The 245,966-nt window shown below is 43.1% G+C and overlaps 2 protein-coding genes, 1 long non-coding RNA gene and 1 pseudogene across 3 annotated transcripts; 2 read left to right on the top strand and 2 right to left on the bottom strand.

Moving 5' to 3' along the window:
• Positions 1-35,114: 35,114 nt before the first annotated feature.
• TAF11 (TATA-box binding protein associated factor 11) lies at positions 35,115-53,741 on the top strand. The gene is made up of 5 exons (XM_073616012.1): positions 35,115-35,270; positions 43,152-43,294; positions 43,379-43,466; positions 50,967-51,063; positions 53,256-53,741. Exons 1-5 carry the CDS (start codon positions 35,178-35,180, stop codon positions 53,384-53,386), a joined length of 552 nt encoding a protein of 183 aa, XP_073472113.1. The 5' UTR covers positions 35,115-35,177; the 3' UTR covers positions 53,387-53,741.
• A 17,002-nt stretch (positions 53,742-70,743) lies between these two features.
• Positions 70,744-222,577, bottom strand: BLTP3A (bridge-like lipid transfer protein family member 3A). Its single transcript, XM_073616011.1, has 21 exons — positions 222,448-222,577; positions 175,331-175,493; positions 174,003-174,041; positions 171,381-171,472; positions 171,064-171,253; positions 170,836-170,973; positions 168,039-168,203; positions 162,643-162,811; positions 160,214-160,282; positions 125,346-125,486; positions 123,951-124,024; positions 123,742-123,868; positions 123,451-123,641; positions 122,361-123,370; positions 121,846-121,985; positions 120,311-120,390; positions 120,061-120,178; positions 99,228-99,490; positions 89,569-89,677; positions 75,179-75,267; positions 70,744-71,059 (listed from the first exon to the last, which is right to left on the bottom strand). The coding sequence occupies exons 1-21, from the start codon at positions 222,489-222,491 to the stop codon at positions 70,949-70,951; spliced, it is 3,522 nt and encodes a 1,173-aa protein (XP_073472112.1). The 5' UTR covers positions 222,492-222,577; the 3' UTR covers positions 70,744-70,948.
• LOC141128620 (uncharacterized) lies at positions 146,541-152,424 on the top strand. Its single transcript, XR_012241718.1, has 2 exons — positions 146,541-147,358; positions 150,640-152,424. It is a non-coding gene; the product is annotated as an uncharacterized lncRNA (long non-coding RNA).
• A 4,630-nt stretch (positions 222,578-227,207) lies between the features above and the next one.
• Positions 227,208-227,337, bottom strand: LOC141130350 (5S ribosomal RNA; annotated as a pseudogene).
• Between the last annotated feature and the right edge of the window lie 18,629 nt (positions 227,338-245,966).

Raw genomic sequence — 245,966 nt, 5'->3', positions numbered from 1 at the left:
CTGGTTCCTCTGCTGTCTTAGCCTTCTCTGTCATCTGCTCCAACATAAAGAGCCATGCTGAAAAACGGAAAATTGTATCATACTTACCGTAATTTTCCTTTCCTGGTGCCTATCCATGGCAGAATACTGGTGATAGAGCTCCGCCTCGACTCCTCCCTCAGGACTAGTGAATAGCATAAATTAAAAGCATAGTCCCTCCCCCAACATTCTCCGTGAAGTAGAATACCGAGGGTGGGAGCGTATGCTGCCATGGATAGGCACCAGGAAAGGAAAATTACGGTAAGTACAGTGGCTTGCGAAAGTATTCGGCCCCCTTGAACTTTTCAACCTTTTGCCACATTTCAGGCTTCAAACATAAAGATATAAAATTTTAATTTTTTGTGAAGAATCACCAACAAGTGGGACACAATTGTGAAGTGGAACGAAATCTATTGGATATTTTAAACTTTTTTAGCAATTAAAAAACTGAAAAGTGGTGCGTGCAAAATTATTCGGCCCCTTTACTTTCAGTGCAGCAAACTCACTCCAGAAGTTCAGCGAGGATCTCTGAATGATCCAATGTTGTCCTAAATGACTGATGGTGATAAATAGAATCCACCTGTGTGTAATCAAGTCTCTGTATAAATGCACCTGCTCTGTGATAGTCTCAGGGTTCTGTTGAAAGCGCAGAGAGCATCATGAAGACCAAGGAACACACCAGGCAGGTCCGTAATACTGTTGTGGAGAAGTTTAAAGCCGGATTTGGATACAAAAAGATTTCCCAAGCTTTAAACATCCCAAGGAGCACCGTTCAAGCGATCATTTTGAAATGGAAGGAGTATCACACCACTGCAAATCTACCAAGACCTGGCTGTCCCTCTAAACTTTCAGCTCAGACAAGGAGAAGACTGATCAGAGATGCAGCCAAGAGGCCCATGATCACTCTGGATGAACTGCAGAGAACTACAGCTGAGGTGGGAGAGTCTGTCCATAGGACAACAATCAGTCGTACACTGCACAAATCTGGCCTTTATGGAAGAGTGGCAAGAGGAAAGCCATTTCTCAAAGATATCCATAAAAAGTCTCGTCTAAAGTTTGCCACAAGCCACCTGGAGACACACCAAACATGTGGAAGAAGGTGCTCTGGTCTGATGAAACCAAAATCGAACTTTTTGGCCACAATGCAAAACGATATGTTTGGCGTAAAAGCAACACAGCTCATCACACTCAACACACCATCCCCACTGTCAAACATGGTGGTGGCAGCATCATGGTTTGGGCCTGCTTTTCTTCAGCAGGGACAGGGAAGATGGTTAAAATTGAGGGGAAGATGGATGCAGCCAAATACAGGACCATTCTGGATGAAAACCTGTTGGAGTCTGCAAAAGACCTGAAACTGGGACGGAGATTTATCTTCCAACAAGACAATGATCCCAAACATACAGCAAAATCTACAAAGGAATGGTTCACAAATAAACGTATCCAGGTGATAGAATGGCCAAGTCAAAGTCCAGACCTGAATCCAATCGAGAATCTGTGGAAAGAGCTGAAAACTGCTGTTCACAAACGCTCTCCATCCAACCTCACTGAGCTCGAGCTGTTTTGCAAGGAAGAATGGGCAAGAATTTCAGTCTCTCGATGTGCAAAACTGATAGAGACATACCCCAAGCGACTTGCAGCTGTAATCGCAGCAAAAGGTGGCTCTACAAAGTATTAACGCAAGGGGGCCGAATAATTTTGCACGCCCCACTTTTCATTTTTTTATTAGTTAAAAAAGTGTCAAAAATCCAAAAGATTTCGTTCCACTTCACAATTGTGTCCCACTTGTTGGTGATTCTTCACAAAAAATAAAAATTTTATATCTTTATGTTTGAAGCCTGAAATGTGGCAAAAGGTTGAAAAGTTCAAGGGGGCCGAATACTTTCGCAAGCCACTGTATGATACAATTTTCCGTTTTCCTGGTGCCTCCATGGCAGCATACTGGTGATAAATAACTAGCTGACACGGGTGGGATAATGCTTAACAATAAATGTTTAATTAGAATGGGACATTGCAGCCTGAACTGCCCTCCTCCCGAACTCAACCGTTGTGAGAGCTCCTGGATCAATATGGTAGTGTCTGAGGAAAGTATTGTGAGAAGACCAGGTGGCGGCCCTGCACACCATCTCTAATGAAACGTTAGCCCTTGCTGCCCAGGAGGTTGAGACTGCCCTTGTAGAATGAGCATTCACTCAGGATGGAGGTTCCATATTCTTCATCCTGTAAGCCTTCTGGATTAACTTTACCACCCAAGATGCCAGAGTTCTGATGGAAGCTTCTTTGCCCCTGTATTTACCGAATGGAACAATAAAAAAAGTCTTTCCGAGTTCCTGAAGGATCTGGTGGCCTCTAGGTAGGCTCTGAGCAATCTGGATATGTCCAGCTCGTGACATGATTCCGAATCCGCTTCAGCAAATACTGGTAGTGCCCAAGGCTCCAAAAGGTGGCTTGGAGTAGCGACCTTAGGAGTGAACCCCCGAAGGGGACAAAGCTCCACTCTATCATGGAAGAAAGAGATGTGGTCATCACCTATCCCTAAAAAGTGGAGTTCTGAGATCCTTCTGCCAGATGTAATGGCTAGCAGGAAAACCGTCTTTAGTGTTGGGTTCCATATTGCCACTTGTTCCACTGGAGCAAAGGGATGGTCAGAGAGGACTTCAAGGACCAGGGATAAATCCCATTTGGGAAAAGACCGTCTGACAGGTGGGCGAATCTTTAACACTCCTCTGAGGAAAGTGACTACTAAAGGCTCTTCTGCCCATCTTTTATTTGTTGTGGCAGAAATTGCTGCTACTTGCACTTTGAGGGAACTTGGCCAAGACCTAGATCAAGTCCTGTCTGGAGGAAACCTAGAACATCTGATGTAGAAGGAAGGATTGGATCAAACTCATTTGAGGTAGCAAATGACAAGAACTTGTCCCATATTTTTGAATATATAGCATTGGTTGCTGGCTTCCTGGCTCCTAGGAGGGTTGATATGACCCCTGGGGAACATCCTAGGGACTCGAACCTTCGCCTCTCAACCTCCAGATTCGAAGATTCAGCTTCTGAGGGTTTGGATGAACTAAACTGCCCTGCGTCAGAAGTTGAGGGAAAGGAGGGATCCTGATTGGAGAGCTCACACTGAGGCGCATAGCTAGAGGAAACCGGGGTCTCTTCGGCCAATATGGAAGTACTGCCAGTACCTGGACTGTCTCTCTGAGAAGCCTCAGGAGGAACTTGAATATTAATGGCCGGGGGGGAAGGCATATGCGGTGGTGAACCTCCAGGGGCATGACAGGGCATCTACTTCCTCGGCTTGCGTATACGGCAGGCGAGAGAAGAATCTGGTCAGTTTGGCATTCTCCGGAGTGGCAAATAGGTCTACCTGAGGAAGATCCCAGAGGTTGGCAATCTGACGGAAGACCTGGGGATGAAGAGCCCACTCGTTGTTGTCCAAGAAGTTCCTCGACAGCGTGTCTGCTTCCGTATTCAACCTTCCCAGGAGATACATCGCCCTAAGGTCTAAGATGTTCTTCTCTGCCCAGAGCATAATCGGCTCTACTTCCCTGAGGAGTGATGTGCTGCGAGTGCCCCCCTGCCTTTGCAGATACACAACAGCTGCCCTGTTGTCCAGGCGTATAAGTACTCTCTGGCCTCTGATCTGAGATGCCAATAAAGTCAGTGCGAAGAACGCTGCTCTCATCTCCAGGATGTTGGATACTACTCCCTGGGTGGAACAGGACCATCTTCCCTGTATCCTGGTTTCCCCGCAATGGGCTCCCCAGCCTTGTCCACTTGCGTTGGACGTAACTGTGATCCAGGAGAGGGAACCCAGGTGACGAGGTTTGGAGAGGTTTTCCGGAAGGGTCCACCAATGAAGACTCCTGCGCATTGCTCCCGTCAGCAGAATTGAGAGAGTTGCTGTTTCTTCCACTGCACCAAGAAACTCATCTGGAAATACCTCAAGTGCCAATGGGCCCAAGGAATCATTGGTATACAGGCAGACATCGTGCCAATGAGGCTCAGGCATTGTGACGCCGTTAGGTACAGGCTCGCGATGGTTTTGACCATCTTCTGGATGATAATCCTCATCTTCGGAGATGGTAATGATACTGTCCCCTCCTGGGTGTTGAACATTGCACCTAGATAGATCATCCGCTGTGTAGGTGCAAGCTGACTCTTTTCTGAGTTTATCAACCATCCTAGTTCTCTCAGGGACTGGAGAAGAATGTCTCTGTGATATACCAACTGATCCGGACTGCTTGCTAGGAGGAGGATGTTGTCTAAATAGTGGTATATCCTCAAACCCCTCTCCCGCAGGGGAACCAGGGCGGATATTAGAATCTTGGTGAATACCCTGGGGGAGGTGCACAGACCGAAGGGCAGGGCTTGAAACTGCAGGTGGGTCTGTCCTACTGCAAATCTGAGATACTTCTGAAAGGCAGGTAGGATTGGCATGTGTAGGTACGCATCCTGCAGGTCGACTGAAATCATCCAATCTGTTGGCTGCACTGCCTGAATAATTGTTTGTAGAGACTCCATCTTGAAGCTTTTGGGGTGTATGTGCCTGTTGAGCCTTTTTAGATCTATCACAGGCCTCCATCCACCTGTTCTCTTTGGGACCAGAAACAGAGTGGAATAGAAGCCTGCGAAGCGCTCTGCCAAGGGAACCGGCACAGCTGCTCCCTGAAGCTGGAGTGACGATACGAAGTGTCTTAAGGCTTGAGCCTTCAGCGGAGAGGATGGAATTTCTGTTCTCTTGAAAGAATTTTGAGGTGGAGGATGAGAGAAACTCCAAAAGTGCCCCCATTGGATTGTTGACAGGACCCAGGGATCCTGGCATTTGTTGACCCAGACTGGAAAAAAGAACTTTAGCCTGGCTCCCACCGGGAGTGTCTGGGCTAATCTGGCGTCAAAAGGACTGCTTCTGCTCATGTGGAGTCGAAGAGGCCTTCAACTTTCTGCCCAAAAAGGATGCCTGAGTGCCCCTCCAAGGTCTTCTGCTGTCTCTGGATTGCCTTGATTGTCTAAAATCTCTAGGATTTGACTGGTGGAACCTAGAAGAACCCCCTCTGGATCTCCGCATCCTTCTGTCTTGGGGAAGCATACCTGACTTTCCTCCTGACAACCTGGAGATAACTTTATCCATCTTGTCTCCAAATAATGCCTATCCGTCGAATGGGATTTTGCACCAATTTTGCTTGGAAGCTAAATCCGCCGTCCAGGGTTTCAACCACGAGGCCCTTTTCGCCATTACTGAGTGCAGCATAGATCTTGCTGAACACCTAATCGTGTCTATAGCTGCTGCTCCGACGAAGTCTGCTGACAACCTAATTTCCTCCAAGGCTTTAATTATGTCCTCCTTGGGGACGTCCTGGCGCAGAGCCATTTTAATGTTATCCGTCCAAGCTCTAATGGCATTAGACACGGAGGTGAGGGCGATCGCTGGCTTACATGCTGCTCCTGCAGCTAAATAACTCCTCTTGAGGTCCAGGTCGATTCGTCTGTCAAGAGGGTCCTTGAAAGAAGCGGAATCTTCCACAGGCAGGGTGATATTTTTTGCCAGTCGCACCACTGATGCGTCTACCACAGGCATGGAGTTTAATGACTGCGTTCCTGACTCCGGTAAGGGATACAGTTTTTTTAAACGGCCCAATGAAAGTTTTTTATCAGTCTTTGACCACTCATCTTGAATGATTTGACTAATTTCGCCCATCAAAGGGAAGAAAGCCTGTTTCCTTTTAAGGAATAGGAAGTAGCTTTTTGCTTCCTGGGGAGGTTCTTCAGCATCCTCCCAGGCTATTGCAGCTCTGACTGCCTGGATGAATGGTTTTACCAATGAATGGCTGAAGCCAGAAGGATCTGACGAATCCCCCGAGAGGTCTTCAGGTGGGGAATCTCTGGGCGGTCGGCCTGATGGAGGTAGAGGAGTACTGGCTGCAGAAGGACCGGGAAGATTAAGTTCAACATCCTGAGTCTGGGACATCTGCGGGACTGGCTGAGCGGGAACCAAAGCCGCAAGCTCAGAGAAGGAGTCCTTCATAGTTCTTTTGAGCAGGTCCACAACCTGTTGATTTTCTAACTCGCGGCTGGACGCATAGTCCGCAAAACAGTCCTTGCAAACTACTTTGTTCGGCAGCGGACTAGCCCCACAGGTCCAGCACTTCTTCTTATAGGATCTAGGAGAGGGGGACCGATCCCGTCTTCTGGATCTTGATCTATGTCGAGAAGAATGGGACTCACGTCTTGACGAGCGGGACTGGTGGTGTGAAGAACGAGATCTGCGACTTGGGCTGTCGTCATCGCGGTGCCTTGAGGATTTTTCGATCCTCTTGGAGTGGGCAGGGCTATGATTTTTAAGAAAGAACCATGTCAGGCCAGCAAGCGCACTTTTTTTTTTTTATACTCACGTATAGGTGGTCCCATACCTAACGGAAGTGTGAGGATCTTTGTTGCGAGATGAATGGCTCATTGCGGAGTTGGGCACAAGGATCAGCTGCGGAAATATAGCAAGAAAGAAAAGGAAAAAAGAAAAGGTTTTTTTTTTTTTTTTTTAAGACACATTACCCGTTTTTTTTTTTTTTTTTTTAAATACTTACCACAGAGCAGCTTTAGAGAAACCTAACAGGGCACAGCCGAGGAGACTCTGACTGCTAGCCCTTAAAGCTGACCTTAAATACCCTAAGGGTGAGTGGAGTCTCTCTCTTCTTCTTTTTTTTTCAAACTCTAGAAGAGAAAAGGGCAAAAACTGGCCCTTTTTCCAGAACTAAAAATGGCCGCCGGGGCGCCGAGAGACCGCGCATGCGCAGTAGAGCCGATGCCGAGAAAACTCCGCTAAACGACGGCTGCCTTCTAGCTGCCCGGATCGCGCATGCGCAGTACGGCGGTGGGGACGCCGGGCCGCGCTGTCTCTACCTGCAGGGAGGGTAAACAGAGAAAAAACAAGGCACCCGCAGCAATAGGACGAAGGGTGCCGATCTTAAGGGCAGCAGCATGGAAATATGACAGGTAATAAACAAAAGAACATTTTACTCCCTCTTATTAGTTATATATATATTCTTTCAAAGGGAAGAAAGGGAAGGAAAACAGAAAGGGAAGAGGGGAGGGGAAAGACATATGCTTCCTTCTTTCTTTTTATTTATTTTTTTTTAAAATGAGAAATGGAATAAAATGAAAAATCACAAGCCTGGAAGAAAGGGAGTTGATCCTTTTGTGAATCCTTTGCCTTCATCATAGGATATGCTGGCAGACTGCGTTCCTGTGAGGAAACTCTGCAAGAAGACCCTAACAGATCCACAGAGGGATTCCCAGTCTTATCAGCGCTGTGAACGGCCCAAGAACAGGGACTGCGCACGGGAAAGGCTAAACCCAGCGGACGCTGCCAAAGGCAGAGGTATGGACATACTGCTACTCTTCACCAGCACAAGAGGTATGAGGGAAAAAAGGAGAATGTTGGAGGAGGGACTATGCTTTTAATTTATGCTATTCACTCGTCCTGAGGGAGGAGTCGAGGCGGAGCTCTATCACCAGTATGCTGCCATGGAGGCACCAGGAAACATGTGTATTGTGTGTGAGTGGGGGGGGGGCACAGCTTTCATAGATAACAGAACACAATGGCCAGCACAGCACAGCTCTGCACCCCAACTTATAGGAAACATTGCACTTTTGTCCCTACATGAGGGAATTGTGAATGGCTAGAAAGCAGCAGGACAATGTGTGTCTATGATCATAACGGATTGATCATAGCAATTACTTGCCTGGACTAATAGAAGTGTTTCACATACAATTAACCTCATATTAAACATAAAAGCAAAAACAAACCACTACTGAGAGATAGCACAGTGGCTAGAGCAGCAGATTTACATTGGTGAAGTTGTGGGTTATAATCCATGTGAGGGAATTTTTTATATATATATATTTTTTTTTTTTTAAATATGAGATAGTGAGGGCTTAAATTGTATTTTATCAATATATCCAACATTGATTTCAAAGTATATTAACAAAGACACACTGATATATTGAGCACACAAATTTGTAGTATATGCTGGCTACTATAAATTAGAAAGTAGAGATTTCAAAATAAAAACTGTGTATATATTATTAGGGTGATCAGATGGGATCATTAGGGTGTCATCGTCAGTTTCCCTGGGGCAGTTCACAATTTCAGGAGACTGGTCATAACGAATTGATCATAAATCACTTGTCTGGATTAATACAGTTGTTTCACAGAGAATTCACCTCTTATTAAACATAGAAAGCAATTAAAACCCCTTAAGTGATAGTATAGTGGTTAGAGTAACAGGCTTATAGTGTTGAAAGTTCTGGTTCTTATCCAGTTCAGAGCATGTTTTTTAATTATATATATTTTCAATATATTGATTTTATATTAAACATATTTTAAACTATAAGTTAGTGAGGACTTAAATTGTATTTTATTGATATATCCAAATTGATTTCAAGGCATATTAACAAAGACACGTTGATAAAATTGTTGTATAAGCTGACTACTATAAATGAGAGTAGGGATTTTTTTACAAATCTGTGTATATATTGGGATGATTTTGGTGACATGGGGCCAGTTCTCAATTTCAGGAGATTATCCCTGGAAGCTGCATGATAACCATCATGTCTCACAACTCAGCCCTGAGCTCTGCACTATAATCTGTGTGTACTACAATGTACATGCCCATATCTCCCCTTCACTGATTGGCTGCACTTTATCCCCCCTGACACCGATGCAGCGCCATTTTCCTCTTAGCTACACCGTTGACACAGAAATTTTTCCCATCCAATGACACCACCGATGCAGGGTCATATTTTCCATCCAATGACACCACCAATGCAGGGTCATTTTTTCCATCAAATGACACCACCGATGCAGGGTCATTTTGTTTCCATCCAGTGACACCACCCATGCAGGGTCATTTTTTCCATCCAGTGACACCACCGATGCAGGGTCATTTTTTCCATCCAGTGACACCACCGATACAGGGTATTTTTTTCCATCCAGTGACACCACCGATGCAGGGTCACGTGACGTGACGATATGCATTAGGATTGGAGCACGGGACGCTGCCACAGACAAACAACAGGAGACGAGCTCGGCGCTCGTAGTTACTACACACTGCAGCATTGTTTTAAATGTAAGTTGATTGGACTTGTTTTATTAAATAAATATACCTTTTATATGGGATCACGCTATGTGCGTCTCTTTCCCCCTCACACTGTACATCACTACTCTACCTGACGAACACTGAGGAGAGAGGCACGGGGACATATTCCAGTTTCCAGGCACGGGGACAGATTCCAGATTGGTGATACCCCTGGAGGCATACGAGCTCGGCGCTCGTGGATTGATGCCCACACTCACTTCATGAAAGTGAGTGCAACCTCCCCCCGTGTGTGTCTTGCCCCCCCTCCACTGTGGTCATCGCAGAGTTATTTTGCATGCTGTATACTTTTTATTTTTTATATTTGCATCATTGTCACTACCTTATACACGGAACGTCTACACCTGCGGGTCATTTGCAACACAGGCTGTACACCTTACAGCTGTAAGGTAAGCGGCTTGCAAACACGGAGGTGTCCTCACTGAAGATCCCCCCTCCCTTCACGATTGGAATTGTTTTGTGTCTCTCATTACGAGTTTTTGTTTTTTGGACTGGATGATAGAACTAATATTCATGTTTGTCCTAGGGATTTGTCACTTGTAGTTCACCAGGATTTGGCACGTTTTTGCTAATGGGGCACTAGCCCACATATATTTTTTTTTTTTTTTTGCATTGTGTCATTATTCATCCTATTTGTGTTAGTATATGCATTTTTGCTTTGCTATATTCAAGCAGTCACTGTTTCACAATTACCTTTATATATTAGGCTTTGTCTGCCTGCAACATTATAGTCATGTTGATCAGCTACGTTGCACTGCACTGCATCCCCACCATGTTCTTTTAGCATGTAGGATCCATTCATGCATTGGCCCGTTTCTGCTTTTTTAGTTCACTTTGCCACTGTAGTCATCGTTGTAGCTCCCCCCCCCCCCCCTTCATTACAGCGCAACTACCATCTTCCCCCACTTTTAACCTGACAGATAGGAACCAATGTTTACATGCCTCGTTTGCATTTAGAGGCTTTTTTTTTTAAATAGTTAAAAATGTATCTCCATTAAAAACACCTGCAAACGAAAAGAGACTAAACACGAGCTACCATGTTTACACGCATTTACCAGCTGTTACAGGTGTTTGGTGTTTCAAATGCCTCTGAACATCCGTCCTGAACGCATTTTTTTGGGTTAAACGCAACTGCCTAGAAAGGACTATAAACGACCCCGATAACATAGAGGAGAGTTCAGGGGTAGCTGAAAAAAATGCCCAACTGCTCCTAAACGTCTGTTTACCAGCAGCAGTGTACATGAAGCTTAACAGTTGCTCTTCTGTGCCTCCCCACACCAAAATCAAATTGTCTATATATCTGCCATACCAAATGACATCTCTCCTATTGCTATTTCAGTAGCTTAGTAGGTGCCCCTTGCTTATTCTTTTGTGGTAGTACAACAGTGCAATGCATGTTTAAAGGAGAAGTACAGCCAAAGTTTGTTTGGCTGTACTTCTCCTATGGATCACCAGAGTCCAGTTTGTTCTGCACTCCTATGACCCATTTTCAGCAGACAGCGGGCTGAAGTCCACTGTCTACTGACATCACAGAGCCAGTCCAGGCTTGGGCAAGATCGCGACAATGGAGTTGGGATCTGCCCACATGCCTGGACCAACACCTGGCTCAGATTTATGTTTTATGAATTAAGCACTGCATTTTTCTTGTTTTATTGTACATATATATGTATGATATCAAGGAATGTTCGAGCTAGCTGCTTTGTTAGCTTTGAGGGTTGGTAACCCAAGTGTGGAATTTTGGTTCATATAATGAAGGGCACTGCCTTTGCAATTTGCATTTGAGGTGTTGTTAGGAATACATTGACACCCGCAGCAGATCGCACACCCAGCGTATTTTGAATGCAGTGTGGGAAGCACGCATGGAACACTAGTTTTCGGCATTGCATTCTGCTGTGACCTAATACTTACATAATCACAAAAGATATTTTCTGTGCAGTCTGTGTAATATAACAAGGACATGATTGAAACTAGTCTTATACGAGGAAGAATTTGGAAATAGCTCCTTGACACATAAAGACCCATCCCTCAGCACTCAGGAAAGGAAAACCTCCAGGAAACCTTGGTGTGAAGGACTGTCCCTAACCCTAACCATTAAAGCTGAGCACTCTAGCTTCTCAAAGTGTGCATTGGTGTGCATTGGAGGTTGCAGCAAGTCACCGCTGAGGCTCTGACGAAGAGGGTACTCCCTCATAACGCGTAAGCCGTTCGTGATACCATCTGGTTCCTCTCAACACCGGGTCCAGGTTGCAGATGATACAGTTCCAAATTTTTGGAGCAATGTTAAGCCTTTTTAAACATTCGTTTTTGAGTATGACTCTTGCTTTTATTATTTAAATAAATTTTATCTTTGGTAATGCACAAGGTCGGTGCGCCCTCCCGTTTTTTTTGTTTTTTTTATATGTTTCAGCTCTAAGGACACCCATTGTTCTTAGGAGGGCAGCAAGACCTATGACTTTTCTCTTGCTATCCTAAGGGTTGACTACACCACTCACATATGGACTAAGCACCTGAGCGCAGGAGATTGCTTTGTGTTGCAAGTCAGACAGAGCCTGTTTTATTTCTTAAATGGAGGGCATCCACCAACATCTAGCTCTGGTCTTACTGTCCCTGGCCAGGGCCTTTTCTTTGTTGGATTTAGGTTTTTTCAGCATCAAATGTTGGTGTTACATAGGGCAGTCTGCATGCAAATGTAGAATTTCTAGAAACCCCTTCTCCTCTAGGCATTCATCCATTATATTTGTATGAATCCCCCAAGAACAAGCCCACTGAGGATTGTTGAGAAGAATACTGAATAAGGGACTGTGCTATTTTCAGGAAGCTATGTACAGCACCCTGCCAGCGCTTCCTACCACAATGATCTGCCTGCTGCATTGCATAGAGAAGCACAGAGACCCTGTGATGACATCACAGGTCTGCAATAAGGTATGTAATGAAAACAGAAAGGTTTTAGTAAAAAATGTCACTAGCATATTGATAAGAAGGGAACAGAGGAGCCAGCCAAAGTAAAAAAATAACTGTATACTCAAAAAAGAATATTGCACTATTACAAAAAAAATTAGGAAAAATGAAATAGTAAAAATAATGATGAAGCAGCTACATACGAATGTGACTAAAATTCATGAAAAAGATGTGGGTGAAAATGTAGCGCTAATGAAATCTGTGTAAACCAAGATGTAATAAAATATGGAAAAACATGTAAATACACATATACAAATGTGATCATTAAACAAACAAGTCCCAATGAGTGATGAATCTCAAATGAGTCAATAAAGGAGTCAATAGAAAGAAGGGTGGTGTGTACACCACAAATAATGGAAGGTGTGCTTCAAGTTGAAGGCATCTTCGTGTGAGCAATCAGGAACACCAGGTATGATAACAGCAGGTATCGCAGAAGAAAAATAATGAATGGGTACTCTTACCAGAACCAATGGATCTGGATGTCAGCGACACCAGATCAAACAGGCATGGACAGGAACGGCTTGTAGTATCCTGGGATGGTCAGCAAGGAGGCTGGAGCAGGCACGGATATCATCGAGAGTCAGCTCTTCTCAAATGGAATCACCACAGGGGAATCAGCCCTGGCTACTCTTCAGCAGCACTGCTGCTATAGATACTGGTCCCTTGGAAGCTGTGTGCGGCCAAGGAGTCCAAGACTGTGCATCCAAACTGTAGGCCTAGAAGAGCTGGTGGTCTGAGGGACCAGTATCTATAGCAGCAGTGCTGCTGAAGAGTAGCCAGGGCTGATTCCCCTGTGGTGATTCCATTTGAGAAGAGCTGACTCTCGATGATATCCGTGTGATACCTGTGATACCTGCTGTTAACATCATACCTGGTGTTCCTGATTGCTCACACGAAGATGCCTTCAACTTGATGCACACCTTCCATTATTTGTGGTGTACACACCACCCTTCTTTCTATTGACTCCTTTATTGTCTCATTTGAGATTCATCACTCATTGGGACTTGTTTGTTTATTGATCACATTTTGTATATGTGTATTTACATGTTTTTCCATATTTTATTACATCTTGGTTTACTTAGATGCTTTACACAGTTTTCATTAGCGCTACATTTTCACCCACAAAGTTAAAAATAAGTAGATTAAATTTTAGCTTCAATGCTGAACTCCAAGCACAACAAATGCCCATTTAAATATATTCTCCAATAACTAAAAAGGATGTAAATCCACTTTGTGTGCACCAAATTCATTTATAAACCAAGATCTTACACGCTGCTTAAATTAATGATGCTATATAAATACCTGAAATAAATAAATATTACCATTTAAAAGTAGCAGTGACTTCATCACTGAGGTGCACCTAGCCTGTGCATACAGCAGAACTGTGGGAGGGACCAAGCAGCCCCACACTCTACAGGCTGCCTGCAGGAAAACTACAGGAGGGGGCAGATAAAAGACCAGTCACTATGCACAAGTAGATAGAGCAACAGTGACTAGTCTTTAGTACAGGAAGCATAGAGGCAAAGTTTCACACAAAAATACTGCACAGGTCTGGAAGATATACACAAATTACACCAAGGTTCAAGGAAGAATACACACAATGAATGTATTTAGACAATATTTGGTTATTCCAGAATTCATTAGCTGTTCTCAACTGTGATACCTCTTTTGAAATGAGATCCCTTGAAAATCTGTTATTTTGGCTGAGGCCAGAAGATTGAGGCTAGAAGCCTCAATCTTCTAGAACCCAAAAATATTAAGATTAAGGTGACATTTTTTAGAGCAGCCATGCTCCAAATTTTCAGGCACATCCAAATGCATCCTCCAAGTTTTAAAGCCTAACTCCAACTTCACTATCACTTTAAATGTTTGTTTGGGTTAAGCTGGCCCAAACAAACATTCCTTTACTAATAGATGCACCCGCTGCATCAACTACAGACAGTATACAGGGCTGTGTTCTGTCAGCTGTACAGGGGCTTCCCATCCAATTCCTGGAATAGCACTGCTCATCCATTCACAGGAAGCCTTTATTGTTAAAGATTAACATAAGGCTTCCTCTGATTGACTGAGCTACAGATAGTGCAGTCATCCACCCACCTCTCTACCTCAGCCAAAGGAAGCCATGTTTTCACTTATAAAAATACAAGGCTTCCTGTGAATGGCTGAACAGTGTTCCGACATTCCAACTTGATTTTGTTGTGGAAAGAAAGTCTCCTTACTGCTGCTGTAACACAGCACTGTATAGTGTATATAACCGATGCTTCATACAGTTTATACAAAGCTGATAGCTCCCACATGTATTAGTAAAGGAAAAAGCTTGTTTGAGCCAGCTACGGGCACTGCCTCACTCCCCTTCTGAGATCAGTGGATTGTAGGGGTGCTGAAATTAATAGTTGCATTGATGCATCGCGATTCGGGTGTCCCCGATGCGGCATCGATGCATAAGGACCGGAAAATCGATGTCGGGTGACGTCATTACTACTAGCCCCGCCCCTCCCGGGAAAACGCTCCGAGCGTATTTTTAAAATGACTTTATTTTAATAAATGTTGTGTTACTATGGATGCTGTGCCCCCGCTGTATGTGCTTTTTAAAAAAACTATGTCACTTCATACAGAATTTCGCCGTCGTACGATACGATTCATGTGACTCCCGGCCCGTCCCGCCCCTCTCCGCTCTCCTCTTCCGTCTCCTGAGTCCTGACGTCAGCGGGGAATTCTCAGTCCCGCCTGCCTCTCTTCTGATACGATAACTATAGTCAGCGGGCGGGACTGAGAATTCCCTGCTGACGTCAGGACTCAGGAGACACGTGAGAGGAGAGGAGAGCGGAGAGGGGCGGGATGAGCCGGGAGTCACATGAGCGGGATCGTACTACGGCGAAATTCGGTATGAAGTGACAAAGTTTTTTAAAAAGCACATACAGCGGGGCACAGCATCCATTGTAATACAACATTTATTAAAAGAAATTAATTGTGGGGGGGGTTAGTGATAGCTGCGTTTGACGGGCACAAGTGGCTGCGTTTGATGGGCACAAGTGGCTGCGTTTGACGGGCACAAGTGGCTGCGTTTGATGGGCACAAGTGGCTGCGTTTGAACGGCACAGATGGCTGCGTTTGAATGGCACAGATGGCTGCGTTTGACGGGCACAAGTGGCTGCGTTTGATGGGCACAAGTGGCTGCGTTTGATGGGCACAAGTGGCTGCGTTTGATGGGCACAGTGGCTGCGTTTGATGGGCACAGTGGCTGCGTTTGACGGGCACAAGTGGCTGCATTTGACGGGCACAAGTGGCTGCATTTGACGGGCACAGGTAGCTGCGTTTGACGGGCACAGTGGCTGCGTTTGATGGGCACAGTGAGGCTGCATTTGATGAGGGAGGTTCAGTATTTTTCAGTTTGTTTGCGCCCCCCCAAAAAATTTTGGAGCACCAGCTGCCACTGGTCAGCACAGAGACAGTACAGGGAACTTCACAGGGCTGTTTGTCATCTGTGGATTGTATTCCCTCCTGACCTCCCAGCAGCCGTGTGTGTGTGAATCTCTCTACCTTGTAGTGCACCGGATTAGTGCACTTTTTAAGGGAGTGAGGTTATTTTTAATTCAAAGCGGAGTTCCAGTCAATTTTTTGTTTATTAGAAGTCAGCAGCTACAAAAAAAGTGCATCTTCTGACTTTTAATAAATAGACACTCACCTGTCCCACAATCCAGCGACGTGGCCACCCAAACCCTCCCTTCTCTCCCCTGCCTGTCCACAGCGCTGGCAATACTACTGTGGGCATCCGGCTGTGACAGCTTGCAGCTTCACAGCCGGGTGCGCATGTCTCACTGCCCTGTCCTGCATAGCCGGGCAATCTTTTGGGAACTGTGATGTCTCCCAGAAGATTGTAGGGTGGAAGGGCCGCCTAGGCGGCCCAAGTGGAAGTGGGAGCTCGTCGGTAATCATGATGCATCGTGATGCATCGCGGAATCGAATCAAATCGTGAGACCAGTGAAGATGCGCACCCCTAGTGGATTGATGGACTAATTACAAACGCGATCCTATTAAGGTGGATATGTACTGCTGCTCAGAAGAATTCACATATATCCAGATACAGTATATATGATTAATAGATACTTTCAGATGAATGTTGCAGCAAAGTCCAGTTGCAGGGGCCCCTGATAATGATTACGATCTAGCATTCATCTTGGTGTTGGAGACCTGAAGACAAGATCTGTGGCAATGAGGAGACCCTTCAGCCATTGTCTAACCAGCCTGAATTGCAGCTTTTCACAAACAGAAACCATGATGTGACAGTGGAACTACTCTGTGCTTTGTCCCTAGTAGCGTCTAATCTGTCATGCAACCAGACCTCTAACTACCAGAAGTGGCCATCAGATGCCTAACCTGGCTTTAACTGATGCTGGTTATTGAGCCCTAATCTAAAACTAGCTATAGAATCCACACCAGAAGGCTCTAACTAAAATTACAGGAGCTGCAAATATCCTCTATATCGCAATAAACAGGTTCACCTACTAATATGCTGGAAGGTGACCACTATTTTCATAGAGTAGCACAGATTTAGCTATCTGGCGCTGTGCATGTGAGATAAAACAGAGATACTCTGTCACAAGGATTCAGAAAGACACTAAAGAAGCTATGGGCAGCTGCAGTTAAACTATTGGAACATAGGAATACTTGCATAATGGTACGATTTGTTAGTGTCAGGAATATCCTGCCAGTAATCGGCGTCCCAGGCTCATTGGTGTGCATCTGCAGGCGCCATTGCGCGCACGGGCGCGCGCACGCGCATCCCTGTTGTCGCCAGGTGGGCTATTTAAACCTGCCTGTCACACTCAGTCCCCGCTGTCTGCTCTACAGCGTTCTGTGTGTTAAAACCTGATCTGATCTAAAACTACCTGTTATTTGACCCAGCTATCTGTTTGTGACCATCCCAGCTATCTGCCTGCAGTTTGATCCCTGGTACCTTTGCTGTCCATATGATAGCGATCACTGGCCCGTCTGACGATCCTTCTGCCTGATCCCTGATATCTGCCTACTTGCCTGCTGTGTTCCTGGTTCCAGTTAAGCATTCCAGTCCCCAGCCTGCTACCTGCTGTTGTTCCTGGTTCCAGTCCAGCATTCCAGTCTCCAGCCTGCTACCTGCTGTTGTTCTTGGTTCCAGTCCAGCATTCCAGTCTCCAGCCTGCTACCTGCTGTTGTTCCTGGATCCAGTCCAGCATCCCTAGCTCCAGCCTGCTTACCAGCTGTTGTTCCTGGTTCCAGTCAGCGTTCCAGTCTCCAGCCTACTTGCCTGCTGTATTCCTGGTTCCAGTCCAGCACTTCAGTCTTCTGCCTGCTTACTTGCTGTTGTTGCTGGCTCCAGTCAGCGTTCCAGTCCCCAGCCTTCTCTCCAGTTCCAGTTTCCTGGTTCCTAACTATTCCTGGACTTGTGGACGGACTGTTGAGTGTGCCAGGCACTCATACCGCTCCTCACTCCTGTGCCTTCTGTCCCCATTCCAGAGGGCCGTGAGTGGGAGCCGTAGGGGAGGCCTCTCTCTGCATCTCGGGCTCAAAACCTACCAGGTACGTGACAGTTAGCCTGCCCTGTTTGCTCACTTTCCTGTGGAGACGTTGCTTTTTTGGCTTAATTGGATCTGAGGCTTGTTGGAGATCGATAGACGCAATATTGGCGTTCCCTATAACAGGTGGAAAAGCTGAGCTTGATATAAATAAAAATAAAGATAGTAATGTGGAGCTTACTCAAAATGGCAAAACAACCATACTAAAAAAATGATTAAATCCTTGGAAGTTCCAAAGGGATAAATTTGGAGATTTATCCCTTTGGAACTTCCAAGGATTTAATAATTTTCTTAGTATGGTTGTTTTGCCATTTTGAGTAAGCGCCACATTACTATCTTTATTTTTATTTCTATCCAGTGTGAGAACACCTTTATGTTGGCAGCTACTTTGTTAGGTTTTAGATTATTCATTTTCCCCTATGGTTTGCGCATTAGTCCCCCCCCCCCCTTCTCATATTCTGAGCTGGATATACCTGTAGTGAGGGGTAACAACTCAATGATGCACATATCGGCCTTGAAAGGTCATGATATCTGGTAAGAGGATATATTTACTTTAATTACCTCCTGGGGAGCACAAGGTTTAACACCACACCTACAGTTGATTTGAAAGGACATCACTATTTTTATTTCACAACAAGGACTTTTTGGTGTTTTGGATCTCCTTTTTCACTTTAATTATCACCAAGATTTGTTGATCATATGAATAGACTTTTATTGTTTATAAATATCAGGTTTTTTTGTATACTGATTTTCATTATCACAATAATGACAGCGCAACATTTTGCTTATTTTACTTGCATAATAGTCTCTGCTTCTGGTCTGGGTGAATTACAACAGCAACAGCAGTTCCTGTGTGTATAAAGTCATGAGGCTCAGTTCTCTGTGTCTATTTCCTGGAAACGAGCCTTTATCCAACATTACAATCCTCAATGGGCATTTCTGACCCAACTAGCAAAGACAGGAAGTACCTGTCTATACCAATTAACTATGTGGTAAGGAGCTCCAGTCTTCTGTGTAAAAATTAAAAGTCAGTAGCTACAAAAACTGTAGCTGCTGACTTTTATTAAACAGCCTTTCACCTGTCCCACGATCTAGCGCTGTGCTCAGCCCAGCCGTTTTCACTTTGTGTTCTCTCTTCCTGGTGTCAGCATCTTTACCATGGGCACCTGGCTGTGACAGCTTGTGGCTTCACAGCCGGGTGCACACTGCGCGTGCGCGAGCGACACTGCGCATAGTTGCCAACATTGCAAAAAAAAAATGTGGGACACTTTTTTGGCTGTGGGCGGAGCGAATAATAATTAGGGGGCGGGACATGCGTTTGTGGGCGTGGCTTGGCAATAAAAACTGCAGCGCTGCGGCGAAAATGGGCGTGGTTTACTTGAAATAGTGGGCGTGGCTTAAATGGGCGTGCCTCGAATGGGTGTGGTTAGAGTCTGAGATGAATAAGGGATGGAGAGGGAAAGGGGGAGAGAGGAATGAAGGGACAGCAGCCCCAGATCCTACACAACAATAGAAATATGTGTATTCTAGAAAGTTTAACAATCAGCAGATAAAGATACTCCAAACACCTGGTGTTAGCGCTTCAATCATCCCGGCACCATGATTGTTATGGTGTCCGGATGATTGAAGCGCATTATTTCTATTATTACATTGTAATATAAAAATAAATCATTCAACTCGCCATAATGCAGAATCAGTGGGATCCCTGTGCGTGTCACCTGCCATGTCGCCTGCCACCAGCAGAGTCCATCCTTGCAACAGGTGTCCCCAGCAGAGTCTGTCCACATATCAGGTGCCCCCGGCAGAGTCCTTCCTTGCATCAGGTGCCCCCAGCAGAGTCAGTATAGACCCCCTCAGTGCAGACCCCCCCTCAGTGCAGACCCCCCTCCATCAGTGCAGACCCCCCTCATCAGTTCAGACCCCCCTCCATCAGTGCAAACCCCCTCAGAGCAGACCCCTCTCCATAAGTGCAAACCCCCTCAGAGCAGACCCCCCTCCATCAGTGCAGACCCCCTCAGAGCAGACCCTTCTCCATCAGTGCAGACCCCCTCAGAGCAGACCCCCCTCCATCAGTGCAGACCCCCTCAGAGCAGACCCCCCTCCATCAGTGCAGACCCCCCTCCATCAGTGCAGACCCCCTTCAGAGCAGACCCCCCTCCATCATGCAGACCCCCTCAGAGCAGACCCCCCTCCATCAGTGCAGACCCCCTCAGAGCAGACCCCCCTCCATCAGAGCAGACCCCCCCCATCAGTGCAGACCCCCTCAGAGCAGACCCCCTCCATCAGTGCAGACCCCCTCAGAGCAGACCCCCCTCCTTCAGTGCAGACGCCCTCAGCAGACCCCCCTCCATCAGTGCAGACCCCCTCAGAAGACCCCCTCCATCAGTGCAGACCCCCTCAGAGCAGAACCCCCTCAGTGCAGACCCCCCCTCCATCAGTGCAGACCCCCTCAGAGCAGAACCTCCTCAGTGCAGACCCCCTCAGCAGACCCCCCTCCATCAGTGCAGACCCCCTCAGTGCAGACGCCCTCAGCAGACCCCCCTCCATCAGTGCAGACGCCCTCAGCAGACCCCCCTCCATCAGTGCAGACGCCCTCAGAGCAGAACCCCATCAGTGCAGACCCCCTCAGCAGAACCCCCTCCATCAGTGCAGATGCCCTCAGCAGACCCTCCCCTCCCATAACGCCCCCCAGGCCCCAGCAGTGAGGACATAGAGCAGTCGCCGGTGTAGCGTCCGGCGCCGTGTGTTCAGTGGAGAGGGGCCGATCCGTGCGAGAGGAGAAGCCGATTCATTGGCTGCACGGATCAAGCCCCCTTCCCCTCTCTACTGAACACAAGGGGGAGCGGCAGGACCGGCCGCCATTTTACTGAAGCCAGCTTCCCAAAAATGCAAATTGCAAACATTCCCGATTTTCCCTGGGCAAATCCCGATTCGGGACAGCCTCCGATCGGGACGAGGGTCCCAAAATCGAGATTGTCCCGGGAAAATCGGAACTGTTGGCAACTATGCACTGCGCACTGTGGATTGTCTTGCAGTCTTCTCGGACCTGTCACATGTCCCAGAAGACTGCTGGAGGGAGGAGAACTTTTGCTTCCGATCGCCTAGGCCAGTGATGGAAAACCTTGGCACCCAAGATGTTTTGGAACTACGTTTCCCATGATACTCAACTAATGTCATGGATCTTCCACCCAGCGTAGGGGGTCACCTAAGGGTTAACAATGTTGCAGATTGATTTCAGCGATTGGCTCCAAGCTGCCTTATTTAAACACCTCGGCTGCACAGAGACCTTGCTGTCTGATCTGCAGCTTGTACCTGTGACTGAGATCCTGATCTGTTTCCTCTGTTTGACCCAGCTCGTTTTTGTCTACGATTACTCTCTGTTAACCTGACCCCGGCTTGAATTGTGACTACACTTACCTCTCTACTGCTTGATATTCTGTTGTTGAACCTTGCCTGCATCCTGACTATTCTCTGCCTGTCGTTACATCTGCTTGATCGTCTGTTACCGAACCCGGCTTGTCTGACCACGCATCAGTGTCTCCACGACTCTGCACATACCTGCTTCCTGTCTGCATCAGCTGAGCTGTCTGCACCTGCTGCTAACCTGCTGGTCTACTCTGGGTACGCATCTGCTGCACAGAAGACGACCCATGCACTCACAGACCACTCGGCTCTTGTGGCCACTGTTCTCAACTTTGGTGGCCCTTGAACCAGGGTTGTACATGAGGCCTTCCCATCGCACGTCAGGTTCATCCGTCAGGTACGTGACAACTACACTGCAGAGTGCATGAGCATCATGGGAAATGTAGTTCCATAATATATGGTGTGCCAAGGTTCGCCATCACGGGCCATCAAAAAGTGCCTATCAGGCAAGCAGCATCTTTGGAGCGGTGTATACACTGCACCTAAACCATTCCTGCCCATTGAAATGAATGGGCACCGCTGCCGAACCACCGGCAAAGCGCCGCTTTGCGGGTCGTTGTAACCCTTTTTCGGCCGCTAGTGGGGGTTAAAAGCGCCCCGCTAGCGGCAGAAAACCCCAAAAGCCCCCGCAAGAATGACGGTAAAGCGACGTTAAAAATAACGGCGCTTTACCACCGATGGTGCCGATGCCCCAGTGTGAGAGGGGCCTTAGAGCTGTGAAAATGTTGAATAGACCCCCTCAAGAAATAGTTCTGGACAGCTCAGTAGATTGTTTTATAAAAGAGCTGGATGCATTCCTAAATGCTCACGTTATAACTGGATATTAATATTTATAGGTAATAACACCAGGGGTAGTGGATCCAGGGAATATCTGATTGCCTCTTGGGGGATCGGGAAGGAATCCCCCCCCCACCCACCCCGAGCAAATTGGGTCATGCTTTGCTGGGTCTTTTTTTTTGCCTTCCTCTGGATCAACTGTGGATATAGGATTGTGTATATGGGGGGTTTCTATTTATTTTTTCTATTGATTAAACTAGATGGACTGTAGTATCTTGTTTCAACCTGACTGGTGTAATGTCCATACAATAAATTGTGTAAATATTGACTTCAGTTACCTAATCACGTGCAGATGAAATAAGTAAACAGGAATTCGCCTTTCACGTGATTGCATTCATGTTGCCAACAACACATCATTATGATTTGTCCGGATTGATAAGACTTTTACATCTTACAATTCCAGAGAAACCATTTTACACACAAGTGGCGCCGCCCCCCTAATCCATGCGTCCAGCCCCTAATCCTAATGCAGAAAGCCAGACGCATGGATTTCAATGGGTTTTTTTTTTTTTTTTAGCACATGATTAGAACCAGAGGCACTAATTGGCTTCAAAAAAGGTTGTGCTTGGGACGCAGAGCACTGCGCCCTGGGCCCACCCAGTTGTATGACATTAGCAAATTAATATTCACTAATATCTTCCTGCTTCTCCTCCTGGCCAATCAGGAAGCAGATCCTGAGACCAGATTGGCCGAAAGTCCTAAGACTTCTGGTTGGCCAGGAGGCCAGGAGGAGAAGCAGGAAGACATTAGCGAATATTAATTTGCTAATGTCACACAACTGGCATTAGCAAATTGGCCGGAAGTCTTAGGACTCCCGGCCAATCGGGTCTCGGGACCCACTTCCTGTTCGGCTGGGAGAAGAAGCAACGCCCCCCGTCAGCAAAAGCCTCTTCCTGGAGCCCTACCCCGGATTCAGCTCGCCATGGGGGGGTGTGTGTGTGTGTGAGTGGGTCGCTGCATTCCCGGTCGATCGTGCGCCGGGGGGGTGCGAGTGGATCGCCAATCGAGTGGGGGGTGCGCCCCCCACAATATTGAGCACCAGCCATCACTGATACACACGTTCACACCAGACTTGTTTGGATGTGTTTGTAAATGTTTTGTATTGAGTGTACTTCATACCATTGCGTTGCAGTCATGTGTGCTTAAAAAAAGCGGAGCTGGATTTTTTTAAAAAGCAGCATGTGCTAACGCATGTAAACACTATGCAGTGTAACTCATTAAAGCCTCATTTAGATGCGCAAAGAAATGTGTTAATGGTGCATTTTTTATGCATCCGTCACATTAAAAAAACACGTGCCAGATTCCTCCTCTGTGTTGTTTTTTTATTGTATGGAGCTTTGTATTATCTCAGCTAGTACTGCTTTCTAAACACATTTGAAACACGTTATCAATGCCATAGGAGGGTTTGTGATTCGTTTGCAGCGTAATTAAATCGACATCAATAGAGGCTTTTGAGAAGTGGCAAGCAACTTGTGCTGGGTCAATTTTGAAGCAACGCATCGCGATGATAATGCAACCCCGTGAACATTGGGCAATGCAATGCATGCAATTTTGACAGATGTTCATGAAACGCATGCTTTTGAAGCTAGTGTAAACTTAGCCTTAAAGATAAAAAAAAAACAAAAAAAACGTTCTGACGTTTGACTGCAGCCGGGACCTGTAGTCTGTACTTCCTGTATCTTATGAGGTGTGTAGAGGAGCACTAAGAGGCATACAAAATCGCAATGCATCGTACAATACACGGAAATGTGCATGCGTTTATTTTTTACGCGTTTATTAAACGCATTTCATTTTAGATAGTATGAACAAGGTATCCTAGGCAATGAGAAAAGGAAATATAGAACATATAAATTCCCTTTATTTTTACTGATCTGCCTGTGCATAGAAAATGTCTTCCCTTCCGATACCTATAAAAACAAACCTCTCTAGTCTCTTCACCTAACACAGCAGCCACTGAGGGGAGGAGTCTAACGTCCCCACCCCTTCCTCGAAAACGTCATCACGTACCTCCTTCTATTCCCCTCGAGAACGTCATCATGTATCTCCTTCTATTCCCCTCGAGAACATCATCACGTACCTCCTATACCCCTCAGGAACGCCATCACGTACTCTTTTAATGCATTCTTCCAGTGTTCTGCATGTGCAGTTCCACCCGGGCACTATTCGATAGCCAGGCACTTCGTCAGAACACCGGCCAGGGCTTACCCCATCTAGGCGGGTAGCGGGCAGCGTGCCCTCTCCTCTATGGCAGCTTCCAGCATACAGCTCCTCCCCTCTTCCTTGGCGTCCAATAGGATCGCCTGTCCTTTCAGCCAATCGGGTGACAGGTGTCAAAAAACAGATCCTGATTGGCCGGGAGGAGAATCGGTGTTTCAATAGCGAATTTTCATTCGCTGTTGTAACACACGTGGGTGGGCTCGTAGCGCAATGCTTTGCATCCCGAGCCCACCCTATTTTGAAGCCTATTACAGCCTCTGGCTCTAATCAGTGCTTCAAAAAAACAGCCTCACTGCATCGGACGCATGGATAGGGGAGACGGCGATGGACAGGGGATGCGGGGCGGTGATGTTATGTTCTCCACCACATCCATTTTCTGAATGCAGCTCATTCCCATTGGATGACCTCTTATGTATACAATGCAGTACCCAAATGACATTTTTATTATTTTTTTTCTAGAAAAATACAGCTTTGTTTTGGTAATATTTAATCACAACTGTTTTTTTTTTTTTTTTTGCTATATAAACAAAACAAAGAATAATGAAAATTTTGAAGAACATTTTTTTTTCTAGTTTCAGTTAGGAAATTTTCTGTTTTATTTGTAAAATGCTATATCAAATACTTACCGTTATTTTTCTTTTCCGTATAGGCTCCATGGCAGCATACATGTGGGGTTAGCCCCGCCTCCATAACTACCCTATAGGACACCTCTACCATAAATCTTTGCTCTGGACTACCAGCCATGTGCCGTAACTAGCCTACTCCAAGCATTGGGAGGGACTCCTGCTGCCATGCAGCCTAATGCCCCGTACACACGGTCGGATTTTCCGATGGAAAATGTCCGATCGGAGCGTGTTGTCGGAAATTCCGACCGTGTGTGGGCTCCATCGGACATTTTCCATCGGATTTTCCGACACACAAAGTTGGAGAGCAGGCTATAAAATTTTCCGACAACAAAATCCGTTGTCGGAAATTCTGATCGTGTGTACACAAATCCGACGGACAAAGTGCCACGCATGCTCAGAATAAATAAAGAGATGAAAGCTATTGGCCACTGCCCCGTTTATAGTCCTGACGTTCGTGTTTTACGTCACCGCGTTTAGAACGATCGGATTTTCCGACAACTTTGTGTGGCCGTGTGTATGCAAGACAAGTTTGAGCCAACATCCGTCAGAAAAAATCCTAGGATTTTGTTGTCGGAATGTCCGAACAAAGTCCGACCGTGTGTACGCCCTATTACAGGAAAAGAAAATTATGGTAAGTATTCAAAAGGAATTTTCCATTTCTTGACAGGCTCCATGGCAGCATATATGTGGGAAATACCTCGCCAAACAACCTGGGTGGGCAAATGCTGAGCAAAGAAAAAACATGTATTTAACACCGTCAACCGACAATACTTGCAAACCAAAATTAACGGATGACAAGGTAGCTGGTTCAACACAGTAATGAGACACAAATGGGTTGATAGATGACCAGGAAGCCGCTCTACAGATTACTTCAGGAGCGACATGTCGAGAAGCCGCCCAAGAAGTCGAGATACTCCGAGTTGAGTGTGCAGTCACTGCCTCTGCAGGAGCCAAGCCCTTCGCTTTATAAGCTCTTTGAATGGTCTGTACGATCCAAGCAGCAGTAGATCTAACCGAAGCCCGCATTCCTTTGTTTTTTTCCCCATGCAGAAGGATGAAAAGAAAATCCGTTTTTCAAAAGGGTGCTGTGACTTCCAGGTATTGTCTCAGAGTGTGCCCCACATCAAGGGGATGGACATCTTAACTTTCTGTTGACCTAAAAGGTGGGAAGCACAATTTCTTGATTTTCATGAAAAACTGAATTTACTTTAGGGTTTGACCACAGCATGGGGATTAATACTGCTCTGTCAGGAAAAAAGTTAGAAAAGGCTCCTTTGAATCTAGGTTTCTGATTTTAGACACTCTTTTAGCTGAAGTAACCGCCACCAGGAAGGCGGTTTTAAATGTAAGATCCTTCACTAATAAAGGCTTGTCAGGATCTGATCCGAGCGTAGAAAGGAAATCCAGAACAAAAAGGAAGATCGCACTTGGGAAACCTCGGCTTCCTTTGAGATCTAAGCCTGATAGCACCTTTGAAGAACTGGCAAACAAGGGAGTGACAAGTATGACAAGTGTCAAGCCACCGCGGTGGGCAGGCAGTGCGTACAACCCCAGTACTCCTTTCCAGACTTAAGGTATGTAGCACACTCAATCCTGGAGTAAAAAAAAAAAAAGAAAAAGAAAAAAGAATGACAAGTGTCAAGCCGCTGCGGTGGCCAGGCTGTGCGCACAACCCCAGTACTCCTTTCCAGACTTGGGGTATTGTAGCACACTCAATCCTAAACCAAAAAACAAAAAGTATGAAAAGTGTCAAGCCACTGTGCTGGCGAGGCTGTGCGTACAACCCCAGTACTCCTTTCCAGACTTAGGGTATGTAGCCCACTCAATCCTAGACCAAAAAAAATGCCGCGTACACACGAGCGGACTTCTCGTCCGCCAGAACCCCCAAGGACTTTTTGACGGAGTTCCAACAGAATTCAAACGAAATGGACTTGCCTACACACGATCACACCAAAGTCCGATCGTTTTGAATGTGATGACGTATGACTGGACTATAATAAGGAAGTTCATAGCCAGTAGCCAATAGCTGCCCTTGCGTCCTTTTTTGTCCATTGGCCTAGCATACAGACGAACGGATTTTTCGATTTACTCGAGTCCGTTGGAAAGACAGTCTGCTCGTGTGTACGCGGCATTAGGGTATGTAGCCCACTCAATCCTAGACCAAATAAAGAGGATGACAAGTGTCAAGCCGATGCGGTGGCCAGGCTGTGTGCACAACCCCAGTACTCCTTTCTAGACTTAGGGTATGTAGCCCATTCAATCCTAGACCAAAAAAAAAGGCTGACAAGTGTCAAGCCGCTGCGGTGGCCAGGCTGTGTGTACAACCCCAGTGCTCCTCTCCAGACTTGGGTATGTAGCCCACTCAATCCTAGACCAAAAAAAAAGGACGACAAGTGTCAAGCTACTGCAGTGGCCAGGTCGTGTGTACAACCCCAGTACTCCTTTCCAGACTTAGGGTATGTAGCACACTCAATCCTGGAGTAGGAACAATGATGTCTCCTCCCCCAGTCAGTGCTATCCCCATACAGTTAGAACACACTGAGGGAACACACATTTAACCCCTTGATCGCCCCCTAGTGTTAACCCCTTACCTGCCAGTGGCATTTACACAGTAATTAGAGCATACCGGTAATTGTAGCATTGATCGCAATGTCACTGGTCCCAAAAATGTGTCAAAAGTGGCCGATCTGTCCGTCGCAACACCGCTTAAAAAAAAAAAAAAAAAAAAAAAAAAATCGCAGATCACCACCATTACTAGTAAAAAAAAAAAAATGAATAAATAATAAAAATGCCATAAATCTTTCCCATAGTTTGTAGGCGCTATAACTTTTGCTCAAACCAATCAATATACACTTATTGCGTTTTTGTTTACCAAAAATATATTGAATATATATTGGCCTAAACTGATGAAGAAATTTGTTTTTTTAAAAACATTTTTGGGGATATTTATTATAGCAAAAAGTAAAAAATATTGTTTTGTTTTTTTTTAAAATTGTCGCTTTTTTTGTTTATAGCTCAAAAAATAAAAACCGCAGAGGTGATCAAATAGCACCAAAAGAAATCTCTATTTGTGGGAAAAAAATAGAAGTTACGTACCAGTAACCTTTTTTCCAAGAGTCTTTCAGGACACTTGAGAAACCTTTGGCTCCTCCCTTCTCAGGAAACACGCCTCCACCAGAGTTTTAAGCCACGCCATCCCTCCAGCCCGTCAGTTTTTCCACGAGAACCTCTGGCCAGTCTAGGGAGACACAAGAACACATTATACCAACCTTCATACTCCTGATGCAAAAAATTATTTGGGTGGGTATCGGTGTTGTCCTGAAAGACTCTTGGAAAAATCATTACCGGTACGTAACTTCTATTTACCCTCTTTCGTCTTTCAGGACAGCAGACTTGAGAGGATAAGCGAGCACTTACCCTAGGGTGGGACTACTGCTTGCAGGACTTTAAGCCCAAAGGCCTGATCCCGGGCAGACAACAAGTTCAGTCTGTAATGCTTAACAAAAGTCTTAAAACTTGACCACGTTGCTGCTTTGCAGATCTGTTCGGGTGTAGCACCAGCCCACTCTGCCTGTAATGTTGCTATGGCCCTAGTGGAATGAGCCCTAATACCTATCGGACCTCCACCTCTTTTGCTATGTAGGCTTGACTGATAGCTAACCTCAACCACCTGGCTATAGTATGTCTGGAAGCTTTGGACTCCTTCCTAGCCCCAGAAAAAGAAACAAAAAAGGAATTGGATCTCTTAAACTGATCCGTAACCACCAAGTATTTTAATACACATCTCCTGACATCTAACCTGTGGAAGATGTGCTCCTGTTCCCTCACAGGATTTGAACAAAAAGTAGGGAGACAGATTTCTTGGCTCCTATGAAATTTTGAAGCCACCTTTGGCAAAAATGCCAGATCGGTTTTAAAAATAATCCGATCCGGAAAAACTTGAAGAAAAGGTGCCCTCCTTGAGAGGGCTTCTAGCTCACTAACCCTCCTTGCGGTAGTAATTGCCACCAAAAAAAGTCTTGAGGGTTAAAAATTTTACCGTACAAGACTCAGTAGGCTCAAAGGGATCCCCTGTAAGAGCCTGCAATACTAGAGAGAGATCCCATACCAGAAAAGGATGGGAGCTGACTGCCTACCTAAGGCTTTAAAAAACCTGGATATCCAAGGATTCACTGCGAGTTGTTGTTCAAGGAACACACTTAAAGCGGAAACTTGACCTTTAAGAGTACTAAGGGCCAGTCCCTTATCTGCCCCACTGTCAGTAACTTGGTAGGAGGCCGAGATGCTGGGTCCTAAAGTCCTTCTCCTGCCATAAGTGCTGGTAGAGTTGCTGGGTCCTAGAGCCCTTCTCCTGCTGTTGATTCCCTGACACCCACTCTGTAGGAACTCCAGCACTGCCACTGGGTGTGAACGCTAAAGGAGCTCTCTGCGCACCAAGAATTGAACTTCTTCCAGACTTTCAAACAGATCTTGCGTGTCTCTTCTTTTCTACAATTCAGAAGAGTCGCTACCAGCCTTTCAGAGAACCCCTTACTTCTCAGCATTTCCTCCTCAGTAGCCAGGCTGCCAGATTCCACCTCTCCACCTGAAGGCAGCAGATTGGGCCTTGATAGATGAGGTCTTCCCTGACCAGCAATATCCAAGGCGGTTCCACCGCCAGCTTTTTCAGGACAGAGAACCACGGCCTCCTGGGCCAGTGTGGCGCTATCAAGATCAGGGTCGTATCCTCTGACTGGAATTTCCTCAAGAGTGTGGGCAACAGAACCGGAGGGGGAAAGGCATAGCACTTGGGAAAATGCCAGCTCTGAGACAGAGCGTCTACCCCTATTGCCCCGTCCCAGCGGTTCAGAGAGAAGAAGGGGGGAGTTTTTGCGTTCTCCCTCAAAGCGAAAACGTCCACACATGGGACCCCCCACTTCTGGACAATCATCCTGTAGATGACCTGACTCAGGACCCAGTCACTCTCCCTCAGCTTCCTCCTGCTGAGGAAGTCTGCCATCTGATTTAACTCCCCCTTCAGGTGTACTGCAGATAGTGAGAGTACCGTGACCTCTGCCCAGTTGAATATTGTTTCTGTCAGAGCCCAAAGGGAGCTGCTTCTGGTGCCTCCTTGTCGGTTGATGTAAGCAACTGCTGAGGAATTGTCTGAGCGGACCTGGACATGATGTCCCTGGAGCTCCTGTTGGAAAGATCTGAGAGCCAGGAAGATAGCCTTCAGCTCTCTCCAGTTCGAGGACTTCCCCGTGTCCTCGACTCTCCAAGATCCCTGCGCCAGACTCATCCCTAGATGTGCTCCCCAACCCATGCCGCTTGTGTCTGTTGTGACGACCTTGGATACTGGCAGTACCCATTCCAGACCCTGTGATAGATTTGCTGCCTTCCTCTACCACCACACGAACCTCTTTACCCGTATTGGAATGAGAACCGTTGAGTCCAAGGACCTCTGAGTGTGGTCCCAAACTTCCAGAATGAACAACTGTAAAGGACGGAAGTGCAATCCTGCCCACCTTACAGCTGGGAGGGCAGACGTCAGTAGTCCCAAAGCTGACATAGCCTTTCTTATGGAGATTTGTTGATTGCTTTGTAGAACTTCCAAGACTTTGTCTACTTTGCAAATTTTCTCTTCTGGAAGGAACACACTCTGCTGTCCAGAATGTAACCTAGGAACATAATCCTCTGGGATGGAACCAGGTTGGATTTCTCCAAATTTAAGAGCCATCCCAGATGCTCCAACAGACTACTTGCTACCTGCAAATCCTGGACCAGCTGCTCCGGCAAAGGAGCAAAGAGGAGCAGGTCATCCAGGTATGTGACCACTGCGATTCCCTGAAGTCGCAGAAAAGCCGGAGCCTCCACCATCACTTTGGTGAATATCCAGGGAGAAGAGGATAGCCCAAAGGGGAGGGCCTGAAACTGAAGATGTACTATTTCCTCCCCGGACCTTACTGCCAGTCTGAGGAACCTTTGACTGTCCTTTGCAGTCAGAATGTGCAGATGGGCGTCCCGTAGATCTATGGATGCCATGTAACAATTCGGAGGAAGCAGCGTTTTTACGGAAAAGATGGAATCCATCCAGAATCTTTTGTAAGAGATTGATTGATTCAGAGGTTTCAGGTTCAGAATGAGCCTGAATTTTCCTGAGGGCTTCCGAACCACAAAGATATGGGAATAGAATCCTCTGCCTATCTCCCCAGGTGGAACCCGTGATACAACATCCTGCTGTTCCAGTTCCTCCAATGAGGCCCCCAATGCTGACACTTTTTCTGCACACTTTGGCATGTCCATAACTAGCAGCCTGTGTGTGTGTGTGGGGGTGTGTGTGTGTGTGTGTGTGTGTGTGTGTGTGTGTGTGTGTGTGTGTGTGTGTGTGTGTGTGTGTGTGTGTGTGGGGCTTGAGAATTCTAGTCTGTACCCCCTCCTTACAATCCCTAGTATAAATGGATTGGAGGTAACTGACTCCCATTGTGGGAGGAAGGCCCCCAGTCTTCTTCCCACCGGGCTTAACTTGTCATTGGGACTTCCGGGGCTGTTCAGGAGGGTGAAAAATCGCTCCCCCGTGCCCTCTGCCCTTGTTGGTCCAAACTTTCTTCTGAGACTCGGCCCTCGGAAAATTAAACTTCTTTTGTGGGATGAGTTTTCTTTTTAGACTGCTTCCCCAACTTTTTCTTTAAGGGGAAGGCCTTCTTTTTATAGGCTGTTCGATCTAGCACAGCCTCCAAGTCCGGACCGAACAGTAAGTCCCCCGTAAAAGGGACTCCGCAAAGCTTTGTCTTAGAAGCATTGTCCCCTTGCCAGGTTTTAGCCAGAGAACTCTCCTGGCTGAATTGGCCAAGGCAGAGGATCTAGCAGACAGATTCTGCTGAGGAATCCGCAATGTATGCGACCCCTTTTAAAAGCATTGAAAAGAGGAGAGAATCGTCTCTTTTGCGGTCCCAGCCTCAATATGTGCTTTTATATGTGTTAGCCAGTGCTCCATGGTACGCGCCACCACTGTGACAGCCATGGCAGGCTTAAGATTCCCTAGGGTGGAGTCCCAAGTCTTTTTTAGTAGAGAATCCATCCTCTTATTAATGGGGTCAGAAAATACCCCCATATCTTCAAAAGCCAAGTCTGTTTTTCTGGATACCTGAGAAATGGCTACATCCAGTCTAGGAGATTAGTTCCATATAGCCACTTCATCCTCTGCAAAAGGGAATCTGCGTTTTAATGCTCTGGAAAAGAAACGCTTCCTTTCTGGGTCTCGCCATTCCTTTTTGATAGCGTCAACCAGAACCTCATGGACTGGAAAGACCTTCCTCTTCTGTTCTCCAAGACCCTCGTACATCTGATAATGGAAAGACAGCTATTTTTTCTCTTCCTGGATACCTAAGGTGGTGTGGATGGCTTCCAAGAGCTCTTCCAACTCTTCCAGTGAGAGTTTGTAATGAGAGGATCGAATGGACTCACTACCCACATTCTCACCGTCTGACTCCCTTGAGGAGTCTGAGGCTGCGCTTTCCGGTTCATCCTCAAAAGCCTGTCTGGTGCCCCCAGGTAACCCTTCACTGATAGAGGGACCTGCTGAAGGACCAGGTGCGGTATCTTGCTGTGCTGGCAGAGGATTGGCTGGGGGTTGCGGGGGCTGAAAACTCGCAAACAGTGTTTTAAAAGATTGGAAAGTGCTGGAAAGCTCATTAACGGACGCTGCCAGGTGGCAAATGTGCAGCAGACAGAGACATTCCCAAATGTGCAGCAGACAGAGACATTCCCAAATGTGCAGCAGACAGACATTCCCAAATGTGCAGCAGACAGACATTCCCAAATGTGCAGCACAGAGACATTCCCAAATGTGCAGCACAAAGACAGCCACAGTCCAGCAAAGAGACCGCCCATCCAAGAAACCACCCAGCTTAGCCCAGCAAAGAGTCCGCCCAGCTTAGTCCAGCAAAGAGACTGCCCAGCCCAGCAAAGGGACTACCGAGCAAAGAGACCAGTCCAGCAAAGAGACTACCCATTAAATAGACCCTCCAGCCCAGCAAAGAGACCGCCCAGTCCAGCAAAGAGACTACCCAGCAAAGAGACTGTCCAGCAAAGAGCCTGCCCAGCTTAGGCCTGCGACTCACATGGACCAAAGCATGCATCCCCATATATTGAGCAAAGAGACATTCCCAAATGTGCAGCAGAGAGACATTCCTAGCAAAGAGACCGCCCAGTCCAGCAAAGAGACTACCCAGCAAAGAGACCGTCCAGCAAAGAGCCTACCCAGCTTAGGCCTGCAACTCACATGGACCAAAGCATGCATCCCCATATATGCAGCAGAGAGACATTCCCAGCAAAGAGACCACCCAGCTTAGTCCAGCAAAGAGACCACCCAGCTTAGTCCAGCAAAAAGGCCACCCAGCATAGTCCAGCAAAGAGACCGTCCAGCCCAGCAAAGAGACTGTCAGCAAAAAGACCGCCCAACTTAGTCCACAAAGAGACCGCCCAGATTAGTCCAGCAAAGAGACTGCCCAGATTAATCCGGTAAAGAGACCGCCCAACTTAGTCCAGCAAAAAGACTGCCCAGTAAAGAGACTGCCCAGCTTAGGCCTGCGGCTCACATGAACCAAAGCATGCACCCCCATATATTGAGCAAAGAGACATTCCCAAATGTGCAGCAGAGAAACATTCCCAGCAAAGAGACCACCCAGCTTAGTCCAGCAAAGAGACCACCAGCAAAAAGGCCACCCAGCATAGTCCAGCAAAGAGACTGTCAGCAAAAAGACCGCCCAACTTAGTCCAGCAAAGAGACCGCCCAGATTAGTCCAGCAAAAGGACTGCCCAGCAAAGAGACCGCCCAGCTTAGAAAAGAGACCGCCCAGGTTAGTCCAGCAAAGAGACTGCCAAACTTAGTCCAGCAAAAAGACTGCCCAGCAAAGAGACTGCCCAGATTAGTCCAGCAAAATGACTGCCCAGCAAAGAGACCGCCCCACTTTGTCCAGCAAAAAAGACTGCCCGGCAAAGAGACCGCCCAGATTAGTCCAGTAAAAAGACTGCCCAGGAAAGAGACTGCCCAGTAAAGAGTGCCCAGCAAAGACTGCCCAGGGAAAGAGACTGCCCAGCAAACAGTGCCCAGGGACAGAGACTGCCCAGCAAACAGTGCCCAGGGACAGAGACTGCCCAGCAAACAGTGCCCAGGGAAAGAGACTGCCCAGCAAACAGTGCCCAGAGAAAGAGACTACCAAGCAAACAGTGCCCAGGGAAAGAGATTGCCCAGCAAACAATGCCCAGGGAAAGAGAGTGACCAACCCAGTCAGGAGACCACACAGCACAACCCCATTGAGCATGCTTTTTTTACAACACACCTGGGGCTAGTGAGGAGGTGAAGGAAGACCGCCTGACAGGCTACTTACCGCCACTATCCACATCCAACACATGGCGCCAAACCGATCTCCCGCACAGCACTGAGGGGCGGGGCAGAGCCGCGGAGTACAGATCACTCGGCTCTCACAAGCTCCGTTCCATCCCTCGTGGCAGTGCGCAGCAGGAGGAGCAGCCGGCACAAGACTGTACAGAGGTTTATCTGTGTTCCCTCCGTGGGAGGCAGGGCGCAGGCTATACAGATTAGAATTTTACAGACAGAATGCCTGAAATAGGTGGCAGAATGCAGTTTCGGTGTGTTCCGCCAGAAAAAAAGCCCTGGCAATATAAAATTAAAAGTCCATAGTGAGTGTCATTCCGTATACATCCGTAGAACTAAACCCTTCAAAGGAAAGCGATTGCTCCGATCACCATATATTTCCACAGAAACATCCAGGAAATGAAAAAGGAAAGCCAGAGGGCCCCTTACCAGATCTGTTGGATCTCTAATTATGGAGATCGTATAGGCACACACAGGAGGGTTCGCTCCAGTCGGGACAGCATGTTCACACACACATCCAATCTCAAGATTGGCATCTTTTTTGTGCATGCTCTCACATATATGGTTGTGTTTATATAGTTTTGGTTGCGCATCTTATTTATACACGGATATTTACATGAAGGGGGCGGATATTTCAATGATGGGCAGTGCTGGGGGTGGAATTTTTATCGATGGCCAGACAAATCTGCTAAATAAATCTTTATGTAATATAGAAAAAGCCGCCCTTCCATTGACTAAACACGCGTTCAAAGTGAATAGCAGATAAAGGTTTATTTTACAGATTTCTTTGCCCATGGATACAAATGCCGCCCCCAGCTCTGCCCATCATTGAAATATCCTTCCCTCGCCTACATGAACGTGCTTTAGCCATGAGAGACAACAGCTGATCGTAAACGCGGCTGTGTGCGGCGCATGCGCAGTTATACCCAGGACATCCGGGCATTTCTCGACAGAACACCGGGTCGCATGCAGATGATGTCACGTGAGTAATAAGAATTCCTTCCGGAAGGAAAACATGGAGGACTCAGAACCAGCAGCTCCGAGCGAAGAGAAAATGAGCACTGAAGCCGCAGAACCGCGGGAGAAGGTGGATGAGGCGGAGAATGTGGTGAGGGGCATAGAAAAGAATGTGTACTTTAATGTGATCGATATAAAGAAACAAGTAACGCCTGTGTGTTTCCTTAGGTGAATGGACTGCACAGCAATACGTTACATAGTTCTGGTGATACATTGAAAGTCTCAGTGAACACAAGTACATTTCAGTGGCATTGTAGTTTTGGAAACGTTCGCACAGAACGTGTGTTTATCTTTTCTAGTTGTTTAGACTGACTTCAAGTAGAAGTCCACCCTATCACTGAAACCCCTGCTTCTCTACAGAGACCCACGATCTAACACTAGCCTATCTAACCCTGTAAAGAAGAAACCAGTATACATAACTGTTTTGAAGCCGATCCGACCCGATCCCACACTGAGGTGTCGGCTTCGCTGTGTAGGCGGGTGCAGAGGACACAGCCGACAACGGAAGCCCCATAGTAAGTCTATGGGTGACCTCATTCCCCACTCATTTCCCAGCTGTTGTCGGCTGTGTCCTTTACAGAGCTTCCGCCACTGGAAATCAGATCTGCTTCAAAAAAGGTATGTATACTGATTTCTTCTTTACAGGGCGAGATAGATTAGTGTTAGACTGTGGATGTCTATAGATGTAGAGATTTTTAGCGTTAGGGTGGACTTGCACTGTAACCAAGTCAATACTGGGCACTTTTACCTCCTTCCTTCCCAGGCCAATTTTCAGCTTTCAGAGCCGTTGCATTTTGAATGACAATTGGGCAGTCGTGCAACGCTATACCCAAACAACATTTTTGTTTTTTTTAAACAGAGCTTTTTTTTTTGGTGGTATTTAATCACCGCTGAGTAGTTTTTTTTTTTTTTGCTAAACAAATGAAAAGAGTCCAAGAATTGTGAAGGAAAAAAGTTTTTTTGTTTGTTATAAAATGTTATTTATTTATTTTAGGTACTTCTATAGCGCCGTCAATTTACGCAGCGCTTTACATATACATTGTACATTCACATCAGTCCCTACCCTCAAGGAGCTTACAATCTAAGGTCCCTAACTCACATTCATACATACTAGGGCCAATTTAGACAGGATCCAATTAGCCTACCAGCATGTCTTTGGAGTGTGGGAGGAAACCGGAGTACCCGGAGGAAACCCACGCAGGCACAGGGAGAACATGCAAACTCCAGGCAGGTAGTGGAAAATGTTGTAACTAAGTAATTTTTCTCCTTCACTGATGTGCACCGAGGAGGCACTAGTATGCGGCAATGATAGGCAGCCTTTATGGGCACTGATGGGGCTGCACTGATACTAATTGCACTGATTATGAGTAAGGATGAGCTCCGGCGTGTTCGCACAGCCCACGTGCAGAGCCCGCCAGGAAGTCGGCCCTGCGATGCTCTAATCACAGGCAGTGAGACATTGTTCCGATGCGTGGCTGCAGAGATCAGGAAATGTCTCACTGCCTGTGATTAGCGCAGAGCAGGGCCGACTTCCTGGCGGGCTGTGCGAACACGCCGGAGCTCATACTTAACTAGAAAATTAATTTCCTGGAGAAAACGAGTGGGAATGCTGAATTGCTAAAGCTAACTGGATGAATAGCTTAAATCCGTAAGAAGAAGTGAGAATAGTTGGAAAAGTAGTCAATGGTTTTAAAATAAACATGAATTTCATTAAAAAAAGTTTAACACCACCACTAATTTATGAAAGATGTGGAATATTTAAAGGTTTTTTGAAAAGCTTTTTGATCATTAATCCCCACACCTAATGAGTGAGAGACAGTGTGAGAGAACCCTTCAAACAAGCCTTAATAAATCCACAACAGTACATGCTATGGAAACAGCGACTTCACCGTTGGAGACACATGGCCTTTGTGAACGTATCGGTATAAAATTTATGTTGATAAAGTTAAAAATGTGGGCATGTCAGTGATTTAAAAAAGAAGTTGGCTGTGCTTTTCGCTGGGAAATGTGAAGAATTTTATACAGGACAGTCAATGGAAGAAAGTGTAGAACTCTTGTCATTTGGAAGCTCAACCGGCCAATAGTAAAAGGCGTATCACAAAACTTGCACGTTGCCTGAAACTAGACAAAACTACCTACATTGATGTATAAATTGTGTATGACAAGTAGATCTTGTGGGCGGTAGAGAGCAATTTATAGAGAAGGAACTAATGCCTTGTTTCCACCGAGCGGATCGGTTTGTAAGGCCTAGAATGGTCCGGCCTATTCAGGTGAACGTTTCCACTGCAAGTCAAACCGACAGGGGCCATACGTGGGTTTAGAAAAAATGCCTAGCATGACGTCACAGGTCCACCAATCAGTGGAATGTATCGTAGCTCCGCCCTTACCGAACTGTTCCATTTTCTATGGCCCCACATCTGAAGCAGGACCCTGAATGGAGCGGTTCGGCTTGGTTTTATGGGCTGCTTTCATAATGGAAACACCCAAAATAGCGTACCGAACCGATCCGCCTGGTAGAAACGAGGCATAAGATATTTTTTGTAAGGCTCTGTGCTCTAGCTATGACATCATCCACTCTAAGCAGCCCAATACACACTGTTTAATCGATAAAATTTCCTGAAATGATCACTAAACTTAAACAGCTTTTTCACAAACACTGTAAAAGATATCAAACTGAAAAGATATAGCCAGATAGCTGAATATTTTGTGAACATTTTAAAGTTTGCTTGGCATCTGTAGGTGAAAGTATGAAGGAGCTAAAACTTTTGGGAGTGGAAGAAGATTTTAAGGATCTGAAGCATGCTCCCATTCACTTCAATGTTAAAAAAAGTGTTAAAAAGCTTATTATTTTAAAAAGTATAAATAGTAGAAAAAAAAGTTGAAGTTCCATCATTAGCTGAAAGAGCTGAACATTTTAAAAGTCGAATGGTTTTAATAGCTGAAAGTATGCAGAAGTTACGCAGAGCCATAAAAACGTACGGAATAATAAAAATGGATAAAAAAACAAATTAACAATAGTGGGACTGCTGAAGCATTCCCACTAATTATGAGCACAGACCCCCACCCTGTCAGGAAAGCTGCTTAGAGGCATTCCTCTACTTGCGCTGTCAGGATGAATGGCGATAACCAGCACTTCATATTTACACACTGATCAGCTGTGATTGGACACAGCTGATCACAGGGTAAGGAGCCTACGTCATAGGCTCTTTTCAGTGATCAGAGATGCGGTGTGTCCAAGTGACCGCACCACTGATCTAAGCGCCCCCAGGGGCGTGCATGAGTGGCATGTTGTGAATGATATCATAGATAGGACAGTTCAATTCTAGTGGGGTATAGGAAAAATTACCCACATCCCTAATATCAACCACAAAACAAAAATAGACCCTCTGGTGGGACTTTATAGGGCAATGAATCCAAATGGACGTAAACCAATTGAATATTTAAAATTATATAATTTTAATATTAAAAAATGGGACACAATTAACTATGTCAAGCAAAATGCAGATAGACAAAATACATGAAAGATGTGTAGCATAATACTCATAAAATCACAACCACTATTTAGAATCACTCTTGTACTAATGAACAGAGTAATACCGAACGTCTTTCAAGGTCATGCGTTATTCCTCTTCATCAGGGTAAAGTGGTAGAGGTATCTATGATATCGTGTAAGAGCAGGTATCTTGCTGTGTCCCTTCAAGAGTTTAAAAGCAAGGAGGCATTGCTCTGCTAGCCCTGAACCTTCCAGGAAGACTGACAGCAAAGGCAGCCACCCCACTGACGACCAAAAGGGGGGGGCAGGAAGACCAGACACACAAGGGAACCCACCAAAGGGTCAAGCTAATGAGGATCTCGATAAATAGGCACACAGAGATGGATATAATTTCCGAAATATGGGATCCAAAGGACAAAATGGAAATCTGTGTGTTGGTATGACTTATTTAACCACTTCAGCCCCGGAAGATTTGGCTGCTCAATGACCAAGCCATTTTTTTGGGATATAGCACTGCATCGCTTTAACTGGCAATTGTGCGGTCGTGTGACGCTGTACCCAAACAAAATTGATGTCCTTTTTTTCCCCACAAATAGAGCTTTCTTTTGGTGGTATTTGATCATCTCTGCGTTTTTTTTTATTTTTTGCGCTATAAACAAAAAAAGTGACCATTTTGAAAAAAACACTATTTTGTAATTTTTGCTATAATATCCCCAATTTTTAATTTTTTTGAAAATGCTAATTTTTTCCTCAGTTTAGGCCGATTATGTATTCTTCTACATAATTTTTGGTAATAAAAATCTCAAGCGTATATTGGTTTGCACAAAAGCTATAGCATCTACACAATAGGGGATAGATTTATGGCATTTTTATTTATTTTTTACTAGTAATGGTGGTGATCTACGATTTTTATCTGGACTGCGACATTATGGCAAACATATCGGACACTTTTGACACATTTTTGGAACCATTGACAATTATACAGTGATCCATGCTATAAAAATGCACTGATTACTTTGGCAGGGAAGGGGTTAACACTAGGGGGCGATCAAGGGGTTAACTGTGTTCCCTAGTGTGTGTTCTAACTGGGGGGGAGGGCACCGACTATAGGAATGACAGATCGTGGTTCCTAGCTATTAGGAACTCATGATCTGCCTCTCCTCACAGAACAGGGATTTGTGTGTTTACACACATACGTCCCTCTTCTGCCTTTTGTGGCCAGCGGTCATCGCTTAAAGGAGCCAATGTACAGCTACGGCGGCTCGCGGGATTGTGCCAACCTGCCGCAGTATAACGGCGGCTGGTTGGCAAGTGGTTAAAAGGAGTATGTATAGTTACACTCGAGCCGGTGTCCAATTGGGTGGAAAATGGATGATCGCATTTGTATTCACTGGTATACTGGTGTACCTTCAGTAAAGATGTTCACAAGTCTGGGGAGGCTTGCTCCAAACCCTGCTGGCTGTTTGGAGCAAGCCTCCAAACAGCCAGCAAATTTGTAACTATACATACTCCTTTTAAATAAGTCGTACCAACACACAGATTTCCGTTTTGGAAATTACTATATCCATCTCTGTGTGCCTTTTTATCGAGATCCTCATTCTCTTGACCCTTTGGTGTGGGTTCCCTTGTGGGTCGGGTCTTTCTGTCCTGCCCCCCCTTTTGGTCATCAATGGGGTGGCCGCCTTTGTTTCCATCTTCCTGGACGGTTCAGGGCTAGCGGAGCAATGCCTCCTTGCTTTTAAACTCTTGATGTGACATGGCAAGATACCTGCTCTTACACAATATCATAGATGCTTCTACCACTTGCCTCTGATTAGAGCTGCACGATTCTGGCTAAAATGAGAATCACAATTTTTTTGCTTAGAAGATGGATCACGATTCTCACGGCGTAACATCATCTTTGACATTAAAACAAAAAAAAAAAAAAATTGGACTAACTTTACTGTGTTTTTATATATTCATTGAAGTATTTTTTTCCCCAAAAAAATCGCATTTGAAAGACTGCTTGCAGCAATTGTCATTTTATTCCCTAGGGTGTGTGTGTGTATATGTATGTATGTATATGTGTGTGTGTGTGTGTATATATATATATATATATATATATATATATATATATATATATATATATATTTATAATGTGTGTGTGTTCTAGCAAAAAATATTGATTTTAACTTGAAGTGTCAGAAAAAGATTTAGACTTTAAATGGTTAAACTTCCTGCATTTACACTTTGTCGAAAACTTGGCAGACTGCCCACAGAAGTTCTATCCCTTTGATTTAAGAAAGAAGCTTAGTTACAACATTTCAAGTTAAAGACTTGGCAGACTGCCAGGATGCTTTCTTTTGACAGCTGAGTGAGCAGATAAAGTCTCTCCACTTGTTTATATGAAAGAATCGGCAAAATCTGCAGGAGAGATCGTGGGGGGGGGGGGAGTGAATCGAGATCATGATTTTTTTAACGATTAATTGTGCAGCTCTATCTCTGATAAAAAGGAATAACGCATGACTTTGAAATGCGTTGGGTATCACTTTGTTCATGAGTACAAGAGTGATTCTACATAGTGGTTGATTTCTTGATGCTACACATCTTTCATGTATTTTGTCTATCTGTATTTTGCTTTACATAGTTAATTCTGTGTCCCATTTTATATTTTGTAATAGTAAAATTATATTTTTTACATATTCAATTGGTTTATGTCTATTTGGAGTCATTGCCCTATAAAGTCCCACCAGAGGGTCTCGTTTTGTGAAGAACATCATTTGACATCCAGTCAACACAATGAAACCACTGCCCGGCCGTCATTTTGCTATAGGCCGGGCAGGATGTGGTTAAAATATGGGGTCCCCCCCCCTCTCAAAAATCATACTCGCCTAGGTGGATGCAGCATCTGTCTGCTGCTTCTGTCCCCCACCAGCTCTAAGACTGAAAACTGAGCGATCAAACATAGCTGATCGCTTTGTTCCCATTGCTCTGTGAACAGAGAGCTGGTGACTGTCAGTCACCACTCTGCTCTGTTTCGCCCCCCCTCCACGCACACTGGAGTGCTGGGCTGTGGAGGGGGCGGGAGTGGTTGTCTCAGGCAGTTAGCGGCTCGCTGAGAGGCTGAGATGGGTGCCAGTCAAGGCATGTGGGCAGATCCTGACTTTATTGTGGCAAACTTGCCTGAGCCTGGACCGGCTCTGTGACGCCAACTGACAGCGGGCTTCAGCTCGTTGTCTACTGAAAATGGGTCACAAGAGTTCAGAACGATCTGCACTCCTGTGATCCACAGGAGAAGTACAGCCAAACAAGCTTTGGCTGTACTTCTCCTTTAACGCACTGGACTTACTTTAGGCTTACTTTATTCTTACTGAGTTGAAGAGGAACTAAACCCTCCAAGGTTTATTTTGCTTTTAGCCCCCTTATACCTTGTCTGCTGGGTTGTGCTCAAATACCTTACACATAAAGGGAATTCAGTGTTGTCTTGCTGTGTTCTGTCAATCCACCACCATATGACGTTATCAGGAGCAGGTTGTCTCTACCAAAATCTAACAGCCAGCCCCAATGTTGCACTGTCGGGTCCATCCTCCATCCATTGTATGCTTAAGCCTCCTGGGATATCTGATGTAAATATCCCAGGAGGCTGCTGGAGTCAAGTAAATGTCATTCTCACCTAGGCAAGTAAATCCCATCCCAAATAATCCATTCATATCCCCATTTTAGAGCCTAATGCTAGCCTTACCCAACTAGATTTCTCTTTGTTCACCCCACAGATTAAATAAGAGAAAAATCACTTGAGCCCCCCATCCACAATCAAAACTATGGATGGAGGAATCTCCACTGCTAGCTAATGTATACAGCATCAGCTGTCTGGACACCCGAACAGTGAGTTTAGCTGATGGTATGCTGTCACTGTTCCGCCAATCATTTTCCATTCTACTTTAAATTGACTTTTGTCAAACCAAGTGGTGCTTGCAGGGCCAAGCATCACTTGAATTTTAGCCAGTTCTACAGGAATCTGCCAAAGCTTAGGCCAACTTTAGCCATTCAAACCTGGTTACCATTTATGAACCCCGAGATGTACTGGTTTACATCTATTTGGAGTCATTGCCCTATAAAGGGCACATCACACACATAAGTTGGACTTGTGTCTTTTTTCAACCTCACCTACTATGTAACTATGTCCCACCAGAGGGTCTTTTTTTTTTTTTTTTTTTTTTTTTTTTTTTTTTTTTTGTGAAGGACATCATATGACATCCAGTCGACACAATTTAACCACCGCCTGGCCGTCATTTTGCTGTAGGCTGGACGGGATGTGGTTAAACGAGAAGTATGACTTATAAAGTCTTTGTGTGCTTATAACAGAAATTCTGAACAGTTCAGGGGTGAAAGAAATCCTTCAATTTGTGATTTACTCATCTTTTTATAAGTTTGTGTGTAGTAAACCTCTACAATATTATTACTATCATCATTATTATTGTTCAAAACTGTATTTTCAAGGTGAAAGCAGAGGAAAGTCCTGTGACCACAACAGCTGGAGAGACACCAGATGCGTTACTCAACGCTAAGAAAATGAAAATTGAAGTAAAGGAGAAAAAAGAAAAGAAGCAGAAGGTGGATGAAGATGAGATACAGAAGATGCAGTAAGTAACTGATTACACTGGAACTGACTCTCTGAAACTTCCTACAGTAATACCTAAATATGTCACACATTGTTTTCTATGTAGAATTCTGGTGTCATCCTTTTCAGAAGAACAGCTAAATCGCTATGAGATGTATAGACGCTCTGCATTCCCTAAAGCTGCTATTAAACGGGTATGATGTTGGAATCAAATTGTTTTTGCATGAACCCTTTTTTAAAGTTGTACCACCTTTGTAAACATTCAGTAATAATTGTTACCCTGTCACCATGTCACTTTAAGCTACCGTATGAGGTCAGCTGTACAAAAAAAGGCATTTGCAGTGGCAAGAAAATGTATGTGAACCCCTTAGAATTATTATATTTTCTCCCTTCGCCTTTCAGGACAGCACCTTGGAGAGAGCGTAGCTCCACCTCTTAGACAGGAAACACTGCGTGACAACGCCCCTTTAAAAAGCAGCTGCTTCCACCATGCCATCAGTTTTAGTGTTTCCTCCGCCATGGTGGAAGCACTGCTTGGGGAACCAGAGGGGCTGCGCTCTCTCCAAGGAGAAGGTTTTGGCAGGACCTCCACGTTTGGGTACTCAGACCAACCCAGCTCCTTCCCTTACGTGAGGAGGGTGCTCCGGTGTCCTTTCCTTCTCCGGCTCACAGGAGTAATGGTCTGCCGGAAGTTTTCCACCCGGGGTGTTCGGGGGGCCGCGGTTGTGCTCAGTAAGAGCGTCCATGCCAGGCCTCTGCATGGCGGCGCCGAATCCCGGACAGCAGGTGATGTCAGTTCCGGTGGGCGGATACTTCCGGCGGGGCGTAGCAGCGATTGGTTCCTGCTGCTGGAACGCAGGAGGAAGGGGCGGGTCCTCTGGCCGGGACTTCCTTTTGTTTGGCACATGGAGCCTAGTACACAGTGCAGCAGCTGCGGATTGCACTATGGAGACAGCGGAATCGTCAGCAGCAATGGCGGATGCAGGCGCCCAGGTTCCCGGCCAGGCCCAGGTAGGAGAGGTGCGGTGGCACCTCTTTCCTTTTATATCACTGGGTGTTTTATCTTTGATGTGGTTATTCAAAACCTGCTGCTGTCTGCTATGGGGTAACAGTTTCCATTAGCAGTTCAGCAAAGGAGTGAGACTCTGGGCACTTAGGGTGTTGGCTGGAGGTACTACTTTTCTCTGAAGCCTTAGTTCTAAAGGACCTGGGTTTTTTCTTGTTTCTCTGTTTCAGAAAGCTACTGCCAAATCAGAGAGAACAGGGAGAAAGTGCCCCTCATGCAAAAATCCTTTAAGGGACTCTTGGCCCAAACCACTGTGCAAATCCTGCATTGTGGATTTAGTAAAAGAAGAATCCTCACAAGAGTGCAAAGAGCTCTTATCTTCTGTGAGGAAGGAGTTAGCAGAGGCCCTAGGGACAGTGCGTTCCCTTGTAAAGCACGGCCAGAGTTCCAGCCAAGAGCAGAGTTCTCACTCCAGTTTCCCTCAGTCCACTTCCAGACAGGTGGAAAGTGAGTCGGAGGAGGAAAGGGAAAGCATTCCACCCTCAACCATTGATTCTGAGGAGGAGGAGGTGGAAGAAGAGTCAAGATCATCTAGATATAAGCTGTCACTTGAGGAGGTGGATGAATTACTCAAGGCAATTTATACTACCCTGGAGATCCAGGAAGAAAAGGCTCAGCTGTCTGTGCATGATAAGATGTACCTGGGGCTGGAGGAAATTAAACACAGGGTGTTCCCTGTGCATAAAGTGTTAACAGACACTATTAAAAAGGAATGGAAGAACCCAGAGAGAGGACAGTTTTTTTCTAAAACCCTCAAAAGGAGGTTTCCTTTTGAGGAGAATGAGGAACTATTGTGGAATAAAAAACCAAAAATAGACGCTGCCTTTTCTCAAGTATCTAGGAAGACTGATTTAGCTTTTGAGGACATGGGTATTCTCAAAGATGCTATGGATAAGAGGGCAGATGGGCTACTGAAGAAAGCCTGGGACTCATCTCTAGCTAATCTTAAGCCAGCAATGGCGGCTACGGTTGTGGCTAGGAATCTGGAGTGCTGGTTAGAGCAACTTAAAAATCATGTTGTGGCAGGTACCTCCAGAAAGGACTTATTGGAGTCCTTCCCTACCCTGCTTAAGGCAGTAAAATATATGGCAGATGCCTCTGCAGAATCTATCAGGATGTCAGCCAGGTCCTCTGCGCTTGTTAACTCAGCAAGAAGAGCACTCTGGCTAAAGACCTGGTCAGGGGATTCAGCTTCTAAAGTAAAACTGTGCGGAATTCCCTTTTCAGGAGACCTGATGTTTGGGCCAGAACTAGAGACTGTCCTTGACAGGACAGCAGACAAGAAGAAAGCTTTCCCACAGAAGAAGAAAACGGTACAGCAGAGGAAAAATTTTCATCCTTTTCGACAAACCGATAAGGAAAAGGACCACACACAGAAGAGACCCTGGTCTTCTCAGAGAGGAAGAGGTAGAGGTGGGGTACTCTTTAGAACCCCAGAACAAACCCCTAAAAAACAATGACCATCTAGTAGGGGGGAGACTACAGGACTTCTTACCAATCTGGGAAAAAACAACAAAGAGTCCTTTTGTTCTGGGGTTAATCAAAAAGGGTTATCAATTGGAATTCTCACAAAGCCCCCCAAGTCGGTTTTACATCACAAACCTGCCAAAGGATCGGGAAAAGGCTCTGGCCATGAAGTCTCTGTTACAGGAACTGATGCAACAGAAGGTCATTTCCCAGGTTCCGAAAGATCAAGAGGGGAAGGGGTTTTACTCCCACATTTTTATGGTCAAAAAGCCATCAGGAAAGTTCCGCCTGATTCTCAATTTAAAGGTTCTAAATCGATCCATAAAATACAAAAAATTCAGGATGGATACGATTTTCTCAGTAAGGAATTTGCTAACCCCCAAATGTCATATGGCTTCCATCGATTTGAGAGATGCCTATCTCCATATACCAATAGCGCCCCCATCACAAAGGTTCCTGCGTCTTGCAGTCAATCTGGGGGGAGGGGAGATTTGGCACCTGCAGTTTCGGGCTCTGCCTTTCGGTCTTTCCTCTTCTCCCAGGGTATTCACAAAAGTGATGGCGGAATCTTTGGAGCCCCTGAGACTGAAGGGGATTTCAATAGTACCCTATTTGGACGATCTGCTACTGTTTGCAGACTCAAGGGGTCAAGTAGAGGTCAACCTACAGACAGTTCAAACACATTTAAGAGGTTTGGGATGGCTTCTCAATCTTCAGAAGTCAAACTTAATTCCATCTCAAAGGGTAAGGTTTCTGGGGTACGAAATAGACTCGATAGAACAGAAAATTTTTCTACCCCAGGAGAAAATAGAGAAGATGCAGTTGACCCTGATAACACTTCAATCCAACGCAGAGATCTCTGTAAGACAAGCCATGTCTGCTCTGGGTCTGTTGACAGCAGCAATTCCTTCGGTACAGTGGGCCAGATTGCATTCCCGTCCTCTGCAATCGGATATCCTGATGAATTGGTCATACCAGGAACCTCTGGAGAAGAAATTCAACTTGGGGGCAAGAGCAAAAAGGTCTCTCTGGTGGTGGAGGAACCTAGGAAACGTTTCAAAAGGGCTTCCTTGGGTCTTTCCGGTAACCAGAAGGCTGACTACAGATGCCAGCGCCTGGGGATGGGGAGCTCACCTGGAAGAAAAAACGGTTCAGGGAGTTTGGACCAAACCAGAAGCAAGAAGATCTTCAAATTGGAGAGAGTTAAAGGCTGTTCACTTAAGCCTCCTCTCCCTCCAGGAATTTCTAGTGAATCAACATGTCCAAATATTGTCAGACAATATGACGACAGTATTATATTTAACAAAGCAAGGGGGCACAAAAAGCAAAACCCTAATGGGTCTAGCGCATCAGATCCTAAGATGGGCAGAGAACAATGTGGCCTCTCTATCAGCAGTCCATCTAAAGGGGACGGAAAACACCTTAGCAGATCTCCTCAGCAGGAAAGAAATAAGGGAAGCAGAGTGGTCTCTCAATCAGGAATTATTCGAAAAGATTTCCAAGAGTTGGGGTCATCCCCAAGTGGACCTCTTTGCAAAAGAGGAAAATGCAAAAATACCAGTCTTCTTCTCTCTTCAGAGACAGGATCAAGCTCTCGGAGTAGATGCGTTAGCTCACAAATGGGACTTCCATCTGTCCTACGCTTTTCCCCCGTTCCAGCTGATACCAAAGGTGTTAGCCAAATTCAGATTGGAGTCCACGGAGCTAATATTAATAGCTCCTTATTGGCCAAAAAGACCCTGGTTTTCAACCTTGATGAACCTCTCAGTGAAACCTGCTTGGAGATTACCAATCAGGACAGACCTGTTGAGTCAGGGCCGAATTCTCCATCCAGATCCAGCTTACCTCAAACTAACAGCTTGGTTTCTGAAGAACAAATCTTAAGACGAAAGGGTTTATCAGAGAGGCTTATTTCTACCCTTCTTGCAAGTAGAAAAAAAGTGACGAGAGACATTTACTTTAAAGTCTGGAAGATCTATAATTCTTGGTGTTCCAGTAAAAACTTTGATTTTCGTACCACATTTTCAGTTTTGGAATTTCTTCAAGAGGGATTGGAGAAGGGGTTAGCAGCAAGTACGCTCAAGACGCAGGTAGCTGCTTTATCAGTTTTTTTGGAAAGAACCCTGTCAGGGGAACCTTTTAATAATCAGATTTTTTAGGGCAATGGCAAAAGTAAAGCCTAGACCTGTTGTTAGTTTTCCCAAATGGGATTTATCTTTAGTTCTTCAGGGTCTAACTATGGCACCGTTTGAACCCATAGAAGAAGCATCATTACGTTTCTTGACGTTAAAGACTATTTTATTGGTAGCAGTAACTTCCGCACGTAGAATTAGTGAGTTACAAGCCCTTTCAATTAAAGAGCCCTTCATGAGATGTCTACAGGATAGGGTAGTCTTAAGGACGGATCCAGCATTTCTACCAAAGGTGGCTTCAGTTTTTCACCGTACACAGGAAATCATTCTCCCTACTTTTTGTCCTTTACCTTCGGGAGCAGGAGAAGAAGCTTTCCATACCCTTGATGTCAGGAGGTGCCTGCTTAAATATCTGGAAAGAACAAAGGAAATCAGAAAGTCATCCTCACTCTTTGTTTTAATGGAAGGTACTCACAAAGGAGGTAAAGCTTCCAAAAGCACCCTTGGAAGATGGTTAAAGCAGGCCATCAAAGAGGCATACATATCTTTGGGTCTGGAACCTCCGGAAGGGGTATTACCTCATTCTACTCGAGCAGTGGCGGCATCATGGGCAGAAAGGGCTGGGGCATCTCCTGAGCAAATCTGCAAGGCTGCCACATGGTCCAGTTTTTCGACCTTCATAAGGCACTACCGCTTGGATCTACTATCAGCCTCGGACCAATCATTTGGTAGGAAGGTTTTGCAGGCAGTAGTCCCACCCTGAAGTAAGTTTCTCGGTTATCCTCTCCAAGGTGCTGTCCTGAAAGGCGAAGGGAGAAAACCTTAGTTAGACTTACCGGTGACGGTATTTCTACGAGCCTTTCAGGACAGCAGCCTACTTCCCTCCCTTGGTTATCATATGTAAAGTATAATTATAGGACCTGGTAATTGTCTGATTATATTTTCCAGCATGTCGGAGGATTTCTCGGTAACAACTGATGGCATGGTGGAAGCAGCTGCTTTTTAAAGGGGCGTTGTCACGCAGTGTTTCCTGTCTAAGAGGTGGAGCTACGCTCTCTCCAAGGTGCTGTCCTGAAAGGCTCGTAGAAATACCGTCACCGGTAAGTCTAACTAAGGTTTTTTTTTTTTTTTTTTTTTTGCCATAAAACGTGATCTGATTCTCATCTGAATAAAAATAGACACACATCATCTGCCTAAAGTGTGTCTAAATCTGGGACATTTAATACATCCCCAATGTTTATCATTCCCTCACCCCCTATTATACTTACCTGAGTTCTAACTTGATCCAGCACTGTGTCTGTCTGCAGCAGCTCTCTCTTCGCTCTCTCTGGAGCTATTGGCTGATGACATCACAATCTGACTCAGCCAGAAGAATCTTTTTGTATTCATTCATTGAATACAGCGTTGTCTCTGAATGGCTGAGCACCCCTCAGACCGACTCTGGTTTGTTCTGGTGTCAGACAGGAAGTGTCTCGCAGTCATGACCCAGCACTGTGTACTGTTCGTAGCTGAAGTTGCATACAGTTCATACAGCGCTTGGAGCCAATGCAGCACTTAGTAAAGGAAATAGTTTGTTAGGACCAGCTTGGTTGAAACAAACTACTTAACGTGACAGGAAATCTGGGTATTTGTTTAAGACTAAACCTCTTTATTAACGACTTGCCGACCATGCTATAGCTGAATGACGGCTACAGCGCGGTTGTTCAGATCTGGAAGGGCATCTATTGATGTCGTTCCCCCAAATCCAGATCCTACACCTTTTAATTAGCTTCATCTGCACATTGGTTCCCTAAGCCCCAGGCTATTCACACACACACCAAGTAATTCAATTCATGCATTTTCTTTTTCGGGTCAGTATTGTAGTATTTTCCAATAATTTTTATGGAAAAAAAATATCAAGCAACCATGTTTCATTGAGAAGTAACGGAACCATCGTATTCTGATCACGCCATCATTAAGCAATGTTAAAGTGGCAATCCACAACTAACTCTGCCCGGAGAGGTAAGATGAAGAAGTGCAGTGTCCATTCACTATAGATATTGTAAACATTATATGTAACCGAAACAAACAGCGCTCCTACATCTTCCCTTAACAGATGTTACTTGCAAATGAATGCCGTGCTGGTGATAAAACAAAATAAACAAACAGTTCCACAAGGGGGATTCCAAGAAAGGTACTCTGCTGTGCAGTGAACTCTCTGGCACTTGTTCTCACTTTGTTAGCGAATCCCTCTCCCTTTGAAGTGTACACTTACCAGAACTCGGCAAGTGAAAAGCCTGGATGGATGGTCTCATCCATCATCCTGGTGGGCTGTTGGTAATGCTGCTGGATGATTATGGGATAGGTGTGTCCGGACATCAAGGAATGGATGGCTCGTCCTGCTGATCGTTCCGTCTGTATCATCCACTGCCCGATCGTCCTCACCCAGAGGTCCCAAAGATGTTACTGTGATCTCATGAAACAGATGGCAGCACCATAGCTTAATTCCGAAAAGTGGTTTAACATTTATAAATAGAAACAAGATATAACTGTGCTCATATCACTAGCTTGTACGTGCATTTATAAATAGACCCCCCCCCCCCCCCCCCAAAACCCCATACACGCAATCCAAAAATCAGACAACAGATCCTCCCCTTTTTTTTTTTTTTTTCATGCTATTCGCATGTCGAACATGAAGAGTTTACTAAAGGTACGCAAATTCTCGTACGACAGAATAAAACAGAAGTGTGTCGTGTATCTTCAGACGACAACTGTACTGATTAAACGAAACTCGTACAATCTGGTATCGTACGAGAATAATTTTCCTGCTTGTCCGATTGGATAATATTGGATGAACTGCTGTGATCGGCTCTCAAACGCTGTGCACTAACGATCCAGTTATCGTACGATCGCTTCGAAATCAGTATTTTTTACAACACGCTTTTAGTGTTGTGGTGGTCTGTAATTCATTTTCTTCTTCTATTGATTACTTTAATTCTGGAAGAATCTTAAATCATTTCATATATAATGTCCTTTGTTCTCATTTTCAGCTGATTCAGTCCATTACAGGCTGCTCTGTGTCACAGAATGTAGTGATTGCCATGTCTGGTATTGCGAAGGTCTTTGTTGGAGAGGTTGTAGAAGAAGGTAATTTTTATAGTGTACTTTTTAAAAACTTGAATATCGCTGCTGTGTCAATATATCAAATTTTGAGGACATCCAAAAGAACTAGACTTTCTCTGATTGGTAGCCAGTTCAGCTCATAGAGGTTCCTGTACATCCCTGCAGCAGCCTCCAAAACCTTGTATCTTTACATTATGTGTCTCATACTTCACTTTGCATTAAATCCAGAAATGTGATTCACAGAATTTTACTCTAAGGTATTTTCCTTACATTTATGTGGGATGTATGACATGTTCACTCTCAATTGGCAGTTGTTACCTATTTTTTACTACTCATAAGGGACAGGTGTTGGGTTATTTCATGGTGTTGACACAGTCCATTGTAAACTCTTTTTGAAAACTAGAATTCCTAAAGCCGAAGAGTAGCCAAGATCACAAACAGAATAATTAGCACAAGGGACATAACTTAGTCAGTAGGATGTGTTCCTTGTGCTAAATGCTCTTCTGCATGGGTTAATAGCATGAATGGGTAGTCACAGGCTCTAATCAAGAAGATCCGCCATTCATGATTCATAGAAGCTATCCTAGAGCTTTTGTGAATGAAACACAATCTGATTGAAGGGGGGAAAAGCTATCAATCATCCACCTGTCCTACATTTGTAGATCACTTTCTTGATGAGAGCCCATGACAGCCCCTTAGTTGTATTAACCCTGGAAGATTATGGCGGGGGAGATGGGCAGGACAGAAGATGATTTTCACTTACTTAGAGGAATCCATACAAGAGATACATTCTACTGGCTGTAAGTTATGTCTCTTGTGCTGATTTTTATGTTTGGCCTGCACTCTACACCTGGTTCAGTGCTCCTGCTACCTGCGGTCAGGAAGCACACAAGAAAAAAAACTCAAGGAAGCCCTGCCAGTGTGAGTACATGTCCATGAGTACTTGTGCTCATTTTAAAATGCGCATGCGCAGAAGTTTCATTCAATGCTAAGATTTAATGAAGTGCTAGGATGTCAGTTAATAGGAGGTGGGTAGATCACATGGCCTCTTCATCTCCAGCCACGGTATGCTGCCTGTGTGTTGGCACACATAGCAGCTGTGCATGTAGCTGTGTAGCCCTTAGAAGGGGAGTGTGCATGATGCAGTGGCTCCATAAATGCTTCGCCAGTGATGGGAGCCACCACCGCAAAGAAAATGAAGTTGGTTTAAAAAAAAAAATGCGGTATTGAATAGAAGGGGCTGGAAACAACAAACATTCATGTAATTGTGCCTATATCATGTTATTTTTTTTTTTATCAACTGAGCCTAATAACTCTTTAAGGTTTCCATTAACATAACAAGTTTTTAGTTTAAGGCCTGATATACCTGCAAAAATTAACTTGACCTATGGTTATGACTGCATGTCTGGCTTACCATAAAGTCATCTCAGTGGCCATCCAACTAAGGGTCCTTTTCACACGGGCAGTCAGTTCAGGTCCACCTGTCCGTTTTCCAGGTGGGGCTGACCTGTCCGCCAAATCCAGATATATGGTGACCCTATCTTCCATCCGTATGGAGGATGGGATCGTATGAAAACTGACAGGTAGTCCGTTTTCACCCAGTATCCCCCGTGAGGAGAGTAGGACTGTCTCCGCAGTGGGTGGAGACGGACCTGTCATCCGCCTGCTCAGCAGGGATCATCGGAGCTATCCTCCACTGAGCAAAGCAGAGTCTGCCGAGCGGACCACCTGCGTGAAAGGGACCCTAAGACAAAGCCAATTCTTAGGCCAGTTTCACACTGCTGCACTGCGGTTTAGCCACAGCACAGGTGGACCCGCTGTTTACAATGGACTTTCTATTATGCTGCACGTTTTTGGTGTATTTTCTGAAAGCACACCAAATGTCCTGCATGCTGCATCTTCGGTGTGCTTTCAGAAAACACACAAAACCTTAAAGTCTATGGGACTGTGACCAAACCGCAGCACACGAGTGTGAAATGGCCCTTATGGAATTGTTTTCAGATTTAAAATGATTCATTGACCAGTTGGTTGAATAGGCATTTTACCATTAAGTGTAGAGTAAAACTGACATTATACTATATACTTTATTAGCACGTTATCTCAATGAGTGTGCAGAATATTTTCTTTCTATTTCGGTCTGTTCAGCTATATTAATAAGTGACATGTTCTAGTTCATAGATTTAATCGTTTTGGTTTTATTTTTTTTTTTTCCCCAGCTCTGGATGTTTGTGAAAAGTGGGGAGAAAACCCCCCACTACAGCCTCGTCACATGAGAGAAGCACTCAGAAGATTAAAGTCCAGGGGGCAAATTCCAGATTCCAAGTATAAAAAAATTGTGTTCAGCTGATGTTCTTGGACTTGATTTTGACTTATCACATCTTCTAAGAAGAGAGATTGCTTTGAGGATTTGTAGCAAACCTGTTCCTTTGCTCATGCAGGGTCAAACAGACATTCTTGATTGGAAGACTCACCAACAGTACATACTGATTTTTAATTTGCTATCTTGTTACTCTGACTGCCAAGAAGGTTAATTTGCAACTAAACGGACCAGATGAGCTGTCATGTAGTCCCTATTTAATGACTATCTTATGTAGTGCAGCTCAACACAAAATCTAAAAAATCTATTGCATAAAGTCCATTCAAACAAATATAAACGTGTTAAACAGTCCAGCACCTCTTGTGTAAATAAATGATCAAACATCTTTGCATAATGATTTAAAATTCTTTTGATAATTGAGCCACGACCAGCTAAAAATCCTGCTCACCTCCAACAGAATAATAAAATGCCCATCAATATCATCCGACTGATGCTGTATAATCCAAACACTTCCTCGCTCCACTTCCTAAATCTGGAATTCGACCCTTCCTCCTCTCACATGTTCCACCATATGTAATATGGAATAAAAAGGCAACACCATGGTGCTCTTCATAAAAAAAAAAAAATGATTTATTGTCCCCCACAATTAAAAACACTTAGAGGAAATAAAACAACATGTGCTGGTATATACAGTTTTCAGCCAGCACACCACTACGAACCCAGCGGTGGCGTGATGTCACAGTCAAGTCCCAAAACCAGAGTATATGAAGCAAAATGGGGCTCAATGATGAAGAGGAAAGTCAAGGCAATGAGGAATGGGGTGCAAGTCGACCAGGTCAATAGTTGCCCAGAGTGGCAGGTGAAGGTGACAAATAGGTGCAATATTAGCCGCCAAATAGTAGGCATGAAGGTTGGGAACTGAAAGACCACCATTAACCTTCTGGGCAAACTATTTGTTTGGTGATTCTGGAAGATCCCAAGATGAACTGCAAAACTTTACGTTGGTGGATCCGAAGTATATAAGGGCACAGGTATAGCAGGTACCTTCAAAGTATACAGAAGCTTAGGAAGGTAACTCATCTAGACTGCATTAATCCTACCAAAACAATGGGAAGGGAATCTAGGAGGACAGGTAACTTCTGAAACAAAGGGAAGTTTGCTTGATATAATTCTTTATAAGTAGGAGATAAATTGAATCCCCAGGTATGGTAGGGGTGCAAGCCACTGAAATGGAAAGGTTTGATTCAAGGCCCCGCTTGTCTGGGTAGTAAGAGACACCATCACACTGCACTTGGCTGGTCTAATGTATAGATCAGAGAATGAAGCAAAAATATCTAGAAGGACCATCAAATGTGGTAAAGCATGTCTAGTGGATGTTCGAGTCAATAAAATGTCATCCGTGAATAAAGACATTTTATGGGAAGAATCTGCAACATATAAGCTGTTAACATCTGCCTGACTGCGAACCACCTCTGCAAAAGGTTCCATGGCCAAAATTAACAAAAGTGGGAAAAAGGGACGGCCCTGCCTAGTCCTCCTGCGTATTGGAAAAATAGAGGACTCAAAGCTATAATATTTAAGTTTGGTAATGTCAAGAGACAGGGGCATAATTAAAAATTGGAGAATATTTAGAAGCAAAGATTCACAGTCTATTATCCAACATCGTACCAGGCTTATTGGCCTTAGCACACCACTTTTAGCGAGTCCACCAAAGAGACTTATCTGCTGAGTCTGTGAGGCAGAGGTCCAGCTCCGTATGGATCCATTCACATTTGTGCGACTTGTCATGCAACTTTGATGTCCCCATGTTTTCCAATGATAACCATTCATATAGTTAGGTCCATATATATTTGGACACTGGCACAATTTTAGTTTTTTTCAGGTATTTACCAATACACATTCAAGCTATAATTATATAATGGATATGGTCAGAAAGTGCATACTCTCAGGTTTAATTTGAGGGTATGTACATACAAATCAGAGGAAGGATTTAGGAATTGCAGCTCTTAAGAAAAGCCACCCCCCCCTTTTTTTTTCAAGGGGCCAAAAGTAATTGGACAACTGAATCAAAAGCTGTTTCATGGCCAAGTGTGGGCTACTCCTTTGTTATTTCTTCATCAAAATTAGCAGGTAAAAGGTTGATTCTATGTGTGGTATTTGCATTTGGAATATATTGCTGTGAACCTACATCATGCGTTCAAAGGAGCTGTCCATGCAAGTGAAACAGGCCATTGTAAGGCACCCCAGGCCGGAGCAGGTAAGATCATAAGCAAAAATATCCACTAACAGCAGAAGGGCGGCCACATTAAAGACTAGAAAGCAGTTTAAGGAAGTAGGCTATAACTCAGCTGTTAGAGAGGACCTTTGACAGTTTTATCGCTATGCGTGGGATCAAGTAGCTAAACCTAGCAGAAGGCTATCAACAGATAAGAAGAAAAGGCTGTATCAACTGGATATAACCTTCAAATCTTGAGTCAAGCAAAACCAAAAGGTCAACATCGTCCTACAGAGATGAATAAGACAAAAGGTGCAATAACAAATATGGAGTCCCAGGAACCTCAGTCAGGGGTAACTTCCTGAAAATGCTAGGCTTTAAGTGACGAGAGCTTGAGAGCTTTGGAGAGAATGCTGCAACTGCCTGGAAGCAGGGTGAGCCTGGGACAGGCTGGATGGGAATGGTGTTGCTGAAGAGGTGGAGGCCACTTCAGATGGTGAAAGTTCAACTCTTGAAAATGATGTCATAATTCTCTAATGGAGGCAGCCTAAAACTGATGGCTCTGGTAGCAAAAAAAAAGTTTATAGGGGAACCCCCCACTTATATCTGATGCCATGAGACTGGAGGATTTGTAGGAAAGGTTTAAGGTTCCTCCACTTGGCAACAGTGACTGGGGACAAAACAGCAAATAGCTGAAGTGAGTTGCCTTGTCTTGACAATCCTGGAAAGGCTTGCAGGAGTCTCTCCTTGGTACAGTAGAAATGAAATTTTATAATGACATCTCTGCGTGGACCGTCAGGTTGTCTAGCAGTTAGGGCACAGTGGATCCTGTGAAATTCCAGGCGTCCTAACGGAATCTCTGGGACCAACTCCTGAAAAAAAAGGCAGACAGTGCCTTGTAGGCCTGCATTAGGTTTCAGAAGACCTCTCGCCCTCAGATTATTTGAGCCCAATTTTTCCACATCCTCCAGTTTATCACAGAGCAAATTAAGTTCTGCATGCAGGCTGGGTTTCCCCCCAGGCTGATCGGATATTAGCGCTGTTCTGCCACAGGATGGCTTGTAAATATCTAGACTAGAGTGCCTGATCTGCCGTGAAGAATGCTCAGGCGGCACAAGGTGGGGGGATTTAGGCAGCCATCTTCCTCAGCTGTGAGCATGTGCCCATTCATTTAACATTATTTCAATATGCTCAACAAAGATCAAAAAAGGTTGTTGAACTTTAGGCTGCCTCATGTCTAAAGCGATCGGATTTTCGTCCAGGAATTGTGTGATGACAGACTGCCTAAAATCCGACTGTTATTATGCTCTATCAGACAATTGTTGTCCAACTTTCGGCCAACAAATGTTGGATGGCAAGCTAGTAAATTTTCGGCGGACAACGGTCTGTTGTCAGATTTTTGTATCGCGTGGACACAAGTCCGTCACACAAAAGTCCAAAGTACAAACACGCATGCTCAGAATCAGTGCTCACCAAACACGACATTAGCAGAAGGTGCCCAAAGGGTGGCGCTCAAAAACTGAAATTCCACGTAGTATATCACTACATTCGTGCTTGTTGGCCGACAATTGTGTACCGTTTGTATGCAAGACAAGTTCATGGCACACGCCCTTCGGACAAATGTCTGACGCTCTGTTGGCCAACAATCAGATCGTGTGTACGAGGCGTTAGGCTGCCCAAACAATTTTCCTTCAGATTTACCAAAACCATATAATATGTTAAGCACTGCGCAAACTGTTGGCCCTGTATAATAATGATGATAATAATAATATGAGGTCAAACCTAAACACTTTTAATTTATATGCAATCAGGCAGACCCTTGCACTACATAGTTGAAGGTGAATCTAAAAGGAAATTGAATAAGAACATTGTATGGCCAGCTTTAGTTCTTAGCTGTGGTGATGGCATTCTGTTCTTCTGCTTAAAGCGGAAGTAAACCCATCCATAAAACATGCCGGAAATGTAACACTCCCATTGGTTGTGCTCTTGAACAAACTGTCAAACCATCCAATGGCTAGTGTCATAACTGACCACATGTGCAGCATCATGGCAGTTTTAGATTAAACATAGTCAAAGATGGCAGCTTCCTTGGCTGAAAATGATAGGAGGGTTTACTTACACTTTAACTACAAGTCATATCCTGAGAAAAGACCATACTTTAGGGCTGTTCTGCTAAAGCAGTAATTTTTACAATTCCTCTGAGCCTGTGTAACTGAGAAGAGTATACATTTATTAAGTATTAGGAAGAAACACAATATTGGTATAATGTTCAGTGCTAAACCATCTGATGAAAAAGATTAAAGTTCAAAATTTTTATGAAAAGGCATGTATCTATCTGCATGCTGATACATGAAGGTGCAACCATGTGAATGGTGAGTGGATTTAAAGTTCTGTGGGACGAGCCCCTAAAAATTAGTCTCTAAAAAAGTCTCTAAATGGAGGCTGTAAAGGGAGCGAGGCTGCTTCAGGCATGGGCTGGGCAACCCGATCACTGTGAACAAAAGGAAAGCAAAAGGAGGAGGGAGAAGAGCCTAGCCAATCCTTTAAACAGCTTAGTTACTGAATTTATTCAGTATATAAGTATAAAACAACACTAAACACTTGCATGAAAAATGTTGGAGCACTTGCAAAGTGCTAGAGCAGGTGGGAGCTTCCACGTGCAATGTCACAGGAACGCAGGAGGACTGCTGGGAAGTCTCAGCTGATGAAGAAGGCGAGGCCGTGCCTTCGAAACGTGTTCTGATTGGCCAGACAGTGTGTGGGCGGCTCCCCAGTTTGACAGCCCTGGACCACTCACACACAGGCAACGTCTCCATGAGGCTTACTGAGGCTCCAGCTATGGCTAACACACAGCGCTCGTGGATCCCTCAATAGAGACTTCCCGGCGGTCCTCCTGTGACACTGCACGTGGAAGCTCCTACCCACTCTAACACTCTGCAAATGCTCCAACATTTTCCACGCAAGTTTTTAGTGTTGTTTTATACTTATATACTGAATAAATGCCTAAGCTGTTTAAAGGATTGGCTTGGTGCTTCTCTCTCCTAATTTTACATTTATTAAAGTAGGCCTCTATGCCTAATGTTTGGTCCTGATCAGAGCTTCAAGACTCTAGTTCTGAAAAGAAACCACAGAAGGCTTGTATTTTCACAAGCTTAGTTTAGCACTGGCAGAATACAAGTTGCCTGGTTGTTACGCTGATATAAACATTTCCAGGAGGTTAAGAATGTTGGCCTCCATTGGCCAATATAGGTTTCCTGATGAAACCCCTCCAGCGCGCGCACACACACACTATCCTAGTTCTTGGATGGACATACATGGAGATTCTTTCAGCAAGGAGAACTATCATGATCCAGATTTTTTGGGGATACAAACTATTTGGTGCAGGAACTTCTCAACCTTTTTGCCCCAGAGGAACCCTAATAACAATTTTCAGGTCATGGGGAACCCCTCCTAAAACCAATTCATGGGAGGGAGTCAGTAGAAAAAAATGCCTCTCACTTTTATGGTCAGTGGGATGAATGTTCCTCATTACATTTGTGGTCAGAAGGCCACCCTTTTAGATCATTGGTGTCATGCTGATGGCCCTGCCAAGTGGTGTTGGGTCCTAAACTATGCATCACCATCAGATGGGAGGTCAGTCACAGGTCAAGGAACACCTGGTAAACTCTGGAGGAACCATAGGATCTATGGAACCCTGATTAAGAATGGCTGGTCAAGAGATAAGACCATATCACCAAAAGAGAGGGGGAGGAGGAATTGGACCCCTTTGCAGGCACTACAGCGCTAAAAATAGCACCTGCAAAGCACCCTGGAAGCCGCTCCTCACACTCCAGTGTGAAAGCCCGAGGGCTTTCACACTGGAGTGGTGCGCTGGCAGGACGCTAAAAAAAAGTTCTGCTAGCAGCATCTTTGGAGCGGTGAAGGAGCGGTGTGTATACCGCTCCTTCACCGCTTCTGCCCATTGAAATGAATGGGGCAGCGTGGCTATACCGGCGGTAAACAGCAATTGCACCATGCATGTGAGGTATCACTGCGAAGGTCAGATTGAGGGCAGTAATTTTAGCAGTAGACCTCCTCTGTAAATCTAAAGTAGTAACCTGTAAAGGCTTTTAAAAATGTATTAATTTTGTTGCCACTGCACATTTGTGCGCAATTTTAAAGCATGTCATGTTTGGTATCCATGTACTTGGCCTAAGATCATCTTTTTTATTTCATCAAACATTTGGGCAATATAGTGTGTTTTAGTGCATTAAAATTTTAAAAAGTGTGTTTTTTCCCCAAAAAATGCATTTGAAAAATCGCTGCGCAAATACTGTGTGAAAAAAAAATGAAACACCCACCGTTGTAATCTGTAGGGAATTTGCTAAAAAAAAATATATAATGTTTGGGGGTTCAAAGTAATTTTCTTGAAAAAAAAAAAATTTTTTTCATGTAATCAAAAAGTGTCAGAAAGGGCTTTGTCTTGGTTAGTGGTTAGAAGAGTGGGTGATGTGTGACATAAGCTTCTAAATGTTGTGCATAAAATGCCAGGACAGTTCAAAACCCCCCCAAATGACCCCATTTTGGAAAGTAGACACCCCAAGCTATTTGCTGAGAGGCATGTCGAGTCCATGGAATATTTTATATTGTGACACAAGTTGCGGGAAAGAGACAAATTTTTTTTTTTTTGCACAAAGTTGTCACTAAATGATATATTGCTCAAACATGCCATGGAAATATGTGAAATTACACCCCAAAATACATTCTGTTGCTTCTACTGAGTATGGGGATACCACATGTGTGGGACTTTTTGGGAGCCTAGCCGCGCACGGGACCCCGAAAACCAAGCACCGCCTTCAGGCTTTCTAAGGGCGTAAATTTTTGATTTCACTCTTCACTGCCTATCACAGTTTCGGAGGCCATGGAATGCCCAGGTGGCAAACCCCCCCCCCCAAATGACCCCATTTTGGAAAGTAGACACCCCAAGCTATTTGCTGAGCGGTATAGTGAGTATTTTGCAGACCTCACTTTTTGTCACAAAGTTTTGAAAATTGAAAAAAGAAAAAAAAAATGTTTTTCTTGTCTTTCTTCATTTTTAAAAACAAATGAGAGCTGCAAAATACTCACCATGCCTCTCAGCAAATAGCTTGGGGTGTCTACTTTCCAAAATGGGGTCATTTGGGGGGGGGGGGGGTTGTGCCACCTGGGCATCCCATGGCCTCTGAAACTGTGATAGGCAGTGAAGAGTGAAATCAAAAATGTACACCCTTAGAAATCCTGAAGGCGGCGATTGGTTTTCGGGGTCCCGTACGCGGCTAGGCTCCTAAAAAGTCCCACACATGTGGTATCCCCAAACTCAGGAGAAGCAGCTAAATGTATTTTGGGGTGCAATTCCACATATGCCCATGGCCTGTGTGAGCAATGTATCATTTAGTGACAACTTTGTGCAAAAAAAAAAAATGTGTCACTTTCCCGCAACTTGTGTCAAAATATAAAATATTCCATGGACTCAGCATGCCTCAAAGCAAATAGCTTGGGGTGTCTATTTTCAAAAATGGGGTCGTTTGGGGGGGGGGGGGGGTTATGCCATCTGGGCATTTTATGGCCTTCAAAACTGATAGGTAGTGAAGAGTAAAATCAAAAATTTACGCCCTTAGAAATCCTGAAGGCAGTGATTGGTTTTCAGGGCCCCGTACGCGGCTAGGCTCCCAAAAAGTCCCACACATGTGGTATCCCCATACTCAGGAGAAGCAGCTAAATGTATTTTGGGGTGCAATTCCACATATGCCCATGGCCTGTGTGAGCAATATATCATTTAGTGACAACTTTTTGTAATTTTTTGTTGTTGTCATTATTCAATCACTTGGGACAAAAAAAAATGAATATTCAATGGGCTCAACATGCCTCTCAGCAATTTCCTTGGGGTGTCTACTTTCCAAAATGGGGTCATTTGTGGGGGTTTTGTACTGCCCTGCCATTTTAGCACCTCAAGAAACGACATAGGCAGTCATAAATTAAAGGCTGTGTAAATTCCAGAAAATGTACCCTAGTTTGTAGGCGCTATAACTTTTGCGCAAACCAATAAAGATACACTTATTGACTTTTTTTTACCAAAGACATGTGGCCGAATACATTTTGACCTAAATGTATGACTAAAATTGAGTTTATTGGATTTTTTTTTAGAACAAAAAGTGGAAAATATCATTTTTTTTCAAAATTTTCGGTCTTTTTCCGTGTATAGCGCAAAAAATAAAAACAGCAGAGGTGATCAAATACCATCAAAAGAAAGCTCTGTTTGTGGGAAGAAAAGGACGCAAATTTCGTTTTGGGTACAGCATTGCATGACCGCGCAATTAGCAGTTAAAGCGACGCAGTGCCAAATTGTAAAAAGTGCTCTGGTCAGGAAGGGGGTAAATCCTTCCGGGGCTGAAGTGGTTAAATTTAGATATTCAGGGGGTGAATAGCTGTTAGGGATGTCAGACACTTTAAGGTATACTTGTTTTAGCACAGAAAGCAATGTGCTGAGAATGGACTCCCAGGATGACAATGGCAATATTGTCCATGTGTATATAGGACCTATGAACACGCCACAAGAAAATACATTTAAATGTCCACAAATTTGTGTAAATAAACAGAGGGAATTACATTTTTTTCTCTCTGCAGGAGAAAATGATCCACTAATCGCCCAGTGTCACCACTTCCACCCTGGAGGGCTAGTATGCTGCATCGCATACTAGCACATTATGTTAAATTTACCTGCAAACGAAGCCCTCGGTGTCCCCGCTGGAGGCCACATCCATCTTTGCCCCTCTCCCTTTCGGGTCTGCAGAATCCGGCTGTTTGACTGGCTGGAGTCACGGGACATTACTCCCACGGATGCGTGGGGGCGCTTCTAAAGAAATGGCACGGGTGGCCATTCCTTCAGAGCGCATGCGCCGATGATGTAATCGGCTGCATATACAGTAAATATCTCCTAAACTACGCACTTTTTGGATACATTTATAGTACCTATAGGTACAATATATGCATGGGACTTTACTTCCTCTTTAAGGCACTGCTGGAGCGATACAGTATCTCACAAAAGTGAGTACACCCCTCCCATTTTTGTACACATTTTATGTGACAACACTGAAGAAATGACACTTTGCTACAATGTAATGTAGTGAGTGTACAGCTTGTATAACAGTGTGAATTTGCTGTCCACTCAAAATAACTCAACACACAGCCATTAATGTCTAAACCGCTGGCAATAAAAGTAAGTATACCCCTAAGTGAAAAATTGGGCCAAAAATGGCCCAATTAGCCATTTTCCCTCCCCGGTGTCATGTGACTTGTTAGTGTTACAAGGTCTCAGGTGAGAATGGGGAGCAGGTGTGTTAAATTTGGTGTTATCACTCTCACTCTCTCATACTGGTCACTGGAAATTCAACATGGCACCTCATGGCAAAGAACTCTCTGAGGATCTGAAAAAAAGAATTGTTGCTCTACATAATGATGGCCTAGGCTATGAGAAGATTGGCAAGACCCTGAAACTGAGCTGCAGCATGGCGGCAAAGACTATACAGCGGTTTAACAGGAGAGGTTCCACCTAGAACAGGCCTCACCATGGTCGACCAAAGAAGTTGAGTGCACATACACCTCATATCCAGAGGTTGTCTTTGGGAATTAGACGTAAGAGTGCTGCCAGCATTGCTGCAGAGGTTGCAGGTGTGGGGGGTCAGCCTGACAGTGCTCAGACCATATGCTACACACTGCATCAAATTGGTCTGCATGGCTGTCATCCCAAAAGGAAGCCTCCTTTAAAGATGATGCACGAGAAAGCCTGCAAACAGTTTGCTGAAGAAAAGCAGACTAAGGACATAGATTACTGGAACCATGTCCTGTGGTCTGATGAGGCCAAGATAAACTTATTTGGTTCAGATGGTGTCAAGTGTGTGTGTGGTGGCAACCAGGAGAGGAGTACAAAGACAAGTGGGTCTTGCCTACAGTCAAGCATGGTGGTGGGAGTGTCATGGTCTGGGGCTGCATGAGTGCTGACGGCACTGGGGAGCTACAGTTCATTGAGGGAACCATGAATGCCAACATGTACTGTGACATACTGAAGCAGAGCATGAGCCCCTCCCTTTGGAGACTGGGCTGCAGGGCAGTATTTCAACGTGTTAACGACCCCAAACACACCTCCAAGACGACCACTGCCTTGCTAAAGAAGCTGAGGGTAAACGGTGATGGACTGGCCAAGCATGTCTCCATACCTAAACCCTATTGAGCATCTGTGGGGCATCCTCAAACGGAAGGTGGAGGAGTGCAAGGTCTCTAACATCCACCAGCTCCATGATGTCATCATGGAGGAGTGGAAGAGGACTCCAGTGGCAACCTGTGAAGCTCTGGTGAACTCCATGCCCAAGAGGGTTAAGGCAGTGCTGGAAAATAATGGTGGCCACACAAAATATTGATACTTTGGACCCAATTTGGACATTTTCACTTAGGGGTGTACTCACTTTTGTCCCCAGTGGTTTAGACATTAATGGTTGTGTGTTGAGTTATTTTGAAGGAACAATAAATGTACACTGTTATACAAGCTGTACACTCACTACTTTACATTGTAGCAAGGTGTCATTTCTTCAGAGTTGTCACGTGAAAAGATATATAAAATATTTACAAAAATGTGAGGGGTGTACTCACTTTTGTGAGATATTGTAACTTTATGTAGCAAAGCTGCTGTTATAAAGCATAATAAAGGCAACTACTCCATTACTGTTAAAATCCATTATTTTATTTTTTGATTTACAGACGAGCTTCAACAAAGTTTGTGCAGGTACCGTGGGGAAAATAATTATTTGACCCCATGCAGATTTTGTAAGTTTGCCCACTTACAAATAAATGAAGGGTCTATAATTTTTATCATAGGTGTATTTTAAATGATAGAGACAGAATATCAACCAAAAATCCAGAAAAAAACACGATACAAATGTTATAAATTGAGTTGCAGTTCAGTGAGTAAAATAGGTATTTCAACCCCTACCAACCAACAATAATTCTGGCTCCCACAGACCGGATACAGTATGTGCTCATGTAGTACACAAATTAGTCCTGTCAGTTTAAGAAGGTGCTCCTAATGACAACTCGTTATGTGTACAAAAGACACCCGTTCACAGAATCTCCTTATTCCATTCAAACCCACCATCATGGGCAAGACCAAAGAGTTGTCAAAGGACATCAGGGACAAGATTGTAGACCTGCACAAGGCTGGAATGGGCTATAAGACCATCAGCAAGAAGCTCGGTGAGAAGGAGACAACTGTTGGAGTGATTATTCACAAATGGAAGAAATATAAAATAACCAGTCACCAAATAAACCATTGGTAACACAATACGCCATAATTGACTAAAATCCTGCAGAGCCTGCAAGGTCCCCCTCCTCAAGTAGGCACATGTACAGGCCTGTCTGAAGTTTGCCAATGAACTTCTAAATGATTCAGAGAAGGATTGGGAGAAAGTGCTGTGGTCAGATGAGACCAAAATTGAGCTCTTTGGACATTAAAGTGGTTGTAAACCCCTACAGACCACTTTTTGCTACAGGTAAGCCTATAATAAGGCTTACCTGTAGCTACCCAGGATATCTCGTAAACGTGCACGATTTAGGAGATATCCCCTGTATTTGCACGTGCCGACGTCATCGGCACATGCTCACTGAAGCAAACTGAAGCAAGTGGCACGTACGTGCCATTTGCTTCAGTGAGTGTGCCGTTACCAGTGGCTCCCACGCGCATGCGTGGGAGTGACGTCATCGCGGCTCCAGCCAATCACAGCGCCGAAGCCACGATACCCAGAAGTAACCCCTGGGAATGATGTCGCCGGCCGGTGCTGTGTATGGGCACCGCAGCGAGGGCTTCGATCTCAGGTGAGTATTACATAATGAGCTAGTATGCATACTAGCTCATTATGCCTTTGTCTTGCAGGTGTTAGTTTTTTGTTTTTTCAAAGTGGGTTTACAACCACTTTAAAGTGGTTGTAATGTCAGAATATTTTTGATGTTAATGCATTCTATGCATTAAGATAAAAAAAAAACCTGTGTGTAGCAGCACCCCTAACACTTACCTGAGCCCCATCTCTCTCCAGCAATGTCCACGAGTTCCTCGGCTGTCCAGGACCGTCCTCTTGATTGTCTGAGACACAGCAGCGGTGCCATTGGCTCCCCCTGCTGTCAAATTCAGTTAACCAATCAAGAGTGAGAGGGGGCAGGGCCGAACCGGGGCTCCGTGTCTCAATGGACACAGGGAGCTGTGACTTGGCTTGGGTGCCCCCACAGCAAGCGGCTTGCTGTGGGATCACTCAACAGGAGGGAGGGGCCAGGAGAGCCGAAGAGGGACCCGAGAAGAGGAGGATCTGGTCTGCTTTGTGCAAAACCACTGCACAGGGCAGGTAAGTATAACATATTATTTTTAGAGAGAAAAAAACGAGACTTTACAATCACTTTAACTCAACTCGCAGTGTTTGGAGGAAGAAAAATGCTGACTATGACCCTAAGAACACCATCCCTACAGTCAAGCACAGAGGTGGAAACATTATGCTTTGGGGGTGTTAAAGGGTACAGGCTGACTTTGCCGTATTGAGGGGCCAAGTATTGTAAATTCTTGGAGAACCTTCCCTCATCCAGAACACTGAAGATGGATGGGTCTTCATGCATGACAAGGACTCAAAACATACCGCCAAAGCAAAGGAGTGGCTCAAGAAGCAGCACAAAAAAAAAAAAAAAAATACTAGGAGTCACACTGGCCTATCCTCCTGGAAGACCCTCACCTGGAAACCACAGTTGGTATCAAACCCAAAGTAACATACAGAAGATCAAAGAACATCAAGAGCAAAATTGCCCCTAGCAAAATCAAGTCTCTTCAACCCATCCCTCCACAACCTGTCCTCATACCATTCAGAGGGATGTATCAATGTAATAAACCCCTCTGTCTCACCTGTCAATTCGTACACCATGGTCAAAAAACCTTCAACGTCAAAGGAAAAAGTTACACCCTCAAAGAATTCTACAATTGCTCCACGGACTTTGTCATATACTGCCTTACCTGCCCCTGTGGGTTAGTTTATGTTGGTCGGACCATAAGGGCACTCAGAGCGCGGTTTGGGGAACATCAGCGCTTTATTGAAAAGGGCCGAGACCACCACAGCGTCCCCAAACATTTCCTTACACACCACGGCCGGTGTACGGCTAGCCTTAGTGTATGGGTCATCGAAACCATTCCCGCCACATATCCTGCAGCTGAATGTTACAAACGTTTGTGCCAACAAGAGACCTACTGGATCTATTCTTTGGGTACCCTTACACCCGGTGGGCTGAACAAGGAAATTGAAGTACACACACTACTATAAGCCACCTCTCCCCCCTACACCACAAGACTATCCTTACCCCCTGCTCCCTCCCCGCCCCCTCCTTTTCCTTCCCCCTCTTTCCAAGATACTCCCCCCCCCATCCACTTTTCATTTTATCATCCGATACCATTACACAGCCCACTACACGTGGACACACATTAATATATATATATATATATATATATATATATATATATATATATATATATATATATATATATATATATATATATATATATACATACATACATACATACACACATACACCTTCTCCCTATCATATACTGCTCTACCTCATATCCAATTACCAGTTCTCATCACCAGTTCTATCTTATGATTATAGATACACATATATATTCTCTGCATTCCTTGTCCAATATTATTCTCATATTTTATTTTTATTCTCATTTTTTACTTAGTATATATATATATATTTTATATTTACACTTTTCATCTTTTATTTTAGAATTTTGTATTTCTTTTTTAGATATTTTCTAATATTTTTCGATCTTATATTATATATTTTAGATTTAGCTCTTATGTGCCTTTTAGGATCCAGTGCTATTATACTTTTATATGTAACTAAGTCTTCTAATACATGTATACCATTATATTTTTTGCTGTAGATTTTTTCCCCCCATTCAAGTTCCCAGCCTCTCACAGCCCTTATCAGTGCAGTGCTGCTAGTAGGCACTGAGCCCTGTTGTCCCACAGCGCCGGCATATAAACAGCACACCACTGACACACTCCCCCTCAGGCCTATTGAAGGAGCAACAGCTCCGAGCGCATAGCCTAGCTTATCCAGCCCCAGAACCCTCCCTCGGTGTTTGCCCTCCCCCTGGAGTGTACCCGGAAGCCGTTGGATGACCCAAAATGTCACGCACATGCTCTGTGCGCTCCACGACGGTCCCAGCTTCTCCCTGATGGCCACAGGAAGAACAACCACCTGAAAAAGCTTCCACTTGCAGCCCAACAACGCTGATACACCTTCCGGACTGGAGCTCGAGGAACACACAGATTGCTACTCACAGATGAGCCTTTTTATCATGTCCTTCTTGTAAGTGTTATTTTTTATGTGTCATTAAAACTTTCATACTAATACTGCACTCAGGTGGCGCTTCCTTTCTCCACCCCCTCAAGAAGAAGCACAATAAAGTCATGGAGTGGCCTAGCCAGTCTCCAGACCTTAATCCTATAGAAAATTTATGGAGGAAGCTGAAACTTCGAGTTGCCAAGTGACAGCCAAGAAACCTTAAGGATTTACAGAAGATCTATTAAGAAGAGTGGACCCAAATCCCTCCTGAGATGTGTGCAAACCTACTCACCAACTACAAGAAATGTCTTACCTCTGTACTTGCCAACAAGGGTTTTTCCACCAAGTACTAAGCCATATTTTGCTTGAGGATCAAATACTTATTTTACGCAGTGAACTACAACTCAACTTATAACATCTGTATCGTGTTTTATCTGGATTTTTAGTTGATATTCTGTCTCTATCCTTTAAAATACGCCTGTGATAAAAATTATAGACCCTTCATTTCTTGTAAAATGGGCAAACTTACAAAATCTGCAGGCAATCAAATAACTATTTTCCCTACTGTATGTCATTGCAACAGTATTATTAAACATTTTACATAATTCTATGTAAAATTGTACATACAGTCAAACAAACCTTTTTTAAAGAGTAACTAAACAATTGAAAAACAAGACTCCAATCGTCATCAGGCAGCTTTGGCAGCCTTGCAAACATTATATAAATCTATAAATACATTACCTTGGAACCAGGATTGTTGCCTTGCAAGCAATGTTACATCATCACCCATGTTGCTTACATAATTTATTTGTCTACGTGATACAGAAAAGTGGGCAGAACCTGCATAGGTTAATTCATTGAGGCAAACTCCACCTATATATCTAAAAAAAAAAACTAGTGGGTACAGTGGGTATGGTATAGAAGCAGCTTAGTAGAGGATGTAAGCGCTGCATACAAACCACAAAGTGCAATGGACTTAGTTAAAGTGGAACTAAACCCATCAATTTAAGTTTCACAAAACAATTGCATTCAAGGCATGCTGTGAATGATAAGAGCGACCACTGATTGTACTCTCAACTGAACTGTCAAGCCATGAAATGGCTGGTGTCATAACTGGTCATATGGCAAAACAGGCTAAGATGGCAACTTCCTTGGCTGTAAAGGGTAGAAGGTATTATTCTTGCTTCAAGTAAAAATACATGTGCATATTGTTTGCAAGAGGTTCAAAGCTTGTCCAATATAAACTGAGAGATTTGTTTTTTGCTTTTACTGTAGTTACTCATCAATGCATATATAACATTTTTGCTACAATTGTTAATGTACAAATTAGGAGAACAGTTTATAAATACTTTACATTGTTTTTACATTTGTCCGTGTTCTACATTGTAAACAAACAACCAATTTGCACACATTACATTGCTACAAGTGGTACAACAAACCATCCATACTGAGACAATGAACACTGCTCTCCACAGCTAAACTGTCAATGAGTAAGGCCCTCTCACACTTGTGCGACCTGAAAGTCGAACGATTTTGCCGCGACTTGAAGCAATGCCTGTGTAATCTTGAGATCTATGGACCTCAAATCGCATCAAAGTCGGACCAAAGTAGTGCAGGGTTTACTCTGAAGTCGCTGCAACTTGAAGTCGCACAGATATGAATGGTACTCATTGAAAATCATGTGGTACGACTTGTCATGCGACTTTGCAGTCCCAAGTTGCAGGACAAGTCGCACAAGTGCGAATGGGGCCTTACAGAGTCTCCCTAGAAGACTGCCATGTACAAAGGACAAGTTGGTGAAGTCCACAGTGGGTAGTGGGAGCTAATGCTGGCATGTTTTTGTCTCTCGGAGTTAGGATCCTGAGCGCAATCAGTACTGTGGCTCTGAATTGATCCTTGTCTGGGCAGTGAATGATGGCACTAAAACTTAATATTTTGTTTTGACATTACAAATAATACTTGTTACTAGTACCATGTGGATCTAATGTAACATTAACTGAACTTAGACATAATCTTAGTTTTAGATATAGTAAGGAAGTATTAGAACTGCGGTTAGATCTTTTATTGTTTTTTATGTCCCCTCATTGGGAAGTCTCTCCTTTACAGTCAGTGTAGGAGAGAGAATGTGAGGGGAAAGCCCAAAAGCTAATAGCAGTAATGGGAACTAGAGGGTAAGGCGAAATCTGTTAAAGGTTGGATTTTCCTTAAAGTGCTTGTAAACCCTTATATATACCCAGTGAAGTGGCTGGCCTCAGGTTATACACTTATCCTCTTACATAAAGTTGTACCCGTTTATCTGCAGTCTTCTCTACATCCATTCAAAGTCCAGAATTCATAAAGTTTGTCTGAGTTCAGAAAAAAGTGGGTTGAGAGCTGAAGTGACACACTGCAGAGCTCAGTGAGGAGAGCTCTGAGAGCAGATTGGAGGGAAGGGACCCCCCTTCACACGAACAGAGCTGAGGCGGTCCATCAACTAGAGGGTCCCTCCCCTGTCACCTTTTTTCTCTTGGTGTCAGGAAAACTCATCAGAAGTGACTCATGCTGATACAGAGGAATGAAAGAGCAGACAGAAATGACACTTAGTGCTCTTAACGGAGACACACTATAGAGGGATAGGCTTTGTTCATTTTTCATGTCTGAGGTTTACAACCACTTTAACTATAGGGAGTTTTTCCTCACTTCCGTTCTGCAAGACTGAAAGTGAGCTAAAAGCTCAACAATGGGGAAGAGGTCAGCAAGAAAAACTTAATGTAACCCTTCCCAAATTTACCCATACAATAACCAAATTGACTTCCACTTTAATAGTAATTTTCATCAAAGAAAGTGTTTTGTTAATCTATAACACATAATTACAGTCATTTCCTATACAAGGTGCAAACACAGTTGTCGGTTTCACTATGAAACCGGTGCAGTATATGAAAAATATCACATTTACAGTAACATCCAGTCCACAGATTAAAGTGGTGGATTTTGTGGACAACTTTCAATCAGATGTTAAATAGAGGGTTATATTTCCAGATTTCTTGCAGGAGCTTCTCCTCTTGTTGTTTTTGCTGTTCAAGTTTTGCCCGAACAGCTAGCAATTCTTGCTGGAGCTCCTGCACAATAGAAATACCATTAGTGATTGGAATGCGCATAAGACTAGAAAAAAAAAAAAAAGACAATGAAATACGTGCTTATTACTTTAACACAGCACAGGAAAAAATGGCAAGAATGCAATCAACTTATAGCAAGAAAGAAAAGTGAACAAGTAGAGGAGTAATTTGGCAAGTACACAATTCCTCAGTGCACAGCCCCACTATTCAGAGACTTAGGAGGCCATACACTTGTTTCTAATTAACAGTATGGACAAAAGTCTTTGGTGCATACATTTTAAAAAAGGAGTGCAAATTACATTGTATAGCAAAGAGACTGTTTGGACTAGTTTACACTTGGGATCAGGAGCTGAAAAAAAATAGGCAGTTAAGCCATGGTTTTACTGCCCTCCTTAACACAACACAGAGGCAGGAGGGGGTTGTACATGCTTTGCAAGGTTTCCACATCCTGCGGAGAAGTTATTGCCCTGCTTAGCTTAGTATCGTCTGCAAATACAGAGATTGAACTGTTTATCCCATCCTCCAGGTCCTTTATGAACAAATTAAATAGGATTGGTCCCAGCACAGAACCCTGGGGGACCCCACTACCCACCCCTGACCATTCCGAGTACTCCCCATTTATCACCACCCTCTGAACTTGCCCTAGTAGCCAATTTTCAATCCATGTACTCACCCTATGGTCTATGCCAACGGACCTTATTTTCTACAGTAAACGTTTATGGGGAACTGTGTTAAATGCTTTTACAAAATCCAGACACACCACGTCTACAGGCCTTCCTTTATCTAGATGGCAACTCACCTCCTCATAGAAGATTAATAGATTGGTTTAGCAAGAACGATTTTTCATGAATCCATGCCGCTTACTGCTAATGATACCGGTCTCATTACTAAAATCTTGTATATAATCCCTTATCATCCCCTCCAAGAGCTTGAATACTATTGATGTTAGGCTAACTGGTCTGTAATTCCCAGGGATGTATTTTGGGCCCTTTTTAAATATTGGTGCTACATTGGCTTTTCTCCAATCAGCTGGTACCATTCCAGTCAGTAGACTGTCAGTAAAAATTAGAACAATGGTCTGGCAATTACTTGACCAAGTTCCCTAAGTACCCTCGGGTGCAAGCCATCTGGTTCCGGTGATTTATTAACCGGTTCCCGACCGGCGCACGCCGATGTATGTCGGCAGAATGGCACGGCTGGGCAAATGGGCATACCTGTACCTCCATTTGAATTCCCCGCCGTGCCATTGCGTGTGCGCCGGGAGCTCCGTGAGTCGACTCGATCGCCGCGGGGATACCCGCGATCACCTCACAGAGAGGACGAACGGGGAGATGCTGCTGTAAACAGAATCTCCCCGTTCTGCCTAGTGACAAGTGTCACTGATCACAGCTCCCTGTCATCGGAAGCTGTGATCAGAGTAATGACACTGCTAGCCCATCCCCCTACAGTTAGTAATCACTCCCCTGGGACACACTTAACCCCTCCCCGCCCCCTAGTGGTTAACCCCTTCAGTGCCAGTGTCATTTACACAGTAATCAGTGATCGCCGCCATTACTAGTAAAAAAAAAAATTATTAATAAAAATGCCATAAAACTATCCCCTATTTAGTAAACACTATAACTTTTGCGCAAACCAAACGCTTATTGCGATTTTTTTTTACCAAAAATATGTAGAAGAATACGATCGGCCTAAACTGAGGAAAAAAATTTTTTTTTTATATATTTTTGGGGAATTTTTATTATAGCAAAATGTAAAAAATAACGTGTTTTTTTTTCAAAATTGTTGCTCTTTTTTTGTTTATAGCGCAAAAAATTAAAATTGTAGAGGCAATCAAATACCACCAAAAGAAAGCTCTATTTGTGGGAAAAAAAGGATGTCAATTTTGTTTGGGAGCCATGTCGCACGACCGCGCAATTGTCAGTCAAAGCGGCGCAGTGCCGAAACGCAAAAAATGCTCTGGTCAGGAAGGGGGTAAAATCTTCCGGGGCTGAAGCGGTTAATGTTAAGTTTCTCAAGTCTAACTTTAATTTTAATTCTGTCCTCTGTTAACCATGGAGGTGCTTCCTGTGATGTGGCATAAGCATAAACACTGCAGTTTTGGTTACTGAAGCCCCCCGATTCCCTCGTGAAGACTGAGGAGAGGAATAAATGCAATACCTTCATCATCTCCCCATCCTTTGTAACCAGATGTCCTTCCTTATGGGGCCAATATGGTCTGTCCTCCCTTTTTTAATTGTTTACATACTTTAAAAATTTCTTGGAATTTTTTTTTTGCTTTCCTCCGCTATGTGTCTTTCGTGTTCTATCTTAGCCACCCTAATTGCACCCTTACATTTCTTGTTACATTCTTTATAAAGTTTGACTGCTGATGAGGATACCTCAACCTTATATGTGTTTTATGTAGGACAAAAAAAAATGCAAGATGTAGACTATTGTTTCTGGGCTGTACTACGGACACAAATATCAAACGCATATGTGGTATCGCTGCGATGGTCAGGAGTATAATTTATTTTGCGTTGTTCTTTGGTGGTAGGTTATGGTAGTAACAAGAAATATACAGCTAATCTTTAATTTTTTTTTTTTTTTTTGGGCCAGTATTCCTTTCATAATAAAAAAAAAAAAAAATCAGGATATATCCATTACCATTTACCACCAAATGAAAGCCCAATTTGTCCTGAAAAAAAACAAGGTATAATCCACCTGGATTAGACCATTTTTTGCCACACACAAATCAACTGGCCACTAGTTAATGAATTCACAGCTTCAACAATTCGGTGTCTCAGACCTTGAAGAATAGCAGGCATAGGTCGGATAAACACCCTTTCTTTTATTGTACCCCCACAGATAAAAATCGCGGGGAGTAAGGTCTGGTGACCTGGGAGGCCACAGACAATGAACAAGATCTTGTTGTCCACCTCTTCTAATCCATCATTCTGGAATGGCGTAGTTTAGTTAACGCCAGACCTCCAAGTGGAAGTGAGACGGGGTACAATCTTACATGAAAATTAAGTAATTTGGATCTTCATTAAGTTGGGAAAACAACCAGTTTTGTAGCATGTCCAGATATGAAAATCCTATCACAGTTTGCTCGGCAAGAAAGAAAAGTCCATAAACTTTACTTGCAGAAATGGCTCAAAACACATTCAGCTATAGCGAGTCTCTTTCATGTTCGACGACTATGCAAGGATTTTCACTTCCCCAAATTCTAACATTGTTGCGAATAACCTTGCCAGGGGAATGAAACGTTAAGTCATTCGAAAAAATTAGTCATTGGGAAAAATTGTCCACTTCCATATCCTGCAGAAATGCAGCGCAAAATTTGACCCTTCTGTTATGGTTGCAGGATGCAATGCCTGCAGTAACTGCAACCTGTACGGCTTCATATGCAGATGGTTTTTAAGAACATGCCATACCGCTGTGTGGCACTGAATAAAGCTTCTAGGCCGGCTTTTACCTTTGAACCTTCCTCTATCTAGTGATGTGCGGAATGTGCCTCTATCTCTTACAGTTCGTTTGAAAATAAAAGTTAAAGTCTGCTACATCTTTTTGAATAACCCTGTATATCAGTAATAAATATATCAAATGTAATTGCGAATACCTGTAAAGTAAAAAAAAAAAAAAAAAAAGAAAACAGCCTTGGATGCAGATGTTGCTAGTGTCAATCTTCTTTGACTCCGCTCACATCATATTAATGCACAAAAACTGTAAAACAGTTTTTCTTATATTTGTACTTTAATTTGAATTGATCTTTTTTTGTTACTGGCACAACACAAATCAGGACTGCAGTAATAGATGCCAAAGAAAAGAACAGGGAAAGAGAATGTAATCACACAACAGTGCTGCAGGTATAAGGTACTTTGAGGATTAAAAAAAAAATACTGTGATATGACATATAGGATTTATGTGAATTAAATATGGCAATTAACATATCTCTGTTTAGTATTACTAAGTTTTTTTGTTACAGTTCCACTTTAAAGAATTCCAATAATTGTATATGTCAACAAAGGATTCTTACTTTTATGGATTTGCCCTGTAAAACATTTACCTACTGAATGTACTGTATATATTTTTGATGTGTCCCTGAACGTATTAACAAGTGCAGTGCTAGTTTGCTCATCTCACCTCTATACTTTCAGGTAATGTTTCTGAGCTGTTGTTGATATGTACAAAAGGATGTGTTGCTCTGGATACAGGGTCTGAAGATTCTTCACCTAGAAAAAAATGTTATAAAAAATAAATTGCATTTATAAAAATAGATAGAACTCCAAAACATAGGATACCATATTGGTCCTTATAGATGCAGTCAAGCAAATGCCCAGACTTGGACCTACCTGCATCAGTTACTGTACCAGCTTGGGTACTCTTAAAAGTCCCAGCCTATGAAAACTTTTCTAGTACATTCACTTTTGCAACCTGTTTAAAATAGTGAATAGCCTAGCAGTGCCCTATTGAGGAGGGCTTCTTGAAAAAAAGTGGCAATCCCTGCAGTGGGTCCTGGCCATTTCATGTCTTAACAAGACCGACTGTCCCTGTAGAGCAGGGGTACTGAATAAAAAAATCACAGGGAGGTCCAGTCAATCAAATATTCTTCCAGAAGAGGTCTGAATCACATGTTTGTGTGGTGATGCAGATCCTTTACATCAAAGCCCCCCCCTTTCCTCTTAGGCTACGATCACATCTCTGTGACTGGAGAATATATGAAAAATCGAACGTGTTCCTGACCTGCAGAGAAATGTGCTGTTCTTTAGCAGATGTGCAAGAGTGACAATAATTCTTAACACACATTTTCCCCCACACATCGCTAATCTACGGCACATTTTTGCATGCACCAAACCACATAGGGCTGAAGCACCAAGCGGCTTGGTGCAGTGCGATTTAAAAGAAAAAAAAAAAAAAAGGTCAGAACTTCTTTCCCTGGCTTTCTTATAGGGTAGTCCTTTAAAATGAATGGGCTTCCCTACCTGCAATGTGTATGCAGATCTGAACTGAGCCTCATATCACGATCCCTCTCTTTACATCAAAATCCCCTCTGTACATTACTGTCCTTAGTCCCCCATTACTATCCTCAGCCCCTCCCACATTACTGTGCTCAGCCCACCCATTACTGTAATCAGCTCCCCCATAATTGTCCGCACCCTCCCCATAACTGTCCTCACCTCCTCCATTACTGTCCGAAGCCCCCATTACTGTCCTAAGCCCCCCACTACTGTCTTAAGCCCCCCCAGTACTATCTAAAGCCACCCCCCCTTTTTTTGTCCTCAGCCCCCTATAACTGCAAGCTGGTGATTGCTTGCTAGGATGCCCTAGCAAGCAATCACCTGCCTGCGAAAATCACCTGCCTGTGAATTCGGGAAGCAAACGCTCTGTGCAGAACTGTCCTGCCTCCCGCTGTGGGCTACGAGGATGACAGTGGTGATGGCTGCAGGGCACAACAGGCTTCTAAATGGCACGGCAGACAGGACAGGGAGTCAGTCCGGATGTGGTCTGCTGTCTGCCATTTAGTGATGCCCGCTGTAGAGGGTAAAAACCCTGTGGATAAGGCATTATCCTTCCTGACAGGCCCTGTCCTAGAATCTGGCATTGCGATCATGTCCATCTGCCAGACCCTAGCTGTCTGGTCCAAGGTAATGCCTCAGGATTCTGGATCTATCGTATATCCTTCTGTTTTCCAACAACTGGAACTCATTCATGTGGTCCTACTCTACTGTGTTGATGGGTTAGCAAATATTTGGTATGCATGGTCACTGGCTTTTACAGCCTTGTTATGTCCAATACAGTTATCCTTAAGCTCTTAAAAGATAGGAAATAGACTCGTCTCAAAATTCTACCACTTCACCTAAAAAACATATTTCTCTAGGTGCTAGGCTAGAAAGTTCCATCCCAGTAGTCTGCAGGACGAATCCCATCTTTCCTCCAGTCTGGTCTGGGTCCCAAAGCCTCTTTTCTTTCTAAGGTGGCTTCTTCCTTTCACCTCAACCACAACATTGTTCTCTTTTTACTATGCCCTGCTCAACATCATACTAAGGCGATTGTCTGGATGTGATACACACTGTTCAAGTCTAATTCTCAGCTACTGTTCTTTCTACAGTGTCTGATATTTTGGTTGTTTCGTTCCTGAAGGTCAGCTTGTTTCTCATTCCACTATCAACAGGTGGATTCAGCAGCTCATCTTTCAAACCTATAGAGCTCAGGACAAGGTTCCACCTTTCACTGTCCATGTGCACTCTACCAAATCTGTTAGTGCTTCCTGGGCCTTTCAGGCTCAGACATCTACTTCTAAGATTTGCAAGGCTGCCACCTGGTCTTTGGTTCACATGTTCCTCAAGTCATATCAGGTGAACATTCAGACCTCAGCTGATGTCAGCTTTGGTCGTAGGGTTCTTCAGACAGTTCTGTTGGTTTTGTTGAGCCTCCCTGTTCACCTGTGCATTTTTGTAGGCCTGTTAGCTTTTTGTTTAATGTATGATTAAGAAAAACTGGGATTTTATCTACTTACCGTAAAATCCCTTTCTCTGAGTTCATTGACAGAGACAATGACATTCTTTGACAACAGGGTTTTATAGTGCCATCTACAGGAGTAAGACACTAGGCAGAAAAGAATACAGCACTGCCTATGGGCAGCTCCTCTAACCCCCTCTGCTACAGAGGTAACAAAGCAGTTACCGTGCACATTTTATGTGACAGACCAACACAAAGTGGCACATAATTGTGAAGTGGAACGAAAATGATCAATGGTTTTCAACATTTTTTACAAATAAATATCTAAAAAGTGTGGTGTGCATTTGTATTCAGCCCCTTTTCTCCGATCCCCCTAACTAAAATCTAGTGGAACCAATTGCCTTCAGAAGTCACCTAATTAGTAAATACAGTCCACCTGTATGTAACTTAATCTCAGTATAAATACAGATGTTCGGTGAAGCCCTCAGAGGTAGAGAACCTTAGTGAACAAACAGCATCATGAAGGCCAAGGAACACACCAGACAGGTCAGGGATAAAGTTGTGAAGAAGTTTAAAGCAGGGTTAGGTTATAAAAAAATACCCCAAGCTTTGAACATCTCATGGAGCACTGTTCAATCCCTCATCCTAAAATGGAAAGAGTATGGCACAACTGCAAACCTACCAAAACATGGCAGTCCACCTAAACTGACAGTCCGGGCAAGGAGAGCATTAATTAGGGAAGCAGCCAAGAGTTCCATGGTAGCTCTGGAGGAGCTGCAGAGATCCACAGCTCAGGTGGGAGAATCTGTCCACAGGACAATTATTGGTTATGCACTCCACTAATCTGGCCTTTATGGAAGAGTGGCAAGAAGAAAGCCATTGTAGAAAGAAAACCATAAGATGCTCCATTTCCAGTTTGCGAGAAGCCATTTGGGTGACACAGCAAACATGTGGAAGAAGGTGCTCTGGTCAGATGAGACCAAAATTGAACTTTTTGGCCTAAAAGCAAAAAGCTATGTATGGCGGAAAACTAACGCTGCACATCATCCTGAAGACGCCATCCCCACCGTGTAACATGGTGGTGGCAGCATCATGTTGTGGGGATGCTTTTCTTCAGCAGGGACAGGGAAGCTGGACAGAGTTGATGGGAAGATGGATGGAGCCAAATACAAGGCAATCTTAGAAGAAAACCTGATAGAGTCTGCAAAAGACTTGAGACTGGGGCGGGGTTCACCTTCCAGTAGGACAACGACCCTAAACATACAGCCAGAGCTACAATGGAATGGTTTAGATCAATGCATATTCATGTGTTACAATGGCCTAGTCAGAAGTCCAGACCTAAATCCAATTAAGAATCTGTGCAAAACTTGAAAATTGCTGTTCAGACGCTCTCCATCCAATCTGAAAAAGAGCTGAAGCTATTTTGCAAAGAAGAATGAGCAAAAATCTCACTCTATAGATGTGCAAAGCTGGTAGAGATATACCCAAAAAGACTTGCAGCTGTAATTGAAGCAAAAAGGTGGTTCTACAAAATATTGACTCAGGGGGGCTGAATACAAATGCACGCCACACTTTTCACATATATAGTTGTAAAAAATGTTGAAAACCATTTATTATATTCCTTCCACTTCACAATTATGTACCACTTTGTGTTGGTCGATCACATAAAATCTTAATAAAATACATTTTAGTTTTTGGTTGTAACATGACAAAATGTGGAAAATTTCAAGGGGTATGAATACTTTTTCAAGGCACTGTATAGCCAAAAAAGCTTTGGCTTTACTTCACCTTTCAACACAAAGCAGTGTAAGAAAATATAAACTCAAATAGAAGTGTGGGTGCTGTGTCCATAAATTAACTCAGAAAGAGATTTTCCGGCAAGTACAAAAAAAAAAAAAAAAAAAAAAAGAAAGAAAAATATTTTTTCTCTTATGTTCATTAACAGACACAGCTCTTATATTCTTTGACAATAGGGATGTCCAAAAGCAGTGCCTTAATGAAGGGTGGACAAACCAAACAGAAGGAGGGGGCTTCTGAAGTACCAAAAGAACCAAAGAGAGTGTGTGGCCACAGGATGCTGATTAAAAGAAGATTGCAAGGGCAGAAACGTGGGCCTTAACCACTTTCGGATCGCCGCACGGAGATATACGTCCTTACTTTAAAGGGGGATATCGTTATGGCAGCAGCTAGCTGGGCATGGAGATGAGTGAGGGGAAGATGGCCCCCACCCGTCTCCATAACAGTGCAGGGCGGAAGCAACGTCATAACATCACTTCTGCCCATAGCTCTTAAAGGGCCTTTTTTTTTTTTTTTTTTTTTTTTTAAATGACAAATTTTTTTTCTTTTTATCGCATTTAAGTATAAATATGAGATCTGAGGTCTTTTTGACCCCAGATCTCATATTTAAGAGGTCCTGTCATGCTCTTTTTTCTATTACAAGGGATGTTTACACAAGTGACACAATTTTTTTTTTTTTTTATACAGTGTAAAAATAAAGAATAAAAGGTAAAATAAATAAGAAATTTTTTTTTTGTTTTACTTAAACGCGCCCTGTCCCACCGAGCTCGCGTGCAGAAGCGAATGCATATGTGAGTAGCACCTGCATATGAAAACAGTGTTCAAACCACACGCAAGGTATCGCCGCGATTGGTAGAGCGAGAGCAATAATTCTAGCCCTAGACCTCCTCTGTAAACGCAAAACATGCAACCTGTAGAATTTTTTTAAACGTCGCCTATGAAGATTTTTAAGGGTAAAAGCTTGTCGCCATTCCACAAGCGGGCGCAATTTTGAAGCGTGACATGTTGGGTATCAATTTACAGGGCGTAACATTATCTTTCACAATAAAAAAAATTGGGCCAACTTTACTGTTGTCTTATTTTTTAATTAAAAAAAAAAGTGTATTTTTTCCAAAAAAGTGCGCTTGTAAGACCACTGCGCAAATACGGTGTGACAGAAAGTACTGCAAGGACCACCATTTTATTCTCTAGGGTGTTAGAAAAAAAATGTATGTTTGGGGGTTCTAAGTAATTTTCTAGCAAAAAAACCCATTTTTAACTTGTAAACAACACATCTAAAAAAAGAGGCTCGGTCCTTAAGTGGTTAATATTAGTCAAAGCTAGCTTTTGTTCAATGCTCCATTCAAGAAAGGCCAAACCGGAGCCACTTAGAAGGAGCAGAGATGGACACCCAGAGCTTTGCACCAGTTAATATAAGCTTTCCAAGTGTTATGATAAATGTTCCGAGAGGTAGACTTGCGTGCCTTCAACATTGTAAGGATCACCAAACCTAGCAACCCTTGGTCTCTCAAAACCTGGTCTTTAACATTCAGGACATCCAAAAGCATTCCAACTGAGAGGTGGGCAACACAGTAACCAAAAGCTAAAGATCTAAAAAAAAAAAAAAAAAAAAAAAGAAGGAAACTGGGTACTGCCTGCAGTTCAAAGAGCCATCTAAAAACACCTAATGCTCAAAGCTGGCATAAGACAAGGTCTTAACATTCAGCTGGTAGAATTTAGAGTGTGAGCAAAAGACCAAGTGGCAGCCTTGCAAATCTGGGAAAAAAGTTGCTTAGTATCGAAAAGCCAAAGAAGCAATCACAGATCTAGCAGAATGCACCTTGAGAGGAAACAAACCTTTACACAATAGGTTTGACTGATGGGAAAGAGAAGCCGATACATCTTTTCAGGGTACATCCAGGATGACAAATCGTCAATCAGTCTTTCTAAAAGAGGCAGTGTCTGAAAGATAGAACTCACACAGCCTGAACCACATTCAAATAATAGATGGAAATTTCCTTTTGGTGAACTGGAGACAGACAGAGGGATGGAAGAAAAATGTCCTGGTTAAGGTGAAAAGAAGATACAACCTTAGGCAAGTAGAAAGTGCTAAGCCTCAACATCACCTTGTCCCTTTGCAAAAACAAAGAAGGTTCTTTGTAAGATAAGGTCGTCTCACATGAGTTTCGAATGCAGTTTCTGAAGCGCAAAGAGAACCAGGTTCCTTTCCCACAGTCACTGGAGAATGGATGGGGGAGCTACATAGGAGACCCCCTGTACAAAGACCTTATTCAAAGTGAGAGACCAACAGTATCTGAAACCTGATAGAATTCAAAAGCTTGACCTTCGACAGTGCCAAGAGCCAAACACTGGTCCAGGTAAACTCCTGGGGTGGAAGCTCCGATACTCATACCAAGTGCAAGATGTCTTTCACATATCATGATGGACCTTGTAATTGGCCCTTGGAATAAAGGATCATAACGATCGGATTGCATACAGGCATACCACAGCTGTTTGTGGCAGGACAGAGCAATGAGGATTACCAGAATGCCATGCATCTTGATCCTGTCGAAACAGATGTGGAAGAAGCCATCCGAGGTGCAGAAGAGAGGCAATAGGGCAGAACAACAAACTGGTAGTGCAGGGGCTCCACAGCAAAGCATTGGAATTTCAAACATCTGGAAGGATGGGGACATGAAGGTAAACATCCTTGATTTTCACAGAAGCTAGAAAGTCTGCCAGGTGAAAGAAGGGCATGACAAATTTGGTAGACTGAATGCAGCATTTCTGTACTTGAGTACATACATTCAAAGCATTTGTTACCCCAACATTTCATATTCCTGATATGTGCCTGCTGTACCATGTACTTGTATGAAAAATTCTCCTGTTCTCTTTGTATTGCTTAGTTTGTGTGAGATCCCTGGAGTTCCTGCCAGTCCCTCTGCTTTCCTATTAAAAACCGACCACACTAAGCAGGAGAGCACACCATGGTCAGTTCTCTAGCTATGCTGGGAACTCAGCCTGCTCTCCTCCAATGATCAGACTCGCCCTGACTCGCCCCACTTGCACAGCCTTTCACTGTGAAGCTTGGCAAGCTGCTGTTTCTCCTGCCCAAGCTCTTAAACAGCTTAGAACAGAGATAATGTGATCACTTGTAAGAAAGTGGTAAAAAAAAGATATTTAGAATGTTTTTTTTTTATATCCATACACAGATGTTTTGCCTTTCATGTCTATTTTAAACTGAATGGGTTGTTTTACAAGGTGACCTTTTACAAATCACTTTGAGGATTCAACATGGGGCAAATTCTAACTTTGGATATGGAACAGTGAACCGGCTCGAGTAAGACTTCTGAAACCATTCTGCCACCCAAACTGAACAATAACACTTTGATCCAGAAGAAGCGAGGGGGCTTAATGGAGGCCTGCTAATCTGTGTGGGAACACAGGAAGGTTAGATGTGAGAAACCCAAGAGTGGGCAACCCTGGGATATAACCTTCTGAACAAACACACAAAGGTTCCACAGTCCAGCATTTTAGCCAAAGTGCCCTCCACATCTGTACTGACTTGAGACACATACGAGAAATTAGATCAGAGATATGAGATCAGCAAACCATCACAACTGAAGTCTAATGCTACAGGTATACATTCCACGCGTTCAATAAGCAAGGGGTAAACTGCAGCAATGGTTGGATTTCTTAAGGCATTTTGACCAATCTGACATGTATAGCCCCCTGTTCCTAAAATTGGGGCAATAGTGTAAATTTAGTTTTTGTGAAATTATATATATATATATATATATATATATATATATATAAATATATATAAAGTCGGTGTGACGAAACATGTCAGGGCGTGGCTGTACGGCAACCATCTGAGCTAGTGTGCGACGTGCTGAGCCGATTCAGGAAGCGGTGATCAGAGCCCGAGTAGCGAGTGGTGGTGAGAATATATCCACGCACCTCGGGTCCGCCGTGACCATATTGCACGGGTTTGGGCACATACTGGAAGTTTGCTGTGATATTTATTGCTCGTTTTTAAAGAGATTCATGTGAGTGTAATGGTTGAAGTGTACACAGTGGCTATTAAATTTGCTTTTACGATATCACACTATTAGTGCAATTTTTATTTACATGTGGAGCGATCCTGTATTTACACAGATGGAATTTGGAGTCTCTGGTAAACCTGTGAGGTTTTCTCACGTCTTTTTGCCGAGCACGAGAGTGCGAGGCATATCTAGTTTAGAAGTGTTTTATCTGATGGGAGAGGAATCACTGACACTCGGGTGTGGTGGATAATTAAAGAAATTCTACACATAAATCAACGATTGCATCAAGTTTATGGACTTTATCATTTATATATTTATATTATATTATTTTCACTACTGGCACAGGGTGATTTATGTGATATAATTTTGTTTGTGTTTGTTTATGTTGTAGGTCTGTGTAAACAGGCTTTCACCATATCACTTTTAAAGTGGTATTTAAGCACCGCTTATATTCATTTTTTTGCACTATTGTAATAGAGTTTAAATTAATATACTATTTCACATTTTATTTATTTAAAGTGGCAGCTTCACTGAAATAATTTTTGTATTTGTAGGGGCAGTGGTGGGAACGCAAGAGGAGCGGATTTTGCTTGGTTACCATTGGTTTTTAAATTTAGTTTTTTTGGCTGAGCTGTAAACAGCTCAGATTTGATTGTATAGTTTATTTGGTTTTGCTCTAAACTTAACTGATTGCATTTCTCACTGTTGCCAGTAGGTGTCACTGGTACCACAGGCCAGTATGAGAATTACAACTAGGTTGAGCTATTGGCCTGAGGATGTGTTGCTGCAAGTTCTGCAAGTAGGCCCAGAAGCCTGTCTGGGGCCTACTGATCCCCAGTCCTTAGGCTGTCTTGCCTGTGTGGAAGAAGCCCGAGCCAAGCTGAGGAGATCCAGGGGAGGACCCTTGCCGGATTGAGCCAGGATGAAGGCTGGTCTCTCAGGAGGGCCTGGTAACTCATTTGGAGGACGCACCTATAACTAAACTACTACTGTTGCCGGATGGCTTAAAGGTTCTGACACGGTGAAGCTGAATCATATTCTACAATCTAAACCATGGTAACTAGCTCCTGCCTGCTAAGTCTGAGAGAAAGGCTTGTCCAGGAGTTCTTCTGGCTGCTAAGTCTGTGAGAGATGCTTGTCCAGAAATTCTACCGGCTGCTAGGTCTGTGTGAGAGGCCTATCCAGGTAGTCAACGTCTGCTAAAAGAGAAAGCTGTTTTACCTTTGGATTCAAGGAGTCTGTAAGTGATCTGCAAATGGTATCTGAAACCTCCCCTAACCCTCTCTCCTACTAATTCTTTCAAGTTCCTTATTAAAGCGGAGTTCCACCCAAAAATAGAACTTCCGCTTTTCGGAATCCTCCCCCACTCCAGTGTCATATTTGGCACCTTTCAGGGGGGAGGGGGAGCAGATACCCGTCTAATACAGGTATTTTGCTCTCACTTCCGGGCGCCTTCTCCGTCTCCCCCACTATCTTCTGGAAGACACATAGGTCCCAGAAGACAGCAGGGACCAGTGGGATTGCACGAGACGCGCATGCGCAGCAGGGAATGGCTTCACTTCCTGATTCCCTTACCGAAGATGGCGGCGCCTCCACCCGCGAGCTGAGGGACGGGTCGGCTTCGGGTGCCAACATCGCGGGTGCCCTGCACAGGTAAGTGTTCTTATTTTAAAAGTCAGCAGCTGCAGTATTTGTAGCTGCTGACTTTAAAAAAAAAAATAAAATTAGGCGGAACTCTGCTTTAAAGCATTGCAAATATATAAAGTGACCGGCGCCCAGATTCTGTTCTAACTTCCCATTATAGCCATAGACTCAGCCCTGGGGTGAATGTAAGCTTGCCCCCTGTCTCTGGAGGTACCTCCTTGCTCCCAGTAGACCCAGGGGGTGCATCCGCCTGAAGCCACGTGGTCAGATGGTGCTGTATAGTGTTGGAGACCATGTAACGCTTGGTATGTTATGCAATATGTGCGGAGGACTGGCCATACATCTCCGTCCGTTTGTTCATTGCCTGCACTGCGGGGAGTACCTGTTTGCTGTGGAACACCCTACCATGCCGCCCCGTGCCTACAGAGTTGATTGGGCCACAGGTGTTGCTACAGTGGAGGCTGCTGCTTTTGCTCCTGCTGGGAAACCTACACTCATCACGCCTGCTACTATGAGTGTTTCATTTGATGATGTCGCTGCTACTGTTACTAAAGTGCCATCATCAGACATCGCTACTGTGCCTGCTGCACCTGTCCAGAAGAAGGTGGGCTATGTAAAGGCACCTTGCGGCCGGGGTTGAGGCCTACCCCAAAGACCACCAGAAACGGGATCCGAGGAAGGCGTCATTCCTGGGAAATCAACGTCAGGAACTGGTGAGAAATCTGGGACAAGCATTTCAGTGGGGTCAATGTGTAAATATAGGCCTGCGGAAGAATAAAGGGATTCTTAGCTGGAATTCTTGTCTGATTTATCTGGTGATGATGAACTGTTTGAATCTATATCACAAGAACTATTGTGGGCTAATAGTGAGGGTGGTGCCTCTACCTTCACTTTCCCAGATTAGGCAGCTTTAGACTTTAGAGAGACATCAATAAGTATGCAAACGCCAAGTGTTACTAGTGAGCCTCTTCCTAAAGTTATCAGTCCAGCTGAAACTAAAAAGTTGTCTGCTAAAGCCATGGTGCAAAAGTCTCTGAATCTGTGTGTGCTTCCTGGATTGGGGAATACCAGAGCCTTGCCAAAGCTTGCTCGCTTACAAAGAGGGCTCAACAAAAGAGTTGCTACAGAATATGGCCTGGAATTTCCATATGTTCCTTCGGAGACTATGCAAGAAATTGAATCAAAGCGAGAGGAGTGGTACAATGAAGCTATCTGGGACTACCTGTCTGTACCAAAAGCCTTTCAGAAAAACTGGATATTTATCTGTCATGGATGAGCGTTATGACGGATGCATGCTTCAATGGAACTATGGCTGGGATGTCTACTCTGACAAAGTGGTCATCTGTAGACCTGGAAAAGAAGATGTTGTTTACTATGTTACTACTGTGGATAAACAAGGGAAGCCGGTTATTTTGCCAGATCCTCGTTTCTACTGGTAACCATTTTAAAGGGACTGTCATAGTTCAGCTGGCAAATATCGGTCTCTGCTCTAAAGCAACAGTTTGTTTAAAACTCAGAGGAGAGTCTTCGGTCCTTTGAACAAAGACTGAGAAAAGTTCTTTACTCTAAATGGACTATGGGGTACATAGCCAGATAGTTCTAGGTTTAGAGAACTTTGTGTTCAAGATTTTCTACATGTGTACAGAAATTTCAATACTTTGCCACTAAGGACTTCTGCAATACTGATTTCTGCCGCTAGATGGTGGCTAAGTTACTTATAGAAAGGGATGGACTTTTAAGTTAAATTCTAGTTTGCTTTGCATTTAAAATGTGGAAGAAAGTTTCACTCTCCTGGGAGTGAGGCTTTCTCCCAGTTGATCAGTGATACTGTTATGTGTTTCTGTGTGTGTAACCTTGTTCTTTTTCAGGTAACAAAGATCTCCTATCAAGCTGCTAAAGTGGGGGCAGTTAGATAGATAGTGAGGTTCCTGTAACATGTTTGATGTGAATATACTGTTGATTGTTGTTTGACACTGTAACCTTCTCTTACTGCCTTACCCTTCTTTTCTCCCATCCAAGTTTTTTTTTGGTTAAGATACCTACTCTCAGGCTTGAGAGTTATTGTTTTTTTTATTTTTCCTTAGACACTGAGGACATTGTCTCCCTTAGTGGGAGGATTGTGTAGCCCCCTGTTCCTAAAATTGGGGCTATAGTGCTAATTTAGTTTTCGGCTAAGATGTAAACAGCTCAGATTTGATTGTATAGTTTATTTGGTTCTGCTGTAAACTTAAAGCGGTAGTAAACCCGCACTTTTTTTTTTACAAAACAAACAAAAAAACCTGCAAGGCAAAGGCATAATGAGCTAGTATGCAGCGCATACTAGCTCATTATGAAATACTCACTTTAGAACGAGGCGCTGGTATCTCACCCGATCCACGCCGAGGGAGCTGACATGTTGCCTCGGCGTGTCTTCCGGGTATCGCGGCTCCGGCGCTGTGAGTCACTCCCGCACACGCGGGAGTCTTTTTCCCGGCAAGGTCTGGCAGTTCTGCCGGACTTTCAGCCGGGCCTTAACAGCACATGCGCCGCATGACGTCAGGGGCTGCATTAAAAGTAAATATCTCCTAAACCGTACAGGTTTAGGAGATATTAATTTTACCTACAGGTAAGCCTTTTTATAGGCTTATCTGTAGGTAAAAGTTCAAAAAAAGACTATACAACCACTTTAACTTAGTTGTGCATTTCTCACTGTTGCCAGTAGGCATCACTGGTACCACAGGCCAGTCTGAGAATTACAACTAGGTTGAGCTATTTAATGATTGTTCTTTTTCCAGAACAGCCCATTAGGAGGTTCCTGGCCGCTGTGCTTTCTGGGAAGGGGGGATTTATTGGGCAGAGCCCAAGGGGGGCGCTACACATGGTTTTACAAATTAAAGTCATAGCAAGGACCGCCTCAGAGTACTCAAGAAATCCAGACTGGAGGAAGGTGAGGGTTGGATGGAGTAAGGTGACCAAAGTTACTGTAGGTGGGCAGCAGAAAAAGATCAAAGATCAGAGTGCCATGTAGTTCTTTGCAAGCAGGAGTGGCAGTGGGGAGATGTTTCCTCAATACTGAATAGTGAAAAAAAGAGCATGGATCACACGCGTCACTCTACTGAACAAATGAGGTCAGTCCTCAGTCCCACATCAAAAATTGAGGTGAACAGGGAATGAAACTGCCCAGAAACCTATGCAAATAAGGTAGTTCCCAATACTTTGCCTGACCAGCCCACTTACTGAGTCTTTATATACAAGGTGAGCACTGAGACAATGCAAGGGGCTCTGGACCTGGAAAGCACTCCGTAGATAACTTACCAAAACAGAGTCTAGAAAGAGCCCTACACAGAATGCAGCATCCAAAGTTTACTTCCATGTTGGCCCTGCAGTGGATTCCGAATGTGGAACTCCAAAAGCCAGGCGGAAGATGGCCATGCCAGATAATTCCGGCAACCAAAAATACAAAGCTCCAGCAATGATGTAGAGAAGAGTCCTGATTGGAAAAAAAAATTAAGAAAACAGTGCTAGGAAAGATAGGTTCGTCTTAACACAGCAGAGATGAAGAAAAGATGTCCATCCCCCTAGAACACTAGCAAAAAAGACGAAAACATGCTGGTAGTAGAAGATTATCCTGCGCTGCTCTGCAGTTTTTTATTTGCCAGTGACCAATCCTCCTATAGGAGTCAGTATACCCTGAAGGTTAAAGACTTCCTGTGACCCTCGATGGACAAAAAAAAAAAAAAAAAGATTTAAAACAATTAATCCCTGTTCTTACTAGCTGTAAAGTATAAAGTACAAACTGAGATTCTAAAGTCATGCTTTAACATTTTTGACAGCTCTAAACATCTGCTTCGTGTCTACATTGGTGGGCTGGTAAGTTGCCAGGATTCTGCTCCCCTTGTAAAATACAGTTATGATTTTGGTGCCTTTGTTTGACGTTTGAAAATAAATTTCCCCAAAAAAGTCTATAGCTACAGAGTTGAACAGGGGCATATTTTTAATTGCTTTTACGGCTTGTTCATAGGTGTGCCCAGCGGGCAGGAAGCACAGGCGACTGAACTGCGGTTTACCTTCCAACAACCGCCCACCAATCAAAGACATGCAGCCGATCAGGACTGTATATATGCCGTGGGAGAAATTAGACCCCCTGTTGTATTTTTGATAGGCAGTACTTCTGCTAAATAGAGCCATAACCGAATTCAATGCATGTGGCTGTTGCATAGTGGGTCTGCATTTTCAGGGTTAAAATAGGCAGTAAGGAGGAGAAATAATGCCTCCTCACCTCCTGTCACACACACCCTATGATTCACCAAGAGCTGCCAAACATCATAATGAGCTTTTACTGCTCATCCAGAATATGTAATACTTTAGTGTGAATAGTCTGGGCACAGGTTTGCTTTAACAAGTATCTGTTGGGTAAGGAATTCCTATTTCTTCCTTGGATTTTACTTTCCTCAGCAATACAAGTGCATTTCAAAAAATATCTGTGCACAAGCATGCATTAAACATTTTACTAAACAGTGTTTAAATACCTGTTGCACCCATGTCTTTGTAATGCAAGCAGGTAGACCCCTCTTTCGCTTGCATTAAGAAAAAATCATACAGAGTTATAGTATTCAGTAGAGTCCTTACCTATGAGGCGGAAAACGCCATCCTCTTTCCGCTGTACCTTGAGGTTCTTCAAAGAGAAGGCAACTGGCTCAGGAGAGATTGGAGAGGGGTAAAGTCGTGGCCCATCATCCTGTTACACATTAATAAACATGTTTTATCTCAATGCTTGAAAGTGCCATGCACTCTACCACACTATGGTTTACCATTTGTACAGATGTCACGTTTTAGCGCAAAGTCATTGTAAATACTTCAGACTTAAATGAATGGTACACCAGTAAAATTAATGTGATAATTTAAAGCAGAGTTCCATCCAAATTGTGGAATCTCCGCTTATCTGCTTCCTCTCCCCCTCCGTTGCCACATTTGCCACCTTTCGGGGGGGAGGGGGGAAGACAGGTACCCGTCCCCACTTCGGAAATTCGGCCCCCCTCCTCCTTCCCCTACCGCCGAGCCAATTCAGAAAGCGCAGTAGGAAACCAGCTGTTAAGTCGCAAGGCTTCACTGCCGGTTTCCCTTACAGGTAATGGCGGCAGCAGCAGCCGAGAGCCAATGGAAACATCGGCTGGGGTGCCGACATTGCTGGATTCCAGGACAGGCAAGTATCCTAATATTAAAAGTCAGCAGCTACAGTATTTGTGGATGACTTTAAATTTTTTGTGGGGCGGAAGTCCGCTTTAAGTATAGCAAGGCAATAATGATGTTCATAAAAAGCAGAAACCTAAAAGCAGCCAACCAGTTTTCGGATTGCTAAACTCAAATAATAACCAATACTTTTTTTGCAATTGGCCATAACAATAAGCAAAAAAATAATAAAAATAAAAATTGAATGACAACTACTATGTACTATCGATATGTGTCATAATACAAAATGCTACATAATAATGCATACATACAGTGGGGAAAATAATTAATTGATCCCCTGCAGATTTTGTAAGTTTGCCCACTTACAAAGAAATGAAGGGTCTATAATTTTTATCATAGGTGTATTTTAACCCTTTCGCCACCAGGTCAGTACGTCGTACGTACCCAACGGCGGGTGGCATCACACACAATCGGGTGGCTGCAGCCACTGGGATTGTGTGTGAAACTGACAGGTAGACTCCTGCCTGTCAGTTGAGAGCATTCAGGCGGCTCTGCTGCCGCCCAATCACTCGCGCACACACACCAGGTACCGGTGCCCCGCCCCCGTGTCTCGCCATGCTTACCGGGCTTCGCTTGCCCATCGCGGGCCTGGGATCTCCATGACGGTGCTGGTGGGTAGAGGGGAAGGAGGAGAGCTCTCCTCCCCTTCTTCTTGTGACCCGGAAAGTGACGTCTCTGACGTCCCTTCAGGGTCAAGCTCTTGATGTACCCGGCTCGCTTTCCTGGGAAAGGATGTTTTGCAATGAGATCTGCATTGAAAAACATTTAGTGGAGCACAGGGGAGACATGCAGGGTCTTTTAGACCCTGCATATCTCAATAAAGAAAACCTGTCACATAAAAATCATCACATAGGGAACTGTTGAAAACAAGAGAGAGAGAGAGAGAGAGAGAGAGAGGAGCGCCTCTAAATAAAACTGCTTTATTCAATATGATAACAAGAAAAGTAGCCACTTACATATTGGCACAGAACTCTCCACAAATCAGTAACGGATGGTGGGCTGCAGATGAAACACAAGCTGGGGAGGTGTCGCTTAATCTGTGACCACAATGATGGCAGAGAACCGTGCCGGGAACAGCCGCTCATACAGGGAGGAAGAGGACAGCTCGCAGAACCAGCGTGTGACGTCAGCCGAGTGAAAGAGACACAACGCGTTTTAGAGCATGCGCAACGGCCGTAAATGACAGAGGATGGATGGGAAAGCATTTATGTGTGTGCGCCGGCTGCGAAACAACAGAGAGCTGGCCAGAAAAGGGGAGTTCTATGTATGGCATTAGTAAAGGGACATTACAAAATATAATTGGGACACAACTCTGAGGTATAAATAAATACGACGTGTATGGCAATAACAATTGAAGATTAAAATTATTAAAATAGAAATCCACTGACCTACCCTAAAACAAAAATAAAAATATATAAATAAATAAAAATAATAATAAAAATAAAAAATAAATGATGAATGAGGTGTAAAGGTGATTAAAAATAAAAAAAATAAAATAATATTCTAGGGAAAATAAAAATAAAAAATGAAAAAAATGAACAAATCAGGCAGAGCTACAGTAAACACCTAGGTATAGAGTGTGAGTAGTGTAAAATAATAATCCTAAACTGAATGCATCTAGGTATGCATACATACACAATTTCTATCTGCAAAATAGCAAGATGTAATAGAACAAATTATGTATATCCATGTATATCCGTATATCCAAATATGACGTGTATGGCAATAACAATTGAAGATTAAAATTATTAAAATAGAAATCCACTGACCTACCCTAAAACAAAAATAAAAATATATAAATAAATAAAAATAATAATAAAAATAAAATACATTGAAATAAAAAATAAATGATGAATGAGGTGTAAAGGTGATTAATAATTAAAAAAAAAAAAAATATTCTAGGGAAAATAAAAATAAAAAATGAAAAAAATGAACAAATTAGGCAGAGCTACAGTAAACACCTAGGTATAGAGTGTGAGTAGTGTAAAATAATAATCCTAAACTGAATGCATCTAGGTATACATACATACACAATTTCTATCTGCAAAATAGCAAGATGTAATAGAACAAATTATGTATATCCATATAAAAATAAATGCATTGCAGATAACAATAATGATAATAAAATTGAATAGCAGAATTGCCAGATAAGCTCAAAGGACCTTTCTCTTTGAGCTTATTTGGCAATTCTGCTATTCAATTTTATTATCATTATTGTTATCTGCAATGCATTTATTTGGCAATTCTGCTATTCAATTTTATTATCATTATTGTTATCTGCAATGCATTTATTTTTATATGGATATACATAATTTGTTCTATTACATCTTGCAATTTTGCAGATAGAAATTGTGTATATGTATGTATACCTAGATGTAGTCAGTTTAGGATTATTATTTTACACTATTCACACTCTATACCTAGGTGTTTACTGTAGCTCCGCCTAATTTGTTCATTTTTTCATTTTTTATTTTTATTTTCCCGAGAATATTATTTTTTTTTATTATTATCACCTTTACACCTCCTAATTCATAATTTATTTTTTATTTCAATTTATTTATTTTATTTGTATTATTTTTATATTTATTTTCATTATATTATGTATTTTTATTTTTGTTTTAGGGTAGGTCAGTGGATTTCTGTTTTAATAATTTTAATCTTCAATTGTTATTGCCATACACTTCGTATCTATTTATACCTCTTTGGAGTTATGTGTCCCAATTATATTTTGTAATGTCCCTTTACTAATGCCATACATAGAACTCCCCTTTTCTGGCCAGCTGCTTGTTGTTTCGCAGCCGGCGCACACACATAAATGCTTTCCCATCCATCCTCTGTCATTACACTTGAGAAAGGAGCGCGCATGCCTCTCTTGTTTCCTGGATTACTCCGAGTTGGCTTCACTCCTGAGAAGAGCTGCCCTTCGCTGACTGTGTTACCACCATTCCCTCTACTAGCAAATCCACCATTATCAGCTATTATTATCTGCTTTTATTATGGACTTTTTTATGGACTCATTGTCTTATATTTATATATATATATATATATATATATATATATATATATATATATATATATATATATATATATATGATATGATATGGTGAACAAATCTCCCATTGAATTTTGACAGGCAGCCCCTCCAGTTGCCCAAATTCCTGATCACTTGGTATATAGGCTGTTTACAAACAATGGCAAAAAAAATTAGGCCCTCTCATATGTTGTTCTGTTACTTATTCTGGATTTTACCACTAAGGCAACTAAACCCAGACCATAACCCTCCTCTTTTGTCTTTTGTTGGGGGATTTGTTTATTCATTTTGCTTAAAGAAGAACTCCGGGATACCACATAAAATAAGTACACTGACCTATGTAAACTAATAAACCTTTAGTAGCTTATTTAAAAGCCTCACTGTTTAGGAGAAATTTAGAATGCAATATTTGTGATCTCATCACTCCAATTTAAAAAATAGCAGCTTCTCTCGACAGAAGGAGGAGGTGTATTTCCAGGGACACGTCACATCCTGCCTTCTCACTCTACAGCTATGAGAAACTACAGTTCCCATCATGCATAACTGTAGAGTGAGAAGGAAGGGCATGAATGTGGCCAGGTACTATAGGCACGTATTTCTTGCCATAAATGAGCCTGTGTACTCTACATTGCAGGCATGGGTTGCTGAGAAAGGGGAGGAAACTCCTGATCTGTCAGTCAGTAAATGAGGTCATGGGGAGGTACACATTTTTTTTTTTTAATTTGGAAAAAAAAAAAGTTACACCTAAGCACATAAACCCCCCCCAAAAAATTTTTTGAGGCTCCCCCCATCCCTACATATACACACGCATGAACAAACGCATGCGTCGGGGGGCCTACACGTGAAAACGTCGATTGCGATACACATCTTACATATCGCTGCGCACGCCAGAGTGAGAGTGATAATTCTAACACAAGACCTCCTCCGTAACACTAAACTGATACCTATAGGGGGCTTTTGAAGCGTCACCTATAGAAAATATAAGGTACTAATGTTTGATGCCATTTCACGGGTGCACAAAAGTTTAGGGTTTGGCATGTTCGGTATCTATTTACTCATTACTAAACATTTGCGGTAATATCGTGTGACATAAAAATTTGCAACTACTACTATTTTATTCTCTAGGACAGGGGTAGGCAACCTCGGGCCCTCCAGCTGTGTTGAAACTACAATCCCATGAGACATTGCAAGACCCTGACAATAACAGGCATGACTCCTAGAGGCAGAGGTATGATGGGATTTATAGTTTCACCACAGCTGGAGGGCCGAGGTTGCCTACCCCTGCTCTAGGGTGTCTGCTTTCAGAAAATATATAATAGTTGTGGGTTTTGTGTAATTTTCAGGCCTAAAATGATTTTTTAAACATGTGTGCAAAAAACGCAAAAGCGGTTTCAGCAATAAAAGGGTTCAATGATAGACATAGAAAATCGAGCAAAAATCCAGAAAAAAACAGGATACAAAGGTTATAAATTAAGTTGCAGTTCAATGAGTAAAATACATATCAAATCGGACCAATGATAACCTAGGCAAATGGTTTCGCACAGAGCAGTCCCGATTCTCCTCTTCCGGGGTCCCTGCCAGCGCTTTTGGCTCAATCCCTAGCTGCACTGTGCTTCTGTTGACACACACAGTGTGTCTCAGCTCTGCCCCCTGCTCCCTCCTCACAAGCCGTGATTGACAGCAGCAGGAACCAATGGCTCCTGCTGCTGCATCTGAGTCCTGTGAGGAGGGAGAGAGGGAGCAATTCTGCTACTCTCAGGTACAGCGGTAGATTGAGATCCGGTAAATATACCGGGGGGGGGGGGGGGGGGGGCTAAGGGGGGAGCTGGTCACATAAGCTTTTTTACCTTAATGCAATGCATAATTGATTATGAAAATAGTTGACAACTATTTTTATGATCGATTATGTTGATTTGTTGTTTCAGCCCTAAAAAAAATCCCTTGTTTGCTTCTCCTAATGCTGCCCGTCAGCTCCTTCCCTGCCAGAAGCCCAATTTGTGGACTTTCATATTCTTGGGCTCAGTTGCTACTGCCTCCTGTGTGGACATAATTTACTGCTGTCGTATTTTGCTGGTCACACACACAATTTAAATTTTGTCTGGTTTCTGATGAACCATCTGAAATTTGCTCAGTGGGTGGCTCTGTTTGCTGACTCTGACCCGAAATCTCTTGATTGAAAAATCGAAGGAGCTTGGTGTATTTTTTTTATATAATCTTTATTACTATTACTAAGTTTCAAAGTATTCAGAAATATAAACGTATAGAATATGGAGGGAGATGTTAAAGAACTCCAGACAGAAACTTTTTTCTGTGTAAGTGCCGGTGGTTTCATACCTTCATCAAGGGTCTTGTTCATTTTTCCCCCAATCCATCCTCTCTGAGAAAACTGAGGCGCATTATTTAAATCACAGGCTTCCTTGCCATGACATCCATTTTGTAAGACCAACGGCCGCTATATGCCCTGTATTCCCGCAGCCACTGGTCTGGCCCACACTGTAGTTTCTTCCAGCGAGCAGGGACAACATTCCGTCCCTGCTTGCTGAAGTGGGCAGAACTGGGAGTCTCAGTCATTAGACAGCCAGGGGACTCCTGGACTGTCCCACCTCCCATGACCTCATTTACTGACTCACAGATCAGAAGTCTCCTCCCCTTTCTCAGCAACCCATGCCTGCAATGTAGAGTACACGGGCTCATTTATGGCAAGAAAAACATGCCTATAATACCTGGCCACATTCATGCCCTTCATTCTCACTCTACAGCTATGCATGATGGGAACTGTAGTTTCTCATAGCTGTAGAGTGAGAAGGGAGGATGTGACGTGTTCCTGGATATACACCTCCTCCTCCTGCCGAGAGAAGCTGCTATTTTTTAAATTGGAGTGATGAGATCACAAATATTGCATTCTAAATTTCATTGAGTGAGGCTTTTGAACAGTGAGGCTTTTAAATAAACTACTAAAGGTTTATTAGTTTACATAGGTCAGTGTACTTATTGCAGTTTTTATGTGGTATCCCGGACTTCTTTAACCTCCCTGGCGGTATGATTATTTCGGATTTTAGGTGCTGAAAGCGGTACCATTATTTTGCATGGAAATTTGGCGTTTTATATTGTAGGTCTGTAAATCTTAACAATAACACACTTAAATCTGTCCAAACCAGAGTCTAGTAGATATCCCGGGTATGATAAAGTTTGAAACACAAAAACATAAATTATAATATAATAAATAAAAATAAATAATTAAAAAAAAAAAAAAAAAATAGTAATAAAATAAATTTCCCCACAATTCACTATCGCTCAATTCTGCAAGTGTTCTAATTTATTATCGCTGTTTTCTAGCTGGTCTAAAGCCACTTTTGACGTAAAGGGACACTTTTTGGTTGCTATGGACAATCTCCAGTTTCCAGGCAGAAAGAACAGTGTATATCATGTAAAATTGCATGCAGGGCATGGGACAAAGCACTGGGGACAAAAGGGATGTGAAATCATTTCATACAGTACTGTAATCTGTAAGATTACAGTACTGTATGTGTTATGCTTTTGAAATTTTTTTGAATTTGCCGCCAGGCTCCACCCCCGTGCGTCGCGCCACTCGCAGGGAACGGAGCCTGGCACAGAGAGGCTTTGGAGGAGGACGGAGCCCTCGGACACTGCGGGGGACATCGCAGGATCCCGGGGACAAGGTAAGTAACGCCGCCCCAGGATCCTGCAATGCGATCCTGAGTGTGGCTCGGGGTTACCGCTAATGGTACTGAATTTTAACCCCGAGCCACACTCGGGAAAACCGCCAGGGAGGCTACGCAAAGTGAATAAACAAATCCTGTGAAGACAAAATAGACACGGTTAAAAAAAATATATGATATGCAAATAAAGAGGGACAGGATGACAAGGGTGAGAGAGAGAATAATAGAACCAACAAAAGACAAAAGAGGAGGGGTATGGTCTGGGTTTAGTTGCCTTAGTGGTAAAATGCAGAATAAGTAACAGAGCAACATATGGGAGAGCCTAATTTCTTGCCTTCATTTGTAAACAGCCTATATACCAAGTGATCAGGAATTAGTGGGGTGGGCTCAGGTATTTTGGCAACTGTAGGGGCTGCCTGTCAAAATTCAATGGGAGATTTGTTTACCATGGTGTGTGGTGTGCATGGAGGATCTGTTTTTTTCTGCTGAGTTTGCAGGCTGAATGGAAAAAACTTATCATATCATCATATCATATAGCCCTAAGCTGCTGACAGCAACAAAATAGAGGCAACCTCGCCCTGCATGATTATTGTTTGCCTATAGCGGCTTATCAATAGTAGCAAGTTATGCAAGTAGCAAGATAAGTATAGTAAGTCAACTAAGACAGAGCTTACTTCACTTGCTTTCGCCCCCTTGGCTGTGAGTGCACTTGTTGGTCCATTCAAGGCAGTAACCCTGAAACAGGGGAAGAGATGTGGGTAGGGTTGGCACGGAGGGGGCATAAAAAATGTGTTGACCAAACTGTGTTTTTTTTTTTTTTTTTAACTGAAGGCACAGAAGCCTGGGGGAGTGAAAGAGGTCTAAATGATGCAGCACAGGAAACAACTGTGTATTGCATTGTGTGATAATTGTAAAGATACAGAGGGAGAAGTGTAGATGGAGGGGATAATGCTTGTGTTATGACAGCACTGGTCTCAAGCAAGTACCTGGTGCCCGAGTCCAAAGCTGGGTACACACTACATGAAAATTGTAAGAAAAAGCCTGTATGAGGAACGATCTGTCGATTGTCTGTTTGTATAATGCTTTCAATAGCCGATTCCAACTGTTTGGACGAAAAAAACAAATGTGCAAGCTAGAAAATTTTTATCGTACGTGAACACAACATTTGATTTTCGCTCAATGTGTACAGTAATCGTATGGAAATAATCGAATAGCAAAAACGGGCATGATCAGAAGCAAAGAATGACCCGGAAGAAGGTGGCAACGAACATAGAAATTGTACACAAGAAAGAATGTTTGTCTTTGTCGTTCGAGAATTTTTGTACAAGTTAATACCATTGTCGGTTATATCATGATATGCAACTTTGTGAAAAATCAGTTGATCGTTAATGCGGTCAATAAGCATATATTAAGTGTTAGTCTCCTACAGGGCAGCATGGTTGGACAGCACTGAGGAAAGGGATTGTCGAGCTGTCGACCAAGTTAACTCTGGATCTACTGCACCAATCTAAAAGTCACAAAGTGCTACATGTGCTTTGTACCCTGGATGAACAGCATGCTGCATCTGGGACTACACAGACTGTCTGGGCTGGGACTCTGGACCATGTAGAGGAAGGAGAGATTGGCAGCACTTCCAGGTATAAAACCACTTCTTTATTGAAACTTCATAAAAGCAGTAACATGACACACACGGTATGTGCTTGGTCAGCAAACATGTTTCACACTCCTATGCTTAATCATTGCTTAATCCTTGCTGGGACTCTGGTCCACTTGGCATGACATCACCAGAGAACCAGAGCTATAAGCCTATGTTATATTTCCAGGGCTCTCTGGAGATGTAATGTCAAGTGGCCCCGTCATCCTGTCCTTGCATTCATTCAAAACATGCAATGCATTCTTTAAATGGTACCCGTGCTGAGTGGCCCACCTCCTGTGTTCAATAAGCAGGATTACAGTCGCTCAGCACGAGACCAAGAAGCAAGTCGAGAAGTAGTGTTGTCTACTTCAGTGATTTCCAGGGGCATTGGTCAGATATTGTATATACAGTTACCTTGGTCCAAGCTGGACCAAGGTAACTATTATAGCCATGCCTGGAATTATTCTTCAATTCTTCCACACATTCCTTTACTGTAAGAGGCATAGGGACTCCATACAATTTTTTTGACTTCACAGAAGGGCTTACAGTTTTCCTGGAAATACATTAGGGTAAGGGTACATTACCTGCAAAGATGTAAATAGTGCTTAGCAAAAGTTCTTTGTGTTTAATTTGTGCAATGCAAACAGTAAAAGTTGCACTGACATTTTTTTTGCACACTGTACATACTCACATGAAGTGTGATCTTGCTGTTGTTGACCTGAATCATCATCGGAAGTATCTCAGGAATCTTCTCATCTTCTAGGAAAGGTCCTAGGTGGGTTATTGCAGAAACTGGTATCTCTGAGCAAAAATCCTGAATCCACATTTGTAGAAATCCATTACGCTCAGCAAGTGGGGAGAAGGGGGCTGCAGCTGGGCCAATATCAAAGTGCAATGTGACACGGGGAGTGGACGAAGGAGAAGGAGGAGTACCTGGAATACTTGTCATTGAGGCTGGTAGAGATAAAAATAGAAGTTGTGATGATTTTATAATGGTTTAATACAGTATTACTGTAGCAAGATTAAACCTAAATATGCCAAAACAAGTTGTGTGATATTTTGCCATTGTATTAAGTGTTTTTTTTTTTTTTTTAACAGAAGATTTTTTATTAAACAAATCAGCATTACAAAACAAAAGAAATTTAGTATAACCATTGTGGTGATTACAATGATATTAAGATCTATCTTCAGATGATAGCCACTATTTATCAAATGTTCCAGATATGTACATGTCAGAAATTTCACTTAACAGTACTCCTACGGCATAACATTCTTATAAACCCTTAAACAATTTGAAGTAGGTAGCCAATGTTCAATCAAGCCTAATGGGGGCGGCGAGGGGGGGGAGGGGTGAAGGGATGGGAAGGGGGAAGGGATGGGAAGGAGGGGGATGAAGGGGGAAGGGATGGGAAGAAGGGGGATGAAGGGGGATGGGCATAAGAACAGTAGACCTGGAATGTAGGATGTCCTCTACTGTATTTCACATCTTAGTTATGGGGTAGGGGGTTCAGGATCTCCAGAGGCGTCCACCCAGGAGGACCAAACTTTATCGAACTTCCCCGGGCATTGTCTACTTTCATACGTCAGTCTATATAGGGGGAGTACTCTATTCACCGACCCTCTCCACGAGGCAAGGGTAGGAGGCTCTACCAATTTCCATCTCAACAAAATTTCTAGCGTAGTACAATGTAAAGGTTAGACAGTTTACTATACCTATCACCCTCAACATCCTCCAGATGACTAAGCAACATTATTTGGGGATCCACCGGTAGGTTTGACTTCGCTCAGTGTGGAGGCAACTGCCGACCAGAAGGGTCGGATTTTGGGACAAGACCAGACCATGTGCCAGAACGTGGCCACCTCCTGCCTGCATCTCTGACAGTTGGGATCTCTGTCGTGGTAAATGCGCGCCAGTCTGTGCGGGGTAAAATATGCTCTGTGTAGGAACTTAAATTGTATGAACCTGTCTTTTGCAGCGATCATAGAGGGAATGTAGGAAATTAGACACTCCTTCCATTCCTCCTCCTCCAAAGAGGGAATATCAACCCTCCACTTTTCCCAGATTTTAGTTAATTTGGCGTCATACTCAACTGTGAGATATAGATATAGAGTTGAGAGAGGCTTCTCCATCACACTGGAAGTCAGGAGTCGTTCAATAGAATCTGGCTCCAGGATGAGGGGGGCTGAGAACTGAGCTTCAAAGGCATGTTTCAATTGCCAGTATCTGAATTGGAAGGAGGGCGGGATAACGAAGGATTGCCTCAGGGCTTGGAAAGTCATAAGCCTACTATCCTTAACCACATGTTTTAATGTGAGGATTCCCTTCTTTGCCCAGAGAGAGGGGTCCGGTATACTGTAAAAGTGGGGGAGCATAGGGTTACCCCATAGGGGCATGTGAGGTGAAATGTGATTGGGCTTCCGGTATATTTTCCTAGCGTCCTGCCAGACCCTCACAGTGGTTCGCATCAGAGTCGTCATGGATGAATTGGCCCGGAGACCGCGAAATGGGAGATTGCTCAGGGCAGCGAAGGAGCCCAGAATAGCCGCCGGATTCTGTGTGGGCTGGGAGAACCACCACCGAATCGTGACCAGAACAGCTGCCCAGTAGTAGATTTGAAAATTCGGCAGCGCCAGACCCCCCCCCCGAAAGTGGGAGATATAGGATCTGCTTGGCCACCCTGGGTGGCCTCCCAGCCCAGACGAATTGTATCAGCAGACCCTCCAGCCTGCAGAAGAAGGTCCTAGGGATATGTATGGGTGTGTTACGGAAGAAGTAGAGAAACTTGGGAAGGTAAATCATTTTTAGTAAGTTGACTCTGCCAACAGGGGTCAGTGGAAGGGAACGCCAAGCAGCACACCTAGCCGTAAGTTGCGTCATGAGTGGTCGGAGATTATTGTCCATGTAGTCCTGGACCTTAGCGCTAATTTTAATCCCCAAATATTTAAAATCTTCTACCCATTTGAGCTGCGGGTGTGGTACTTTAGGGGTCGAGGGGTGGAGCGGGAAAAGAACCAACTTGTCCCAATTAATACGAATAGCCACCAAATTGGTTAATTAGATCCAGGGCAGTCAGCAATGAGGACGAGGCGTCCGCTAAATAGAGCAGAGCATCGTCTGCGTACAGCGATATCTTTTCCTCAATTGGACCTACATGAAGTCCCCTCACCCCAGAGTGAGCCCTCAGCGAAACAGCCAGAGGCTCCATCGCCAAAGCAAATAGGCCCGGGGAGAGGGGGCATCCCTGCCGTGTGCCGCAAAACTTCCCCGATAGGCATCCGTTGGTACGTATTCTAGCTGAGGGGGTATGATATAACATACGGAGCCATTTCATAAAGCCCGGGCCAAACCCGAATCGCGACAGCACCTCCCATAGGTAGCCCCACTCGACGGAGTCGAAAGCCTTCTCCGCGTCGAGTGAGGCCACCGCTCCCCTGGTCACCTCATCCGCCCTGTCTATATGTGTGAGGAGGCGTCTGATATTAATGTCAGTTCCCTTCCCGGGCATGAAGCCTGTTTGATCCCCGTGGATGAGGGCAGTAATGACCACGTTAAGCCTATTAGCCAATACCTTTGCCAGTACCTTTGCATCCACGTTCAGAAGGGATATAGGGCGATAGGAGGCACATAACGAGGGATCTTTCCCTGGCTTAGGGATCACCACTATGATCGCTTCACTCATTGTGTCTGGGAGATTTTTCGAGACATGGCGATGCAGAGAAAAGGCGATGCAGAGAAAAGGCACTGAAGTTTATCAACTAGTTCTGTAGCATATTGTTTATAAAACTCCACAGGGATGCCGTCAGGCCCCAGTGTTTCCCTGTCTGCATCAATTTAAGCGCTCGGAGTATCTCCAAGGACGTGATTGGTGCGTCGAGCTTGTCACGATACGTTACTGTAAGGGTTGGAACATCAATGTCATCTAAATATGCCACCAAATCCTCCCTTCTGTAATCTGCCCTGGATCTGTAGAGAGATTCATAAAATTGCGCAAAACAGCCATTGATCCCTTCCGGTGTATGGATCAACTGTCCCGAGGAGTCCTTAATATGTGAGATGCTCATCCCTCCCGCCTGTTCCCTGGAAAGCCAGGCCAACAAACGGCCTGACCTCTCTCCCTGCTCAAAAATCCGTTGGGATTGAGCCAGCATTTTCTTCTGGGTGAGAGAGGTTCGGAGACGAATCACCTCCTTCGTCAGAAGTTGTAGTTGCGAGTAGTGCGCAGGATCCCGAGTGCGAACAAAAAGAGCCTCCGCAGTACTCGCCTCTCCCTCGGCCTAAACCAAGTCTGCCCTACACTCCCGACGGACTTTGGCAATGATGGTCTGGTAATGTCCCCTCGTCGTTGCCTTGAAGGCATCCCATACAACTGTGGAATCAGCTGAGCCCACATTTACGGCCCAGAAGTCAAGCAGTTCCGTTCTAAATTGGGAGTCTACTGCTGTGTCTGAAATCCAAAATCTGGAGAGCCTCCATATCCTTTCTACTGTGCCCAGGGAAAGGTCTAAGGACAACAAGGGTGCGTGGTCGGAGATTCCCCTAGGGAGTATTTGTATGTCCGTGACCCGTGGGAGGACCGGGCTCCCTGTGAAGACCAAGTCTATGCGGGAAAACGTTCTATGGGAGGCCGAGTGGCATGTGTATGCCCTGGTCAGGGGGTGACGCCACCTCCAGACATCCGTCAAGCCATAGGTGTCCGCCCACTCAGCCAACCCAGGGCAATGATGTCCCGCAGGAGTTAGCCTGTCGACGTCCGGGTCAGGGACCAGATTGAAGTCACCCAATATAACATTATTATCAGAAGCAAATTCAGCCATCTTGCCGGTGATCTGGTTGAGCACCAGCAAGGAAGCCGGAGGAGGCAAATATAAGCCCACAATAGTCCATGTTAAAGAGTATATTTTAGCATGAATAATAACGTACCGACCGTCAGGGTCCAGGGCCAAGTCCAGGAGCCGAAAAGGAAGTGATTTCAATACCAGAATAGTAACACCCCTAGAAAAAGTGGAGTGCGTAGAATGGTAATGGTGGCCCACCCATGGTTTTTTTTAGGGCCAAAACCCTACGCCCCGTTAGGTGTGTCTCTTGAAGGACACAAATGTGTGGGTTATAGGTTTTAATGAATTGGAACACCAGGGAACGCTTGACCGAGGAGTTCAGTCCCCTGGTGTTCCAGGAGATGATGTTAAGGGAGGACATGTCTACAAGGGATAATAAGAGTATTAGGGGTAATGCAGGTCACGGCTCCCGAGCTGGGCCCCAGGACCCGAAACGGACACACCTGGAAATAGTGCAATGCTGAGAAGTCAAATATTATAGTACAAATTTCAAATAAAAACAAAACCAAACCAAAAAAAAAAACGATAAAGGATACCAGTATCTAAAGTAAATGCAATTTGCCCTATTAGGGGAACTTTCCGCACCCCCCACCCCACCCAACCCCCCAAAACTGAGGCGGGTTTCAATCCCAAACTTGTTCAGCTCGCCGGCTGCAACAGGGGGTCCATGGAAGAGGCGAGCCCACCCCCCCGAAACATCACACGGGGGGAGGAAGCAGCAGTTCAAGCGGGTTTCCACATATGAGATCTCCGCTTGTGATACAGCAGGCTGTGAGGGCCTGGAAAGTCAGACGGAGGAAGTTAGCTCACATTGCGACCTCACAGTGAAGTCGATCCGTGTTTAGGAGGATACCTAAAGCAAGAGTTCCAGCATTGTTCAAGGGAAGAAACAGGTGTAAAGGAACTGTGTGTCCCAACGGTCTCCTGACCAAGTACTTTGGCAGGGGCATTAACTTGAAATTTCCCTGGTAGGGGTAGTGAGCATCCCTCCTCAATTCCGCACTCAAAGTAGCTTGAAATGGGCCCAGGCCATGCAACAAACTGCATTGTCAATGTGTTAATTTGCGTGGTAGCTCGGACCTGGGCCGAAGCCATGGAGGGTAAGCAATAAGAAGGGTCATACAACACATACCAGGTAGATCCTCAACGAATCTGTGGTAGGGAGTCCAACCAGGCTGAGGCCTCTCTCGCTGTAGTAAAGAAACGAGTTGTCTCGCCATCCTGGACTCTGAGGCGAGCAGGGAAGAGCACACTGTAGCGAATGCTGCGTGATCGCAACGCTGCTTTAACTTGGTCAAAAGATTTCCTGAGTTTCTGTGTCTCCATCGAATAGTCCGGGAAGATCATCAGCTTTGTATTTTGGAATATGAGGTCCGCAACATTTCTAGAAGCGTGGAGAACTTTGTCTCTGTCTCTGAAGTTGAGGAGATGGAGTATGAAGGTGTGGGGGGGGGGATCCAGGGGGTCCCGGCTTAGGCGGGATGCGGTGCGCCCTCTCCACCGTGTAATAAGGTGACCAGCGGGCCTCAGGTAGCAGGTCACGCAGCAGAGCCTCTATGAAGGAGGTGGGATTAGTCCCCTCTACCCCCTCCGGTAGACCAACAATGCGGAGATTATTACGTCGATTCCTGTTCTCTGCGTCCTCGGCTCGGTATTCAAGGGCTTTTACTTTGGTTTGAAGTGTACGGAGTGCTGCCCCATGGTCCGCAATGGTATCTTCAGTGGTACTCAATCTCTGCTCTGTCTCAGTAACTCGCGATCTGATTTTATCTATATCTTGACGGATGAGACCCATATCCAGCTGGACAGCTTCGATTTTGGATGCTAACGTGGATTGGCAGGTGGCGATAGCCGCCATGACATCCTCCAGCCAGGGGGGTCAAGAGTCATCCGGTTCCATAGCGGTAATCTGTGAGGCTTTGTGGGCGCTGCGGGCATTAAAGTCCTCCGGAGAGGGGCAGGCGGGCGAGGGGAGTCCAACTGTGGTGGAAAGTCAGCCTCTTACCCCCTTTACTATACTTTGCACTGGAGTTCCTGCGTCTCATTCAGGAGCCAGGGGGCCCAAAGCCGGGCAATAGTCAGCAACTGGCTATGGGAACCTGTCTGCAGGGTCAGGGGTAGTCAAGCAGTAGATATGGTAGTGTATATGTCCCCTTAACAGATTTTTCGCTCACCTGCAGTTATAAGATGCAGAAGGTATCTACTTCAGGCCTCCACAGATAGATCAGGGTATGCAGCCAGCCAGGGATCCCCAGAATCTGGAGGACAGGAGGGGGGAGGTAATACAGGAGTTGTTTCCCTAAACAGGGAGATATCCCCACTCAGCACAGGGCCTCCTCGTCTAGGCCAGTAGGATCAGGTTCACCCTCAGTCCTGTGGCTCCGGAGCTTCAGGAGAGGCCACGATTGCGGCCTAGTCACGCGTGGAAGGAAGGTGAGACCAGGCCCAGAGCGCGGCCTATGAACAGTCCAGGGTCTCCTCACCTGCCCCCATCCACCATCTACAGCAGCCAGCTAGGTCGGACAATAGGACCGATCGCGCCAGGGGACTCACGGATCGCCAATCTCGACCCGGGAAGGGAAATCCTCCTCTCTCCTCACTCACTAGGGAGTACCGGGTTCCCCCCCAAGCAGCTGGGATTAAAACTGGGAGTTTTTGGAGCGATGGATCCGGATTTTGGAATCGGCTGAGCGGAGTTCTCTGGAAAAACCGCCACTCACAACGCCATCTTGGCCACGCCCCGTATTAAGTGTTTACATTCAAATGGAATTCTTAAAGCCCAATTCTGGGTTAGCCCCCCAAACTCATGCAGAAAACAATGCTTGTTTTTCCAGGGGATCATTTAGCAAAAAAGACCCATGGTCCCACAGTCTTCCTCCTGTCAGTTCTGGCAGAGATGACCGAACCACTAAAGCAGCTTTTTTGGCCAGTTGTGTTGCCTTGCCTCTCATCCACATCATCATGCACAATACATTGTAATTTATGACATCAAGGGCCAGACCACATTCTAGCACTGGAGAGAAGAGGTTTGCAGAACGAACTGCTGTAAGAACATCAGCTAAAGCAAGTATTTCTCTTTTTGAGATATAACCTAAGCAAATATTTTGCATATGCTGGGAAAGGGGTGGTGGGGGGCAATTTAATTTTATAGGCCAGCTTGTATTTCAACTTTAAATGTAATTTCCATCAATTTTAAGACAGCCTTTGAAAACATTTTGCAACATATTATTTGCTCTATACATGTTTTATGATTGGTACTAGAAGAGAGAAAGTTTGTGTTTTGTACTAGGGTTGCACAGATACCACTTTAAAACCGAGTACAAGTACCAATACTTTTTTCAAGTACTCACCGATACTTTTTTTAATGTCATGTGACAGCGGCACTAATATGCAGCACTGATGAGGTGTGGACTGTATCAGTAGTTTTTTTTTATTTTTTACAACTTTTTTTTATAATTTTTTACAATTTATATATATATATTTTTTACAATGCTTTCCTTTTGTGGGGGGTGTGTGGGTATTTAATTTATTATTTTTACAATTTAACCTTTTAAATATTTTATACTAATCTTTATTTATTTATGATCAGCCCTGTTGGGGGGGGGCTTTGGTGAGATATCAGGGGTCTAAACAGACCCCTGACAGCTCCCATTTCAGATGGGGAAAGGGACTGGGGACAGAAATTCTCCAATCCCATTCTCAGCAGTCTCTGCTGCACTGAAGATGAATGAACAGAAGACAATGGCTCCTGTCCATTCATAAACTGAAACATTGTAAACACAGTTTACGATGCTCAGTGACAGTTATGAATGAACAGAGTCAGTAATCACTGACTCTGTTCATTCAGAAAAGGTAGGAGCTGGTAAATGAAGATTTACTGGCTCCTTCCCCTGCTCTCCATCCTGACAGATCCAGGACGAGGGGGGGACTGAGCACAGAGGGGGACGAGAGCAGGACCCGAGGAGCAGGAGGAGGACACAGGTGACAGCTCGGTATGATCGGTGCGGGCGTTATATGCACTGATCTCCCTGTATAGCCGCTTCTCCTCCTCTTCCTCCTGCAGCTATTGGCTGCTTTACTGAAAGGTATACAGGGAGATCGGTGCCTGTAACTGCCCGTACTGATCATCTGTGAGGTTGCCTGGTTCCTCCGGTACACAGAGGACAACACAAGTATCGGATTAGGCATCGGAAGCATTTGCACGAGTATGAGTACAAGTACTCGTGCAAATGCTCGGTATCGGCACCGATACTAGTATTGGTGCAAGCCTAATTTGTACACCATGAATGTGGAAATTTTAGGGTTAAAAAAAATACATTGGGTGCATATGTGAGGTAAAGTGTGCCTCCCCGGGCACCAGAAATTATGCTAGGTATATAATATGCCTATAACAGCCCAGTGTGCATGAACCCTTAGTTGAGAAAGCTTTTTCTTACAAGTGCCCCTCTCAATCTATTTATTGATAACATCACTAAGAATATAAGCCTATAACAATCATTAAAGCTGAACTCAACACAAAATGTTTAAGACATTCCTCAATAGCTACTAACTATACAAAACCATTTGTGTGTACTAAATGCTCTTGAAAACCCAGATATTACACTGATAAAGCAGCAGTGACATCATCAACCTGTGCAGATAAGAGAGCTGTGGGTAGAACCTAGCAGGCCCTCCAAGAGACCATTCACTGCACAAGAGAGAGAGAATCACTGCACAAGACAGAGAATCACTGCCTGGTCTTTACTACAAAAAACTCCTGCAAAAAAGGCAATGTTAAGGAGTTGTTTCATGAAGGACTGCTGTACAAATCAGGGAGATATATACAAGGGACTCCCAGATTTAAGTCATTAACATGCCTCTTGTATTTATACTAAATTTAAAGGGGTGGCTAGCCTTGCTTAAGATGCACCACATCCCTATATCAGATACCAAAAAGAAAAAGAGAACCAAATCTTGGAATTTTAATGCTCTTCTCTCTATAAAGATGGTTTGGATTTTGGCCACTAGATGGCACAAATCTTAATGTGCAGACACCTTGAGCATCCGTGTAAGCTGCGCTGGCAGGGTTCAGCAGCAATGCAACTTCTATGTATGACGTCATCACTGGCCTGTACATGACGTGCCCATCAGATGTTATGTCGCCGCCTCTGTGGTCGGTAGTGTGTTTAATATGGGGGAAAGATACAGTAGATGAGGCAGGGAGATCATTCTTTGTATGCCTCTTGCGCATACCCATCCACCTGTGGGTTGTGGGTCCCTAGTGAGAGGAGGACCCCTGCTGAATATTTTGGTGTGAGCTTTATGTTATTAGAACAATATGCATTGCATAGCTGCCCTTCAGTTGAGCTTATTTTTTTACAACAGCAGTTTTGTGTTAATAAGGTTGATTTCTTTAAACTGTATACTGTATTGGCAATACATAAATACAGCACTCACAAACATAGATCCGTAATAGATAAAAACCAAAAAGTAAAGTCCATATAAACTATAAAAGTGCTTCAAATCTGGTGTACAAAAAACGTAGAAAATGATTCACATCTGGTGTACAAAAAGTGCACAGAAAATACTGCAGAAGAATTTTCAGGTGTACCAAGACACCCCCACATGTGTCCCCACTCACCAGATCGCAACGACACCCAGCTTTTCAGTCTGGGGGTCAGTATAGACTTATAACGACATCCAAAGGATGTCACAGGATGGCAGGCTCAGTGATGAAATTTGATGATGAGTGATCCTTCAATGTTATTTCTCAGCCATAAAAACCAGGTACCCAAAGGAAAAAGAGGGACCAATAGTGAAGTATGCTAAGAACAGATATTTATTGCGCATAAAAATTATCTGGGGAACCGGATTGTACAATCCACAAGTCTCTCCTCTACTGCCCCTTCCAGCAATGTCTCCTCTCTACTTTCTCCCGACCTAGTAGTAGAGAGAAGACATTGCTGGAATGGGCGGTAGAGGAGAGACTTGTGGATTGTACAATCCAGTTCCCCAGATGAAGTCACGAGTCATGACGTAAAGCGTAGGGAGTGGCAGAGAGAACAGACGTAAACCGGAAGTCACGCGAGAAGGCGCTCTAGACGCCATTCCATCTGTATCTGCTTGTTTTTAACTGTTTTAATGTAAGAGACCACCCAGAAGCCCTTAATAAATTTAATACCTTTTACCTAACATACTACACTATTGGAGGCTTTCTTTTTTCCCTCTCTTTACCACCGGGCCTTTCGTGCCTCGGTGGAACACATTGTGACAGGCATGTGTACGGCATTGGGAACAGAGAGGAAATCACCAAAGCCGTGGTGAATGGATGAGAACTTTTGGGCCATATTCAGATGCTGTATACAGACCTAAAAACAGATGCTTATTAGCGATGCTTGTTTTATGACCAATTAAGGTGAGAGTCCTGAGAGACTGATGTTATCAAGAGTTTTTTCATGAGGACTTTTATGAACTTTGGCCAGCTTATTTATTTTTTCAGCGAATCACTTTATGCAGTTTTTTACGGCCAGAATTGGGCCTTTCACTTACCCATTTTTTGAACTTTTACTCTCTTTACACGGATAGAGAGCCCTTTTATATTTATTTATCACTTCTTTTCTATTGACATAATTTTATTATATTCACTTGATAGTGATGTCATTTATAGTCATGCACTTTATATATGTTTGAGATACTTTTATCTTGTGTGAATAGATTTGATTGCGCGAGATCACTTTTATTTAATATTTCAATAGGTGTAGTGTGAACACCTTTAGATTTTGCTGCTATCTTTTCAGATATCATCACACATTATTTTGTACTGTGCACATTCACTGCATTTGCTCATTAGTAGCACGAAGGACACTTTCACTTTCAGCGCAGCACATATATTTATACTTATTTTTGGTGGGGAACATACACTGGGTGTTTTCACCAGCTGAATGTTTTCAATCATGTTTATTTACGTGGCAGTGCATACATTTTGCTTTGTTTTATTTGAATAGAGAGCAGTAGCCAGGATTGTGACTCTCCTCCCCACTTTATCAGCCCTTCTTTTTTTTCTCATCTAGCACATCTTCAACCCAGCCTCACCCAACTCCCCCCAAACCACCCCTTTATCTAATCTTCCTAGGTGATAGGTATCGGTAATTGGTATCAGCAAGTTCTTAAAAAAAAGAACTCATACTGTGTCAAAAAAGTGGCATCGGTGCAACCCTACCGACTGTAGGGGGGATTTTCAAAAGAGGGGTATGGCGGCCCCCCATGGAGGGGGATGGGCCAGTATCCCAGAGGGAGGGGGAGAGGCCAACACCCTCAGTCGAATGGAGGAGGGGAATGGAAACCGTGGTATCCTATGGCGCCCCCCAAACAGCACAGAGACGAACCAGGCACGGTAAACGGAGAGATTGCAGAGGAGGGAAAAGGAAAAAGAAAGAGAGGGACTTAATGCATTGTATTTTTAACCTAAGTGACGCTACCTTTACTTTAGCGCGCTCAAAGTGTTAGTGTTGGGCCTCAAGTTTGCTCCCGACAAGGAACTTAATAAATTTGATATTTTTATTGACTATCAGAAGTATATGAGGAAAATAAATATCAAGAAACATTTTAGTAAAATTTCACCTCAGGTAGGACAGGAAGTCTTCTACTACAGTCACACCAATTTGAGGAATAATTCGATGTTTAACCCTAGAAACCCCAATAACCATTTTTCTGAGGTGTTTAGATCCCTGGTCCAACAGAACCTAGAAGGTTTACCCATCAAACATAGTAGGCGTAAGACCGACCTAGAAAGGGGGCTCAAATCTTTAGTAAAAAACAGATTGTGATCAGAAGTGCTGATAAAGGGGGGGGGGGGGTTTGGTCATTCTCAACAAATCTGATTATTTAGCTGACTTTAACAGACTTTTCTATGATGCTGAAACCTATGAAAAATTGGGGGGTAATCCCACCAACAAATTTAAAGCCAAGCTGAAACGCTTGGTAAAAAATGCCCAGGACGAGGGTATTGTTACAAAGAAAGAGGCCAGGTACTTAGTGCCTGATGCTTCCAAGAGTACCGGTAATTTATCAATTGCCCAAAATTCATAAGAATCCATCCAAACCACCCAGGAGACCCATTGTGAGTGGGGTGGACTCATTGTTTGCGAGAATTGGTGAATAACTGGACAGTTTCTTTCAGCCGTTGGCACAGAGCTGTCCGGCCTATCTTAAGGATAGTAGGGATCTCATACAACTATTGCAGGGGATTGAGGTCAGTGAGGAGCATCTGTTGGTCAGTATTGATGTCAATTCCCTTTACACTAACATTCAACAGAAACATGCTATTGAGGTGGTGGTATGGGCTTTAAATAACACTAATATGGAACATAAACAAAAGGATTTTCTGGTACATGCCTTAGATCTAGCCATGAGTCATAATTTTTTCTGGCATGATAAAAACTGTTTTTTAGGCAGAAAAAAGGAGTGGCCATGGGGGCTAAGTATGCCCCCTCAGTGGCAAACTTATTCATGAGTCACTGGGAAAAAGATGCCATATTCAGTGGTAACTTACCTCAGCTAAAGTTTTATTAGCGTTATATCGATGACATTGTCATTGTTTGGGCAGGATCAAAAGAGTCGTTCTTACAGTTTTTGTCAAAAATTGGTGAGAACAGATATGGCATTTCATTCTCGGCAGTTTCTGACAATCAGAGTATTAACTTCCTCGATCTGGTCATTTTTAAAGATAATCATCAATTGTCCATAAAAACCTTTTTTAAGGAAGTGGACTGTAATGGTTATATTCCCCTGGGGAGCTGCCATCATCCTCGATGGCTCAGCTCTATCCCCAAGAGTAAATTTATGAGAGTCAGGCGAAATTGCGCCAGAACTGAGGATTTTGACTCACAGGCGCTATACTTCACAAGAGCTCAACAAAACCTTGCTCTCAGTTAGGAATATGAATAGAGACAATTTATTTAAGAAAAGAGAGTCAAATGAGAGAGATTTTGGAATTGCTTTTATGACAGGTTTTACCCAGCAATACAGACAAGTAGAAAAAATTATTCGTAAGCACTGGCACTTACTGTTGAAGGACAGTGATCTGGCCAAATCTTTACCCGACAAAATATTGTTTATCTACACCAAACCTCCCACTTTACGGCTGAAATTGGCTCCTAATGTGGTTGACCCCCCTAAGAAGACTGTCACCTTTTTAGATCAAGTTGGTTTCTTCAGCTGTGGGAGGTGTGTAATGTGTAGAATGTCTAAACATAGAGTAAGGAAGACACTCGAGTTCACATCCCATTCCTCTGGCGAGTCCCACAAGATTAACAAATTCATCACATGTGAGACTACCCACGTCACGTATCTTCTGTCTTGCCCTTGTGGACTTCAGTACATGGGTAGGACCACCAGAGCATTGGGGGTTTGCCCACGTGAACATGTTAACCGGATTAAAAAGGGTTTCAAACATTACAGCTTGTCTAACCACTTTAGGCTATTCCATGGTAGGTATCCTAGTGGACTTACCTTTTGTGGTATTAAAAGAGTTGAAAGTCATTGAAGAGGAGGCAACCTCAAGAGAGCCATCTCTCATAATGAGACCCAGTGGATTCATCGATTGAGGACGATGAACCCTATGGGGTTAAACATCGAATTAGACCTTAATTGCTTTCTGTCCAATTTTTTATATATTTTAATGTATCTGTATAATTCTTATTGGTCTAAATAGGCGTGTTCATTTTCATTATATTTTGTTCATTTTTTTTATTTTTGTTTTTATTTTTTTATTTTCATTGTTATTTTACAATTCATTTTTTTATTTTATTTTTTTCATTTTTATTTTTTATTATTATTTTTATTTATTTTAATTTTTATTTTCATTTTTAATTTTCATTTCTATTTCTCTTTTTTTTATTTTTTTTTTTCATTTTCCATTTATTCCTATCATTTTTCTTATTTTATTTTCAATTTTCTAAATTTACTCTTAGTTCCCATTTATTTTTCATTCATTAAATTTGTTGGAGTGTTTTCATGTTCTTCATCTGTTTACCATGTCACCAGAACTGACGCCAAGTTATGTTGAAGTTTATCCAACCAAAGATATGGCGTCAGTGTCTCCCATGTGGATTGTGCTCTATCCATATGGGTGACAGTTGTTTCCCAACCAACAAAATGGCGGCTGCATTCATGTGATTGGTGGGAATAGGGGGAGTGTATTCTCTCCTCTGTGTTTTAAGGCAGTCAGTCCCAATCGGAAATCAGGTCCTTTGATGACGCCCTGCGGGAGGGCGAAATGCATTGACGCGACGCACTACCGGCACGACTGACATAATTTCTGGTCTCGTGAAAAGAACGCCACTGACGGCGTTTGCTGTATTCTCTTACTATTCCATGCCTGTTTTTTAACTTACGTCTGTAAGTATACACTTTTTATGCGCAATAAATATCTGTTCTTGGCATACTTCACTATTGGTCCCTCTTTTTCCTTTGGGTACCTGGTTTTTATGGCTGAGAAATAACATTGAAGGATCACTCATCATCAAATCTTATCACTGAACCTGCCATCCTGTAACATCCTTTGGATGTCGTTATAAGTGTATACTGACCCCCAGACTGAAAAGCTGGGTGTTGTTGCGATCTGGTGAGTGGGGACACATGTGGGGGTGTCTTGGTACGCCTGAAAATTCTTCTGCAGTATTTTCTGTGCACTTTTTGTACACCAGATTTGAAGCACTTTTATAGTCTATATGGACTTTACTTTTTGGTATTTATCTATTATGGGTCTATGTTTGTGAGCGCTGTATTTATGTATTGCCACTGTGGTCAAGTGTTTAGCACTTTGTGTATAGCAGCTTCATTCAACTTTTTTCACCCTATTTTGCACACCATCAGCGCGAGTTTAAATATTTAGATTATATATTGTCACTGTATACTGTATTGGCTGTTTTGGACTTAAATGCCCCAAGTTAAACAAGATTGGCATAGTTATGGTACAATTTTTTGTAAGAACTGTCATATGGTTTTGCTGCTTGTTGTCACCTGTATACCCCTTTTACACTGGGGCAGCGGGTCCGCTATCGGTAAAGCGCCGTTTTAGTGACGCTTTACCGCTGTTATGGTGGCACTTTTAGGCCACTAGTGGGGCGCTTTTAACTCCCGCTAGCGGCCAAGGAAAGGGTTCATAGTGCCCGTTTTGCGGCATTGCTAAAGCGCTTTGGGAGCACTGCCCATTCATTTCAATGGGCAGGGGCGGTGGAGAAGCGGTGTATACACTGTTCCCACACTGCCCTAAGGATGCTGCTTGCAGGACTTTTTTTCTGGTCCTGCAAGCGCACCGCTCCAGTGTGAAAGCACTTGGGCTTTCACACTGGGGTGGCTTGAGAGGCGCTTTACAGAAGCTATATTTAGCGCAAAAACGCCTGAAAAGCACCCCAGTGTGAAAGGGTTCTTTATATCAGGTTTGGGGAAAAATATTTAATCTACCAATTTTTCAATATAGCGATTACAGAATGCACTTTAGCATAAGCCATAGGGGTGTCCCATTTACAGTTGTGCTCATAAGTTTACATATCCTGCAGAATTTATGATTTCTTTTTTCAGAGAATATGAACGAGAACACAAAAACTGTTCTTTCATTCATGGTTAGTGTTTGGCCGAAGCCATTTATTATCAACTGTGTTTACTCTTTTTAAATCATAATGGCAACAGAAACTACCCAAATGACCCTGATCAAAAGTTTACATACCCTAGTGATTTTGGCCTGATAACATGCACACAAGTTGACACAAAGGGGTTTGAATGGCTATTAAAGGTAACCATCCTCACCTGTGATCTGTTTGCCTACGTTTCTGGATTCTGAGTCATGGGGAAAGCAAAAGAACGGTCAATGGATCTGGGGGAAAAGGTAGTTGAACTGTATAAAACAGTAAAAAGGGATATAAAAAGATATCCAAGGAATTGAGAATGCCAATCAGCAGTGTTCAAACTCTAATCAAGAAGTGGAAAATGAGGTGTCTGTTGAAACCAAACCACGGTCAGGTAGACCAACTAAGAGTTCTGCCGCAAATGCCAGGAAAATTGTTCAGGAAGCAATGAAAAACCCACAAATAACTTCAGGTGAAATACAGGACTCTCTGAAAACATGTGGTGTGGCTGTTTCAAGATGCACAATAAGGAGGCACTTGAAGAAAGATGGGATGCATGGTCGAGTCGCCAGAAGAAAGCCATTACTAAACAAATGCCACAAAGAATCCCACTTACAATACGCCAAACAGCACAGAGACAATCCTCAAACCTTCTGGCACAAAGTCATTTGGAGTGATAAGACCAAAATTTTGCTTTTTGGCCACAACCATAAACGCTACATTTGGAGAGGAGTCAACAAGGCCTATGATGAAAGGTACATCATTCCTACTGTGAAACACGGGAGGTGGATCACTGATGTTTTGGGGATGTGTGAGCTACAAAGGCACAGGAAATTTGGTCAAAATTGATGGCAAGATGAATGCAGTATGTTATCAAAAAATACTGGAGGAACATTTGCATTCATCAGCCAGGAAGCTGTGCATAGGACGTACTTGGACATTTCAACATGACAATAATCCAAAACACAAGGCCAAGTCGACCTGTCATTGGCTACAGCAGAATAAAGTGAAGGTTCTGGAGTGGCCATCTCAGATTCCTGACCTCAATATCATTGAGCCACTCTGGGGAGATCTCAAACATGCAGTTCACAGACAGCCCAAGAATTAACAGAAACTGGAAGCTTTTTGCCAAGCGGAATGGGCAGCTTTACCACCTGAGAGAATAAAGAGCCTCATCCACAAATACCACAAAAGATTTCAAGCTGTCATTGATGTTAAAGGGTGCAATACACGGTATTAAGAACTAGGGTATGTAAACTTTTGATCAGGGTCATTTGGGTAGTTTGTGTTGTCAATGATTTTAAAAAGAGTAAACACTGTTGATTGATAATAAATGGCTTTAGCCAAACACTAACCATGAGTGAAAGAAAAGTTTTTGTGTTATCATTCATATTCTCTGAAAAATGGCCAAGAAATCATAAATTCTGCCAGGGTATGTAAATTTATGAGCACAACTGTATATTTGTTTGCCATCCTCCCACCTTTTCCTAAGACCGATAGGGAGTCCTATCCCTGGCAGCGGCTTGTTTCAACCACTAGCGACTCAGGCCCAAGGTCTTTTGCTGTATTAGGCTGTACATTTGCACTAAAACTATATGTAAGGACAATTATCAACTATGTACATATATTATACCTTTTGCACCTGTATATAAATGACATTTGAAACTGATTTTGGAATGTTCTGATGTTTTAGATAAAGACTCGAACAAAGTTTCACAGAGTTCCTGAAGAAGCAGGTGTTTACCTGTGAAATGTGTTGCAAGAGCTACACGCCCTCCTCACCCAATGAGCGGACTAATATAGCCTAATATGTAAATGTATTGCTATACATTTAACTGTCCAGGTACGTTAAAAATGTAGGATGTTGGATAGACAGTATCATGTAACTATGATGTCATGTTACCTAAGGGGCACTACCTGATCTATGTATTTGTAACAACCATTTTAAACATGTTTTTAATATGTAAATTTTTTTGTTCAGCATTTTAATGCAAGCCATTGTCAAATATAGGAGTGGCACCTGAAAAGTCTCCGATTTGGTTCTTTTTTTTTTATTTCTGGTATGCCGCTTGTATTTGGATAACAACTGTGTAGCCTGGAGTTCAGTTTTAAACAATTCCTCGCAAATCTCGTCAGGAAGATAAATCTGTACATTTGCAAGCTGAAACAAAATTCCTAGACATTCACCAACTTCTGTTCTCAAATGTGAAATGGTGCTTATCGTACTTATCATCCAATTTAGAACTCAGCCAATGTAACATCCACTGAAAACGTCACTCAGGACATATTACCATACTTACAGTGCATCCGGAAAGTATTCACAGCGCTTCACATTTTCCAAATCTATGTTACAGCCTTATTCCAAAATGGATTAAATTCATTGTTTTCCTCAAATTTCTACAAACAATACCCCATAATGTCAAGGTGAAAGAAGTTTGTTTGAAATCTTTGCAAATTTATTAAAAATAAAAAATAAATCACAAGTTTTCACAGCCTTTGCCTTGACACTCAAAATTGAGCTCAGATGCATTCCGTTTCCACTGATCATCCTTGAGATGTTTCTACAACTTGATTGGAGTCCACCTGTGGTGAATTTAGTTGATTGGACATGATTTGGAAAGGCACACACCTGTCTGTATAAGGTCCCACAGTTAGTGCATGTGAGAGCACAAACCAAGCCATGAAGTCCAAGGAATTGTCTGAAGACCTCCGAGACAGGATTGTATCGTGGCACAGATCTGGGAAAGGGTACACAAAACTTTCTGCAGCATTGAAGGTCCCAATGAGCACAGTGGCCTCAATCATCTGTGAATAGAAACGTTTGGAACCATCAGGATTCTTCCTAGAGTGGGCCACTCAGCCAAACTGAGCGATCAGGGAAGAAGGGCCTTAGCCAGGGAGGTGACCAAGAACCCAATAGTCACTCTGATTTCTCTGTGGAGAGAGGAGAACCTTTTAGAAGAACAACCATCTCTGCAGCACTCCACCAATAAGGCCTGTATGGTAGAGTGGCCAGATGGAAGCCACTCCTCAGTAAAAGGCACATACCAGCCTGTCTGGAGTTTGCCAAAAGACACATGAAGGACTCTCAGACCATGAGAAACCAAAATTCTCTTTTCTGATGAAATAAAGATTGAACACTTTGGCCTGAAGGAGGAGACCAGGCACCACCACTCAATACCTGGCCAATAACATCCCTACAGTGAAGCGTGGTGGTGGCAGCATCAAGCTGTGGGGGTGTTTTTCAGCAGTAGGAACTGGGAGACTAGTCAGGATTGAGGGAAAGATGAATGCAGCAATGTACAGAGATGTCCTTGATGGAAACCTGCACCAGAGCGCTCTGGACCTCAGACCGGGGCGAAGATTCATCTCCTAACGACTCTAAGCACACAGTCAACATAACAAAGGAGTGGCTGTGAGACAACTCTGTGAATGTCCTTGAGTGGCCCAGCCAGAGCCCAGATTTTAACCCCATTGAACATCTCTGCAGAGAGCTGAAAATGGCTGTGCACCATTGCTCCCCATCAAACCTGATGGAGCTTGAGAGGTCCTGCAAAGAAGAATGGGAGAAACTGCCTAAAAATAGGTGTGTCAAGCTTGTAGCATCATACTCAAAAAGACCTGAGGCTGTAATTGGTGCCAAAGGTGCTTCAACAAAGTGTTTCAGCAAAGGCTGTGAATACTTGTGTACATGGGATTTATTTTGTTTTTTATTTTTAATGAGTTTGCAAAGATTTCAAACAAACTTCTTTCACCTTGTCATTATGGGGTATTGTTTGTAGAATTTTGAGGAAAATAATGAATTTAATCCTTTTTGGAATAAGGTTGTAACATAACAAAATGTGGAAAAAGTGAAGCGCTGTGAATACTTTCTGGATGCACTGTATATTACCATATAAAATAGTGAATTTGTATTTAAGGTCTGTTATCACCCTGGTATCCATCTATGCTGCAAAGAACACAAAATTCTACTTTTCTGCACAGCCAGCGATTACCTGTGGCGATTGCTGCTGGACACACTTTGTGTGCATAGAGCAGCGCAGGTAATCCGCTGGCTGTGCGGACAGCTGCAAATAGCTGCAGCTGCCGTCGACCTATCATTTTAGTGAACGGGGCCGGTGGCCGCACCTAGCTGCAGCAGAAATATTTGATTCCTGCTGCTATTCGCACTGGCCCTATTTGCCGATGTGAATGTAGCCTAAATGTCGTGAATGATGCAGATAATTCTGCTATGAATGTCTGTAAATCCAGCATAGTGAATGTGTTTAGATTCACTAGGGTTTTTTTTCTCTTTTTTTTATTCTGTTTATTTATGGTAGACGACAAGACAAACAGAAGAAAAACAAGTGTAATTTAGAGAGCACTACATAATATGTTCATACCAGTGAGAAGAGCCACACACTATGGGTCTGTAGTCTGCTATTACAATCCAAATCACAATATAAAATGTATCAAGGAAGATGGCTCTGAGCGGTAACACAATAAATAAAGTCACGTCACCTGCAGGGTATACAATCAGGAAACCCCACAAAGAGAGTTTTTTGTGTTTATGAAGGAAAAAAAAAAAACAAGATGTAAAGACACAAACCAGTGAGGTTCACTAGGGTTTTTAAATTTATAAACAAAGTGTTAAAATTTCTTTAACTGTCCAGTCAGAATGAAGGTCTCTTGCACATGAGCATTTGAACCCCTGCAACATAAATTCCAGCATTCTTTTCCCAGCTAGGAACCCCAGATGCAGCGCACAGCTGCCCATAGAGATGAATAATTGTGCATGGCTGTATGCAGACATTGAGGTCTATGGGAAGTTGCACACAGCACCTGGGCTTTCTGGGCTGGGGAAACACTTCACGTTGCACAAGACCTAGGTTATTAAACAAACTGTGTTCATGTTGCCTGTAAAAACCACATTCTGCTTTTAATTTGCACTGAAAGAAAGAAAAGAATCTGATACATTAATAAATAGGGACCAACATTATTATTATTATTATTCATATAGAATTAGAAATGTGTAATTTTTTCAGACTAAATTTTTATATGCCTCAAAATAAATGCAAGTAAGAAAAGAACCCTCATCCTTACCTTTCAAATCTTCAATCTTTTGTGCACAGCTGAGGTCCAAAGCTTGAACAATAACGGAAACATCTTCCCCATGTACGTGAGTCACAGAAGTGACATGGTGAAGGGCCAAAGTCAAAATCTAAAAAATGGAATAATAATAAAACAAAAAAAAACAAAAAAAAAATAGACTATATTTGCTTGTTTTGTTTTTGTTAAATATCAGTTTAATCAAAGCATTTCTCTGTCACCAAAATTCTAATGCCTCACTTACCTGCAGTGGTTCCGGACCCTCTGTACTTTGAGAGGTGGTGTCTTGATCAGATAATGCTGTTTCTACATTAACTTCCGATTCTAAAACAAAAATAAATATATAAAAAGATTGCCAATTAAAATTGCTTAGAACAATGACATTACACATTCCTCTTTGGTTTAAATGGAACCATTATTCTTCTCTAGTTTTGCGTATCTAAATTTTTACAGTTGGCCCTGGAAAAGAAGTAGAGGGGATATCTCCAAAATTGAGACATTCGTTCTGGTGGCAGAGATTTCCTCTTAATTCCTGTTGTGTCTTTGGGACAGGAAGTGAGGGGAAATCTTTCTAGTGGACACACAAACAGCAATAAAAAAACGAAACTTCTAATCATTTCACTACGGTATCTAAAACTAAACAAAAGCTTTGGTGGAGTGCTACTTTTAATACCATGGCATATAATGGCAGATATGGCTGAATGAAGTGTAAAATAAACCCTTTATATGTATGTAGAGAGGCAATGGAAGCACAGGTTAATTGGTTAAATCAGTCCCATAATCTCTTTTGGCACTTAGTTTTAACGACAGCAGACCCATACTTCTGTAGAGAACAAAATGAGGCAGCTGAAAAATAGACAGAATGTGCAATATGCAGTGAAATCATACATATTAACAGTGTCAACTGGTATCTCTACCCCAAATTTGTTTGTAGCATAAAATAATGGATACAGGACCTTCTAGACACCTTACTTAAAATCTACATCAACAAATCATATAAAAAAATATATCCAGTTTTTTTTCAGATCAAGCTTAAAAACGTGTTAACCATAAAACCATAGTATAACAATTGCTACCAGGCAAGCACAAAGGTTCGTACAATAAGTCCCCTACTTATGAACAAGTTCTGTTGCCGGGAGCACATTCATAAGTCCAACAAAGATTAGCACTCTTCTGGCGGGGCAAGTCTCCGTCAGAACATAAAGGCACAGCGGGGAAGATTGCTGCACCAACATTGCTTGTGTTGGTATGGTGATCTGTTATTTTTTTTTCAAAAAAAAAAAACCTGTGTTTGTACCCAGTTTTACAGGATTGGAGATCTAAACACATGTTCAAATCTTTGAAAGTTCGCAAATTGACGTTGGTATGTAGGGGACTTACTGTAGTTGATTCAACATAAATATTTATCAGTAAATTACATTATTGCTGTGGTAGTTGCAATATTCAAAGCCTTTGCACATTTTAAGCAGCAGTGTCTGCTTCATCAAGAAGAGGCAACTTTCTAATGTGTTGATATAAGCTACATCATTCATGTAAATCCTGCCAATAGCCTTCTTACAATGGCCATCCGCTCAAATGCAAAATCCCTCTCACAAATTACCCAACTGTATTCCAACAGCAACCCCACAGAGAAACCATAAATCCCTGATGGTGTACAGTCTAAGCTGGTCACTAGCCATATACAGTACAATGATCAGTTCAGGCATTGTTTGACTCTACACACAAGCTTTGTTTATCTTAACACCTGTTGAAGATTAAAGATTTTGTGTTTTAATTTACCAGCATCCATTTTAAGTAAGAAATTCTCAGTAGTTTCGCTGTCCAGAGACAAAACATCCAACCCCTCAATTGAAACTGTGTCAAGAGACTGTGTACGAGAAAGAGGTGAGCTTGTCAGATTATGGGTAGCATCCATATCCCTGAAATAAAAAAAAAAAACAGCAAACATTATTTTGTGCTAGAAAGACAAATACTTGGAAAAGAACGTAAATCTATTAAATGCAAAAGATGCAGATGCAAAAAATGCAGCAAAGATAAAAAAAAGGGGATGGTACCAGGAAAAAGAAGGGGACCAATGGTCTAGTGCAGGGATCTTCAAACTACGGCTCTCCAGCTGTTGCGGAACTACACATCCCATGAGGCATTGTAAAACTGACATTCACAGACATGACTAGGCATGATGGGAATTGTAGTTCCTGAACAACTGGAGGGCCATAGTTTGAAGACCTCTGGTCTAGTGTAAAGCATGAAGAATTTGTGTACAATGTGGTAAGTTCAGGTGAAGTATCACACACTTATGTTTAGTGTCACCCAGAAGACGCTGCATTCTTTCTTTGCCAAGGCTAAAATTCTCTTTTGTCAGACCCAGTGTGTTAAGCAAAGTGTCACGTGCAAAATCCTTTCCCAAAAACAGATCAACAGAAAGTTCCTTTGCCTGTGTGGAATCTTGAGCCACCACCTTATTTAGATTGTCTTTTACTGGAACTTCTACTTTTTCTGCCTTGACATGTTCAACAGGCTGAGCAGGTATTCCTGAGTGCACAACAAACTCCTCCTGAGGTTCTTGTGCTGGTTCCTGTCCAAGAAGTGAAACCTCATTTTTATTAACTGGGATTAACTTGGTCCTCTCCCTTTCACTTCCTGTGTCTCCATCTGTCAGTTCAAATCCAATAAGGCTGCTCCTCTCAGAGTCCTCTGGCTGCACTGGGGAGTGGGAAGCAGAAAGCATAAGGGAAATAGTGACTACAGGAATCAGTAGACCAACACAGACTGCAGGAGGGCAGAGCGGAGGCATTTCTATCGCAAAGTGTAATGATGAATTTGCTACATTTTGCAACCCTTCCAACAAGGCCTGAACCTGCTCCTGTAAACGTAGTAAAGTGAGGTAATGGTAGTGGTTCAGCTGCAATCGTACCATTTGATCCACATTGAACATAACCTGTAGTTGTCGTTCAGATATTAAAAGGCAGGCCAGGGCAGTAAATGGCATGGGGTGGAGAAGCATCTGGTGTTTGGGAACACCTCCCTCAAATTGCAATGACAAACCAGGACTATGTAAACTCCATAAAGATGTTGAGGGGGGCTCAGAGGAAGGATACACATGAGACAGAAATGCAGTGTGCAAAGGTCCTGGAGGATGAAAAGATTTGTGGGCAGCAAAGGACCGGAAGGTATTCTGAAGGTGGTCAATGGTTGACCCAGGAGCTTGCCGTGTGTTTGTTAGGGTAACTGAGGTAAGATGGGCACATATTGAAGAAGGGCGTTCAGGCGGGCTGTAAGAAGGAGGTGGCACAGGGAAACTTAGCTGTAAGGCAAGAAAACAAAGTCAAATGAGAGAAAAAAAAGGACAAAAACAACTGACAGAGAAGTAATAGGAAGACAAACCTTAAGGTTAAATCCATCCAGACGCACATCTCTGTGCTCTCCGGCTTCATCATTCACAATAGAAGTCACAGCAGCAAACTGCTGAAGGTGATGCGATAGGTCTAACATAAAATAATTCAGCCACAGGACAGACTGGGCAGCAATGTATAACAGAAGACCATGTAGCTGTATGTACAGAGCAGGAGGAGGCACTGCAGAGAAAGAATAAATGAACAACAAGAACACAGGGTATCCTCTATGCTAAACAAATAAAAAAGCACCAAGTATAGTCATGAATAATTACTAAAGCACCTGAAAGGCTGTCTCCTGGAAAACGATAATATTCAGTATATTGAAGGTGTACAGCAGAGCAAGCACCAGGAATATGACCACATGAAATAAGTGACGGTTTTTGTGAGCTCTGTCCAGAGGAAGATACCTTTAAAGGGTGAACAAAGCAGTTATAAACCAGTACAGAATGACAAACTAGTTCTTGTAGTTTTACAATTCCACCTTCCTACCTGATGAATGTCCATATCATCTACTCTGATCAGTACAGATCGGAAGTAAAGGGAGGAGGATGACCCTGTCCTGCCTAGGTAAAAAAAAACAAAGTTATTTATAGTGCGAAGGAAGACACAATGAGGTTGATTTACTAAAGGCAAATCCACTTTGCACTACAAGTGCACTTGGAAGTGCAGTGACTTTAGATCTGAGTGGAAGCTCTGCTGATTTTGTCATCCAATCACGTACAAGCAAAAATGCTGTTTCTTATCTTCCTTGCACGTCCCCCTCAGATCTACAGTGACTGCACTTCCAAGTGCACTTGTAGTGCAAAGTGGATTTGCCTTTAGTAAATCAACCCCAATGAATAGAAAAAGAAGACGATGCAGGGAAATTAAAACACATGTAGCCTGCTCATATGTCGAGGATCTAATTTCCTTGATCATACATAGAGATGGATATCTAAGATAATTTAGGCAGACACGAATGGAAATAGTTAGTGGCCATGCAAACAGGAATCCAGTTATTTGCAGAGATCTAGAATCATTAATCAATCTTTTATAATCCACTGGTTTTAAATAAAATACTATATGAAAGTGTAATGCCCCGTACACACGGTCGGACTTTGTTCGAACATTCCGACAACAAAATCCTAGGATTTTTTCCGACGGATGTTGGCTCAAACTTGTCTTGTATACACACGGTCACACAAAGTTGTCGGAAAATCCAATCGTTCTAAACGCGGTGACGTAAAACACGTACGTCAGGACTATAAATGGGGCAGTGGCCAATAGCTTTCATCTCTTTATTTATTCTGAGCATGCGTGGCACTTTGTCCATCGGATTTGTGTACACACGATCGGAATTTCCGACAACGGATTTTGTTGTCGGAAAATTTTATCTCCTGCTCTCCAACTTTGTGTGTCGGAAAATCCGATAGAAAATGTCCAATGGAGCCCACACACGGTCGGAATTTCCGACAACACGCTCCGATCGGACATTTTCCATCGGAAAATCCGACCGTGTGTACGGGGCATAAGAAGACAAATAAGCTGGCCTTCTGCACAGTTAATTAGTGAAAGATGGAAGTGGTAAGATTAGTAAACTACAGCAAGGTTTGCAGAGGCAATTTTCAAACTTTAATGGACTTTCAACCCTAACGATGAACCTCTTTTTTCTTTGGTCTTTTTTGGTCTGCTATACAATCAAATGGTAAGTGGTATGACAAGTGCAGAAAAAATTAAATCCTGTAAGCTGATATCTTTCTTTGCTCTCTGCTTGTGGTGCTGACAGGATTGTTAGGTAAAAATTAGGAGAAAAAAATTAACTAAATGCAGACACCACATCTAAGGACTGGTAAGCTCCAATATATTATATTTTTGTCCTTGAATTTGGATAAACTTTAAAATTACCATGTTTTGGAGATGACATTTTTCCTAGCACACCGTCATTACAGTCCTCTTTTGCTTGTCTCTCTTGGGCAAGTTCCTGTCTCCACTGCTCACAGGTACCCATTGCAGTGGAACACCGATTCCAATGAGCACAGCTCTGATCTGCAAAAAAAAAAAAAAAAAATTGGCAACTTTAATCTTATATATGAAAGAAAAAAAGGTTTGGCACTCGCGCTTAAAACTCAAATCTAAAACATCAAATCCAGTGTAAGACCACACTTCCACATATAACGTAAAAAATATATAGCATGTAGAAAAACTCCCACACCAGTGTGAGCGAGGCTTGGCTTGTGTGAAGGAAGAGGCAGCGAAGTATACCCAGCATGATACTAAAATAGGTGATGGTCCTGTGTACTGTCTTATTACTTCAGGAACGGACCGATCAGCAAGAGCACAGGACAGGCGGATTTAACAAGGTCAGTTGGAAAGAATAACACGTGGACTTTTGGAGATCCTGTGCTGTAGTAACCCCCCCCCCCCCCTTTCACTGACTGCTACATTTTAAGGTGCTGATTAAATATTATCTGGCAGAGAATTGAGGAAAATCTACTGGAGGGAAGAACCAGTTACTTACTGTACAAGATCAGATGAAGGCTCACCCCAGGTCTACATTAACCACTTAAGGACCGAGCCTCTTTCTGTGATTTGTTGTTTACAAGTTAAAAACATTTTATTTTGCTAGAAAATTACTTAGAACCCCCAAACATTATATATTTTTTTTTCTAACTCCCTAAAGAATAAAATGGCGGCCGTTGCAATACTTTCTGACACACCGTATTTGCGCAGCGGTCTTACAAGCGCACTTTTTTTTTTTATAGAAAAAATACACTTTTTTGAATTAAAAAATAAGGCAACAGTAAAGTTAACCCAATTGTTTTTTATATTGTGAAAGATAATGTTACGCGGCGTAAATGGATACCCAATATGTCACACTTCAAAATTGCGCCCGCTCCTGGAATGGCGACAAACTTTTACCCTTAAAAATCTCCATAGGCGAAGTTTAAAAAAATCTACAGGTTGCATGTTTTGAGTTACAGAGGAGGTTTTGAGTTAGAATTGTTGCTCTCATTCTACCGATCGTGGCGATACCTCACATGTGTGGTTTGACCACTGTTTTCATATGTGGGCTCTACTCACTTATGCGTTCGCATCTGCACGCGAGCTCAGCGGGATGGGGTGCGTATAAAAAAAATTTTCTTATTTTTTTTATTTTTTTCAATTTTTACACTGATTTTTTTTTAAAGTTTTTTTTTATTGCTTTTAACACAACAAGTATACACAAGACCCAACGGGCCACATACAAAAGTAAACTATTTACTTCAGCATTGACTCTCTCCTCTTCCCTCCAGACCTTCACTTAGTGAAAATAACACAGTAATAATAAGGCCACCTATTTTTAGTAACAGTCAATGGAACGTTACGGTATGTCTGACAATTACATACATGTTATATCCTACTACAAGTGTATTCTATTAGGTGCCACTCAATCTGCTATCGTAGTTTCGCTATTCATCCAACTGCCCCACACTTTGTCAAATTTCTGTGGCATGCCCCTACTAATGTATGTAGCCTTATATAAAGGTGCAGCCCTGTTAACCACGCCCTTCCACGCTGATACAGATAGAGGATTGGGCTTTTTCCATGATAACACTATCATTTTCCTAGCATAATATATTAAAATTGTCAGCAGAGTACGAGTTACTCTCTTTGGGGCTAGATTGTCTATTTACACTGTTCTTAAAAAAAAAAAAAAATGTGTCACTCTTATTCCTATTACAAGGAATGTAAACATCCCTTGTAATAGAAAAAAAGCATGACAGGACCTCAGATCTCATATTTACACTAAAATGCAATAAAAATAAATAAATGATTTGTCATCAATGTCATTTGAAAAAATTTTTTTTTTAAAATGGCCCTTTAAGATCTATGGGCGGAAGGGACGTTTTGATGTCACTTGCGCCCTGCAATTATACGGAGATATATCACTCGTCTCCATCTCAGGCTAGGGAGAGGATCCGATCCCCACTGCTGCTACCGATGGCTCCGGTAAGAGGCGGAGGGCACCGGAGCGCGGCGGGAGGGGGGGTGGCCAAGGCGAATCTGCCACAGAGACCACTTTTATCTTGAAGCGGACTGCCCGCTGAAGAAGAGGATACCGGGGTTATGGCAGCTAGCTGCTGCCATAACAACGATACTCCTCTTCAAAGTACCGACGTATAACGACGGTGAGTGATCCGTAAGTAAGTGGTTAAAGCACTACATGACCTCCTAAGCGAAGGGGTCACATTAATTGTGGTATGTGCATTGGTGTATCACACATGGTGGAGCACAGGAGTGGCTAATTAAGAAGTGAAAGGAAGAGAACACAGAGCACTTTTTCACACTGGTGGTGTGGGACATTTTCTACATGCTATATTTTTTTACATGCTATAATTTTTTTTTTTTTTTATAGTGTGGTCTTACACTGGATTTGATGTTTTAAGTTTGAATTTTAAGTGTGAGCTCCAACCTTTTTTTTTTTTTAATTTACAGTTTAAGTGAGGATACACTTAGGGGCAGCTACACTAAATATTTATGTAGCACTTTGCACATACTAAAAGGGTCATAGCACTTGGTGTATAAAGCAGGCGCCTGCTATTTACAGTACAGTATGCACTCAATACTTGGTCAGGGTTCCTTTTGCATGAATTACTGCATCAATGCGGCGTGGCATGGAGGCGATCAGCCCGTGGCACTATTGAGGTGTTATGGAAGCCCAGGTTATTTTGATAGCGGCCTTCAGCTCGTCTGCATTGTTGGGTCTGGTGTCTCATCTTTCTGTTGACAATATCCCACAGATTCTCTATGGGGTTTAGGTCAGGTGAGTTTTCTGGCCAATCAAGCACAGTGATACCATGTTCATTAACCCAGGTATTTGTACTTTTGGCAGTGTGGGCAAATGCTAAGTCCTGCTGGAAAATGAAATCAGCATCTCCATAAAGCTGGTCAGTAGAGGGAAGTATGAAGTGCTCTAGAATTTCCTGGTAGAGGGCTGCACTGACTTTGGATTAGATAACACACAGTGGACCAACACCAGCAAATGACATGGCTCCCCAAAGCATCACTGACTGTGGAAACTTCACACTGGACCTCATGCAACTTGGACTCTGTGCCTCTCCACTCTTCCTCAAGACTCTGGGGCCTTGATTTTCAAATGAAATGCAAAATTTACTTTCATCTGAAAAGATGATTTTGGACCACTGAGCAACAGATCAGTCCTTTTTCTCCTTAGCCCAGGTAAGACGCTTCTGACATTGTCTCTGGTTCAGGGGTTGTTTGACACAAGGAATGCGACAGTTGTAGCCCATATCTTGGATACGTCTTGTGTGTGGTGGCTCTTGAAGCACTGATACCAGCCGTAGTCCACTCCTTGTGACTTTCACCCAAATTCTTGAATGGCCTTTGCTATACAATCCCACCAAGGCTGCAGTTATCCCTGTTGCTTGTGCACCTTTTTCTACAACACTTTTTCCTTCCACTCAACTTTCCATTAATATGCTTGGACACAGCACTCTGTGAACAGCCAGCTTCTTTAGCAATGACCTTTTGTGACTTACCCTCCTTGTGGAGGGTGTCAATGACTGTCTTCTGGACAACTGTCAAGTCAGCAGTCTTCTCCATGATTGTGTAACCTAATGAACCAGACTGAGAGACCATTTAAAATGTAACCTTTATAGGTGTTTTGAGTTAATTAGCTGATTAGAGTGCAACACTATGAGTCTACAATATTCTAATTTTTGATACACTGAATTTTGGGTTTTTACTTGCTGTAAGCCATAATCATCAAATTTAAAAGAAAGAAATGCTTGAAATATATCACTCTGTGTGTAATGAATCTACATATTATAGGAGTTTCACTGTTTTAAATGCATTACTGAAACAAAGTTAACTTTTTGATGATATTCAATTTTTTTTAGATGCACCTGTATTTACAAATCAAGTTTACAGCTCAACTTCATATCACAGAGCATTGGGTAACTTTTTTATATACCTCACAATATAGGATGCTAGCATTGCACCCCTTGGTGGGTGACATTATGTCACCCAGTATTACCGATCTCTGAACATTTAATAAAATCGTGTGACCACATATTTTAAGGAATAAAATATATTTTATGTATAACTACCATAACTGTAAGTTATTGTAGGTTTATATGAATTAGTAGAAACCCCTAACTATGTCATAATTCTCCTGAGGGGTGCAAGCAACACTGGCTGAGATACTTTACTGATCTATTTACTGATCTAATCTGTACTGAGATTGTACATATAAATAAGCAATGGTTAGACAGAACACCACCCCCCCCTCCCCAAATATCCATAATAAGCTTTTTTTTTTTTTTTTTCATGGAACAGCCACTCATGCTGGTCAGGTTATACTTTTATAGAACAGGCTCTGAAAATGGAAGATCTTTTATAAGCTGGTTACATTGTAAATAACAAGTTTTTGACCTCACCATAAAATCTTTTTTAAGAGTTCATCAAGGCGCAAAGGAACAGTCAAACTCAGAAACATTAGATACAACCTTTAGGAGGTTTTGAACACTGGGAAACAAAAAGCCAGTAGGTTGGCCAAGAATAACTTCTCATGATGCAACTTTTTTTGAAAAGCAGTATTAGGAGTAGATCATAAACACATAGTTAGTCAGGTTGAAAAAAAGACACAAGTCCCTCTAGTTCAACCAAAAAAATAAATAAATAATAATAATACAATTCCACATACACAATCCTTCATCCACAGTTGATCCAGAGGAAGACAAAACCCCAGCAAAGCATTCTCCAATTTGCTACAGCAGGGGAAAAAAGTCCTGCCTGATCCCCCCCAGAGGCAATCGGATTTTCCCTGGATCTTTACCTATAAATGTTAGTATCCAATTATATTGTGTACATTTAGGAAAAAATCCAGTCCTTTTTTAAAACAACCTACTGAACTTGCCAGAATCACCTCTGGAGGGAGTATATTACACATTTTTACAGCTCTTGCTGTGAAGAAACCTTTCCGAATTCGGAGATGAAAACTTTTTTCCTCTAGATGTAAAGAGTGCCCCCTTGTCCTCTGTGACGACCTTAAAGTGAATAACTCAACACCAAGTTCACTATGGACCACTTATGTATTTAAACATGTTGATCATATCCCCCCTTAATATCCTCTTCTCAAGAGGGAACAGATTCAGTTCCTCTAATCTCTCCTCATAGCTGAGCTCCTCCATGCCTCTTAGCAGTTTGGTTGCCCTTCTCTGCACTTTCTCCAGTTCCCCGATACCCTTTTTGAGAACCTGTGCCCAAAACTGAAGTGTATATTCCAGATGAGGTCTTACTAATGATTTGTACAAAATGATGTCTCTCTCTGGAGGCCAAACCTCTCTTAATACAAGAAAGGACTGCTTGCTTTGGAAACCGCAGCTTGGCATTGCATGCTATTATTGAGCTTATGATCTACCAAAACCCCCAGATCCTTCTCCACCATTGATTCCCCCGAGCTGTAGTCCCCCTAGTATGTATGATGCATGCATATTCTTAGCCCCCAAGTGCATAACTTAACATTTATCAACATTAAACCTCTTTTGCCACTTAATTGACAAATTAGACATTTAGTGCATTGAGGTCTGCTTGTAAATTGGAGACATCCTGTAAGGACGTTATTCCTACTTCATAGCTTAGTGTCATCTGCAAAGATAGAAATATTACTTTTAATCCCAGATATTAATCCCTATATTATTTATAATGATATTAAAAAGTAAGGGTCCCAGCGCTGAACCTTGGGATACACCACTGATAACCTTAGACCATTGAGAGTAATGCCCTATACACACACGATAGGATTTTTCGATGGAAAATGTGTGATAGGACATTGTTGTCGGAAATTCCGACCGTGTGTAGGGTTCATCACACATTTTCCATAGGAATTTCCGACACACAAAGTTTGAGAGCTTGCTATAAAATTTTCCGACAACAAAATCCGTTGTCGGAAATTCCGATAGTGTGTACACAAATCCGAAGCACAAAGTGCCACTCATGCTCAGAATAACTTAAGAGACGAAAGCTATTGACTACTGCCCCGTTTATAGTCCCGACGTACGTGTTTTACGTCACTGCGTTCAGAACAATCGGATTTTCCGACAACTTTGTGTGACCGTGTGTATGCAAGACAAGTTTGAGCCAACATCCGTCGGAAAAAATCCATGGATTTTGTTGTCGAAATGTCTGATCAATATCCGACCGTGTGTACAGGGCATAAGAGTCATTAACCACTACTCCCTGAATTCCGTCCTTTAGCCAGTTTTCTATCCATTTACAAACTGATATTTCCAAGCCTGTAGACTTTACCTTACCCATGAGCCGTGTGTGGGCAACTGTGTCAAACGCTTTTGCAAAATCCAGGTATACCACGTCCACAGCCACCCCTCTGTCCAAGGTTTTACTTACCTCCTCATAAAAAGAAATCATGTTTGTTTGACAACTTCTGCCTTTTATGAATCCATGCTGTCTGTTGCTTAAAATATTTTTTTTCCAGCAAGAACTAGTTGTCTTTATTAAACTCTTCAGTATCTTCCCGACTATAGAAGTTAAACTAGCAGGTCTACAGCTACTTGGTAAAGACTTTGATCCCTTTTTAAATACGGGCACCACATTGGCCCTGCGCCAATCCAGTGGTACCATTCTAGTCTTTAATGAGTCCCTAAATATTAGAAACAATGGCTTTGAAATGACAGAGCTCAATTCTTTTAGGATCTGTGGGTGGATGCCATCTGGTCCAGGTGCTCCAGAGTGGTTGGTTCTGTGTCCCTTGATGAACTCTATGAAAGGCATATTATGGGGAGTACAAAAATCACTTTTTTCTTAATCTTTCATCATGAGGCACAGAAGCCATAGACTGGGAACACTGGGATATCCCAAAGCAGTCCAACTGAGGGGCGGGCAACACAGCAAAACAACGTTAGCAGCTCAAGAGAAAAGAAACAGAAAAAGAAAAACACTGGAACAAAACACTGGGGGTCCCTGAAGGTTAAGGAGCTGCCTGCAGGACCTTATGTCCAAAGCATGCCACGGATGATGCCTGAAAACTCATTTGGTAAAACTTAGAGAATGTGCGAACAGAAGACCAGGTGTTGGCCCTGCAAATGGTGCCTGAGAGGTGCCTGATATCCAAGTCTAGGAAGCACTCCCAAGTCTGTTGGAGTGCGCTTTAACAGAACATTGTGGAACCTTAACCTTAAAACAGAACTTTACCCATAACAACTTGATAAAAAATAACGTTCTTTAGCAAGGAACAAGCATTGCACATTAAAGGGCCAATTCACACCACATGCAGTCCAGTGCGTTTTATTTCTGCACCAAAAACGGTCAGTTCAGGGCTTTCCAGTTCCAGAAAAAAAGTAGAACATGCTGCATTTTTCCTGCACTGGACTGTACTGGAACGCATCAAAAAATGCACTGGACCCTAGTATAGTGAAAAAAAAACCTGTAAATAATAAAAAAAAAAAAAGCACCTGGAATGCATTAAAAACGCATCAAATACGCACTGGAACACGTTAAAAACATGCATGCAGAAACGCATGCAGAACAGATCTGGAGTGCGTTGTGGTGTGAACCAGCCCTAATAATTATGCTACCAAAATTAGTGTGTGCTGTAAATTGCCTCCAGCATTGCCCCTGTTTCTTCTTGCCGGAGGCTGCCATTTTGCTGAAGCCCAGAGCCTCTGATCAGCAGTAAATCATAAAGCAACTAAAACCCATCAATTTAACAGTTTCAAAAAACAGATACATTCCTGGAATGCTGGGATTACTAATTGTCACATTTGCTTGTGTCCTTAACCAAACTGTCAAACCATAAAATGGCTAGTGTCATAACTGATCACATTTGCAGCATCATTTTCAGGTCAAACAAAAGCAGCTTCCTTGGCTGTAAAGGATAGGAGAGTTTAATTCTGCTTTAAGGCCGTCAGCAAATCGGCCTGTACAAACTCAGCAGTGCCTAAAAATGGAGAGCAACTGAGCATGTGCAGAGCAGGGTGAGATGATGTTTTACTGGATTTTAAACAGTACAGGCTCCTATTCACTTTTCTGACTCAAGTTCCACTTTAAACTGGTAGGCTTGAACAGTAATGTGCCTGATCCAGTGAAAGATGGTGGAATGGGAAGTAGGTCGGTCCTAGCGGAGACCTTCGGGGATGACGAAGTCAGCTTGTCAGTTAAGTCTCAGCTTGCCTATTAGTTTTTGCACTAGTGGAGCAGCAGGGTGTTGGTTGCATTTACTTTTTATTTTTTACTTATTGATTTGTGTGGATTTTCATTATTGAATTTATCACCTTTGTACTCACTGGTTGGTTTATTTATTATTTGAGTGGGATTTACACATCTGTATGGTGTTTACCATTTACCACTGTTTTTTATTATTTATGATAAGTTCATATTTAATATACAGTGCCTTGAAAAGGTATTCATACCCCTTGAAATGTTCCACATTTTGTCATGTATTCAGCACCCTTTACTCTCATACCCCTAACTAAAATCTAGTGGAACGAATTGCCTTCAGAAATCACCTAATTAGTAAATAGAGTCCACCTGTGTGTAATTTAATCTCAGTATAAAATACAGCTGTTCTGTGAAGCCCTCAAAAGGTTTGTTAGAGAACCCTAGTGAACAAACAGCATCATGAAGTCCAAAGAACACACCAGACAGGTCAGGAAAAAAGTTGTGGAGAAGTTTAAAGCAGGGTTAGGTTATAAAAAAAAAATCCCAAGCTTTGAACATCAAGGAGCATTGTTCAATCCATCATCCGAAAATGGAATTAGTATGGCACAACTACAAACCTATCAAGACATGGACGTCCACCTAAACGGACAGGCCGGGCAAGGAGATCATTAACCACTTCAGCCCCAGAAGATTTGGCTGCTCAATGACCAGGCCATTTCTTGCCATACGGCACTGCGACGCTTTAACTGACAATTGCACAGTCGTGCGACGTTGTATCCAAACAAAATTGACGTCCTTTTTTTCGCACAAATAGAGCTTTCTTTTGGTGGTATTTGATTATCTCTGCGGTTTTTATTTTTTGTTCTATAAAACAAAAAGAAGAGCGACAACGTGGAAAAAAAAATATATATCTTTTACTTTTTGCTATAATAAACATCCCACATTTAAAAAAAAAAAAAAAAAAAAAATTTCCTCAGTTTAGGCCGCTATGTATTCTTCCACATATATTTCTGGTAAAAAAAAAAAAATTGCAATAAGCATATATAGGGACAATTGTAGACACGCACCCACACTCACTCAGGTTGAACTGGATGGACTGGTGTCTTTATTCAACCTTACTATATAACTATATTGATTGGTTTGCGCAAAAGTTATACCGTCTACAAAATAGGGGATAGATTTATGGAATTTTTATTATTATTTATTTTTTTACTAGTAATTGCAGCGATCTGCTATTTTTATCGGGAGTGCAACATTATGGCGGACACATCGGACACTTTTGACACATTTTTGGGACCATTGACAATTATACAGCGATGTGTGCTATAAAATTGCACTGATTACTGTAAAAATGTCACTGGCAGGGAAGGGGGTTAACACTAGGGGGAGATCAAGGGGTTAATTGTGTTCCCTGTGTTCTAACTGAAGGGGGGATGGGACTGACTAGTGGAGATGACAGATCGCTGTTCATACTTTGTATGAACACACGATCAGTCTCTTCTGCCCTGAACGAACCAGGATCTGTGCATTTACACACAAAGATCCCGGTTCTCGCTCTGTCACGAGCGATCGCAGGTGCCCGTCTGTCATCGCGCCCGGCAGGCACTCGCATCGGCTCCGGTGGCGAGCCGTGGCAACAACGGGAAGCGACGTAAGGTGACGCCGATTTGCCCAGCCGAGCCAACCTGCCGCAGTAAAACTGCGGCGGCTGGTTGGCAAGTGGTTAATCAGAAAATCAGGCCCATGATGACTCTGGAGGAGCTGCAGAGATCCACAACTCAGGTGGGAGAATCTGTCCCCAGGACAACTATTAGTCGTGCACTCCACAAATCTGGCCTTTATGGAAGAGTGGCAAAAAGAAAGCCATTGTTGAAACTTTAAAGAAAGTCATAAGAAGTCCCATTTGCAGTTTGCGAGAAGCCATGTGGGGGACACAGCAAACATGTGGAAGAAGGTGCTCTGGTCAGATAAGAGCAAAATCGAACTTTTTGGCCTAAAAGCAAAACACTATGTCTGGTGGAAAACCAACACTGCACATCACCTTGAACACACCATCCCCACCATGAAACATGGTAGTGCCAGCATCAGAATGTGGGCATGCTTTTCTTCAGCAGGGACAGGGAAGCTGGTCAAAGTTGATGGGAAGATGGATGGAACCAAATACAGGGCAATCTTAGAATAAAACCTGTTAGGCCCCTTTCACACAAGCTTTCTGATCAGGCCCGCCTATCAGTTTTTCAGGCAGACCCGATCGGAGCCTCTATTCACTCCTATGGATCGGCGGATGTCAGCAATGACATGTCCGCTGACACCCACTACTATTCGATCCTGTGCATAAAAATGCAGATGGATGGTGACTCTACTTTCTATCCGTCTGGTGGATCGAATGAAAAACAGACAGGCGGCCCATTTTCATCCGATCTCCCCCTAGAGGAGAGTGGGGCTCCGACAGCTCCGTCTCTGCACAGTGGGTGGAGATGGACCTGTCATCCGCCTGCTTAGCGGGGATCAACAGAGCGATCCCCTGCTGAGCAAAGCAGAGTCTCCTGGGCAGACCGCCCGTGTGAAAGGTTCCTTTTGGCCCGTACACACCATACGAAAAATACCGCTTTTGACGTGATCATACGATAATCAGATCGTTAGTACAGAGCTTTCGAGAACCGATCACGACAATTCATCCAATATTATTCGATCAGACAAGCACGAAAATTTTCCTCATATGATACCAGATCGTACAATTTTCATTTAGTTAGTACAGTTGTCGTCCCAAAATACAATACAAATACATTACAACACATGACATCACTTCCGATTTCTTTTTCTGTGGTACGAGAATTTTCGGGACTTTAGTAACCTATTCAATTTCTACTTGTGACTACAAAGCGAAAAAAGTCGGACGATCTGTCGTCCGATTTTTGGATCGTGTGTACGGCCATTAGAGTCTGCAAAAGACTTGAGACTGGGTTGGAGGTTAACATTCCAGCAGGACAACAACCCTAAATATAGAGCCAGAGCTACAATGGAATGGTTTAGATCAAAGCATATTCATGTGTTAGAATTGCCCAGTCAAAGTCCAGACCTAAATCCAATTGAGAATCTGAGGCAAGACTTGAGAATTGCTGTTCAAAAAGACGCTCTCCATCCAATCTGACAGAGCTTGAGCTATTTTGCAAAGAAGAATGGGCAAAAATGTCACTCTAGGAGTGCAAAGCTGCTAGAGACATACCCAAAAAAACTTACAGCTGTAATTTCAGTGAAAGGTGGTTCTACAAAGTATTGACTCAGGGGGGCTGATCACAAATACATGCCACACTTTTCAGATATTTATTTGTAAAAAATTTGGAAAACCATTTATCATTTTCCTTCCACTTCACAATGATGTGCCACTTTGTGTTCGTCTATCACATAAAATCCCAATAAAATACAAGTTTTTGGTTGCAACATGACAAAATGTGAAAAATTTCAAGGGCAAGTACTTTTTCAAGGCACCGTTTTACTTTTTTTTTTTGAGTATCCATTTATTTATTATTTAGCCAGTGATGTTTGCACCTCTGGAAGATGTTTACTATTTTGGTCATTATTTATTTCATTTGTTTTGATATTGTGTGGTTGATTTACCACCGATTTAATCACTTACTGTGAGCACAACGGTCACATTTTTGTGAATTTTTTTTTTTTTTTATGGTTGTATGAGCAGCGCAACGTGATTTTTTCATTTATTCCTCGTGCATGTGTTTTAAATTATAGTAATTGATTCGTCTGCATGTTTGATGAATGCCACATTCACTGTTTGATATAAGTAAATATATGGAATTTACATCACTTTCCTATCTAATGATCCACTATTAACATGACTAACAAATAAGACATCACATACATAAACCTGTATAGATAGCAATAGGTTTATGTCTAATATGATGTATTTATTCATTTTATCCGACATGTAAACAGACATTAAGATAGTGGATTGCTGTAAATTCTGTATACTTACTTTAAATATCTGTGGCTAATCCTAAAATCTCCACATTTATTACACTAAACTATGCAAGAGTAATTCTATAAAAATGTGAAATTATATAGGAAAGACAAGCTCAGCGTGTTCTGAAAAAAAAAGGATCAAAACGGTAAATCAGATGTTGCCATCTGTGATAACCCCATATGTCAAAATGCTAAGCTTGATCACACACCTTCCATGTCACGAGCCGCTCTCTTGAACTTTAAATGTGATTGGTATCTTACTGGCAAATAGGGAGGTTCAAGGTGTAGAAGGTGCAGGGTCAAGCTAAGCTTTTAATACAACAACCTATATCTCTGGCTCTACCTATTGTTATAAACATGAAGTATCACTTAAAACTGCAGTCAGCAGACTCTAGCGCTTCACCTACTGGCTGAATATGGTAAACATGAAAAAGAGGTTTTTCAGTCTGTATTAAGAAAAATCCAAAGTCAATGATCGCCTAGGCAATCCAAGTGTAAGTAGGAGCGGGTACCTAATAAAACTAGGTACCTGCACCTCAAAAAAAAAAAAAAAAAAGGGATGGGGGGTAGAGGACATAATGCAGAACTTCCCTTTTAGAGTGAAGATCCACTTTAAAGTGGTTTTAAACCTCAGTCATGAAATCTAAACAAAACACATGGTACATCTATAGTGTTTACTTGTCTACCTGCAAAGCTCTAAGTGTTGTTTCTCTCTGGTGCTTCGTTCCTCTGTTATCAGCATTCACTTCTGACAAGTTTTCCCAAAACTTGAGATAAATTTGTGATGGGGGAGGGAGCTCAGCATGCAGCTTGTCTATTGAGAACACAGCTCTGTAATAAGGATGAGCTAAGGCGTGTTCGCAAACAGCACGTGCAGAGCCCGCCAGGAAGTCGGCACTGCGGAGTGCTAATCACAGGCAGTGAGACATTTCCCGATCTCTGCAGCCGCGCATAGGACAATGTCTCACTGCTTGTGATTAGCGCTGTGCAGTGCCGACTTCCTGGCAGGCTCTGCACGTGCTGTTTGTGAACATGCCTGAGCTCATCCTTACTCTGTAACCTTCCTTCATTCCTGTGCCAATGTGTGAAGAGGGGTGTGTCCCTTTCCTCCAATCAGCTCTTACGCAGTGTAGAAGAGCTCTAACTGCAGCTCTCCACCCCCTCCTCTCTGCTCCTGACAGATAAGGAAGGATTTTATCCCAATTCTGCACTTTTGAATAGATGTAGAGAAGAGAAGACTGCAGATAGACAAGTAAAACTTATGTTGGAGGATTTGTTTCATTTGTGTATTATCTGAGGCTAATCACTTCATTGGGTATATGTGAGAGTTTACAAAGACTTTAAGTGATATAAAATTTTTACTTGACACAAAAACAAGAAAAATGTTCACATTTCCAATCCATTGTTCTAAACATACTAAAGAAAACGTATACACTGAGTTTTCATGTTCTCCCTGTGTCTGTGTTTCCTCCCACACTCCAAAGACATGCTGGTAGCTTAATTGGCTCCTGTATGTGTATTTATGAATGTGAGTTAGGGACCTTAGGTTGTAAGCTCCTTAAGGGCAGGGACTGTAATATATATCATATATATATATATATATATATACACATACACACACACACACACACACACATACATATATATATATATATATATATATATATATACACACACACACTGTATCTCACAAAAGTGAGTACACCCCTCATATTTTTGAAAATATCTTATTATATCTTTTCATGTGACAACACTGAAGAAATTACACTTTGCTACAATGTAAAGTAGTGAGTGTACAGCTTGTACAAAAGTGTAAATTTGTTGTCCCCTCAAAATAACTCAACACACAGCCATCTGTTTATTAACATATCTCTGCATGATACTTGGTGCCCAGAATAAATTTAAAAAAAATATGCTCTCCCCCCCCCTTTGTGAGCCTGCTGACTCAATTCCAGCTGTCAATGACAGCCTGGGTTCCCACAGATGATTTGAAAGAGTGGTCCCTATTCATGTGATTATGTCAGATCAAACATAGTGATCACATTCAGGCTGGGGGTTTCAATAAAAAAAACAGAAGCCACCTTCAGGTTGCAGTATTCATCTGCGGTATTATCTATTTAATAGTGCAAATGTCAGATACATATGCATCAATATAAATAATAAATTGAGAAAAGATAGAAAATGCTGAAAACAAAGGGTAAAAAAAATAACAGACATGCTAATGCTGCAAAAATTTGCCAATTTACATCTAGGCATCCTGACCACCGGTCACAAATGAGGAAAATTAACTGTTTTAAACTCACATTTTTAAAAAGTTTCCTTTTTATTATGGTATAAAGTATGGATTTGTAAAAAAAAAAACTCTGCAGTTCAGAATTTAAATGTGGATTACATTATTTATACAACTCCAATTACTTTTACATGTATATCTGAAATATTACATATTCAAAAATGTCAGTAGGGAATATTCAATGTAACTTATAAACCAGAAGCAGCGTGCTGGGAAATACTGTCCAGCGCTCAGAATATTCCTGCATTCAGTTTTGGATAAGCTCCTGAAGTTTTTACATATTTATCAAGGAATGCCATTAAATGCATTTGCAAGTCTTAAAGTGTGTGTTTAGATTTAAAAAAAAAAACTTTCTTTGTTGACTTTTGAGGACAGTAGGGAATGGTTAAAAACCCTGTTTTCTGCTGTCTCTGTCCCACTTGGGAGATTTACTTCAGGGGATGAAGCAAACTAGAGGAAATATCCCCAAAGTAAAAGAATTTACAATCTTAAGCTCACCACATGTTACAATCTGACTGTACAATTCCAGTTAGATCTACCAACAAATATGTAGTCCAGCCTGCCTGGTTGTATACAAATTGATTGGATTGGATAGTTTAGGTAGGTCCTCATATTACATAGTTTTGGTAGATCTAAAGATGATTGTACAGAGATTGTATGGTCAGATTGCAATGTGTGTGGTGACTCTCTGTTGTCCCCAGAACCATAGTCACTAGAGCAAGAAATAAGAATGAATCTTCTGATGGGGAAAACTCTACTTAATTTCCCCCAACTTTGTTTGGGTAACCAGGTCAAATAGAAGGGTTAATCCCCCTAGCTAGGTCACAGAAGGCAATAAAAACTTAACAGTGTTTAACTTTTTCCCACGTTATCGAAAACTAAATAAAAAACAAAGTTTTGGTTAGAGATGCACTTTAAAATTTTATGTTTAGCGGCTTCTTGACATTCATCCTATTTTGAGAAGTTACTCATTAATTTTGTATAACACTGTGACACGGTCACAGTTGCCAGTTTGACCTTGTGTAGGTTTACTTTCCTGTACACCACTGGTTTCTACTTATTTGTTTTTTCTCAGTCAATATTGTTGTTACTGGGCTGCATTGTATAGCACAACGTGAAATAATTTGAAACTGAGAATAAAGTTCACACAAACGATTCCTTTAAAAGTCCCTATCCAATATCAAATCTCCCTTTTCTCACCCATCCCCCTCTAACCATTCGCTATATTAAAAAACAAAAAAAATGGGGGCGCATGCGCGAGGCTCCACACTCCCCGCTGCCATACCAGAGCTATAACGGGCTTCTGAACCGCCCTACAGCCCAGCCACTTCAGCGATCCACCTGCGGAACACCCCCTGCCTTGTCCGGGATGGTTCTGACTGGGTACCGCGGCAAAAATAAACCTAAGCCGATTAAGGAATCCTTGGCCCGTGGCTCTTCTAAGATGGTGGCAAAAGCCCTTGCCAAACAGCTTGGCTGCTTCTCCTGCTGACCTGGGACAGATGGACATTGAGGAGGAGGACGATACTGATCTCAACCCGAGCGGCTCCCCAGCACTGCCACAGTCAGGTATGTCAGAGAAAGATTTCGTAGCACACATGGAATCCTACAGAATGCTACAGAGGGCTCTTAAAGCGACCTCGGACCAGATTACTAATAGACTATCCAGGGAGATAAGAGAGTTAGGTTAAAGACCCAGAAGGCCGTTACATTACATTAGTAGGCCTTTTACAAGACGTTGAAACTACGTTCGTCTCCTACTATGCTCATAACCATAACCCAAACCCGTTTTTCCCCCATCACCTACAGGTGGTACAGTCACACTGTAAAGGAACTTTGATCTTGTGCTGCGACTCAAACCTTATACTTCATCCACGTCTTGATAAGTCCCCGTACGCCCCGGAACAACACTCCCCCTCCCTACAGTTCTGCAAGCTACTCTAGCAATCTTCCTTGCTCGATACCTGGAGAGAGTGCAACCCCTCCAGAAGGAACTACACATTTTATTCCCATCCACATAAGTCCTTCTCCAGGATAGACCATATATTTATCCCGGTAGCATCCGCACCAATCTTACTACACTCCTACATACAGCCCATTACATGGTCAGATCACTGTGCTGTGATAACAACAATCTCATCCCTGATCCCCCAAGCCCTAGACCGCACTTGGTGCATGAACGATGCACACCTAACCAACAAGTCCTATAGTTTTGACATTCAGCTCGCCCTTAAAGAGTACCTTACACATAACGTAACACCTGACATATCCCCAGTTCTCCTATGGGAGGCACATAAGCCTGTAATAAGAGGCACCTGTATCTCAGTCTCTACTAGGGGTGCAACGGATCAAAAAACTCACGGTTCGGATCCTTCCTCGGATCATTTTCGGATCAAAGAAAAAAAAAACTCCCCCACTGTAATATCCACAATCTCCCTATTGGCAGAGTAACGGCAGAGTATTGGCAGGGTATTGGCGGGTATATTGGCAGGGTATATTGGCGGGTATATTGGCAGAGTATTGGCAGGGTATTGGCAGAGTATTGGCAGGGTATTGGCAGGGTATTGGCAGAGTATGGCAGAGTATTGGCAGAGTATTGGCAGAGTATTGGCAGAGTATTGTCAGGGTATGGAAGAGTATTGCAGCAGGGCATTGCAGAGTATTGCAGAGTATTGCAGCAGGGCATTGCAGAGTATTGCAGCAGGGCATTGCAGAATATTGCAGCAGGGCATTGCAGAAGGGCATTGCAGAGTATTGGCAGGGCATTGCTTACATACGATCTCTGCCTTCCACTGTACAGATCAGTACACAGAGGGGAGAGAGGAACCGGCGTCGGTTTGTTACAAGTGATCGCTCCGTCATTTGACGGAGCGATTACGTGCTAAACGGCCGCCGGTTGTACCAAGATGGCCACCGCTCCGGAGCTAGGCCGAAGCCACGGCCTTTCCTATGGCCGAGGCCACAGAGCGCTCTGCGGATCGCGGGTGTCCCGATCCGCGGAGGTTGATCCGTACGGGTCACGGATCGATGACGATCCGTTGCACCCCTAGTCTCTACGCATCTTAAAACGCGACAAAAAGCTCAAGCTGCAACAACTCGAAACAGAATACCACCATCACTTCCTCCAATTCCAATCCTCTCCAACAGAACCCCATAGAATAACACTAGAAAAAAACAAAGTTGAACTAGACCTGCTACTGCCAGAAACAGCAGATAAGGCTATACGCAGGTCCAAACACACTATATATACCAAAGCGATTCGACTCAGGTTGGCTAAAGATGTTCATTCAAGCAACCCTGTCAAGGTGCTTGCTGAGTTCCGTAGGAAACTGGCCGAGCTATATGAAGCAAAGGCCTCTTTTCCTCTGAAACAAGCAGAGACACTGCTCCAAAATTTACCTATACCCAAATTGTCGGAAGCAAACCGGGGAAGTCCTTTTAGCCATTAAATTACTTAAAACCCACAAAAGACCAGGACCTGATGGACTCTCAAGCACGTACTATAAGAAATTCGCTGACACACTAGCCCCACTCCTAACTAATTCTTTCAACGCCCTGCTTAACATCGCTCCTTTGGCTGGGACACACTGACAGACATTATTTCCATGATAACCAAACCTAACACAGATAATACCCTATGGTCCAATTACAGGCCCATATCCCTACTTAATCTGGACATCAAGATCCTAGCCAAAATATTGGCTTTAAGACTTAAACCGATTATCAGAGGGCTAAATCAGAAAGATCAGGTAGGTTTCATACCACGGCGTCAGGCTAGTGATAACATTCGTCGAGTCATTTTACTTCAACGCCTCGCTAAAACCCATAATATACCCATGCATCTTTTGTCTCTCGATATTAGGAAGGCATTTGATACAGTCTCCTGGTCCTATCTACACTTTATATTACAGCGCTGGGGTTTTGGTCCGAATTTTCTACAATGGATAACCTCTTTATATGACCAACCCAAAGCATATGTTAAATATTCCGGGTTTTGCTCAGACTGCTTTCTTATTCAACGGGGGACAAGACAGGGATGCCCCCTCTCTCCCCTACTCTTTGCCCTAGTAATTGAGCCACTGGCGGCTCTGATCAGAGCTAATCCCAACATTAAAGGTCTAGAGCAGGGATAAGAAATTAGCGGACCTCCAGCTGTTGCAGAACTACAATTCCCGTGAGGCAAAGCAAGACTCTCACAGCCACACCCAGAGGCAGAGGCATGATGGGACTTGTAGTTTTGCAACAGCTGGAGGTCCGCTAATTGCATATCCCTGGTCTAGAGGTTGCCTCCACCTCCCACAAGCTGTGTCTCTTCGCGAATGACGCTCTATTATTTATAACTTCTCCCCGCACGACCCTCCCAAATCTTATTCAGATATTAGATAAATTTGATATTATCACAGGATTGGAGATCAATAAGTCCAAATCCAAAGCCCTCAACTTAAACATCTACGGGATAACTTTCCCTTCAATTGGTCCACCTCCTCGATTCCGTATTTAGGTACAAAACTAACGAGTAATCCCACACAACTTTTTCAAGCGAACTATCTCCCTATGCTGTCCCATCTCTCCACCCTACTGGCCTCTTGGCAGACACTGTGCATATCCTGGCCTGGGCACGTCACGGCTGTCAAGATGTCACTACTACCGAAACTCCTCTATCTTTATAGAGTCCTTCCAATTGCGATCCCCCCATACTTCCATCGGGTCATACAAACACGAGTATTCAAATATATATATGGGGCCCCTCAAAACCTAGGGTGTCGAGGTCTATACTGCTTCGCAGCAAACTCAGTGGAGATCTGGGACTCCCTAATTTTGCACATAATTACCATGCAGCCCAATTGGCCCAGATTGCACTATATCATTCAAAATCTGAGACCCCATTGTGGGTCAGTCTGGAAGCAGTGGATCTGCATCCCCTGGCAGTAAATAACCTGCTATGGATGTCCAACTCAACACGAGATCCCATAACAAATCTTGTTACTCAACAATCTCTTAGACTTTGGGATAAATTATGTGAGCCGTACAAGTTAAAATCCCCACACTCTCCATTACTCTCCTTTTTCAATCACCCAAATTTCTACCCTGCTTTCACAGATCCAGCTTCCTTCCAAGCCTGGACCCAATCTGGACTGCGACGCATACGTGACCTAGTTACCAGCACCTCCCTACAAACTTTCCCAGCCCTGCAGGCACAAACACAACTTCCCTCCAAAGAGTGCTTTCGATACCTTCAGATTGCACATTTCACCCAGACAGTTATAGGCTCGGAAACGTCACTAGATCACTAGCCTATCTTTATATGAAGACATCTGTGACTCAGACCCACACGCCCCAGGTATCATTTCCCGCCTGTATGGTCATCTCACATCCCCCCCCAGCGAAGCTCCCACCATACGGTACACAATGGTCCCAGGACTTAGCAATTGACTTAGACGCAAAAAACTGGATAGATATATGGACCAACATAAAGTCCTCTTCCCAAAATGTCATTGCACTAGAAACTAATTATAAAGACCTTATGCGATGGTACCTGCGTGGATTAACAAATCCTTACCAGGCTACTCCCCGATATGCTTCATTGGTTGTGGAGAAAAAGGCACCCATGCCCACATATGGTGGTCGTGTCCGGTTGTGCAGCATTTTTGGACCTCTATCTTACACATGGCCTCTACATTGCTCCAAATCCCCTTGGACCCCGACCCAGCTCTTGAATTACTGAATCACATCTCAATTGACTGCACCAGGGCCCAGCTCCGCCTTCTCCTTCACCTAACTAAGGCGGCCAAACAGACAAAAGCTAAGGCGTGGAAAACCCCAACACTAAATTTAATTGAAACTAAGAACAGTCACCCAAGCCATGATACACAACAAAATCGAAGCCACAATCCTAGACAAAATCCCTCAACACCTCAAAACATGGCAGTCATGGATTGATCACTTCCTGCCCCCAACTTTGATAAGCACCTCCTTGAACCTTAACTCTCTCCGTCCCCTAGAATGATATATCTTAACACGATGGAGGCCCATGCGACACCCCCCGACCCCCCTCCAGGCAGCTCTTGCCCTTCTCCTCTTTCTTATTCACCTAATCTACTTTTTTTCCCCTTCTCCCTCTCGCTTAACCTATCTAAACCGTTGGCGACGCGATCACTTGGAATATTATATCAATCTGTTGCCTCACTTTCATCCTATGAAGTAATATTTTCACTTATTATTTACTATTACAGTAATGTCTCACCTTTCTTGGCTAACAACTTGGAACTTGCCAATGCTGAGCCGATTATGTAACCTTACATAACCCTGTATCCCCGTGTTAGAATATCAGAATTTATGAATGGTTGAGTTCTTGTGATAATTGAATTATATATATAAATATATATATAAATATATATATATATCTTCTATGTATGGAAAAGGTGAAGTTATATAGGTTTTTATACTCATGAAAGTTCATGCTGGTATAGGCTTTGTATGCATTGCTTGGGAGAGATTCATCTCACATATGGATACAATTTAGTGTAGACCATTTCACCTCCCCCATCGTAAGAAGATTAGATTACAGTCTTTCCAAAGACACAAAGTTTCAGTATGTTAAGAATAAGCTGTTTCTTTATACTACTATATTTCTTGATTAGGGTATTAATAAGAACACTGCATTTTACATATATGTATACTGATATGTAGGATTTTATATGTTTAAAGGAAATGTATATATTGTAAGTTAAATGATTCTTAAAAGATAGCTTTTTCATATAGTTCATAGCCCCGCCCTTAGGAATGTTGGAAGGAGTAATTCAAATTTCCCGGTCTTTTCTATGGGACTATAACGAACCGTTTTTAAGCCAGCCTCTTTGGGAAAGGTGGGGGTTAATTGTAGGAGTACAGACAGGCTGTGGGGAGAGGGACACTTGCACTGCAGCTCTCCATCACACACACACACACACAGATCTCAAGATATACACACAGACATATCTGATTTAAACTTTATTTTAAGAATAATCTATTTTTGTATTCTACATTTTGACATTGTTTTTGTAACATTTTGCTAATTGATCATTAAATCAATTTTGGAGGTTTTAAACGAGAACTTAACAGATTTTTCTTGGAACTTTTCTCATCAATATGTATTATTGAAATATAGTTATTAATACAGTAAATAACTCGATTTCTACAGTGGCGAGCCATTTGCCAGATTCTTTTTGTCCGGATATCGAATTTTTTTTCAATAATTTCTCCTTCCGCTTGTCGAGAGGGAATATCAGCAAAAACAGTGATTATTCAGACAAGCTTTCAGGAGAAATCGAAAAAGCTCATTTTCGGCATCATTGAATTGAACTTGGAAGGAAAAGAAAGATCAGAATCGGTGAGACGTTTGTGCACGTACAAGAAAAATCTGTTTCTTGATGACGTAATTTCCCGCCAAGAGAGGGAACGCGTGTTACATGAAGGAAGCCGTCTTACATTGGTAAGTTATGGATTTAATTAATGAATTATCCAGTGAGAGTGATTTAGAATTTAAAAATTTGTCAAAGTTTGTTAAAGATGATGAATTATGGTGTTACATGTTCAATGAATGCTTACAGGCTAATAAGAAAATACAAAAGTCAAAATTTACAATTAAGAAATTCAGCAAACAGGTTAGGAATTTGATTAAGTTAATTAAAGTTTATGATACAATGATATCAGGAGTTTTTGAAAGCAATGTAGTTGGTACAAAAGAGGAAATAAAGGACAATAGTTTATGTACTAATTGTCAGATTTTGACTGAAAGGATAGATGATTTGCAGAGTGCAATTCAAATAAAGGATATTCAGTTGTCTGAGTTACAGAATAATGTAACGTTTAAAGCAGAGTCAAGCAAGAGTTTAGAGATTAATGTTAATGCAGACTCTATGAATGTTACTGCAGATTCTATGCAGGAGCCTTTTGTACAAGATATGCGATTTTTCAAGGTTGATGACCAGGAAAATTAAGTTTTGCTTAAAACAAAAATACTGAATAAAGCTGCTGAATGCAGACACCGTTTAGATATATTACAAAATGGCGTTCAGAGTGCCACGTGTAAGGCCACACCCAGAGATGGTGAGATACACGTCACAGGCAGAACTAAGGTTTCAAAGCAGACAGGAAATACTTCCCTACATACTACACAAAGGAAAACTTTGAAAGTAGAAAATACAGAACATATTTCTGAGCAATATATTCTTTCTTCTTCAAACAATTGTTTGACTGATTTGCCTTATGCTTCAGAAGTCAAACAGATCAGTACATTGACTGTTAATGACAGTTCAATCAATATGAAAAACAATGATGAAAATGAGAGGGATGGATTACTTCCATCACCATCAGGATTTAGGAAAAAAGGTTCTGAGTCATCTCCAACATTAAAATATGTGACTTCACTTTTATTAGATGAAAGTGGAAGGCCATGGATACATGGTTTATTAAATGGCAAGGATACTAAATGGTTAATAGATTTAGGATCTAAACTCAGTTTAACTAAAAACAAATTACATGTGAATATTGATTCTCCAAAATGTAATTTAATTGGTTTCAATGGAAAAGGAAATACAGTTGCAGCTAAAGTTTCTGGTGTGAATTTCGAGATTCCGGGAGTTTTAAAAACTAAAATGGACATCTGGTGTTGCCAAAATACAGAGAATATTTTAGGCATGGATGTGATTAGTAAATTAGATTGGATTATTGATTTAAGTAATTCTACTATATGGAAAGATTCATCTAGGCCCAAATCTAGGTTAATAGATTCTTCCATGTACAATAATGTTGGAAGTATTTGTACAGCAGTCGCTGACATTTCTTCAGATCTTAATTGGCCACACACAGGAACCAATCTCGAATTGGAACAATCAGTAAGAGCACATGACAGTCTTTGGAGTCAGAACAAAATGGATACAGGTTTGTTTAAAGATATTGAGATAGAAATTGAGGGACGAGACCCTGAACCCCAAATTCAAAATAAGTTGCCAGAAGAATCAATAGGTCCAGTTTCTGACATTGTACAATCATTATTACAACAAGGAATATTAAAGAAGGCACGATCAGTGGTAAATAATTGTATTTGGCCTATCAAGAATGCTGATGATTCGTATTCTTTATCAGTTGATTTAAGATCACTGAATAAATGCATTACAAATAACAAACCTATTGTTCCTAATTTAAATTTAATGTCACAAATGGATGCCAAGGCCAAAGTATTTTCAGTACTGGAAATTTCCAATAGTCATTTTTCAGTACCAGTAACAAACAGCTGTCATTATAAACTTGCCTTCAGTTTCAATAAAGAAACTTATGCCTTCACTAGAATAATTCCAGAAATGGAAATCAGTGACGGAATAGTGCACGAGTGCTTGGAGAAAGTTTTATCAAAATTTTCTAGACCAAAATGTATTTTCCAACATGTGGACAAAATTTTGTTGTCTACCCAAAATACAGAGGAACATGTCACTCTGTTGACAGAGTTATTTACTCTGTTACAAACAGCAGGATTGAAATTGAACACAGAGTCAGTTCAGTTAATGAAAGATAAAGTTAATTTTCTTCATATGCAAATTAGTCATGGACAGAGAAAGTTATCACAGGAAAAAGTTAGAAACATTTCTGCTATTCCAGTTCCAACATCTTACAAGGCATTATATCAATTTTTGAGTGAGGTAAATTCTTGCAAAGAGTTTTTACAGGAATACGATGATAAAGTTAAACCATTATTTGATTTCCTGAAACAAAAATATGTTGTGTTTGATCAATGGTCTCAAACCCATACAGATGTTTTTGAAATGTTGAAAAAAGATTTGCAGAATGCTGTTTCATTGCATACAATCGAAATTGGAATGTCTATGCCTGTTTTATTGTCTACTAAGGTATCTGAGAATTCCATCTCAGTAATTTTATTTCAGGTAAAAGATGGTGAACCGAAAATAATAGGTTTTTTCTCCAGAGGTTTGACAAATATGGAAAAGACTTTTGACACAAATATGAAGCAATTGTTAAGTGTTTATTTTGCAGTCAAAGTAACAGAAAAGATTGTGAGATCTAGGATGATCATATTACGGACACCTGATCTGTCATTAAAAATTCTTTTTAAGAGAATTCATTCAGGAGAATTATATGACAAATATTGCCCATTTTTTAAAACTTTAAAATCTAAACCCATAGAGGTAGATGTGATAACAGAACATTCTCAGCTAAATTTATTCAGAAAGCCTATAAATTGGATTGTTAGAACAAGTGCTGAGAGATGCTTTGAGACAGGATTTGTCAATAATATTAAGAATTATTCAACAGGTCTTTCTAGGTGTTACCCAAAGAATGCTTATACTATTCAGCAAAAATTCTACAGAAAATGCTGAATTGAAAATGTTAGAAGTACAGTACAGCACGCATTACTCTGAAATATTATAGAAGAGAAGTGAATGAATATATAATTCGCTTTTGTCTTCTGGGGTAATTTAAAATCTTTTATTTAGTTTATGAAAACAAGATTTTATATTATGACTGAAAAAAGAGAAATTGCGTCCTGTCGTTTAAATACACAGAATAATAAATTAGAGTATAGGTCATTTTAAGAAAAATAGAGCAAAGTAAGGTAATTAGAAATGTTATTATTAAAATATGGTTTGTATGTCATAATAACATATTAGAATTTTGGTATGTAAAATGAATAAGTAAAGTAGGGGTATATTTTGCATGTATTTAAATTCTCAATAATGATACTGCATTCTTTTTTAGGATCTGACTTGTAAGTCACCAAAAGAAAGAAATTTAATATTTCTAGACCTTCCAGATGGGAACAAAATCTTGAAGTTTAAGAATATCAGTTCTGGGAGAAGAATTGACAGAAGAGATTCATTCATTATAATTATTGTTGTCATTTTAATGTTCAATAAAGTTTTTCCAACTTTACAGAGTGCAGGAAGAAGAAGAAGAAGAAAAATTCTCGAGAACCTCTGATAAGAGAGGACATTCTAAAAACAATGGACTTTTTAGTTTTTTTGACTACTGATGAAATCATTTATCCATCAGATATATTGCAGTTTTTATATATCATTTTTATGTGACAGGACATGTTTATTATATCAAGATGAGATATTTTTTACACATCATTTTTTACACTCATATATAGTGTATTTTCAGAGTTGAAAGGGTTAAACATCCCTACAATAGAGTCATTCTAGTTAGAGGGAACATCTGGTGTTAATTAAGACAGAGTACATTTTTCTTAAAGGTACACAAACAAGATAGGATTAACTTTACATTGTAATATGTATTTAGTTTTAAATCATCTCACTTATATGAACAAATTGAAGTTAAGAACATATTTTATGTTTAATTTTGACAAGGTTATTAGAAAGGTTTTATGGATTATAGATTTATGTTAAACACAATTTGGAGGAAAAATATGAAACAAATTTCTGAAGTGATATCTATATTTCAAAGTATTGTACAACAATGTTACATTTATGAATCATGAAATTAAGGGGATTGATTTATTTGGTAAAAGAAAAAGAAAATAATAATTGTGAAAATATTTTTTATGGTATATGAAGATGAAGGGTTATGAATTCACTTTTCCTTATATAGAATCAAATTTGAAAATATATATTTACGTCAATTATCTTAAGTTCTTTGAGGATGAATGAATACAAATGTGATGCGTTTGAGGTATAAATGGATTTAGAGTTAGATTCAGACTTATATAGATTTAAAATGATAAGATTGGATAAATCAATCATTTTGAGAGGGAAATGTTAGAATATCAGAATTTATGAATGGTTGAGTTCTTGTGATAATTGAATTATATATATAAATGTATATATAAATATATATATATCTTCTATGTATGGAAAAGGTGAAGTTATATAGGTTTTTATACTCATGAAAGTTCATGCTGGTATAGGCTTTGTATGCATTGCTTGGGAGAGATTCATCTCACATATGGATACAATTTAGTGTAGACCATTTCACCTCCCCCATCGTAAGAAGATTAGATTACAGTCTTTCCAAAGACACAAAGTTTCAGTATGTTAAGAATAAGCTGTTTCTTTATACTACTATATTTCTTGATTAGGGTATTAATAAGAACACTGCATTTTACAAATATGTATACTGATATGTAGGATTTTATATGTTTAAAGGAAATGTATATATTGTAAGTTAAATGATTCTTAAAAGATAGCTTTTTCATATAGTTCATAGCCCCGCCCTTAGGAATGTTGGAAGGAGTAATTCAAATTTCCCGGTCTTTTCTATGGGACTATAACGAACCGTTTTTAAGCCAGCCTCTTTGGGAAAGGTGGGGGTTAATTGTAGGAGTACAGACAGGCTGTGGGGAGAGGGACACTTGCACTGCAGCTCTCCATCACACACACACACACACAGATCTCAAGATATACACACAGACATATCTGATTTAAACTTTATTTTAAGAATAATCTATTTTTGTATTCTACATTTTGACATTGTTTTTGTAACATTTTGCTAATTGATCATTAAATCAATTTTGGAGGTTTTAAACGAGAACTTAACAGATTTTTCTTGGAACTTTTCTCATCAATATGTATTATTGAAATATAGTTATTAATACAGTAAATAACTCGATTTCTACACCCCGAAACAACCACATATTTCTCAATATTTAGTTACCATTACACCTTTGTAATTTATGACTATCTTCTATTACCTGCAACTGAATATATGTTATTGTTCGTTGATTGCTGCCAATAAAAATCTTTGAACAGAAAAAACAAAAAAAACAAAACACAACCACCCTATCTAAAAGCCCTTTTACTTAAAGTTGTACTCATAAGTTTACATACCCTGGCAGAATTTATGATTTCTTGGCCACCTGACCAGATTATATAAATAGCACAAAAACAATTCTTTCACTCATGGTTAGTGTTTGGCTGAAGCCATTTATTAGCAATCAAATGTGTTTGTTCTTTTAAATCATAATAACAACAGAAACTACCCAAATGACCCTGATAAAAAGTTTACATACCCTGGTGATTTTGGCCTGATAACATGCACACAAATTGACACAAAGGGGTTTGAATGGCTATTAAAGGTAACCGTCCTCACCTGTGATCTGTTTGCTTATAATTAGTGTGTGAGTGTGTGTGTGAGTATGTGTGTGTGTGTGTGTGTGTGTGTGTGTGTGTGTGTGTGTATAAAAGGTCAATGAGTTTCTGGACTTCTGACAGACCCTTGCATCTTCCATCCAGTGCAAATTGTTCGGGATGCAAAAAAAACCCACAAATAACTTCAGGTGAAATACAGGACTCTCTGAAAACATGTGGTGTGGCTGTTTCAAGATGCACAATAAGGAGGCACTGGAAGAAAGATGGGCTGCATGGTCGAGTAGCCAGAAGAAAGCCATTACTACACAAATGCCACAAAGTATCCCACTTACAATACGCCAAACAGCACAGAGACAAGTCTCAAACCTTCAGCTTTTTGGCCACAACCATAAACGCTACATTTGGAGAGGAGTCAACAAGGCCAAGATGAAAGCTACATCATTCCTACTGTGAAACACAGAGGTGGATCGCTGATGTTTTGGGTATGTTTGAGCTACAGAGGCACGGAAAATTTGGTCAAAATTGATGGCAAGATGAATGCAGTATGTTATCAAAAAATACAGGAGGAACATTTGCATTCATCAGCCAGGAAGCTGCGCATGGGACGTACTTGGACATTCCAACATACAATAATCCAAAACACAAGGCCAAGTCGACCTGTCATTGGCTACAGCAGAATAAAGTGAAGGTTCTGGAGTGGCCACCTCCGACTCCTGTCCTCAATATCATTGAGCCACTCTTGGGAGAACTCAAAAATGCAGTTCAGAGACAGCCCAAGAATTTACAGGAACTGGGAGGCTTTTTGCCAAGAGGAATGAGCAGCTTTACCATCTGAGAAGATAAAGAGCCTCATCCACAAATACCACAAAAGACTTCAAGCTGTCATTGATGTTAAAGGGGGCAATACACTGAACTGGGGTATGTAATCTTCTGATCAGGTATATTTGATCAGGTATATTTGGGTAGTTTATGTTGTCATTATGATTTAAAAAGAGTAAACAATGTTGATTGATAATAAATGGCTTCAGCCAAACACTAACCATGAGTGAAAGAAAAGTTCTTGTGTTATAATTCATATTTTCTGAAAAGTAGCCAAGAAAATTTTGACAGGGTATGTAAACTTATGAGCACAACTGTACCTGTAGCCACAGCCACATGACATTCTGGCCCCAAATCTTCTTCTCTGGTTTACTTCCTGGTTTGGGTCCTTTTTCCAAGTATCCATGCGAGTGCCTAGCTGATATGAACACTTCCTATTGGATGTAAAGTGGCAGGGCCTCACAGGATTGAGGGGAAGGCATACATCAGCAGTAGGGAGTGAAGGAGACTGGCGGTCTTTGCATCACAGCTAGGAATCAGCAGTCTCCCCACCCAGAAACAGTAGTGGTGCAAAACCTGGATGGGGGATCTAGGTGAGTATATCTGGCCTAACAAGGTAAGAGCAGGAAAAAGTCTAATACAATGGGTTACTGGTGGGTGAAAGTGAGGGCTGGAAAATATATTGGTTTTGCCTGGAATGGAGCTTTAAATACATTATGGGACTGATTTACTCATATACAGTGCTGTGAAAAAGTATCAAAAGTATCATCAAACTAATTTTAATATTACACAAAGATAACCAGAGTAAATCCAAGATGCAGTTTTTAAATTATTATTTCATTTATTAAGTGAAAAAAGCTGTTCAAACCTGCCTGGCCCTATGTAAAAAAGTAATTGCCCCATCCCATGCTGAATCATGAATGAACTGTGATTAACCACAATTTTTTGACAAAGTGAAGCACGCTAACAGATCACAAAAAGCCACACATCATGCCACAATCTAAAAAAAAATTAAGAACAGATTAGAAAGAAAGTAATGGATATGTATTGGTCTAGGAAGGGTTTCAAAGTTATTTCTAAGGCTTTGGAACTCCAGTGAACCACGGGGAGAGCCATTATCCACAAATGGAGATAACTTGGAACAGTGGTGAACCTTCCCAGCAGTGGCCTGTGTACAAGAGCATGATGACAAAAAAATGGCATCCATGGGAGAGTTCAAAGGCCAAAGCCACTGCTGACCTAAAAGAACACAAAGGCTCATCTCACATTGACCAAAAAACATCTTAATTATCCCCAAGACTTTTAGGCAAATATTTTGTGGACTGATGAGACAAAAATGTAACTTTTTGGAAGGTGTGTATTCTGTTACATCTGGCAACAAACTAATACAGCATTTCATAACAAGAACATCATACCAATAGTCAGACATGGTGGTAGTAGCGTGATGGTCTGGGGCTGCTTTGCAGCTTCAGGACCTGGACGAATTCCCATAATTGATGGAACCATAAATCCTGAGCTCTACCAGAAAATCCTAAAGGAGAATGTCCGGCCATCAGTTTGTGACCTCAAGCTCAAGTGCACTGGGGTTATGCAGCAGGACAATGATCCAAAACACAACAGCAAGTCCCCCTCCAAATGGTTCAAACAAAGCAAAATTTTAGGTTTTGGAGTGGCCTAGTCAAAGTCCGTATAAAAATCCAATTGGGTTGCTGTATCAGGACCTTACACGTTCATGCTGGAAAACCCTCCAATGTGGCTGAATTAAAACAATTCTGCAAAGAAGAGTGGGTCAAAATTGCTCCACAGCAATGTGAAAGACTCATGGCCAGTTATCGCAAACGCTTGACTGCAGTTGTTCCCGCCAAGGGTGGCACAACCAGTTATTAGGTTTAGGGGGCAATTACTTTTTCACATAAAGCCAGGCAGGTTTGGACAGCTTTTTTGCCTTAATATTTTTGTACAGTATGAAAAACAAGTTTAAGCTGTGTTCCAATTATTATTATTATTATACAGGCTTTATATAGCGCCAACAGTTTGTGCAGAGCTTAACAAAATAAAGGCAGATATTACAGTTACATTACAATTTGGTACAAGAGGAATCAGAGGGCCCTGCTCATTAGAGCTTACAATCTAAAAAGTAAGGGTCAATTGATACAAAAGGTAATAGCTGTGGGGGATGAGCTGATGGAGGAAGTAGAACAGTGTTAGTTAGAAGCAGGATAGGCTTCTTTAAAGAGAAGGGTTTTCAGGGATCATCTAAAGATGGATAGATTAGGGGGCAGTGGGACAGATTGGGGTTTACATTGCCCAATTATGGGCAATGTAAAAAAAACTAGATTTTTGTTTGTAAATTTAATAAAGGCCTCTTACACATGAGCATCATCTGTTCAGTCACATTTTTTCAAAGAAACAAGGGATTCAATTTACATCAGTTTTCAGTTTAGTTAACATCAGTTTTTCATCCATTTTTACATCCGTAAGAGTCAGCAGCAGAAATTAGTCATTGGTTGTTAAGGAGCCGACCTAACTACCATGACTCATCCCTGCTGTAAGTGGAGTAATCCCTGCTGACAACAGAATGTAAGAGAAGAGCTGAGCCGAGCCTTTAAGTCCCCCGTTTACCCATAGGAACGCATTGCTGTCAGTATTGTGGATGAAAAAAGGACAAACGGAACACCCGTGTGAAAGGGGCCTAAAATGAAGTGCTTCAACTTATTTGCCAAACTAAACAAATATTTACTCTGCAACATGCTAGGGAAAACCGAATTAGGCTGGATTCACACCTATGCAGTTTTAGTGCTTTTTGCATATTTGCACTACAGAACGTGTTCCATAGGAAACCATGTTAACCACTGTAGTGCAAATCTGCAAAATGCAAAAAGCACTAAGACTGCATAGGTGTGAATCCAGCCTTAAGGTAACAAAGTGTTGAGTCTGCTGGTCTTCCAAGGAAGTCAAGAACTAACAATATGGATATTTCCCTGAGGAAGTAAAAGAAGTTGTATTTGAGAACAAAACCCTCTCAGTGTAAGGGGGAAAGTTCAGACGCAGGGATCCAGAAACAAGAGTTTGAGTCTTGCACTACATAGTGCATAAGCTATGAGGCTACTAATGCCATCTGGCAATTTCAGATGCAACTTGAGTTGCACAGAATCACATGACAATGGAAATTACATTATTCTCTATGGTGCCCATTCACATCAATGTAGCACAGCGAAACGCATTTTTGGAAAACAGTCCGATGCTTCTTTGGTGTGGTTGCAGCAAAATTTTGGCCCCATAGACATCAATAATTAACCCTTTCACTGCCAGGCCCATACAGACCTCATTTCTCCCCTCAGCTATAAGCTCATGGTCACTTCAATGACCATAAACTTATAGCAGAATTGTTCAGCAGACTCTGCTGAATAATTCTAAAACTCTGATCAGCGGATTACAATCCGCTGATCAGTTATTAACCTCAAATGTAAAAAAATGTAAAAAGTAAAAAAAAAAAAAAAAAACATAGTAAGACCCAGTGGTGGCTGGTGCTAAACTTTTTAGGGGGGGCGGCGGCAGTAAACAAACCCCCCCCCAGGTCCGCCTGCACTCAGCCTCTCCACAGGTCCCCCACCCCCACCTCTGCACAACTTCCTCAGCTTCTCCTCCCGGCCAACCCGATCCATCCTGATTGGCCAGGAGGAGAGGCTGGAAAACAAATAGCGAATATTAATTCACTATTGTCACAAGTGGGTGGGTTCAGGGTGCAATGCTCTGCCCCCCGAGCCCAACCTTTTTCAAGCCAATTAGAGCCTTAGGCTTCAATCATGTGGCTTTAAAAAAAAAAAAACTCATACAAACATACGAGTCTGATGCCCTGCAGGAGGCAGCGCCCCTAATGGACTGGCTGCTCCTGGTAAGACCCCTTTCACATGGAGTGGACTCTATCAAGCAGATCCGCCTGGTCAGCGGGGGATCTGTCTGCTGATCCCCGCTGAGCAGAAGAATGACAGGTCCACATCCTCTCCCCTGATGCAGAGTGGACACGGACACAGCACAGTTGTCTATGGCAGTGTTTCTCAACTCCAGTCCTCAAGGCGCCCCAACAGGTCATGTTTTCAGGACTTCCCTCCTCAGAACCAGCTGTGGTAAATACTAAAGGCAGTGAAACTGATCAAATCACCTGTGCAAAATAATGGGAGAGCCCGAAAACATGACCTGTTGGGGCGCCTTGAGGACTGGAGTTGAGAAACACTGGTCTATGGGGCGGTCGGATAGAAACGGACCACCCGTCCATTTTCATTGTATACCATTCGATCCAGTCTGCTAGATGGATGGGGAATGGAATCCCCATCCGTCTGTTTTTAGCAGACTGGACTGGATCGGATGCAGGCGGGTGTAAACGGACACATGTCCATTTACGTCAGCCTCTCCATACAGAACAATGGGTGGTCTGATTGGGCCCACCTGAAAAATGGATAGGCAGACCCGGTCGGTCTGCCTGTTTGAAAGGGGCCTAAGCGTACCTTTACAAGAATGCACAGGTGTTCAGTGCATCTCTGTGCAGGCAGTCCTACTGATGTCATTTGGGATGTAGCAACTGCACGAACAGAGCCGTTGCTCCCAATTTTACATCCATGTAGGCTTGCATGCATGTCCCTGAGTTCACACTGTCTGCATTCAGGGTCCTGTACCCACACCCACATGGATGTCAGACTGGGAACAGCAGCTATGCCTGTGCAGCCGTTGCATCCCAATTTACATAAATGGGACTGCCTGTACGGGGATGCACGGAACACCTGTGCAGGTAAACATGACCCTCCATAGGCGTACCCTTTCTATGCCACATGTCAACGATGCTTTAGTAGTAATTTAGCAGGAATTTTGTAAGTTATGTTGTGTTTATATGCACTATTAATGATTTTAGTGCATTTTTAATGAAAACAGATATATTATGAACATTTGCGCAATTATTGCGGGGCCAAAAAAATCTGCAGCATTTTTTTTTATTGTACAGGTCATGTGCTTTCAGAAAATGTCTAGTTTGGGGGTCTTTTCAAATTCTGAAAGCTGCAAGTGAAAAATGGTAACCTCCAGATTTTGTGGGTAAATTGTTTTTATTTACAGTTTTGCGTACCTTCAGTTTTCACCATTTCACAAAAAGGTGCAATTTAAAATGTACAAATATTTGTTATTTATTAAATCAATACAGTTTAACTTTTATACTTACTAGGAATTTAGCAGGAATTTTGTACATGTTGCCATGTATGAATCCACTATTAATGATTTAAGTGTATTTTGTAGCGAAAATATTCCGTATTGATAAACATTTGCGCAAATATCGCGGTGCTATAAAAATCACTAGCACCTTCTTTGTATTCTACTGGCCATGTGCTTTCAGAAAATATATGGTTTGGGGGGTCTTTTACAAATTCTGAAAGCTGTATGTGAAAAAGTAAAACCTCCTGATTTTTTAATAAATTTTTGTGTACTTCGAGATTTTCACTATTTCTCAAAAAGGTGCAATTTTAAAATTTACAAATATTTGTTATTTATTAACTCAATACAGGTTAAGCTTTTATATTCAGTAGGAATTTTGTAAAATTTGCTGTTTATATCTGCTAAAAATGATTTTAGTGTATTTGTAACGTGTATTTATTAACTATTATTAGTGTATACAGGTTAAGCTTTTATATTTTGTAAAATGTACTGTGTTTTTATCAGCCAATAATGATTTTAGTGTATTTTTAATGAAAATATTGTTTTGATAAACATTTGCGCAAATATCATTGTGCCCTAAAAATCAGTAGCGCCTTATTTGTATTCTATTGGTCATGTGCTTTCAGAAAATATATGGTTTGGGGGGTCTTTAACAAACTCTGAAAGAGAAAAATAAAAAAGCAATGTAAAAATTGCAAAAATGGCCTGGCCACCAGAGTGTAAAAATTGAGCACAGAGCCTGGCAGCAAAAGAGTTAAACACCAAAAACACATGTACATGGAGTTTTGCAGGTTAAGAAGCTGTCATCCAGCAATAATTAATGACTGTGTCAAGTATTCTTGAGTTAACACCCATCCATGGATCTTTGTAAGTTTTGTTTCAAATGTTGGGTTTTACAGCATGATTGTATATTATCTGATGGATCCTACTGATATTTTGGTATTATACATTGCCCATCATTTTGATATAATTGTATGGAATGCAAGGCACTTGTTTATGTTTTGCATAACAAAAACACACAATGAAAAATCACCTGATTAAAAAAAAAAAAAAAAATGAAAAGCTGAATTCTATGCACAGAGGTCTTTTTAACCAAATACACAGCAACTTGGTGGGGGAAATTCACAGGTAAATGAGTAAACCAAATCCAAGGAAAAGGCAAATTCAAAACATAAAATCGTTAATCAGAGCAGCAGAAGAATACGTACCTGCCTTGTGGGTAGGATAATAATCCAGCATAATTTTGCGCAAAGTAACCTGTATGGCACCACCTGTGACTAGAAAGAGAAAGGCAGGTGTTACAGAAAAAAACATTAACATGAAAACATCAGTGAGAAATAATAAACCCTGCAATAATTAGAATCTGAGGCTGAAGTATATGCAAATGCTAATAAATGTCATTTCAAAATGATTTTTTTTTTTTCAGCTTTCACTGAAATGACACCTGGTGATTGTGTCATGAAGGTACTTGTGCAGGCACTTCCTGTTCTAGGATAACTAGTTTAGTTTTAGTTTTTTTCTTTATTTTGAAAAAGTCTGATTTGACAAAACATTATTTTGCAAAAGCTACCATATAAAGATTAATATTAGTTGGCTTAGAATGGAACATCTACTACTGCCTTTCCACCTTTAGACTACTCCTTGGGCAGTAAATTATCGCTATGCGGGAAGGTACATGAACCTAAGGCCCCTTCCACACAAGGTGGACTCCGCCAGGAGTCTGCCTGCTCAGTAGGGAATCTGTCCGCTGATCCGCGCTGAGCAGATGGATGGCTGGTCCGTGTCTGCTACGCTTATGCAGAGCGGACGCAGACAGAGCCCGCTCTCCTCTAAGAGCGGTCAGATGTAAAACAGACCACCTGTCCATTTACACACGACTGCCATTCAATCCGATTAACTAGACGGATGGGGAACAGATCCTCAGCTGTCCGTTTTACCAGATCGGATTAGATTCGATGATTTCTGTGGGTGTAAACGGACACATGTCCGTTTTTATCCGCCACTCTATAGAGGATATTGGTTGGTCCGCCCATGTGAAAGGGGCCAAAGCTGTAAACCTTAACCAAGAAACAGCAGAACTATCCTGCAGATTATTTTTATACAGTATGCACTGTAAATGCACTATTGTTTTCCCCTTTATGCTGAAAAACATATTCTACATAGGCTGTCATTGATAATCTCCCCAAAAAAGTTAAACTTGCCTAGCTCTTTTCTGGATCCAATGGCATCAATACTCTAAGTAAGTAAGTCAACCAATGCAAGTTAGGATTGAGATTTTAATCTGGCCTCACTTACTACATGCTTGTTCTGATTTAGAGACCCAAATACTAACATATTCTGAAGGAAGTCAGTAATGACAGCATATATACTACATGGCTTGCTGGACATCTCATTCCAAAAAGCTATGGACAGTCATATGCAATTAGCTGCAAACACTTAAAAAGTCTGCGAAAAAAAATAAGTGTAAAGTCCCAAATTGCTTCACAGTAAATCAAAAAAGTCAAACATGAAATCAGCCATCCACCGCCATATCACATTTGTTGACTTTTCCAAAAGTGCTCAGGAAACCAGCCACCAACTACTTGTGAATTCAACACTCACTGGAATGTATGGTTGTCGCTCCGGGGTGGGGTTTTCATTGCTGACGTCACGCCGCTGCACAATCCTGGGTCGGCAGCAGCTTTCAAGGTGGGCGATTTACACTTTTATAAGTATATTTGTGCTTGGAACCATATTTAAATGAACTACTGCACTAGCTGGAGTTCATCAGAAGGTGCTATTGAATGCTGGTTGCTGCACCTATTCCAGAGGGATTTCTTATGTGCCACAGGCTGTTATTGTAATGACAGCCATAAGTTCCAGTGAGTGTTAAATTCACAAGGAGTTGGTGGCGGATTTCCTGAGCACTTTAGGAAGAGTCAACACATGTGATATAGTGGTGGATGGCTGATCTCACGTTTCACCCTTCTGATTTACTGCGAAGCAAATTCATTTTTGGACTTTACACACTTATATTTAATTCACAGACTTTTTTAGTGTTTGCACTTTATTGTGTATTGGTGCTGCACATTTTTCAGTTTTTATGTCAATTTGGGGTTTTGCGATACTGCATTTAGGTGAAAGCAGCCACACATTATTTATGTCACAGAGTCGATTTTTTAATATCTTTTTATTCATATGCAATTGTCCTCCCCTCCTTTGTGGCTATGACAGCCTCTGCTATTCTAAGAAAGCTTTTCACAAGATTTTGCAGTGAGTCTGTGGTAATTTGTGCCTGTTCAGCCAAAAGAGCACTTGTGAGAACAGGTAAGACCTTGGTCTCAACTGGCATTCTAATTCATCCCAAAGCCATTTAATAGGGTCATGACTCTATGCACACAACTCCAGTTCCTCCACACCAAACTTGTCAAACCGTGTCTTTGTGGACCTGGCTTTGTGCATGGGGAAACAGTCATGGAGCAGAAAAAGACCTTTCCCAAACTTTTGCCTTTACACACTTTTCTAAAATGTCAGCATATGCTGCAACATACCCCTCACTGGAGACCATAAGTGCAGAAAGATTGGGAGCCCCTCCTACCAACCTCAGGCTTGAGAGCCCATCATATATCATACATAAATCTTTTTAATATACATTTACCTGTACCCCTTGTCTGACTTTCATCACACACGTGTAATTCAAGCTTTGAGATGAGCAAATGATAAGAGGTCTCCTTCACATCAAACTTCTCAAAGTATTGACCTAGACTAGATGATGAAGAAGGGGGAGTAGGAAGAGACCATGGCGGAGGGGCAGTGGGTGAGGGTACCTGTGGAAAAGAAGACATTTTCAGAGCAGAATGTAAAAACAGTACTAAAATAGAAAGAACACGGGAAACTAATACTAATGCACGAGTTGAAGTGGAACCTCAGCTAAAATGTTTTCTTAAATTTTATATAGAGAGAAAAAGGCTTCAAATCTCAAATTTTTACATGTATGTGTGCCTTTTCGGGATAATTCCCAACACTTGTTGTCTAAGTGACAACGTGGTCACTAGCACAGAAAATGAAGCTAAACAGTTCTGACCTTTCCCTGCCAAAATGTAAACAAAAAAAAAAAAGCAAAATAAAAAAAAAAAACAAATGGTTTTAATGCGGCTTGCTTCCCTATCGGAAGTCACACAATCAGTCAGGATGAAAAGAAGACAAATCCATTTAGTTTAAACAATAGAATAAATAAATAGAAAATATTCATATACACAATCCTTTATCCACAGTTGATCCAGGGAAGGCAAAAAAGACCCCCCCCCCCCCAATCAAAGAATGATATGATTTGCGTCAGAGGAAAAAAAAATCCTCTTGATCTTCCGGGAAACAAATTAGATATTCCCTGGATCATCTACCCCTGATGTAATTACCCATAAATGTTAGTATCCAGTTATATTTTGTGCATTAAGGAATGCATCCAGCTTTTTTTTTTTTTTTTTAAACAATCTACTGAGCTCTCTGAATACGGTCTATTAGCCAGTTTTCTATCCATTTACAAACTGGTTTTTTTTTTGTTTTTTTTTTTTTTAAGCCTGTAGACTTTCATTTACAAATTTGCCGCTGTGTGGAAAGGTGTTATACTCTTTGACAAAACCCAAGCATACTATATCTACAGCCTCTCCTTTATCTAGGCTTTTGCTTACTTCCTCATTAAAAGAAATCAGATCTGTTTGACAACTTTGATCTTTTTCGTGAATCCATGCTGTCTTTTGCTTAAAATATTGTTTTCTAGCAAAAACTTTACTAGGTGGTCTACTAAACAGTCAAGTATCTTCCTGACTGTAGAAGTTAAACAAACCGGTCCGTAGTTGCTTGGTAAAGACTTTGATCCCTTTTTAATTATAGACACATTGGCCTTACGTCCATCAAGTGGTACTACAACAGTCATTAAAGAGTCTCTAAAAATTGGAAACAGTGGCTTTGAAATAACAGAACTCAACTCTTTGAAGACACATGGGTGTAAGCCATCTGGTCCAGGTGCCTTATGCCTTTATTTTGTCTAAATGTTTCTGTACCATATCAATTTTGAGCAATTGTGGATACTTTGGGGCCATGTCAATACTATATCTATTATGGACTTAAGTGCCTCATTTCCTTTGTATACACAGAGCCAAGGAAGATTTACATTTGCCTTCTCTTTGTTCCTAGTCAACTCAAAATGATCTTGTAAAGGGCATACATGCTCAGACCTTACCTTTTGGGGTTTGTCCTAATCTCTTTTGCAACCTGTTGTTCGTTTTAAATTTTTGCAGTCTTGATTTTCTTTTTCCATATTTGGTTATATTCTTTGTAACTTTTAAATGATGATGGTGTGTGTTAGTTTTTATACTTTTTTAAATGTTCTTTTATTATTATTTATATCTTTTTTAAACTTTGGACGTGAGCTACATACACATTCCCATTTCTGTGCTGTTTTCTTTAACCACTTCTGGAGCGGATCAAGCCTAAATACATTGGCACTTTGAAGAGGGATATCGTTGTTATGGTAGCTAGCTGCTGTCATAATCCCAGCATCCTCTTCTTCAGTGAGCGGTCCGGTTTAAGATAAAAGTGGTCTCTGAGGCGGATTGGCCGCAAGATCGCTTTTATTGGCGGAGGGAGAGAGGGCCATCGGTAGCGGCGGAGGCGATCGGGTCCTCTCCCTGGCTTGGTATGGAAACGAGTGAGGGGAAGATGGCCCCCACTCTTTTCCATACCACTGCAGGGCGGAAACGACGTCAAAACGTCACTTCCGCCAATAGCTCTTAAAGCAATTTTTAAAAAAAAAAAAATGATATTTATTTTTTATTGCATTTTAGTGTAAATATGAGATCTGAGGTCTTTTTGACCCCAGATCTCATATTTAAGAGGTCCTGTCATGCTTTTTTTCTATTACAAAGGATGTTTACATTCCTTGTAATAGGCATAAAAGGGAAAACATTTTTTTTTCAAAAAAAAGAACAGTGCACAAATAAAAAGGTAAAATGAATAAGAAAAAAAACATTTTTTAAACGAGCCCCGTCCTGCGGAGCTCGCGTGCAGAAGCAAATGCATACGTGAGCAGCGCCCGCATGTGAAAACGGTGCTCAAATCACACATGTGAGGTATTGCCGCGATCGGTAGAGCGAGAGCATTAATTCTAGCTCTAGACCTCCTCTGTAACTCAAAACAGGCAACCTGTAGAATTTTTTAAACGTTGCCCATGGAGATTTTTAAGGCTAAAAGTTTGTCACCTGTCCACGAGTGGGCGCAATGTTGAAGCGTGACATGTTGGGTATCAATTTACTCGGCGTAACATTATCTTTCACAATATAAAAAAAAAATTGGGCCAGTTGTCTTTTTTTTTTAATTCAAAATTGTATTTTTTCCAAAAAAGTGCGCTTGTAAGACTGCTACGCAAATACGGTGTAACAGAAAGTATTACAATGATCCCCATTTTATTCTCTAGGGTGTTAGAAAAAAAATATATAATGTTTGGGGGTTCTAAGTAATTTTTTAGCAAAAAAAAAAAAAAAAACTGTTTTTAACTTGTAAATACCAAATCTCCTAAATAGGCTCGGTCCTTAAGTGGTTAAATGACATTCCCTCCTGGTCCAAAACTTGGAAAGCAGCCCTCAGCTCTGGAAATTTGTTCTCATAAAATTGTTTTAATATTTCCAGTATGTGCTTGTTGTTTACAGCTATTAGATAAAATCATGCTATGGTCACTGCTACCCAGCTGCTCTTTTATACGAACATTCGGGATAAGCTCTGCATGGTTTGAGATTTACAGATCCAGGAGAGTAGAATTTCTAGTTGGGGCTTCTATAAACTGTACCATAAAATTGTCTTGTAATAGGTTTATAAATTTCTACCCCGTTCCAGCAGTGCCATTACTCCAGTTCATTTCAGGGTAGCTAAAATTCCCCATTATCATTGTGCCAACCCTTTCAGCCCTTCCTATATGTGCAAAGAACTGAGTCTCCACCTCCTTATTACCACTGGGTGACCTGTAAATTTACTTTGAAGTATGCCAAACATATACAGCTCCACACTCTCCATCAACAAAGTCCTCCTTCACCCCCACTTTGAGATCACTTCTCACATTTCCTGCTTTGCTTGGCAGGGTTTCAGGATTGGTGAACACTTTAATTGTCGCATTTTGCATTTGTGTTTTCCATATCTTTCTTTAGTGGTACAAACATTACTTTAATTGCAAATGGTTTGTAACATGGGAAACTCCCTAGCACCTGCCTCCAGCCTTCCCATAAACCTCTCCGCCAGCACAGCAGACCCCATTTAGATGCAAACCATCCTTAGCATATAGTTTGTACCCCAATGAAAAGTCAGCCCAGTGTTCAAGAAACTCAAATCTTTCCCTCTTACACCCGTCTTTAGCCATGCATTTAGTTCTCTAAGCTCCTCCTTTCTTTCCTGTGTTGCGCAGCCTAGTTATTTAAATTGATTCCTAAGGATCCTCTATGTATTCAGTCATTGGTCCCAACATGGACCAAGACAGCTGGGCCATGCTTAGCCCCTCCCAGTAATTTATTAATCTGTTTCACCACATGCCGAACCCTGGAACCAGGGAGACAGCAAACCATTTAGATGATTCTGGCAAAAAATTATTAAATCGATCCTTCTGATTATAGAATCCCCAATTACCACCAGTTGCCTGGGCTTTCCTACATTACCTTCACTACCCCTACTAGATGGGCTGCTCTCCCAGCTGTTAGGGGTAGCAGTTAAATCTGGGGCTGCCGCCTCTAAGTTTGCCACCTCCTCATCTGCACCCAACTTGCCAAATTTGTTTGAGTGCTCAAACACTGGCCTGGCCTTCCTTTTCTGTGAGTTCCTACCACTCCCTCTAACTATATTAACCCATCTTCCAACCTGATCATTCTGACTTACCCCTCCATATTAAACCCATTAACCACCTGCTTAGTGAGCCGATGACTCCTTTCAGTCCCGGTTCACACTTCTTGCAGAGCGCATGTGATTCGCACTGCAAATCAAATGCGATGTCCGTGCAATGCTATTTCAGCCATAAAGATAGTATGGCTGATATTGCATCGCATTCAGACTAAACTTGCACAGGACCCTTTTTTTGGTCTGCACCAGAATCAGAACGCATGGGTGTTCATACCCATGCGATCTGATTCATGTCCGAACTGTCAGTTCACAGTGTGATATGCAAGCTGAAATGGGGGTGCCATTAATATTGTATAGACACTCCCAGCAGTTCGCATATGGCAGTTTGAACTCCCATGCAAGTCTGGTGAGATGCGGGAGCCCGCAGTGGATTTGCAGGGTTCCCGCATTGCACAAGTGTGAACCAAGCCTCAAGGTTGTCAGTTCCGCTCAGTATTGCAATTTGCTCCATTATTGTATACACGCAGCACACAGTGCACGAAGAAAAAACCTTCAGCCTTGCTAGCAATCAATAACCCAGTTACAATATTAACATTACAGGAAATTTAAGAATGTTGCTTACAGGTTAGAAGACTCCTGTTTAAAACTCCTGTTTTTAACTCTCCACTTGGTCAAAATTTCACTTGTTCATGAATTCCAGTGTAAGCCAGCAATTTTAATTTGAGCTGTACAGAAAATTATATAACATCTGTGAACAATTAAGAACTCCCTTTAATTTGCAGACTGAAGGAAAGAAAAAAAAGTGCTGTATAAAAATGTCAAAAAGTGGAAGGGAAAAAAAAGAAAAAATGTTTAAAGCTGATGGCAAAGTTCTTAAAGAAGAAAATAAAACACTTGAAACCACAACCGGTCACCCAGCAGTCATAAGCAGAACCCCTGTACAACAATTCCAACGTAAGCCAACAATTTCAATTAAATCTTTTTATCTTGTCTTGGGGAGGATGTTGAGACTAGGACAGTTAGTAAAAGGAGATCATTTCCCTAAGACATGCAAAGACAGCAAATTGATGAGGAGATCATTTCCCTAAGACATGCAAAGACAGCAAATTGATGGCAACAACTCTCCTCCTTTCCATCTTAAACACAATATAATGGTTGGAGTTGCACTTTGACTCTTACCTGAGGCTCCCCTAGTTGCTTTCTCTGTCTCACCGATTTCTGCACAGCTTCACTTAAGGACTTGGTGTATGAAAGTAAAGCCCGAAGCTGAGAGTCTGTGAGGACCCACAACAGCTCATCTAAGAAGAAGGACAGCTTGGAGGATAGCACCATGCAGTCTTTGGTCTAAGCAAAAGTAGAAATAACATGACATTACATAAGAATGTTAATGAAGATCTAAGCTCTCCTACCATTTACGGCCAAGGAGGATGCCATCTTGGCCTCTGTTTGATCTGCATTTGCAATGATGCTGCACATATGATCAGTTATGACACCAGCCATTTGATGACTTAAAGCGGAGTTCCACCCAAATTTTGAACAATATCTGTATGTATTCTCTTCCTTGCCTAGATGCTGACATGCCGTTTAAAAAAATTTAAATCGCCGTAATTACCTTTTATTTTTCTATTCTTCTTTGCACTTCCTGGTTCTCCTCCCGTGGGAGTAGGCGTGTTTCTAGCCTCTCCCAGACTCCTGGGAGCTAGTCTCAGGCTTCCCAGGATGCCACTGAGCATGTGCGGGAACGAGCGGTGAATGCTGGGAGCACAGCATTCACCACATCCAGGAAATAAATGCTTGTGGGCTTCAAATGCCCACAATGAAGATGGAAACCGCCTGCAGTGAATAATACAAGTTATTCTTTCCGACGAAATCTGACACAGGCGGACATATTACACACAATATGTGAGTATGTAATGCTGAGAAGAAAAGTTTGTGAATGAACTCAAAAAAAAAAAAAAAACGATAGATAGGTGGACCCCCGCTTTAACACAGTTTGGTTGACAGAACAAGCAACTGACAGTTCTCATTCACGGAATGCCAAACCAATAAATCAATGGGTTTAGTTCAGATTTAAATAAAGCAGATGAGGAGAATAACAAAGTAGAAAAACCTTGTTTTCCATGATTACATTTAAGCATTTGTCAAGTCAACTTAGCAGTATGACAGTCAGGTAAATGACAGTTTCAGAAGGAGAGGCCAGTGATGGAAATAACACATTTCGCATAGGTTTCTTTTAATGTAAAAGGCTAACATATTACATGGGGGGTGGGGGGTTGCACAGAATGGAGCTTGTGTATTCACAACAGTTCTGCTGTGTGGAGGGGGGAGTGTTTTTTTCCTCCAATAAGCTCTCACCCAGTGTCCCTCTCCTGTGTGCAGCTGATAGTTGAAGAAAGATTTTTAATACAATCTGCACTTCTGAAAGGATGTACAGTAGTGAGGGGAGGACTGCAGATAGACTAATAAATGTATGAGAATTTGTTTCATCTGTGTCTATCACCTGAGGCTGTTCACTTCACAGAGTATATGTGAGGGTTCATAACCATTTCTAATATAACCACCTTACTATTGCTCTACAAAAAAAAAAAAAAATGGAAGGTGGGGGGGGGGGGTTTAAAATCCACTGACCACCAATGACTGGAAGGAGGTGAAAAATAGATTTCCTTCAGGGGTTTACTTTCCAAAAACATTTGGAGTAAGTGTCCCTGGTCACCGTTACACAAGTTATATAACGACGCTGTACTGCACTGGTGAAAGTATGAAAAAAAAAAAAAAAGTTTTTTTTTTTCAAAAAGGAGTGACAAAAAATGACAACTTCAAAAAACGCGCCATGCCTCTTACTAATTACCTTAGACTGTCTACTTCCCAAAACGGGGTAATTTGAGATATATTTGTACTGTCCTGGAGTTTTCAGGCCTCGAGAATTGAGATAGGCCATCATTACATCAGGTCTGATACATGTTCAGATATATTCCATAGTTTGTGGACTCTATAACTTTCCTACAGACTAAATAATACACACTGATTTGAGTAATTTTCACCAAAGAAATGTAGAAGAATACAATTTGGTTTCAATTTATGAAGAAAGATTATATTCTTTGCAAAATTGTATAACAGAAACAAAGAAAAATTAGTTTTTTTTCACAAATTTTTGGGCCCAGTGGTGAACAAATACCACCAAAAGATGGCCTGTCAGCTGTCTCTTGTCAGCAGCAAAGGGGGGAGGGGGGACCTGCGGAGAAGACAGGTGGGCGGCCAGCTGTGCTCTGCCATTACATGTAATAGCAGTGGCACCGGGCCATCCACACAGTGGAATAAAGAGAGGGGCGGGCGTGTGGAGCGGAGCCCGATCGGGCGGGACCACTGTCTTCCTTGGCGTTAATGTGCCGCCCCTCAGAACCTGCCGCCCAGGACCAATGGTCCCATTGGGTTCCATGGTAGGGCAGGCCCTGCAGGCTAGTATTCAAGTGGTTTAAAGTAGACCTCCAGCCAAAGAATAGTTCAAAAAATAATTGTGTTTACTTTTTACCTAAAAAATGTTCCATAAGGGCCCTTTCACACATGCTGTCTGATCAGGTCCGCCTGTCCGTTTTTCAGGCGGACCTGATCGGATGCTCCATTCACCTCTATGGAGCGACGGGTGTCAGCTGTGACATGTCCGCCGACATCCGCCGATATCTGATCCGCCAAATCCAGACAGATGGAAACCCTATTTTCCATCCGTCTGGCGGATTGGATCGAATCGGATATAATAAAAGAGTGTAACCCTCCTGGTTGTGCAGATGTGTGCAAGACAGACTGACCAGAATTACAGATTCTCTGTCAAGTGAAACAGTAAACATGGGCATTTTAGATATGTATTTACCAATTTGCCTTGAGTGCCAGTTTTAGGTTTTTAGATGGTTAGAAAGTGAGGTGTGATGAGAAAGCAAGATATAAATGTAGCGCCAATATTGTTTTCTACAATAAATCTCACCCTTCTTTTAAGTGCTATGTTCAGTCTCCCCCCATTTGTAAGCAGGCGTAAAGGAGTGGTTGGGGCATCTTCACAGCTTTCAGACGCATCAGCTTCAATGCGAAGGGTCTGCCAAGTCACTTGTTTAAATGTAAGGACCTGTTTAAAATAAAAAAAAAAAAAAAAACATATTCAGATATTATATTCCAACAATTTCCTGAAGTTCCAAAAAAAAGAAAAAAAAGTTACCTCTCCGCGCTGGGAATTGGTGAGGCGAGTGAAGCGCAAATCACTTTGCTGCCAGTTTGGGCTAACACTATAACCTTGGAGTTGCCATAGCTGCACGGATGCACGAAATGTATGAGACTGAATCTTAATACTGACACATCCAATTTCAAGGAACATACCTTCAACCACTTTCTCTGCAAAACCATATTCGCTAGAATGTAGCAAGAAAAAAAAAAATAGGGAAGGAAAATAGGGAAGAATAGAGAGAATATTAACATTAGATGCTTCGAAAAGTGAACATCTGCCTTAAAAATGATCACACAGAACACTGATCTCACCTCTGACCCGAGGCAAGCGCAATAGGTGAAGGCCCATTTGGAGGTCGAGGATCCTCACATGTTTTCATTTCAATCTCTACTTTATCCAGCATCTTGTTTTCAATATTAGCAAAGGCAAACAAAACAAATTTAGTCAGTTTGTTTCTAGTGAAGGGCACTAACTTAATACACTAAAATGTTTAATGCTGAACCCTAGGATAAACAAATGTTGTCTTAATACAAGAGGCATGTGTATTTTTACTTGAATCCTGGTGTGCTTTGTGTATTTCTTCTGGATCTTTACAGTAACCCACGTTGCTTCTGTGCAGGAGTGTTCTGTAATTAAGACTGGTCACTGCTGCTCTTACTACTTGTGCAGGATGACTGGTCATGTATTCACTCTTTAAAAACGTATTTTCTTTGGAGAAGAGGCACTTAAGAGTGGATATTATTGCAATATACAAATCAAATGGTGATTCTGGCATTGGGAGAAAACTATTTAATTTAAGGTCTTTGAAGAAGTTGACATGTGGCCACACAATGAAGTTGAAGTTGGACGAGAAACGGTTCAATCTTAAACTGCGTGATTCCTTACTGTTAGGCTGCATTCACACCTGAGCGTTTGCAGCTCGTAAAATGCCTGAAAAACGCCCAACAAGCAAAATCCCATTCATTTCAATGGCACCTGTTTACATCTGAGCGTTTTGTCACCTGAAGCAAAACACCTCAAAAACGCCCAAAGCTCAAAAAAGAACATGAGCTTCTTTGGGGCATATTACAGGCGTTTTTCTGCCTTTTACATTGGTGATCTGAACAAAATCGAGGCAAAAAAAGCTGCGAAAACGCGGTTAAAAACGTGCGACTTTGAAGCGCTCAGGTGTGAATGCAGCCTCAAAGAACGGTAAGGATGTGGAACTTCCTTCCACAGTTGGTGGTGTCAGCGGGGAGTGTAGATGCAGTCAAAAAAACTTCAGATGTGTTTCAGTGTGAACTGAATGTACTAGTGCCTTTATTCCTCCTTTCTAATTATGTACAGTATGTAACTAAGAGAAAGCCTTCAGTACACCATTAGGAGGCTGAAGTAGATGGGCACACCTAAAGCCACATGCACATAGGCGCATTTGCCCATGCAGCATTAAAGCGGGGTTTCACTCAAATTTTGAACAATATCTGTATGTATTCTCTTCCTTGCCTAGATGCTGACATGCTGTTTAAAAAAATTTAAAATCGCCGTAATTACCTTTTATTTTTCTATTCTTCTTTGCACTTCCTGGTTCTCCTCCCGTGGGAGTAGGCGTGTTTCTAGCCTCTCCCAGACTCCGCACAGAATCCTGGGAGCTAGTCTCAGGCTTCCCAGGATGCCACTGAGCATGTGCGGGAAGGAGCAGCGAATGCTGGGAGCACAGCATTCACCACATCCAGGAAATAAATGCTTGTGGGTTTCAAATGCCCACAATGAAGATGGAAACCGCCTGCAGTGAATAATATAAGTTATTCTTTCCGACGAAATCTGACACAGGCGGACATATTACACACAATATGTGAGTATGTAATGCTGAGAAGAAAAGTTTGTGAATGAACTAAAAAAAAAAAAAAAAAAAAAGATAGATAGGTGGACCCCCGCTTTAAGACACTGCATGTTTCTGATGTCTCAGATGCCCTAGAGCTGCCTACAGTCACACATAGACATGAATGCATTAAGGCAACTGTACGCAGATATTTGCACCACTATTTGCATAAAGTAGCACATGCGCACAAATGTAATCCATCAAATACACTTTAGGTGCATTCAGCGCATTATGTCTGCTTGCGTGCATTACTTTACACAAGTAACTGCATACAGCTGACTTCACCCATTCAGGTTTATAGGCAGCTGTACGCTGCACTAGGACATCAGAGATATTCAGTGTCTTTACACTGCACGGGCAAATGCATTTACTTTGGCAATTATGAGGGGGTCCCACTCACCTTATTAGATTTCTTGTACTTATTTTATACTATGGCAAATGTAACCTGAGGAGCCTAGAACACACAACACTGCATAGTGAACAGGAAAGGAACAGAGTTGAGATTATGGCAGGGAGTGGGTATTTAAGGTATTTGACTCTGTCCCCACTCAGCTCAACCAATAATTAAATATTACTTTTTGGTAGAATGACCTTTTAATCAATGGCTGTGTATGCCCTAGTTGACTGTACTCTAACACTCACATAAGCCACAACACATTTTTCAAAAGTGAAAACCCTCTAGGCTCCATTATCACGCCACACAACCAAGCTGCTAAAGATCAGAATTGTGATTAATGCTAAATCCACTGGTTTGTGTGTGTGTGTGTGTTATATACAGTCTAGGCAAGCTATAGACCGGGGACTTTATATGCAAGCCTGAAATATGAAAATTTACCTAAGGGTTGGTTATTGGAGCGTGGGTATAACAATGATTGAGCATAAGTAAATGTTATAACAGCACCTTTACTGTTATTAATATTATATACAACAGGTTTGCACAGTTCATTACAAAATAAGGTGGGAAACAGTACAGGTACAATAAAATTCAACACAAGAGGGTTAGGAGGGTTAAGGATTTTCCACATTTAGCAAGACTCTTTCCAACAAAGCATTTACAGTCTTTATGTCTACTTACCAGACATATTGGATGAGTTTTCAGTTTAGTCCACTGTATCTGTGAGAGAAAATGCACTTGGTTAATATTTACATATCCCAAGCATTATACAGTAACTTTCATTAAAATAGAATTATTCTCAAGGAATATTACAAACATGACTTGGGTTGAATGAGCAGTATTGTTCATACTGCCTCAACACACTTGGTTTTCTTAGTGCCATGTGATCTGTCAGGGCTGGGCTCTCAGCAGATCCCTTCTCTGTGCTCAGGCTGCTCAGCTGTCGGATAATTTTCAGCACCCAGTGGCTCACCTGGTTATTATCTGCTCGTCAGTCCCGCCTACAGCCAGCCCCTTCTGGCCATTTAAACTGCCTTGTTCATTCCTTTTGTGCCTTAGCCTTGGTCAAACATATCTTGTGAAAGACTTTGCCCGGCTGACGTCCCTTCTGGTTCCTGATCCTGTTCTTCTGCCTCGGACTACGCTGATCTTTGGTTTCCTGATTAATGGCTTGTCTGACTATCCGCTTTGGCTTCCAAACCCTGGCTTATGTTTTGGCTAAGTTTACTGTTCTGTACCATTTTTACCATTATATTAACAGTAGGGGATGACCGATTATCGGTGCGGCCACTTATTCACTTTTTTTGAAGCATCGGTATCGGTGAAAAAAAAAAACTTACCAATATTACTGATATTGCTTCAAGGAGTTGTACCGAGGTGATGCATGCATCAGCCCGGTACCAGTCCTTATAGTGGACGGTCAGCCTTCTTGTAATAACAACCTATGCGCCTCACCCCCCCCCCCACACACACTCACCCTAGCCCCCAGCCAGCACATCCGCCGGCTGGCCAAAGACCCAAACAAAGCCAATGCTTTGTATGGGTCTCTGATCCAGTAACCCGGAAGCGATGTCAGGACATCACTTCCGGATTACTGGCATCTTAAAAGGTGCCAGTTTTAAAAAATAAAAAGTATTCAAAAACATCAAACTTGACGTTTTGAAAACTTTCATGTGCAGAGGAGGGGTTTGGTGTCTTATAGACCCCAGATCTCTCCATAAAAAGAGTACCTGACACTGCCTATTTCTGTCACAAGGGATGTTTACATTTCTTGCGACAGCAATAAAAGTGATAAAAAAATTTTTTTAAAAGGACAGAGTTAAAAAAAAAAAAAATTGAAATGTACAGAATATCGGCACCGGATATCAGCCATTGGCCTAAAAGGCAGCCGAAAAATTGGTATTGGCCCTAAAAAAACGATATCGGTCGATCCCTAATTAAAAGCTGTGATTTTTACTGTATTTTCTGTCTCAGTCTGATTTATGGTTCCTGACATGATCCCACCTTACCCGAATCGCAGCACGATTACAATACACGCGTGTGATGGCCAGCCATGTGGGTAAATCCAGCATGTTCTGGAGAGCCTCTTCATCAAGCTCCAAATCTGTCAGCTGTCCTTCTCCCCGCAGTGTGCTCAGATTGATCTGTTCTGGAGACAAGTTCTTAGCAAACCTTTGGGAAAACACAAACAGCATTTCAGCATTTAAATTATACAGAAAACTTAATAAAAATAAATAATTTGGGGATATGGAGGGGTTACAGCACACCTCCCAGATTTCTGAGCAATACCCCTTAAAAAAAAAAAAAAAAAAAACACACCACACAGTAGGGAAGCAAGCATGTCCAAAGGAAAGATTTCTGATGGACTGCGATGGATAAGGTGTCTTTTTTTTTTTTTTTTTTTTTTTAACAACGCAAGAACTTTATTAAAATAGCAATATTCGCATATCAGTATCACATAATAATACAGGGTAAAAGAATGGTACAAATATACATAGTACACATATATTACACATGTCTGTACAAGGGTATACCAGTCAACTGCATGCAACAGGAAGACTGCTAGAAAAAGGGGGTTATCCGTCATTTACTAGGAGAACACTCTCACCTGAATCAGTGAGTCTTTAGATGAACAATGGAGGATCCCCAAGGGGAAGTGGAGGGGAAACACGGGGGTTGGAGGGGATAAAGAAGGGGGGGACAGGGTGGAGAGGACAGGGGGGAAGGGCAGAAAAAGGAAGGTGGGGAGAGAGGAGGGACGGATGACAGCAAGGCTAGGGATAACCCAGCCAGGTATTATATATAAAAAAACTAAGGGTCCACTTCCAGACTGGGTGGAGAAATCTCCAGCTGTAAAGAACCCCAGAAATCTATGCAGGAAGACCAAATTTTGTCAAACTTACTCGGACAGTTCCTGTTGATGTACGTTATTTTACACAAAAATGTAAGACATTATTCAGGGTATTCCACCAGGTGGTGACGGTGGGTGGCAGTGCAGCCATCCACTTCAGTAGAACTTCTCTGCGAGCATAGCATGTGGCATATATTATGAACAATTTGGTGTATTTTCTCACTGTGGGGTTGGTGATCATATACAACATGACCTCAGGAGCTAGTGTAAGTGTTGTCCCTGTAGCCGAATTAACATCCTCCCGAACCTGCTCCCAGAAGCCCTCCAAAAGGGGACCAGATCATATATGTTATATGAAGCCTCCAGGTCTCTACAGCATGGACAAGACTAGGATCTATATGGGTAGATAGCTGCCAGTCTGCGTGGTGTATAATAAGCCCTGGATAATGTATCTTACCTGGTCAGAAGCCATTGGGATCTCAAATGATGCCAACATAAAAATGCAAATGATGCCAACATTTTGTTAAAATGCTTATTTTTATTGGGCCATGTGTAAGCAACCACCCAAACTTTTTTTCTCAAATGAGAAAACTTTGTTGCTGTGACCAAAGAGAAGTCTGTGATTGCTCACAAGTTGCCTGTAGTGGCTGCATTAGTTATCTTTTTTTGTCCTTTATCTTCACCCGGTAGTCATGTAAATAACATTGTAGCCATGAAGGGACATTCTTGTCCCTTCATGGCTACACATTTTGTTTTTTTTTTTACTGTATAGGGGCAGCCATGGCTGTCACATGGGCTGGACTTCAAACATGTCTGCCATTGTTCATCTCTGTTACATAGTGGATAAATGGGGCCAGTAATAAAGAGAAGCTTCTTTGGGCTTTCCTTTCACCTTACATGGAGTGATAAGAACACCACATTTATGGCAAGATCAAGATTTTTTGTACTTGCGGACAATGTTCTTAGCATTAAAAATGCATACAGCCACCCTTTTGGACTGATTTTATGCTATTACTCAAACAACTGTTTAATTCATCTTTTCCATTGGATCCTATCCACTACTTGCTGGGTCCCTTCTCTGGTATTGCAAAACGCCTGATAGCGTACATATTACTGGCTGCCCGAAGAGCAATTCCGCTGGCTGTCCACCAACCCGCCTTCCAAGACTCAACTTTTACATATTATCACCGAAATCTGCAGAATGGAATTCCTTACCGCCACTGCCTCAGACACCCTTTCCCAAGTCAATGTATGTTGGGAGACTTGGGACCAGTCTGCTCATGGTGAGAGGTATTGGGGCTCAGAATGGGAGATTGCTGCAATCCAGGTCAGTGGGACTGGTGGGTTGAGGAGGGGGTCCTGTGTAAGTTCACCTTACAGATTTTTCTGTAGCGGTGAACTTCCCCTTTAAAGAATGATGATGACTTTTCAAGGAGTTACTTTTTTGGGAAAAATGTACTGATTAAATATTGCTTTCCTAAATGTCCCAGTGAAAATAAAAAACACGAGATCCTGTCACCAACTTAAAAAATTGCACGAAAATGCAAAGAAAATAAAATTATGCAAATTTGACTACATCAGGAAAGTCAATATTATTAGCTTCTCCTCTTATGGGATGGTCCAATTACCACCTCAGAAAATCCACCCCTCAACTCCCTATATAACCATTTATATAGCCGACGAGGATGAAGCAAAGGGGAATGTGGCATGAGTTACAGCTCTGAGTCTTCTGGGGCTGCTGACATCACATCCAAGGCCGCATGAATGAGGATCCAGTGTTTAGCTGCTGCTGCTGGAGGGCACAGGTACACCATCCAGCCATACTACGGCAGCCGTGCACCTGGACAGGGCTGGGTAGTGCACTCAATGAACATTTAGAGCAGTATGCTGGCATTATACCAAAGACTGTTATATACAACAACAGTTACATTAAACTCACTGGACTATTACAAGCTCCTTATTTTAAGAGGACTACAAGTGAAATAGTTTTGAGTGCCAATCCACTCAAAACTTAAAGTGTTACTAAACCCACAACAGTAAAATCAGTTGTATATGCAGTAAAGCATGTTTGTTATACTCCCTGTGGAACCTAAGGGGTTAATCCTCCGCATTGTGTAAAAAAGCTGTTTGATCCTGTCTTCTCTGATCCTCCCCCTCTTCCACTGACTCCAAAACATGTCCGGATAAGACAGAGTAAATGGAGTCAGGCTGCACATGATCAGTTTGGTGTGTATTGCTACACTGTTTTTTTTTTGTTGTTTTTTGGAGGGTGCATGTGATCAAGATAGGGCCAATCAGCACTGTCCAGACAGAGGGTCAGAGGTCCTTCATCCCGATAGGACAGCCAGTGCAGTATGAAAACTCAACCTACAAGCTTTAACCAGACATTGATAAAAGTCACGAGACTGCTATATACTTGCTGATGAGAAAAAAAGGTATTTAGCCGTTTATATTTACTGTTGCATTCCCATGTTTTGTGTACTGTGGGAGACCAGATATCGTGAATGCAGGGCCCTAGGTTTAGTAACACTTCAGGTTTCGGTTTTAAGATGAGAGCATCAAATTGACTCAACATCCAATTATTCTTTCAGGACAATGGTCTCGGTTTCAACTTAGGGTGGTCATAAACAACTCAATCCACATTCCAATTAAATGCCCCAAGCTACTAAACAGCAGCTACATTGTCAGAAGCGCTTGTCAGCACACACAGATTTTCTACTTTGTTAACAGCATAGATGAAGCCAAAAAAAAAAAACTTTCATTAGTCCTATAGGGGATGGACAGATGTCTATTGAAGCCTATTTACAGTGGGGAAAATTATTATTTGATCCCCTGCAGATTTTGTAGGTTGGCCCACTTACAAAGAAATGAAGGGTCTATAAATTGTTATTATACATTGGTGACGGAAAGCATTCAGACCCCCTTAAATTTTTCACTCTTTGTTACATTGCAGCCATTTGATAAAATCATTTAAAGTGAATGTAAACCCAATGTCATCCTTTCTAAACTACTGCCATAGGGGTTATCTATAAGGATATACATGCCTCCTGCATGTATCTTTACCTGTCAAATGTCTCCCCTCTGTCTGTTATTAGACCCAAAAAACTGCAGATTCTGTGGGTGGGTCTGTTGTCTGGCGCTCGGTGGGTGGAGTTGTGATGTCAGTAGACTCCCCGCCCGCCTCTACACTCCCCTTGTCAATATGCATTTTCTGCTGTGTGTTTCTAACACTGAACTTCTGCTATGATCTCTAACATCCAGTGAAAAGACAGGAAAGTAACCACATGACTTCAGCATGCCAAATCATGCTGAGGTGTGGAACAGCCAATCCTTGCAGAGCTGCTGAAGAAAGGAGTGGGGGTGGGAACTAAAAAATAATCCCTGTGTCTTAGGCTAGTGCACAAGATGTAACTCACCTGTCACCCACAGCAAGGGGGAGGATTTGACAAAGTTTTTCTCAGTTTGTCAAGATTTTTCTCACTGAACAATAAAAGAGGATTGCTCAGAGATGGATTAACTCTGTGTGGCAAGACTGGGCTCAAACGATAGGAAATCTTATACACTACAGTATGATATGAAAAAAAAAATTTGGGTTTACATCCACTTTAAGTTCATTTTTGTCCTCATTAATGTACACACAGCACCCCATATTGACAGAAAAACACAGAATTGTTGACATTTTTGCAGATTTATTAAAAAAGAAAAACTGAAATATCACATGGTCCTAAGTATTCAGACTCTTTGCTCAGTATTTAGTAGAAGCACCCTTTTGATCTAATACAGCCATGAGTCTTTTTGGGAAAGATGCAACAAGTTTTGGGGATCCTCTGCCATTCCTCCTTGCAGATCCTCTCCAGTTCTTTCAGGTTGGATGGTAAACATTGGTGGACAGCCATTTTTAGGTCTCTCCAGAGATGCTCAATTGGGTTTAAGTCAGGGCTCTGGCTGGGCCATTCAAGAACAGTCATGGAGTTGTTGTGAAGCCACTCCTTCGTTATTTTAGCTGTGTGCTTAGGGTCATTGTCCTGTTGGAAGGTAAACCTTTGGCCCAGTCTGAGGTCCTGGGCACTCTGAAGAAGGGTTTTGTCCAGGATATCCCTGTACTTGGCCGCATTCATCTTTCCCTCGATTGCAACCAGTCATCCTGTCCCTGCAGCTGAAAAACACTCCCACAGCATAATGCTGCCACCACCATGCTTCACTGTATTGGAAAGGTGACGAGCAGTGCCTGGTTTTCTCCACACATACCGCTTAGAATTAAGGCCAAAAAGTTCTATCTTGGTCTCATCAGACCAGAGAATCTTATTTCTCACCATCTTGGAGTCCGTCAGGTGTTTTTTTAGCAAACTCCATGCGGGCTTTCATGTGTCTTGCACTGAGGAGAGGCTTCCGTCGGGCCACTCTGCCATAAAGCCCCGACTGGTGGAGGGCTGCAGTGATGGTTGACTTTCTACAACTTTCTCCCATCTCCTGACTGCATCTCTGGAGCTCAGCCACAGTGATCTTTGGGTTCTTCTTTACCTCTCTCACCAAGGCTCTTCTCCCCCGATAGCTCAGTTTGGCCTGACGGCCAGCTCTAGGAAGGGTTCTGGTCATCCCAAACGTCTTCCACTTAAGGATTATGGAGGCCACAGTGCTCTTAGGAACTTTAAGTGCAGCAGATTTTTTTTGTAACCTTGGCCAGATCTGTGCCTTGCCACAATTCTGTCTCTGAGCTCTTCAGGCAGTTCTTTTGGCCTCATGATTCTCATCTGCTCTGACATGCACTGTGAGCTGTAAGGTCTCATATAGACAGATGTGTGGCTTTCCTAATCAAGTCCAATCAGTATAATCAAACACAGCTGGACTCAAATGAAGGTGTAGAACCATCTCAAGGATGATCAGAAGAAATGGACAGCACCTGAGTTAAATATATGAGTTTCACAGCAAAGTGTCACAAAGGGTCTGAATACTTAGGACCATGTGATATTTCAGTTTTTCTTTTTTAATAAATCTGCAAAAATGTCAACAATTCTGTGTTTTTCTGTCAATATGGGGTGCTGTGTGTACATTAATGAGGAAAAAAAATGAACTTAAATGATTTTAGCAAATGGCTGCAATATAACAAAGATTGAAAAATGTAAGGAGGTCTGAACACTTTCCGTCCCCACTGTAGGTGTATTTTAAATGATAGAGACAGTATATCAACCAAAAATCCAGAAAAAAATGATATAAATGTTATAAATTGAGTTGCAGTTCAGTGAGTAAAATAAGTATTTTATGAGTTGAGTGGCATCTTGATATAACGCGGTCATTTACCCCGTAGGATCCCGATGCGCTTGGCGGAGCCCCTGGAAAAAAAACCCAGGGACTTAGCATGAGAGATGGAACAAGAGAGGCTACGCAGGAAAGGCTTGTGTGAAGAGCCAAGTCTTCAATTTACTGCGAAAGACCAAGATGGTAGGGGCCTCCTGGAGCTCAGTAGGGAGGCTGTTCCACAGCATGGCACCCTGGTGGGAGAAGGCTCGACCACCACGCCGAGTCTTCTTAGGCAGAGAGATGTGGAGGAAGTCTCTTCTGCTCGATCTAAGTGATCTTCCCAGAACTCGTTTGTGGAAGCTTGAGCAGAGGTAACTCGGAGCAAGGCTTCTCATTATTTTAAAAATGATACAACCTGCTTTAAACAGAGTACGATGGTAGACCGGCAGCCAGTGCAAGGCACAAAGAACGGGGGTGATATGATCCCTCAAAGGGAAACCCAAGTAGCCTTGCCGCAGAATTCTGTATGAGTTGAAGCCTCTGCATAGTCTTCTTTGGCAATCCCAGATAATAATGAATTGCAATAGTCTAGGCGACTGCCTATCTTGGCACAGAAGACGGTTTTCTTGTCCGGAGGGTCAAAGTTTTTAAACCAAACCCTCAGGAATTTTAGCTGCCAGTGGCATGCGCGGACAACCTTATTTACCTGAGGGACCAGGGTTATGCCTGAGTCTAAGACGAACCCCAAGTCACAAACTTGGGAGGCCCCCTCAGGAGGAGAACAAAATGAGGAAGGCCAAGGCAGAATAGCTGGAGGAATAGCCAAATCACTGAAGGTGATCAATTCAGTTATTCCACCATTGAGTATCAGAAAATTGGTGGACATCCAAGTATTGATGGCATCCAAACAGTTGGCAAGGGTGGCATCAGCCGGCTGATTCCTAGGAATCCTCAGGTAAACCTGGGTGTCGTCCGCATATACATGGTACTGGACGGCGTGGGTCTTTAGAAGGTCGTTAAGAGGCCTCATATAGATGTTGAACAGCAGAGGAGATAGGGCAGAACCCTGTGGCACTCCGCAGTCCAAGGCGGTGTTCTTAAGAGTAAAAGGAGCCAGTCTTGACTCCCTGAACTCTGCCCTCTAAGAAAAAGGCCACCCATGCCAAGGCCGACCCGCTCATGCCCAAAACTGATCTCAACCGCTCCAGTAAAATTGTATGGTTGATGGTGTCAAACGCGGCCGACAAATCCAAGAGGACCAGTGCTACTGAGTCGCCTGTCCAGACTGTGAAGGACATCATCGTAAACACAGATGAGGCTCATCTCTGTTCCAAGACCAGGTCGAAATTCGTCCAAAAGATATAAGGACTCAAGAGAAGCCTGTAGCTGTATAACCACTAGGAGCGCCATCACCTTTTGTGTTGCTATGGACATTTGTATAGTGACTTTATTGCAATAATATAGTTAGGTTTAGTAACAGCATATGTTTACAGAGGCCCCATCCCCTCCATTGATATGTAAATAACTGAGACAGGATGTTCTTTGCAGGAAGTTGGTGTATGGAGGGAATGGATGGTAGGGGCTTGGGGAGAGGTGGAAGAAGAAACGTGTTTGGAACGGAGAGGTGTTTGGGAGGACAAAGAGGAAGACCTGATGCGAGGAGCTCGATAACTTTGGAGACGCTTTTGTGAGTTGGACTCTGAGCAAGGAACTATGAAGGACACCTTGACCCCTAAGTTGAGTAACTGTTTAGTTTACTTAATGTGTACATATTGTACATGCTTATATTTGTAGGCATATTTTGTAAGCTAGAAGTTGCGTTGTATTGTGCATCCTACAGTTTGTATGTGCAGATTTTTCCCTGTTTATTAAAGCATTGATACACTTCAGAAGTCTAAGCTTCCTTGGTTTTACCACAAGAACTTAATAGATAGACGGAAAGAATTACACCTTTGCCACAAAAGGCAAATTGGAAATCGGCCTATAGTTGCCAAGGACGGCAGGGTCCAAGGTCGGCTTCTTCAGCAGGGCCAAGACCACGGCCTGCTTCAGGACGCCCGGGACAGTGCCTGTCCTGAGGCAACAGTTGTCTATCTCCCCAATAAAGGGGGCTAACCAAACAGCTAACCAAAACCGGCAGGACAGACATCCAGGGGGAGGAAGATGGTCTCAAAGAGGCAATTACCTCAACCACCTGTTCAGTTGTTACCAGTTGGAAACAAGACAGTCCAGGGGCCATCACTGTCCTCCTGCACAATCTCTGGCCTGATGATATTGTCTCATAGAATGCATTAGGATTAAAACAAATTCTGCCTTTAGAACCACTTTAACCCTTTCAGTGCCAAGTCCTTACGCCATATGGACCTACAGAAGTGCCCGCAGGTGGCCAAGTCACTACAGCGTACGGACCTCCTTCTCCCTCTCCTATAAGCTTATGGTCACTTCAATGACCATAAGCTCATATCAGAATTGTTCAGCAGACTCTGCTGAACAATTCTATAACTCTGATCAGCGGATTACAACCTGCTGATCAGAGTTATTAACCCCTAATGTGACCGTCCATCCCCCCACCCATGCCGCCGCTTCCCTGCCCCCTGCCTCTCCACCTCCGATGCACCTTTCATCTAAAACTGCCTCCCCACTCTCCTCTTCACCCCCCTTCTCCCCCCAGCACTGATGACCCCCCCCTCCACCCGATCCAACCCCCTCCCTGCAAACCCGCTCCGCGCAACCACCATCATTAGCCGGCATCTTTCCTCTTCCACTCCCGCTGGCTTCAGGTGCTGCATGGGGCATGTGTTCCCCCTCCCAGTCAGATCACCCCCCAGCTACCCCTGCACCCCTGAGCAGCAACTCTCCTTTCCCTCCCTCCGCCTGCAGTTTCTCCCTGCACAGAACTCCTATGATCTGTCAGGCTGGGGAGCGTGGCGGGGGGGGGGGGGGGAGCTGTGCGGGTTGGAGTGAAGTAGGGGCTTAGTAAACATGTGTTTACTAAACTTCCCCCCTGTAAAAGAGAGAGCGCATGCAGCGATCACTACTGATCGCTGCTATGTGCCCACTGACAGCTGATATATTGTAACCGCTAGTGTTACAATATATCAGACTGTCATTTTCTGAATGAATAGAATCTCTATACAGATTTTTCATTCATTCAAGTAAAGTGATCGCAGAAAAGGGACGATCTCAAAAAAAGAGATATGGGGGTCTGTTTAGACCTCTGATATCTCACCAAAGACCCAGTAATTTTGTAAAATTAGCTGTGTGTTTTTATGTGCTAATAATGGTTTTAGTGTATTTTTTGCAAAAATATTGGTTTGATAAACATTTGCGCAAATACTGCGGGGTCTAAAAAAAACAGTACCACCTTCTTTTTATTCTAGAGGTCATATGCTTTCAGAAAATATATGGTTTTGGGGGTCTTTCACAAATTCTGAAAGCTGTAAGAGAAAAATGAAAACCTTCAGATTTTTTTTAGAAATTTGGATATTTACACTTTTGCGTCTGTTCAATTTTTACTATTTCGCAAAAAGGAGCAATTTAAATATTTGTTATTTATTAACTCTATACAGGTTAAGCTTTTATATTTAGTAGGCATTTTGTAAAATGTGCTGTATTTTTATCTGCCATTAATGGTTTTAGTGTATTTTTTGCAAATATATTGGTTTGATAAACATTTGCGCAAATACTGCAGGGGTCTAAAAATTCAGTAGCACCTTCTTTTTATTCTACTGATCATGTGCTTTCACAAATTCTGAAAGCTATAAGTGAAAAATAAAAAAGCAAAGGAAAAATTGAAAAAATGGTCTGGCCACCTGAGTGTACAAAATGGAGCACAGGGCCTGGCAGCAAAATGGTTAATAGAAAATTTATGGAGGGAGAGGAAACTTCGAGTTGCCAAGCGACAGCAGAAAAACCTTAAGGATTTAGAGAAGATCTATAAAGATGAGTGGACCCAAATCCCTCCTGCGCCAACTACAAGAAATGTCTTACCTCTGTGCTTGCCAACAAGGGTTTCCCCACCAAGTACTGAATCATGTTTTGCTTGGGGATCAAATACCGTATTTATCGGCGTATAACACGCGCCGGCGTATAACACGCACCCCAAGTTTAGGAGAGAATTTTAAGGAAAAAAACTTTTAGGAGGGAAGTTTAAGGAAAAGAAACTTACATTAAAATGCCCATCAATGCAGCCTCATCAGTGTTCATCTGCAGCCTTTTCAGTGTCAGTGCAGCCTTGTCAGTGCAGCTTTGCCCCAGTGCAGCCTTGTCAATGCAGCCTTGTCCCCAGTGCAGCCTTGTCCCCAGTGCAGCCTTGTCAATGCAGCCTTGTCCCCAGTGCAGCCTTATTAATGCAGCCTTGTCCCCAGTGCAGCCTTATCAATGCAGCCTTGTCCCCAGTGCAGCCTTATCAATGCAGCCTTGTCCCCAGTGCAGCCTTGTCCCCAGTGCAGCCTAGTGTCCATGCCTCCTGCCGCTGCCGCCGCCGCCGCCGCCGCCATACACATAGAAGTAGTTTTAAATATGGCGCCGCGGAGTTCGGAGAGACTCGGCGCCGGCGGAAGTGAACGAACGCCGCCGAGATACACATAGCCGAGGGTTCTCGGCTCTTTCCGGCGCCGCTCACAGTCCCGCCCAGTCCCGCCCTATGATGGACATAACACAGGTCCAATGGCGGGACTGGGCGTGACAGTGAGCGGCGCCGGAAAGAGCTGAATACACCCGACTATGTGTATCTCGGCTCTGTGATTTCGGCGGCGCTCGTTCAGCACCGCCGAGTCCTTCCGAAGTCCGCGGCGCCATATTTGAAACTACTCGCTATGTAAATGTCGGCGGCGATCGCCGACATTCACATAGCGATAGCGGGGATCGGCGTATAACACGCACCCACGACTTTCCCCTGATTTTAAGGGGAAAAAAGTGCGTGTTATACGCCGATAAATACGGTACCTAAAATTTACTCACTGAACTGCAACTCAATGTATAACATTTGTATCTTCTGTTTTTTTCTGGATTTGTGACCGATATTCTGTCTCTATCATTTAAAATACACCTATGATAAAAATGATAGACCCTTAATTTCTTTGTAAGTGGGCACACTTACAAAATCTGCAGAGAATCAAATTATTTTCCCCACTGTAAGTCAAACCTTACTTAACATGCAGAATAAACAGGCAAGATTCCCTTGTTCTCCTGTTACACAATAATAATAATAACAATAATAATAATAATGTGGCAACGGACTTAAATAGCTTAACTTATTAGGAACATCTTATTAATAAGATTGTTAAAGCGGGGGTCCACCTATCTATGGTTTTTTTTTTTTTTGAGTTCATTCACAAACTTTTCTTCTCAGCATTACATACTCACATATTGTGTGTAATATGTCTGCCTGTGTCAGATTTCGTCGGAAAGAATAACTTATATTATTCACTGCAGGCGGTTTCCATCTTCATTGTGGGCATTTGAAGCCCACAAGCATTTATTTCCTGGATGTGGTGAATGCTGTGCTCCCAGCATTCACCGCTCGTTCCCGCACATGCTCAGTGGCATCCTGGGAAGCCTGAGACTAGCTCCCAGGAGTCTGGGAGAGGCTAGAAACACGCCTACTCCCATGGGAGGAGAACCAGGAAGTGCAAAGAAGAATAGAAAAATAAAAGGTAATTACGGCGATTTAAATTTTTTTAAACGGCATGTCAGCATCTAGGCAAGGAAGAGAATACATACAGATATTGTACAAAATTTGGGTGGAACCCCGCTTTAAGTACAGCAACAAATCCTAAAATTTATTTTGATTGGGGATAACCAAAAATTCCAAGTTTATTAAGAACCCATTGCAATAACCCTGTTGTGAAAATTAGATTGACCAAAATACTTAAAAGGATAAAGTCCACAAAAAAAAAAAATGCAAATTTTTTTGCAGGTAAAAAAAAAAAAAAGTGCATTTATTATTATTTTGTGTAGTAGAAGCCTGTAAAGCATTGCACCAGCAATCAGCAGATCGATGATGCCATGCAGGTCTCTTGAACACTGACAGTGTTATCTGCTTGCCTGTACATCCCATACGGGTAAGCCGCTATTCCCTGACAGGAAGACTCAATGAACTACCATAGCGCTCCACAGCACTGTGGTAGTTCATTGAGAACTACAAGCCGATAGCTGTCAAGGATGTCGTAGTTGTAGTTCAGAGCTGTATGAAATACACCTTGTGAGCAGAGGCCCGCACGGCCACGCTGATTTCAAAAAGTTACAGCTAGTACTGGGAACTTCTCCCCATACTGCTGCCACAGGGAGGGGGGCAGCGGGAAGCGGCTGCAGCACTTGGAACATGTTGCATGTTCTACACTAAAATTAGGTGGAACATGTTCCCAAAAGGTGAACTTATCCTTTAACTTTCTCAATGCCACTCCACTGAAGAGCAATCTTCCTCCAAAGTCTATTGAGAAACACGTTCATCTCCTCCTCTTCCCCCTGCGCTCCATGGTTCCTCCCACTGATTTCCACGTGGTCACTAACTTATTGACACAGGGGTTGGCGGGAGGAACCACTCTTTAAAAAAGTGTAATTTTTTATTATTCTAGGGCAGTGATGGCAAACCTATGGCACGCGTGCTACAGCTGGCATGCCAAGCCCTCTCTGTGGGCATGTGAGAAAATCCTGTACAAGGTGTATCTCGTCCACACCACATCCCCTCCCATAAAACTCCATCTCCCACACTGTTCTGGGGCCAGGAGTGACGTGTCTAGCGTGGGCGTGAACGAGATGAAGTTGTGCTGCTGGGTTGGATGAAGTTTGATAGGCGGAACACATGGTGGGGATTGAGCCAATGGGAGGCTGCCTACTGAAGAAACCCAATCACAGGCCGTTCTTGTGCCTGGGAGCTGAATCGGCTGATGTGGGTGTTATTGAAGCACTGTGGAAATCATTGTTAAAGTAAGTGTATGCTGTGTGGGGAATAAATGTGTAAATGTAATAAAAAAAAACTATGTTTCTGTGCCTCTTCATTTTATAACCTGGCCATGGATGTGTGAGCTGTGCGGTGGAGTGATAAGAAGCAGAAACCTGGAGCAGGGGGGAGGAGGACTGAAGAGCTGATTTATAGTTATTGAGATACTGGGTTACACACATTACATGTGTATTCCTTGTTCCTTGAGGTGACCAGGTTTTTCACTCGGTAAGACCCCTTTCACACCGAGGGCGTTTTGCAGGCGCTATAGCGTTAAAAATAGCGCCTGCAATCCGCCCTCAAACAGCTGCTCCATTGTTTCCAGTGTGAAAGGCCGAGGGCTTTCACACTGGAGCGGTGCGCTGGCAGGACATCAGGAAAAGTCCTGCTAGCAGCTTCTTTGGAGTGGTGAAGGAGCGGTGTGTTTACCACTCCTCTACCGCTGCTCCCCATTGAAATCAATGGGGCAGCGCTGGGATACCAACGGCAAAACGCCGCTATTGCGGTTTTAACCCTTTCTCGGCCGCTAGCAGGGGTAAAAGCGCCGAAAAAAATACGTTGGTTTCGTTGTTACAGTTTGGGCACTCAGGCTCAAAAAATGGTTCGCCATCACTGTTCTAGGGCTACATTTACACCAGCGATTTAGGCCAATGTGAATTGTAGCATCAGGAATCATCAGCGGCCGGCCCCATTCACTATAATGACAGGCTGCTAGTGGTCGCAGCTATTGGCTATTGACTGTGTGCATCCAACAGGGATCACCACAGGTAATCACTGGCTGCGCAGATAACTGTGAATACCATGCAGTCATGGGGGAGAGCACATGGGAAACCCCTTCCTATCTCTTGTCACATTGAGATCTCTGGGTTCCTCTATTTCACGTATACCACTGTCATGGAATTATTCATCTGATTCCTTATCAGAGACCCACCAGTCGGAATGTCAAGCATTGAAGAGACAACCAAATAACCTGAAGTTGGAAATGTTGACTGGGAGATTAAATTCCTCTAACATGCAAGTCCCCTACACTGACAAGGTATGCAGGACTGTTCCCCAACCCAACAGAATCCATCATAAGAACATCCTTTAGAACAGGACCAACTTGTCCCCAAACAACAGGATGTTGTGTTGTAGGGGTCTAAAATTGAATTGGGCAAATGGGGCTGCCCTGAAAAAGGCTACCATCGGTCCCACTACTCTCGTGCAAAAGCAAAGACTTGGGCATTTTCCTGGACTGAAGAGTTTGAGCTCAGTGGAGAGTGGAGAGTTTAAAGACATTGTAAAGACAGAAGGTTTTTTACCTTAATGCATTCTATGCATTAAGATAAAAAGAGTTCTGTGTGCAGCAGCCCCCCCTAACACTTACCCGAGGTCCCTCTCTGTCCAGCGATGTTCACGAGTGTCTCAGCCGTCCGAGATTCTCCTATCTGATTGGCTGAGACACAGCAGCAGCACCAGTGGCTCCCACTGCTGTCAAAGTCAACTAGCCAATCAGGGGAGGGAGGGGGCAGGGCCAGGTTGGGGGTCCGTGTCTGAATGGACACAGGGAGCTGTAACTCAGCTCAGGTGCTGTGGGGGCACTGAACAGGAAGGAGGGGCCAGGATCACAGAAGAGGGACCCGAGAAGAGGAGCAGCCAGGCTGCTCTGTGCAAATCCACTGCAACAGAGGAGGCAAGTATAACATGTTTGTTATAGGGAAAAAAATGAGACATTACAAATCTTTCTACAGGGGTTTTAAAGGTTTTTTTTAAATAACAAACACGGTATACTTACCTCCCCTGTGCAAGGGTTTTGCACAGTGTGTCCCCAATCCTCCTCTTCTGGGGTCCCCCAGCAGCGCTCCTGGCTCCTCCCCACACCAAGTGCGCCCTCGGAGACCCACTTTCCAAGGGGGCACTCATGTGGGCGCGCTCCCGAGTCCTGCTGCTGCATCCATTGACACAGACAGCAGGACTCTGCCCCGCCCCCCGACTCCTGTGTCACTGGATTTTATTGACAGCAGCGGGAGCCAATGGCTCCGTTGCTATCAATCTATCCAATGAGGACCCGAGACGTCGACTGGAGCTGCTGGGCTTGTTCTCGTCACTAGAAAGATCGGGTTCAGGTAGGTAAAAGGGGGGCTCTGGGGGGCTGCTGTAGCACGGAAGGTTTTTCACCTTAATTAAGGTGAAAAACCTTGAGGGTTTACAACCCCTTTAAGGTTCGCCTGGGGAAAAAAAAAACTCTGGCTTGAGCTGTGTTTAGTATAAGAAACATATTCCAAGTGATTAGTTGGTTCCAGTGTTTTCTAAAGGTTCGAGACCCATCCAAACCTCTGCAAGGTCTGGATGTTCAAAGTTACGTTACCCGCCAGAACCTGTGCTGACTGTTGATGCAACAGTAAGTTGTCCAGATATCCTACAATGGGGATGTCCTGAGAGTGTAGCAAGGCACAGAACATAGTGAGGTACCACAGTAAACCAAGGGAATCACTAATGCGCTGGGAAAAATAGGGAGAGGCAGGAACACATCCATGATGGATGTGTGGCTATGACAGATCTGATGGCTTCCATACAGAAATTCTGAGCCAAAATAAAGACATTTAGGGCCCTGAAATCCAAGACTGGTCAAATGTCCCTTTTGGTTTGGGAACTGAACAGATTGGAGCAGAACTTGTAGAACTGTTCTGTCACAGGGGCTGAGCAATGACCCCCTGCTCCAAAAGACCCCCTAGGGCCGTATTGAGATCTGCTTATCTGTGCCATGACACAGGTAGGTTGGAAGAAATGAACCAAGGAGCCCTTGGAAACCACCTCCCACACCCAAGCATCTGAAAGTCTGATTGCCTAAATATCTGCAAGGGCTAACAGACATCCCCCCACTTTCCAAAGGCTCCTCACAGTAAAAAAAAAAGATCTGAGGATTTGGGAGACCATGGAAGTTGATGGTTTGTAAGCGGACTGGGAGCCGAGGATTGGCTTTGGAGATTGAGACCTAGAAAGAAAAAGACAGGGACTCTTCCTGGCCTCAGAGGGGGAATAGGTCTTCCCAGACTGAGCCCCAGGCTTCTTCTACTGAGGCCTATGGGTACTCTTGTCTACAATGATAATCTTGAGTGTGTCCAAGGTATCTCCAAAAAGACACTGTCCCTCAAAGAGTATGCAACGCAAGCACTTTTTTCATGCTGGTTTGCAGTCCAGCACTTAAGCCAGAGTCCTCCTCATGTTCACTGACAGGAGACGTATATGGGGAATGAGACAGCAGACCTGCTTTAGTTCAAGGCTGCATGCATGAGCTCTAAATGCTTTAGAATTAAGGGATCAAATTTCATAGTAATTAGATCCCTTTTGATGGCCCTAGTCCATTCAGCTAGACATTGGCAGACTAAAGGTCATGGCCAGGACAGGCTGCAATGCTGGGTCTGCCAGAGACAGACATTTTTTTTTTTAAAGAGCCTCTAAGTGCCTGTCAGTAGGGTCCTAAATTACAGGCGCCCAATCCACGAGAATAGTTAAGGCTTTGTTAAGAAGGAATACTGCCGGATCCACAGAGGGGGAAACCACTTTTGAACAAAGTCTTCCTCAAACAAGTAAAGGGCTGCTAGCCGTTTGGGAGGGGTAAACAACTTGTCAGGGTTCCTCCAGTCTCCTTAAAGGATGACTGCTAATAGCAATTGCACCAGAAATGTCTTGCTAGTTTTGGAAAACCTAATGGAGCCTAGACTGGGGATAACTCATGTGGAGGCTACAGGCTGATCCTTGAGCTTCAAGGTGGTGCGTACTACAAGAGCCAAGACAGTCTCTAACATTGAGAGTAATGGCAGAGGCCAAAGACTGCTCCAGTTTAGAGTTACCTGTTAAGAACTTAGGAGACTTAGCAGCTAAAGGCTCAGAGACCGCTATAGCCACAGGCAGATCAGATAAGCACTCTGCAGGGGAAAGGTGTATAAGCACCTAAATTTAGCATGATTGTAGTGATATTCTCCTGTGATAGAGCTGAGCGGTAAGGGCAAGAGCTAAGGAAGACTGAAGCAGAGGGTGAAAATTCCAGGCCGTCGATGTCCAGCACCTCAGGAACCAGAACTGATAGCGAATAGCGAGATTGTTCTCCATGGGTCTAGGATCTGACAAGTTGCACTGCAAGGTTGGTAACAACAAAGCTCATTGAACAAGGCTAGGCCTCGAATACTCACAAACCTGGCTGCTGGTAACAGGAGAGTCAGGCAGTCCAAGGTGACCAGGTCACTATAGGCAGGCAGCAGCGACACACCAAGGCGAGGTCTACATGTCACTTGCAGTCAGAAGCAACAGCGAGAAGCTTCCACAATACTGAAAGGTGGCAAAGAGAGGACAAAGCAAGTGCAACACTACTAGAAGTAGATGAGCACCCAATGCTCAGTCCCTTAGTGTTAATCTCCGCTGTGGGGTTTGAAATGGTGCCCAGTGGTCCTAGTAACGAGGCAGCACCTGGAGCTCGACCTACACGGCCCACTCACACAGTGTTTCCTCAGAGACAGGGTAACACCTGGGGATGTTCCAAAGCTTTGGACCTAGAGAGCACTTTAAGGCTTACTAACACAGCACAATCAGGTCTAGAAAGCACCACAATGCAGAGCCCAGTGCCCAAAGGTCGCGCTCTAGGCTTGTTCACACACCCAGTTCAGCAGCGGCCAGATACAGCACTCAAAGTCAAGCCTAAGAAAGGCTGATCTGGATAACTGTATAGAGAGACCAACGCAGCAGTGACGTAGCAAGAGTCTTGATTGAAAAAACAAAAGCAAAGGATAGCTAGGAAAAAAAGGATACGCTCTTTGCTGACATCACCAACATCAGTCACTCTGGGAGTCTGGATCCGCCAGGTGCCTGGTCTGATGCCAGTCTCCGCCTCTCAGCGAGCCGCTAAAATGGCCGCTCACCACCCCTCCATAGCTCAGCATCCGGTGAGCGTGGAAGAACAGAGCAGAAGAGCTGCTGACTGACAAGCAGCAGCTCTCTGCTTGGGGATCTGTGAGAACCGAGCCATCGGCGATATTCGATCGATCGGTTCTTAGTGTAGCGATGCCGGGGGACAGATGCAGCATCCTCCTAGGCAAGTATGAAACTGCAATAACCCTCAAAGCCATACTTCTCTTTTAAGCACAATGGGGACTATTACTGTGTGTTTTGCTGTTGGTAGTGAAGACAGTGTCGTTATATAATCTAAAGTGAAGTAATGTTAATTTTTACAAAGTTACCAGGAAGGAAATGAGCAACGGTTTAATGATAAAATGAAGGAAGATGAAGGGAGAATTTGTACCAACAGTTGTGAGCATTACCATATGAGATCTGCAGATGACAAAAGAAAAAATAAATGGACTTATTTGAAAAGGCAATATAAAAGCATACTGTGCTAAGTCCTCTACATTTCGTTTTTCTACAATTAAAAGCAGTAAAGTCAACGAAAGATCATTTATGACCAGTTGCTATAGAACAACACACTTTTCTCATTGGTTTATAGCTCTGACGGTAGTCAGGCAATGTAAATAAATCTTTGACGATGTATTTAATGGTATTTCTTATGTTGAGAGTGCCTACTTTCCCATAAACAACTCACTTTTCTCATCTGAACACGACACAATAGATAGGAAAAACTACTTTTCACGTCATAAAGCCTCTGTGGATCATTGCCCACTATTTACAGAGGCGTGTTTCTAAATACCAGTGTGCTAACAAAGACATGTAGGAGTATGCAGAAACAGTCAGATAAACTAGGGTGCAGCTTTTTAGCTCTACAGTACAATATATGGCAGCAAATAATTTAAATGCAGTCATAAGTCTGAAAGAAAAACATAGCCGTTTTCTGAGCGAATATATATATATATATATATATATATATATATATATATATATATATATATATATACACATACATACACACACACACACACACACACACACACACACACACACACACACACATACACATACACATACACACAGTATCTCACAAAAGTGAGTACACCCCTCACATTTTTGTAAATATTTTATTATATCTTTTCATGTGACAACAATGAAGAAATTACACTTTGCTACAATGTAAAGTAGTGAGTGTACAGCTTGTATAACAGTGTAAATTTGCTGTCCTCTCAAAATAACTAAAAACACAGCCAGTAATGTCTAAACCGCTGGCAACAAAAGTGAGTACACCCCCAAGTGAAAATGTCATAATTGGGCCCAAAGTGTCAATGTTTTGTGTGGCCACCATTATTTTCCAGCACTGCCTTAACCCTCTTGGACATGGAGTTCACCAGAGCTTCACAGGTTGCCACTGGAGTCCTCTTCCACTCCTCCATGATGATATCACAGAGCTGGTGTATGTTAGAGACCTTTCCCTCCTCCACCTTCCATTTGATGATGCCCCACAGATGCTCAATAGAGTTTAGGTCTGGAGACATGCTTGGCCAATCAATCACCTTTACCCTCAGATTCTTTAGCAAGGCAGAGTCGTCCTGGAGGTGTGTTTGGGGTCGTTATGTTGGAAAACTGTCCTGCGGCCCAGTCTCCGAATGGAGGGGGATCATGCTCTGGTTCAGTATGTCACAGTACATGTTGGCATTCATGGTTCCCTCAATGAACTGTAGCTCCCCAGTGCTGGCAGCACTCAAGCAGCCCCAGACCATGACACTCCCACCACCATGCTTGACTGTAGGCAAGACACACTTTTCTTTGTACTCCTCACCTGGTTGCCGCCACACACGTTTGACACCATCTGAACCAAATAAGTTTATCCAGTAATCCATGTCCTTAGTCTGCTTGTCTTCAGCAAACTGTTTGCGGGCTTTCTTGTGTATCATCTTTAGAAGAGGCCTCCTTATGGGACAACAGCCATGCAGACCAATTTGATGCAGTGTGCGGCGTATGGTCTGAGCACTGACAGGCTTACCCCCCCACCCCTTCAACCTCTGCAGCAATACTGGCAGCACTCCTACGTCTATTCCCCAAAGACAACCTCGGGATATGATGCTGAGCTTTTGCACTCAACTTCTTTGGTCGACCATGGCGAGGAGTGTTCTGAGTGGAACCTGTCCTGTTAAACCACCGTATGGTCTTGGCCACCATTCTGCAGCTCAGTTTCAGGGTCTTGGCAATCTTCTTATAGCCTAGGCCATCTTAATGTAGAGCAACAATTCTTTTGTTCAGATACTCAGAGTTTTTTGCCTAGAGGTGCCAAGTTGAACTTCCAGTGACCAGTATGAGAGAGTGAGAGCAATAACACCAAATTTAACACCTGCTCCCCATTCACACCTGAGACCTTGTAACACTAACGAGTCACATAACACCTGGGAGGGAAAATGGCTAATTGGGCCCAATTTGGACATTAATGGCTGTGTGTTGAGTTATTTTGAGGGGACAGCAAATTTACAATTTTACAAGCTGTACACTCACTACTTTACATTGTAGCAAAGTGTCTTTCTTCTTTTCTTCAGTGTTGTCACATGAGAAGATATAATAAAATATGTGAGGGGTGTACTCATTTCTGTGAGATAGTGTGTATGTATATATCTATATATCTTTAGTGCAAGAAAAATGCAGTCTCTAACCCTCTCTTGTAGCATGTCCACAGTCTCTGACCATCTCTTGTATCATGTCTGCAATCTCTTACTTAAAGGGTAAGTTCAGCTTTACAGAAACATCTGTAAGGTGAACTTACACAGGTTCCCCTCCTCACCCTCGTCCCCCCCCCCCCCCTACCCTGTCCTCTCCCGCTAACCTGCAGGGGACTGGGGCATAGAAATCCCCTCGGCTTAAAGTGAAACTTCAGTCATTTTTTTTTCATCTTTCCATCTATTCTATTTTAACTTTGGATAGTAAAACATTTTTTTTCTGCCATTAAATGCTTTATACAGTCCACTTCTTGTTTCTTGTCTGATAAAAAGCTTAGGCTTATGACATCACATGCACAGCTCTCCCTCTCACTCTCATGAGAGTTTGCCAGGAAGGGAAGGGGGGGGGGGGGGAGGGGGTAATGAGTCATAAGAGGGCCAATGAGAGCTGTGATAGCGCTCAGAACAGAAGATCGCTGCGGGACGGGGGGGGGGGGGGGGTGAGGAGGGGGTCCTGTGCAAGTTCACTTTACAGATTAGCAACATTTCCATTTGGTGCACCTCTAGCAGACATGATATAGGAGATGGTCGGAGACTGCAGACATGATACAAGAGATCAATGCAACCTCACCAGTGCATGTCAGATGCAGCCACACCAGTGCCCGGATCAGAGCAGCGATTTCCCGCTGTGTCAATGGAGCTGTATTTGAATTTCCCGGCCGCAATAACAATGTCCCGCCTCCTGTGATCACATTACACTGATTCAATGTCCCGCCATTGGGTCAGTGTGCCGTCTATCACAGGAGGCGGGGCATTGTTACTGCGGCCGCCAACACAATTCAGCTCCGTGACACACGGAGATCATGGCTCTGCGAGGAGGATGAGGACTGGTGTATATAACTATATATATAATATTATAGCGATATATATATATATATATATATATATATATAAATCTCTCTCTCTCTATAATATTATATATATATATCTCTATCTATCGATCTATAGCCAAAAACTGTGTTTTTAGGCATCGGCCAAAAGAAGAAGAGACTATATAACTATATGAATTCATGAGACTTGCTTTCCTAAATGACACAAGCTTTAAAGTGTGAATAGTTTTCAACAGACTGTTCTCTGTTCTTGGGCCAGAAAATCATATGAGGCCTGTAAAATTGGTCAAATCTCCCAATTTCATGGCTTTAGAAATATAGTCAAAAAAATGGTTTGTTTGTCTGGCTAACAATTTCAGTCCAGATATATATATATATATATACACACACACACACACACACACACACACACACACACACATTAATGGCAATCTGCTCTCCAGCACACTTAGACATTAACTTGAACTCAAGGAACACGCACAATAAAATCAATTTTAATCAATAAAAATATTAAATCATTTTTTTTACATACAACTAGTGTTGAATATATCTTGAAACTTATCCAATGCTCAGCAGTCTTCATTTTGGGAGGGAAAATTGCAGTACTAGGTGCCAATCAATTTTTGTTCACTTTACAGATTTTTCTGTAAAGTGAACAAAACATACTGTACTGTATGTGCTCACAGGGAACATGCTGACAGGAGGTGAGAGTAGAATTAGCAGAGGTTATGTGTGTGTAAAAAAAAAAAAAAAAAAGTGAAAAATGAAGGGCTTATTTACATGCATTCTCATATAGTGTGAGTAAGCAGTTTCTGCGGCTAGAGCTGCTTGTTACTCTATGGGGACGCAGCAGCTGTATGAACACAGCCGCAGGTCCTAATTTGACAGGTGTGGGAGAGTGGCCCTGAATTCACACTGTCTGTGTTCGGGGCTGTACACCTGCACCCATACATCTGTCAAAATACAATGTGCGGCTGCGTTCCTACAGATTTAAAAAATAATAAATATTATATATAGATAGATAGATAGATAGATAGATAGATAGATAGATAGATAGATAGATAGATAGATAGATAGATAGATAGATAGATAGATAGATAGATAGATAGATAGATCTAGACTCGATCTACAAGTTGAGCTGCAATCCTACCACCTCCCAAGCTTCTTAATTGGTCAGTAGGCAAAGAAAAGAAGAAATTGGGATAATGTCTGCTATATATTGAGGCTTATTTATGAAGAAAAGCAATCTCATTTAACCTGGCTTTGCGTCACTCTTTGTTAATGGCTTTTGTGGTAATTCAAACGCTGATCAAAGGATCTCGAACAGTTCAATATAAGGAAGGAAAACAATTACATGATTTTTAAATTAGATTATACCATTACTGATTATATCATTACTTTGTAAACATCATGCCTGGATACTTCCCATATGAGACTTGCTTTCCTAAATGACACAAGCTTTAAAGTGTGAATAGTTTTCAACAGACTGTTCTCTGTTCTTGGGCCAGAAAATCATATGAGGCCTGTAAAATTGGTCAAATCTCCCAATTTCATGGCTTTAGAAATATAGTCAAAAAAATGGTTTGTTTGTCTGGCTAACAATTTCAGTCCAGATTATAGTTTTAAAATAGCACCGTGGAAGCATTTTACCACTTGATATATATATTTATTTTAATTTTCTGCTATAAAACATATCCAATAAAAAAAAAAAAAAAAAAATGTAAAAATTATTTTTCATAAAATTTAGGCCAATATGTATTCTGGGGGCGGGAAACTGGCTTTCAGCTTAGACATAGAGACACGCACAGGGCATTGTTTCTGTATTTACCCCCCCCCCCACACTGCACCAATCATCTTCCATGTCCTCCATCCAATTCCCCAAGCTCTCGGGGCCCCGAACAGGAGGACTGGTGGTACCCCCAAACGGCGGTCCTGGCTCCGTTAAAGGTGCAAAAAAAAAAAAAAAAAAAACAGTAAACCCTGCTGCTTGCCCATAGCAGAGCTAAATGTAAAATATAACAAAACACCTGCCTGGCACCTGGATCTGCATGTCTCAGGTGTCCGGCGATATGATCTGCGCATTCCTGCTTCTGTAGTCAGAATTCCTTATCTGCAAACCTGCTCTGGGTATTCACATAGGTGTGTTTCAATATCATTAGCAGCATCAGTGTGTTGCAGTACCTTTAATTTTCAATGCCACCCCCTAGAGCTTCACGATTAATCGTGGAGAATCGTTATTGCGATTCTCCGCCCGCGCGATCACAACTCCGGATTTGTGCGATTCTCACCATTAAGCAATTTGAATGTTTTGAGCTGAAAAGCGCGCGCCGATTGATGTTGTCCCCGGGATGTTTCCATGTTTCGGAACGGAGGGGAAGCCAGCGTGCTCACATCACTCAACAAAGAAGAATGTGATTGGTCAGGTAAGTAATGTTTCTTCTTCACAGAGGTCTTGGGGACAAGCATGACTGGCTACAGCACTGAGGAAATGTGAGCTCTGCTTTACTTCTTAAAGCGGAGCGCCGCCGAAATTTTTTTTTTTTATAAAAGTCAGCAGCTACAAATACTGCAGCTGCTGACTTTTAAAACATGGACACTTACCTGTCCAGGGCGCCCGCGATGTCGGCACCCGAGGCCGAACCGTCTCTCCGTCCTCGGGTGCTAACGCCTCCATCTTCGGTAAGGGAATCAGGAAGTGAAGCCGTGCGGCTTCACTTCCCGGTTCCCTACTGCGCATGCGCGAGTCGCGCCGCACAATATGGATGCTCCCTGCTGCCTCTGGGACCCGTGTGTTTCCCAGCAGGCAGCGGGGAGGGAGCAGGAAGTGGCGTAAATAACCGCAGATTCTGCGGCTATCTGTGCCGGAAGTGGGTACAGATACCTGTAATATACAGGTATCTGTACCCCCCTCCCCCCTGAAAGGTGCCAACTGTGTCACCGGAGGGGGGAGAGGAATCTGATGAGTGGAAGTTCCACTTTTGGGTGGAACTCCACTTTAATGCTTAAAGCGGAGGTGCGGCCGTTTAAAAAAAAAAAAAGTCAGCAACTACAAATACTGTAGCTGCTGACTTTTAATAAGGGCACTTACCTGTCCTGCGAGCCCGCAATTTCGGATGTCCATCGGATCGGGTGTCGGCACCGTCATCCTAACTAGGGCTGCAACTAACGATTATTTTCATAATCGATTAGTTGGCCGATTATTGTGTCGATTAATCGATTAATCGGTTAATAACCTTAAAAAAATGTGTGGTGTATAATTTAGTTAATATGTAAAGTTTAAAAAAAGGCAATTTATTCTTAAATATCTCTATACAGTGGCAAATATAAATAACCAACTATATGGTTAGGGAGCAAAATATCGAATCCACTCTGAGAATAACAGACAGAAGAGATATACTGTATAAACTATTATCCCCCGTACACACGGTCAGATTTTCCGACGGAAAATGTGTGATAGGACCTTGTTGTCGGAAATTCCGACCATGTGTAGGCTCCATCACACATTTTCCATCAGATTTTCCGACACACAAAGTTTGAGAGCAGGCAATAAAATTTTCCGACAACAAAATCCATTGTCGGAAATTCCGATCGTGTGTACACAAATCCGACGCACAAAGTGCCACGTGTAATGGAAATTTGTAAGTTCTGTATATAATTGTATTGTATTTTGTATGTATTGCACACTGCCCTCACTGTGCAACAGCACTAATAATGTTTTCAGTAAATGTTTACATTCTTTCGAGTCCTGATTAGAATAAGCCTGCCTATGTAACGCCCCTTGTTATGATAAACCTACAATTGTAATATTAATGTGATACCTACGTAATCATGTGCATAAAAACCTTCAATTGCGTCATAATAAAGCAGAACAGTAATTTGGAAAGATGCTGAGCGTATCTTTTGTGTCTGTTCCCTACTGCAGTAGTTATTATTAATTTGGAACCACTAATCAATATGAGGATAGGAGTTGCCTATCATCAATTCAACCGAGCCATGCATGGCGAGCTTTGCCTTAGGAGGGGATTCCAGGTGACCCTGAGTATCCGAAACGAGGAGCTTGAGACGATCCGGGAATTTCTGATAATCAGCCGGCTGAGGTAAGCCTTTTGCTTACATTTGAGTTATCAGACTTCCTTGATCGGTAAGGCATTTTCGGGACAAAGGGTACCGATTTTACTCCCCTTAATCGAACTGTATTGATTGGTGGTTATATGTTATGTTGTCCCTGTCTATTGTCCATCGGAGTGTTATAAATAAGAAAGGGAAGAATAGTACTGTTCACAGGTATATGTAGTACATCTGCTAGATAAAGTAGTTTAGAGGCAAGAGGGTATAGGCACAAGTAGAGAAGAGAGAAGACTGGCCAGTCATTATGGGCATTGAATTAAGTAAGGGAATGAAGGGTAAGAGACCCTCAAAAATGCCCAGCGCAAGAGAAGCGCTATATATGAACCGAAGGTGTGGTTCCGCCTATACTGAGCCCCTATATTAATGGTTAAAGTGGACAGAGATCCACAATGGGTAATTGGGTTACCAAGGTCCACAGGGACTAAGAATAATGCAGAGTAAACAGCTAGAGAAACAAGTTATCAATGTGAGCAGGATGGATCAAGGGTGACATTAGAACTAGACAGAAAGGGACATTTTCATGCTAAGTTGTGGGATGAATTTGGGATCAGGCACTACAACTAGTAAAAGTCAGAAACAGAGAAATGAGAGGAAAAACAGAATACTTTATATGTTGTCAGAGAGGGAAGATGGGATGAGCACTGTGGCTCCCCATCTGATCATAGAATCATAGAATCATAGAAGCTAGATATAAAAGTTATTTAAACAAAATAAGGAAAGCAAAATTTAGGCAGGGAAATATTAAAGAGTTAAAAGAAAGTGAGAGAATGATATGCATGTGTTGTTTACAAATGGGAAAAATGTAAGCGATTTTAGAGAGATATTGGTGTGTGTGCGAATGCTGGGACCTTTAGTTCTATTGCTTGTGTGTGTCATGTACGCAGATGTGACCCCCTCCTTTGTGCTCTCCTGAAAGAATGTGGTCAGTGATAAGCTGGAAAGACACCATGCCAATTTCTGTTTTTTAGACAAAACATTTATAACAAAATGTGCCGGGTTAACGAATCTAATGGTAAACAATGTGATCACAATTATTTTGAATCTGTTTTCCAAACATGGTAAAATGAAGGTTACATTTAACCATGTATTACACAAATTGAATATCCTTTGATAGTGGAAACAGTGCATTTAAAAAAGGGAAATTAAGTAAAATTAAGTAGTAATGAGTATTCATTTCTAATATGAGTTTAACAATTTTAACAATAATATAGATATATTGAAACTGGTTTAGACAACCTTTGGTTGGAAATGAAGTCCAGGTTAATGGGGAAATTTGTAATGAATGAGATTAGTTTAGATTAAGATAACAATTTTGTAATTTTACATTTATACAATAAGCCCTTATTGAGAGAAAAAAAAGATTAAGATGAGGTTGTTATTTGGAATAAAGCTGCCATAATATTTAACAAAGCCAAGATGGATGGGATACATAAGAAGTTCTTCTACAAAAATGATATTGTAAGGTTTTTGATAATAACTTGATGTGCGGTCCATGATGTAAGAGTAATAATAAATAAAATTTAAATATAACAGTCCCATCACATCAAGTCCACACACCCTGTTAGGATAGATGCCGCCTGCAGCCAGTTGTTTTATAGTTTTTGATGCTTTCTGGTCCATCATACAGATTCTTGGTCCTTTTGTTTTTATTTATTTTTATTTTTGAAATCCAAAGCAGAATGTGTGGATTGTGAAATGATGTGCCCCTTTTTCTTGTAAAGTACAGTGGTATAAGCAGAAGAATAGTTTTGGATTTATGGGCATCTCTCCATGACCGCAGGGTATTGTTATCATTTATTATAATATTGCCAGGAAAAAGTTGTCTTTTGAAACATGCTCAGAATAAATAAAGAGATGAAAGCTATTGGCTACTGCCCCGTTTATAGTCCCGACGTACGTGTTTTACGTCACCGCGTTCAGAACGATCGGATTTTCCGACAATTTTGTGTGACCGTGTGTATGCAAGACAAGTTTGAGCCAACATCCGTCGGAAAAAATCCATGGATTTTGTTGTCGGAATGTCCGATCAATGTCCGACCGTGTGTACAGGGTATTAGAGGAGATATACTGTATATACTATTAGAGGAGATATACTGTATAAACTATTAGAGGAGATATACCGTATATACTATTAGAGAAGATATACTGTGTATACTATTAGAGGGTGAATCTGGTAAATATCATCAGACTCAGAGATCAAATTTTTTTTATTAAAAAACAAACAATGTCTTCCTTCAAAAAAAATGTAATTTTAAGAACGTTCATTCGATTTTCTAATCGTTAGTGGGGTCAAATCGACGTTCGTTTTCAACCACAGTGACCGAAAAATTTAGAAATAGAAAACTTCTTGGTCAAAGGAATTTTCAGACAGTGTATGTGGTTTTCGTTCAGAAATGACATTCATTTTAAAAACAGAATGTTAAAAACAAGTGAAAATTTCAAACAACATTCTTTCATTCAGCGAATGTACAAAGATTTTTTGTCTGAATATTCTGGTCTGAAAATTGATCCGTGTGGCCAGCATAAGGCTCGGTACACACCTATGCAGTTTGCTTTTACGTTTAGTAACATAATGGGATTAAAAAAACTAGCCCTTTATAGTACAAAAAAAGCAGATAATCACTACTGTAAGGGGTTCATTTTTTTTTTTACTGTAGAACTGTGAAAGTAATATTTACAGTAGCAATTTGCTCTTTTTGTACTATAAAGGGCTCATTTTAGTTTTTTTTTAACCCCATTATGTTACTGGCCGATTAATCGATTATGAAAATAGTAATCGATTAATTTCGTAATCGATTAGTTGTCGATTAATCGATTAGTTGTTTCAGCCCTAATCCTAACTAAGGGAAAGAGGCAGTGGAGCCTTGCAGCTTCACTGCCTGTTTCCCACTGCACATGCGTGAGTCGCACGGCACTCTGTGAATGGCCCTGTTTTCTGGGACACACACATGTTCCATAATACAACGGGGCAGCTCACCGAAGAGGAGGAAGTGACAGAACAGCGCCATGGAATAGGAAGAGGCAGATTAGGAAGACTGCCTAGCAACAATGGTTTCTGGTAAGTAAAAAAAAATTTTTTTCAAATTTTTTTTATATATTTTTTTTGTAGAATTTTAATGTCATTTTTTTATTTTAGAGTGGACGCCCTCCCTATTTTAGCGGGTCCCCCCTCCCATTACAACGGATGTTTATATTCCATGTAATAGGAATAAAAGTGACTCCATTTTTTTTTTTTAAAGAACAGTGAAAAAATTAAAAATAAAAAAGGTAAAATAAAGATAATTTTTTCTTTTAAATGTGCCCCGTCCCGCCGAGCTTGCGTGCAGAAGCGAACGCATACGTGAGTAGTGCCCGCATATGAAAACGGTGTTCACACCACACATGTGAGGTATCACCACAATCGGTAGAGGGAGAGCAATAATTCTAGCTCTAGACCTCCTCTGTAACTCAAAACAGACAACCTGTAGAATTTTTTAAACGTCGCCTATGGAGATTTTTAAGGGTAAAAGTTTGTCGCCATTCCACGAGCGGGCGCAATTTGGAAGTGTAATATGTTGGGCATTTACTCGACGTAAAATTATCTTTCACAATATTAAAAAAAAAAAAAAAATTGTGCTAACTTTACTGTGGTTTCATTTTTTAATTCGAAAAAGTATTTTTTTCCAAAAAAGTGCGCTTGTAAGACCGCTGCGCAAATACGATGCGACAGAAAGTATTGCAACGACCGCCATTTTATTCTCTAGGGTGTTAGAAAACAGATGTATAAGTAATTTTTTAGCAAAAAAAACCTGTTTTTAACTTGTAAACAACAAATCTCAAAAAGAGGCTCGGTCCTTAAGTGGTTAAAGAATGTCACTGCAGCACACCTACAAAAAAACAAAAACAAAAAACAAACCACGATTGTATGCACATTTCCATGAAGCTCAGATGTGAACAAGGAGAGGGCTTGTTTATACATGTGAACTACAAAAACGCATATTGTTGTGCATTTTACATCCACTGTGTTAAAGAGTTTGTAAACCCAACACTTCATATTCCTTATATGTGCCTGCTGCACCATGTACTTGTATGAAACATTATTCTGTTCTCTTTGTATTGCTTCCTTTGTGTGAAATCCCTGGTCTTCCTGCCAGTCCCTCTGCTTTCCTATCAAAAACTGACCACACTAAGCAGAACACAGCATGGTCAGTTCTCTAGTTATGCTGAGAACTCAGCCTGCTCTCCTTCAATGATCCTGACTTGTCCTGTTTCTCCTACCCCAGCTCTAATGCAGCTGAGAACAGAGGAAATGTGATCACTTATAAAAATGTAAAAAAAACAACAAAAAAAAAGAAGGAAAAGAGAAAGGGGTATAATGTTTTTAATATGTGTATGTAAATGATTTGCCTTTTATCACTTTTTTAAACTGAATAGGTTGTTTTACAAGGGGAGGGTTTACATATAATTTAAGAAGCCCATTCATTTTGAATTGGCAGTAATGCACTTAAATTACTGTATGCCAGATTTTGCTTGAAGCAACGCACCTAATCATATAGATCACATCTGTGGGCTGTGGTGCATTACAATGCATGTGCTATTGAAATGCTATTCAAAATGAAACGCAAGGGTGAACACACCAAATTCAGATCTCATTTTGGCCTCAATCACATTGGCACTCCTGCATATAGAATATCTAAAAACGCAGAAGTGATCTGGAAGGTATAAACTTCTTTTATGCCTCCCAGATCCCTTTATCCTGTGTTTAGATTTTCATGCATTAAAGCGGAGGTCCGTCCATCCCTGCAAAAATTAAAAGCTAGCAGCTACAAATACTTTTAATAATAGGACACTTACCTGTCCTGGAGTCCAGAGATGTTGGCACTGCAGCTGATGTTTCCATCAGCTGTCGGATGCTACCGCCGTCATTGCCGGTAAGGGAAAACTCATTAGTGAAGCATTACGGCTTCATGACGGGTCCCTACTGCGCATGCGCAAGGCACCACTGCGCTCTCCTACTGGCCCGACGGCGGAGGAAGGAGGAGGGAGCCGAGCTGCTGACATAATGAGCCATGGCCCGGTCTCCCGGAAGTGGGGATAGGATACCTGTCAAAGACAAGTATCTGCTCCCCCCCACCCCCCCAAAAGGTGTCAAATGTGGCACCGGAGGGGGGGGGGATACAAATGAGCAGAAGTTCCACTTTTTGGTGGAACTCCACTTTAGCCTAGGTTCACACTGACAGTGGGAGTGAAATTGTGCGAGTTCGGCTGAACTCGCACAATTTCATTCCCGCATGTTAGTCCCGACTTCAGGGGGCAATTTCAAAAATATCTGTGCGGGTTTCTGCGCAGATGTCTATTGAAATCGCACCCCGAAGTCGCCAAACATAGTACAGAAACTACTTTTGGGAATTAGTGCAGCGCCACAAATGCGGCATTGCACTGATTCGGAAGGTGCTATTGACGGCAATAGCTACTGATTTGCTGCAATGTTAACCAGGGCTCAAAGCAGGTTTAGCCATATCTATGTTTAAAGCTTTTAAATGGATCCTGACTGCAACAGAATTCCAGTTTCTCTAAACACGGCAAAACTGACTGCACCAAAATGCATTTAAAGTGGTAGTAAAGGCAGTGTTTTGATTTTAACCTACAGGTATGCTTATAATATAGCTTACCTGTAGGTAAAATGAAGATCTCCTAAATGTGCACCGTTTAGGAGATATTCTAGCAAAAAACAGCCAGAGACGTCACCAGCGCATGTGCTCTGAAGGAACGGCATACCCATTCCTTTCCTTCAGAGCTCTGTCCCGTGGCTCCCATCTCATCATGGCTCAGCTATTCAAGCGGCTGCAGCTTGTGAACCCGGGAAGAAGACTGGGTGAAGATGGAAGCCTCTGCAGCGGTGACAGCAGACCACTGGAGGGCTTTGTTTCAAGGCAAGGCTTTCATAATGTGCAAGTATGCAGTGCATACTAGCACATTATGCTTTTACCTTGCAGGTTTTTCAACCTTTACTACTGCACACAGAGTGACTGGCACCATTTAAAAATCAGTACATGCATTAATATTCATGTAGAAAAGTCTTCAAATGGTCTGTTCATACTATAACATGTGCCTTGAGCACATGCGTTGTGAATGAGGACTATGTTTATTCTCTGTTTATGCACTTTGTAGGTTGTTGATTCATAAATAAAAACTATCCATTGCATTATTTTTTTAAAGCTCAATGCACACGGAGGCATCCAACTGCTGTGCATGCACCCTGGAGTTTTAGTGTGCCTGGGAGGCTCAAATGCCAAATCCAGCCCCACTGACTACAGCCTATAAAAGTCTATGGCTCGCCATATATGTTACAATCTATGTAAAATCAAGTTTAGATTCACCACATGCGATTTCCCAGCCACTGTGTTTTCAAAATGCTGCAGGAACCTTTTTGCTGCGTGAAACAAGGAGTGGCCGACGGCCCTGCAAGTTCAGGGATGAATGCCTGCAATGAGGAAAAGAATGGCTGCACACCAGAATCTCAAAAGTCCTTTTATTGTATCTTCCCAAAAAGTGCAAAGACAAACACCACAGGATGGTAGCAAATGAATAAGATTGATGCGTTTTACACAGCGAATTATATTTTGCTTACTCATAAGTTGTTTATGAGTAAGCACAATATAACTGTGTGAAACGCGTCAACATGTTTCACTTGCTACCGTCCTGTGGTGTTTGTCTTTGCACTTTTTGGGAAGATGCAATAAAAGGTCTTTTTTGAGATTGTGGTGTGCAGCCATTCATATCCTCATATGCATTTTCATGGCAAGCGAGCCGCGGCTTGCACCCGTAGGAGTCCTCATTATTTTATTTCACTTCACCTGGATCAACTAACCTGGAGCGGCGTCTCTCTTGCTTCTATGAATGCCTGTAATGAAAGTTAAGGACCCCTTGAAAATGTCAGATTGGACAAAACGCATCAGAGCTAAATTTCTGATGCTGATGTCAGCAGCCGGGTCAGCAGAGGCCATCATTGTGAGTGCCTTCATATGACTACTTTATGTAATGCTTTTACACATTATTTTAATAAAATACTGCACTAATGAAGATTATCCCTGGCTCTTGGCAAGCTTTATTTGTCCTAATTCAAGTCGATCTGGAGGTGCCATTGAATGCAGAACACTGGAAACTGTTGCAGGTGATCCAGGGAGATCTAACACAGGCACTTGCTGCTGCAATGGCAGCCCTCTGTTCTGGTGAGTTTAGACTTCACATGGAGATGGTGACTGGTTCCTGGAGTACTTTAGAAGAGTGAATTCACACTGGAAGGCCGTGGATGTTTTCTTCTGTTTCTACTTTCTGATTCAGTGTGAACAGTATTTATTGGGACATTCTTACTTATTTTCATGGACTTATGCAATTTGCACATTATTATATCGTGGCGCTACACATTTTGTCTTTATGTTGATTTGGGTTTGTTTTACTACCTAAAATGTAAAAGCTGCCGCATAATAATTTGTTTTCCACAGCACAGAATTTTATTGATTTATTATATCCCTAAATGTATAGGCCCTGAACAAAAGTACCACTCGGTACAGCCCCATCATATTTCAAACAGCCATAGCCATTGACAGGATGCAGGCAGCAAAGCTGGATGCCAGACACATTAAAATACCACAACGCATGCACAAAGCTGGACACTGGTGTGTGCAAGAGGCCTAAAGCATCCTCACATTACAGCATTTTTCACAATGGCCAAAAACATTTTGCTGAGTATTGCACTTGTATTACGGTTTGGAGATTCAATTGTGTTTGTGCACCAGAAACAAACAATGTAGTCAAACTACAGATTTCATTAAAGTGTAACCAGGGTGGATTTTATCTAAATCACTAGTAGAAAGGCTCGATTTAAATCATAATTTTTAAAGAGCAACTGTCATCTCTGTCTGGCAGTGGTTCCTCCTCTGACACGCTGTTGCCTCACCTACACTCCCATTCACTTTAATGGGACGGCTGGTGATGTGGCAGTGACACAACAAGGAAGGAGAGGGACGTGGCGGCAGCAGGTGAGTGGATGCCCGCTAACAGGCACTGCCATCATGGATCTGAAAGTATCTTTAATTGTAAGGACTCATTCTTGCTGGTAGTTAGAATCTTTATTATTTGCAAACAAAACAAAGGTTTCCTATTTAGAATAAGCTGTCAGGTTAGTAAAACAGCGATATCAGAACCGATTCAATCATACAGTTTGTAGTGTACATAGATTTGCAAAACAATGGGATAAAAGGATATTCCTGAACTTTGTTTTATCTCATGGTTACTGTGAAATTGTGTGAACGCATCAATGCAGTGCATGTTATCTCAGCTTGCAGAGCTTGGATTCATTTATTGAGTTTACCAAAAATGTAAATATTGCAGAATATACAACCTCATGCTACATAACTAAGCTCCATTTCGTGCTGAATAAACTAAATTATTAATGTATCCTAAATAGCGAACTCTCTCTTATAGATTTTTACTCCCAAAGCATTTTATTTAAATAAATGTCATAAACATCAAAAAGATCTGATTTTGATTTTTTTTTTTTTAACCACTTAAGGACCAGCAAGCATCGTTTTGGATTTTAGGCGTTTACATGTTTAAAACAGTTTTTTTTGCTAGAAAATTACTTAGAACCCCCAAACATTATATATGTTTTTTTTTCTAACACTCTAGAGAATAAAATGGCAGTTGTTGCAATACTTTTTTTTGCACCGTATTTGCGCAGCGGTCTTATAAGTGCACTTTTTTTTGGAAAAAATTCACTTTTTTGAATAAAAAAAATAAGACAACAGTAAAGTTAGCCCAATTTTCTTTTATATTGTGAAATATAATGCTATGCCAATTAAATTGATACCCAACATGTCACGCTTCAAAATTGCGCCCGCTCATGGAATGGTGTCAAACTTTTACCCTCAAAAATCTCCATAGGCGACGTTTCAAAAATTCTACAGGTTGCATGTTTTGCGTTACAGAGGAGGTCTAGGGCTAGAATTATTGCTCTCGCTCTACCGGTCGCGACGATACCTCACATGTGGTTTGACCACCGTTTTCATATGCGGGCGCTACTCGCGTATGCGTTCGCTCCTGCGCGCAAGCTCATCGGGACGGGGAGGTTTTTTTTTTTTTAATTTTATTTTACATTATTTTATTTATTTTTACACTGTTTAAAAAAAAAAAAAAAAAATTGTGTCACTTTTATTCCTATTACAAGGAATGTAAACATCCCTTGTAATAGAAAAAAGCATGACAGGGCCTCTTAAATATGAGATCTGGGGTCAAAAAGACCTCAGATCTCATATTTACACTAAAATGCAATAAAAAAAACGGAAAATTGTATACTCACCTTTCCGTAATTTTCCTTTCCTGACGCCTTTCCATGGCAGCACACGCTGGGTTGTGACTCCGCCCCCACAACCTGACAGGATTGGTTAGCTATAAGTTTGAAGGGGAGACACCCCGCTGCATTCTCTGTAAATATATCACCATAAAACGGGGTGGGAATCTGTGTGCTGCCATGGAAAGGCGTCAGGAAAGGAAAATTACGGAAAGGTGAGTATACAATTTTCCGTTTTCCTGACGCCTCCATGGCAGCACACGCTGGGAAATAACTCGCCAGACGGGTGGGTGCAAGAAAATAATATTTATTCCTTATAATGCGGAAAAATTGGCTCTAACAACGGATCTACCGAAGTCTGCCATAGCCAAATGAGCAGAATCTACTCTATAGTGAGAAATAAACGTATGTCTGGAGGACCAAGTTGCTGCTTTGCAAATAGTCTCCGGTGAAACCCTGCAATACGCTGCCCAGGAGGTAGCCACTGCCCTGGTCGAGTGAGCCCTGATGCCTTCAGGAATTGCCATATGCCGCATGGAGTATGCCATCTTGATGGACTTGACTAACCAGGAGGCGATAGTACGTGAGGTAGCCGCTTGACCTCGTCTGTTTCCATGTGGGATGACCATGAGGGTATCCGTTTTTCTAAAAGAATTCGTAGCTGTCAGGTAACTAATGATGGTAGTTTTAACATCCAGGGGATGAGGTTCACCCTGATCATTAGTGAAGGATGGTAAGACAATATCTTGGTTGTAATGGAAGGAAGTTGCTACCTTCGGGATGAAGTGGTCTGAAGGTCTTAGTACTACCTTATCAGGAAAGAATACCAAGTAAGGTTCTGATGCCATCAGTGCTTGGATCTCAGACACCCTCCTTGCTGAAGTGATTGCAATGAGAAAGGATAGTTTTAGAGTCAGATCCCATAGAGATATTGATTCAGATGGAGTAAAAGGAGGATTGGTGAAGGCTTCAAGAACTATTGAGAGATCCCATGATGGAAAAACTGGTTTCTTAGGAGGTTTGATTTTCAGGCAGGCTTTCAGAAATTGGATAACCAGCGGATGTAATGCCCATCTGGTGCCTGTTTTGGCCGACAAAGCAGATACTTGTACCTTAAGGGTACTTGAACTTAGACCTTTGTTGATTCCTGATTGGAGGAATTCTAGGATTTGAGAAGGTTCTGGAGCAATAGGATCCCATCCCTTCTGCTGCGCCATTCTAAAGAATTGGTTCCAAATTCTTGTATAGGTGGTGTTGGTGGTGCTCTTCCTGGCTTGCATCAAAGTCGATATTACTTCCTGTGAGCAGCCTTGTTCCCTTAACCTAACCCTTTCAACTTCCATGCTGTCAGATGTAGTTTCTCTGGAGCTGGATGTAGGAATTGGCCTTGAAATAGCAGATCCGGAGTTACCGGAAGGAGGATTGGAGGTTGAAGGCTGAGCTGCAATAGTGTCGTGAACCATGGTCTTCTCGGCCAAAGAGGAATTATCGCGATTACCGTGGCTGAAGATCTCCGAAGCCTGGACAGGAATCTTGCAATTAGCGGAGTTGGCGGGAATATGTACCCCAACTTGAAGTTCCAGGGGTGAATTAGACAATCTATTCCCTCGGCTGAAGGGAAAGATGCTCTGGACAGGAACCTCCGACACTTCGTATTCGCCGGAGTAGCTGCTAAGTCGATCTCTGGTACTCCCCATGTCTCCGTAAGAAGAGAAAAGGCCTGGAGACTCAGGGACCATTCGTTGTTGGAAAGAGTTTCTCGACTCAGGTAATCGGCTAACATGTTTTCTGCCGCAGGAACATATATTGCTTTTAGATCTGCTAGGTGTGCCTGTGCCCATTCCAGGATAGGGCGGACTTCCTCCATCAGTGTGAGACTCTTGGTACCCCCTTGCCTCTGGATGTAGGACACTGCCACCTTGTTGTCCATCCGAATAAGCACGTTCTTCCCTCTGAGGACTGGTGCAAATGCCATGAGGGCCTGGAAGGCTGCTCTGAGTTCCAGTATATTCGATACTAAATCCTGGCCCCGGAACTGCCATCGGCCCTGCGCTGCTTGATCTTGACAGTGAGCTCCCCAGCCGCTCTGACAGGCGTCCGAGGTGACTATTATCGGATCTGGGGGAACTATCAGTTTGTATTTCCTGAGGTTGGTCAAGTGTGTCCACCACCACACTGATTGCTTCATTGGTCTGGAGATGGTAATGGTCTGACGCATCGATACTCCATCCCACTGCCTCAGAAAGGAGTTTTGGAGGATTCTCATGTGCCATTGTGACCATTGCACCATGGGCAGGGTTGCTGCCATAGACCCTAGCACACTTAAGCAGATTCTGGCTGGAAGATGCCTCGCTGATAGTAATCTCCACATCTTCTGTACTAGAGGCTGAATCTTCTCCTGAGGAAGTTGTACCATGTTCAATTTGGTCTTCAGATCTGCTCCCAAGAATACCATGTTTTGAGTGGGTTGTAAGCTGCTCTTTTTCCAGTTGACTAGCCAGCCGAAGTCTTGGAGAGTCGTGAGTAAGATCTTCTGATGGCATAGCAAGGTTTCTTGATCCTCTGCCAAGAGCAGGATGTCGTCCAAATAATGGTGGACTCGCAGACCCTTCTCCCTGAGGAATGCAACCAAGGGTAGAAGGACCTTGGTAAATGTCCTGGGAGCCGACGAGATGCCGAAAGGAAGGCACTGAAATTGGAAGTGGCTTTTGTTGATGGCAAATCGGAGGAATTTTTGAAAGGCGGGATGAATTGGAATATGTAGATAAGCGTCTGATAAATCTACTGAGAGCATCCAGTCGCCCAGGTTCACTGCCAGAAGTATAGACTGCAGACTCTCCATTTTGAAGGCCTCTGTTTTTATGTTCCTGTTGAGATTTTTTAAATCCAATACAGGACGTAAGTCTCCGGTCTTCTTCTTTACCAAAAATAGTGGGGAATAGAACCCCCTCCCCTTTTGATCTGACGGAACTTCCAGTATTGCCCCTTTCTCCTTCAATTCCACTATATATTTTAATAGTAACTTCCTTTTGACTAGTGAAGATGGCAGTCTTGTTGATTGGAAGTGATTCTTTGGAATTTTGCCCATAAACTTCCACTTGTGTCCAAATTTGATCGTGGAAAGAGTCCACTGATCCTCTATATGGCTTGACCAAATCTGTGCGAAGTCCTTGAGCCTGGCGCCCACCTGTACTGAGTGGGCAGGCGAACCTTCAAAAAGACTTCTGCTGCTCCCCTACCGGGGTAGGCTTGGACTTCTGCATCCTTAGGAAGGAAGGTCTTGTGTTCTTCCAGTCCCTTCTAAATTCCCTACCAGGACGGTAGGATCTAGCTTCCCTATATTTCTCAGGAAGGTTGCGCCTGAAGAAGGAACCCTTTTGGGCCTTGGGTCTTCTATCTGAGGGAATTAATCCCGACTTCCCTCCTGTTACCTTCGAAATAGCGGTGTCCAATTTAGACCCGAACAGGTTTGAGCCATCATATGGAATTCTGCACCAGTTTGTTTTGGATGCAGTATCGGCCATCCATGGTTTCAGCCACAAGGCCCTTCTTGCTGTGACTGAGGCTAGCATTGATCTCGCCGAGGATCTTATAATATCCACTGAGGCTTCTGCCACGAAGTCACCTGCCAACTTGATCTCCTGAAGAGAAGATATTATTTTATCTATTTCAGTACCGTCTTGCAGATCCTTCTCCACCTTGGTTGCCCAACCTGATATGGCTTTTGCCACTGCTGCTGTGGTAATTGCTGGTCTGCATGCGCCCCCAGCAGTGGAGTATGCTTTCTTCAATTCTAGATCCAATTTCCGATCCAGAACATCCCGAAAGGAAACTGCGTCCTCAATAGGCAGAGTGACATGCCGTGCAAGACGCATCAAGGAGGAGTCGACTACTGGAGCGTTCATCAATGTTTTGACTTTTGACTCCTTCAGAGGATACATTTTTGTCAGTCTGTTGGTGAGACTGGACCGCTTATCAGATCTTTCCCATTCATCTTTAATTAGATCCTCCAGTTCACCTATAAAAGGGAAATTTTCTGGTTCTTTTCTTAAATTTGGGAAATATTTCCGGACTTTCTGCGGTTCCTCTTTATCTTCTTCCCAGCCTATTGCTTCTTTGACTGACTTTGCGAAAGGCTGTACCAGGGAAAAATCAAAACCTGCTGACATGTCCTGGTCCTCATCTCCTGAGGAGGGTTCTGATGCCTGGGGTTGGCGGTCATCCGCCACAGATGTGCTAGGCGTAGGCCTATCGATTAGTGGTGCTGTTGTCTCCCTTATGGATTCCCGCACAGATTCTCTTATGAGCTCCGTAGCCATTGCTGCGTCTAGCTCTTTGTCCTTTGCTGCCTCATTGAAGCAGGCTCTGCAGACTAGTTTATCTGGCAAGGCTGGTGCGCCGCATACCCAGCAAGCGTTTGCTGCAGGACGGGTGTGGCGGCTTTGGCGGTGCGATGAAGGTGACCGTCTGCGGTGTGACCGACTGTGACGGGAGCGGCTGCGTCTTGAGCGGCTGTGACGTGAGCGGCTATGTCTTCGGTGGCGAGAAGAGGATCTTGAGCGGCTTCTGCGGGACTTTTTGCTTGACCCATGGCTTGATCTCCTCTCACGCCTGGAACTTGCGGCTCTTGACCTGGTGGGGCTGCCAAAAATGCAGCGTTAGTGGTTGGCTCTCTTTTTTCTCCCCTTTCTTCAATACTTACCAATGACGAATAGCCTCTTACCTCGTTTGCTGATGGTGGTCTGCGCGGGCAGTGGTCTCCATAGTGATAGTAGACAGTGTAGACTGAAGGAAATAAGAGAAAAGAAAAAAAGTTTTTTTTTTTTTTTTTGTTTTTAAAACTTACTCTTTCTTTCTTTTTTTTTTGGAAGGCTAAATCGAATAAATTGACTTACCTGGTCTTGCTGAGTCGTTTTCTTGGCAAAGCAGTTGAACGCCGGTGAACATTCAGGTATTTGAATACTGCTCAGCAAAAAACACAGAAAATGCCTGTGTTTTTAAAACTGCCGCCGCCGTCGCGGCAAAATGACGCTCCCGCGCATGCGCAGAGCGTCCCGAGCGCCTCGGCGCCATCTTGGAGAAGGGCATTACCTTCCCAAGGCAGAACTAGGCCCTGAGGCCAATTGCAGAGTGGAGGAGGCGGCCTCGGCGGCCATGACGGTTCCTACAGCGGTGGACAACAAGTGCCAGCAGACCTCTAAGCAGAGAAACACCATAAGTAAACTACAGACAAAGGTACAGGCAAAAAGGAAAAGGAGACCACTGCAAAAATATGAAGCTTCTTTAAAGCTTACTGTGCCAGATGTCCAGACGCCCCCTGAGACCACCAGACCGGGGGTTCCCTCCATAGAAGCTCCTTTAGAGACTGTACAGGAGGGACTTCCAAACAGGAGAGGCTTGAACCTGCTGGGGCGAGTGCGGTAAGAGGCTTTTTTTTTTTTTTTCTTTATCTTGACAACAGGAGCAAGCTGCATATCCCAATCTGTCAGGTGAGGATAAAAAAGAGAATGCAGCGGGGTGTCTCCCCTTCAAACTTATAGCTAACCAATCCTGTCAGGTTGTGGGGGCGGAGTCACAACCCAGCGTGTGCTGCCATGGAGGCGTCAGGAAAAGTAATTTAAAAAAATGACATTGAAAAAAAATATGCCTTTATGAGGGGTGGGCGGAAGTGACGTTTTGACGTCGCTTCTGCCCAGCAGTGTCATGGAGACGAGTGGGCGCCATCTTAGCCTCACTCGTCTCCAGGCACAGCACGGAGTAGGACACGATCGCCTCCGCCGCTACCGACAGCTCCGGTAAGCACCAGATTGTGGCTGGGGGGGGGGCCTCTCCCGCCACCGATAAAAGTGATCTCGCAGTGAATCCGCTCCACTTTTATCAGAAAGCTGGCCGCTGCACGAAAACGGGGATACCGGGGTTATGGCATCCAGCTGCTGCCATAACAACGATATCCACCGTCAAAGTTTGGACGTACATCGGCGTGCGGTGGTCCGGAAGTGGTTAAATCAACGATTTTTATCCACCCCGAGTGTAACTAAAGACAAAACCTTTTTTTTTTTTTTTTTTTTTTTTTTTTTTAAGTTTAGTTTTGGCTAGAGCAGAGATGGATTGGAACATCTTTATTGCTGTCTGTACCCCTGTGAGGGAGATCCACCCTCACACTTTCCCATTTACCCTTATCAAAAGTGAAAAAAAAAGAGAAAATCCCCAAATTTTAGGTTGTCACCAGAACAGGAATAGAGGGTAAATTTTACAATGAGGACACTAGATTTCCTCTCACTCCCTATTTTAGCTATGGGACAGGAAGTGAAAGGTAATCTCCCCAGTGGGACACAGATAGCAACTAAAAAAAAAAAAAAGTTATAATCCTCGCTTAGGACTTGAGGGATAAGAGGTGGAACGCTAATAAATGGTGGCAATAAACAAAGATAATAAAATTTAAAATTTGATAAATTAATCAAAAACATAGACCATCAGGAATACTCAGAAGACTGGAGAGAAAAAGCCGTCACCAACACCCAATATAACTGACTCTTACCGCCAGTGCATTGGATATACACAGTAAAATGATTTATAGTTGGTCAGATCCAAGCTTCATACAGCTCACTTAATTACAGAGGTCCTTCTTCCACTGACCCACCAGATGCAATCAACCCAATCTCTGCAAAGACTTGACTAAGCAGTATGCTCCCAAAGGTATAGCACGGCGGCCACATATGTAGTGAATGGAAGAAACACTCATTGCGCAGACATCCGTCAGAAGAGTCAATTTATTTCGTAATAAATTGTATCCAAACTCACATGTAATAGGTAGAATACAGGCAATAGAAAAGCGTCCAGCGCTTCCTACCAATGAGATGGTGGCCACTCCCCCGTCCACAGCGCTACATCACGTGTCCCTTGTGCAACCCAACGTTTCATCACAAACTTGCATCTTCAGGGGCATGGTTATGATGTGTGACATTGCCGTTTATAAAGGGGGTGGATGGGAACTAAAAAAACGGATATTGCTTGCGTTCTATATGGCGGAAGTGATCAATTCCCAACCAATGAACCGCAACAACCAGAAGTAACGTGCATTCCATAGAACAGAACACATGGATGTAAACAAAAAAGTCCAATGACGCTTGCACGATTTCCCAGCCATTGCATTTTCAAAATGCTGCAGGAAACTTTTGACTGTATGAAACACAGGCATAGCAGCCCATTCAAATGAATTGGGCTGCGGTGACTGAGCAAACGCGACCCACAAAGCTGCAATAGTGTGATCCAGGCCTTCAAGCAGAGCTAAACCCATCAAATTAACAGTTTCAAAAAGCAGTTACATTTCTGTCATGTACCGGGAATGTAACTGTCACATTAACTTGTGCTCTCAACGAAACTGTCAAACCAGCAAATGGCTGGAGTCATAACTGATCATATGTGCAGCACCATGGCAACTGCAGATCAGAGGCTAAGATGGCAGCTTCCTTGGATGAAAATGGATAGGAGGGTTTAGATCCACTTCAAAGCAGTATTAAACTCACAACTAAACATTTATTATATTGCAGCTTACCAAGTCTTATGCTGCGTACACACGAGCAGACTTTCCGGCAGACTTGGTCCGGCGGACCGGAGTCCGGACAATTCGATTGTGTGTGGTCTCCAGCTGACTTTTTTTCCCAAAAGTTCTACGGATCTAAAAATGAAACATGTTTCAAATCTCTCCGACGGACTCGAGTCCAGTCGAAAAGACCGCTCGTCTGTATGCTAGTCCGACGGACAAAAACCAACACTAGGGCAGCTATTGGCTATGAACTTCCTTGTTTTAGTCCGGTCGTATGTCATCACGTACGAATCCATCGGACTTTGGTTGATCGTGTGTAGGCAAGTCCGTTCATTCGGAAAGTCCGTCAGAAAGTCAGTCGAAAAGTCCGCCGGACCAAGTCTGCCGTAAAGTCCGCTCGTGTGTACGCGGCATTAGGCGTGATGGCTGCATTCATTTTCCTTTTTAGGCTGTCTTTCTTAAAGTTTCACCTGGCGCTTCAGCCAGCAAGTCTGCCGTTTTTCAAAAGCTCACGCTCTCCAGCAGTATGTATCAGTTTACATGAATAAGATAAACCATTTAACACTGGCAGGGGTAATTAAAATGATCAGCTTTTATTTATTCATGTAAAACCTTTATTCCAGAAGGAAAAAAACTGCTGTAACCTATTATAAAGTATGATCTGGAGTTTACCTTTAATTGGTTAGTGTGCGCATGAGGCGTAAAATGCTGAACAAAAATGATGATTTTTCTATATTTTTTTTTTTTACTGAAGAATACACGCCACTTGTTTACGTGCCTTTGTGCATAGGCACATTACAATTAATGGGCTGTATTTTAGCTCAGTAAAAAAATAAGCTGTATTGAGCTTTTTCAAGCTGCGGTGTGCAAGAGACCTAATACAGGAGGAGTGTTACTGGGCAGATCACCAGGTGAAAACAGGGGGAAAAAAGCCAAAGAAAAGAAAACTGATGCAGCCACTATTGGTAAGCTGCAAACTATTACATTTTTGGTTTTAATACTGCTTTAAGGAATGCAAAAGTGGAACTTGACCAGTGTGAAGACATATACAGAATTTAAAAGGGGGCATTTTTCTTGAGCTTTTCTTGCACAAAATGGTGCTGATAATGGCCGACAATAAATTCACATTTATGATATTACTTAAAGCGGGGGTTCACCCACGCCGCCAAAAAAAAAAAAAATATTAAAAGCCAGCAGCTACAAATACTGCAGCTGCTGACTTTTAATACATGGCCACTTACCTGTCCAGGGTCCAGCAATGTCGGCAGGGGAGGCCGAGAACCCGCTCGGTTCTCGGCAGTTGCCGCCGCCATCCTAGGTGAGGGAATCAGGAAGTGAAGTGTTGCGGCTTCACTTCACGGTTCCCTACTGCGCATGCACGAGTCGTGCTGCGCATCCCAAGTGGTCCCCGCTCTCTCCTGGGAGCTGTGTGTTCCCAGCAGACAGCGCGGTGGGGACGGGAAGAGGCGTAGACTCCCATGGGAGTCTATGCCGGAAGTGGGTGCAAATACCTGTCTTAGACAGGTATCTGCACCCCCCTCCCCCCTGAAAGGTGCCAAATGTGACACCGGAGGGGGGAGGGTTCCGAAAAGCGGAAGTTCCATTTTTGTGTGGAACTCCGCTTTAAAAAGTCGACTATAATACAAATATATATATATATATATATATATATATATATATATATATATATATAAAAAATTTTAAACCTTGGTTTGGCAAAATTTTCATTTCGGTGCACCTCTATCTAGATCCCTTTCACACAGATAGACCAATCAGGTCTGCCTGTCAGCTTTTCAGGAGGACCCGATCGGATCATTCATTGCTCTCTATGGAGCAGCGCATGTCAACGGACATATTTATTTATTTTTATTTATTTCAGGTACTTATATAGTGCCGTCAATTTACGCAGCGCTTTACATATACATTGTACATTCACATCAGTCCCTGCCCTCAAGGAGCTTACAATCTAAGGTCCCTAACTCACATTCATACATACTAGGGACAATTTAGACAGGATCCAATTAACCTACCAGCATGTCTTTGGAGTGTGGGAGGAAACCGGAGTACCCGGAGGAAACCCACGCAGGCACAGGGAGAACATGCAAACTCCAGGCAGGTAGTGTCGTGATTGGGATTGGGATTTGAACCAGCGACCCTTCTTACTGCTAGGCGAGAGTGCTACCCACTACACCACTGTGCTGCCCATGACACCTGCCGACATCTGATCCCATCTGCTAAAAACTGATGGATGGGAGATGGAAAGGACCGGTGGTCTGTTGATGGTCAGTGGAGCAGATACGGACCTGTCATCCGCCTGCTCAGCGAGGATCAGTGGGGAGATGAGCAGGCGGACTCAACCAGAGAGAGAAGGGCCTTATGCTGCTTGCATTCTTAAATAGATAGGAAGGTATATCATTTATTTCTTTTACATTTTATTATTTTTTTTTTTTTACATATTTCTTTGGTTACTTCCTGGTTTACAGGCCTAGGCAAATATCATCAGTCATCCCAGAAGTCTTCGGGAGGGGGTTTTCTCAGCTAAGCAAACCCTTCTGCATGCCTGAGCTGAGGGCAGGTGGAGTCCAGGAAGTAAATGATAGCATAAATCATCTGCCCTTACCCAAGATGGCAACAGACAGAAATATTAGGGCAGGGGTGGCCCGCGGCGCCCTCTGATGTGGCCCGCCATTTCCTGCTCTTGGATGGCGGGTCAGAAAACCCAGATTGCGTGTTCCTGACCCACTATCCCCAAGTATCAGAGTGAAGAACGGAGTTGACGCTAGAGGAAGCTGAGCCGATGCTTCCTGTATAGCGCCGGTGTCCTGTATGTAATCTGATGGAGCTCGTCCCACCGCCCTCCCTGCCCCCTTCGAGGCAGCAGTAATCTGAGGTGAGGCTGCAGATGGGCATTGATCAGGCTGCATTGATGGGCAATTGTGAGGCTGTAGATGGGCACTGATCAGGCTGCATTGATGGGTAATTGTGAGGCTGTGGATGGGCATTGATCAGGCTGCATTGATGGGCAATTGTGAGGCTGCAGATGAGCATTGATCAGGCTGCATTGATGGGCAATGATCAGGCTGCATTGATGGGCATTGATCAAGCTGCATTGATAGACAATTGTGAGGCTGTAGATGGGCATTGATCAGGCTGCATTGATGGGCAATTGTGAGGCTGTAGATGGGCATTGATAAGGCTGCATTGATGGGCAATTGTGAGGCTGTAGATGGGCATTGATCAGGCTGTATTGATGGGCAATTGTGAGGCTGTAGATGGGCATTGATAAGGCTGCATTGATGGGCAATTGTGAGGCTGTAGATGGGCATTGATCAGGCTGTATTGATGGGCAATTGTGAAGCTACAGATGGGCATTGATCAGGCTGCATATGGGCAATGGTGAGGCTGCGTTGATGGGCACTAACCCTTATTTTGCTTCAAAGTTCTTTATTTAAAATTTAAAGGGGTTGTAAAGGTGTTTTTTTTTTTTTTTAAAAATAACAAACATGTTATACTTACCTTCACTGTGCAGCTCGTTCTGCACAGAGTGGCCCCGAACCTGGTCTTCTGGGGTCCCTCGGCGGCTGTTTCAGCTCCTCCCCGCAAGCATTTACCACCTTCATGCGAGCTCCCTCGCACGGTGGTGAGTGCTTGCGGGCGCGCTCCCGTGATACAGCCGGCGGCTATAGCCGCTCGCTGTATCACTCGGCCCCGCCCCCCGGCGCGCCGCGTCATCGGATGTGATTGACAGCAGCGCGAGCCAATGGCTGCGCTGCTTTCAATCCATCCACTGCAGCCAATCAGCGACCAGGCTGAGCTGCAATGAAGCTGCCGAGGACGAGGAGCGAAGATTCGAGGCGTCAGGTAAGTAAAACGGGGGGGCTGGGGGCGGCGGTACTGTCAAAAGTTTTTTCACCTTAATGCATAGAATGCATTAAGGTGAAAAAATTTTTACCTTTACAACCCCTTTAAGGTTTTTTCCTGAAAATTCCCATCTAAAATGAAGGTGCGTGTTATATGCCGATAAATACGGTAGTTGTTCACCTAGCAAAAAATGAAAACCTGTAGAGGTGATCACGCAATTGTCAGTTAAAGTAACGCAACGCCGTATCGCAAAAAAATGGCCTGGTCGTGGGGGGTAAATCTTCCGGAGGGAAAGTGGTTAAAGAGGGTTGTGGGTTTGATGGGATACCTTAAAGTGGAACTACACTGCATCTGAATGCAGTGTAGTTCCACGTTAAGGTATTATCCTGGCATTTGATTGGCTGGCTTTGCTGCTTTTAGAAAATAGAAGGAGGAGGGGCTTCTCTAGGCAGTACTGGGGGGTTTTCATGAGAAATCTGGCAGCATATAAATGAAAGGACCGTATAGAGATTAGTGGAGGCTCTCCATGGTTTAGTAAGAAGTAATGAGCTCAGATACAATGGAAGCTGATAAATATCCCTCAGATAATAATGAGCAGACAGAAGACTAATAAAAGTCAGGCCAGTGCTGGATTCTCCATTCCATAGCCGCCCATAGCATCTTCCACAGAACTCTCCCCTCCCACACAGCAGGCAATTCCCTCTCCCAATGACCTCATCGTGTGAATGAGCAGCAATTCCCGCTCCCCGCACTCTACCACACTCTCCACCTCCTACCTTGATAAGTGTTTTAAGATTTGCCTCTTGATGATTCCAGCCATCCCCGAGCCGCTTATTACACCTCATACACCGCCAGTCTACAGTCCTCCTGCATCCCGGCGACCCCGTGTCAACCAGAGATACCATAGAGAAGAAACATCAGCACTGACGGACCTCCAGTTCCTTAGAAACCGGAGACGCTACGCCGCCATCTTGGTACTCTCAGTGCTCCAGACCAGCATGCGGAATCCGCATTGACAAGGAGGGTTATGGAATTTTAGCGGGTCTTTTCTGCTCAGTATTGTTCATACCTGCTCCCTCATGTCTGGTCCTGGCGATTGCTGCAGACTGTAATCTACTCATTCATAAGAAGTTAACCACTTGCCTACCGGGAACTTACACCTCCTTCCTGCCCAAGTCATTTTTCAGCTTTCAGTGCTGTCACACTTTGAATGACAATTTTGCAGTCATACTACACTGTACCCAAACACATTTTTTATCATTTTCTTCACACAAATAGAGCTTTCTTTTGTTGGTATTTAATCACTGCTGGGTTTTTTATTTTTTACAAAAAAAAAAGACCAAAAATCTTGAAAGAAAATGTTTTTCACTTTTTTCTGTCAGTAAATTTTGGAACTAAGTAATTTTTTGTCTTCACTGATGTGCACTGATGAGGCGGCACTGATAGGCTGAACTGGTGGGCATTGATGAGGTGGCACTTATGGGCACTGATGAGGGGGCACTGATGAGCATTGTTAGGCGGCACGGATAGGCGGTACTGATGGGCATTGATGGGTGGCACTGATGGGCATGGATTGGCAGCACTGATAGGCGGCACTGATTGTCAGCACTGACTGGCATCACTAATGGGCACTGATTGGTGGCAATGGTGGGCACTGATCGCTGGCATTGGTGGGCACTGATTTATGACACAGTTTTTCACTATTGTAATCAGGGCACTGATGATCAGTGCCCTGATTGCATTCCTAAATGTCCCCTTGTATGGAGATGCCGCTGATCGGCTCTCCTCGCCACCCACTCTGTCAGTGTGAGGCGAGGAGCGCCGATTAACGGCACTTCCTTGTTTACATGTGACCGGCTGTGATTGGGCACAGCCAATCACATGTTTAAAGAGCCGCGGACGCGGCTTTTTCCACAGATCGGGGTTGCGCCGTGTCCTAGCATCACAGCGCGATCGCCACGCTACGCACCCCTATCATTTGACAGCAGGGCAGGTGGCAACCAGTTAAAGAGGAAGTAAACCCTGATGGGTTTTACTTCCTCTTTTTTCCCCTGCAAAGTAAAAGCATAATGGGCTAGTATGCATTGCATACTAGCCCATTGTGTGGTACTTACCTACAAACGAAGCTCGCAATGATGGTGGCTGCATCCATCTTCCTTCTGGGGCCACTGACCCCAGCTCTGTGACTGGCCGAAGTCATGTGACGTCACTCCCACGCATGCGTGCAGGAGCTGCCGGTCACAGCATGGGCCCCTTAGAAATGGTATGATCTCGCTTAAGCGGCGCAAGCATATGTGCTAGTTTAGGAGATATTTCCAGTACCTACAGGTAAGCCTTATAGGTTAAGGACTTGTTGGTAAAAGTGGTGTAACAGGGTTTACAACCACTTTAAAGAGGAACTGCAGTCTGCTCACATAATTTGTAATAAAAACATCTTTGCCATTCTGAAGCTTCACTCCAACCACTTTGCATATTATTGTATATATACTGTGATTCTGTAATTGCCAAATATGCTGCAGAAATCTCCCTCTACTAAGTCTGGCTGCAGCCATTTTAACTGTGGGCAGCTGAAGCTGCTTCCTGGATTTACACAGAGGTACACCTCCAGCTCTGCAGCTTTCTTTGGCCCTCTTATGACTTATCCACCCTCCCTTCCTGGCAAACTCTCACAAGAGTGAGAGAGAGAGCTGTGCATGATGTCATAAACTTTTTACCAGACAAGAAAAAGGAAATGAGCTGTATAAGAATATTTACTGGCAGAAAAAAAATGTCTTACTATTCAAAGATAAAACAATGAGGGCAGAAGATTTAATAGATGGAAAGATGAAAAAAAATGACTGAAGGTCCACTTTAAAGGGGTTGTAAACCCTCGTGTTTTTTCATCTTAATGCATCCTATGCATTAAGGTGAAAAAACACCTGGCAGTGACCAGCCCCCCTCCCCCTCATTTTACGTACCTGAGCCCTGGAATTTCTCACGGCGGAGACGCGCTCCTCCTCTGCCTGGGGTTCTCAGCTCTTGATTGGATAGATTGATAGCAGCGCAGCCATTGGCTCCCACTGCTGTCAATCAAATCCAATGACGCAGTGCCGAGTCCGGCATTCTGCGTCTATGGACACAAATGCTGGACTCGGGAGCTCCCAGGAGAGCGCTTCTCCTAGGAGGTTATACGATGTGGGGAGGAGCTACCAGCACCGCCGGGGGACCCCAGAAGAGGATGATCGGAGGACACTCTGTGCTAAACAAACTGCACAGTGGAGATAAGTATGATATGTTTGCTATTTAAAAAAATAAATAAATAACTCGTAGCTTTACAACCACTTTAAGGACTGGGCCTATTTTTTACACTTGGTGTTTACAAGTTAAAATCAGGGTTTTTTTTGCTAGAAAATTACTTAGAACCCCCAAACATTTTATATATATATAATTATTATTATTTTTTTTTCCCAAACACCCTAGAAAATAAAATGGCTGTCGTTGCAATACTTTAGGTCACACCGTATTTGCGCAGCGGTCTTACAAACGCAATAGTTTTGGAAAAAATACACTTTTTTTTAATTAAAAAAAAATAAGAAAACAGTAAAGTTAGCACTTTTTTTTTATACTGTGTAAGATATTGTTACACCGAGTAAATTGATATCCAACATATCATGCTTCAAAGTTGCGCCCGATCGCGGAATGGCGACAAACTTTGACACTTAAAAATCTCCATAGGCAAAGTTTAAAAATGTCTACAGGTTACCAGTTTTGAGTTACAGAGGAGGTCTTTTTTGCTAGAATTATTGCTCTTGCTCTAACGATCACGGCAATACCTCACATGTGGTGTTTGAACACCGTTTACATATGCGGACTCAACTTGCATATGCGTTCGTTTCTGCACGCAAGCACAGCGGGACGGGGTGCTTTACTTTTTTTTTTTTCTTATTTATTTTACTTTTTATTTTTACATTGTCCCTTTAAATAAAAAATGGATCACTTTTTTTCTATTACAAGGAATGTAAACATCCCTTGTAATAGAAAAAAGCATGACAGGACATCTTTAATGTGAGATCTGGGGTCAAAAAGACCTCAGATCTCACATTTACACTTAAATTCAATTAAAAAAAAAAAATTTTAAATAGGATTTTTTACTTACCGTAAAATCCATTTCTCTGAGTTCATTGACAGACACAGCCTTCTTATTCAGAAAGGTAGAGTTATATCATCTCTGCAGGAGTAGGACTAGGCAGACCAAAAAAAAACCCCTGGCTACGCTCATGGGCTGTCCTCCGTCAGTATATAACCCCCTCCCTGCTCTAGGTATTCGGTTTAGTAGTAAGTAGTAATAGAAGTATCAAAGAACTCCATAGAGGGATGGGTGCTGTGTCTGTCAATGAACTCAGAGAAACTGATTTTACGGTAAGTAAAAAATCCTATTTTCTCATTCGTTCATTGACAGACACAGTCTTCTTTATTCAGAACGGTAGGGACGTCCCAAAGCAGTGCTGAACATGAGGGGTGGAACAGCGAAAAACAGTAGTTTCACACAGGATAAGCTGGAACCCAACCTGAATGATACCCCTTCAAGAGGGATTAGACCCTCTTAACAGCAGCCTGCAAAAAAGCTTGCGGCCAAAAAGGCACCTGCAGATGCCAACCCATCCACTTCGTAGAACTTGTGAAAAATGCGCCACGAACGCCTGAAGACAGAAGGCCCAAGACGCACTAGGCACCCGAGAAGAATGCGCCTTAACAGGGAAAGCAGGAACCCGATTCCTGACAGAATAGCCCAGAGTCATAATCTGTCTGATCCATTCAGAAGAAGGTCGCAGAAGAAGCAGACAACCCCTTTCTTGGCCTGTCCGTGAGTACAGAGAGCCTGACCTCCAAAAGACTCACTGGCTGGCAAATACAACCGAATCCCCCAAACCACATCCCGGGCAGATAAGGAAAATTCCTTGGGATGTGTTGCCAGGGACACAAGAAAAGAAACGCAATGTCCTTGTTCAAATGTAAATACAGGGACGGAACTATAGAAAAGGCCGAAGCACCGCTTAAACCTGGGTAAGGTGAACGAGAAGATAACGCCACCCTTTTCGACATCCTGTGAGCAGAGGTGAAGGCCACCTTCCGAGACAGAGTAAGCAGTGGAATCTCCCAATATTTTGAGAGAGGGAGAGAGAGCGGCTCCTGGAGAACCGAAAACACCAAGTTCAGATCCCACTGCGGTAGAAAAAAAAAACACCAGTGGAAACAGACGTCTAAAGCCTTGAATAAAGGTACGCACCCGGGAGCGCAAGACCAGGGGATGCTGAAGACGACCATCCAGGCTGACACCTGGCCCTCGATGGTACTCGAGACACATTCCTGTTAAACCCCCCAGTAAATGGGGGTCGGAATTGGAGTCACCTAAAAAGAACAAGGATGAATGCCCAGGGATTCACACCAGGATATATGCGCTCTCCACACCCGGAAGTTAAAACCTCCTAAAAGATGGACTCCCTAGCCATCAACAGTGTCGGAACTGCCACACCTGGCTCAACAAAGCCAGGCCGTAAGCCTATGGCACCTGGTATTCCCAGGCGGTCTCTCATCCAGGTACTAACCAGGTACTAACCAGGCCCAACCCTGCTTAGCCTCCAAGATCAGACAAGATCGGGCGCTTTAAGGGTGATGTGGCCGTAGGCTTTGGAGTCAGACACATTGGGAATCTAGAGCTTGAACCCTTTGTTCCAAGCCGATAGGATAATGTTTTGCAGCAGTCTGAGCATAAGGAACGGCCTCGAATGAAGCCACCATCTTTCCCAACAACCTCATGCCAAGTTGAATAGAAGAATTCATCTTGCTTCGACCACCTAAATCAGTTCCTTTATGGCACTGATCTTTGCCTGGGGCAAGAATACCCTTTTCTGGGTGTACCTATGATCAGACTCAAGTATCTTAGCCCTTTTCATGGTTTTAAAGAAGATTTCTCCTAGGCCGAGAAACCGACCTAGATATTCCAGGTAGTTGAATGTGGTGACCATACTTTGGTCTAAGCGAGCTACCGACTGGACTATTAAGAACAGATCGTCCAGGTAAACCATAATTGTTATACCTTGGGCCCTTAATCTGGCTAGAAGAGGGGCCAGAACCTTTGTAAACACTCAAGGTGCAGTAGCTAGACCGGAAAGCAGAGCTACACACTGAAAATGAAGATTTTCCACCTTGAAAAGTAGATATTACTAGTGAGCGAGGAAATAGGCATATGGAGGTATGCATCTTTGACGTCGATTAACACCAGAAGTTCTCCTCCTTGTAGGCTGGAGATAACTGAATGAATTGATTCCATCCAAAAACAGAGTGGACCATTCAGCAAGAAATTGCACCATCAATCTTAAGATTGAAACAGCTGATCCTCCCGCTTTTGACACCTCAGAAGAGGAGTCGTCAGCCTCAACATTGTCCCCTGAGGGAAGTCGTCTTCTCCCGCCCCTAGTTCCTGTTTGAGGGTCCTGGGCAATGGAAGAGAACCTGTCGAATTTTGACCTTTACTGGGATGCGATTAAAGTCGCTAAACTTTTTTTTTTTTTAAAACCTATCATGGCTGAGGAAAAAAGATCTTTTTAGTAAAATAAACAGGGGCTGCAGTGTTGAAAACTGTTGCAAACATTTCATGGCCCTGATGCTCACTCTGACCAGCCACCCTCTCTCAGGGGAGGATGCCATTTGTAGAAATGAGTAGGCTTTCCAGAGCTTGCGGGGGAGACCCTTTTAGCTCTTTTTTGGGGGTGTTTCAACCCCCCTTCTGACCTTAGCCTGATGCACAAAGCAGAGGTACTACCAGAAGAAATCGTATCCACTGCTTGAGCAATAGTCCAGCCACTGCCGTTGCTATTAATGCTCAGCCTGATGTAAATAGTAAATGTGTCAAAAAGGAAATGCCTGTGTCACCAAACCTCTTTCATGCTCCTCTCTGCTCTTATGTCTCTCTGACAAGTTTGCAGCCAGCACAAATGGAGTTCGTGCTAAGTCCCGCCCCCACCTCGCATCGCACCCTCCCTCCTTTCTCTTTCAAAATAAGAGTTTTCCCACGCAACCACGGGCCTCCGATCCGACGGGATCGGCTTGTGAGTGAGGGAGGGATGGCATGGAGGAGACCTGGAAGCTGCCGCCGAGTAGGGGCGGTGAAAAAAATTGCCAATCGTTTTCAGCTCTCCCTTATACTCAGCCTCATGAAGAGGGGAAGAGTTCAGCCCAGGTGGGGGTGTCTGGAGGAAGCAAAACCCCCCAAACTTACCGGAGGTCTACCTGCTAGCCGAAGGAAAAGTCTGCTGCTGCTGTGACACAGCGTGATCTCTGCCAAAGCATGAGAAGGTATGTGTTCCATACAGCCCCCCAGTGGTGACACTTAGGCATGACAACATTTACTTTAAAGGAGGCATTTTATAAGAAAATAGAAAAATTCCTTAGAAAACTCCACTTACCTTTCCCACCGCAGGGTTTTCTGTGGTAAAATCAACAGACCCAATCTTCACCCTTCACGGTGGGTTCCGTTAACAAACCTTCAGGAACCGGGGACCCTCGGGGAACCCACAATCCTGGACCTGTAATAGCACCCCGCCAGTAAAACTTTATGGCCTTAATACCAAAAGTACTGGATCCCGGAGTCCAGCTCTCTAAAAAGAAAAGCGTTTACAAGCACCAGACCTCGTTTTTTCGGACACGAGGCCCGGGTACCATTTAATTTGGCCTAAAAGACACTTTGAATGGATCCAGCTGCATAGCTAGACCCAGCAAGGATTGCTCCAGAGGAGCTCAGCACAGCACATCTTCACTTGTGACCAACACCTTAGACACTGGTGAAAAAACTGAGATGCTCCCAGTATGGGAGGGGTATAGGGAGGCAACTTCCTGTTTAGGGTGTGCCAGTGTCCAGCACCTGAAGGTGGACTATAACCCACATAGTAATTACTATGGCTCTGTGTCCCGTGATGTATGCTTAAAGAAAAGCCAATGTAGTACCAATATTTAAAAAGGGCCCAAAATACATCCCTGAGAATTACAGACCAGTTAGGCTAACATCAATAGTATGTAAACTCTTGGGGATGATAAGGGACTATATACAAGATTTTAGTAATGAGAACGGTATCATTAGCAGTAATCAGCATGGATTCGTGAAGAATCATTCTTGTCAAACCAATCTATTAACCTTCTATGAGAAGGTGAGTTGCCATCTAGATAAAGGAAGGCCCGTAGACGTGGTGTCTGGATTTTGCAAAAGCATTTGACACAGTCCCCCATAAACATTTACTGTACAAAAAAAGGTCTGTTGGTATGGATCATACATAGGGTGAGTACATGGATTGAAAACTGTCTACAAGGGCAAGTTCAGAGGGTGGTGATAAATGGGGAGTGCTCAGAACGGTCAGGGGTGGGTAGTGGGGTCCCCTAGAGTTCTGTGCTGGGACCAATCCTGTTTAATTTGTTCATACACGACCCGGAGAATGGGGTAAACAGTTCAATCTCTGTATTTGCGGACGATACTAAGCTAAGCAGGGCAATAACTTCTCTGCAGGATGTGGAAACCTTGCAAAAAGATCTGAACAAATTAATGGGGTGGGCAACTACATGGCAAATGAGGTTCAATGTAGAAAAATATAAAGTAATGCATTTGGGTGGCAAAAATATGAATGCAATCTATACACTGGGGGGAGAACCTCTGGGGGAATCTAGGATGGAAAAGGACCTGGGGGTCCTAGTAGATGATAGGGTCAGCAATGGCATGCAATGCCAAGCTACTGCTGACAAAGCAAACAGAATATTGGCATGCATTAAAAAGGGGATTAATTCCAGAGATAAAACGATAATTCTCCCGCTTTACAAGACTCTGATCCGGCCGCACCTGGAGTATGTTGTCCAGTTCTGGGCACCAGTCCTCAGGAAGGATGTACTGGAAATGGAGCGAGTACAAAGAAGGGTAACAAAACTAATAAAGGGTCTGGAGGATATTAGTTATGAGGAAAGGTTGTGAGCACTGAACTTATTCTCTCTGGAGAAGAGACGCTTGAGAGGGGATATGATTTCAATATACAAATACTGTACTGGTGACCCCACAATAGGGATAAAACCTTTTTTGCGGAAGGGAGTTTAACAAGACTCGTGGTCACTCATGAAAATGAGAAAAAAAGAGGTATAACCTTAAACTACGTAGAGGGTTCTTTACTGTAATGCCCTGTACACACAATAGGATTTTCCGACAACAAAATCCATGTTTTTTTTCCAACGGATGTTAGCTCAAATTTGTCTTGCATACACACGGTCACACAAATCTTGTCGGAAATTCCAATCGCCAAGAATGCAGTGATCTACAACACGTACAACGAGCCGAGAAAAATGAAGTTCAATAGCCAGTGCGGCTCTTCTGCTTGATTCCGAGCATGCGTGGAATTTTGTGCGTCGGAATTGTGTACATACGATCGGAATTTCCAACAACGGATTTTGTTGTCGGAAAATTTGAGATCCAGATCTCAAATTTTGTGTGTCGGAAATTCCAATGTAAAATGTCCGATGGAGTCTATACACGGTCGGAATTTCCGACAACAAGCTCCCATCGAACATTTTCCAGCGGAAAATCCGACCGTGTGTACGGGGCATAAGAGCGGCAAGGATGTGGAATTCCCTTTCACAGGCGGCGGTCTCAGCGGGAGCATCGATAGTTTCAAGAAACTATTAGATAAGCACTTGAACGACCACAACATACAGGGATATACAATGTAATACTGACATATAATCACACAAATAGGTTGGACTTGTGTCTTTTTTCGACCTCCCCTATTATGTAACTATTTTTGTACTGAATCACCTTCTCATCTGTCCTAACACTGAACCCATCTGCCCCACCACTGTAACCCACTTTCTCATCTGCCTCACCAATGTACCTCCTGCACATCTGTCTCACCTCTGTACCCCCCTGCTCTTCTGCCCCACCTCTGTTCCCCCTGCTCTCCTGCCTCACCACTGTAACCCTCTGCTCATGTGCCCCACCAATACACCTCCTTTCACATCTACCCCACTACTTTTCTGCCCCAACACTGAACCCCCCTGTTAATCTGGCCCATCACTGTACCCCCCTGCTCATCTGGCCCATCACTGTACCCCCCTGCTCATCTGGCCCAACACTGTACCCTCCTGCTCTTCTGTTCCACCTCTGAACCCCCCCTGCTCATTTTCCCCACCGCTGTACCCTCTTACTCATCTGCTCCACCGCTGTACCCTCTTCTCATCTATAATATGCATGATATGCAGAGTGGTGAAAGGAAGCAGGAGACACACCTACCTGTCCTGGCACACTCATCCTGCTGAGCCACCTCTCACATCCAGCCCATGTGCTTGTATGTGATGTCACATACAAGCATCTGGAATGGATGTGCAATGATGAGCTCAGGTCAAGGGCATTTTCTGAAAGCAGTGGGCCTGTGTGCAGGATCATCAGTTGGGCCCCCGCAGCTGAGAAAAAGTGCGGCGCTCAATGTCTCAGAAAAAGTGGTTGGGTGTGATTTTCATTGCACTGAATACTGGCTGTGGCCTCCCACTGACGCCAATGACGGGAAACTATTCCTCCCACTGACGCCAATGACGGAAACTATTCCTCCCACTGACGCCAATGACGAGAAACTATTCCTCCCACTGACGCCAATGAAGGGAAACTATTCCTCCCACTGACGCTAATAATGGGGAACTATTCCTCCCACTGATGTCAATGAAGGGGAACTATTCCTCTCAAGTGACGCAAATGACGGGGAACTATTCCTCCCACTGACGCCAATGAAGGGGAATTATTCCTCCCACTGATGCCAATGAAGGGGAACTATTCCTACCACTGATGTCAATGAAGGGGAACTATTCCTCTCAATTGAGGCAAATTGTGGGGAACTATTCCTCCCACTGACGCCAATGACAGGGAATTTTTCCTCCCACTTACGGGGAACTATTCCTCCCACTGACGCCAATGACAGGGAACTATTCCTCTCACTGACGCCAATGATGGCACACTATTCCTCCCACTGATGCCAATGATGGGGAACTATTCTTTCCACGGACGCCAGTGATGGAAAACTATTCCTCCCACTGATGCTAATAATGGGGAACTATTCCTCCCACTGACGCCAGTGAAGGGGAACTATTCCTCCCACTGACGGGGAACTATTCCTTCCACTGACGCCAATGACGGAGAACTATTCCTCCCACTGACACCAATGACGGGGAACTATTCCTCCCACTGACGCCAATGACAGGAAACTATTCCTCCCACTGACGCCAATGACGGAAACTATTCCTCCCACTGACGCCAATGACGGAAACTATTCCTCCCACTGACGCCAATGACGGGAAACTATTCCTCACACTGACGACAATGAAGGGAAACTATTCCTTCCACTGACGCCAATGAAGGGGAACTATTCCTCCCACTGATGTCAATGAAGGGGAACTATTCCTCTCAACTGACGCAAATTGTGGGGAACTATTCCTCCCACTGACGCTAATGACAGGGAACTTTTCCTCCCACTGACGGGGAACTATTTCTCCCACTGACGCCAATGACAGGGAACTATGCCAATGACAGGGAACTGTTCCTCTCACTGACGCCAATGATGGCACACTATTCCTCCCACTGATGCCAATGATTGGGAACTATTCTTTCCACTGACGCCAGTGATGGAAAACTATTCCTCCCACTGATGCTAATAATGGGGAACTATTCCTCCCACTGACGCCAATGAAGGGGAACTATTCCTCCCACTGACAGGGAACTATTCCTCCCACTGACACCAATGACGGGGAACTATTCCTCCCACTGACGCCAATGACAGGAAACTATTCCTCTCACTGACGCCAATGACAGGAAACTATTCCTCTCACTGACGCCAATGATGAGGAACTATTCTTTCCACTGACGCCAATGATGGAACACTATTCCTCCCACTGACGCTAATAATGGGGAACTATTCCTCCCACTGACGCCAATGAAGGGGAACTATTCCTCCCACTGACGCCAATGAAGGGGAACTATTCCTCCCACTGACGCCAATGACGGGGAACTATTCCTCCCACTGATGCCAATGACAGGGAACTATTCCTCCCACTGACGCCAATGAAGGGGAACTATTCCTCCCACTTACGGGGAACTATTCCTTCCACTGACGCCAACGACAGCGAACTATTCCTCCCACTGACACCAATGACGGGGAACTATTCCTCCCACTGACGCCAATGACAGGAAACTATTCCTCCCACTGACGCCAATGACAGGAAACTATTCCTCTCACTGACGCCAATGATGAGGAACTATTCTTTCCACTGACACCAATGATGGAACACTATTCCTCCCACTGACGCTAATAATGGGGAACTATTCCTCCCACTGACGCCAATGAAGGGGAACTATTCCTCCCACTGACGCCAATGATGGGGAACTATTCCTCCCACTGACGCCAATGATGGAACATTGTTCCTCCCACTGACGCTAATAATGGGGAACTATTCCTCCCACTGACGCCAATGAAGAGGAACTATTCCTCCCACTGACGCCAATGAAGGGGAACGTTTCCTCCCACTGACGCCAATGACGGAGAACTATTCCTCCCACTGAAGCCAATGACGGGGAACTATTACTCCCACTGACGGGGAACTTTTCATTCCACTGACGGCAATGATGGCACACTATTCCTCCCACTGACTCCAATGATGGGGATCTATTCCTCCCACTGACGCCAATGATGGGGAACTATTCTTTCCACTGACGCCAGTGATGGAACACTATTCCTCCCACTGATGCTAATGATAGGGAACTATTCCTCCCACTGACAGGAAACTATTCCTTCCACTGACGCAAATGATGGTACACTATTCCTCCCACTGACGCCAACGAAGGGGAACTTTTCCTCCCACTGACGCCAATGAAGGGGAACTTTTCCTCCCACTGACGCTAATGAAGGGGAACTTTTCCTCCCACTGACGCCAATGACGGGGAACTATTCCTCCCACTGAAGCCAATGACGGGGAACTATTACTCCCACTGACGGGGACCTATTCATTCCATTGATGGCAATGATGGCACACTATTCCTCCCACTGACTCCAATGATGGGGATCTATTCCTCCCACTGATGCCAATGAAGGGGAACTATTCCTACCACTGATGTCAATGAAGGGGAACTATTCCTCTCAATTGACGCAAATTGTGGGGAACTATTCCTCCCACTGACGCCAATGACAGGGAATTTTTCCTCCCACTGACAGGGAACTATTCCTCCCACTGACGCCAATGACAGGGAACTATGCCAATGACAGGGAACTATTCCTCTCACTGACGCCAATGATGGCACACTATTCCTCCCACTGATGCCAATGATGGGGAACTATTCTTTCCACTGACGCCAGTGATGGAAAACTATTCCTCCCACTGACGCTAATAATGGGGAACTATTCCTCCCACTGACGCCAATGAAGGGGAACTATTCCTGCCACTGACGGGGAACTATTCCTTCCACTGACGCCAATGACGGGGAACTATTCCTCCCACTGATGCCAATGACGGGGAACTATTCCTCCCACTGACGCCAATGACGGGAAACTATTCCTCCCACTGACGCCAATGACGGAAACTATTCCTCCCACTGACGCCAATGACGGGAAACTATTCCTCCCACTGACGCCAATGAAGGGAAACTATTCCTTCCACTGACGCCAGTGAAGGGGAACTATTCCTCCCACTGATGTCAATGAAGGGGAACTATTCCTCTCAACTGACGCAAATTGTGGGGAGCTATTCCTCCCACTGACGCCAATGACAGGGAACTTTTCCTCCCACTGACGGGGAACTATTCCTCCCACTGACGCCAATGACAGGGAACTATGCCAATGACAGGGAACTATTCCTCTCACTGACGCCAGTGATGGCACACTATTCCTCCCACTGATGCCAATGATTGGGAACTATTCTTTCCACTGACGCTAGTGATGTAAAAACTATTCCTCCCACTGACGCTAATAATGGGGAACTATTCCTCCCACTGACGCCAATGAAGGGGAACTATTCCTCCCACTGACGGGGAACTATTCCTTCCACTGACGCCAATGACAGGGAACTATTCCTCCCACTGACACCAATGACGGGGAACTATTCCTCCCACTGACGCCAATGACAGGAAACTATTCCTCCCACTGACGCCAATGACAGGAAACTATTCCTCCCACTGACGCCAATGACAGGAAACTATTCCTCCCACTGACGCCAATGACAGGAAACTATTCCTCTCACTGACGCCAATGATGGCACACTATTCCTCTCACTGACTCCAATGATGGGGAACTATTCTTTCCACTGACGCCAATGATGGAACACTATTCCTCCCACTGACGCTAATAATGGGGAACTATTCCTCCCACTGACGCCAATGAAGGGGAACTATTCCTCCCACTGACGCCAATGATGGGGAACTATTCCTCCCACTGACGCCAATGATGGAACACTGTTCCTCCCACTGACGCTAATAATGGGGAACTATTCTTCCCACTGACGCCAATGAAGGGGAACTATTCCTCCCACTGACGCCAATGAAGGGGAACTTTTCCTCCCACTGACGCCAATGACGGGGAACTATTCCGCCCACTGAAGCCAATGACGGGGAACTATTACTCCCACTGACGGGGAACTATTCATTCCACTGACGGCAATGATGGCACACTATTCCTCCCACTGACTCCAATGATGGTGATCTATTCCTCCCACTGACGCCAATGATGGGGAACTATTCTTTCCACTGAAGCCAGTGATGGAACACTATTCCTTCCACTGATGCTAATGATAGGGAACTATTCCTCCCACTGACAGGGAACTATTTCTTCCACTGACGCAAATGATGGTACACTATTCCTCCCACTGACGCAAATGAAGGGGAACTTTTCCTCCCACTGACGCCAATGAAGGGGAACTTTTCCTCCCACTGACGCCAATGAAGGGGACCTTTTCCTCCTACTGACGCCAATGACGGGGAACTATTCCTCCCACTGAAGCCAATGACGAGGAACTATTACTCCCACTGACGGGGACCTATTCATTCCACTGATGGCAATGATGGCACACTATTCCTCCCACTGACTCCAATGATGGGGATCTATTCCTCCCACTGACGCCAATGACAGGGAACTATTCCTCCCACTGACGCCAATGATGGAACACTATTCCTTCCACTGATGCTAATGATAGGGAACTATTCCTCCCACTGACAGGGAACTATTTCTTCCACTGACGCAAATGATGGTACACTATTCCTCCCACTGACGCAAATGAAGGGGAACTTTTCCTCCCACTGACGCCAATGAAGGGGAAATTTTCCTCCCACTGACGCCAATGAAGGGGAACTTTTCCTCCTACTGACGCCAATGACGGGGAACTATTCCTCCCACTGAAGCCAATGACGGGGAACTATTACTCCCACTGACGGGGACCTATTCATTCCACTGATGGCAATGATGGCACACTATTCCTGCCACTGACTCCAATGATGGGGATCTATTCCTCCCACTGACGCCAATGACAGGGAACTATTCCTCCCACTGACACCAATGACGAGGAACTATTCCTCCCACTGACACCAATGATGGGGAACTGTTCCTCCCACTGACGCCAATGACAGGAAACTATTCCTCTCACTGACGCCAATGATGGCACACTATTCCTCTCACTGACTCCAATGATGGGGAACTATTCTTTCCACTGACGCCAATGATGGAACACTATTCCTCCCACTGACACTAATAATGGGGAACTATTCCTCCCACTAACGCCAATGAAGGGGAACTATTCCTCCCACTGACGCCAATGATGGGGAACTATTCCTCCCACTGACGCCAATGATGGAACACTGTTCCTCCCACTGACGCTAATAATGGGGAACTATTCCTCCCACTGACGCCAATGAAGGGGAACTATTCCTCCCACTGACGCCAATGAAGGGGAACTTTTCCTCCCACTGACGCCAATGAAGGGGAACTATTCCTCCCACTGAAGCCAATGATGGGGAACTATTACTCCCACTGACGGGGAACTATTCATTCCACTGACGGCAATGATGGCACACTATTCCTCCCACTGACTCCAATGATGGGGATCTATTCCTCCCACTGACGCCAATGATGGGGAACTATTCTTTCCACCGACGCCAGTGATGGAACACTATTCCTCCCACTGATGCTAATTAATTTTTTGCACATCATATTTTTTATACACTAGATATTGTATATACATTTTTTCATTTTTTATTTTTATGGTGTTGCATTTCATTTTTGGATGTAGGTATCTAATTTATTTTAAGGCACAGATGCTATATAATACCTCTTGATGTATGTATTTACACTTGTCACATTATTGATATTAGTCATGTCACATTTGAATATCCATCATTTTTGTCTTTAAGTAAGGTGTGGGTGGTATACCACTGTGGGCTACAGAGTATTATCACCCCTCATTTTAATAGGGTAGCGCCACTTACCCCATCTCTCTTTTTATTATTATCTGTAAGCTCCCTTGGGACCCTTTTAGGGGGGCTGCAACCCATTTTTATCCTAAGCGCGGAGTCTACCACTTTCACACTATTCCTCCCACTAACTCCAATGATGGGGAACTATTCCTCCCACTGACTCCAATGATGGGGAACTATTCCTCCCACTGACGCCAATGATGGGGAACTATTCCTCCCACTGACGCCAATGACAGGGAACTATTCTTTCCACTGATGCCAACAATGGAACACTATTCCTCCCACTGACGCTAATGATGGGGAACTATTCCTCCCACTGACGCCAATGACGGGGAACTATTCCTCCCACTGACGCCAATGACAGGGAACTATTCCTTCCACTGACGCCAATGACAGGGAACTATTCCCCCCACTGACGCCAATGACGGGGAACTATTCCTTCCACTGACACCAATGATGGCACACTAGTCCTCTCACTGACTCCAACGATGGGGCATTGTTACAGGTGTCAGGACATTTTCTACTCCCACTGCCCCCTATAAAGTCTGAAAGATAGATAGTAAGCTGGCCTTTTGTTTAGAAGGTTTGGAGACCCCTGTCCTAGAAAATCAGTACAGCATGTACGAAGATAGGGGGTAATGTAAAAGGGTAAGTATTAAAGTGATAAGGTTGTATATTTAAAGGTGATCTCCTTTTACCTACAATAAGCATGGCCTAGAAGACTACCATGAACCTATAATATAGCCATAGGTAACTCTCAATGTTTTACTGACCTGGGGACATCAAGCTGCTGAATCCTTCCCTCCAAATGCTTTACTGGTGACACTGCCCACACCTGTAGCAGACAAGAAACTACCTCCAATGTGTTACCCACACCCTCTGCCACAATTTTTCTTTTCAACATTTTTATTGGAAGAGATACATACAAGTATACTGAAAAAGACAAACATGTTTTATGAGGTTTTGCTCTCTGCAACCATGTATTTTCAGCATTAAAAAAAACACTGTCATGAAAATATGGACACTGCCATTACTAGCCTAATGCAAGAAATGCTAGTTTTCTGGTTGTCAGGGAGAGCCTTTGGCTTCAATGTACCTAAGGGTGCATGCTTTTGATACAGGAGTTGAGTTATTCACACCTTATGATAGGTACATTTTACAGATTTCATCTAGTTTGCAATACAACAGAGCCCTCTACCTGCAAAATATTGTACAGCGTGTTTTTCTGACCGGAGTAGTTTGACGGGGGGGGGGGGGGGGGGGGCATCCACCTGTCAGAACACAATAGAACAGATAGAACAGCAGGGGAGGTCGCTGTACTGGTATCTGATTGTTAGTACAGTGGCTCTGACCTGAGCTGTCAGTTTTTTTTTTTTCATCCGACCAGAAAAAAACTAGCAGTGGCTTTAGACTAGGTTCACATCTGAGCAGATGCAGAAAGGCATGTAATTGCACACTTTCTTGCACCAAAAACACCCTGCTGTTTAGCAGATTGTGGGGGTTCCATTGGGATTAGGCACTGAAAACCACAGCATGGTTTCCTTTACTGGGAACCGCACACCACTATGCGATTTCCCCAGGGCTGGGTTTTTGGAAAAGGTGTAAAGAGCTCCTGTGCCTGCCCAAACGCAGCCACCAGGGAACAGGCAAAGTGTGACCCTAGGCTTAGTTCACACCTAAGCATTTTGAAGCACAACAATCAACATGACAATTACAATTGTCATAGGAAGCGTGAAAAAAAGGATTTTTTCGTCATACTTACTTGTAAAATCCTTTTCTTTGAGTACATCATGGGACACAGAGTTAGGCTAATATTCATTACATACTGGGTTATACTTCATCTACAGGTGAATGGACACTGGTAGACCAAAGGTCTTTAGACAGGAAGTGATCCCCTATATAACCCCCTCCCATACAGGAAGTACTTCCGTTTTGTAGCAAGCACTGAATCCTCAAAAGAGGGGAGGGACCTCTGTGTTCCATGATGTACTCAAACAAAAGGATTTTACAGGTAAGTATGACGAAAAAATCCTGTTTTTTTTATACATCATGGGACAGAGTTAAGCTAATATTCATTACCTACTGGGACCTCCCAGAGAAATAGCCTTGAGGAGAGGGAGACACCCTGCCAAACAATAGCCATCAGACCTTATACGGCAGCCCGCAGTACACTGCAGCCGAAAGCCGAATCCTCAGCTGCTCGAACATCCACTTGATAAAATTTTGTGAACATAGGCACTGAAAACCAGGTAGCAGCCTTACAAATCTGAGCCATATATACCTGGTGGCAAAAAGCCCAGGAGGTTCCTACACCCCTGGTAGAATGAGCTCTTACCCTAAAGGGAGGAGCTTTACGTTTCAGACCATAGGCCCGAATGACCAATTGGCAGATCCAATTGGCAATGGAAGCTTTGGAAGCTGCCTGCCCCTTCTTGTGTCCCTTTGGTAAAACAAAAAAGGAGTCTGATCCTTGGATCTCCGCAGATCTAGACAAATAAACCTTGACTGCCCAGACAACATTCAAGGAATGCAGTCGTCTCTCTTCCGTCGAACGAGGCTGAGAGAAAAAAAAGGCAAAATAATGTTCTGATTTAAATGAAAGGCTGACACCACCTTCGGCAAAATAGATGGTGTCGTGGTGAAGGATCAAGTATGGTTCCCTGCACGAAAGGGCCGCCAACTCCGACACCCTTCTAGCTGAGGTGATGGCCATCAGGAAGGCTAGCTTGCGTGACAGCAAGTCTAATGGAATTTCCTTGATAGGTTCAAATGGTTGTTTCTGTAACACTGACAGCAACAAATTCATGTCCCAAGGACACATAGGTGACCTAATGGGGGGAAGCAAATGAGTTGCCCCCTGCATAAAGGTTCGGACCAGCGAACGGGAGGCTAAAGGCCTTTGGAAGAATACTGACAGGGCCGAAATCTGACCACTGATTGTACTCAAAGCCAATCTGATTTCCACAGCTGACTAAAAAAGAGAGAATTCTCCCAATCACGTATTTCCGAGGATGCCATTTTTTGGCTTCACACCAAGCAATATAAGTCTTCCAGACCTTATGATAGATCTTCCTAGTGACAGCTTTTCTAGCATTCACTCGGGTAGACACCACTGATCACGAGATGCCAGGGTCCTTTAACCTCCCTGACGGTATTCCCGAGTGTGGCTTGGGGTTAAATTTCAGTCCCATTAGCGGTAACCCCGAGCCACACTCGGAATTACATTGCAGGATCCTGGTGCAGCATTACTTACCTTGTCTCCAGGATCCTGCGATGTCCCCCGCTGTGTCCGTGGGCTCTGTCTCCTCCGAAGCCTCTCCGTGCCAGGCTCCGTTCCCTGCGAGCGTCGCGACGCACAGGGGCGGAGCCTGGCGGCAAATTCAAACAATGTACAAACCATAACACATACAGTACTGTAATCTTACAGATTACAGTACTGTATGAAATCATTTCACATCCCTTTTGTCCTCAATGCTTTGGCCCATGCCCTGCATGCAGTTTTATGTTATATATACTGTTCTTTCTGCCTGGAAACTGGAGATTGTCCATAGCAACCAAAAAGTGTCCCTTTATTTCAAAAGTGTCTTTAGACCAGCTAGAAAACAGCGATAGTAAATTGGAACACTTGCAGAATTGAGCGATAGTGAATCGTGGGGAAATTTATTTTATTATTATTATATTAATTTTTTTTTAATTATTTATATTTATTATATTATAATTTATGTTTTTGTGTTTCAAACTTCATCACACCCAGGATATCTACTAGACTCTTGTTTGGACAGATTTAAGTGTGTTATTGTTAAGAATTACAGGCCTACAATATAAAACGCCAAATTTCCATGCAAAATAATTGTACCGCTTTCAGCACCTAAAACCCGAAATAATCATACCGCCAGGGAGGTTAATACTCTGGCTTCAATAGCTATGCCATCAAATTTAGAGACTGTAAATTGGGGTGGAATATCGGACCTTGAGACGTGGAAGCGTCAATGGACCGTCTATTGTCAGTCTCACAATCTCTGGGAACCAGGGCCTTCTGGGCCAGGCCAGTGCCACCAGAATTACTGGAACCCTCTCTCTCCGAATCCTGCGCAACAAATGTGGAAGGAGAGGGATCAGAGAGAAAGCATAAACCAGGGAGTACTAGCTCCATGGAACTACCAGAGCATCTGCTCCGATTGCCAGAAGCTCCACCGTCCAGAACCGTAGGGCCAGACGTACTGCCCATAATTCCAGGATGTTGATGGGCAGGATCTGTTCTGTCCTTGACCATTTCCCCTGAGCTGTGAGCCCCTCTAGGGTCCCTCCCCAGCCTGAGAGACTGGTATCTGTAGTCAGTACTCTCTAAATTACTGGGAGCAAGGATTTTCCCTTTCGCATGTTCTGATCCTGCAACCACCAGTTTAGGCTTAAGTGTGCCCGAGGAGATAAGAACATTATATAATCCAGGGCTTGACCTCTTCTGTTCAAAGCCAACAAGATGTCTTGTTGTAAAGGCCTGGAATGGAACTGGGCATAGGGCACTGCCTCAAAGGAGGACACCATCCTCCCTAGAAGACTCATATAGAGCTGAATGGAGGGTTGTCTGGTGCCCCTAACTGACACACCTGATCATTCAGGGCACCGATCCCTATGGGTGGAAAAAATACCCTTGCTTAGACCGTATCTAGAATCAGACCTAAATACTTTAGACTTTGAGCTGGTCTCAAGGTTGACTTTTCGGTATTTATGATCCAGCCTAAGTTTTCCAAATACCACACTGTGCATGTTATGCTCTGTTCTAGAGCCTGTAGTGAGTGATCTCTGAGCAGGAGGTCCTCCAGATACCCAAACACCAAGAACTCTTGGGCCCTTAAAAGACAAAGTACTGGTGCTAGGACCTTTATGAACACCCAGGGAGCTGTAGCAAGCCTGAAGGGTAGAGCCACAAACTGAAAATGACATTCCTCTACTGCAAATCGCAGGAACCTCTGATGAGACTGAAAGATAGTCACGTGTAAATACGCGTCTTTAATATCGATGGAGTCTAGAAAGTCTCCCATCTGGAGTAAGGCTACTACTGAACGGACAGACTCTATCTGAAAGGACTGGATCAGTAGATACTGGTTCAGGGATTTTAGGTCCAAAATGGGCCTTGTGTCCCCGTTTGGTTTTTGAACCGTAAACAGGTTTGAGTAAAACCCTGTGCCTTTTTCGGATCCAGGAACCTCTACAATCACTCCTTGATGCACTAAATGATGTAGTGCCTGAAGCAATAAGTCTCTTTTTGGAGGATCCAAGGGAACGCTGGATCTTAGAAACCTCTGAGGAGGAACCCCCCGCAACTCCAGCTTGTAACCGCGGGATATAGTTGAGGTGACCCACTCGTCCTGAACTTTTGTTCTCCAAATGTCCACAAAGTGCAGCAGCCTTCCCCCCCATCCGATAGAGTGGGGGTGTCCCCTCAAAAGGAGGGCTTGGTGCTGGGTTTAGAAGAGTTTTGGACCAAGGGCTTTTTCTGGCCCTGGCCTTGCGGCTTGCCCCTGCCTCTAGCTTCCTGTTGGCGGCGGAACTGCCTTGGCGCTTAAGGAAGCAGTCCCTGAGGCTTTAAACGAGGGACGACTGGTGCTTTACTTCACAGGAAGTAGAGAACTCTTCCCTCCAGAAATCTTTTGGATATATTTGTCCAAATGATCCCCAAATAAACATTCCCCATGAAAGGGGAAACCTGCCAATAACTTCTTAGAAGGAAGCTCGGCTGACCAGTTCTTAAGCCACAAAAGTCTGTGCATATGTACAAACAAGAGAGCCAAACGAGAAACCTGCTGTATTAAATCCTTTAAGGCGTCAACAGCAAAACACAGCGCTCAAGGAATATCTGTCTTATTTTCAGCCAGATCATCCCCCGGTTAGGCCTGTCAGGCCGTCTGACCTGATCCTTTACGGACTGGCAGATTCCAATTGCTGCAACAGCTGGCTGAATGGCTGAACTGGCCAAAGAAAAGGAAGCCTTTAATAATGACTCCAATTTTTTGTCAACAGGGTCTTTCAAGCCCTGTGCGATATCTACCGGACAAGTTAAGTTCTTGTTTAAGGAAGAGACTGCTGCATCTATGGCTGGCATGCTCCACTTCTTAATGAACCTTTCATCCATGGGATATAGAAGGGAAAACTTCTTAAGAGGAACAAAAATCCTGTCAGGATATTCCCAATCAGCATACACTGCCTGTTCCAACAGAGGGTGTAAGGGGAAAGCCTGTGCGGCCTGAAGAGGCCTCAGGGACCCCAAAGAGGACCAGTGGGGCTCAGTAACCTCTGCAAGAGGCAACTTAAGGGCAGAACAAACCATTTCGGTAGGAGTCAGGATCAAGTGCCTCTGCGACTGAAAGGCAGACATCAACTGAATATCCTCTTGTCCAGATTGCTCAGAAGCAGACTCATCCGCCAGGCCCTCCACAGAATCCTGAGCTTTTAGCTATTTCCCATCCTCAACCCATTCCTGCTCCAAACTAGGAGGCTCCAGGAAGGGGGGTCTGTCACGCTTCTTGCCAGCCTGCAGGATGGAGGCAATTGTGCCAGCAATTCTGTGCTCTAACCCGGCTAGGGCTGAGGACAGTTCATCCTTGGTAATAAAGGGTGAAGCAGCAGCGTTGACTGTAGGCACAATACCCGATAGGCGCAGCGGCTCAGATTGCCTGGAAGCCTCTGTTCTTTCAGGGGATACAACACTAGGGATATGACTAGGTTCATTAGGAACTACCGACGACATAGGTGTGCCCTTCCCTGTAGTGTTAGTCCCAATCCTCTTTGAAGACATTTACTAGCCACAAAAAGAGTACCTGGATATAGTATTAACACACCTCAGAAGGGAGACCCTTTAATAGGGCTCATCAAGCCCCTATGCAACAACCCTGCTAAGCACCTTTAGCCTGCCAGGCAACACCTTGTGACTCATGTGACCCGGGTAAGGAGAAATGAACTGCTGCAAATGCCTGGTTCAGAGCCTGCTCTGTGTCCCACAGCTGCCTTCTGGAAGCACTGCATACTTAGCAAACACCGCTTAAATAAGCTGGCTGTGCGCCGGAACATTCTGTGCATGCGTGCGCACACACATGCGCGGTCCCTGCAAACGTCCGTGGTTGTATTTGCGTATGACGCAAATCTTTGTGCGCCCAGATGAAGGCTACGGCGCATATGCGGCGAAGCCGCATGTGCCATGGCCACCAAACAAACTACTGAGCACAAATGTACATGCGCCAAGGCGAAATGGCGCACCGTTGTGCACCATTATACAGGTAAAAACAGCCAGACACAAACAAAAAAGGTACACTATGCAAACAGCCACAGCTAGCCCAAAACTCCCCCGTATAGTCACCGCACACAGGTGTCCTGCTGCTAGCTAGCTTGACTGATTGTTACAATCACTCGGACACTGCACAATAAGTAAATAAAGGGGTTTCACTTACCTGTCCAGGCGCAGGGCAGCTTAGTAAACTAAGAGCCCAATCTTCACCCATCACGGCGGGTTCCTGTCACTTGACCCAGTGGGTACCCTTTTCATGTTTAGGGTCCACTCCCTTGGACCTGTACAGCACCCTTCAGGAATACCTAAGCGCTGTGGTGTCCAGGATTCCACTTTGCAGGGTCCAGCGCCCAGAGGCCACATTACAGGCAAAACCTTGCAGGATCTTGAGTCTTCTTTGCAAGGCTTGGGTACCATTTATCTAAGCATATAGGGCCTGTGTCAAATGGATCAGATCGATCAATCCCTTGATTCATTTAAGAACCGTTTGTGGGACAAGAGACCTGAAGCTC

The sequence above is a fragment of the Aquarana catesbeiana genome, linkage group LG02 (genome assembly GCF_042186555.1).
Source record: "Aquarana catesbeiana isolate 2022-GZ linkage group LG02, ASM4218655v1, whole genome shotgun sequence".
Lineage (NCBI taxonomy): Eukaryota > Metazoa > Chordata > Amphibia > Anura > Ranidae > Aquarana > Aquarana catesbeiana.
Note: the sequence above shows the minus strand (reverse complement) of the source record. Positions and strands in the feature narration are given on the sequence as shown.

What these genes read in the sequence shown, in the direction of transcription:
- BLTP3A (XM_073616011.1), bottom strand. Translation starts at nt 222,491, where the DNA reads ATGGCTGGAATCATCAAGAGGCAAATCTTAAAACACTTATCAAG. An exon ending in GCGCTTGCCTCGGGTCAGAG is followed by an intron (nt 171,254 to 171,380) that starts GTGAGATCAGTG and finishes GCTACATTCTAG; the next exon opens with CGAATATGGTTTTGCAGAGA. An exon ending in ACATAGCACTTAAAAGAAGG is followed by an intron (nt 168,204 to 170,835) that starts GTGAGATTTATT and finishes ACTTTTGCTTAG; the next exon opens with ACCAAAGACTGCATGGTGCT.
- TAF11 (XM_073616012.1), top strand. Translation starts at nt 35,178, where the DNA reads ATGGAGGACTCAGAACCAGCAGCTCCGAGCGAAGAGAAAATGAGCACT. An exon ending in TGGATGAGGCGGAGAATGTG is followed by an intron (nt 35,271 to 43,151) that starts GTGAGGGGCATA and finishes TGTATTTTCAAG; the next exon opens with GTGAAAGCAGAGGAAAGTCC. An exon ending in TGGAGAGGTTGTAGAAGAAG is followed by an intron (nt 51,064 to 53,255) that starts GTAATTTTTATA and finishes TTTTTTCCCCAG; the next exon opens with CTCTGGATGTTTGTGAAAAG.